A 261396-nucleotide genomic window follows, 5' to 3' on the forward strand; every position below is an offset into this window, starting at 1 on the left:
ATGTTTATCTACTCTGAGATATAAGCTTTTTTTATTATTCTAGAATTATGGTATAAATTTCATAAAAATCGGACAACTATATCATATAGCTGCCATAGAAGCGATCGGTAGATGTAGAGAAAATGTAAAGCTGGGAATGTAAAACTGTAACCGTCAAACTGTAAACATAATAAGTCTAGGTAAAATGTAATGAAACTCTGTTTTGTGTGTGTTTTTAGCATTTAAATTTATAATATAAATATCAAAACCAATCTGCAAGGGTATACAAACTTCGGTGTGCCGAAGTTAGCTTCCTTTCTTGTTTTTTTTCAATTCACTTTTTCCACAAATTACATATCGATAAATATCGATTTAGAGATCCTCAAAAGCGTTTATTTGAGATTGTTTTGAAGGCAGAACATATATATATATATATATATATATATATATATATAAACAAACAAATAATTCCCATAAAATACACATATTTCGATTTGCTTGTAAAATTTTATTAAATACTTTTTCATATCGAAATAAAACCAGCTTTTTGTAAATTTATAAACATATTAATTTCTAAATAAAACCTAATTTTTGGTAAGCCATGGTGTGGTTGCTTGGATCCTGGAAGGACTCTGGTGTTGTGCCTCGCTAGAACAAAAGTTGACAAAAGTTGCATAAATTAACGTTAAAAGCAAACGTTGTTGAAGTTCCTGCCTCTTTTACTTTGTTAGCAGCGAGTTACCGCCTACCGTCCAGGACAGGACACCGGACAGGGACCGGACAGGAGCGGACAGGACATGCAATAAAGTCATCAAGTGATGCCACTGATGTCCGCGATTCCCTTCGTTTCTGTCCTGTCAATAGCCTTTGGCAGCTTGCGCCTCATTGCGTTTTGCATACAACATTTTTTTTCGAGCGAAATGACAAGGGAACAGGAGCTGGAGCCATTGCCACGATAATTTGATTTCGAGTGGACATATGCAGCATTAAAGTTGCCATTTTATATATGATATGAGATGTATGTATATAAACTAGAATTGAATAAATTAGGATAAGCCTTTAAAACGTTGCCCAAGAATTGCTGCTCATGTCCTTTCCCTAAGCCAAAGGGTTGGCTTGGGTTGAACTACTCCTGCTCCTGCTTGTGATTGTGCTTTACCCATTCCTGCTTGTGCTTTACCCATTCCTGCTTTTGCTTTTCCTCCTGCTGCAAAAAACGTGGTGGCGCTCAAAATCTAAATACAGAAATTAATGAATTATGAGTAAAGGGATTTGTTTCGCTCTTGTGAATCTCAGGAGGCGACGACACCTTTGGACAGCAACAGAACCCATCGCTTGACAAAAGCATGACAAAAGCATGGCAAAAGCAAAAGCAAGAATGCTTTCCTGCTGTTTGTAACCGTGTTCGTGTCCGTATCCGTGTCCGTGTCCGTGCTTACTTGAGTGGAACACACAGGACATAAATAGTAGCCCTCTCGTCTGAGTGTGTGTATGTGTATGTTGGGTTTTAATCGCTTTGATCTTTATATTCCCATTTAGTAATTAATTAACCGAAAGGTTCCCCGTGCATTCAGGCACTAATATGCATTCCAAAATCTCTGGCACATGCCAAAAAGGCTCAAACGCTGCTCGCTTATTTTCCGTTTAATTAGTTTTGTTGTCCTTGCCACCCTTAAAGTGGTTTATCCTTAAAAAAAAAGGGGACTGAGAACGGGTTTTACTAGGGCTGCAGATCGCTGGGGAATTTCCATATGAATTTCCGCCTAATGAGGACCCCTGGCTAGATCGAAAGGATATTGGTCAGGACCTTTCATTCCCTACTAGTTTATTATTGGCACTATTTAGGTCCTGTGATTGTGTCCTGCTGCCGCAACTCCTGGATGCCTCATCATCAATGCCCAGCCAACACAACAGGACGCCACTGGACAAAGGACTATGGACAACGACACGTATGCTATCATCGCCATCGCTCGTGTTGTTTAATTAAATTTCTGAAATTAAAATGTTTTGTTTATATAAATTGAAAAATACAGACACTGCCCGAACACCAAACGGAACTGCACAATGCAGGCTTCAAGAAGGAACAAAAAAAAGAAAACCAGGAAGTGTAACTTTAGACCAAGTCGAAGTCTGCACACTCTTCACTGCTGAAATATATACTTTCCCCCAGGTAAGGACAGTACCAGTCGTTGCTCTGAAAACAGGACACAGGAAAGCCTCTATTGTCCCCACCAAGAACTGGATTTCTTTTTTTTTTTCACCCACAAGTCGCAGGTCCATTCACAGGACTCCAGGACCCCGCAGGTGTCCGCCTACGATTGCCCATATCTGTGCCTCTGCCACCAGTCAGTCAGTCAGTCAGTGCTGCTGCTACCTGTGTGCCACCTGTGCCACCTGTGCCGCCATGTGTGTGGCATGGAGTGGTTGTGTGTGTTTATACAACAACTGTCGCTGTCGCTGGCTTTTCAATTTGATTCATTTCATTTCAATTCTGTTTTCTTTGCATTGTTCAAAAATGCGCCGGGAGCGATCAAAACTGAACTCTCTGGGTGTCCTCTCGTCCTGCAGCATTTAGTGGGAGAGGGGGGGGGGGGGGGGGGGGGGGGGGGGTGAAAGAGTGAGAAAGGGAGAGTGGAGAATCAGGAATGCAGAGCCAGGACTAAGAAGTGCGTGCCAGTAAGCACATGAATAATAAATATATAAAGCTACTTTGGGTTTATGACAAAAAATGTAGTTTATATATAATATATAATTTCATAAAATATATAAAAATAATCTATAATAGTAATAATATATCCTCCCCCTTGTAAAAATCTCCAATTCGGACTTGCAATCATTTAAAACCCAATAAAAATTCCCATAAAACCCACCATTTTGAAGCCCTTTCAACACTCGCCCAACTAGTCCGATGTCCATTCATTCTTTTACAATTTCGCTTAGTCTAGCTTAGATTGGGAGTACCTAGCCTGGCATTGTTAACAAAAAAAAAACATAAGACCAGAGCTGTACAAGCCCTGAGCTAGGACTTGGTCCTGGCAGCAGCTCCTGCTCTCTGCCGGCGGCGGCTTGCCCAATGAAATGTGAGCGAAAGCGAAGGAGCCAATTTATGGCATCATAAATCAAGAGCAATATTGTCATATTCTAGCATTTCCCGTTAACCTTTGGCCGCTCCAGCTGCAACTCTCTCGCTTTTGTGGCAACCGAGCAGCGAGACCGAAGGAAAAGTTAAAGCCAGAGGTCATCATCTTGGGCTTAAGTGCATGTAACAATTTGCTTACGGCTTCGGATGCTGAAAATTGACATTTCAAGAGAAGATTCCCAGGTATTTGGTTGCACATTTCCCTGGCCCACCTGGTGAGTTGCCTAGCAGACGCGATCCATCAATCCCTGGACCCAGGTTCGGGCTTGGACCAAGTCGCCATGTGAGGCTGTGGCCATCTCTGGTTACCATTTCCTCTTTTCGCATTGGAAACTAGGAAAAGGGTAAGAGAATATCACATCGAAAACATAGGAAACATTTATATATCGAATTTTAAAATCATTTTAAATGTATCGATTATTTAAAAAAAAAATGTTCTAGATTTGTAATTTAATTTATTTCATTTTTTTGCTTATATTGTTTCGATATATATTTTAATAAAGTATACATCAACGTTAAAATATCGATTTATATATTCATAGAATTGTTAAATATTAAAAAAAAGTATATTTAATGCTATCGATTTTATCGTTGTTATCGATTTTTATCGAAAAATGCTAACTAAATGCACCTAACATTAAAATTTATATTTTATTTGCTTATATATTATATTTTAATGCTTATTTCAAATATTGTTTTAAATATCGATAAGATATTAATAAATCGATATCTTCTGTTATCCATAACAACTTTGTGACAACTCAAAGAATGTTTATTTGTTTTATAATTGACACAAAAAAGGTGAATTTCAAAGTGCTCCCAAGAGAGGACAGAGCAGGCGAGGGCTTTGGAGGGCCTCCTGTGAGGCTCATTTGACGCCTGAATGCCTCAATATGTGGCCTAACAAGTGGCCACCGAATGGCTGAGCAAGGACTTCATGCATAAAACGGGGTGACAACAACACAGGCCCCCCGGACAACATCACAACAAATGAATTTTCGATACCTGACTAAGCACAACTCATTTGTTCGTTTCGATCGGCGCACAGTAGCCCCCATTTCTAATTTTGCGTTGCAAAAATCATAACTCTTTTCATAAACAAAATAAGATAATCGAATAATTTAAATGGTAACTGGTGAACAAAGAGCAGGAGAGCGAGAAAAAATCTTTAATTTAGTTTGTTTACAGATTCGGAATCCTTGGAAAATACTCTGAAGGATTTGATTTTTCGATTTTTGCAACGCTAATTGTTCGAGAGGCGCTACTGTGCGGCGGCATTGGTGGTTAGATCCTGGCCGCAGGATGCTACCAAACCGATTACTGGCTTAGCTTCAGGATATAGTGTGTTGAACCCTTGAAGGGGAAATGAAACGAAAATGAAATGAAAATGAAATAAGAGTTAAAGGAAACGATTTATTAGCAAAACTAAGCCAAAAACCCTACAAAACGTTTGATGACAGGACGAAGGACTGCCAAACATGCTCCAGAAAAAACTAAACAAATAACATAGAAGTAACCCAAGACTTGGACTCAAACTTGGCTACTAATCAACCCTTGTCAGTCAATCATGAAGCCGGTCGGTCGTCTCAGCTATTTGTTTGCTTTGTGCGGCGCTTTCAATGAACTGCAAAATATCTAATTCGCTTCGATTTATCCAATTTCGACCCCCCCAACTGCTAGAGCCATGCAAAGCATAAAGTATTTAATACCGTTGATCGCTGTCAATACGATGACTCCCATCTCCTCACCTCGACTATGTAGAGATGTGATGAGGATGGAAAACCGTGTTCAATTGCCGGGAAACTCTTCGGTTTCCGACTCACTGCTGTCCAAACACACAAGGAGGAGGCCAGGAGGCAAAGGAGTAGCCATGCCACACATCAACCTTGATTGGATGTAACCAGAGAGTGATGGTAGACAAACTTGTAGACGTCACTGAAATCGCATTTGAATTGGGATAAAGAGGCCGCAAATACAATACCGATAGAGACCGAGAGAGAGAGACCTATCCCATATACACTTCCTGTTCCTGGGAGGACAAGCCAGCAGCGTTTTGGAAGGATGAAGGTCCAGCGCCCTAAATTTCCGCTCTTTTAAATCCATTCCCCACATCCACTGCCAATCCAGCTTCCAGCATGCAGATAAGCTGTCCGCATACACGCGTTAATTCCGTTATACAAATGTCACTCGCCAAACAAGTTGTCCACATCGCAAATCTCGGACTCAGACTCGGACTCCGACTGGGACTGGGACTCGTCCGGTGGCCATCAAATGCCTGTCAATCAGCGGGACAGACAATGCAATCACGTTGAAGTAACTGCCACTGAACGAAGCCTCCTTAAATTCAATTATCAAGCTAAAAAAAAAAAAAGAAAGAAAGAAGGAACAACCAGAGTCCTCCTAACGAGACCATCACAGAGCCTGTAAATGCCAGGAGCAAGGTTTTTTCTGCCTTAATATTTAATATTTTGTTGATAATATTTAAGTTAAAGGGGTTCCTATAATTTTATTTATTTAATTTAAATTTATAATTTTTTAAATTTTAAATTTTGCTTATTTTTTACAATTTTAACGAGGTAATATAAAATATTGAAAAAAAAAGATCAATCAAATTTAAAAATTTCTATAACTTGGCGAAAAATTCATCAAATTTAATTTGGAAAACAGTTTTTTTGTTAGTTTTTAATAGGTTAATAAATCAGCATCTGAATGTAATATTTAAAAAAAAATTAAAAATTTTTACCAATTTTTACAAATTTTAATGATGTAACCCCTTATCAAATTAAAAAAAAAAAATGGCTCAAAGATTGTTTTCCTCCAGACATGGCTAAATCGATTCGGCTGTTGATGCTGATCAAGAATATATATGATTTATAGGGTCGGAAATTACTCGTTCACTGGGCTTCCAGCTTTTGACTGAAATAAGAATACCCTGGAAGGGTATAAATTGTATAATTAAGTTAATTCTGCTTCTAATCTTAATTTATAAATGTTTATTAATATGTAATAGTTATGTTAAATATAAAACCCAATGTTGGTCTACGTTATAAATGACTGAAATAAAATATCAAAAGGAGCAGAGTCCCACAATATTGCGTATACGCACTGGTGAAATAAATATATGAAAATAAAGAAATAAATAAGAAATAAATAATAATCTACTAAAAACCAATTCAAAATTACTATTGCCAAGGCATTCCTATAATATTCTAGCATAGAGACGAAAATGCTCTGATCTGTGCTTCATTAAGAGTCTCAATTATCCTTATTTTACAATTTATTAACTTTTTGCAAAGGTTTAAAGATTGGAAATAATATAAATACTATATATTTTATGCTTTTAACTAAAACTTTTAGCCAGGACATGTATCCTTTTGCTAAAGCTCGGCTGCTATGCTTGATTTGCGCATGTCCTTTGAGTTTGTAAGTCGCAAAAAAGTTACTGAAGCTCAGGGAAGCTTATATACTTGGTTGGGGAACTTGATTGTTCAGAGAGCTCCTGCTTTTCCAGGATTAATACAGAAAATACAGAAGTTCAGAGTTCGAGATATAATACATCTACCTTTTGGGAGCTTAGAGAGTACAAGTCTTAAAATGTTTTATTTTAAGTTTTCGGATTTTACAACTTTTTGAGCTTGATTTCAAGTAAAAGTTAAACAAGTTGCTGAATCTTTTAAAGAAATGCTTTTTTAATTTATAGAAGAAACCCCAACTCTAAAATACTTAAATTTTAAAATATTTAAGTTCTTAAAAAAAAGAGCTTTTATACTATAAGCTAAATTGACTCGGTTGTTGATTTTAATGCAGTTAGTGATATTACAGGGTATATATTATATGTGAAACCCCATTTCCTTGGTAGTTAGCAGTGCTATTTTTACGATAAAACAAAGGTCACTTTAATAATTAAATAAAATGTTAATTTTTATTAATTTTATAAACCCAATTCCTTGGTTGTTTGCTGTGTTATTTTAACGATAAAAAACAAGATTACGTTAACAAAAATAAATAAAAAATTTGTATAAATTCTACCATTTATATTTGTTATAAAAATGATTTTTCAAACCAAGACTAACCCCTTAAGGACACCTAAATAAATATTATTATACAAATACCTTTGTCGCCGCACCACTCAGTAAACAATATATACATTATATATTCAATATATCAATGCACTATTCCCCTTGTCTTCTTTGGCCCAGGAAAATGTACAAATTCCGAATGCAAACCAAATCAAAGAAGCAACTCCTGCCCCGCCAGGACACTGCAAGGACTGTGATGCTTGTGGCTGCCGGAGTGTGTCACATTTGTGGCAAAGTGTGGATTCGGGCTAGGGCAAAGCAAACACAAGCCACAACAACGACGAGGAGGCTGTCGATTGAATAACAACAATAAAGGGGGAATACTCGTCACTCCAGGACTTCCAGGACGACAACGACGACACTTGGCGTTGTGAAAACAAAGTAGTGCTTCCCCTTTGGTGATCGAATCGAATCTTCGCATCGATTCCAGGCAATAAAACTATTCGCAAATCAGCTACCAACTTAAGCATTAGCATAGTCCTCTTCTCCTTCCCATTCCCATTCTCATTTCCTTCCCCACAGTGTCCTTGCAGCCTCTTAAGAATTCGATAAGTTTGCAAGTAAAGGTAAAAAGGTATAAAGGCAGGGCGAAGGCAACTTTGCAAAAATTGTGCGCATATTAAAATTCTTGGTAAAAGCTTTTGACATAAATTAAAACTTTTATCAAGAGCCAGGGTATGCCTGTGTTTTCTCAGCTCCTTAAATATATATATATTTTTTTTGCTGCAAGTCTGAGCATGTGTGTGCTTGCCTATTGTCGCTTTGATTCTGTAAGGAGCTAATTGATTGGAGCTCCCCGGTTCTCTTGGCTCCTCCTTCTCGCGAGACTGACACATCGAAGGCTGATTTTTCCAACTTTTTTAATTAATTTCGTAGCCGAATTTCCAAGGAAAACTTTACGCATAGGGTAGCGCATAGCATTAAAAATGAATTTCACTTCATTGCTGCTGCTGCTGCTTGGCTCAAAGACAACATTTTTGGGCGTTAAAATTATTTATGGGCTTACTGTGCGTAACGTGTCGATGTCGCTGTCGCTGGTGTCGTATCCTGGATCCTAAAAGGAGGTGGCGGTGTCACTGTCCTACGTGATTGTCGGTACGACTGATTTTTGTGCCAGTGACAAAACTTTTTCAATAATGTATAAATCAAACTGTCATAAAGTCGCAGGATCGCAGCATAGCAGCTTAGCAGATTGCGAAATCGCCAGGACTTGCACACTTTTTGTTTTCCTTTCCTCACGCTCGCTATCTCTCTCTCTCTGTTAAACGTCAAAAATGCCTTTTTCCGGTGACATTTTCTTAGACAATTTAAGTTGCCATTGTGTCGTCCTTTGCCCTGATGTGCATTTAATATGTGTCCTCCCTGTGTGTGTGTGTGTGTGTGTGTGTGTGTGGGAGACAGACAACGTTTGGACCTCTGTAACCACCCCCGCAGATGTTACCTGTCGTCTATGCCCACCCAAGGTAAGCGTAAGCGTTTTTCACATTCAGGCAAATATGTCACAAAATTTATTGCAAAATAATTTCGCCCGGTTTGTGCCTTTTGTGTGTCGTCGTTATTCTTGGGTTTCGCCATTCGCTGGTGGCCCACTCGCTGCTAGCCACTCGCCACTTAGCGTTTAAGATGTTTAAGTATGTGTGTGTGTGCTGGGCTCTCCTAGAGCTTTCTTCCTTTGCTCTTCCTGCATATTAAAATATTAAAAATTCCTTTTATATCCTTCGAAAAAAAATTTGTCTCATCGCTTTTTTAATTCCAGCCCTCCCCCCCTTCCTTTTGAAACTTTTTTGCTTGTTTCTTGAAAGTACAAAAATCGTTTCACTTTACTTTGATGCGAAAATAATCATTTAGCTAAGAATTTTTCATTACTGCAGTTTTTGCCGCTTTTATAAATAAATCAGTTTTTTAAAAGCCAAAAACTATCTTACGGAATGTTAGTTAATAGAGGTTCAAGGTGTTCAATCGCTATTACAGTTGAAATCTTTGAAGTTAAAGGATTTCCTTTACTTTGATGTGGAAACAAATCAATTCAGCCAACAATTTTTTCTTAATATTCCAAATTTTGCCGATTTTATAAAAGAAAACAATTTTTAAAAGCTAAAATCGATTTTAGTTGGGTGTATTTCAGACTCTGTTAAGGTTTAAATGGACCAAAAGCCAAAAACGATCTTCCAGCATTTTAGTTAACAGAGTTTCGTTGTTTTAGTTTACAGCGGTTCGTTTAGTTCGGTTCGTTAAAATCCCTTCTTCCAGCTATTGGAATGGTTGTGTGTGTGTGTGGGAAGGGGCGAAAAACAGGGCTGTTATGCGCAGTGGAAACCAATGAAGTTGCGGTGCAATTAAATATCGGCAAAAGGAAAGTAAGCAAATGTTTGTGTTTGTGCGTGTTTTCGCTCCGTTTGAATGCGGAATATTTTTTACAACTACAAACAGTCCGTTACGTGTGTGAGTGTGTATATACGGAAAAATGCAAATACAATAAAAAAACAGCAAGAAAAATGCAGTCAAAAGCGTGCCAATACATATAAATATACATATGTATGTGCATACGAGCAAGTGTTTGTGTGTGTGTGTCGGTGTCAGCAATGTTGTGGGTGAAAGCAGAAGCAGCGGAGGAGGCAGCAGAAAAGCGAAAAGTGCGAAACGGAAAACAGCGGGAAGCGGGAGAAAAAGAGGATAAAAGGGAGCTGGAGGAAAGGGAGAATGCGTTTGGCAAAGACTGGACTTTGGTCCCCCGGTTCTGATTGATCCTGCGTGTGCGTGTTTAAACAAAAATTTCGCTATGTAAATCGGCAAATAACCCCGGCCGGGGTCTCATTTACAAAGTGTTTTTCGCAGCAGTTTTCCAATGTGTCCATTCCTTGTTTGCAAATGTTTTAATTGAATTCGAGTGGAGGCCGCCGCCGCCGCCGCCGCTGCACTAAATGTTTAATCGAGCTGATAATTACCCGACCTTGTGCCAGGACTGGGGTACAGTGAAGCCTTCGGACATGGTGAGTATCGATGAACGGAAGCTTCCTGCTTCCCGGTTGAAGTCAACGCCTTGGAAAGCGTTTTTTCCCCAATGATTTATGAACTAATTTAGCGGCAATATTATTTATGCCAGGCCAGACTGAAAGAGAAGCAACGGAAGCCAGCCTGTCCGGCCAGGATAATGCTCGAAAATGCTGCCACAATGTTAAACGCCAACAACCAAAACATCGAAGGCGGCGGCAGAGGCATCGACTGCAGCAGACATAACAAAGTGGAGCAAGAGGAGGTGGAGGAGTAACACCACCAAGAGGAGCAGCAACAATGGGTAAGTCGAGAACTTTAAGAAATTTACACCATCAGCAAGATAAGAGTCATGCCCAGTAGGCGCCGCCGCCAGATCACGAAGCCAGGCAGGCAGGCAGGATGCACCACCGGAAGGGGGTTTGGGTTGGGCTGGGTTGCTCCTCCTTCGCTGGCAAAGAAGTTCAAACTAAGCTAAGGAAATTTCTGCTGCGCGGGCACTTTTTCATGCGCCTGTGTTTGCAGCAAACAATCTGTTTCCCGGGCATCAACTTTGCTAGAAAAATTGAAACAAGCTGAGCGAACAGCACAGGCCAGGGAAAGGCCAGGCCAGGGCCAGGGCCAGGCTAGAACAGACGAATATCTGGATGCAGGGTGCAGTGGCAGCAACTACCAACTTGTGGCTGGGGCATGTATCATATTTAGACACGGGAAAGACAGAAATATAAACTTATAAAGACCAGGAACAGGATCCCCCTTTCCAAAAAAATATTTGGTATATATATAGTTGCGGAGGCAAGCACAAAAACCATATTTGGCAACTGCCAGTCGAGGAGGAGTAGCAGCAGTTGAAAGGACTTTACAGCGCGCCCGACTGATGAATTATGGCCAAAGTTATCGGCTGAGGTCGGAGGAGGAGGCTTTTTGCAATGTTTTGCTACACTGCGTGGCAACTACTGATAATAAGATATACTTGCCATTCGGACAGGCCCAGCCGGAAGTCTACTAAATAACAAGTTGTAGGGCCAGCAGCAGCAGCATGTGCTGGCAGCAGGCAAAAAAAAAATAAAAGAAAAAAGTACAGTAAAGGGAAATAAAAGAGCAACTTAAATAAGTTTAATTGTACGAGACGGAAGTCGAAACTTTGCCATTTGGCTTGGTTGACTTCAGTTCAGTGGGCCGCGTTTCTCTTTCGTCTTTCTGCTTGCATCTTCCTGTTCCTCTCCAGCTTTGACCTCCGGCTCCTCACTCTTCAAGTGCAGTATGATAATGGGCCAGCAGCTTGTTTTTTATTTCTCTGGAAGACTTTTCACCAATTATAAACCATTTCCGGGTTCGGAAATGCTTTTTAAAGCAGTGTTTTGATATCTTTTATGGCTTTGTCTGCCATGTACAAGCCTGCCATGTACAAGCATTTAGGGAATGTGAGCGGAAAGCTGCGAGATTTTAGAATTTGTTTCTTTTTCTTTTAGAATACCTTCACCAAATATAAATTTATAACTTCCTTCGGAGTCTGAAGTGCTTTCTTAAGCAATCTTTTGATATCTTTCTAGCTTTCTCTCCTCCGCTTTGTCTGCCATGTACAAGCATGTAGGGGAAAGCTGACAGCTTTATAATCCTCTTCAGTAGAATTCATCACCTTTCTAAGCATTCTTTTAAACATTTATATATATAAAAAAATATAAGAATCAGCATACCCAAGAGTTTTAAGTCAGTCTACACCTTGACTGACAGCAGGGACATATCAGAAAAACTGAACCCATATATTCTGAGCGAGACATTCCCTTATGATGAGCAGCCTCATTAACTTTCTGAACTCCAAGTTCAAGCCCACCGTGGTGAGTAAAGACGCCTGCGAGGATGGCTTTACGGCAGGCAATCTTGTCGCCGAAGATGCAAGGCAGCTAGAGCGGGGTTTTAAGGGCTCCACCATCTGCAAACTGCCCGTTGAGATCGTCTTCGACTTTCCCAAGGCCGTCGACATGAAGATCATCAAGCTTTGGCCCTCCATCGGGGCCATGCGCTGCACGGCTTTCGAGCTCTATGGTCGCCACAATGGCAACTGGGAGCGTATAGCCTTCGTAAAGGATCTGCGCCATAACGTGGACTCGGTCATTTTCTGCTACCGAAACGACTACAGCTCCTCCATCACGGAGCAACCTCACAGCGAGAAGTTGTTCTTCTTGAAGTCAGCTCGCAAGATTCTGGCCAGCACCAACAGCATCAAGGTGGTCATCCTGGCCACCGAAGGCTGTCCGCCGGTGCTGCGTAAGGTGGAGATGTGGGGTCTGCCCGCCCGCTCACTGGACAAGGCCGACAGAGAGCAGGTGAAAACCATTTGGAGCGATATCCGCGGTTTCTACGGCCAGGACGATGTCCCACCGAGAAATTTTGATCCAACAACCATTCCCCAGCTAAAGGAGCAGTCCTCATTAACCATTCCAGATAAATTCCTGGACTCCATCACCTTGGAGCTAATGATGCACCCCACTGTTTTGCCCTCCGGCAAAGTGGTAGACCGGTCCACCAACGACAGGTTTGCCGCGGAGGAGGCCAAGTGGGGCCGCCAGGCATCGGATCCTTTCACTGGCCTCGTGTTCAATGCCGAGCGTAAGGCCAAAAATAACTTGGACCTAAAGACGCGCATCGAAGAGTTCCTCATTAAGCATTCGGAGCACTTTAAGATGGTGCCACGTTACCTGGAAGCTTCCTGGATACGTCGCCACTTCAGGAAGGCAGCTGACAGTCTGAACAAGCAGCAGCAGGCTAAGAAAAGGTCCAACTCCTCATTGGCTTCTGGATCACCATCCTCATCGCCGGCGGCCAAGAAAGCAAAGCTCAGCCACCAAGGCGATACCTTGACATTCAGCAGCGCATTTACTTCGGCCTCCTCATCATCATGCTCCTCCATCGACCTGGCCAACCAGCAGGCCACCTCTAGCACCAAATTGGGTTTACCGGCCAAGTGCATTAACTGTCGTAGCGCCCAGTTTCACTACGAGATTCGCACCTGTCGCCACGTGGTTTGCAGGGATTGTCTGGCTGCACTTTTCCGTTGCCAGGTGTGCGCCTGCAAGTTCTCCTTTCTTGCTGCCGACGTGAAGCGTTACCAAAATGTTGGATCCTTAACCATCTAGTGCACAATTAATTAAAAATTATTTTTGGATTCAGTATGTGAATGTTTGTTTTAGAAAAAATTTTACTTTTGCTCGGATCGAGTTTTATATGACTATAACCTTGGACTGCATGAAGGCGGTTTTGGGAAGATAGGCCAACAAAAAATTAGGTAAAAATTTTTTTTTTGTTAAAATGTTTATTATAAATGTCCTTGAGACTATCAGCAACACAGTACAATTTTTTTTCCATTTTTTTTTATATATATATTTATACCAATCATTCAAAGGATCAAGAATTTCTACTTTGCCTGCAATGCACTAGCATTAGACATTGTTTCTTTTTTCAAAAAAATAAGCTTTTTATCTTTTTTTATCAATACCAATTATACTTTCAATATAGAACCTTTACTACTTTGCCTGCAATGTACAAGCATTCGAGGTTGTTTCTTTGAGTTTCTCTTTTCAAAAGGAGACTCATTTAAGGAGGTATTTCTCGGGTAGCCTGTTGCAAGTTAAAAACTGCTTATATTAAAGACACTTCTTAGATTATTTTCTTACAATATATCTTCTTTTTTTCAAGTGTATTTAAATCTCATTCACAAGCTTATTTCCCACTATTAACCCAATCATATATTTGACCATGTAAATTGAATTCAATTTCAAGCCTTTAAAAAATTGCACTCACCGGTGGTGCGGTCTGCCCTTTGCCAAAACCGAGGTTGGGCCAACGATTAGCCAAAAAGGAGAAACAAAAAAGGAGAAGAGGACCAAAAAGCGAGTCCCCTAATAGGATTTTATTTCGCTGATCCCCTGCTGTCCTGCCCTGCCCACCATCGAGTGGAAATCACGGCCGCCTGCCGATGATTGCCGTCAATTGAATGCCAATTGTTTTTCTTGCCCGGCGCTTTTTCTTTTGATACATTTTTGGGCAACGTTTAGTTTAGCATTGCAGCAATCGTTGGGTTCGTTTTTGGTACGAAATCAAACGGTTCTCGGCCAGGGCAGAGAGATCAAGTTGCCAGCATTGGCATTTTCATTTCAACGGGAGTCCTGTCCAGGGACAAAAAGTCTGCAGCTAGAAACCGCCGAGGTGGTGTGGAGGTGGTGTAGAGGTGGTGTGTAGATAGTGTGGAGTGGTAGTGGTTCAATAAAACCGGTTACAGAAAGTAGAAAGTCGTGTTCTGGCCAGAAATGCGCGATTGGAAAATTGGAAGGAAAAATCGTACGTCTATGATGGGGCACTCCTTCTGGTCAGGACTCCATCAATTATGACAGTATGTTCTGAATAGTGTCAAAAAAGATGGAATAATTGAATTGAATGATGGCTTAACAGGGTTTATAACTTATTTTTCAGTGGCAGATATTTTCTTGGCTTGCCGACTATAAAATTTAAAAAAAAATTCTTTTGATCATTTTTAGGAAAAAACCAAATTTGTAAAATTCTTAACTAAGCTAAAAATGCATTAATTTTAATTCGGAAAGCTGTTCTGAGTTAGTTCTTAGAAGGTCTATAAAACTGCATACTAAATTTAATTTTAATATTTACCTATAATTTTATGAAATTTTTTATATTATTTTTGTAAAAAACCAAACATAAAAAATCCATAAGGCAATTCTCTTATAACCTTTTGGCAGGTGTGGTGTACAGGTGCACTTAGCTCTTGGACATCAGTTACTGTTTTTGGCAAGGCTTGAATTTGGCAGGAAGCTTGTCTTCTTTGGCACTCGCGTTCCCTTCGATTTGGGTTTGGCAGTAGAAGTGTGGCAAAACGAATTGAGTTTGTCTCTAATTTACATAAAATGGCAATGCACAAATGCTGGAAATGCACAATATATATGAGTACTTTGACCTGAAGTGCCACGCATACAACCCCACTCCTCCTCCCACTGGTATATCTCTTCCACACCCACCCACAAATAGAACCATCTTAGGGTAATTTATACAAGGACCTAGTGTGGGGTTGGGACAACGTAGCAAAGTTTGCTGGCAAAAAGCGCAATGGCAGCTCTGAGAAGGGAAATTGTACTAGGAAATTTGCCGGAAATTAAAACTTGTGCAAAATAAATCGCCAAACCTCGAAATACGGACACACACACACAGGCGGGGGCAATATTTACACCCAGGAAAGGGAGCTCAGAGAGAGAGACTGGGACACAGACACCGGCTGGGCGGAAGATCGATGTACTTGCTGGCAAAACTTATGTAGCCTTTAAAAGCCAATTGGCGCAACCCGGCTTCCCCGGATTCCTGGCTTACACATAATGGTCCCGAAAATCTGAAAATCTGACCGTTTTTCAAGGAAGTTGTAGGCCAAAAGCAGAGCAGCACATTTTGCGCTGGATTTGCCGCTAATGGAGTGACAGTTGGCCAAGAATTATTAGATTTGCACATGCATACACAGCAGGAGAAAAGGAATGAATCGAAAACGTGATTGCCTGCCCAGAACCTAGAAATAAAAAAAAAATATAGAAAAAGCAAACACCATGAGCGTAAAACCTAATTTCCTTAATATTCTCCAACAATTACATGATAGCTGGCACAACCCAAACCCATATGGAATGTTGTTTTAAAATCATGAAGTTTAATTTCCTTAATTTGGTGGAACCAGAGACAGTGATTGAGTGACGGACTGGACTATCTATCTATCACCTGGCCTCGCAAGCAGCCAGGTAACCAACCAGTTTTCCTGGGTGTCTGATTTCGTTTGGTTTTTTCCTGACAGCAGGTCATAATGCATGTAAACTCTGCCATCAACTCTCTCTCTCTCTCTCTGTTTTAATCAACTTTAATTAAAATTGCACACAAAAACCCCCGAAAACGACTTGATAAAACGCCATTAACTGGGGAGAGGGATGGCGGTTTTATCGGTTCGGTTTGGTGTGGCTTCTGTGCAAAGCTTTTAATTGATAAGTGTGTGTGTGTGTGTGTGTGAGTGTGTATGACTCACCCAGTGACTGGCCTGCGCTTGAATTACATTCAAAGCCCACTTTCCACGGCCAACTGTCCAGGGTCTAGAAGAGAGATCCCCTTTTTACGCTTTATGCCACATTATTTCAGGGCTTATGCTCTGGCAAGGAGAGGGGACTCTAGGACAGCTCTACGAAATTACGCTCATTTCAAAATTGTTATTGAATCTTTTGGGCAAAGTAAATAATCCTTGTTGAAATGAAGGAGAAATCCCGTTGCGGCCGCAAGTGGCTTGCCAGGAGCCAAGGCATTGACTAAACGCTCTGGCACAAGGACTTAACCTCTACCCCACACACACCCACACTCCGGCCTTTGTTGGTGTCTCAAGAAGGTAACCCAACAGACAAAAAGTTCGCTTAGGATATTGAAAACGATAGTTTTGCGGATGTCAGGCGAACCAAATATCCGATTCAGACTCATGAGCGATAATAAACTTATTCAGACTCAAGAATTCAGACTCATGAACGATTATAAAATACCCTGTCATGGTTTTATATTTTTAATATTTTTCATATGTAATATTTTTATATATTTTCATTTATTTTTTTTTTATTTTTTATATATTTTTTTATTTGTTATATTTTTTATAGTTTTTATATCTTTTAAATTTTATATTTTATTTGAACCGTCCTTTCTTTCTTTTTTTCTTGGAATCGCTATTCATCCGCTATTCGTTCATTTTTGCGAATGCGGAGAGTCAGATTCTTTGTCCGATTTTTTTTGTTAGCTTACACTTATATTTGTAGCACCAGTCGCATTGTACTTATTATCTCTAGTCCGCTTTTTTGTCTGCTGGGTAGCTGGAGGATGGCCCTGGGTGGCAGTGACGCCCAACTAAATGCTGCCAAATTATACGCAATCATTTTGAGCTTAACTAAAGTGCGGCAAGTCTGCGGCCAAGCAAGGAACTGGCTGAGATGGAGCCGGAAGGCTGAAGCTAAAACTGAACGCTGAGACCGAGGCTAAGACTGCCGGCTGAGGGGTTCGGGGTTGCGGTTCAGACAACAGCGAATTGGTTAGTAGGAATGCCTCAGCTCTCTCTACGAAAAATACGATGACAATGTGTCATCGTAAATTGTTCGTCTTGCAAATGGTCAGGGGAGAAAGGAGGCGTCCTTTCAAATTTATACCTTCATATTAAACTGGGCAAAAAATACAAGCATTAATGGTCGCTCTTCTTGGGTACTTATTTTTTCCCTCCCAAAAAAAAAATCCAAGTTTTCTTTTAAACATTAAAAGAACGAAGAGAGCTTTTTGGTGGTAAATCAACATTTGCTTTGCTTAGAAGCTGCTTAAGTGACCTCGTCTAAACAATTTAGCCACGGAAAAGAGATCTTAGAGAAAATTCATAAGGGACCTCATGAATAACACAGAAATAAAATTGGTTTAATAACAAAAGGAAATTCAAGATACATTTTAAAGAAATGCAAAAGAAATTCACTAGAAATTCATGAAAAATTCACTAAAAAATCAACAGATATTCAAAAGAAATTCACTAGACATTCACTAGAAATTCATCGGAAATTCACTAGAAATTCACTAGAAATTCACTAGAAATTCACTAGAAATTCACTAGAAATTCACTAGAAATTCACTAGAAATTCACTGAAAATTCAAAAGAAATTCACTAGAAATTCAACAGAAATTCACTAAAAATTGAACAGAAATTCACTAGAAATTCAACAGAAATTCACTAGAAATGCACTAGAAATTCACTAGAAATTCACTAGAAATTCACTAGAAATTCTCTAGAAATTCATGAGAAATTTCATGGTTTCTGCCTGGCTATGGTGTGTGTGTGTGTAAAAGTGTGTGTATGGTGTATTTGTGGGCATAAAATGTCAGGATTAAATGAGACACTTTGCGTGGAGTCGTGGCAAAACGTAAAAGCGTAAAAAAGCAAATGCCGCTCAATTTGCAGCACAAACAGAAACGCAAATCAAATAAGAACGCGACAAAAACTGGAGTAGATCTCAAAATGGGGGGAAAGCGGAAAAGCGGAAATAGCGCCTCACTGAGACATTGGGAAATGGGGTGGTGTCGCCGCCATCGTCGTCGTCTGCAGTGGTACAATTTATGACAACTTAATTGATTTACTTTACGTACGTGACCAGAAAAATGAATATTGCATTACGTTGGGGATTTTCGTTAGAGTTGATTTTTTTTTCCCACCCTCCCTCCGCCTCCCCCGCCGGAAGTTCTTCTATTTCCATGCTCTCTCCTCCGCCTCCGCTGTTGGGCAACACAAACACAAACACTGCTTTAGGAGGAGCATCAGAGCATCGGAGCATCGCCATTTCCATCAGCTACAGCAGCCAGGACTCTTCCAGGACTCGGAGGAGTCTCGTTCTGTGTAGTCTTCGCTTAATGCGCTCAATTAGCAATCTCGCAGGAGGCGGCTTTCGGGGCAAGGACGAGGCGAGGCGGGGGAGGAGAGGAAATGGGTGTGTGCTTGGGGATGTGGTGGCACCTAATTTAATTTGTATATTTTCGCAGATTTTACTGTTTATTTCCGCTCTTGGGGGGTGAACTTATTTAATTTTAATCTGAATATATATAATTTTTTGCGGAGAAAATATTAAGGCGAATAGTTTTAAGTATTTTTCATTACTTAAATTAAATTTATTTCGTAGCCACTTTAAGTTTTTAATTAAAACAGTTAACATTCAGTTCATTTCAGTGGTTGCTGATTTTTAAATATTTAAATTTGAGGATATAATTTCAGTCAAAACCGGCACTAAAACTAAACCCCATGAGAATACTCCATCCTGTGGTTGTATTTATATTTATCTGGCAGAATTTCTTCAAATAAAAAAGTTGTGATTTTTTCTACAAGTAAAAGAAAAACAAAACCAAAAACACACTGCAATTGCCTTAAAATAAATCTCTCGCCCACATTGCGGATGAGTAATTTTATTGCAATTAGTTTCTTTAGTTTCTTAAAGCGTGTGAGAGTTAAAGCCCCATCTAAAATAATTCTCTAATTTATGAAACCCTTGCAGGGTATTCTAATTTCAGTCAGAAGCTTGTAAGGTAGTGAAGGAGTCATTTTCAAACCTATAAACCATATATATTCGTGATCAGCATCATCAGGCGAATCGTTTTAGCCATGTTGGGAGAAATATTTTTTTTAAGACATTTTTTCGAAATTTTGATGAGTTACATCCTTAAAATTATACAAAATTCGTAGAAAATTTAAAATTTTTAAAAATTAAATTCAGTATGCAGATCTATTAAAATATTAAAAACTAGCACGGAATTGTTTTCCAAATTGAATTTGATGCTGTTTTGGCCGAGTTATAGATTTTAAAAATTTTGATATTTGCCCTAAAATGATAAAAAAAAAAAAAATGTCAACATTTTTTCAACATTTTAAAATTTGCAAAAATGTTGCAAAAAAATTCATTTTTAATAAGTTTAAATTAAGTATGCAGATTTTTTAGCTATATTAAATTTAACACAGATCAGTTCTCCGAATTGAAATGAATTACTTTGTGGGCGAGTTATGGGTTTTTAGGTTTTACTTTTCTCAAAAAATATTTTATAAAAATTTGAATTAATATTATAGCTAAATAAAGTATGCAGATTTATTAACCTTTAAACAATTAAATAAAAACAGTTTTCCAAATTAAAATTAAAGCATTTTTGACAGAGTTTTGATATTTTTCAATAAGCTTTCCTTATCAAAAAAAAAACGATGATAATTATATAAAGTTTCCTCATGGCAAACTAGAAGAGTACCCAAATTTCGGTTAGCCTCCTCTCTTGTTTTAATTTTTTTCTGTTAATGCTTTACTGGCGCTTGGCCCTGGTGTCACGCTCCTGCGAATGCAAGTAGCTCGAGCAACTTCATCCTCGCCGTCATCCTCTTAGAGGGCAAAACTTTGGCCGCATGCTATTTGGAGCAAGTTAAGCAGACCAGAGACCGGCCAGCGGTTTATCCCGTCTTAGTTGCTTTGACCTTTTCACCGATTTCTTTTCTTTTACCGAGGTCTTGGCCGGCCCTTCGTGCGGCAACTTTGCATGAAAATGCGTAACGATTGGCCCTGAGTAAAGGCTACCCTTTGAACTGGTCTTACAGCCAGTGTACGTTTTTAACGAAGTACCACTGTGCTGGGGAAAAGTTTGCCATGGAGCTTCATCAATTCACTTTGACTTTGACTGCCTTTGTGAACTGCGAAACTTGCTTTTGGCCTAGACACACACACACACACATCTCCATCTCCGTCTCCATCTCCATACGAGTTCAAGTTGCTTCTACTTTGGCTTAATCGCACATAAGCGGTGAGTTTTTTGTGTACTTACGAGAAACCACTTAAGAAGTCGTTAAATAATCAATGAATAAAGATTCTAGCCGCCTTTCTTCTTGTCTTTTCGCGATGTTTTTGCTCTTCTGGCGGCCGCATAAATTGTCATAAATAAATGAGGGAGCAAAGGCTTGCAAGGATGTGCAGGGCCATTTGTGATTTCCGATTTCCGGTAGCTGTCTCAGGATGGCTTTAAGGTTTTTTAAGTTTCTATATGATTTATCTTCTTTTTTTTTTTTTTGAACAATACATCAATTGTAAAAAACTTTCACTGTGCCGAGTCTTAGGCGGGCATAGGAGGAAATGTTCTACCGTCTGGTTGATGCTGTGACGCGTAACTTTTGCATTTCCAGTGACAGTGACAGGTAATTGAGCGGAAACGTGGGCTGAATTAACGGTTTATAGGACTGCACTGGGGAGGAGAAAGGGAAAAATACCAGGGAGGCATACAACCCATTGGAAATTGATGCGCTCAATGAGAGTTCATTGCTAAAGGATATCAGGGAAGACTGGTTGTGAGACTGTGATAAGCTGGTTTTTTGTATTTTTAAATATTATAGTATTTTAAACTAAGCAAATGGAAAAGAAAAACCTAAGAAAGAGGTATATTTATCCTAATTTTTGGTAGTAACCTTTAGGGTTAAGAGCAAGTGGACAGCTTGGCTGTCGAGCTTACAGGCGATCGGAACAAGTGGGCAGTCCAGCTGTCAGTTGGTTGCCGCTTCCTGTGCTTCTAAGCTCTTTCGCTTTCATTCTTTTCATATTTATTATTTAATATTTTTAATTTTGCCACTGGTTTTTTCTTTTATCCTCTTTTATCCCAGTTTTCAAAGGCGATCGAAACAAGTGTGCAGTCCAGTTGGCTCTCTCTTTTTCTAGCAAAGCTGTACTTTTGATCTCTCTCTTCTGTCTCTCTTTGTTATTTATCCTTTCCCATTTGTTCTCTCTCATCCCCCCTTTTCCCAACCTCGAAGAGCTAATAAAGCAAACGATTCTTTACGAAAAATTTGCTTTAGCGGTCCCTGTCCGGCCATGCCTCTATTTCCACTGACTTTTATTGCATTTGATTGCTGTTCTCTTTTTGCTTTCTTTTATTCTTCTGTTCTGTTTCGTTCCACCACCCACCCACCCACTCGATTTTCATCATTTCTTTGGCTCTGCTTTCTACGTTATTGACTTTGATTTTACTTTCGGCGTTGGCTTTGTGGCTCCTGCACCGCGATTTAACGGCTTTTAGCTAACAGTCGGATGTTGGATAGACGACCAGCGAAGCACAAAGGCGGTGGCAGTGGCAGTGGCACTGGTGAAGGTGTCTCCCCAGTCTCGACATTCGACAGCTGTCAGAACACTCTGCTGCTGCCTGCCTGCCACCCCAAAAAGGACTCGCCAGCAAGTGCCTTAATTTGTGGATTTCGTACAAATGGTTCGGAAGAATTGCTTTAAGTAATTGTTTTCGCCTTCTGTCTGTTTCTGTTGCTGTTGTGCCATTTTTCCCCATAGCTCTTTTCACGTTTCGTCCTTGTGCTTGCGCTCCTGTTACTACTCCCACTCCCACACTCACTCGTGAGTGCTTTGCCTGTTTATGGCATCATTGCGTGCTTTACACATATCCCCTTATTTCAACCTGTTTTAATAATGCCGAGTTTTAGCTTAATGCTCCTTGATGTCTTGATTTAAGGTGGGCTTTCACTTGAAGTGTCAACCAAAAGCGTTATAGTCAATGGTTCTAACAGTTAACAGGTCTTTAATGAGTCCTGGCTGGGCCGGAAAAGCAGAGTCCATGGCTTTGCAATTTTCATTTTACATATTGCCCTCGGAGTTGCATTTTATTTTCATTTTTTCCTATTTTTTTATTTCTGTTTTTCTGTTGCTTTTGTGTGTGTGTGTTTGCCTAACTACCTGGTCCTGGGCCTAGTCCTCGTCCTGAATGTGGCTCTTAGACTCATCTGGCTGTGCGAATTCCCGGCCATCATATCGGCGGGTGAGTGTCTGCCTGTTGGACTGTGTCTATTCTCGGTGTGCCATTTCGCCCTCTGTTTGCGCACACGGGGGGAGCCCTCCTCCTCGGCTTTTTGCACCTTTTGTACGTTTTTAATTTTCCTGTTTTATTTCCGGTTTTACGATTCCTATCTCGAATCTAGATTGCAATGGCATCGTCGTCAGTCAGTGACTCCTACCGGCAGGCGTTTGTCCGAGTCGTTGCATCAAGGCAGTTTCGCGTAATTATGCCAGGAATCTCTGGTTTTTTTAACCCAAGGTGCGGTCAATATATCGTTTAATATAGATATTAATTAAGTGAATCAACTTACTTATTATAGCTATGACTTTAACATTGCTTTAACCTAAATCCTTGCCATGATTTGGCAGAAATTCTCATTCTCCATTGACGCCCAGAGAGATAGAGATTGGGTTACCGGATAAGACCTGAAGGTGGGGAGGACAGGTGAGTCAACGCTTATGTGCTGGCTCACCACCATCACTCCCTCTACTCCCCCTCCGTGTCCTGTGTTGCCTTTTGCCTTTGGTTAATATTTGCATAAAAAGGTCACTGGCATCCCATTGAGGAAGCACACGATGCTATCTTTCTGCAAAGCCAGGAAGCCAGGCTCCCAGCCACAGATTTGGTCAGCCGTCACTTGGGGATTGCTGCAAAAAAGCAAAGAGGAAAAAAAGCAAAAAGCTAAAAGCGTGCTTTAAGGCGGAACTTGTCAAATCGAACTGCGATTGTCTAGTCACTTGAATGGCGGCCAGGACTCTCTCTTGGCTATAAACAACAAAAGGCAATTTGCAAAACAGAAAAGCTGCTGACGTGCTGATGGACAAGCAGAAGAGTAACTAGGATACGGAGCGTTAGAGAAGGCATTGTTTCTCGCCCAGCCTGGCCAAAAACAAATAAGATGCAGCGCGCAGAAAATTCCGAAACTCTCGAGGAGCAAGTGGGTGGTGGGTGATAACTTTCCTAGTCCCAGACTGGCTGCTCCTCTTGGCTGTCTGGCAGATTTCTTGATAAAAAGATTGACAGCGTTGATAGTTGAAATAATTAATTGAATGAAACGGCTACAACAAATGGCTTTAATTAGCGTCGGGTTTCGCTTTTCGGGTTCTCGATTAATGGACACCCCTGCCAGGATACCAGGATGTCCGCAGACAATTGAAGTGGAGTCCTTGAAAATAATACTGCCATGATCCTGTTTTGAAGAGAAGCTTCTCCGGTTTTAGCGGAAATCTGAAAATACCAGAGTAGGCTTGGTGTTATGTTCCTCAACTCCACCTCGCTTTCGTTCTCGTCCTTTGACTCTGTCTTGCGCGCATTTCCATGAAAATTATTCAAGCAGAAGGATATATGATAATTTCCGACGGAAGTGTAATCAAAAATCGCTTAGACAAGTGCTTGCTCAGGCACTCCCATGGGGTGGCACACACAAGTGGTGGAGGGGGATAAATGGAAACAATGATACATAAACCCACCAGGGGATATGCATCTGGTTAGGCCGGATTTAAACCTCAGGCTTAGCACCTACTAGAAGATGCAGCCTTGTATTGGTTTACATTTCATATTTTTATTTATTAGTAATAATTAAAATAATTATAGGTAAATAATATTTAATAATAATATTTTATTTTCAATTATTATTTATATCTATAATCATTATAAATAATATAATTATCATTTAAATAATTATTAATAATTAAAATAATTATAAATAGTATTTTATTAATATAAGTTACTATTTATATTTATAATAATTAAAAATAATATTATACATAATATAATAATTTAAATTATTTTTAATATTTCTAATAATTATTAATAATTATAATTTAAATTATTATTAATAATTTGAATTATTTAAAAAAATATTATAATAATTAAAATTATTATGAGACAAGATCAGGGTCTTTACAGTATTCTCATGTGCAGAGACCTTAGTTTGTTTTATTCTTTTTATTTATTTATTATGTTTTCTATTTTTATTATTTTATGAGTTTTATTTAACGAAAAGGCTCTTATTTCGGATTTGTAGAATAAACTTACTTTGATAAACCTTTCAAGTTAGTAATTTATATTTTATTTGTAACCAATACTTCCGGATAAAGATCCTGAATTTCTGAATATTTTCCAAGCCCTAAGTCCACTCCCTAAGCCGGAGCCAGGCACTCTGCTCGTTACGCACTCATGACGAGCCACCGGCAGTTGACTGCTGACACAATGTGGCTAATGCTGTCGGCTCACTTCACCTTTTCGCCAGCTTCGTTGCCGCCCCCGCCTCCTCACATCCTGTGGCATTGGCAATCGGCTGGGTTTTCAGTTGACTTGAATGCGACAATAATGCCATTTGGCCAGGCCATATCGCTGGCTATTTGCAGTGTGTTTTGTAGTCATTTCCGTCTGATTTTTTGTTGTTATTTTTTTTTTTTTTTTGTATTCTTTGTTTTGTTTTTACAAATAATCCGCTTTTGCCGAGCCTGAACCTAGTCAGCTTTTGTCCGCTTTCACACCAACCAACACACAGATGTGGGGAATGGGAGAGAACGCTCTTTGTTTTCCGGTTTTGCGCCTTTTCGTTCCATTTTCCCTTTCATTTTGGTGCAAACGGCCGAAAAACCAAAAGATTTTAATGCCATAAATTCATATATTCCCCATCATTCAATTGACAAATGGCCATATGTGGCCAGTGACATGGTTTCCTCCTCCTCCTCGCTCTCTCTCTCTTTATTTTTTGTGCCCAGGCTGTAGCAGGAGATTTTTAACAGGATTTGCAGTGCATTTTAACTGAATAATTGATAAAATTTTGACACAAAAGTTTATTTAAGTGCAGAGCGATGGCATAAACGAACCACAACACAGGGCACACACACTCTCTCTCTCACTCTCACTCACTCCTATCTAGTCCTGGACGAAGGGCTTTGCTGTCAAGCCCGGCAAATGGGTGTGGCCTATGAATTGTTATTAATTAATAAGAGGATAAAGCAAGCTGGAAAATGTTTTGTACGAATCTCGGACCCAGAGCCAAGCCCTATCAAAGCCAATTGCCCAGGTTGTCCACCGTCCTCCTGTCTGTCGCTGATGCACACTGCCTGCAAAAATGAAATGTACAAAGTGGAATTGAAGTGGAATTATTCATGGGCTCTCTCTCGCTTCAACAGAAGCTGCTGTTGCTGCTGCAGGGGTAAAAAAATTGGGTGAAAAATTCCTACTTCGCGATGGTTAGCTGTGGGGGGAGGGGTTGGGGGTTTATTTTTGGCAGGAAGAGCAACTGCTGGCGCAGGAGCTGGCACAGGAAGCAGGCACACCCAGCATTCCAGCCATGTCAAAGCCAGGCGACAACAATAACTTTGCCTTGGAAACAACTGATGGACGGATGGAGGAAGGGCTACCTGTCCTCGAAACCCCTCAACTCAAAAAATCGAATTAAGAGAGATAGACTCGAAATCGGAGTCCTTCTCCGACTCCTGCCTACTCACCACCTTCGTGTCCCGGGGCCATGATAATAAAACTGCAAACATGGCCCCATCAATTTCGAGTTTTAATCTGCGATGACACTCGCACGACACTTGGTAAGGGAAAGGGTGTATCCCTAGCCCACCTCCTGGGAGTCCTGCCGGAATATGCCGTATTTAGTGGCTGTTAAAGCCAAAATAGTTTGGCCAATTAGCTTTGCCTCGAAACCCACAATGAAATGAAACCATTCAATGAATTCAACTTGTCATATTTATGGCCATGTTTTTAGGGGGGCGGGGTGGGTGGCAGCCAGTGAAGCATTTTTATCGCCAGGACACCATGCATCCTGCCTGTGTGTGTGCGTGCTTTGTGTGCCCACTTATGTCATATGCATGTTTGACTACTTAAAATTCAATTGGCTCTAAAATAAATGATTGCCAAATATGTGCTGTGCCTGCTGATGTGGCTAGTCTGCCTCCTGCCGGCCGCCCCGCCCATTGTAACCAAGTGTCAATTGTCATGTGTCAAATTGTGGCATACAAATTAGGGTAATCAGTGTACAACAGTATGTTTGATTGCTTGCTTTATTTATGATTGTTTGCACAGCTCTGCGAGCCACACACAGAGAGAGGCGCCCCATAGTGTCCAGGTAAACACACGCACACACACACACTAGCCAGGAGGAGGAGCAGTCGCTGTCCCAGGGTGTGTGTGTGTTTTTGTGTCTGTGGACTGACGCACGACTGTTTGCTTGGCATTTGTATAAATTGTCATTGGCATTACCAGGGCAGAGGAGCAGGGGAGGGAGGAGGTCTGAGTGCGGGTCAGGTGTCCCAACCAAAGATAATATAAGCTTCGAGATGCATAAAGCCAAGGCACGACAATTTTCTAATTGAAAAGAAACTATTTCCCCTTTCAAAGGCTGAAATTTTGAGAGCAAAAATCTTAAAATAGAAAGAAAATATCGAAATATCGATAATAAGACGATATTTTGTGGAAAAATTAATAGGGAGTTACTTTAACGTGGCAAATCACTGTAAAAAAGTTGTTATAGATTCTAATAAATTTAGTTAAAATATGTCAAAAATATTATTTACCAATTAATTTAAAACAAAAAATAATTACTCTAACGTGGCGATAAGTGGGTATTCTGTTTGATATATCGAAGAATTGTAATCGAAAAAGAGAAAATAATAAGTAAAAATTTTTGGGATATCAATAATTCCGAAAAATATCCTTAAAATGTTTATTAAATGTTGGTTTCTTTTTAACGATAAATATTTTATATTTTGAATATTGAAAAATTAAGTTAAAATACTTTAAAAATCAATTATTTAATATAAAAAATGTATTATTTTATATAATAAATATATTTTAAATATCTTAATATAATATTTTAAAATTAAAATAAATTTTCTACTATATTGAAATATTTAATACATATTTAACTAATTTTTTTTATATATTAAATATTTAAAAATTGACGCTATTTTCAATATTTTCTCTTGTTTTACGTACATTCCCATAAACATCTTGAGGTTCATATTATTCCTGCAGCAAACCCTGGCCAGCTCCCTCTTAAGATCATCCAAGGACCCCTCACTAATTACTTTTAGTGGGCTAAGCCTGAACACCACTTGCTCATAGAGAGCCAGGGCCTCATTATTTTCTACAAACTACCCAAAATCCAAGAGGCAAATCCAAATGAAAACAAGTTAAAATATTATGAATGCATAAAGGGATAGAGGACAGGGACAAGGAGAGGATGGGAACCGGGGGGACTGGGGACAGGCAATCCTAGGACCGGATCCGGATACGGAGCACAATTAACATGTGCGGCAAGCGGAGAAACAGCCCGAAGGGTGGGCTGTGGGCCCGAGTGGGCGTTGTCTCAACTTAAATTTTAACCCGGTCCGGGCTACAAAGGTCTTTTTGAGACACACACACACACACGTAGAGCAGCTGCAAAAAGTGGCCGCAGCTTTTAACAATACACACAAGTGTGTATGGGGCGTGGCGTGGCGCCTTTTTGTTCACATTTACTTCCTAATGTTTTTCCTGGGCCTTTGTGCAAGAATCGTCCATAGTCCATAGTCCGTGCTGCCATGCTACCTCCTCCCGGGAACAATTGGAGGCCAACAACAGCTGCTCCTGCTGGCAAGGACAATTACGAGGACCCAAACCTCCTCCATGTGTGTGTGCCTGGCAGCTGGCTGGGTCTCCTAAGGAAGGCGCAAAAATTATGAACTTTGGCCAAAGATGAACACGCTTTTAATTTATAAATACGCTGGGACAAGGCCTGGCCAGAAGAGACCAAGGATAAAGGGGGTCCTGGAGCACTCTGAATAATTTACAAATATTCTGGCGAAACTTTAATCAGGTTTTTTTGTTTTGTTTCACCAAATCAACACCTGAGCCAGATCACACCTGGAACTCCCCAAGTAGCAGGAGAGCAACACGTGGTTCCCACAACCACGTGTTGCTCCTTTCCTTTAGAAAAAAAAGAAATCAAAACGTAAACAAACCGCCCACTTGGAGCCTGCCGGGCCGCCACTCGTCGAGGTCGAGTGCTGCCCGAAGCCACAACGAACGGCGACGAGCCAACAGCCAACCGATTTTTGAGTGAAACTCGCTCGGCTCCTGCCTTTGACGTTCGGGCGAAAAGCTTTTTGCGAATCGCAACGAATCGTATGAATTTCGGGCTGACTTTGGGCCATGGCCAGCAAAATCCGGCAAGAAGTAACTCTGCCGCCGTCAGTTGCTGTGCCAGCGTGTACGAGTGCGGTTCGGCAGCCGCTTTTGCTCTCTCCGGTTTTTTCCCCAGATTCCCGATATTGCCATTTCCATTTCGATTTACGTTTCGAAAACAATTGTTTTCCAGTGGTATTTGTTTTTACAAGTGTGTGTGAAGTATTATTGTTATTATTATTACTATTGCTCGGTGAAGACTATAAAGTCTTGGTAAAAAAAACTTGCGAAGGTCAGCGCCGCGATCGCCTCTTGTCTCTGCGAGTGTTCGTCTTGTGTGTGTGTTTCGAGTGTGTGTGTCGTAATCGCCGTGGGAGGTCTTGTTTAGGGGCCTCTGATCTGGCGGTGATCGTGTAAAAGGGAATTTCCATACGTCGGCTGCTGGTTTCTAGGGCAACAGTACGTATACGTGATGTTGATCAGCGGGGTTTTGGGTGGCAAATTAAAGGGAATTTATGAAAAACACTATATGGAGAAGATATTTCTGGTTAATTGGATTTAATTCTTAATTTTTTCAAGGCTAAAATAAGCTTCTAGGGGAAGGGTAACAGTGCGTATGCGTAGTGTTGATCATCCTGAAATTTACGAAAAAATATATATAAATTAGATTGTTTATTAATAGAGTTAGTAGAGTGTGCTTATGGATTTATTTCTTAATTTTTGCAAGAATAGAAAAGTACGTGTACGTGATGTTGATCATCGGGGTTTTGGTGGCAAATTAAAGGGATATTTCTGTTTAATTTAAATATTAGGGTGTGTTTTTGGATTTAATTCGTAATTTTTTCAAGGCTAAAATAAGCCTCTAGGGGAAGGGTAACAGTGCGTATGCGTAATTTTGATCGTCCTGAAATTTATGAAAAAAAATATATAAATTATATTGTTTATTAAAAGGGTTAGTAGAGTGTGCTTATGGATTTTTTTCTTAATTTTTGCAAGGCTTAAAAAGGTTTCTAGCTGAAGGGTAACAGTGCGTATGCGTAATATTGATCTTTCTGAAAGGCTATTTAAAAACATTTATTAATATTTTAAATAGAGTGTTGTTTAGGTTTTTTTTTTATTAATTATTATATTTTTAAAATGTATATATATTTTTTTATTATTTATTTTATTTGAATATTTTTTATGATTTAGTTTTTTACCAAAAAATTCAAGTTGTGAGGTAAACCGTACGTATACGTAATCATGATCCTTAATACCAGTTTGAAGGCATACAAAAAGTATATAAAATATATAGATTTATCTCAATTTATTTAATTTATAATTTGTATTGTTAATAACAATTTTAATTTAAAGGAAAACAATAAGTATACGCAGTGTAAATCCTCCTGAAGGCAGCTAAAACATGCTGTAAGGAAATTGTGTTTCATAGTTTATTTATTTATTTATAAATTGAATGGCAAACCGTACCTATATTGGATCACTGTAGAAATATCAGTTTAAAAGCCCTTAAAATACATATAAAATTTCTGGTTTATTAAGAATATAAGTCCATTTCTAATTAATTGTGCTTTCTGAATTTATTTTATTTTTTAATGGCTTATAAACGTGTTTAGTAGAAGGGCAACAGTACGTATACGTGATGTAGATATAGGTAAAGGCACTTAAAAGTTGTTTTAAAGAGCTTGTTTTTTTTTAAGTGTTTTTCATTATTTTTATTTATTTTTTTTAATTAAAGAGAGTGTTTTTTTATGTTTATCTTTATTTTATTCGTAAAATAATACTAATATAAATACTATTCTTAATTTTTATTATTTGTTATTATTCTTTCTTATATTTTATTTTATTTATTTATTTATTTGTTTATATTTTGTTGTATTTTTATTTTTTTGCCATTGTATGTTTATATTTTTGTGTTTAGGTTTTAGTTTACTTTTCTTCTGGTTTTTTGCTCATTATTTTTTGTTGTACTTTTTCTCTTTTTATTATTATTTACTTTTAAAATTTTTTTTGTTATTAACTTTCCTAATTTCTCAGCTATTTCTTTATTTTTCTAAAATTTATATTTAGTCTCTGTGATAATTCCTGCTTACCTCATTGCGGCGTCCAGCCAATCTGGAGCCTTGCCAAACTTTTTTATGTATTTTTTCTTAGACACACAAGTGTGTCAATTGATTGGTTTATTTTTATTTATTTTTTTTTTTTGTAAAATTTTGTTTACTGAAAAGGGGTTCAAGGGAAATTATCTTCAAGGTCTCGCCTGCTTTAGCTTTCGTCCTTAATTTCCTGCTCATCTGTTCAGGCACATCTGGAGACCCCGGCAAAGGTTCGTTTGCATTAGTTTATTTCGCAGAGGCAAAGTTTGGGGGCTTTACAGTCACCGACTGCGTCCTCACTTACGCATGATTGGAATAAAAATGTCCTGCAGGCGGCAGCAAGGACATAACAATATATACACAAGCGAGTACAACAATGACAACAAGTGTTGTCTCTACTACGAGCGCCATTAAGTGTGGCAACTACAACGACTGCCGACTGCCGGCACCTTCCTCTACATGAAATTGTTGCAAAATATGAAACTGCTGTGTGTGTGTGTGTGCTGGAGTTGAAGTTGGAGTATTATCCTCGAAACCACGACCTAGGCTGGGACCCAAACCAAACCCGAACCCGAACCCGTCTGGAACGTGCCCCCGTTACGCTGCCTGGCGGTAACCCTTTGAGCCCCCAACCACACATATGCATATGGGGTCTCGGGCCATGTCTGCCTCCGTGTTGTGTCTCTCCTTGTTGATAACTTAATAGCAGGACAATGCAATACTTTCCATTTACGAGTTCATTTCTATAAACCAGGGAGGGGAGGAACTTGAAGTGGAGTGGGTAACTGGGCCTGGTCCTGGTCCTAGACTTTAAATTAGAAGCCTTTCCCCAGCTCTCAGAGAGAGAGAGAGAGTGGAACCTCTGCCATGATCTGCGACTTTGGCGCCACTTGAAGCCACTTACTTTTGAGCACTTCCTGCCAGTAATTTCCTACGAATATCACAATGTAAACGGAAAGCCAGCAGCAGGCAGGCAGGCAGTCAGGCAACGTGTGTTGCTGCTCCCTGGGTCGTGACCAGGCCAGGGAAAAATCATAAAAACGTGTGCCAGTGGCAGCAACAAAATTAAGCAAGCGGTGGCGGCAACTTTGCTGTAACGTCCCGTACGTGATGCTCCTCCAAGTCCTACTCCAAGCCCTACTCCTACTCCAACTCTAACTCCTCCTCCAACTCCTATCCTGATCCCACTGCCACCGGACTGTCTGCAGCTACTAAATCAACTTCAACTCTCGGTGTAACCATTCCTGGTTAGCACGATCCCTGGTCCCGGACGTCTGTGACTCTGGTTACAGCTGCTGTTCCTGGTTCTGTTACTGTCCGGAACAAAAATATATATGTATATTCCAAAGTAAATAATACAATTTAAGTGTGTGCAGAAAATGGGAAATTTTGCCTGCTAATTTGGGGGGACACTTGAACAAAGTGGAACTGAATTTTTCTCAGTAAAACTTCAAGGTTTTCGATTTAAATTAATTCATTTTTCTCTCTGGCATAGCTTTCTACCAGGATTTTAATACAGATTACATATATTTAACTCATATATATATTTCAAAATTAATTATAAAATTTAGGGGAAGGTTTAGCCTGCTAATTGAAGGGACCAGTGTAGTGGTTTTACTCCAAATTAAATACATTTTTCCCTTAAAAACCCTTAAAAACCCCCTAAAATTCCATTTAAAATTATTTACTTTGCTCTCTTTCTTAGTATCTCCCCTGATTTCAGTCCAAATCACAAATCTTTAGCCCTGTTCTGTGCTCTTCGCCACTTAGAATGCACTAAACTCAACCATAAACAGTTCAAGTAATTGCCAAAGCTGCGCACACTTAATAAACATTCTCATTAAAAAAAAAGAAGAAAACAAAACCAGAAGAGAAATAAAGAATATAAACAAAAGCTGAAGAACAGAGAATATGGAGATCGTAAAATATATACATATTTACGGGCCATTAGTCAGTGTACACATGTGGTGGCTATTCGAACAGTCTCGGGCTCTGGCTTCCCTGCGATCATCATTCATACATTCATACAAACGGAACGAAATGTATAATAAAAATAAGTTTGCCGCCGCAAGAACTGTATTATCTATACAGTTATTTATATATTTTTATTGAGAGCAAGCTGAAATCTATATTTTTTTAGCTTAAGGGGGTCTTCTCATTGGGCAACTTTTTTTTTTCGATTTTTTTTTTTTTTGCATTTATTTTTAGCTTGGGATGGTGTGTATATGTCCCCAAAAGGATTTTTAGAAATTCGAAATACTTTAGAAGATACAGCCTTTTTTGTGAAGCAAGTTCTTCGCAAAATGAGCTTTTTTCAAACTTCAAACGCGTTTATCTCGAAACCACGTTTTTCGAACTGGCGGCCATGATATCTCCAGTTCAACTGAACCGATTTTCATGAAAGTGAAATCGACGCAGAATTGTCACCATTTTCGGCTGACGGAACAGATTTTTTTTTTAATTTTTTTTTCTATTTTTTTTTTACACTAAACTACAAAAAAAAAGCCCGAAATCGAAATTTTTTTTTGAATGGCCGCCATTTTGTTTTAAAAATTTAAAAAAAAAATCTGTTCCGTCAGCCGAAAATGACATCTATTCTGATTATAACCCCGTTTTTATTTTTCATTTCGGACGCTCTGGAGACCCTGAATCGTGGCCGCCAGGACGACACCTTTTTTTTCGACCACCAAGTTTGAAGTCTCATTACTCTTTGAACAACCCTCGTATCGAGGCAAGAACAACTTTTTTAGTTACTTTGAACATTTTTGAATACAATAAATAAAAAAAGTTTTCAATTATTCTTTGCGTTTTCAAATACGAATTTTTTTAAAAAGGGTCCAAAAAACGGCTTTTGAATGAGAAGACCCCCTTAAAGCTCAAGAAAGTGTCGAGAGATTGATGGAGTCTCTAATTTTAGATATTTTTTTAGAGACTTTTTGGGGAGTTTAGTTTTTTTATTTATATTTTTTAATTTAGATTTTGTTATTTTTTATATTATTATTTATATTTATTTATTTATAATTTTTTTATTTATATTTTTTTATTTATGGTATATTTTTTTAATTATATTTATTTAAATATATTTTATTATTTATATTTTTTATTTATTAAATATATTTATTTTTCCTAACAAAAAGCCAAATTGTGAGGTTGACAGTGCGTATACGTAATCACAATCCCTAATACCAGCTTAAAGGCATTCAAAAACTATATAAAATATAAAGATTTATCTCAATTTATTTACATTATAATTTGTATTGCTAATTATAAAGGGAAACAATACGTTTTTAGAGATTTTTTGAGCTATCATCCAAGGTTTTTGTTAGCCTCTTTAGCTGGTAGTGTCACCTTGCTGCTTTTACACCTTTAATCCATGTTTCAGTGATTACCTTTGACATATCAAAAATATAATTTACTTGCTCTCTCTCCCTCTCTCTCTCTCTCCTACGCTAGAATTACTTATTTATTTATTTATTTCATGAGCCTCATGAGCAAAAAGTCTATAATTTATTCATTTATGACTTTTTATTTTATTTATTATGATTTCTTTTGACAGAATGGTTTAATAACACACACACACACTCACTCTCTGGCTGGGTTCATGCATGTAAATGCATCGTGTGTGCAAGTGGGTGGTTCACCGCCCACCTGCATGCACATAAATGTACGTAGCTGCAGGCATGCATAATTGAAGAGCTGCACGTGTGAAGTCGCCAACAGCTGACGCCACTAAAGTCATCAACTGACGCAGTTGCAGTTGCAATTGGACCAGGACCAGCACCAGGACCAGGTCCTGTAGCAACTTTGTTGAATGCTGGGTGCTTCCAGTGAAGACTAACCTGCAACAGCCTGGTGCATATTTTATAGTGGCAGTCCACACAGTCCACATCCAGACTACGTCGAGTGTGTGGCGACACATTACCATTACCCTTTTTGGCAGGGCAGATTTATGGTTATCCAAATACAAAGACATCCGAAAGTCCAGACAGGCGGGGGGACATCTGCCCGTTATGGCAGGGCCCCCAGCTAGCGTCTCAATTTGAGGAAATACTATTTGGAGTTACTTCTGTCTGGGGTTACTTAAAGATTTATATAGTTTTCAAACAAGAAAGGAGCTTCGAAAGGATATGCATCCTAGCAGTTTGCAATTGGTTCAAGGAACTCGATCGTAACTAAGGTCAAAATGGATTAGTTTTCATTTGGAATGCTTTTCTGTGCTGCTTTTTATAAGGTTTTAAAATCTGCATACTAAATTTAATTTTAATATTTAACTAAAATTTTATAAAGAAATGTTATTAAATTTTTATAAAAAACACCAAACTTAAAAAATCCATAACTAAGCGAAAAATGCATTAAATTTAAATCGGAAAGCGGTTTTGTTTTAGTTTTTAGAAGGTTAATAAAGCTGCATACTAATTTTAAGGTTCTTTTCAGTTTCATTTTTTGATCATTCTAAACAATTTTAATGATGGTTACAACCCCTTATGTTTTTTTGGAAAAATAGACAAAAATTTGCTTTCCCTCCGACTTGGCTAGAAAGATTCGCCTGTTAAAGCTGATCATGAATATATATAATTTATGGGGTCGGAAATGACTCTTTCACTGCGTTTCAAGCTTCTGACTGAAATTATAATACCCTGCAAGGTGGTAATTTTTTAAAGAATTCTTCTAAATTATTTGTATTTTATTTTATATTTTTAAAATCTTGCTGCTTATTAGCAAAACTATAAAACATATTCCAAAGTAAGTAAAACTCCGCACGGAACTCCATTTTGACAGAAAGTCATTTTCTTTTTGACATTTGGGCTGCCCACTTGTTTTGATCGCTTGACAGGCTGACATTTGGGCTGCCCACTTGCTTCGATCTCTCCTCGAAATAAGCTTATTGAAATGAAAGCCCTTTTAACGTTCCTTAGAATTTTCTGCTGACCTCTCATTAAAACTCATTAAACACATTTTATGCCCATTAAAATGTCAACATTTTTTGGGGGCTTTAAATTCAGAGCCATGACGTCGAAAGGGGGTTGCTGGGATTGAAAGTAACCGCAGTTGGCAGCCGCATTCAAAGAACATCACAATAGGCACCGAAAAATCGTTTTATTTTAAATGCTCGCTTTCATTTTCGTTTTCCGTTTTAACGTTTTTCTGCACCGATTTTCCCGTTTTCCCCCATTTTTGCTTGCATTTTTCAGCGCTCCATGCGGTAGCCAGGGCTTTTATTTTCCACGAATTTATATATATATTAACTTATGAATATACATAGTTTATATAGTATAAACCCTTTGCCAAAGTCCCAAGTGAACCCCGTTTGACATTAATGTTTCCCTTTTTCTTTAGGGATATTCAACAGAGATCTGGATTTGGTTAAGGCTTAAGATCTTGAGAGCTTTTTGGGCTAGAGATCCACTTTCCCCACCAACTATGACCTGCTCCTGGAGGACGACGGTGTCGGCGGTGCAATAGCTCCAAGCAGCAATGTTGGCCGGCGGCAGTAGTGGTGACAGCACTGAATACGGACCCACCTTGCGGCGTCTGCCAGCAACCAGCGAGGAGACAGCAGGCAGGCAGCAGCACCGTCTCTCGGTTGGCACAACGCCCAAGCGGCCCCAATCCCACCACCAGCGTCCTGGTCCGATGACAGCTAGCACCAGTAGCGGAGCCAGCGGAAACGGTCACCAGAGCAGTGCCTCGGGAGTTGCCTCAACAAAGGGGGGGAACAACGGGGAAAGGGGAGCCATGACAACGGTAACAGCAGGAGCCTCCTCCACAGGTAAGGCTACGGTCAGTCAGGGTCATGGCCATGTCCGTGGAGGTGGAGCTGCAGCAGCACGCAGCACTGCTGTTGGAGCCGGTAACCGTTCCCATGTGGACGTGGGCTTTGTGGGCGGCATTGAAACCTATTTGGGCCTCATCGGTTGGCGAAAGAAGTGCCTCTACACGCTGCTCCTGCTCCTGATGCTGCTGATTATCACCAACCTGGTGCTCACCCTCTGGATACTCAAAGTGATGGAGTTCTCCACGGTAATTGATAGGGGGTTTCCCGGTCTCTAATCAACTATCTAACCCCCCCGATTTATGCCCGATTCATTTCAGGAGGGCATGGGACAGCTGAAAATCGTACCTGGCGGCATACAAGTGTCGGGCCAGGCCATAATTATGGACATGCTGCGTGCCTCTACCATACGTTCGCGGCATGGTCATCCCATATCCATAGGTGAGTGGAGGAGGGGATGTACAACGCCTAAGGGGGGAGTCTCGATTAGGGGTGCCTCGATTAGGGGACAAACATCTGCGGTCAAACCCCGCCTCGCCTATTAATATTCATTTCATAAATTTCTACTTTTCACGCTACTGATGATTGGCAGGGGGTTAAGGGTTCAGGGTTGGGTGCGGATGTGGTTGTGGTTCTCCTTTCCTCTGGCCTGGTTCCTCCTTTGAATGTCAAAGTCATGGACGGTGACTGGCCTGAATGGCTGGACCCGGCGCATGTTTAATGAACTGCACTCGCGCGGCTATTATGCAGCCTCCAAAGGAGAAAACCGAGCCATTTGTTCACCTGCCTGAGGTGGTGAACCATTCATGGCGGAGGCGGAGTAGGAGTTGGCGGAGACCTGGTGGGCGACAAATGTGTGCCGTTGCCCGTCAAGACATAAATCAAGAGATACAGGGCTGTGAGGCAGGAAATCAGAGATGCTAAGCGTCGGCAAATGAGATCGCTGATGGGTGGTCTAAGGTCCTCGAATCAACTCCTTGTCGTGGGTATGCTTCTGCTCCTGCTTCTCCTCCTGCTTATCCTACTGTTCCTGCTTGTAGCTCCTGGCTCCTGCGTTTGCTCCTTTTCCAGCTCCTCCTCGTCCTCTTCCTTCTCCTTCACCTATCTTCCCACATCCAAGATGTACAATTACAGATAAACCATATGAAAGCAGGGCCAAAGAAGACGGATGCGATTGCCCAGGGACCTTCGTCCTGTGCATGTGTTGACAGGAAAATGCTATCAAGGAGCAGGGTGGCAGGGTAGCAAGGAGCCTCAGCGATAAGCAGCAGCAGCAGCAGCCGCAGACACGCACGCGGAAGTGGGTACAACGTGTGTGGGTGTGTGTGCGATGTGTGTGAGGTGTGTGTGTGGCCGCGGACACTGACGACTCGTTGGCCCAGCAGGTACGCGCAATGCCGCGATAGCTGATAGCTGCCAACTGATAGCACCGAGAGCGATGGCTTTGGCGGCCAAGGGATTTGATTTCCGTTTCCGCTACAGTCTCTGGCAAACTAACCCCAACCAAGCAGAGACATGTCCTTACATGTTTTGTTTTGTGTTTATTTATTTACATATATAGCAATTACTGCTGAAATTAAACGCATTTGTCATACAAACTCCAAGATTAAACCTCAATAAAACAAAAAAAAAAACCCTCAAGAACTTCTCCTAAATCCATCTCTCTCTCTTTTCTTGTCTTTTCCCCTTTTTTCGCTTAGAATCATCACGTAATTTTTCAATCAATACACGTGACCCGAATGGTTTGATAGAGAATCATTTATTTCTGGGACACGACAAGTTCGAGTGCCTCTCCGCGGGATTTCGCATCAACGACACCAATGGCCGTAGCCTGTTCTCGGTGAACCGGAATGAGGTAACCATTGGTGCCCATGCCTTGAGGATCGACGGCGAGGGTGGTGCAGTCTTTCGGGAGTCGGTCCAAACGCCGCATGTCCGCGCAGAGCCAGGACGAGAGCTCAGGTGAGTGTTGCCCAATTAAAGTAAATGAAATCGAAAGCCAATCTGCTGGGGGTACAGACTATCCTCCACCGTCGCGGTGTTGAAATTCAATGAGTGTAATAAATTTTTCACGGGGGGGGAACTGGGAAATAAAAAAAAAAGAAAAGCAAACACACTCGGTAACAAAACAAAAATAACAACCCAGCCACAACAACACGGGGTCCCTGCAACAAACTGCAACGGGTCTGAGGACCGCCTCTTTACGAGGTGTCGCTATTCAGCTCAGTGGATACGGAGTCCTGGCCTGTCCTGGCCTGTCCTGGCCCGGCCTGTCCTGTCCTGGGGAGTGAAAATATTTATACACATTTGTCTGAATGTACACAAACGGCGGCAGTGAATTAAAAAGCGCTAAAGGGGCCAGACCTTTTTTCCTGTTTGACTAAAGCCGAAAGGGGAGACGGGGACCAGGACTGCCACTGCATTATCCTACCTGCAAACTGCCACCGAAGCCACCCAGCCATCCTAGCATCCTTCTGTGCCTCCTCTCTCTCACATCCTCTCCCTCTGTGTGTGCGAGTCCTGTTTGTCCATATGAACCATTAACAGGATCGGCGGCTTGTAATAACATTTTCATTGACAAATTTGGTGATAGCTCTCTCTCTGGCTGACAAATTGTGTGTGGGCACAGGATGTCCACCATTTCCAAATTGAAATTGCAATGTTTTTAAATCAGCCAGAGCGACTTTCCGTTTCATTAGGCAGACAGGGTTACTAACCGAGTCGGTGTGCCTCTCTCCTGTCTACTGATTTAATTACAGACTCGAATCGCCCACCCGGCAATTGGAGATGACGGCGGCCAAGGACATTAATTTGCAGTCGCGGGCTGGTGGCATTGAAGTGGTAGCCCTCGAGGATGTCAAATTCCGAGCTCTAGATGGAAGCGTAAGTATGATTTTCAAGGATCAGAGAGAGAGAGAGGAGAGAGAACAAGTGGAGCTTACTTTTCGAGCTGAGAGCTATTTAGTTTTGTTCTATTTTGTGTTTCCCTTAGCTCCGCTTGGAGTCCTCCAAGATCCTAATGCCCAACCTGCGTACAGCCCAGCCACCCATTTTGGGCACTGCCCAGAGCCGGGATCATATGCATCGGGTCTTCCAGCTGTGCGCCTGCTCGAATGGCAAGCTCTTCCTGGCGGCTCCCCACTCGATTTGTGCCGGCGATGACTCTACGGTTTGCAGATGATTCCAGGACCAAGGCTTCGGGCAAGGAAGGAGGTTCTAAGGAGTACATGTTGAATTATTTATACGCTAAATGTAACATAGGGAATATAACTAACTAACTTAGAGGCACACACACATATGTATGGATAACCCAGAGAATTCGAAGAACAAAATCAAGAGCTTCTTAGACACTTGGATGTTGTGTACTAGTAAATATAAATACTAAATCCACACAGAGACATAGGCATTAACCTCATAGAAGAATAAACTAAATGCAGATCAGATACCCCATAAACCTATACAGAACCAGTAACAGTAACATAATGTATATAAAACCATATAGGCTCTCGTGTAGATAATATCGCAAGGATCATTATGTAATGGCATATCTATGTTAGTCCATAAACCCATTAAATATACCACAAAAAACACCTAAACGAAGACAATGAAATATCATCAAATGAATCGCAAGAGCTATAACACTCACACGAATGCAATATGAATATCAGAATGAATATTGAGAAATAAAATATGAATAAATGATAAAGGAAACTATGGATATGAATATGCAAAACTAAATAGAGTTGAGCCTAAAAGTTGCCGTTGAATTTGTCAAGTGGGAAAAACACTGAGTATAGATATATATATGAAATATATATAAAAAAATATGAAATAAATATAAAAAAAATAAAATAAAAAATATATATATATAATATATAATATTACAATATAATAATAACAAACAAAATACCTAAACAAAACCTAGATAAATGTATATGTATGTAAACATCATAACGAAACGCCTTTCAGTTGTTGATTCTTGTTTTGTTTTTCTATATATATTTTTTTTTTTTAGCACGATTAGAAACCTAATGTTTATACTGAAAGTGGGATATACGAACAACAAAAAAACAAAACCTTTATATATAAACAAACACATATATTGTAATACAGCAAATGATAATGATACAAATAAAACAAAACCAATAAAAAAACTGAAATCCAACTACAAGGAACCCTGCAATTGGTTGGACCCTTGCGGATTTTTTATTCGACAGCCGGGATTGTGCGCACTTTTTACGGCCAGAAAAGCTCAAAACGAGCAGCTCAAGTCGAGTGCCTGCCGTTGGTTAACGCCTTCTTCTAGTCTGGGAACCCACTTCAATCTCGAAACCAGGACAAAGAGTGTGTGTGTGCCGCCTTGTGGGTGCGCGTCTAACCGCGACGAGACGCTGATGAACCAAGTCGTCGTTGTGGGACGACGACAACACACGAACAACTCCTCGGCACAAAATTGAGTTATTCTCGGTGCCCACAACTTACCCAGGACTCCTCCAACCCCCAGCCCTTTGCTTTGAGCCAAAAACTGAGCATAAAGCTTTGAAAGCTTCTCCGCGTAGAGAGAGAGTGGATGGATGCATCCTGCAGCTGGACTGTCCCTTGTCCTGGCTTCACTTGAGGCAAAGATTGTATTGAAAGGGTTCAAGTTTAGTCACCGCAGATCCCCAGATTCATTCTGCGAGTTGGAGTTGGAGTTGAGGAGGGGGAGGACACCTCAAACACACACACTCCTCTCACGTTATATTTAGTATTCCATTAATATTCTAATAGCCGCTTTTGTACTTTTCCGAGGGGAGTGTGTGTGTGTGTAGCTCTTTTTGTCATCCTTGCTCCCGTGTGTATGTGCCAGTAATCACATAAAATTTTCTAATTACCACACTAACAACGACCCTGGAAACTGTCAGGCTAGAAAGTAACTTTTCGCGAGTCGCGTGGCCTGAAGAGCCTTCTAGTTGGAGCCTTTCACCTGCCAGGATAGGCTGCTTCTCCTTCTCCTCTTCCTCCTCCTCCTTCTACTCCTCCTTTTACCCCTGAGCCCATGCATAGTTTAAATTTCAATGCATAACTCAAGGACTCCTGCCTTCGACCTGTCTTAAGCCGTACCTAAAATTTAAATGAAAACACCTTGCGGCGCCATATGTGAGCGGCCATAAATTCAGCCTAGGACACACAGGCACTTGACTATGGGTAACCAGGAGCCAGGAGTCCGCCCCTCCTAGCTGGCGTTAATGGCAGGACCCAGGGAGAGCGGGTTGGACGCAACAGTTAGTTAGTTAACGGTATCTAAAATGGGTGTAAACCTGGGCCAAAGCTGACAAATTAAGTATGCATGAAAGTGGCAGGGAAACACACACACACCCAGGATACCCCCCACACCCCACAACCACTCATGTTAGAAAGCATTTCTTTAACATTGCAGTTAATAGGATTTGGCTGGAGAGCGGAATCAAATTAATTGTTTCATTTGTTTACAAAACGCTTCAGCTAGAAGTCATTTGTTGTTGCAACACTGTTGACAGTGTGTGTGTGGGTGTATTTGGGGTGTTAAGTGTGCGTGTGTGCACGTACTGGTTACAGGTGTACGGGAATCTTTAGTTGCATGCCTTAACTGACGTTTAAGTGGGCAATTAGGCAAAACTGTGTAATGTTTTCATCGTTAAGGACGTACGTGGGGGCTGTGCCTAAGAGTTCCAGGACTTGCAACCCACTCAAGGCCCAGTCCCAGTTAGAAACTCAAAGGTAACATGGCATCGCCATTGCATTGTCATCGGAGTATTTATTAACTTATTAAATTACCACACAGAAGCCAGAGAAGCTGCCTTGGCATACCGATAGCCAGACACCTGGTCACTGCCAGGTCCTGCCTGGTCCTTCCTAGTCCTCTGCCTCATTTAGTCCACATGCAAAGCACGTACTTTACGGCTATAGAGCACAGAGAGCTTCGATATTTCCCGTCTTATCTAAGGGTCCAAGCAACTAAACGAATTTATGTCGTAATGAATGTCAGTTGCCACACATATCTCCCTGTCTATCTGCGCTTTATGCACAGTTCAGCACTTCTTGGTGTGTGCCTGCCTGCCTGCAGGACGCCTCCCCATGTGAGCTGGCCAGGATCTTGATGGTAAATTTAATAGTTATTCAAAGGCAAAAAAATGAAAATGTTTGTGCATTTTCGCGGGGAGCTCAGCTTATCAGCGAAAAGTTGGGAAAAGTTGATTAGTTGCAGCTACGCCTCAGGGAGCTGGGATGGAGGAAAGCTTGGCCCAGGAGGAGGAGTCACAATTGCCGCTTGAATTACGAGCTGTTCACTTCTTGCTTAACATGGTCACCCCTCACACTCCCCACTCTACCTTTCCCCACCAAAAACCAGGCGTATCTGGGTCTCGTCCGTATATCCTTTAGCCTTTTTTTTACGAGCTGTTACCGGTTGTGTGCCCGCTATGCGCGAGTGCGTGTTAACAGGCAATTAAATCCGAATTACACTTTGCTCCTTTTTTTTTTGCAGGCATAGCCAGGTGTGTGTGTATGTGTGTGTGCCTTAAACTGCAGGTGTGCCGAGAGCCACGCTCCCCAGGGCGATAAGACTGCCGCCTGCAAAGTTCAAGAAGTCAGCGTGTGGCCCCGCCAACCAATTAAAGATAAATTTTAATTGCCGCCAACTGAATGGAGATTTATGCTGCCAGCCGAATCGGTTCTATCGGTTCTCTCGGCTTTAATTGAATGGAACAACGCGTCACCTTCGTCGGCCTTCGCCCGCCGATAATCGAATTGCCAAAAAGGTCGAGAGTCAGCACTTGCTGTGGGGTATGATGTCAAAGGGCGCTAAGCCGCAAAAAGTTAGACCAATTGAATTTTTGGTAACCGCTGGAACGGTGCTCGCAGGGAAAAACAAACACAGAACCCATAAAGTGCTCATACTTGGGTCCGAAAGTCAGTCTGGCAAATACATTTTATGTCTGCACTGCCAGAAATCCTTTTTGAAAAACTAAGTCTATTATTTGTTGGTCATTTAAAGAGCCGAAATGAGTGCAAGCCATTATTTTCAATGACAACATTTTGTTGTTCTTTAATGGATATTGTTGTAAAAGTATTGTTTTTATTGTTGTTGCAAAAACAAGGCTTAAATGTAGACATTTTCAGTATAAATCGAGCAATTCCTGGATTTCATGTATCAGGCGAACAGAATCAGCAGAATGTGGATTTCATTTCGTGAAATTATTATTTTCACTCAAGGGTCAGAATCGGGCATACATTTTGAAACTGCATACTCAGTTTTTACTAAAATACTTACCAATAATTTATAAAAAAATTTAATCAAAATTTGGCGGAAAACCTAAAATTTAATTCGAAAAGTTTTTCTGAGTTGCCTTTCCTAAGCTTAACAAAACTGCATACTCAGTTTTGCTAAAATACTTACCTATAATTACAAAAAAAAAGTTAAATAGCTTAATTTAATTTTACATATCTTTATTTATTATGCTTACAGAACTGGAAGAGCGAAAACGAGAGCGTGCGCAGCGATCCGCGAATCACAATTTCATCCTAGTCCTCATTGTAATTGTTGATTGATGATCATCGGATCGGCAGAGGTGAAACTGGAGGAGCAAGAAGATGGGATGGCGGAGCTCAAGCGGATGGCAGTGATCGAATCTTGGCTCCGGGCTAGTTGAAGCCCAGCAGGCGTAAGGTATTGGAATATTTATAAATATATTTAAATGTGTAAATGTAATTGATGGAACATACAAATTTGAATCAATAAAAAAGGGAAATCAATGTGGAATTGTGTGGTTTAAGCGGCATTTATTTGGGATTGTTTGGGGAAAAATCTGTTGAAAGCCAAATATATTTTTTTCTGATTTTTTAAAAGAATTTTTTGAATTTTTAAAATTTTTTTCTAAACTTTTAAAATGTTTTTCTGAATTTTTGTATATTTTTTTCTGAATTTTTAACATTTTTATCAGATTTTTTACATTTTTTAGAATTTTTTACATTTTTTGAAATATTTAAACTGCCAAATTTGAATTTGAATTTAACGACGATCAGTTTCAGTGTGCCCAAGTGATGTTGTAAAGCAACACCTAAATTTGGATTCAAAAGGTTTGAGTCTCCGCTTACTTGCACCGACTCCTAAATGATTCGAAACTTGGACTTTTTATAACAGTTTATACCAGTTTTCAGTTGCTTGCTGCTGGTTTCTGTTCGCCCGTTACCCCAATTTGGGAAGCGGCCAAGTTGAATGAAAAATCTTGCTCATGTGCATCAGTGATGCTCATCTGCATCAGTGATGCTCATCTAGTTTTTTTTTGTTGCATTATTGGTAGTAAATGGCATCTCACTAGCTGCCAGTGATGCTCATTTAGCTATTTTGCATTATTGGGACAAAATGGCATCTCATTAACTGGCAGTGATGCTCATCTAGCTATTTTGCATTATTGGGACAAAATGGCATCTCATTAACTGCCAGTGATAATAATACAAAATAGCTATGAGCATCATTGGCAGCTAGTGAGATGTCATTTTCTAGCAATAATGCAAAAAAAGATAGATGAGCATCACTGCTATTAAGCCCGATTTAATTGCCTCCCAATATTGAAATATAGCCAGATGAGCATCACTGATGCAGATGAGCATCACTGATGCAGATGAGCATCACTGATGTACATTACATGAGCAAGATTTTTCATTCAATTTGGCCGCTTCCAAAATTGGGGTAACAGGTGAACAGAAACCAGCAGCAAGCAACTGAAAACTGGTATAAACTGTTATAAAAACTTTTGGCAAAAATAATAATTGGTATAAACTGTTATATATTATTTTATGCATTTATACCCATTTGTTGCCGACAACAACAGCTTGATGGCAACAACAACCTTTCTACAACAACATCCCTACAGTAGCCCATCCAAATTTTCAAACATTTCCATGCAAATTGCTCGTTTCCCAAATCGGGGTAACAGGCGAACAGAAACCAGCAGCAAGCAACTGAAAACTGGTATAAACTGTTATATAAAGTCCAAGTTTCGAACCATTTAGGAGCCGGTGCAAGTAAGCGGAGACTCAAACCTTTTGAATCCAAATTTAGGTGTTGTTTTACAACTTCACTTGGGCACACTGAAACTGATCGTCGTTAAATTCAAATTCAAATTTGGCAGTTAAATTCAAATTCAAATTTGGCAGTTTAAATATTTCAAAAAATGTAAAAAATTTAAAAAAATGTAAAAAATCTGATAAAAATGTTAAAAATTCAGAAAAACATTTTAAAAATTTAGAAAAAAATTTAAAAAATTCAAAAAATTCTTTTAAAAAATCAGAAAAAAATATATTTGGCTTTCAACAGATTTTTCCCCAAACAATCCCAAATAAATGCCGCTTAAACCACACAATTCCACATTGATTTCCCTTTTTTATACCCTTGCAGGGTATTATAATTTCAGTCAGAAGTTTGCAACGCAGTGAAGGAGACCTTTCCGACCCTATAAAGTATATATATTCTTGATCAGCATCAACAGCCGAGTTGATCTAGCCATGTCCGTCTGTCCGTCTGTCTGTCTGTCTGTCTGTCTGTCCGTCTGTCCTTCTGTCTGTTTCTACGCAAACTAGTCCCTCAGTTTTAAAGCTATCTGAATGAAACTTTGCATATAGTCTTCTATATGCTCTCTTTGCTATATATGTCGGAAAGGGCCGGATCGGACGACTATATCATATAGCTGCCATACAAATGTTCGATAAATTTTTAAAAAACAAATTATAACTTTGCTGTTTTCCAACATTTTTGCACCATTTTTTAGATATTTCAGAATTTTGGTAAAAATTTTATGAAAATCGGACGACTATATAATATAGCTGCCATTGGAACGATCGGGAAATTATTAGGGAAAAAATTATTGCTTCGTTGTTTTTCAACGTATTTATATCTACTTTGAGATATAAGTTTTTTTTATTATTCTAGAATTTTGGTATAAATTTTATAAAAATCGGACAACTATATCATATAGCTGCCATAGAAGCGATCGGTAAATGTATAAAATATGTAAAGCTGGGAATGTAAAACTGTAACTGTCAAACTGTAAACATAATAAGTATAGGTAAAATTAAATGAAACTCTGTTTTGTGAGTGTTGTCAGTATTATAATCTATAATATAAACATCAAAACCAATCTGCAACGGCATGCCGAAGTTAGCTTCCTTTCTTGTTAATTTTAAAATAATGAAGAAGGAATCATTTTCGACCCCATAAACCATATATATTCTTGATCAGCATCAACAGGGGAATCTTTCTAGATATGTCAGGAAGAAATCGATTTTTTTGCCATTTTTGCAAAATTTTATAAGGAGTTACATCATTAAAATTTTTGATTTTGATAAAAAATTGAACTTTTAAAATTTTTAAATGAAGTATGCAGATTTATTAACTGTAGAAAATCTTGCACAGAACAGTTTTCCGATTTAAAATTAATGCTCTTTTGGCCGAGCTATGATATTTTTAATTTAAAAAAATCAAGAAGCTTTTTAATATAAAAAATCCGATTTTATAATACAAAATAATATTTTTCTAAGTCAGGGAATCATTTCCGACCCCATAAACCATATATATTCTTGATCAGCATTAACATGCGAATCTTTCTAGACATGTCCGGAAGAAATCGATTTTGTGGCCATTTTCGCGAAGTTTGGTAAGGGGTAACATCGTTAAAATTATCAAAAATGGCCAAAAATTTTGATTTCTTAAAATTTTAAATTTGGTATGCAGTTTTTTTTAATTAATAAAAACTAACACAAAACTGCTTTCCGAATCGAAATTAATGCAATTTTGGCTTAGTTATGATATATTTTAATTGTTATATAGGGTATACAAACTTTGACTGGCCAAAGTTAGCTTTATTTCTTGTTTATTGATTGAAATTTGTATGTTCCATCAATTACATTTACACATTTAAATGTATTTATAAATATTCCAATACTTTACGCCTGCTGGGCTTCAACTAGCCCGGAGCCAAGATCCGATCACTGCAATCCGCTTGAGCTCCGCCATCCCATCTGCTTGCTCCTCCAGCTTCACCTCTGCCGATCCGATGATCATCAATCAACAATTACAATGATGACTAGGATGAACGTGTGCTTCGCGGATCGCTGCGCACGCTCTCGTTTTCGCTCTTCCAGTTCTGTAAGCATAATAAATAAAGCTATGTAAAATTAAATTAAACTATTTATTTATTTTTTGTAATTATAGGTAAGAATTTTAGCAAAAGTATGCAGTTTTGTTAAGCTTAGAAAAGGCAACTCAGAACAGCTTTCCGAATTGAAATTCATGCATTTTTGGCCGATGATGGCCCGTGATGCTCATCTAGCCTTTTTTTTTTTTGCTATTTTGTTAGAAAATGGCATCTCACTATCTGCCAGTGATGCTCATCTAGCTATTTTGCATTACTGGTATTACTGGCATTACTGGTGATGCTCATTTGGATAGGATGCTCCCACCTAAAATAAAAACCCCCATCCTCCTGATAACTCAAAAATAACTAATTTTTTAAGGTTCTTTATTTAATTCCGGTTTAATAAATAAAAGAAAAATGGTGATGCGTGTGCCACAGGCGGAGGTCGTCTTCAATGGTTCCAGCTCGGTCTTGGTGGCACCCTCGTTTTGCTGCCCCGACTCCTAGTCCTGCTCCTCCTCGTCCTGAGCTTCCTCGCCAACGCTCTGTGTATCGCCATCAGAATCCGCTTTCAGTTCCTGGCTGTTTCTCTCAATGTGGAAGAACTAACATAACTAAATGCATGAAATTCAATTCGGAAAGCTGCTCTGAGTTCGTTTTTCTAAGCTAAACAAAACTGCTTACTCAGTTTTACTGAAATACTTACCTTTAAATTTTTAATAATTTTTTTAACAAAAATGAGCATGAAACTAAATTTTCGCTTACCCTCTTCATATATTATCCAACTGGGCCAGTGTCTTCCAACTCGTTTCCGATAGTTGCCAGTGCTGCCATCTCGATCTCGATAAGTAGTAATAGATGCTGAAACAGAAACTTATTGGTAACGGAATTTGAAATAACATACTAGGAATTTGACATCTTCAACAACCCGAAAAAATGCACTCCATGAATAGTTTGTCAATTTTCGTCGCATTTCTAATAAATATCAAACCCGACCCATATATATTTTCTAAAGCGGTGAACGGATTAACTTACTTAAAAAGTTCCCTAAAAATTCCTTGAAGAAATATAGACTTTTGGAGCAGCATGACGTCCAGGCGCACCTTATTCACTGCCAAACTTAGGGAGAAGCAGTTGAAGCGGCAGGGCGATCGCCTCTTCAAGGCTCACAAGTTTGAAGACGCCCTAAAGAGCTACTCTGCGGCCGTGGTAAGCCCTTGGTATACTTTTCACTAGATTATTTGTAGGATTTAAGTAGTACTCGGGTAGTACAAATACGGGAGCAGAATTTGATAATATTTCGGCATTTATTAATATTTTGTATTTTATTTTATATTTAATTACAGAATATGAACCCGACCAACTATAAACACCTTATGGATCGAGCCAAGTGCTACAAAAACCTTAATCAGTGGGAGCTATTCGTTCAGGACTGGCGTCGCGCCCTGAACTTTAAGGGAAATATGCTATATGTGGCCGGAATATTAATGGGCGCCGAACTCGTGCAAGCCAACAATAGCATCGAAGAAGTTGCCACTTACTTGAAGGCCGGTTAGTTAATATAAAATACAAGACTTTTATACTATTATTTATATATTTCATATTTTAGCACGTATCGTGACCAAGCGAGAGGTCCAAAGGAACTCAAATGGATTATTCCTAAAGTTGGAACGAGCTCGCAAGAATCGTTGGCTCGACTTGGAGTCAAGGGAGATTAATCAGGAAAAGGAGCTGGTTGACTATATGAACAAGTAATAATTAAAAGAAGAAACTTAATTAATTAATATTGCAAAAATGTACTTTATGTTTACAGATTAATCAAATTCGACAAGAAGATTCGTTTGGGGCTGTTGAAAAAAATTAAAAACAACTTGCCCGAAGATGAGGTTAAGGCTAAACGGCGGGAAATTCAAAAAACAAGCGTAAGTTTTACTGTATAGATAAATAATAATATTTATATATATTCTTAAAACATGAATATATAATTATATATATAATATTCTTATTTATCTTTTTGCAGACAGAGAAAAGCAAGCAGCTAAGCAAAATATTTGAGAAACTTAAGGAGCGTCGTAAGGTAGGTAGCGAGTAAGCTAACAGTAACAGTAACAGTAGCGAGTAACGAGTATGGAGTAACCACATCCATGAGTAAAGAGCAACTTACAATTAATTCTAATAAGTTACTAGAATTTTTGAACATTTTAATAAACCCTTGAAACTTTCAGAAACGCGAAATTCCCGACTACCTGCTATGCCCGATAAGCTTTGGTATATTCAAGAATCCAGTAATCACTCCTTGCGGCATCACCTACGAGCGCAAGTCCATTGTTAAGCATTTGAAGCAAGGTGGCCCCTTTGATCCTGTCACACGCACCGAACTCACTGAGGAACAGTTGATACCAAATCGCGCCATAATGAATGCCGTTGACTCGTTTCTGGCCGAGAACGAATGGGCTAGACACGAGTAAGAGACGAGTGAGAAAAGCGGCAAATGCTTGGTTTAAACGTAAACTTGCGTTACAAGAACTAAAAAAAATTGTTATGTTATAAGTTATACTTAATTTTATTTTTGAACTTGAACTTGTATATTAAATTATCAATTTAAATTAGCTTTTAAATTGTTTCCAGTGTAGAAAAAAGCGAGAAAAGCAATCGCCACAATTGTTTTAACTTTAAACTTGCTATATAAAATCTACAGAAATTATTAATACTTGTACTTAATATTTTTTAATAATAAAAACAAGCCAACTTGAATTTGTATATTATATTTTGAATTTAATTAAGCTCTCAAATAGTTTCCAGTGTAAAAGACACTCATAAATGAATCGAGTGAGAAAAACACTCGCTGGAATTGACTTAACCTGAACTTTATAGTATATAAAAAATCTAATAAAATATTTTTAATAATAAAACAATTTAATTTAGTTCCGAAATTGTTTGCAGTGCATTAAAATCAGCATAAATATGTGTTTAAAGCTCTGGGTTTCTCTGGGTTCACCATATCGGGCACCATATCATTACTGGAGGATGCAAATGAAGCCATTTTCCAGCCCGAAAACTACTGCCTAGAAAAGGGCGGAGACCTGGAGGCTAGACCCCAAAGCTTAATCCTTTTGTGAGCAAACATACGCTGACCCGGCCAGGAGCTCTCCTGCTGCTGCTTCCAGTTCCGCTTCTGTTTGTGACGCTGGCGGAGGAGTTAAGGGAGGTCACAAAAAGTGTGGCAAGCGGAAATCAAATGAAAAACTCGTGCGGAGAAAATAGTACACAAAACAAAAATGGGAATGAAATAAAATAAAATGAAATAAAATAAAAGTCAACTTTTGCCGAACGCATTTCTATTGTCAGCAGCACACACAGTCTTGGTCGTGGTGGCTTTCGGTGGGTGCAAAACTTTCCACTGCGGGTTCCACTGGGTCTGCCCTTTGTTTGTTGTTCCTCCAGCGTTTGTTTTCCTTGGCCCTTGGCCCTCCCCCCTGCCTTTATTACGTATTTCATTTTTTAGCTGTGGCAGCAGAACGCCGAGCCGTTCACTTCATTTGCCTACACGGCCGAAAGGAGAGTCAAGGAGCACTTTTGCCAGGCGTTGTCCTTACTGCGGCTGACAGGAGGCACCAGAGAGTAGGGGAGTGGCTCTGCTGCCACTGGCAAAAGGACAAACTTTTGTCGCTTGGTAATGATGGCATTTTGGCATTGCTGCCTGCCACTGCTGCTGCTGCTGCTGCTGCTGCTGCTGCTTGTTGTTATTGTTGTTAAAGTTTTGTGCACAAACACACACACACACGCACGCAAGTTTAAACAAAAGCAGCCGCCAGTCCCATAAACAGTCGACAGGCGTTACACTTCTCTCTTTGCTGCGGGTCAAAACAACAACATCTGCAGTTCGCATCTGCATTTGCTTGCATTTGCCGCTGCGTATACTTAATGCCATATCAAGTATACGCCCCGAGGAGCGCTTTCGTTTGCTTGTTTCTTCCAATAATAATGCTTTTTTTTGCGGTTGACTTGCCACGAATTGTCTTTATCATTTAATTGAAAAGCATAAAACAACGTCTCATTAGCAGTAAACGCATGATCTAGTTGCCTTTTGGTTGGTTAATTGTGTTACTTTTCTGCTAATCAGCTTATGCAATGCACTATAATTTTTGTTACCATTTAGCGTGGCAAATTATTTGCCAGGCGAGAACTCCTCCCAGTATCCAGAAGTTTCTTATCAGAGGACGCAGTAGCTCCTGCACGCTCCACTGAGCAGCACTGGGACTTTGCTGGTCAGCAGCAGTGCTGCCAGTTTGGCAATTTAGTTGCTAGATCTGGGAACTTTTAGAGCCACAAATCTAAAAATTTTTATTTTTGATAATTTAAATTTATAAAAATTTATATTTGTATTAAGAAATTTATTTAAAATTTATTAAAATGATAAAAGGAAATTTAAAAAAATTAACATTCTTTAAATAAGTGAAAAAAATAACTTTTTATGATTTATATTCTAAAATAAATGAATACCTAAATTAAAATTAAATATAAGAATTACGAATTAAGGTTTATTTTCTAATATATGTTTGTACTTAATTAAAAATTAAAATTTTACGGACATGGCATTTTTTTAAACATTTTTTTTAATAATATTTAGCAATTTCTAACAATTTTTCTTATTACTTCAAATTTTAAATAAATGAATACACAAAGAAAATATACTTTTTGTTAAAATAAAAACTAAGAATAAATGTTTATTTCCTTAATTATATTTGTAACTTGTTAAACATTCAAATTTTATGGACTTGGCATTTTTAAGGAATTTATATATAATATTTAACAATTTCTGAAAATTTTTTTCTTCAAATTTACCAACTTTTGCTTCAGAAATCCTGGCAGCGCTGGACAGCAGCTCGCGGGGGAGGTGATAAGCGCAGCTCCGGTGGGAGGGGAGCCTAGATAACACATAATTGTGTCCAATGTTAGGGAAAATTTAGCTGGAAGACCAGAGGGACACCGAGTCCGAACTGTGAACTACAACTAGGAAACTGCAGCAGCAGCTGCTGGAACTCTTTCGTCATGGGTTCTGGAGCAGCAGGAGCAGCAGGAGCACCAGGACTTGACTCATTTATGAGAGGGAAAAGCGGCAGAGCTGGGTATCTTAATGACGTGAATGTCGGAGGAGTAGACAACGTCAAACGTCTTGAAACCCGTTTAATTTGTTTCTCAAGAATTCGCACAAAAGCGTGCCAGGCTCGTCCCTCGTCCTTCGGTGCGTTTGCCTGTCTTTTTTTTTATGAACTCCTTTCGGCGTTATCTCCGATTTCTCGAGTCAAGTTCGCTGGCACGCTTAATTACCGTCTACCCGCCTCTAACCCCCTATGCTGTGACGTCATTTGGCTTCAATTAAAATAGCTAAAAGAGTGGAGGATTGCATGAGGATTTTTAATTAAAATTTACTTTGTAAATTATACGTTCAGGGATTTTGGCCAGTGCGTGCTCTCAGCCCACAACCGTTCCAGCTTCCATTCACACTTTACGGCCAACTGTTAATCGTTAAGGCTGTCTCCTTTGGAATTTGCACCCATTCACCTTATTATCTGTGCATTTTGCCTTGTTATGCTTGTTATACCCTTGTCGAAGGGTATTTGGCACTGTCTATATGTTGAGTTTAGTCTCAGTTGAAAAGGATAGGTTAGGATTTTGAAGGATTTTTCTCTAGAAGATAAAAGGATTTCTTTTGAAATTTCCCTTTCTATGGGAGTTTTAACAAGGTGGCAGTCTTATGGCAAAGTTAGAGGTGGACAGTCCCAGCTATCAAGTGGCAAGTGGACAGGCTTTTCTCTCTCTTTCTATGAAAGCTTACTTTTACGCTGTCTTTTAGCTTTCTTTCTAGGCTTTATTTTTTGTTTAGCGAAGAATATGTCCTAGAAATGACAGAATATCGATATATCGATACTGTATCGGTAATTGTAAATTGCAATAAATTGATGTTCTGATATATCGGATTCAATATAATCAGAAAACGAAAACAAATTAAATAACAATTGTTGAACATATTTAAACTTTATTCAACCTTTAAAAAAAATCGATTAGTTTACGATATTTTCAATATGAAAAAGAACTAGATATTATTATTAATAGAACCTTTCCAGTCGATATAATCGATATGCATTGCCTTGAAAGGGTGTCCTCTGTAGACTCTACCGAAAAAACTAAAACTCCTTCTCACATTCTAAAGATATAAGCAGACTTAAGTGAATGTCCTTGCCAAATTAGGAGTCAAAGGGAGCTACGATTTAGATACAAAACTTTTGTACGGTCGTAACAATTAATAGACTCTTAGGAACAAACAAGCTCAAAGTTGTTTTATGTGGAAAATAAATTGCTTTTGCCATGCCATATGGCCATTGTCCGGTCTCTGGGTTTTGTGTTGTTTTTGCTGCTGTCGTTGGGTCCTGTCAACGCTTATTTGCCAAACGAATTTACAGGCGAAAATGTGTGTTTATTTGCATATGTTGAATATAAATAAATAATTGCCGCTGCAGCAGCGTCGAGCAACAATTTATGCATATTTCGAAATAATAATTTTATTGGAAATTAAATCGTCCTTCGTCGGAGGCAATTAATGGGAGACCCAGGACCTCCAGCCTGAATCCTTGACTTGACAAAAACCAAAAAGCCAACAAACCTATACCGAAACCGAACACACACAGCTTGTTGTATCAATTGACAGCGAATAAAAATGACAGTTGGGGCTGTTGGAGGAGTAAACAAGGGTCCAGGCAAGAGTCAGGCATTTAAGTGTCCAATTTTTAGGAACCACAAACACAAAACACACACGAGGAAGACAAACAGGACACACACACACACTGGAGCAGCGGAAGCCAAGCTGCCAATCCAATCCAGAAACACGCAAAGACCCCGCCTTTCCCAGCGCCTTGACAGCATGCCGAAGGAGGAAGGACGAGACTGGGTCACACTCCCCAATCGAAGCCACTTACTTGGGTCGTGGGTCGTGGGTTGTGTCTTGGTTAGGCATCCATCCTCCTCTACCGCGACTTGCGTGCGTATATTGAAACGTATGAGCACATTATCTACGTGTTTACATCCCAATTTGATTCCCCGATGATTGCCTGCGTCCTGCTGACTTCGTCCTTGGTCCTTGCTTGTTGTTTTTGTCTCGGCAAGATTTGTTGGCAATATTCTTGAGAACGTCCGCCTCTGTCTCTCTCTCCGGCTGCTTTTCGATTTCCGTTCAACATCCTCGTATATCCTGCGAGCTTAGTCACTAACAGTCATGTCTCGGGAACAGGCAACCACCAAAAGGAGCAGCATATCCGGTTAGCTGTTCCCCTTTCCCCCTTTAACCACCCCCTCAAAAGGTTACATTGCGTTTCCCCCCTTTTCTCGCTTGCCCTTTTTTTTATTTATTTTTTTTGTTTCCTTGTGTTATATAGCCTTCTGTCTCGTGACTTCCGAGGTAGCCCTAATAACTGCTGATTGTGTGATTTCCCCGAGCCACCACCTCCGCCTCCGCCTCCACCTCCTCCTCTGCCTCTGACTCTGGACATCCCAGCAGACAAAGCAACGGAAATAAGCGAAAAAATGTCCACTAAAGATATTAAATGCGGACTTGCCGCTTTAGTTTCGCTAAAGGCTCGAAACGAAAGCGTAAACGGAAAAACAGCGGATGAGTACAATGAATTCTCAGGATTATACCCTCTAAAAATGTTGAAAAATATTATTTGGTTTCCAAAAATAATAGAATTTTGTGCCACAAAACTAACTAAATGAAGATTTTATTATTATTCATGAATCTGATAAACTTAATTATCCTTCATGAGTCTGATTCAGACATCCGCAAAACTATCGTTTTTATAACCATCATATCATAAACGAAAGTTTTTGTTTGCTGGGTCATTGCTTGTGGGGTCAGACCCTTCCCCTGCCCTACCCCCTGACTCCCCTTGGCTGGGCTGTCAGCGTTTCTGTTGGCATTGACCCTCCGGAGACCTTTTCGTACACTCATAAATGTCTTTCAATCATAATGTTTCAATAAGTCAAAATCGATTACGAACTTCATATGAAATTTATTGCACTTTCGCAAATATGACATTGACTGGTTGTAAGGGTGTGCGTATGTGTGTGTATAGGGGTGTGTACATGTTTACGACTTGGTAAAGAGGAAGAGGCGGAGGAGGTGGCTGGGCAGCCGGACTCCAATCTGACGCGCGTGTGTACCGCATTTGCGGTTTGTTTATCGCAATGACAGGGGGCTAAAGCAGGGCATAGAAGGGGGGTAGGGAAAGGTAAAAGGGGTGGGAGGTAGTGCCGGGTAATGCTAGGTTATACAGGTGAGAGAAGCCAGCTAGCGTAGGCGTAGGTGACCGCCTGCACACAAAATTGAATTTGCCAAAGGGGCAAATGTGCTTAAATATTTAGTTAAATGATTGACAGGGATTGCGGGTTTGGGGGTGTCAACCACCCCCTCCCCCTCTCCTCCTCTCCCTGGTATATTGACGAAATTATTGACTGCTGAGCGACAGGATTACCCACAAAAGTCGCCAGATTATCGCCTTGCATCTCATTTGACGCCCAGATAATATCTTTTATGAGCCATGTAGGTTCGCTGGAGCGGAAGGTCATTGGTTGGGCCACTGACCCGGGGGCAGTTAGGGTTGGTAACTAGGGGGAGGGGTGCTTTCTTTCTTCAGAGAACATATATGAGAGCACAGGAAGTCGCTTTGCCGCTTTGTGTGCTTTTTAATTTTGCATTTGCTGGGGAGAAAGCTAAAAGGAAGCAAGGAGGGAGAAGCAGGAGAGCAAGGAGCAGGTGCTAGAAGCAGGTGCTAGTAGCAGGTGCTAAAAGCAGGTGCTAGTAGCAGGTTCTGGGAAGCCAGAACCAAAACTAGAGAGAGCTAGAGCGGCGCTTAATCAAAATCATACGCCACGCTGCCTTGCATGGCGCAACAACAGCAACAAAAGGACAAGGCACAAGGACAATAAGTTTGCCTACCTCCTCCCACCTCCTCCCTCCACCCAACTCGAGGATCGGCAACGTCGCATTCATTATTTTGAAATTTTTTAGCTCGCATTTTCACAGCGCCTTCCTTCCTTCCGCAGGATGCCCTAAGAGAATTAAAGGAAAGCGCAAAGGATAGGGCTAGGATACAGCAGGGGGAAAAGCCCTCAAGCTAGCTGCTTTAAATAACAATTTCGCTATGGAGCTGGGCAAACTGGAACTGGCAGCCAGCCCCAGGTTTGCATCACCTGCTGTGTCTCTGTGTGTGTTTGCCTTAATGAATGCGACATTATGCCGCTGCTCCAAAGTCCTTGGCGCGGATTAGTGGGGGGACTCCTAACCACCTTGATTAGTATAATGCGCAATAATCGCTGAGGCAGCTCCTGCGCCTGGCCTGGGCTCTCCTCTGGTGAAAGTAAAAGTGAAAGGATTTTATTATTATTATTGCCCCCTGTTGCTTGGCCAAGGATAACTGCGGGTGGTCGCTAGTTGCGAGCAACTAGAGCTGCATAATTACATCCGGCGACCAGGCACTGTCAGCAACTCATCAAAGCAGGCCACATCGTTTTTATTACCAAAAGCCTCGACTTTAAGGTTTAGTTTTAATTAATGCCTGGACTTAGGGGGGAAAGGGGGTTGGTAAAACATTTTCCCATCTGTTTAATTAAGAATGTTATGGTATTTACATATTTTCATAATATTTTTTTTTAATTTTTTATAACATAGATTCTTTAACTAATTTAACAGGTACTCAAGTCAGGTTTCTTTTTAATTTTATTATATTTTTTATTTTATTTTTTTTATTTTATTTTTTTTTTATTTTACTTTATTTTATTTTATTTTTTATATTATTTATTTTTTAGACTACATCTTAAATTTGTTTAATTTTTAATTTTATTACATGTTTTAGTCAAAAATCGAGATTTTTACTTTTAATTTTGATATAAAAAAAAATTGGAAAACAAATTAAAAAGAAAATAAAAACGCCACTATGGTACGTATGCAATATATATATTTTTTTGTTATCGGATGATTCTGTGTTTAGTCAAGATGTTCATCCCACTCTCGGGATATACCCTACAAATTACTACATATTTTTCAATACTTTATTCAACACAAATTTTTTTAAAAGTTGAGGTATTTTATGGTATTTAATTGGCACAACTTACTTTAGCCGTTTCGCCACACAACATTTTTGAAAATTAACCATAACCCTCCCCCCTTTAAAGCACCGAAAACCGCATCAACTGAATCGGGTTTCAACAAGCTAAAAACCCTAAAACGCTAAATATAGGGAGCCGGTCAGCTAGGCCCCGGCTATTAACTACATTTGGAAATAAAGACACCCGTGTGCTGCACAGCGTCAACTGGCCACCGCTGAGGGGTAGATGGGTGGGTTGTATCCTTGATCCGACAGGTTGGGAATATAATCAAATGTGGCGCTGGTGAAATGAGCAGGGGGTCCTGGGAAAGGGTAGCAGGAAGGAGAGTAGGAGCAGGAGGAGGACCAGAAGGAGGAGCAGGAGGAGGAGCAGGAGGAAGAGCAGGAGCAGGAGCAGAAGTGCAAGCGGAAGCTGGAGTGGGAGTGGGTGGAAGTGGGTGTGGGTGTGGGTATCCCCTGTACGTTGCCAGGGTCATGACGCTCTGGCTGGTTGGCAAACAATGCTCCTGCTTAGCCTCAACAAACAAATGCAAACACCCTGCTATGGCAATGGGTGTGCGAGTGTGCGAGTGCATGGCGACTGGCTTCCGTTTCCTGTTTCGTTGTGCTGCCAACTCAACTCGAATCCTGTTTGCCGTTTAATTAGAGACACACATACATAGTACACACACAGAGACACTGGCACATCCTCCTTGCGTTACGTCATACCGCAGAGAGTGCGGGGGCGTGACCATGTGTCTGTCCATCTATGTGTGTGGCTTGTGAGCGTATAACGATGTGGTAGGTAATCAGAAACTGCTTTTAATTATTCAAGGTTCCATTCTGATGAATGAAGACAACAACGATAACAGCGGCGGCGACCAGCGCCAAACTGCGCAATAAAGGCAACAGTGAGAGGCGGCAACAGCAGCAGCAGCAACAAAAACAGTAAGAACAACAACAACAAAAACAAGGGCCAAAGAAACGGCCCACAGTCCACGGTTTGTGCTTGGCATTAAGGCAACAAAGACAAACTTGGAGTGGCTACCGTGAGATACCCTGCCTACAATGGCAAAATTAATGCAGTGAATAAACTAAAAAAGAGTAGTTAAAATCCCTACCTTAAAGCGGGGCTAACCATATAATTTTATGAATAATTATTATAAATAAATAATAATTCATAAAGTTAATTTACTAAAGAAGTGCAGCTAGAATAAAAAATATAAATAAATAATTAATAATAATAATAAATACTTAAAAATAAAATACACAAATCGGAGAAGCTACTCATACCTGTATTATCCATATCTGACAAACTAGGTGGCATCCTTAAACGATCGCAGCAAGTGGACAGTCCAGCTGTCAAATAGATATCTCGCTCCTTTCCGCTCTCTCACTCTCTTGTTATTTTGACATTCCGCCTGTTAAGCTTGCTTGTCACTGTTAAGAATCTGTTAAGGAATCTACAAAAATAGTAAATAATTAAATCAATAAATATATAAAAGAAAAATATATTTTAAAAATATAAGCTAGCCCTCAATGCATGAAATAAAAAAAAATAATAAAAAAATAAAACTCGCAATAAATAATAAATTAGTAATAAATAAATAATTAAATCAATAAATAAATAATAGAAATATATATCAATAAAAAATAAATCAATAAATAAATAAAAATAATAAAAAAAAATAACACGCTAGCCCTCAATAAATAATTAAATCAATAAATACAAATAAATATACCCACCACTGCCTCTGACATAGCCACCCTTCCACCGCGGGTTAATCTCATTACACTCCATAAATAAGATCAAATGGAAAGACAATATACCCTAGTACTCCGCCGAGTACCAGGTATAAACACTGACTGACATCCAACGAAAGGGGATTAAAATTCACAGCAACAACAAAGCGCTCTCTGTGTGTGTGTGTGTGTGTGTGTGTGTGTGGATAGGTTCTCCGCTTTTTGATGTTGCCGCTGTCCAGCGTGGTTGCACTTGCTCCAGCTTTTGCTCCAGCTCCTGCTCCTGCTCCTACTCCTGCTCCAGCTCCTGGCCCACGCCATTTAAATGTGCGCATAAAAAAGTCAAGCACTGATGGCAGCTGCAACAACACAGCAGCAACAAGAGCATCCACGGCGAGGAAAGGACGACGATATGACGACGGGAGCACTGACCACAACAAACGCAAATAAGTCACATGAAAAATGCCCATCGACGGCAATGACGGGACTGCTCTGGAATGGAGGGGGTCTCCGGGTGTTGACTGACGGGTGTCCAGTGGCGGTTGGCCAACAATAAGACGCAACACAAATAATTTTAATGCACTTCGGGCAAAGGACCTGCCTGGATCGTAGGTGAAAGAAGCACTCAATAAAGTCCCTGCTAGTAAAAGAGGAATTTTCATTAAAGAATACGATCTGAAAAACAGAGAGTTTCGCTTGTTCAAGAAAGAAAGAAAGCCATTTGAAAGCCGGTCTGTCCACTTGCCACGATCATCGTTTGTTTAACGTTGCCTGGACCGCCTTATATCAGTTCTTTTTTTTTACAATATATAAATATATATATTATATATACAATTTATTTTAAACATTTCGTACAAAAGAAACAATTTTTTAAAATATAAATAATAATGTAATCTGTTTTTTAATGTTTATAAAATTCTAAAAGAGGTAACATCATTTCATTTGTTTAAATAAATATTTTTAATATGAATACCAAAACAAGTTACTTAAATTTGCATATTTTTTTTTTAATATTTCCTATTATAAAATAAAATAAAAATTAATTAAAGATATATAAACATAGAGCTTCCTGCCGCTACAGCAACAAGTCTCATTGACAGCAGTCAGAATCCAGAAAAAATCCAGCGGCAGGCAATTAACAAGCACTAAACTGGCTGACAGACAGACTGACAGACTGACTGACGGAGCTCAACCTCCCCCATTCTCCTGGAGGGTCAAAAAGTGTTTTGTCACGCTCGTTAAAGCGGCAAAAGTTACGGCTCAGCCAGAGCCGCGGGAGCTGGAGTTGGACCAGGACCAGGACCAGGACCAGGACCAGGACCAGGACCGGGAGCTGCTGTAGCACTTGGCGGGTCACTTAAAGACCCGGCTGGGTTCAGGTTGGGTTCGCCCTTTTTTTAATGGGTGGGCACATTGTGATCGTGATTGCGATTGCGGCCTGTCGGAGGTGTAAATGCGAATGTGAATAGGATGTGGTGGTGGTGTTGGCCTGTGGTTGGGGTCCTGATTATGTGCGTGTCGTGGAACCGCGGCCTTGCCGGCTTTTGTTGTTAATTCTGTTTGCTTTAAAACGGTAAAGGGGGGCGGGTGGGTGAGAAAAGGGGTTGGACGTCTGGTCTGGCAAATATTTGTCGTATTAATGAATGCACGGGTTAATGTGTTTACCTGCGGCTGCTAACGAGGAAGGCATGTATCCTGGCCAGGACAGCCATCAATTTGAAAGACGACAACGACGACGACGACGCTCGATTGACCATCTCTCCCATTGTCCTTGTGTCGTGTCTGCGGCTAGAAAATCAATGAAACGGACGATTTCCCGGCATTGCTCATTTGCTGGAGGAAATGTCTGAGGGTCGGACACCTCGGACCCCCAAAGGGAAAGTGGTAGCCAGAGCTCATTGACCGTATTCGGTTTACTTTTACTTCGGCGGCTGCCGCAAAAACAATTTATTGTACACATGAATTTCCACTTAAGGCCAATGAAAATGTTTCAACAGTGGCCTCCGCCCGGGAAACTGTTTTAAAATGTAAATTTTTTTGTGAATTTTTTTCTCTTTCTCTTTTGGCTAGCAAGCCGGCATTAAGGCCAATAAACAGAGTAAATGTGCCATTTAATAAATGCGAAAATGCGGGGAAAGTACAAAAATACAGAAAAATACAACAAAAAAATGGAATATATATATATATATACGGCTAAAGAAATACGTAATACGTAATGCAAAATGCAAAATACGAAAATACGTAAAGCACACACAGAGAAAGGCAGAGGAAAGGCAATAAGTTAAATTGAATTAAAAACAAATTAATTAAATCCCTCATGAAGATCTGCAGGGAGGAGGAGCCAGGAGGCAGGAGCAGGCAGAAGGAGCCAGGAGAAGGCAGTAGAAAGCAGGATGAACCAGGATGAGCCAGTAAAAGCCAGTAAAAGCCAGGAGTAACCAGAAAGAGCCAGGAGAACTCTAAAGCCTAATGGCAGAGTCTGGTTTAAGGAAAAAGAAAGTAGTACTCAAGGACCTCCTCAAGCTTATTCATTTTTACATAATTAGAGGCCCGCGCGCACACCTGATGCATCACCAAAAGGAAAGGCATCCATCATGGCTGGATAATTACCAGAAACACACACACACACACACCACAATGGGCCGCTGATCAGAAGAGACTCACAACAAAATCTAATTCCACTAATAGGAATCATAAAAAGGCTAACACGCAATAAATAATGACACAGCCATGGGGCCAGGGATTATTGGAAATGCGCGGCACGTATGTATTCAATTACTAGGTGGGGGACGAGGACCTGTGGGGATCAGGAGGATGCCAGGAGTGGAGAGAATCATATTTTCTGTTATTGTGGCAGAAATGAGATTATTAAATGGGTTTTCGTATAAAACCCAATAAGGCGCCGGGCTCGGAATCAAAACAGCAGACGGCGGGAAAGTAAACATCAGAAGAAGGAAGTCCTGGTCCTGGCCAAAAGGACAACTGTCTGCTTGTGAAAGTGTAATGGTCTGTGTGGTGTAGTGTGGTGTGAGCCCCGCGTACGTGACATGTATACAGTGTTTGCTGGCCGAAAAATGTAAACGGGGAGACTCTTTTTCAGACAACGTCTTTGGTTTTTGACTTTTCAAGGTTCATTTTTGCGGACACAACACAATGGCAACAGTTGTCGGTCTAAGCCTTGGCTGTCTGGCAGCAATTTGTAACCATTTACTGATGGCCCCAGGCCGAGAGATCTGTTGCTTCTGCTAGCACGTCTTATTTGTCCACTTCATGATTATCCCGAACTCTCTATCTCTCTGGTATTCCAGTAAATATTTCAGCTTACTCAAATTAGCCTTCAGGGCGTGGCCTAGACCTGTTCTCCAAGCCTTAATTGTGGCCAGGAAATTGGCTTTAAGAGGGAGAGGATACAGTTGGGGGGGGGGGGGGAGGTGGATTCCCCTCTTAAGGTTGAACACAAATATAAAATCTCACAAAGGCTTGGCTTCAAGCTTATGCAAATTATTCAGCGGAAATGCGGAAAGCGAAATGCGAAATGGATGTCATCCTTTCACACAGGATGCTCTCACTCTCTGTCTCTCTCTCTCTCCTCTCCTCTCCTCTCCTTGCAAATCCTTCTTGCAATGTTGCAGCGTAACTTGGTGTTCGTTTGCAAATTAAAATTCAAGCAATGCCGCGGCGTATGGAAACATTTGCATTTGCAGGCGGCTCCTCCTTCTCCTCCTCCATCCTGGGCACCTCTTCACCTTTGAGTTGACTTTTGCCACACCTGCGGTGTGTTCTGGGTGTGTGTGTGTGTGTACAACAAATACCAACTGCTGATTACGAAACGAAAATTGAAAATCTTAAGACCGGAATGAAGGCATATTGAAAACGGCAATCCGGGTCACGAGGAGGCGTTGCCTTGGCCAGGAGCAAGAGGTGGAGAGGGTGCAGGGTGGAGGGTCTAGAGTCTGCCTCCAAAACTCAATCGGCATCGGCAGAAGGCCAACTTTATTTCCCCAGCAGCAGCTGTTTAGACTATGAGCCACGTGTGCCTTTATTTAAGTCAACTGTCAAATGTTTCGTTTTTGTTTTTCCAACTCCCCACCAGGCTCGTCCTTGGTCCTGCGCCTCAGATAAAGCCAGAAATTGTGTCGAAAGTCGAAACTGATTCTGGTGTCTTGCATATTAATGAGCGCGGGGGAGGTCGCCTCGGAGTGAGAAAGAGATCAAACAGCTTAGGCTGCACCAGCCAGGACTCGCAGCCAGGACTTGCTCTGCCTTCAAGACAAAAGTAATAAAGTTGCGGTTAAATTAAATTGTGCAGATGTATCGATAAAGCTTTACGAGGACAAGGCTGTCTGCCTGTGTGTCTGGGGGGGGGGGGGGGGGGGGAGGAGGTAGACTCCAGTGCAATTGGAAGAGTCAAAACCCGCCCCTTAGCATGGCTTTACCTTCTCTCCTTCACCTGGAGGAGCAGGATTGGCCACCAACAACTGATTAAAATGTTAGCCACAAAACGTATTAACATGTCGGCGCCAGAAGAACAATTTGACAGCCACAACCAGGGACAAGGGAAAGAGGAGCCAGAGCCTAGACCACGAAGCGGCGACTGGGGATACGTTGACAAAGTCAAGGGAAAAGAAAACACAGAGAGGCACAAGGACAACGAAAAACATCAGGGAAACGCAGGAGAGCAAACAGACAAAACAAATAAGCCAAGCATAAAAGTTTATATTGCGGTCTCTGATTCAACACTGCCTCCTAACCACCCCCCCCACCCCAAAAAAAAAAAACACGGAAAACCCAAGCCCGGTATAGTGATGTTCCGGCCGAGGCACAGCTGCAACGCAGGGCCATTCAAAAATTTTGACATTTTGCGTTGGATGCGTCTTGGTCTTCGCCGGCTGCTGTTTACACGCAGTAGCCAGGACAGAACCCCAGTACAGGACACACCAGGACCTAGCAAATGAGTCATAGGTTGGCATCTTGGGGCCAGGCCAGGCTGCAGACAGCAGCCCTGGTTCGAAACCCATTTACTTAATGGATATAATAAATTTTTCTACAAATTGAAACTCGTAATTTCCATTGTTCTCGCGCTGCTGCGACTCCTTGGCATGGCCTGGTCCATGCTGTGGTTCTCTGCCGAATTTCCCCAGCCCCCCCAGGACCTACTTCTGGCGTTGGCTCCCAGCTCAACCGTAAAACTACTTGTAATTACGTTAAGCATTGTGGCTACACAGTGGCCATGGGGAGTTCCTTGTGCCTTGAGTGGGAGTGGATGTGGTGTGTGGGCCTCCTCCTCCTGGTGTCGAACCCGTTGACACCAACACCAAGAGAGAGAGAGAGTGAGAGAAGAGACAAAAGTCTCGAGGATCCCAAAGAGAGGATCACAAAGACCCAGACCAAAACCTGGTTCTAATTTGTAACTGGGATAAGCATCAGTTATGTAGGAATTAGTGCCGGTAAAAATGTTGTGTCCTTAATTCGCTTTAAAGCACACAGTACATACACAGAAAAGGACCCATGCAGCAGGACCCCGCAGAACCGTAGGAAATATGTTTTCAGCTCCTTTGCCGACTTAATGTCTGGCTTCATAAATTTTATGTTGGTGATGTTTAATTTGGCAACGGTAACTCATGTCTACTTGGACTTGGGGCCCAGGCTCTCAGGGCTCTCAGCCTCGTGTCCTGCCTGGCACCGACTGCTTCATTTGGATATATAAATAAATTTGCCTCATCCTTTGCTAGGATAACACCCCACGAAGCACGGCAAGGACACGTAGCCCCCATGCTAGACAAAAGATGGATTGTTATCGCTCAAGATAAGAGCCCACACACACACACACAAACACAGAAAGTATCCCAAAATCCCCAAGCTGGCCCCCCACCCCACACCCCAACAGCGATTACCTTTTCTGGGCGCCCGACAACCGTTATTTCATTAGTGTCTGAGCTGAGCTGAGCTGCGCCAACAACACCTTGCCATTTTGCCCTAAGTACGTGAAAATTTTTCATCAGCAAATTAAGAATAGACGCTTTTCCGCCAGGATTCCCTGCTGGATAAACCAAAGTGGAAGATAATTTCCATGTTTCAAGGCATCCAAGAGGTTTTTAGATGGAAGGTGGAAATGTAAGGATATAGGATAAAGTGTTTTTCTAAAGCAGCAAAAAAAAGATCGCAGCAAGTGTTAGACCTGTCATGGTCTAACTATACAAGGTGGTCTCTTGGCAAGGGCTTACATTCTCTTTAACTGAAGCACCTTGTTTAGCTGCAACATGACCTGGGTTCTCTTGCTCTCTTCCTTTCTTTTTGCAAGAACTGCTCTCTTGTAAGGACTGCCATTCACTTGTTATCTCTGTCCAGCTGGAAATGGAAGCTTTGACTGTTTAGCTGCAACATGACCCAGGCTCTCTTTCTCTCTCTCCTCTCTTAAGCTTAGCTTCGATCAAACCAATAAGCCGCCTCTATCCCTCTCTCTTAAGCTTAGCTTAGATCTAACCGATAAACCGTCAGATTGACAGTCCTGCCACTGGCGAAATGCCAAAATCGAAATCGGAATGGCTTTGGGTAAACAAATATTTCCTGCATATCGATATTAACATTTATGGGCTCTTTAATAAGTAATTATCCGCCGACGCTGCCGTTGCGCCCAGGCTCTAGGCATTTCTACATACTAAAAAATTCAATTAGTGCTGCAAAGCCAGATAGTGAAAGTTTAATACGGAGCCTGCTACATAATAAGCATGGTGTGTGTGTGTGTGTGGGGGGGGGGGGGGGGGGGGGGGTGGGAGTGTGTGATGTGTGTGATGTGTGTGTGCGACACACAAATGTTAAATCCAAACAATGAAATCAAATGATTTAATTATAACAGACAATAAAGCAACAGAATAATTGCGGCCGGTAACTGTAGTGGCAAAGGCTGCATGTCATTGAAGTAGCCACGACCACGCCCTCTGCCGCTAGCCAGGACTGGGCAGCTGCTCCTCTTTAGGGCGTTGTAATAACCACAAAATACACAAGAGCAAGGGAGAGAGAGAGGTAAAACGAGACGAGACAGCTGGAAAGAAGAGACATTCAGAGAGAGGTAGAGAGAGAGGCGTCCGCAAACACACTGGCGAAGCAGCAACAATGAATAGCAGTAATAAAACAAACAGAAACAAAAACAAAAAACACAATTACAATCACAATCACAAATACAAATGCATCGCAAACTGCAACTGCAATAACAATTGCAATTAAAATGCATACAAAAACAAACGCAACAAACAGTAACAATAAAAAATAACGCAAATAATTCACATTGGCAGGCAGGGGTAGGCAACAACCACATGTTGTAAACTGTTAAACAATTGATTAACAACAATTAGCCGCTTATTAAATTACAATAACAACGCCTCAACAACATCGCGCCACAAAAATAACTTTTGCAATAAAGCCAATTCGGATGCAGAGCTCGTCCCGTCCGGGTCACTCCCCTCCGTCTTCTTCCAGCCCACACAGAAAACAAAAACTAGGCCTAAACCAATCAAATTAAATGTAATTAGATTAAAAAATAATAATAGAGTATGCATTAGCATAATGCAAAGGAACAAAAATTTCGGCATTCAGAAGTTATCTTCCTTTTTTTTATATAATGTATTTTGTATTTTATTTTACCATTTATTCGAAATTTTCCCGCAGTGCAGTCACAAACACGGCCACATGGTCGTGGCCTCCACCACTGGATGCGGCCAACAGCTGCCCATGGACAAGTCAATCGGTTAGAATTTAACGCGCATAAATTATAGCCACCCCTCCCCACCCACCGTTGTCTACCGTTGTGTGTGTGCGAGTGTGATTTAACGAGGTGAACCGGGTGGATGCCGGGGCAGAGCTGCCAATTATCCACGCACTGCCATCCATTCTGGCTCTGGTCCGGGTCCTGTCTCTGGCTGTTGAAGGACCACCAAAACGCCACTTGACTGGCATTAGCAGGACGAACTTCAAAAAGTGTAGCATACTTAGGGGCTTACCTGGGGCCCTGGGCGCAACGCATGCAAATTCCTAAACAACACATGCTGACAGGACAGGCGGCAGCAAAAAAAACACAAAAACAAAAAAAGAAAAAGCACAAGCCAGAGTTGAGAGAGAGTGTTGTTGATGGACTGTGAAGATATCCAGTAGGTAAAAAATAAAGTAAAGATGCCTGGAAACTGGAACGAACAACAGCCCCATGGGAAGAATGTAGCATGTCCAGAGGGAGCGGGAAAGAGCTCAAGTTAAGCTCTCTCGAGAGCAGCCGGGCTACCCTTTTGCTACGATCTTCCATCTTGTTATACCCTAAACACCCTATGGCTAAAAGGTATTAAGGAAACAAAAATAAAAACACCAAACGAAAACAACAAAAGGCCGGGGCCAAAGGGCACAAAAGTTGCAAATGTCCTAACCGCAAAATGGGCGACAAATGTGAAAAGTTTTTTGCCTTAATTTCCGACACATTTGTAGTGCCAGCCAGCCAGCCGATCAATATGCCACTCAGCGGAGAGAGAGTAATGGAAAGGGAGTTGAAATCAGAGAGAGAGAGAGAGAGAGGCGCCCATTGACACTCATTAATGTTGACCTTCTTGAAAGTAATTAAAAGTGACCCTCAAGTATAATGCTTAGTAATTTTTCAATACGCAAAACCCAGCCAGGAGCCAGGACACTGCAGTCCTTGGCCTAGCCCGAGGGCTAAAACCATTTCCATAAGCAATTTATGCATGGCGATAGTTTTCGCACACGATGACCCATACAAACAGTAGCCACAAACACAAACATACACACACATACAGCGAGAGAGAGAGAGAGAGAGGCTGGCTGGCTGGAAGGCAGGCAGAGCCTGCACACATTTCGGTTAACGAGACTTTTAATCTGTCCAAAGGTATTTAAAGTTGGCTAAGCCCCAACACTGACTGACTTTTATGGTTACGGAGCAAGTGTCAAAATGTTTGTTGACGACAATGACCCTCCTCCAGGGCTCCTGGCTGCTATGCCGCAACCACGCCAAGGAGCACAACATGAGTGGTAATTTATTTTGCCTTTGCTTTTTCCCCCCCTCAGCCACACCCCCATAAACACCAGGAGGATCCACGCCCCAGCACAAAGGATAAACCATCTAGCTAGCTAGCTCACACTCCCCTAGTTCCTTTAGGTCCTGCGACATTAGGCGCTAATCTGGCTGCAGGGCAGGGCCAGGACCCAGTCACTCATCTGGCGCTGACAAGGAGCGGCAGCCAAGGTTAAGGTATTAAAGGGGAAAAAGCATTGCACCACCAAGAGCAGGCACCACGCCCCTTTAGGGATGACAGGATGACATGACCAGCTAGGCTGGGGGGCGTTGGAGATTTAATTGAGCAGCGGCGATCATGGACCTAAAACCAAGCCTGAGGAACTCTGCTCCTTTCTAGGACCTGTTCTAGCTAAAACCTCCACCTCGACTCTGTCCACTTTGCTGTGCGGTTTATAATCCCATCTCCTCTTGAACTTCTCTCTGCAGCTCGAAGTGGATTCAAAACTGTTGGTTAAGTAACTGCCTGGGATTAATTCAAAACGTGTAAAGACGAATCGCTCAGGGACGTGTGTGTGTGTGTGTGTGTATGTCCTTGATGTATCACTTCCGCTGTCTGTTAACTTACGAGTGCGCCATAAATACGCTTGGCGGGCAAGAGCACACGCGCGGCAAGCGTACCATTTGATAGCAACACGTCTTTCTGGTATTTTCACACGCTTGAGCATCGCATTGGATTCAACGTCACGTTTTAGTGTCACACACCCACAGCTACAGGAGCAGGAGCAGGACGGGACCAGGACGAGGACGAGGACCTGGACGTGGACCTGAACCCGGACCCAACGCGCTGTCGAATGGCAACGCCTAATATGCTTATGCTGAATGCCCGGCCAGCTGTCTGGCAGCCAAAAGAGAGAGAGACAGGCACGATATCCAAACAGACGTGGCTGATGGTGTGGGTGGGGGGTCTGGATGGGTGTGTGAGGACGTGCAATCGAACCCTTTTTCGGGTGGAGCAGGCGAAAGGCCACCACCAGCCACAGAAACGAGACATAGACTGGCAGACACACACGCACACAGCACAGGGGCCCACGGGCGCAGCACGTCAATGTTGATATTTCAACTACAATATTATTTTCACTTTTAGACAGACAAGCGGGCAACCCAAAGCATACAGTTAGTTTATTTTGCAAATTATAATAAGCCACTTTGTGGCGGAGGCCTGTCGAGGCAGGACCATCAGGAGGATCTGTTTGCCCGAAACTTATTCCAGCTTGAAGCACAGATTATGTTACAGCAGGGGGGGCTTCGTTGTTGTTGTTATTATTGTTGTGAATGGAAATCAAAATCAAAACTGATACAAATCTCTAGGGATAATTAAGCTTGAAATCTGGTAGTCTACATATTTATTTGTGTGATATAATTTGGGCATATGGGAAATTTTATTGAAATTTATTAAAGTTTTTATTTTTAATATAATTTGGGAATATATTTGGGATTTTATTTTTGAAAATATAGGCTATCCTTCTTGTAGTTAAAATTTTTTTAAATCTAAATTATATTTAATCCAAATTATATTAAATCCAAATTACAATAAATCTTAAAATTCGAAAGTTAGCTTTCTTTTGTCCTCTTTCTTTTTATGTTGTTTCTTTTATGACCCTAATCTAAGGATATCATAACAAGGACCCCCTAAGAGTTCACCATCCTTACTTTTGGTATATCAGATGTGAAGCTGATGGACTGAAAGCCGGCTATCTATGACTGCTCTTAATAAGATAAGTCGCGGCCGCAAGTGCAACTAATGTAATTTCAAGGAAAAGGATGGAGACGGAGACGGAAACCCAGCCGGAGGACACAGGACATGGCCAGCCCAGAGCTGGAACGCAGCCGACAGCCAGCAGCATTTCCAAATTCAATCATCCGTGGAAAAAATTGCAGCGCCAGGAGGCAGGGAGAAAAAATGTAATTAAGCTGGGGAGTTCCTGCCTGCTGGCTGCCTTCAAAGGAGCACAAGGAGCTCCAGTCCACTCTTTCATAGAGAAAGCGAGACAAATGACAGAGATAATTAGGATTATGTCCATTATGACAGAGCTCTCTCTCTCTCTCTCTCTCTCTGGTGGAGCGGAAAAGTAATTTGCAGAAAAGGAGGACTGAGCTGGGGCAAGGTAGGTATGCGATGATGATCGTCCTTCGTCCTGACGGTGATCCCATTCCAGGCAGGACTACCCGGTGACCTACACTCCCCGTTTGCCGACCTTCGCGCGAAATGAGAAATATTGAGGCTGCGCGGCACAACTTTTATCATAAATTTCGAGGCAGTTCAGGGAGAGTTCGTTTCTGGTTAATGTAAATAAATGGCGCCCAGCCCGCGCCTCCTCTTTCAACTTTGGTTTGCCTCTTTAAGCTGCCTAGCAATCACAATCGCTGCTCCGCTCTCTGCTACTGTGTGTGTGTGTGTGTGTGTGTGTGTCCCAGTTCGAGGACTCCATCCCGGCGGTGGGATAATTTCAATTTTCCAGGCCTTCGGAAAGCTTAAACAGTGTTTATGCCTGTTAAATGCGGATCAGATAAAGGTCAACCAGACCGGTTTTGAGCTCTCTCTGGCAGCATATCCTTGCAGAGTCTGGTCTGGAGTCTGGAGTCTGGAGTGCTGACAATTCCCAGGACCTCGGGGCGACGACAGGCGGAATCAAATGTGTCATCAAGTGCCTGCACTCTCTGCCGGTTTGCTATGGTTTGCCATATGAATAGTTAATGACTCGCAGGACACTCTCACACGCACACACACACACAGAGAGACTGGTCCTGGTACTGGCCTTGTCCTTGCAGGACGAGAGGGATGCCGTGCGGTTAAATCTTACAGTGCAGTTTATGCAAAATTGCCGATAGCAATTTGCAAATTTAATGGCGTGAACAAATTCAATCAATGTATGCAAACAAATATCCTGGCAGGCAGGCAAGCAGGTCCTCTGTCCTGCTGCTCCTGTCCGTGTCTGTTGTCTGCTTTAGCTAAAACTGTAAAAGGCAACAATAATCACAGCTCACACACACACTGGTCTCCGTGCGGAGGAGTTCGTTCTATCTGCTATCTGAGGGCAGTCAGGTGCCATAATTGTTTTGGCTGCCGTCCAGGGGAACGGCTGCAGCTGCTCCTGGCCAGCGATTTCGATTCAGATTCGTTCGTCTTGTTGCTTTCCGTACGCTGATAAAAAAATTGAGAATTTTTCTCATTAAATCAGGGACCGCAAATAATAATTATCAATATTTTCTTTTAATAAGAAAATTATTCACTAAGAAAAAAACACGAATTATAAAAATCTGGATATTTAAATATTAAATACATTTTAATTGTTAATTTTTGAGTATTATTTAATTGTTCAAAGAATATTTAGCATTATTTTGAGCGAAAAAATATCACAAAATAAATAATGAATATTTTTAAATGTTAATTTTTATTTTAATTTTTAATATATCTTTAATTTAATTGAATTTACACATTTTTTTGTTATTTTATTGCTCAAAAAATAATTATTGTTATTTACAGCGAAAAAAATAACATCATCAAATAATCACTATTTTTTAGTGTTATTTTTTCGCACTACAAAAATATTAATATTTTTTTGAGCGATTAAGTAAAAAAAAAATTTAAATATAAATTAAATAAAAAAATGTTTAATTTAAAAATTTTGGGAAAAATTTTAAATCTAGTTTATTTTTTTTTTATATTAAGATTTTATTCTTCTGGAATTTTAAGTATAACAAAAATTCTAATTTAAGATTTTCATTTCTTGAAATTAAACGTTTTTTTGCGTATTGGTTTATTATTATTTCGTATTATTTTTAGAATATTTGATATTAATTAAAGATTTTTTTAAGAATGTGGAAAATCTTAAATCGAAATCTAAAATAAAATTTTTATAGTTTTTGATCTTATATTAATATAATTTTTTTTCAAAATTCAAAAAATCTTGAGAGAAGATTTTTTTATCAGTGTAGATAGTCCTAGATTCCTGCTAATTGCTGGGCTTTAACTGTGGCTAGGCACCTCCTCCCCCCATTATCAGGCTTGGTGATGGACGGTAAAGAGTTGCTTTCTTCAGCCTGAAATATATGGCCAACATTTCCTTTTTCTTTCGATTTTTTCTTTAATTTTTTTTTTACTCTTATTTTTTTTCCTTACAATTTTGTCTCTAGTAAGCGGGGCAAAATGACAACTCAACTTAAAAAGCAGGCTAAAGGCAGGCAAGACCACGAGCTCCTTTTGCTTCTTGCTCCTTCCTTCAGGGACTTTGCTGGCAAAAAGAAAATATCTTGTAAATTATTGCAAAAAGCAGGCTGCAAATTAATGATAACGACCCCGGCCAACACCTTCTTCACTTCACCCCCATTCCTCCTCCACCCCACAGGCTTCCAGGACGTCGTCGAGTGCCTGGCATGCCGGGAATCCAGGGCAGGCCAAAGGCAGCGCCGCCTTAAGTGACATGAAACAACCAACTACTTACGAGGGTGTAGGAGGAGGTGAGTGTGTATGTGGGCTAGCTGCAGTGGGTATAAATAAATGCTTCCTGTTGCTTTACACCCGCACTCACCACGCACACCCCGCACACACACACCCCGCACACTCCCCCATTCGACCCTTCACGCATGCAAGTTATTTATGAAGACGAGTTTTTCATTAGCTTATCGGATCGCTGTAATAGCTATCAGCCTTGGCCACTGCCAGTGTCCTTTGACCGGACGTTTTTTTGTTGGCCTCACAAAAATGTATATGTATATAGGTTTATATTACAGCTCACCAAAATATATGTATATGTATATGTTTATATCCCTTCTAAACTACTGTCAAAGGTTCTTCTTTTCGAAAAAATTGGTATTTAAATTAGATATAGGTACTTTCTATATATTTTATCATTCATTTATACTTTTTTATCACATTTAAATCAGTTATCAAATAGAATAGAAATAAGGAAAACTAAATAAAAATTTTATTATTATTTTTTTTTTAATTTCTAAAACTCCAATTTTGTGTCATAACTCCACAACACAACCCTTATTTATTTATATAATATATATATTTTTCTGTAATGACATTTAAAATTCGAAAAATGAGATTCTCAAAATTCATTGCATGCTTTTTGCTATTTTTTCACCGCATTGCGCCATACCTGGTCCAAGGCACCAACTTCTTCTTCGCCCAGCTAAGCCATCGCCGAAAGTTCGAGGATGACAACGGTACCAGTGCCTCCGATTTCCACTATCTGGTGACGGGCGGCTATAGGCCGGCAACCAACGAACTGGTCAAGTACGCGGTATCGGTGCGCGTGGGCGCTGCTAAGGAGTACTTTGGGACAAACCACATTTGCGGGGGCACCATCATCAGCACTCGGGCCATCCTGACGGCAGCACACTGCATGTACAGCAGGTAAGACATATGGGAAATCTGGAAATCCACCGCCAGTGTCTCACCTTTCCGCTCGCAGTAGGGGCAGCCTTTACCAGGCCCGAAAGCTTATGGTTTATGCCGGCACTCCCAAGAGGCTCGAGCAGGCACCCTCCACTCAGGAATTGCGGGTCAGACAGATTTTACCTCATCCAAAGTACAGAAGCGGCCGCTTGCGGCATGACATTGGCCTGATCCTGCTCAAGGAGGAGATCACCACCAACGAACATGCCGCCATTATGTCCCTGAACGACAAGTCACCCAGCGCAGGTCTAGCCTGCACCGTTGTGGGCTGGGGCACGGTTATACAGGTGAGAGATCGCGACTTGCTTGTCCTTTGCTTATCATTTGTTTATCCTTTTTTTATCCTTGCTCCATCCAGTTCGGTCCCAGTGCCGATGAGGCCATCAATGGCGATGTCCAAATCCTGCCCAACTCCATATGTGAGAACCTATGGAACTTCAATTCCAATGGCATGATCTGTGCCAAAAATAGCGACGACAGCGAGGTGGATAGCTGTCAGGGTGACTCCGGTGGGCCGCTCTTCTGCAACAACATGGTAGTCGGCGTGGTGTCCTACGGCGAGGGCTGCGGGGAGAAGACCTCGGCTGGGGTATACACCGATGTCTATCATTATCGGGATTGGATCAAAGCTAACTCAGCCGTGGGGCTGAAAGTGTCCCTCATGGGTCTGGTGATGGTGCTTCTCCTGGCCGCCTGATGATGATGATGATGAGGAGGCGAATTCAACAGGTCAAAGCGGTCAAGCAGCGTATGTAACCTCCAACTCGGCGTCCTCTCACCTGCAGCCTGCAGACGACAAACCCAAAATTGAGTGAAAAATAGCGGACAGGACATGAGCAGGGACATGGGTACGTGGATAGCTGCGGTGCACACATGCAGGCGCCAGCCAACGGTTTATGGTTGGTTCGTGGATCCCCCTGTTTGTGACAGCAATTATCGCGGGGCTCCTACACACCTGCCTGCATCAGCCTCCTCCTCCACCTCCTTCTGCACCTGCACAACAGGACATTATGCCACAATTCGTCCTGGTTAATTTGGTGGACTCGCCAAACTGTTGATTGTACCAATTAGGGTAAAGTTTATGGGCCGAGAAGGCAGGACTAAGCCGGGATGGATACTAAAAAGAAATCAAAGCGGAAACACTGTTGATTTTGATGCCAGGAAACGCAATTAGTAAAGGCAAAGTGTCCTTAGGAAAAGGCAGAAGGAGTATCCTTTGCAGATGGCAGAAGGAAACAGCAAACATTAGACTGGCACAAGAGGAGCTCCTAGCCAGACTCCTCCCTTGCTCCCTGTCCTGACCAGAAAACAATGTGGAATTGATGTATGAAGCTCCTCAACCACTGGCAAGGACTCCCAGGACATACAACGCAATCAGGATTGTCATTTCGCATTCGTATTGTGTGCCATTCAAGTGCTCATAATGAATTTAATCGCGTATGTTTATTGCTCACTTTGCCATTGGGTCTCTGCTTGCTTCAGACTCCTGCCCTGCCTGCCAGGACCTCTGCCAGCTCAGGACCTGCCTGCCTTTGGGGCCCACCCAACAAGTTGTTGCTGTTGTTTTCTTAGCCACTGCCAGTCGACACTTTATCATTTTGTCACGCTTCTTGTTTACGAAGTTTACCCAGGCTCTGGGCTCTCGGCTTTCGTCCTTCTGCCAGGACATGCTCCTGCGCTCAGCTGGCTAAATTGTTTGCATATATTAGACACATGCCCGGAATTGCTTTTCAAGTGAAGTTCATTTGAAAATAATTGCAGTTTAACTTGGCATGTGAGCTGTCTGATTGCGGCCACCATTTCTCTTGCTGCCTGATCCTCAACCAAGAGGAATCTCTACCAGAAACTAGACTTTATTCCAGTGGAAACTAAAGCTAAGTAGAGGGGTTTAGAGGGAGGGCTAATCTTCTCCTGCCTGGTCGTTCAACTCCGGAAACCCCCCCTGACTAGGTGCACTCTGGAAGTCATCCTCGGTTAGTCGCGGTTAGTTGCGGAGAGGACAGGACACACGCAGGCCGGGCAAAATCCTCCTGGCGTGGCTAAGCTCCAACGTCAACGCGTTGACCACCAGGTCCTGGCCAAAGGGGGAACCTGAAACCCACCAAAACCGAAAATCAGTATCAATTTGCGTTTGTAAATACATTTTAATGGCATTTCAAAGTGAGGCTGAGCTGACCCCGGGAAAGGGGTCAACTATCCAGGCGCACTATACACTGCCCACCACCACCCAACACCACCCACCGTAATCAATTTGAACATTTAGGGGTTGGCTACCACCTACCTTCTCTCCTTCCCTGGTATGACACCGGAAATCCAAACTACTTCCTGTTTGGCGGCGGTGTTAGCCGTGTGTTTCATTTTCGCTCTCGGATTTGCTTTTGGTCTGACGAATGATGATGATGGCCTGGCCAGCGATTTGATTTGTTTTCATTGTAACGAGCCTTTTATTAGCTCCAGTGGCAGACCGACCCGACCAACCGACCCCTCCCAGTCCAGGCCATTCATTCCCAACCCCTGCCATTGCATACCATCCAAGTCCAGGATCTATCGTCCTCACAACTGTTATATTGGCTCTATTGTTGTTTTTGTTGCCGCTGTCGTTGTGGCCCTGTTCGTTAAATGCAAACACCAAAAGGGTTTTCAAAAACAACAATCAACGCCAGCAGCAACCGACCCTTTTGCCAATCCCCCTGCCAGTTCCCAGACTCCCAGGATCCCAGACTCCCCCACCAGCTTCTAGAGCCACGGCCAAAGCCCTGGTCCAATCGCCCAGCCACGGCGGAGGGGTTGAGTTGAGTGGGTGCCTTTGGGAGCCGACAGGAACGCCAGCGGCAGGCAACCCGTTTTCGATTCTGTTTACCCAAAACTGGACGGGCTTACAGGCAGGGTCATTAAGCTAGGAACATATAGGATATAAACAATATTGATGAATAATAATATATAAATAATATTAAATAATGATAAACATTAATAATTTATAATATATAATAATTATATAATATAAATATATAAAATAATAATATAATATTATTATTAATTATATTATTATATATATTAATATTATTAATATATATTAAAAAATAATAATAAATAATAAAATATAAATGAATGCCCTGTGCTGTATGCTTTTTTAATTGTCTGACATTTCGCGTGTGCCTGTGTGTCTGTGTGGGTGTGAATGGGTGCTGTAAGGGCGTGTGGCTGTGCGTATGTATACTCACACACACACTCGTTATTGTCAGTCTGTAGCAAAGCGATTTGCATACAAATTTGGCACGAAGTGTAAATATTTAAGCAGATACAAAGTGTGAGTATTAAATTTTTGATACTAATTAATTATGCATGTGTAAATTTCGCAATGAAAATTATTATAACGCCATATTTCGGGGGTTCGCCCCTCTTTCCGTTCGCGCAGATTGTGCGCCAGATTTTTGGGCAATCAAATCAAATGTTTGACAAACAAAGAATCGGAATCGGTAGTACTTAGTCCAGAGTCAACACACGCACACCCACTATCTGGGCTTTAGTTGAACTAATTATGTAATTGGATTGGGCACAGTTACCCTGTGTTTAGTACTAGAGACTGTACAAGTAACAAGATGCGTAACGCGGGCTCCAGGCTCTCTTTAAATTTTGTTGTCACGACAATGTTTAAATCGATATTATGTTTGATATATCGGATCAACGATTAACAATTGCTTTCTTTACGCATCTTATAAGGTCTGCCCAGACCTAGGGTATCCTGGCCACCTCTGCTCTCCACCATCTACCCAAGAACTCGGGACAGCACTTCGAAGGCAATAATAACAAAACATTAAGTGCGAACAAAACGACCTTACAAATAGACAAACAAACATGCCAGAGGAACCGAACAAAGCCGGTGGATGTGGATACAATGTAACTAACGCCTCGGAATGGCGGCTGGATTCAAGTTGATTGGGATCCGGGATTGGTATAGGGATTGCGATTGGGATTGGAATGGGATGGGGTTGAGTTGAGTGGGGATGATGGCACAACACAAAGCAATGGGATATCAAACAAGAAATTCTATTAAAACTTTTTCACTTTCCGGCGCCTCGTAAGTGTTTCGGATTCAACAGCCAAATATCCCAATAAATAATTTACTGTGCCGTGAGCCGCAGTGGAAGCTTCTTAAAGCGCATTAGCCAGTTCCCGCCGCAGAGGGTCCACGGTCTATGGTCGTCTTAATCGACTAAAGAATACCCAGTAATCCTGAATCCCTTTGCTAGATGCTCCCCTAAGCTTCGACCTCAAGTCTGGTCTACCCTCTCAGAGAAAACTTCGTATCCTGTTGTAGAAACTTACCAAGCTGATAACTGCGGCTGACAGGGGAGTCAGGGAGTCACCGTATCCGACGGCTACGTACCAATTACTCTCTCAATGGACTCTCCAGGCTCTCCAGGCTGTCCTCCAAGTGGACAAACAGAGTCTGTCCAGCCAAAGTCCCCTCCGTCTAGTGCGAATCTGTCTGCGAAAGTGTAATCTACGGCCAAGACCACTGCAGACTATTTGTATTAATTTCTTGTCGGCGACTTGGAGGAGGAATCTTCTAGTCTCCCCCACACCCAAGGGTCATCCTGCTTCCCAGGCATGTGCCAAGGCCAGCGCAGGCCGTGTCAGACACTTGAAAAAGTTCCGAAAATAAGGGATCGTCCACCTAAAGTTCCTGTTGGCTTGTTTTAGTAATTGTTTTCAGTTAGCAAGCTAATTGCTGGTTTTTGGCTACCTCAAAGACTGGTGATTAAATTTAAATGGTTATTTTAGCAAAAAATAAATATAATAAGGAACATTTTAGTATCAAAATAAAGGAATTAATTAATAAATATTAATAAAAATATTTAATTTGTTGTTTTCGGTTATACTTTAAACCATAAGGAAAATTACTTTTTTTACCCAAAACTATTTATTGATTAATTCTTATATTTTGACACTTAAGTTTTAAAGTTTTTATCTCAAAGAAAAATATTTTGAAAAATATTAAATAACAAAGAAAATTAAATAATACAAACTAAATATAAAAAATGCAACCTGTTTCCGCCCGGGATCGAACCGGGGGCCTTCTGCGTGTTAGGCAGATGTGATAACCGCTACACCACGGAAACCAGATGATCGTCCAAGGCTGTATGACAGAGAGCTCTCTCTCTCACACTCATGCTGTCCCTCTCTCTCACTTTCTTTTTGGCTTTTTTGCTCTCGCATTTTCTTTTTCTAGCTTGCTTTCTTGCTCTCTCAGTAGCTAAGCTCCCATACTAGTGACGTCATGTAGCTCTACAAGCCTGTTGGGCAAGAGGAAGACAAGAGCATCGGTGGTTCAGTGGTAGAATGCTCGCCTGCCACGCGGGCGGCCCGGGTTCGATTCCCGGCCGATGCAAACAATTTTTTTTTTATTATTACATTATTTTTTTCTTGTTTTTATTTATATATTTTTTTTTTTTCATCTTATACAACACTTTGTCCATCTCTTCTATGTTTATTTTTAATTATTCATATTCCCTTTCAACGCAAATACACGACTCCTGGTGAAGGAACTCTCTCCGCCTGGCGGAGCTATTAAGCCAAGCATAACGAATAAGGCAGAACGGAGAACTTGCAAAGCGTTTCATCCAATTAGAAAGTGTAGTTCCATTGTTAATTGCTCCATCAGAGATATGGCCAGAGTCGGAGAAAACTTTTCGGCGCATACCCAATGAGTCGTAATTAACTTTGGCCGAAAATCTTTGCCGCTGTCCAGCAGCTGATGGGTCGTTAGGCTGGAACTGAGGAAGAATTGAGGCTACTGGAAGTGTTGGCGCTTTTATTGAGTTAAGCAAAATAGGCAAAAGTTATGCAAAGAACCAGTAGTCAGTCAGGCCTGGCCACACACATCCCTTCTAGCTTGTTTTAGTGCCCCCCGACATTTCCTCTTGTTCGTCTTGGCCCATTGTTGCCTCTACTGTTTCCTGATTATTTTTGTAATTGCTGTTTAAGTTGTTGTGGCAACATCAGCCGCACTTCCTTCCGCCTTCTTGGCGGTTGCCGTTTGGGGCGTGATTTAATTGAAATCAATTAGCGGTAATGAGTGGTCATTAAGTTGGCTTACTGCTTAGGGGGTGCTGAGAGCTCAGAGTTAGCTCTGTCAGTTCATTTCTGGGCCAATGTTGAGAGTCCACTTTAGCCGGGGATAAAATGGGTTCATCGCCACAAGCTGGCAGGGAGGTGGACACATGAGTTTCCCCTCCCCCGGAGTTACGAGTTTCGAGTTCCATTTCGAGTTACATTTAAATGGAATTTAATGCAAATTGAACGCAAACTTTTGCAAATATATTTCAATTAGGAGGAGGCCGGAGGAGCAATCGCTAACAATAACAAATTAACTGTAGGAGCTCGGTCCAGTTCACATATTAAATGAAGGCCAAAAGTATGGCCCCCCCAGCCCAAGCCTACATCCTGGCAAATGGTAAATGAACACACTTAAGAGTGCAGCACTGGAAGGAAGAAAGGGTCGCAGCAGGCTAGTAAAGGAAACTGCCACTGGGAAAATGGTAACATGAAAAGGCGGTTCAGGCGCAACTTTTCAACTAGGTTTTTAGCGTTGCTCCTTCGGAGGGGGCTGTGGTTAGCTTTCAGTGTCGTCGCTCCACTTGGCAAAACGTTACATCCTTTGCTTTGTCGTTGTTCCTGCCAGCTCTTGCTTTCCTTCTTTCCCTCTATCTCTGTTCTTTTTTATAATTGTTTTGCTGTTTATTGCAAAATTACACAAAAACAATGCACGTTGATGAAGACGACAGTTGAAGCAGGATACTAAATGGGAGAATATAAGGCAAAGGAATACCCTGGATTATATTAAATTTTGGTTTGACAATGATTTAAATATGGGTACAAAAATAAATTTTCTTCAAATGATAAAGATTAAAAAATAAATAAAAATATTAAATTGAGATTTTTTACCTTTTTACCAATGTTCAAGCAGGTGGGCAGCTCGGCTGTCAAAAGATCGTATCGAGTAGGCACTCCGTCAAAGTATGCATGTTGAAGAAGACGACTGTTGAAGCAGGAATGGTTACTAAATAAGAGAAAGATCATATCGAATGGGCAGTTCGGCTGTCAAAGGATCATATTGAGTGGGCACTCCAGCTGTCAGATAGCTATTTCTCTCTCTCTCTCTCTCTCTCTCTCTCTCTCTCTCTCCCTCTCTCTCTCTCTCTCTCTCTCTCTCTCTCTCTCTCTCTCTCTCTCTCTCTCTCTCTCTCTCTCTCTCTCTTTTACTCTTTCTTGGCTTATACGCTTTTTAACATCATCTCTCACCTTTTAAAGTTAAAAAAAAAAGAGACAGATATAAAAAGTCGGATACATTTGTAATGGTACAGTGGGTCAAGATTGCTTCTAGTACCCTCTGGAAGGATGCACAAAACAAAAGCCAAGCAGGAGACGGCCAAATGATGATGATGATGATGATGGTGAGCAGGACCAAAGCAAAAGCCCAAAAAACAAAAGAGATAAAAGACAAGAGAGGGAGTGTGTGTGGCTAGTGCAACTGCAGGCCAGCAAAAGCAGAAAGCAGAAGCAGCTAGCACAAGCAGAAGTAGCAGCCAGCAGAAAATAAAAACTTTCCGAAATGGGAAAACTTTTTTCCTCAACGAGCGAGGACAACCAGGACACCAAGTTGGAGTTGGGGGAGAGGTGGCCAGTAACGAGCCAAGTTGAAAAATCTTTATTGTGTATCAAACCATTTGTATTAATTAGAAGCGGTAGCGGCAGCAAAATAATTACAAACAAAGCAAAAACAAGAAAAGGGAAAAGGGAAACGGGAAACCCAACTCCGCAGTCCAACTGTAGAGCATATTTCCCTCGCATGTAAATACTTTCCCCCCTGAAAAAAGAAAGGAACTGGCTGGACCAATATTTAAACCTAAAGCATTTGCCGGAAAAGCGGAAATTCGAAGGAAGATAATAAACTTATTTACAGCATAGTTTATGAGTTTATGTACTGCAGATATCACTCATACGACATGGTGTCGCACATTTAACATGCACCCTGCTGTAAAATGCGATACGGCCGCACAAGTTGCGATGGCAGCAAAGACCTCACACCCCTCCCCCAGCAAGGACCTCCCCTGATATAACTACAGAAATATAAGTACGTACAAGCATAATGCGATCGTAAAAAGGCTTTTCATTGCGAGCATAAAGTATTAAGCTACTTTGCAGCATCTTTGCATGCATTACCAAGGATAATACACAGACAAGTGCCTCTCACTCTCACTCTTACCCTCTTCTGTCTGTGTCTCTGTCTTCACACACGCAGAACGGAATCACGTATCCTGCCAGAGATTAGCCAAAGGGGAACTACAGTTATGAGAGAAAGATCCTTGGGTGGGAGGAAGCTTCAGTCTCCAGTCTCGCAGGGAAGACCGCTCTAGGTCCTCGAATTCCTCGCGAAATTGAATCTGCTGATAAGTTGCCGGGGCGAAAATAAAATTGCCATTAACTGGGATTCGTATATACGAGAGGGGTTACTCCTCGTCCTTGCCTGCAGCCAGGACAAGGACGAAGGCTAAGCCTCGCCTCGAAACAACAAACCGAATTTATGAAATACTTACTCCATTCCATTCACCCTTCCATCCATCCATCCATCCATTCAGCCATATATTTCTCCATCTCCTGGCTCTCCCAAGACTCGATGCACGCAAGGATGAATTTACAAGCGCTGGCAAGTGGCCGAAGGATACTTTATATTGCACTGCCTTCACGTCCTCTGTGGTCAAAAGGAGAGGAGGACACTCTAAGTCTCGCATATGCCAGAGGATCTGTATAAATACATTTTTGCGTCGCGACTTCAATACGTTTTCAGTTAACTCGAGTTGGAGTCCGAGTACATACATACCACCCACCCATGCAGGCAGGCAGGACACACACACACACACCACACACACTCGCTGGTCAGGCCGGCGACATTTTCGTTTTGGCATTTCGCATGCAATTTGCGGTTCATTGATTCGGAAGTTTTCCCATTTAACTTAAGCCTCTTTAACAATCCTATTGACGCAAATTTCTACTTACCGTTTCCCGTTGCCGCCGCAGGAGTCGCAGGAGGCTGCCGAAAGCGATACAGGGTCGACCTCCCCACCACCTGCTCAGGTGTGTGCGTGTGCCTTGCCCAGTCGTCGTCTACTTAGGCAGAGCAGATGTCCTCCAGCAGTAGTTGCCATATGTCCAGCATGGGGCAGTGCTCGATAATTATACATAATAATGCTGATGGGTCGCTAGTCTGACCTCGGGGGGGAAGGGGTCTTAACTGTGAAGAGGAGCTATCGCTAGAGAGTGTGGACAGGAAAAGCCGCTAGATCTGAATGTTTTCTTCCGCCTGCTCAATAATTATACATATATGTATTGTTATAACAATGCCCATAGATCTGTGTTCTGTTATTGCTGCTACTTCAAGAAGGCTTAGAACCTGGTAAGAAGTGTTCTTACCCCCTTGATCTGGTTAACAAAAGCCTTTGCCAAGTTAATAAGTTAATGAATTTCGTTAGGGAAAACGTATATCTATCGGAGACGGAGTATCCCCCGAAAAACATCATCAAAGTAACCGCTGCAGCATCATCATCATCATCGATGAGCTGGCCATCAGGGAGCACAACAGCGAGGTACAGGATGCTCCAAAGAAGCAACGAGCAGTAAACCAAAGCGCCAGCCGCCGCTCCAAGGACAGGTGCAATGTGCAATCTTTTGGTATTTTGTTGGCTTTACACATTTGGCGTAATGCCAAAACACAATAAAAAAAAAGGGAACAAAAAAGAAAAAGAACAGGGTATGAGGTAGGAAAGAAGAAGTAAGAGTTGAGAGGCAAGAGGAAAAAGGGACCAGAACAAGGGAAGGATGTCTTCTACGAAAGCAAAACAACTGCGGCAGGACGAAGACAATGCCAACTCTCGACTCCACTCAACACCTGAGCTGAGCTGTGCTGGAGTCCCGGAGAAGGGCAAACACTTGAAGGCGCGCGGCATGGCACCCACACGAACCGGGAACCGGGATGAGCACCAAGGACGTGCATTCATTCAAATCGACTTCGGCGCCCGACCTGGGAAAAGGAATTCATTTTAATGCACAGGCAAAGGATGAAAGAAGTTTGAGGGTAAAGGGAGTTAGTGGGAGGTATTGGGAGGTACTGGGAGAAACTAGGAGGTACTGAGGGTTACTGGGAGGTAATGGGAGTTCCTGGTCGTCGTTGTCTGAGCCAGGAAACGCTTGCCGGCAGACAGAGGCAGTGCAGGAAAAAGATGAGGGAGGGGTGAAGAAGTAGGACCAGAAGCAAGAGCAGGAGTGAGTCGATTACGGCTGCGTGTGGTGCGCCAAGATGCGCCTGCCTGCCTTCTGAATGCTCCTCCATAGTCGCTGCGTCCCCGCACCCTTTGTCGGTGGATTTAAACGGCCAAAGTGCAATCCAGAAACACAACACACGAGTACAAACACAAACACAAACATGGCCACAGCCAGAGTCAGAGTCAGAGTCAAAGGAGCTGCTCCAAGTGCAGGTGCAGCTCCAACTTGAGCTGAGGTAGGAAAAGGACATGGCAAGGACAAGGAGACACACTGGCTGGCAAAAGCAAAGCGCCAGCTACAGTCGAGCCAAGTCTATGAGAGCGAGTCTATAATTTTTGTTGTGGTTCCTGTCTATTGTCTTACCAGAGCCCATCCTATCTCTAAGCGGTCTCCTTCGACAAGGGCAACAGCTCCTCCACTGGTTCCACCAGCTCCTTCTCCTGCTCCTGCTGCTCCTCCTCCTCCGTTAGCTAGGGAAATGAGCCATTCGCGTGAATTACTGAAATCGGATCTGCCCCGTTTGGCCCGCATTTCCCCGCAAGGAGTTTACTTTGGACTGACTCCTGGGGGTCTGCTTCTTTGGGTTTTAAAGCTACCTAAGAGATTATGGTATAGGGATCCTCCAGGAACTCTTAAAGCATTAGAAACTAGTTGTTTTCCAAACAATTGGTTAATTAATTATTTGTGATATTTATAAGCAATTAAGCTTGAATAAACTAAAAGAGGGGAAAAATAGTTCAGGGTAAATATTTAAAATAATATAAAAATTATCTAAATATTAAATATAATATAGAAATTATCTATATATTTAATATAATATAAAAATTATCCTAATAATAATTATACTAAAAGTAATTTTATATTATTATTAATAATATATTCTTAAAATATTCTAGCTAAGTTTTGCTTTTAATTACATTTTCATTAATTTATATAAAGCATTTCCCTGTTTTTGAGATTATAATAGATAAATTAGTAAATATTATATATTAAAAAATTTATTCTAGCCTAAATTTGCTTTTAATTAATTTTTACTATTTTTGTAAAGCATTTCCCTGTTTGTTGAGTATATAAAAGAGGCGCATTAACATTTAAAGTTAACGATCTACTGGAATTATGAATTAAGCGGCTTGTTCGACTATGCTGCCTAATCGGTTGCCAGTGCATTTAGCGTATATTCCCGCTACGAAGTCTGTTCAAAATCATTTTTTTAACTAAATAACTTCCGCGGCCAACCGCCTGCATTCGAAGCCGATGACTTTCTAGTCCTTGCCGCCGGATGCGGGGTAATCAAAGCTGCGGCCTAATGAGTGAAAGCTCCTGGAAACCAACTTCTGGCAGAGCGCCTGCGCCAATTGAGTGCATCTCAAAATTGTGGGTGGCGCCAAAAGTGAGCTTGAGTGTTTTTTTATTTTATTTATTTATTTTATGTTATTTATTTGTTTTTATATATTTATTTATATTTATTTATATGTTTTTATATGTTTATTTTATTTTATTTTGGTTAAAATTAATGGAAAGGAATTAAAATATTGCAAATGCATTTACATATAAATTTATTATTTGTTTGGAATTAAATTCTGGTTTAAACTGCGCGCCAAGGCTAGAGCTAAGGCCGATATTCGAGGCAAAAGTGTTATCGATGTGTGGAAATAAATTTAAAAAAAATAAATAAAATTAACCTCCCACCTTGCAGAGAGAACTAAATAAATATCACAGCCAATAAATACCCTTACAAAATAATTAAATATAATCAATTCAGATACAGTAATTAAATTAAATATAAATATAAACATTCATAATATCGAGAGGTATCCGTTTCTGCATGTTTTTTACCACCGTTCCCTTCACTAATAATCGACTATCGCTATCGCACTATCGATGTGTCCTGTCTATCGATGCACTTCTGACATCGCTACCAAAAAAATAAACAGAATCGGTTGGGAAAAAAAAAAAGAAAAACAAGAACGAGAAATACAACAAAAGCGCACCTACAGCAGCTGGTCGCGCATCAAAGAACCTAACAACCAGGCCACCGCTCGCATCCTGGACATGTCCTGCGGCGGGAAACGCAGCGCCTAGACCAGCGCCGCCGCCGCCGCCCCCTGCTTGCCACGCAATTATGCAAGTTGCAGCCGCGGGAACTAACTGTACTCGCCTCGCTGCCACTGGAAGTGGAAGGGGAGGGCTGGAAGAGCAGGAGCAGCAGCAGCACCCACAATCGGTAAGCAGGCAGGCAGCCCCATCCTAAACACCATCTGACCCCCGCCTGCCTTCCTGCCTTCGCAGACATGAGCCAGAGACATTCCGAGCCATTCTACATATCGCCCCGGCTGTTCGACAACCGGCGGCTTAAGCGGCGCCGCTGCCGCTGGATGGAACGCCTGCGCGAACGCCAGCGTGTCTGCATGGCCCAGATGCGTGTCCAGGCGATTGCCACCAAGACTGATGGCCGGCGGCAACGTCGCGGAGCCGCTGCCCTGCCAGCGGAAGTGACCATTGACCTGCTGTCGGACGACGACAACAACGAGCAGATGGCGGCTGGCCCGTCCGCCGGCCACAGCCGCCTGCTGTTGATTCCTGCCCCCGCCCTGACCACGCGACGTCCACCGAGACTGGGAAGGCGTCAGGCCCAAACATCGTTCCCAAACCCGACCGAGAGCATCCTGATAACCAGCGATGATGAGAACAATGACCACCAGTTGCCGCCGGGCCGTCTGCTCTCGATGCGATCGCGCTCACCCCCGCCACTGGCGCCGCTAACGCTCTCGGATACCGTGGAGGAGGTCACCGTATCGCTGGTGCCGCGCAGCTCCACCACGGCCAACTGCCAGGCCCGGCAGATGCGGCACTCGTATCACTACAAGCCGCCCGCTAACGGAGAAGGAGGCAGCAGCCACTCGGCGGGCGATACGAGCGGTTATCTGGAAGTGGATGTCGGCGGTGGCATAACAGCCACCCTGCCGGACGAAACCACCGTCCACACGGTCATTGCCAATCGCATCTACGAGCTGTCGCTGAGCAAGCTGCGAGAGGGTCTGGCCTCCAGCGGTGTGCCGGAGTACTCGCATGATCTGCTGCCGGAGCAACTGCAGAAGCTATCGCCGGCTTTGCGGGCCAAGGTGGCTCCACTGGTGGCCCCATCGCCGCCCACGCCCATCTCGCTGAAGCTGTCCAGCGACCTCAGCATATCACTGATCTCAGACGACGATGACTGCGAGAGCAGCAGCGGTCCGCAGGCCAACAGCAGCAGTGGTTCCAGCGGCAACGGAGGAGGAGGAGGATTCAAGTCCGAGCTGGTTCACCCGGTCAAGGTGGCCGCGGCGGAGGCCCATGCGGCCGCCAAGCTGCTCAAGCAGCAGCAGCCGCAATTGTCGGTGGTCCAGCATCTGCAATATGGCGGCGGTGGTCGGACGGTGCCTGTGGCTTTGGCTTTGCCGGTGATGGCGGCACAGGCAACATCGTCATCCGTAGCAGCGGTGCCTCTACCTGTCCTGCAATTGCCGCGACGCCGAAAGCTTGGCTGAGACCTTGGTGGACTGGTGGCCATAATGTAAACATTCCCCCAAGTAGACTTTACCTAGTGCAAATATGGAAGTAAGCTTAGTCACTCCCACTGTTTCCCAGTTATGCTTATACTTTTCTCCCTCCCTCTCTCTCTCGCTCTCTCTGTCTTTCTCTCTCTCTCTTACGCACTCTTCTTTTTTCTTTACCTATCATCCCACCTCTTCCTGTCTCTGTCTTTCTCATATTTTAAGCTTTAAAAAGGAACGAGACGCAACGTACAAAAAGAAAGTAGAAAGAAAGAAAGAAAGGCTTCACCTTTGCAAAAACAAAACAAAAATTTGTAAAATTTATATAGGAGAGAGCATTTGGAGAATAGGAGCAAAAATAATGTGGAGAGTTATGGAAATTTCGAAATGAAATTCCAGAAAGACCCCAATATTTATAACGAGTACAAGTAGGTTAGTTTAAGTCTTGTATTAAGAGTGATTAAGCAAGGATGCAGACCCTCCTCTGTATAACATTTATATAACAAAACTGATCACCAATATTGGAATAAACTTGCTCTTGTATATATAAATATGTATATTTGTACAGGCCTTGGGTTTCGAATGAATATTTTGAATAACTTTTTTACCAGGGATCCCAAATAAGAGTTTAAAAATGAAAGTTATTTATCAATTCTTACTTTTTCATAACTCTTATTCGCAATCCCAGCGTTTTTCCACAGCCGCTTTAAATCGAATTTTCCTCATTTTCCCTGGCTCAGAACCCAAGAGCTTGCAACAACAAATCATGTGTGTTACAGTATTATTTGCTGTATAACATCCTTCTTAGGATCCCTCCTCAGGGCTCATTGCGACAAATGACTGAGAGGCGTCGCCTTTTTACCACTCGATCATTTTCAAACCACGATTCATCTCCGGCCAGAACCTCATGCGTGAACTGGTAACGTGCCACCTGGCTCATTACATACAGCGAGCGACGTGGCAGGAGCAGATCCGCTACCCTGCGCTCAGACTCCTTAGCGGAAACCTTAACCAACCTCATGACACAGTCGCTGAGCAGGCTAAGACCCGCAATGGTATCACCACAGAACTGCAAGAAAATGGAAATTCTGAGAGATTATATAGCCAATCCAACCTAGAGCCTTACCCTAACACTGTCCACATGCGGCTTTATGACGCCCTCCTCAGCCAAGTCCAAAATGTGAACATGGGGCATTACCTTCCCCTTGAAGGCGCTACCAGAGATCCTAGCCAAAACACTGCGGTTGGCCAAGGACCAGTCTCTCCGCTCCGACTCCCGATAACCATGGATGGCCTGCAAAGGTAAAGGATACTATTCTACTTTATATTATTAAGGAGTGGACACACACATCATCCCAATGGCTGGACTCGTAGGGCAAACGTTTGAGATGTGGCTCTATTTCCTGGATCAGGCCCAGCTCCTCATGCTCGCTGACAAAGTCCTTGATGATCCGCATATCCGCCTCAAACTCCTGCTTCTCCAACAAGGTCCACTGGCCGGAAAAGTGCATCAAGCTGAGGCGACGCAGTCCTCGTCCTTTGCCCAGGAACAGCATGTTTATGCTTTGCATCAGAGGAGCAGGTTAACCCTCTATCGATTGTCACCATTCGATAGGCACTGCTAGAGGCAGGGGAATCCCCATCAGGAGTTGCCACTAAACCACTTTTGCTGGTCTGGGAGCACACTCGATTGATGGCCCTCAAGCGCCTGCGCCAGAGCCAGGCTTCGCCTTCGAGTTAGGGCGGAAACGCTTTCCGGTGTAGATATTCCAGAAATATTTCTGCTCTCCAGCCGTACTGCTGCGACGACGACGACGACCTGGCCGGAGCTGCTGCAGGGACGACTGAAGCTGGAGAAGCTGGAGCTGAGTGCAGATTGTGGTCGCGAGTGGTGTCCAAAGTTTCCAAATCCAAAGCCAATTGAACGGTCTTTTTTTATTATTATTAAAAGCCCACGGCTGCTGACGGTGAGAGCTTCTCGAGAGCTATGAGCCATGGTGGTGTCCCGTTAATTGTGGAACCTTCTTAAATCGGCAAGTGCGTAGAGCAGAGAGTGTGCGGTGTCCAGAATTACCAGAGTCCCAGCCGGCGGTGGGTGTTCCAGTGGCCACATTCGCATACACATTCACATTCACATCCACGCCCACGTTCCGCGTTCCCTTACCGGAAAGTCCCGCTTAGTTTTCTGTCTGTGTATGTGTATGTGTGTGTGTGTGTGTCGGGATAACGGTAAAACGGGGACACCGCACCTACAAAATCTAATCTAAAATTCCTTTAGAGACCCGCAATTATGGCATTGCAAGCCGTTTAGAGTGTGTGTATACACAACACACACGCACACACACTCACACTCACACACACCCCGCACCCTGAAAAGTATACCATATATAAACGGCCCCCTTCTCCACGTCTCTGTTTTGAGTACAACAGGCCAAAAAGCGTGAGTGTACATGCAAGGATCACCCTGTGTAGCTGCCTCTCCCTCACTTTCTACTCTCTTTTCTCCTTTCCATTGGAAAGCGCAATTTGTTTGTTTTTTAAGAGTTTCCTTTGGCAAAAATGATCCCTGGGCTTAATACCAATGCAGCTCTTTCCAAGCTACCAGTCACGCCTCTAACTCGGTCCGGCGCCTCCTCTCTCCCTGCCGCCGCCGCATACAGGAGTTTGCGCACTCCCTTCACCTGGCTTCGTTGTCATTCGTTCCGTTGCATGCTTCTGCATCGGGCAGGACACTGAGAGAAATTCCACCACACCCAAAATGTGGAAAATGTAGTCAATGCTCGCAGGTTTATCTACACCAGAATCCGAAACACACTGAAGGTTGTGTGTGTGTGTGTGTGTTTGTGTTGTTGCCGGTGCCAAATGTAAACAAATCCTTTGACAAAAAATTAATATACAAATATTCTTCTTATTCCTGGTGACACAGACCGAAAAGCAAGCGGCAGGATGTTAATACGCTGGAAGAGCAAAGACAAGAGCGCCTCCTCCAACCAGGGCGCCTGTAGCAGCAGCTCCTCTTCAAAGAAAAAGCGGAAGGGACGCGATGGCGGTAAGTACTAAGGAGAGAGAGGGAGAAAGAAAGGGAGAGCAAGAGTTAAAGAACCGTTACTTAGCGGGAAGTTGGAAGTCACTGGCCAGGGTTTTAAAAGGTATCCTTTTTTTTCAGAAGAAGATTGGCAAAATGAAAACAAATCGGGAAGAATGCCGGCAAATGAGCAGGGTAAGTGCCATGCAGTGCCTTAAGATCTCTAACCAGATGGAATTCCTACCTCTCGGCAGGTGGTGGTGGTGGCGGTGGAGGCGGTGATGAACGACGCCGGGCCATGCGACGCGACGATCCGCGAAGGCACACGCTTGGCGGCGACATGTTGGTCTACGGCGGTGGCTCCCAGCACCAGCATCCGCATGCCCACCAAATGGCGCCCCAGCAACAGCGGGCCATGGACCTGGAGGTGAGCTTTATCTAGCTTCCACTGCTAATCCTAAACTGAAATCAAATCCTTGCCCCCCAGATGAGCACGCGGGCGCAGAGGAACAAGAAAAACCAACCCATGCGCGGTTATGCACCCGTCAATCAGGGACCCCTGTTCGATGACGATCCCGGGATCATGTCCGAGGTGGAAACGGCCAGCACTGGTTTCCGTAGGGGCGGCAAGCAGCGCTCCTCGCTCCCCGTGGTCCGTACACCCTCCAAGACGCTGGAGCGTCCGCTGGGTCTGGTTTTCCTCCAGTACCGCTCGGAGACGAAGCGCGCTTTGCTGCCCAACGAGATCACCTCGATTGATACGGTGCGCGCCCTATTTGTGCGCTCATTTCCACGCCAGCTGACCATGTCCTATCTGGAGGGGCCGAATGTAAAGATCTACATACACGATGCCAGCAAGGATATGTTCTATGAGCTGGAGGATGTGCGTTCGCATTTACGCGAAATACGCGATCGATCGGTGCTGCGTTTGTTTGAATCCACAGAGGTGGCGGCTCCACCGCAGATTTTGCCAGGTGGACCGGGCATACCGCAGCCCTTGCCGCAGGCCCAGGCGCCGGCAGCCAACTGGGATCAGGATCAGAGCTATTTTAGTGAGCCGGAGTTTGATTCGGATTACAAGCACCAGCACATACACAAGTCCAAGGTGAGTTTTCACTTTCTTTTTCGTTTTTTTTTTTTTTTTTTGGTTTAAATTAATCCTTTATTCAATATCACCGCGTTGGGGGTTAAGGATAATTGTGTCCATGGGCGAGTCAAGGATTAAAAGCATTGACTCCCACATGGACAGGCAGAGAGAGAGAGAGGGAGACGAGGAGGACTTAAAGCGGGTTAAAAAAAAAAATAAGGATTAGGATTAGGAGAAGGAAAACCTAAACTGGAGTACATCTAGAAGTTACCACAGGGACCCACTGTCAGCCCCTTGAGCGCATTATTCATATGCTCCTGGACATCCTTCCAGGCAAACACAATGGCTCCCTGGAAGGGCTCTGGGTGACAGCTACCACAAATGCCCATCACCGCTTTGACCTCCTCCTCGGCGGGCTCCCGATCATGCGTACTGATCTCCTCCTCCAGGCTCATCTTGAGCGTCAGATCCTGCTTGAACTGCTGTCCACCAAAGTCCGCCAGGCCATTGTATATTTCACTGGCGGTTCCTGTTGTTCCAGTTCCGGAGCCATCGTCCACCACGGAGCCATCCTCCAGCAGGACTAAGCCGCGCTTCTTTAGTTTCTTGTGGTCTGCCTCCCTTTTGAACTGTATGTGAGTCTCGGTTTCATCGATGAACTGCACATTGGCCGAGTTGCTCAGCATTTGGAAGCGATTCCGTCCAGGGTTAGCATTAGCCTGAGATGGGGCCAGGCCTAGAAGCTGCTGGGCTACCAGGCGAGAGCCGGCATTGATTTGGCCATTGACAAAGTTGGTGTTGATGGTGATGGCATCGCCTGGTGAAGCAGGAGCACCACCAGCAGGGGCTCCACTTGGTGGGGCTCCACTTGGTGGCGGATTTGCCAGGTTGATGCGCACTCGGGTGGGTATCTGACCACTGGCTAGTAGAGTGTGCATGGGCTGGGGTCGATTGATCTAAGGAAGATTAGGTTAAAGTAAGAGGCTTTGTTAGGAGTTTCTAGCTATTCCCTACCGTTGGCGGCGCTCTGGTGGTGCTGGAAACCTCCAGTCCCTCGTGATCAAAGTGATGGACATGATGATGCTTATGATCGCGATGCGCCTTGCCCGCACTGAGAGCCACCCTATAGACCTGGACCAGAGTCATCTCAAAGTGCAGGCCATGGCTGACCTCTCCGGTGACAGAATTACCGCCAGAGCGAAGCTTGCCATTAGCGGGTATCTTGTGACCCACGAGCTGTGTTGGGGTGAAAAAAGAAATTAATTAAAATTTTGGAAAAGAGTGGGAGGAGCTCCTTTTTGTTCCTCTTCCTCCTCCTGCTCCTCCTTCTTTTCCTCCTACTCCTCCTACTTCTCCTCCTCCTTCTCCACCTTCTCCTCCTCCTTGTACTCACCGAATTGTGAAATCCACGCCCTATGCGCTCCGCCTTTAGCCAGGCCTGCCACTCGCCCGTCTTGCCATTCCAAGAGCTGCACATATGATGCCACTGTCGCATTTTCAGCGGATAGTTCAATCTTCACCAGAGCGAAGCCGAATAAAAGACACTAATTAGCTGTGGTTGGACGCCAATAAAGTCACCCAAACACTGAAATCTCACCTGAACATTTGCTGCCCCTTTATGGCCATCGAAAGGAAACTGGAATTCTGCGCATTGGCGACCCAGATTTGTATTTCGCGGGGTTCCTTGCCAGCTGTGGATGTGAAAAGATGGATAGATGGTTCAGACTCGCTTTCAGTCTAAACATGGTATTGATTATGATGAAATCCCAGCGTAATCCCGAAGAAACTAGCTCAGTGACAGAACCTAAAACTGGGAATTCCTAAGGCAAAAGACTCCAACCCATTCAGGAAGCTGGGTTATACAAGAGAGAGCTGTAGCTGTAGCTGTAGCTGGTAGTGCTTTCAAATCCTGTTAGGCTGTTTAGCTTGGAAGCACTGCATACGATTTAAATATGAATCACCTGACTGATCAGCGCCTGGCCTGGCTCGGAAAATCATTTCCTAGGCAGGCGGAAGCCAGACTATAGCCGCTATTTGAATTGAGGCTCAAACTGAGGCTGAGGCTGAGGCTGAGGCTAAGTCTTTGGCTTTGGAATTATGTCAAATGCTAAAGCCGCCGCCTTGGCTTCCCAGCTCTCCAGCTTCAGCTTTAGCTTTAGCTGCTCACCCGAGACACCAGCAACAATGCCGACGACGACGGCTACGACGACATCCAACTGGAAACAGGTAAATTATCGCTTATGTAATGCGACCGCAGCGACACAACAACAACTTGAACAACAACCAACAAGTGGCTGCGTCATGGGGCACATAAAAAAAAATTGTTTAGAAAATGAAAACAAGAAGCTAAACAAAGTAAAAGCTTTCAAATGGCAGCAGAAGACTCTGCCAAGATGATACTCTGGAATTCAAAAGATTTTTAAGCCCAGCAGACAAAAACGATAGTTTTGCGGATGTCCGATATAGACTCATGAATTATAATAAAGTTAATCAGCGGATATAATCCTGAGAATTCGCTTTAGTCGTCCGCTATTCGCCCGTTTAAGCATCTGTTTTTGAGCATTTAGCGAAACTAAAGCGGAAAGTTAAATTCTTTGTCAGTTTTTAATATCTTTAGGGGATATTTTTTGAATTCACTCGCTTATGTCAGGAGCTATAGCAACCCTTTCATCATTGACCATCAAACTCAGTAGCTGCCTTTCGTCTTAGAGCTTGTGCTTAGAGCTTGCATCAGGAAGTGCGGGGCTTCCTTTCACTTTCCCAGTCACAGACAGGTGCGAGCGCCAGAGCGTGGCCCACAAATTTCATTGCCCGCCGAGCGAAGGTCTCGCGTTAACAGCAGCCAAGCTGGGCTAGAGGCCCATCAAAAGAGATCGACGCCCGTCGCTGGCCAAATTATGCAACAGCCTAAGCTTAGGTCTCCCCCCTCCAGGTAAGTCTTCATCTAGAGCCCATTGTCAAGCCGCTAAAGCAAGTCACGGTGAGAGGCAAACAACACCTTCCCCCAAGTCAACTGGTGACCCCCTACTTACCCTCGTAGGTCAGGAGGACATGGTCGCCGCTGTGATTGGTAAAACGCATCCAGAAGCAGAGTGTAAACTGCTCCAACTCCGGCAATGGATTGTTGTACTCCACCTCGCCATCTTGGTTAAAGGCAAACTTCTTGACACTGCATCGATTGGAGCCATAAAGCGGTGTTCGCGTGAAGGTCAGCGGCTCCTTTGGAGTAGCCTCAATATCCTCTAAGCTATAGGATTCGTACTGATCGTCCACATGATCACTGAATGTGATGGGTTGGGCTGCCGCTGCTGTGCCGCCGGCACGGGCCAGCAGGAGCTCATCCTCAACCTCGGAGGTGGCCTCTTTGTCACCGCTAAACTGAGAAAAACTGGTGGAGATCTCGTGACTGCTGCTGGCTTCCCCCGGATGGGATTGCTTCAAGCTGTAGGCGGCAGTGCTGCCGCTGCTGGAACTAACAGCAATGGGCTTCCAGGCCAGGACTGAGAGGAAGCCATTCAACAGTATAAGGCTGACCAAGGCCAGAGTGCGTGTCATTGCGTAGGATGTCTCGCGATCTGAGATGCCTGAAGATCGGTATTGGGATTGGGATCTCTCTTGCACGTCCGATTGGCGCGATGTCTCGGACTTCACTAATCATCCACGCATGCGGCGCGGCCAGGTTGAGTTGCGCCGCCGAAAATAACAACAGCAGCAGCAGTAACAGCAGCGATTGGAGCTGGAGCTTGGAGGCAGCAGCTCTGCCCAACTGGTCCCACGTCGCGCTCGGTTGTAACGAATTACGAATTGTAACTGCTATATTGAAATTGAAACTGGTTGAGGTCTGCTTGGTCTGTCGGCGGCGCAGTGAGCCAACCACTTGCACTTGTTGCACTCTCCGCTTCGGGCCAGGTAATGCCTGCACTTGATGTGTAATCGCTGCCGGCGGATGAGTCCATCTAGAGCAGAGCACGTGCCATCTAAGCCCGAAAGGGAAAGGGTATGGGAAAGGGAAAGGGCTTTCGTTGGCATCGCAATTGCTTTGGGGTTTTGTTTTTATTTTTTGGCCAATTTTGGCAAGTGATTGGATCGCTTTGATCGATCGCATTGGGTGGGTCAAATGGCAATTAACGGGTATTCATCTGAAGCAACGATGTGTCGACGGCCCTGGCACTCAACTCGGACTTCCACGAGTCGGAGCTCGAGTTATTACACGGAAAGAAAGGAAGCTAAAGAAGATGAATATAAATATATATTTACAGTTATTTCAATTTTCGATTTTAGTCGATTTATCTCTCGATTTTTTTTTAGAAAAAATCGATTCATTGCAAAACGATTTATTTCCAGCTTTAATATGTTAAATTCCAGCTTTAATATATTAAAAAAAAATTCATTTCCAGCTTTTATATATTTAAGATATAGCTGTAAATAAATCGATTTGTAGTAAATCAATTTTTTTTTAAATTAAAAATTTAAAAAAAAAATCGATTAAAATCGAACATGGAAATAACTGAAAATATATATTTCTGTTGATCATAGATTTGTAATTTTTATCTATCGATATTTTTATATAAATAATTAACTAACAAACATTTGTTCATCGTAAAAATTATAAAATATAATTATATTGATTATTTTTCTATTAAATCGATTCTAAAAATTTTAATTTATTGCATTATTGAAAAAAAATCGATTAATCGATTATTGAATCGATTTTATTTTCAGCTCTAGTATCTATATTTATATTTTAAAAGTATCATTAATATTCTATTCACAATATTACTTTATAAAATCTTCTTATTTGATCTCCTTTTTATTAATTTTATTTTTAGTTAATTAGTCATATAATTTGTAATTATTTTTCTCCGTGTACACTCAAGTGCCGTACGTGTTTCGGTGCGCAATCTTTTTGGGATAGGCCACAAAACCATCGGACATTAAAGAGAGGCGAAACCATAGCTAACATTTCGCTACTTGAACGAAGGCCAATTGGCAAAGTTAAGCAAAAAATAAATAAAAAAAATAATAATAAGCAGTACATAGCCGTGCCCTTGCCCCTTGTGTTTGTACCTGACTCTTCCATCTGCCTGTACCTCACAAAAATAAAAACCCCCAACTAACCCTCCGTTATACCATCTTTGTATCTTTCAGATTGGCAAGCAGCCGGCGCCCTACTACGTGGGCTCATCGCAGACCCTGCCCCGCGGCATGTACTCCTCGGAACGCAACAAGGTGTCGATGGGTGCGTAACGTAGTCCAAGATCCCTGCAACCTTATCTTTGGTATACATTTTCCACCTCCTTTTTGAGTTGACCCCATGACCCCAGCTGATCCTTGCTCCCCACCCACCCACTCTCTCTCTCTCTATATATCTATCTATCTCTCTTTCAAATTTAGTTCTTTGTCTAAATATGATTCATGTCCATATTCATTAACCCCAAAATAAAAAAAAAAATAAAATAAAATAATTAACACTCACAACAACAACAAAGGAGCGCCTGTGAAACCACTCAGATCACTCAATCCAAGGGGGGGTAGCATGGAACCCCTGTTCCCCTACACCCCGGATCAATTATACAGCATTCCAGGTACCCAAGAATCTATGTGTTTATGCCTTTCTATATCCAATTGTAGCTGAGAGATTGTGTACGACACGAGGGAAAACAGAGTCGCCCACATTCTCCACAAAACAAACACTAACAATTCTACATTCCATAATCATTCCATTGGCTTGTCTTGCTTCTTGCTGGAAATTATACTATATATATATAGCAAAATATGTATATATATATATATATATATGCATGTATATGTCGGAGACATTTGCTAGAATAAGAGAGTCAGGTTTATGAACTCAACTTGACTTAATATGGTCTTAGTTAGGCTTGGCAGAAAGTATATTTATATCGGACACTGTATATAAATTGTATATTATTATGAATATATGTATATATAAATCAATTCAAATTAATGTTACGTTATATGTGGCATTAAAAAATAAAAAAAATATAAAGTAAGGAAAATTTATTGGTTTTTAAACCCTTTTAGGGCATTCTAATTTCACTCAGCAGCTTGAAATAAAGTGAATAACTCATTTCCGACCCCATAAATCATATATATTCTTGATCAGCATCAACAGGCGAGGTTTTCTAGCCATGTATTCATTTTCAGAATTAAATTTAATGCATTTTTGGCTAAGTTATAGATTTTTTAAAATTTAATGTTTCCCAAAAATGATAAAAAAAAAATATTGCAAAATTTTTTCAACATTTTATAAGGAATTAAATTATAAAATATAAAAAAAATATATATATATAGAGTTCGTTTTACTTTAAAGATTTAAAGTTAAGATTCTTAGGATTAGTTCAGAAAAATAGATTCATTATTTGACATATATCGTATATATATTTATATCTACATATATCTACTTATCTATATCTGTATCTCTAACTATATCTCAATGCGTTTCAATCATATGCATCCCCCATACCGAATCGATATCGAATCTTGTTCTTTTGCTTTTCCTTTTATTACCTCAATTAAATTCCAAATTAAAAACTCCAAGCTGCGTTTTTAAGGAAAGACCCAAGGTCAAAGTGCTTACTAACCCAGAATGTGGCTACCTTTGCAGACGGCTACACCAGTTCCCCAGAGCGCAGCAGCCGCGGCAACTACGAGGAGCCCTACTATAGTCAGTATGGAACAAGGGGCCCAGTGGTGGCGCCCATTATTGACGAAGAGCAGAGGTGAGGATAGAATATAAAGAAAATATTTTTTTTAAATATTTTAAAAAATAATTTAAAAATATAAAAAAATATATATATATGTATATATAAATTTCTTAGCGATGGAACCCTGACGGAGGATCAGTACGCCCTGTACGGCATCAAGGTGGGCGGCGGTCCCAATCGTCTAGCGCATCGCGGCAACCAGATCTACGATCCCACTAGGTGAGCATTCTCCCCCGCATGGCCCTCATGTAGGTGGCATAGTCCTGCTGCAGCAGGACTAGATGGTTTCCTTCAACCCTGGAACTTCGCTTGCTGCGTCTATAGATCTTAATGCGCTTCACATTGCCATTTGTGGAGGAAGTGGAGGCCGTTGCCACAGGATGAAAGTAGGTGGTGCCCTTGCTCTTGATAGCCTGCACAATGAGGCACAACAGGTAGCCGCCGAAGGAGAGAAAGGCCAGGGCGGTGATGCTTATCTGGAAGAGGGTCTGTAGCTTAGTGGGCTTCTGCTCGGTCCAGGAGGGAGCCGGTGCAGGAGCATGGGAATGATGCGAATGCCAGGGACCAGGGCCAGTTCCGCTGTCATGATCACCACCGCTGGCAGGGATTAGTAAGGATCAGTAACTAAAGATTGGAACTGGTTATAAGAACCAAAATTTTACCGATCAGCCATCAAGGCCATACGCTCTGGCAGTTCCGAAACCGATCCCGATCGGGATTCTGCTTCTGGACACTTCTTGGTGGCTTCTTCTGGTTCTTCTTCCTCCTGGTAAAAGTCCTCTTCATCCTCCTCCACCATTCGCTGCACCGACCTCTTGAGCAGCAACAGCTCATCCACCTGAAAGTTGGCCAGACATCGGGCAAAGCGTGCCGGCGTGCCAATCACTGTTTGGAGGTTTTTTTTTATTTTTTATAGATTCGTCATGAGTTTACCACTTGGATTTTGGATTGCCCAATCCATCGATCGATTTGGAATGCTACATACCACTACAAGTAGTCATGGCTTGCTCTCAGTGCTCAGTGGTTCTTGCTTCGATCCAACTTGACGACTGGGGGGCCATTGCGTGCTCGCCAAGACTGCTCTAGCTTTGTGCAGCTCCAAGCGTAGGAAAAGGTGGATGAGGAGGAGGAGGAGGTGGTGGTGCTAGCCAACCGCATTCTTGCCAGTTTCCGTTATGGTTTACGCTCCAAGAGCTGCTGCAGCAATTCCGGTGTCTTAGCTGTAAGCCCAGGCTTGACTGGGCAATTGGAGCACCTAAAGCCGACGGATGTGTGGCCCAGTAAACACGGTGGTGACAAACCAAGCTTCCTCAGCAGGTTATATTTTTAACCCTCTAGTGCCACATTTATTATTTTTGAAATTGTGAATAATGTAATAAGTGCCTCAACTCACTTTTGGGTTAATATTTATTTATATATATATTTTTTATATTTTACTTTTAGGCCCGAAGACTTGCATCGCATACGCGTGGAGCACATGGAACGACAGTTGGCCAATTTGACGGGATTGGTGCAAAAGGCTTTGGTAAATCAGAATCCACAGATTGGGCCACTGGCAGTGCCCACCTTGGATTCCAACTATCTCGTTGTGCCAACCCAGATGCAAGGTAAGGGGAAAACTATGGATAGATTCATGTGATGTCCATGTGATGTCCAATGTGTAAATGTTGTAAACCGGCACCCACATCATGCTTAGCTTTTGGAACAAAATAAAAAGCAACGCCAAGCACTGCTTTCACGTGAAATCCTAGCCCATCTTTGCTACAATGTCTTGTCTTTGCTCTGTTCTTTTTTTCCTCTCTCTTCTCCAGCCAACGGCTCGGGAGACGAGCTGTACATAAGGGAGAAAGCTCCCAAGTTGGGCAAGAACTCGTGCCGTAAGTGTGACCCCTTAGAAGAGACTTAGAAATCAATAAAGACATTGTTCGCATACCTTGAACCCTTGATCTTGCAGAAAAATCCGTGTCCTTTGAGAAGTCTGTATCGTTTAGCGATGACATACAGGGAATACCCAAGTCGCATAGCCCTCTACATGCCGGTAATTTCTATTATTCACTAACTAGCTTTGGGTGTTTACTAGCTGTGAGGTCTTTAAAATTATTTTAAAAAATTATATACAAATAATAGAACGGAATTTTATAGCTATCATTTAATACTATTTAAAAACAAGAAAGGAAGCTAACTTCGGCACGCCGAAGTTTGTATACCCTTGCAGATTGGTTTTCATATTTATATTATAAATTATAATGCCGAAAACAGACACTTAACAGAGTTTCATAACATTTTACCTATACTTATTATGTTTACAGTTTGACAGTTACAGTTATACATTCCCAGCTTTACATTTTCTCTACATCTACGGATCGCTTCTATGGCAGCTATAAGATATAGTCGTCCGATTTTCATAAAATTTATACCAAAATTTTGAAATAATACTTAAAGCTCATGTCTCAAAGTAGATGAAAATACGTTGAAAAACAACGAAGTTATAATTTTTTCTATTACTTTCCCTATCGTTCCTATGACAGCTATAAGATATAGTCGTCCGATTTTCATAAAATTTATACCAAAATTCTGAAATAATACCAGAAGCTTATATCTCAAATTAGATTCAAATACGATGAAAAACAACGAAGTTATATTTTTTTTCGATTAATTTCCCGATCGATCCTATGGCAGCTATAAGATATAGTAGTCCGATTTTCATAAAATTTTTACCAAAATTCTGGAATAATATAAAATGACCATATCTTAAAAATGATGGAATAATTTTGAAAAACAGCCAAGTTATAATTTTTTTTCTAAAAATTTATCGAACATTTGTATGGCAGCTATATGATATAGTCGTCCGATCCGGCCCGTTCCGACATATATAGCAGTGAGAGTATATAGAAGACTATATACAAAGTTTCATTCAGATAGCTTTAAAACTGAGGGACTAGTTTGCGTAGAAACGGACAGACGGACAGACGGACGGACACACGGACATGGCTAGATCGACTCGGCTGTTGATGCTGATCAAGAATATATATACTTTATAGGGTCGGAAACGTCTCCTTCACTGCGTTGCAAACTTCTGACTGAAATTATAATACCCTGCAAGGGTATAAATATATAAATAATATAGGGGAAATTTCATATCTAAGATTAGCACTTTAGGGCTCTCTTTCACAGCACATCTTTCTTGCTTTGCCTGCAAAGTACAAACTTTGAAGAACGAAAGAAAGACTTACTTTTTAGCTACTCTTTAAGAGCTTTGTTAGCTCTTAATTTCGAAAGTAACGAGAAAGAGTTTTCTAAGTGATATTTAAACCCAAGACCAAAGCTGGTGAATACTCAAAGCCCTTAATAGAAATAGATTGGGTTTGAAAAACTTACAAATCAAACCGAATACCCTTTTATGCCGATCTTCTTACCTAAATTGTAATGGACTCTGCTCCGACAGCTGACACGAAGCCTACCAAGCCGGCAATCAAGTCGTCTACCCTGCCACGCACCTCGTCCCAAGGTAAGAATGGCCTAACCACGACTCACCAGGCATGCCTCCAGTCAAGCACAAGGTCACATACTCATTCACCAATCACTCATTACTCACTCTTTACTTACTCATCATTCACTCACCACTTAATCACCACTCATTCACCACTTACTCATCACTTCCTCATGAACCTGCTCCCACCGCTACTTGGTTTCTCTTCCTCCTTCCGAAGAGCGCGACCGCCTCAAGCCCCCACCACCCCCGAAACCGATCGTGCTGGCCCAGACCGCTCATCCCAATTATCGGGCTGACATAGCGCTAGCCCCCGAAGTCTACAATCATCTGCGTGGTCTGCAAAAAAAAGCCAAGGATTTGCGTATGGAAGTGCGAACTCTGCGACGCCTCTCCCAGGCCCAGGCCGTTGCCGTGCGAGAGGATATCAAGGGCACATTTATGCGTATCCGGGCCACGCTCTTGGCCAGCAGTGGCAGCTTTTGGAGTCATCAGAGCGATCAGGACACCACAAGGATATCGCGAGAAGAGGAGCTGTACAAACAGGAAGTCATACGGCTGGAAAAGGATCTCAGTGATCTCGAGGCATCGGTAGAAAATCTGCGCGGTGAAGTGATCAATCGTCGCACACGGGTCAACATGACGGCCGTGGAGGATATGGCTTTGGTGCTGAGTAGGGCCAGGTAAGAGAAAAAGAAGGCATATCACTTAACCAAGGACTAACTGGTAACCTTTTTGGCTTGTTAGCAAAACCGTTGCCGAGTTAAAGCTCAAGTTCCCAGCCTTGTCGAACGGTCTGAGGTGTATACTCTCCGACGAGATGGAGAAGGTGGTGCGTGAAGAAAAGTTCCTCAAAGAAGAGCCCGATCGCTTGGAATCGGCGCTGCGACGTTGCAAGAAGCTGACTGGGACCCTGGTCACGCTAAAACGGTGGGTTTTCTGTGGCTAGACCTAAGCGTGTCCTTATTTCCTCCTTATCCTCTCTCTCTCACAGACTGGCCAGCGTCCAGGAGCAAAGGCTACCGCCCAATGAGCCAACCATTAGCGAGGAGCCGCCACGTTCTGCGGACATCTCGGCGCAAGACAAGGTAAGTGCCAAGCCAATTGCATGCCGTCTTTGGAGGTACAAATGAAGAAGAACATGTGATCCGTGCTGCGTACAGTTTACACTAAAAGCTAGTTCAAATTCAAAATCCTAAACCAAGTCATAGAGAGAAAGAGAGAGAGAGCGCTCCAGCTTCAGCTCCATCTCAACCTCCATATTTCCATATCCATTTCCATATATACTTGTATACATATATATAATACAGCTACAGAACGTACGTGTCATGTCTATAAATGCATATGTATAAAAGTATGGCTCCCATTTCTATAACTATCGCAGAGACTTTAGATGCTTTGCTTGTCTTTTCAAGAGGAAATAATATATACGGCAAGCCTTTCTCTGATCTCTGGACAGAGTCCTTTGGCTTATAGCTAGTCCTGTGGCGCTTATGCGTCTGTCAGTTAGTCTTAGTCCCTGCTTTTAGTCCGTCCGAGAGCGATGATGTGTATGTACATATGTTAAAAGAAAGAGTCTTAACCTAAACCCACACCCACACCCCACTTAGTTGAATCAACTGGAAATATGACCTTGATTTACCTTAAAACATTTATACGTTTGTAGCCTTTGAGTTGTATATTTTGTGCGTTTATCTTATGAATAAGTTGCAAATTGGCTGTTGTTACATAAATAGTGTTTTAGTTCATCGTTCATTTCACCACCAAAAAAAAAAAAGAAAACAAAAAGAAAAACCCAGCGAGTAACGAGTAGCAAATAGCGAGAAGCGAGTCGATAAGTCGGCACAAGTTGAGGTAGCGCCCCTCCCTGCATAGCACCGCTAAGCACCGCGAAGCTTTAACAATCCAACCAACCCCCCCCCCCCCCCTAGCTACCTCAAGAACCTCTAGACCCCCCCCCCCCCAAGCCCATGCCCCTTCAAGCCAAACTGTTTGAGCTTCTGCCTTGTTGGGTCCTAATTACTAGATATTTCAACTCTGTTACAATTACACATAAATAAAACATAATAATGCTTAATCATTTACATGCTGAATACCCCCTAAAATCCCCTCACCCCTTAAAGAATACAAAAGATAAAAAAAAAGAATTCAAAAAACACTACAACAACAAAAAAAAGTTAATTTAATATCAGCTTGAACGTCTTTTAAAATGAGGTTTACCTTCGTTTTCTCTTCTTGCCTTTTCTCAAACATTTTTGAATATCGTTTACCGTTTAACCGTTTTAACCGTTTACCACAACAACTACAACAACTACAACCCACATAGTTTAACTGGCGATGGAGTTCAAACTTCAAAGAGGCAATTACTGAGTAATGACTGAAAATCCAAATATAACAAAAAATACAACAAAAAAAAAAACTAAACCAAAAAGCAAAAAAAAAAAAAAAGAAAGAAAAAAATTATAAACCAAAAACGTTTTTGAAAAATGAAGATGCAAAATCATTAAAAAAAAACCAAGTTGATTTTCCTTTTGCTAAAACATAATTTGCTCTGCATTAAACATACTAGTTTATATTTTTGTATACTATTTACTACTGCTATCAACTTCTAACTAAACTAATACTCGTACTAAACTCAAAAACCCATATCGAATTTCATCAAAAGCCACCAGAAGAGTACTCCCAAAAATAGCCAAAAAAAAAAAAAAAAAGAAACCTCAAAAAACCCCCACCAATAACCTACAAGCTACATATCCATGTTCTCGTATGTACATATATGTATCAATAAAGTCCCCCCATCCCCCCCAAAAGTTGAATGACTGTGTGTGTGTGCCTACCACTCAAGCAAATTTCCCCCCTAGAACCATCCAACAAAAAAAACTTCCAAAATATCCCTATTCCCTGTCCAGTTCCAGTTCCTCTACCACTCGTTAGCATCAGTTTGCCAGTGATCACCCGTCCGCGTCAAATGGATCCTACTTCTTTCCTGTGTGTGCCCGAGTATCTCTTTTCCAGAGTTTGGTCGTGTCAAAAAAACCAGGTAGGAATCGATGGACAACACAAAATATTTGCTTTATGAGGCCAACTTTTTATACATTTCATCATTTTCCCCCCACCCACAAAACAAACCAAAATGTTAACTCTAATACTAAAATCTAAATTCTAATTCTAAATTTAAAAAAAAAAACTGAGTATGACAAATGTACAAATTTTGTAAAGACCATAAATATTCTTTCCATTTATTTTCGTGGCCCAAAAAAACCACCTATGATCTCTCACTCAACTCACACGCAAAAAAAAAAAACTCCCAACCTCATCTTGGTGTTATACCACATTTTCTCTGTGTGTTTTTCTTGACATAATCATAAAACCAGAACCTAAGATTTAAGATTTATATGTGCCAAGTAAGCTCGATTTTGAGATATGTATGTGTGTGTGTGTGTGTGTGTGTGTGTATTACATACATTCCCAATATACCCGATGAGCATAATACTCATCAGAACCTGGTTAGCATCTCTTCAAGTCCATAAATTATCTCTCAACCATTGGAATCAAGAATCTAACTGAAAATATCGAGTGAATGTTTAGGGGGAACATCCACAAGTCCAAGTCCGATTCCCTGTCTTTTTTTTTTATTTCATTCCCAACTTTGGATCGTAGTAGTATTACCCTCACCCTAGGAGCTAGGAAAAAATCGATTTTTTTCGATCTTTTAGAAAATAACATCGATTAAATCGACAAAAATCCATTAATCGAGCCTATTTATTTTTTTTGTACATCGATTGTTTTAAACGCGAATCGATCAAAATTGAAAAAATCGATTTAATCGATGTTGACATCGATTTTATCCCAGTTTTACCTCACCTTTATCCCATAAACCCCCCAATACGTACTCTGAATTTTTGTTTTCGGTGTGTTCGCTTCTGCTTTGCAAGTCTTCTTCTGTTGGTGTTCGTACCTTGTTCTACATGTTGTCGCCTCCTCCTAATCCCTGCCTGCCTCTTGATTGTCGGGGGGTTGGGGGTCCTTAACCCCGTTAAAACTGGGACTTTTAGGCTTCAAGCAATTACCACGAGTGGAAGCGAGTTCTTGGTCTGCACACAGTTTTGTTAAAAACAATTAAAAACGGGAACAGGAAGATTCAGATAAAGATCTTGATATAAAGATACAAATACAAATACATATACAGATACGGATACAGATAAAGATACAAAGGCACAGATACATTTAATTAATTTACAGATTTTACTACCACGGTGCAGATCAAAGACACAACTCTCCAGTCTCTCTTAATTAAGTTTTTCTTTCTCAGAGCAGAAGAATCGGTTTAACATTTAATTGAACTCTTTTTTTTCGTTTTTTTTTTTTTTTGTCTTTTAATTATTTATATATATGTATATATACATATATATTTTTTTTGCTTTGTAGTGCGTGTGTGTGTGCGTGTTTATACAAAATATACCTTAAATTAGATACATATTTTATGTATATGTACCCCTTTGTGCCCTGTTTATGTACGTACACACCATCAGCCTTCAGCCTTAAGCCTTCCAAGCCCCTCATCCAAACATCCAAAAACCATAACCATAAACCACTCTTAGTGCCTTACAATTAATCTTAATCAGACAAAGTCGAATGGCCAATTGTATTGCCAAAAAAAAAAAAAAAACAGTCATCACTGTTCAGTCACTGTTCTCACTCATCGTTTGTTGTCTTTGAAGTTTCAACAATCTATCAGCATCATCAATCACATTGCCTTTAAACCCCCCAAGTCCATCAAAAGCATCATAATATAATCATACTCATCATCATAATCATAAAAATCTGAATGAGAATCAGAGAGAACTCAGTACCCATCTAGCCTATATATAGAAGCGGAAGCTTAGAACTAAGAGAGGCAGTAAGAGCTTAAGGAATACCTGTAAACACAAGACATTCTCCCCAGACCTACGATACTTTATGATCGGTTAAGACTAGCTTGTAGGCTAGCTTAGTGAGCGAGACATGTACAAGACAAATTGGAATCGTCATCATTATTCTCAAAGTGCACACTCACATAACCGTTCTAAGCAAGGAAAATAGTAGAAATAAGATGCGTAACGAGCAGGTATTTAAATGATTAGAATTAAGCAATGTTTATGATTTTAAGAGCATAACAATTTCAAGTAAAATAAAAGAGAGCTCTTCTCATTCTCTCAATTAAATTTTAAGAGAGCGTTCTCTCACTCTCTCAACAAAATTTCAACAGAGCCGTTACGCATCTTATTATTATATGGTCTTTTATTTTTAACCCAAAACGCTGTTTTAAACGCTGCTGCATTCGTTCAAAGCTCTTCGTTCTTAGACTTACATACTCGTTCGTTTCATATTACATGCTTGCCTATGCTTACCTATATATCTGTAATATATATATATCTCGCTTTTCAACCAGCCTAATCCAGCTTTATGTAGAATCTGCCGGAATTTAGGGCTTTTTATGTGTTTGCTAAATCCCTCACTTGCATGATCTTCTATGATTCCTAGTACACCATGGTGATGCATTTAATTTGTTTGCTTTTAGCTATGTATTATCTGATATATATTTGTATATGTTAATGGTTTACTACCTCTGTAGTACCACCAAACTCTGTGTTGTGTCCCATTATAAATTAATTAAACTAATATATATATTACTTATCTTGTAAGAATCATTACCTTAATCCTTTTGTTCTACCTTTTGCCGCCTTATGTGTTCTTGTAGCCAATCCCAACACCCAGGATGGGGTCGTTCACTCTCAGCGGGGGACTCGCACCCGAAAACGCACTCGATGCTCTGCTAGATGAGCTCAAGACATTCTCCAAGCCCATTGCCCAGCAGCAACAGCAGCAACAGCAGCAGCAGCAACAACAACAATACGAGGTGAGTGAGTGAGGGAGTCGTTGGGCCTCCCCCAAACCAAACTAGAATGGAACCAAGTCTTCGCCCACAGATACGACCCGATGCAGCCGATTCGGCATCTGATGAGAGCGCCCAGGCAGCAGTACAAAGCACCGTCACCACGCAAATATCACAGGCCCGTCTCTACACAGAGGCGAGCGTTAACATGCAGCAGGCTAGCGTTAGCACCAGCACTAGTGGCAGCAGCAACATGGTCATCAGTAGCAGCAGCAGCAGCAACATGCCATCGCAGGCGCAGTTAATGGTTCACACCAATATGGGCAGCCTGCGTCGCCTGCACTCTTATCCCAGCGAATCGGATGGCGAGCTGTCCCAGGTCACCAATGTAATCACCAATGGTGGTGGTGGTGGTACCGGCAACAGCAGCAGCAGCAGCACCAACAAACCACCCGTGCCCGAGCGAAACGCTGAATTGATCACCAAAGTGGGACACAAGCGCATACCGCCACCTCCGCCGCCACGCACCAGCTCACGCAGTCCACTGGCCAGTCCAACCAGCCCCAATCAGAATCAGAATCCAAGCCAGAATCCAACACAAAATCAGAACCAAAACCCCAATCCGAATCCAAATAATAACAGCGGTGACTCTTTTCTGGCCAGCCTGGCCAGCGATACCTCTAGTGGTGACAACTCCAGCGGCAATGAGTCCGGCAACGATCATGTCCAGCGTCAGGTGGCCCTCGAGATGCGTCACCAGGAGCTGCTCAAAAAGCAAAAGCTGCTCCAAGAACAATACCAAAGACTGCAGCAGATGAGCAAATTGCCCTCTGTGGATTTGGCCTGTCCATCGCAGGGACAGGGACAGGATATGGGTGGAAGTAATACCCTTAGGAAGCTGGGCAGCGAGACGAATATCCAACAGAAGATAGCCGCTTTGAGTTTAGCCTGCGAGGCTAGTGGAGCCGCAGCCGCGGCTGCTGCGGCGGCGGCTGCTGCGGCTGCTGCAGCTACCAATGGTGGTAGCGGTGTGTTGGCCAGTGATGCTACGAGCAGTGCGTTAGGTGGCGCCGGTGGTGGTGGTGGTGGTGCTGCAGGGGCGGCTGGTGCGGGGGCTGCTGCTGCGAATCAGACAACAACAACGACCACCAAGCAAGTGTACGAGACGGAGATACTTTAACACAACTGGAAATTGGCGTGGAACGAGGCAAAAATTGACATTTAAGCTAAAACTAAAAGCTTAAAAAAAAACGAATTCACAAAAAAAACACCCCCTTAACATCCACTGTATCTGTAGATACTAATGAATCTTTAAACTAAACACAAGGTCCGTTTGCTAGTAAATCCAAACAAAAACAGCAGAAGCAGAAATGAGGGAAGAAAAAGCAGGAATGAAGGAAGAAAAAGCAGGAATGGAAGAAGAAAAAGCAGAAATGGAAAAAGGAAATCAGAAATAATACAAGAAAAAGCTGAAATGATGGAAGAAAAAGCAAAAATGAAGGAAGAAGTAAAAACAGAAATGATAGAAGAAAAAGCATAAATGAGCAAGAAAAAGCATCGAGAAATCGACTATGACTTTACACACAATCGAAATCGAGAATCAAAAAACAGAAAAGAAAAAAAAACCAAAACCCAGTATTTGTAATTCATAATCACCCTCTGGGCAAGGTCATAAGTAGGACATACAAGCACCTCTCAATGATCACTCCCGATGGTTCCCAAAAAATCCCAGATTAATGTATTTATATATATGTATGTATTCGCTTACATTGATGTACTCTTGTTGCATGTTGTGTTTTTTGTTGTTGTTTCAATGAACATTGCACAGAGACAAAGCGAGAGAAAAAGAAAAAAGATATAAAGAGAGTTGAAGAATCGGCTCTCTCAGTTAGAGATAGAGCTGAAGACAAGACAAGAAGCTTTGAAGAAGAAAAGAAAAAGAAATACCCCGCACTAAACCCTAATATATACATATGTATATCGTTCTGTGTATGTATGTATGTGTCAATGCCAAAGCGCACCCCTACACACACACACACTTTAAGACAGAAGAAAACCAAAGAATTGCAAAGAAACCCCAGAAGTAACGTAAGAAAAACCAAAAGGAAACGAGAAGAAACGAGAAGAATCGAGTAGAATTACGAAGAATAGCTAAGCACAACACAACACAACACAGACAGCCAGTCGTACCAAAGGCCATAAGTTAAATAAGATGCATAGCGCCAGACGATTAAAATCCAACTGAAATCTCTTGAAAATTTTCTAAAAATTCAAAGAAAGAGCAAAAAATTCTATAAAACTTGAATATTTTCTTAAAATTCAAAGAAAGAGCAAAAAATTCTATAAAACTTGCTTTCGAAAAGGTAAAAATTTCATTTCTAGCTAGAAAATATCCTTTGAGTGTTACGCATCTTATACAGTTTATTGGCCTTGATCTCACGTACTGTTATGTACAGATCTCTTGCGTATGAACTTAAAGATATGTCATAGGTTTTCAAGTTTTTTAAATTAGCCTTGGTTATCCCCAATACATATATATATTCCCATATAATACCCATATATACCCCATATACGTGAGACTGATAGTTCTATATATATACACACACACACACACATGCATATACATATATGTGTAGCTCATCAAGGATACAGGAAGGCAGGCAGCACCAGCATTATGATTGGAGGTATGAAAGCGATAAGATATTGTTGTACTCTTTAAACATTATTTTTGTTAACTAAAGTGAAAAAAAAGAAAGAAAAAAAAAACAACAAATGTGACTAGCTAATTTTTAAATCCCACTTAAAAAAAAAAGCCAGCCATAGACACTCACTCACGCTCCTCCTCCTTCCCTAGAGCTCCTTTCGGAGAGTGTTTGAAAGATCTGCTTCGGACTACCGTTGGACTACTAACTATTATTGTTTATATAGATGCTGCCTATATAATGGGTGGTTTTCGCTCTCTTTTAGCCAAATGCATTTAAAACTAGAACAAGTCAACATCGAAGGCGAAGGCTCAGGCTCAGGCCCTCTGATGTCCTTCTCCTCTAAATACATATATTGTTTTTATCCCGAAATGTTTTTCCTAGTTAATTGAAATTCATGCAGCCATCAAGCGCCATCCCTCTAGCCTATAAGTATTTATATATACGGACATATATATACGGTATATGCAGCACACACTCATGCACAGGATACACAGATAGATTTATTCATTTCACAGCTTGGCCAGGCAGTATTACATTTCAGTATTATATAGGCTTATTTGACTTTCGCCACACATAATCACACCAATTTGTTGCACCTTTGTCCGATTTAAAAGTATAATTGTTAACTTTTTTGAGAGACCTACGAGGTAGAGCTGGTAAAAATTTATTTCTTTTAGTATTTTAGAACCGAAATCGATTCGAACGAAGTAAACTTGTATTATTTAACTTCTAAAACAAATTCAAATTTTTCAAAAATTTTGAAAATTATAAATCTTTTTCTAAAACGATTCGGCTATTATGTTGATATAAAATATATATTATTTATAAGGTCAAAAATGACTTTTTGACTTCCCTAATTTTCTAACTATAATACCCTACAAGGTTATAAAACAAAAAAAAAGTAACCCAATTTACCTAAAGAATGCTTCACGATATATCGATAGTATCGAAGCTAAAGTCGATTTTATTCCAGCTCTACTAAATGGGTTTTAGCTTAAGGAAAATAAAGGCAAATGGAATACTTTTTGAGTATTTATATCTGCTACTCATCATTTTATAGCTCAAATACACCCACAGTCCCGCATTATGCTGATTATACGAAGTGGAGTACGGATGGCCAAAAATATTCATATATCGATACAGAATCGATACAGAATCGATATATGAACCCATGTTTTAACGATGCGATATGTCGATATTTTGATTGGATATATCGGACCAAAGCGATCGAAAAACAAGAAAATAGAAAAATGCAAATGTTCGTTAATTTTTGGATAAAATCGACATTTCTTGATATATAAAAACTTCGATAAATATATCAAAATTTACCATATTCTCGATTTGATATTGAGCGCGATATTTATATCGAGATCATATCATATTGGACTTTTCCTCTCGATATATGTACATCGCTAGATCAGAGAGTATACAGAACACTTGAACCGCTCAAGACATAAAGACAAGTTATTTACTAAGTTAGGGCATTGTTTTTTTTTTAAATATTATTTATTATGTATAACATATATATATATATATTTAGATGCAAACAAAAATCACGCAACGAATACACAGAGTTAAAGAGAACATATATACCATGCATACGATGATATGATATGATTACGAAGATAATAAATACCGAGAGAACGAAACGAATGAACGCAGAGAGATATTTAAGTATAAAAACAAGTGACAAAAAGTGGCAAAGTCAATGGCATTGAATGTACATCGTACACCTAATTATATTCCTTATAAGGCACACTCACACACCACGAGACACACACACACCCCCCACTTAAAAAAAAACGGAAAAACGGTATTTGCGGATGCGGGAACGATCAGAAAGCGTTACAAGTGCGTATTTTTTTCTTAATAAGTAATAATTATTCTATTTAAATCACAACAAAAACCACAACAATAAATATCATTCGTAAAATGGACTCTAAACATGGCTTTTCTCTCCAAGGGGTATATCTGATCTACGTAAAATTAGTCAGTTTATATTTCCAGCAACGAATATTCTGTGCGCAGACAGTCCTTAAGACTATTACTATAAGATTATAAACAACAAAATCGTTTTTTACGAGTACGTATATAAAAAGGCACATGTGTATCTAGAGGGGTAGAGCGACATAAGTTCGCCGACATAAACTCGCCGAAAACACAGTTTAAACGAGATTTTCTTTTTTTCTTTTAGTTACTTTTAGTCCTTTTAAAACTTTATAAACTCCATCGAGATTATTTCGTTTTTTTAGACTCCTTTTAATCCTTAAAAAACATTATAAACTAAAGCGAAATAATGTCGTTTTACGCGTTTATGTTAGCGAACTTAAGTCCACACCCCTCTTGGATATATAATATATAGATTCACGTATGTAAATACGTCCTGTGTCATGTGATTGTGTCACGGTCGTCTCTTCTCCTTTTATCCTTATCCCCTCATCCAGCATTACGATTCGCACAGCCAATCACATGGCAACTTGGGCATTTTGCTGGCCGGCCAGGGCAGATATCCGGCCGTCTTAAAGACCCAATAGTCATACGAGACCTTGGCGATCAGGGCCAGCAAGAGGAAGACTTCGGCGGCTATCAAATAGTATATATAATCGGTCCAGTCCGGCGGCGATTGGCACAGCTTGGCCTCCTGCAGCTCGATGACACTTTGGGGTATATTCCGGCACCGTATGTCCATGTAGTCGGGTATATCGGAGCTGCGCTCCTTGAGCCAGTTTAGTAGCTTTTTGGCCGAGTTGCAGTCGCACTGCAACTTGTTGCCGGCGAGGTAAATGCGTCTACCCAGGCCGGAATCCATAAGGGCGTTGTTCAGGAAATATTCGGGTATCTTTGGGGGAATAAGGAAGTTGAGATTGGGAATCAGGGATTAGGGATTGCAATAAATATCTATTATCTCGATAATAAATCAATATTTAAAGCAAAGGGCGTCGATAAATCGATTTTATACATATAAGTATAATTGGAAATTAGCCAAATTATTTAATTTAATTTTTAAATTAATTTAAATACAAAATACAATTATTGTTTGATATTTTTTGATTATATCGATATATCATAACGCACTTTTGCTCTTAATATACAATCCTAACTAGAGTTGGAAATAAAATCGATTCTATAATCGATTTATCGATTTTTTAAATTTTGTTATCAATTAAAATTTTTCGAATCGATTTACTCGAAAATTCAACATTTTTAATGCATTATATTTAATTATAATTTGTATTTTTTTAAGAATTTGAAATTTTTGGAATTTGGCCTTATTTTTTAAAGAAAAAATCTATTCACAATAAATCGATTTATTTATTATTACAAAAAATTTATTAATTTGTTTTATTATTACAAATCTCAAATAAATATAAATATATAATTTTAATAATATCGATTTTCGATTTTAATCGATTTGTTTTTTCTTTAATTTATAAAAAAACTCTAACCCCAACTGATAATATCGATACCTGAACGTCAAATCTAAAATTTCAATATTTTTTCTATACTTTCGATATACTATATGAGCGCTATATATTTTTTTCTATTTAAAAAATATAAAAATAATTCCCTCTTACCTTGTTTAGCGAATTGTTTCGCATGTAGATTCGCTGGAAGCTTTCAATAAACTTGGTGCCTTCGAACTCGTTCATGGATACTATCTGGTTGTTGTCGGCCACCAGCCGGTTGATGTTATGATACGTAGGATTCGTGTGAAAGTAATCCCCCAAACTGGTTATCCTGTTGTTGGTGATGTTCAGGACAAAGGTGTTGTCCGGCAGTCGCTGTGGTAGCTCCACCAGGCCAAGATTAGAGCAATCAACATGACACTGGGGTTTCGATTGATTATCCTGTATGATCATGATGTTCTCCAAGGTGCACTTGCAGTTCCCATGACTGGGTATCACTGGGCAATTGGTCACGCAGCGCTTACGGTTCTCCAGCTGCTCCACAGATACCTTGTCCGTGGACTGGAACCAAGTTCGGGTGGCATTATACTGGCAGTACGAGTGTCCGGGATTCAGAAAATTAATCGATTCAGTGTGTATGATATCGTTCAGAGGGTTGCACAGCATCCGTCTGTTGCCGCTGTAAAGAAATTAGAGGTTTTCTATTACAGATTTTCTATCAGTCTTCGTTTCTCCTTACCTTATATCCAAAGTTATGTTTTTGTTCTGATTCCTATGCGGCACCAGCGACAAGTTATTGTTCGACATGCCAAAGAACTCTAGATGGGGCACATCCTTGACCGCCCGCGAGTGGATCTCCGAGATGTTGTTGTTCGATATATTCAAGCACTTCAAAGCAGAGAGACGCGGAAAGGCGTTCACCAGTCGCGTTATATTGCCATCCGTCACGGCCAGCGACTGCAGCGAACGGAAGATGGGATTGGATAGATCGACATCCTTCACGGTCATGTTGCGTACATGCAGATTGGTCCACTTGGAGATGTTGCTGCAGCTGGAGATCATCGACACCTGCGAGATGTTGCAGCAATACCAGGAGTTGGGTTTGCTTGGATGCTCCTTGCACTGACAGCTATTGGCATTAGGTTCTGCCTCCGAGGTGAGTGTCTGGGCAGCATCGGATGCTTCATCCTTGCCAGGAGCTGGTGCTTCACATAGCTGCTCTTCGGCATAAAAGCAATGCCTCAGGTAATCGGGCAGCTCGGAAGTGGGTTCTGCCAAAGAAGCTGTTGTTGTTTTTGTTGTCGTTGTGGTTGTGGTTGTGGTGGATGTGGAGGTGGACGTGGATGTGGTAGTGCCAGTTGTGGCTATGACTTCTGGGCTGGCTTCTGTAACCACTTCTGACTGAGGTGTGCTGTAGGCCGAGACGGAACTTGACGAGGTCGTGGTGGTGTCAGTGGCTTGGCTTGACACCTCCCCGGTGGGCAAGCCCTGCAAGAGCTCCTCATTGGAGGTGGAGGAAATGTTTCTTGACCTTTCTGGCTGCGCGTCTGCGCGGGCCACGACCAGCAACAGAAGCAGGGATAGCCAGGATGCCAACTGCAAGAAGAGGGAAAAGGAGGTTATTAGTAAATGGCAGGGGAAAAGTACCCGGTTAAACCGAGAAGCCCCCTGCCATACATCCATATATTGGACGTATGCAAATATTTGCCCTTCTGTTGACAAAGCGAATTAGCCGCCGCCTTCGCCACAGGCAGCCAACAACACGGCGAGGGCTTGGCCCGGACCCGGCAATTAAGGTAAGTAAGCAAGCAAACCCTTCATGACAGCCACCCTCCTCCTGCAGCCCACATTTTAGCGCCGCTACGCTAATTCGGCAATTAATTAACAATTTCGATTCGAATGTGATAAAAGGCCAATAAAAAGATTAATTGTTAGGAGCAACCATACACACAGTTGGTGGTAAATTGGGCAACTTAACGGGGTAACTGTAAATGCGAGCAACGGGATGGGTTTCATTGCGTTATTTCCAATTATTTACCAGGGAAATCAATAGCTATTTATTGAAACACAAAATATACTATATAGATTCACCGAGATATCCACAAAACATAAGTTATTTACAATCTTTTTCGCGATTAAAAGCACCGATAACAGTGCCTGTGCATCGGAGGTGGGGGCGACGCATAGAGCTCTGCCACTGCACTGCGCACTCGACTTACGTGTTTCCAAGGGAAAAACATAACGCTGAGATATCTTCCAAATATCTGCAGTCAGCAGGTAAGCGTAGCTAGACTCCTTGGCAACAAAACCCAAAAGAGGCGGCTGCTGAGGAATTCCTGTCCCTAGGAATCACACGTCCATTGCCAGGAGCGCTGCCAGTTAAGAGATGTGCGCACATGTATGTTTATAGTATTTGTCTGCCATAAATAATATGCTGCGCGGGGGAAGGGGGAGATCGTGGCTGATGAAAACCGTACACAAACAAAAGGCCAAAGTTTATGCTGAATAAGTTAAAAATGAAATTAAACAAAAGAGAGCTGTAACGCGTAGCAGAGAACTGTTAAAATGAGTGCAATGTTCAACTCGGAAGCTATCGATATATCGATATACAAGGCGGCAGTCGCAGTCATGATACAATAACACAAGGTAGTCCGTTGGGTCCGCATATTTTGACAAGTTCATGCTTGCTTATTAAGACAAATGTCTTTTGACTCACACTTATAGGCTATACCTTTCTCACTTACTCTTTGATAAGCCGAGCTGGGACTTGTTTTTCCAATGGGAACATTTTTTTATAAACAAATATTTGTGCAGTATAAATCTGTAATTGAAGTATATAAGCGAAGCAGGCACTTGCAATTTAATTTTGTTTTTATTTATATAATTCCTCACTTCAGATTATTTATTTTTTAAAAATGCGTTGAACTCTACCGATAGTCCTATCGAACTTGGCGCATCTCTAGTCTGGCGCGTTCGAGAACAGTCCGCTGTTTTTCAACTCAATCGTATGTTTTCGGTCCGCTCTCTGCTCCAAAATCGCTATTGTTTACGTTGTTGTGCTCTCAACATTCAACATTTCGCACAAAAACCAGAAACGCTGCTCAAGCAGACATCGTCACATCGTGGTGACACATTTCGCTCAAAGTCTAACCCAGGCAAAGGCGCACATTACGAAATTAAACACCACGTAGCCCGAGAGAGATATAGAATGCCCATCGATACGCGGGAGCTGATGGAGGCGATAGCCATTGTCGCCGACGAGCGCAATGTCCGCGTCGCCGTTAAGCAATCCGGCAAGGGGGCGGCCATCTGTGCCGCCTGCTCCTTTGCGGGTGGCATGCTCCTCGGTCCCGTTGGCCTGGCCGTGGGCGGTGCAGCTGGTGGTATAGCCGCCTACAAGATGACCAGTGGTAAGCTACACACAGGAATCACCAGATTTCACCAATCTTATCATTATTCCGTCTTTCAGGCACTTTTAGACCCCTGGGAGAGGTTATACTAAACGATTTGACGGACAGGCAGCGGGAGCAACTGGTGGAGCATGTGTCCAAGGCCGTGGCTGAGATTCATCCCACCGATATAGTGATGCTGCTGCCCCTGATTGTCCAGAATGCCTCCATTCAGCAGGCGGTGCTCAATACGGTGGTGTCTTTTGTGAGCAATGAGTTGCGCATGCAGATTGTTGATTGACCTGGTGGAGAAGCTGGAGGAGCCGGAGGAGGAGCAGCAAACTGTGAAATTAGTGCCGTTGTGATCAGTGTAGTTTTATTAATAAATACTCTATATGTACACAAGTGTCGCCGCTGTGTCTGGCATGTAGCTACTCCCACTCGACGTTCACCTGCTCCCAGTCATCCACAAAGGGCTGATCGATAGTATCAATCAACAGGCCACAAAACAAACAATCCGATGCCAAAATATCCTCGATTTCCGTCTTCAAAGCCGTTCGCTTTTGCTGCAGCTCCATGGCCTGCTGCTTGGTCAGGCTGCTGCTACTGCTGTTCGTCTTGGTCTGCTGCACCTCCGCTTCCAGCTGCTGCTTCAGAGTGCTCAGCCGGCGACTGCGCTCTTTGGTGAGCATGGGCAAGACCTGCTTTTCCAGGCAATCACTATGGAACTTGTGGCCGCACATAAAGGCAAAGAAGGGTTTCACCAGAAGCATCATTTCGCAGATAGAGCACGTGTCCTGCGGGGTCATTTTGATGCTGTAATTGCGCACCTGCTGGAGTTCGGAGGAGACACGGTCCGACTGCTCCTGGGTCTCGGCCATTTCACGCTGAATTTCTTGGATGCGGTGATTGTAGTCCTGGAGTTAAAAGTTAAAAGGTTTAAGAAGGAGCAGGAGCAGGGCAAGAGCCAATGCTGCTTACCCTTAGAGCATCGCATATGGCCTCCTTGAAGTTGTCAATCTTCTCAAAGTCGGAGAAGAAGGGCAGCAGATCCTCAATGCGCAGAAGATCGCACTCCTTGAGCAGATTCAAAGCCTTCTTCACATCGTTGGTGTCCTTGATGTCGTGGTAGGCTAAAGATTTGTCAAAGATTTGGTTTAAGAGAAGGATTGTTCCAAACATCAAATATAAATTTACCTATTCTCAGCCAAAGCTGCCGCCGCATAGCACTATCCGTGGGCCTGGAGGCCGTCTCCTTGGCCAGCTTCATGTCAAACTTGAGGGCCAGCTCCACCGCCATTATCCACATCTCCAGCAGACATTGCAAAAACACACAGGCCTCCTTGCGATCCAAATCGGTGCACACCTTCAGGGCATAGTGTATATCATAATGAACCAGCGTCTCATCCCTGCCCTGAATCTCCAGGTACTTCATCAGGGATTTGGGATCATGCTGGGCATACAAATGCAGTAGAAAGTTATGAATGGCATCGTTGGTGGTATTTAGTTTGTAGACAGCAAACTCCAGATAGCGAGTGGTCTGCTCCCGCTGCTCGCGTGTCTCCAGCACAATCAAAGTGGGCACTAGCTTCTCCACTTCCAGACGCGAACCCTGGGCCATCAAAGCCTCCACGGTGGCCTTGGGCAGCTTGGCCATCAGCTCGGGAGCATATTTGTAAAACAATTCCGGCTCTCGTTGCTTGCACAGAGTCTGCAAGGCTTCGGTGTAGCGTTCGGCTTTTAGTTGCTGTCCCACCACCTCGTCATAGTCACCGATGGCAATGGCAAACTGGGCCAGATTGTGGGGATCAGCATGCTCGGCAATCAATTGCTGGACATGCGTGCGATTGGCACGCGTGCAGGCAAGAACCTGGGGCTGGCGCATCAGTTCGTCGTACTCCGACTGCCACGCCCTCCGCCATTCCTCATTCTGGTCGGGCATGTTGATCTGGATGAGATACAGATCGATTAGCCAGATCACCAAGGCCTTGATGGCATTGCTAAGGTCCTCGGCGGACTCCCCTTCATCCGTTTCCTCTGCCTCCAGGCGGGTTGCCTTGGTGGTCAGCCGACTCAGTCGTTTCTTTACATAGTCGATGATGGGTCTTTTATCTGGTAGAACCATAAACTTGAGGCACACCTCCTCAAAGGACTTGGTTGTCTCTGCGTAATAATCCGCTGCCACCTGGTAGGAACCCTCGGCAAAGGCGGCATCTGCACGCTGGGCCAACACCAGCTGTAAATTCTCCGGATTCTCGGCTGCATGGGCAGTGGCCAGTTCGTACTGACCCTTGTCCAGGTAAATCTTCCACACATCTCGCTCCTCGCGAGTCACTCTCAGATTAAAGACCGTCCTCACAGTGTACACATATATGGAACCCGTAAGCTCATCCCTTTCGATGCTCAAAGGACGACCTACGCGGGCCTCATCGAAGGATTCCTGATACACCTGCTCCTGGTTGAGCAGGCAGATGGCTCTTATATGATCCGCATAGAGGAGCACGGCATGGTACTCCGTCAGCACAAAGGCCTTGGGTATGCTCAGTCTACGCTCCTCGTAGGAGAGATGCTTGGCCTTCTCAAAGTCCAATGGGATGAGGGTGCTGCCCAGCAAAGTAGAGGCGCTATTGGCCTCGATGGAGAGCTGGAATCAAAAGACTATATAGACCACGGGATAACACAAAGATTACCTAAGACTCACCTCTCCCACGCGTATTCCCTCGCCGCACAGCCACGCCCACTGCTTAGGGTACTTGCTATTCGGCGGGGCAAAGAATCGGAGCTGCGAGTAGGTCAGGTCGGTCTTTCGCTCCTCGCAATGCGGCTCCTGCACTCCACTCACATAGCCCGCAAATATCGGCTGCAGTGAGCGCTCCTCCGGCTTCAGTGTCTCCTGGAATGTGTAAATGCACTCGGGACTGGTCACCACCACTATGTACCGGCTGCTGTTGGGTATCCGGAGCAGCTTCAAGCCAGTTATGGGATACTTGGGCCTGCCCAGACCCAAGTCGTACAGTTGCTTACGCTGGACATGACCCTCGGCGGCGGGACTCAGCTCGGTCTCAAAAACCAAGCCACGACTGGTGCCCAGCAATATGGAGCCGGTGGTCGAATCGCTGCCATGGTAAGGATTAAAGGCGACGGCTGTGATCTCGTGATCCTTGAACTTTTCAATGCGGCGCACCTTGAGCTGCTGGGCCTGCGGTGACTCGGTGCAGTGGATGTACAGGAAGTCGGGTGAGACGCCAGCGGAGGCGGATCTCGGCACCAGAGCCACAATGAGATGGTGCCCAGTGGGATCCAGGAATATCTTGGTTATCTTGTAACCCGATCCAGACAAGTACTTCTCCAGAGCCAGCTCTGCGGCAAGAAAAACCCACTGTTACTGGGCAAACATTACCCGGGAGCCGTACTTACCTCCCGGCGGTATTGCACGGGGCAGGAAGAAGCGCAGCAGCGTTGTCCGCTCTCCGGTGCCCAGGATGCATACCAGCCAGTTCCGCGACACCGTCAAATGCTGCAAATCGCCGGTGCAGTCGCTGGGCACGCGTAAAACCATCTTGTGCCTGCTGAAGATCTCCTCATCTTCGTCCGTCTCGAAGGGATTGCCGGAGGCGGTGGCCACATACGAGTTGCCGGCACTCCGCTCGATGCGGGGCAGGAACTTGGGCTGATTGGGCATACCCTGGGCCATGGCTCTCGCGCTCTGTCGCACTCCACTTGTCTTTATTTACAATGATTTTTGTAATCCAAAATATACGCCCACAGCTAAAAAAAAAAAATAATGATTCCACCCCAGACTATCGGTAATTGATGGGCCCTGAGCCGCGATAGTCGACTATCGATAGTTTTGGGCTGCCATAATAGAGCTGCCAGACTGACTGGAAAGTGGAAATTCATATGAAAGCAGGAGAAATCTACGCCCGGAGTGCGTAGCGTTCGGTTTTATTTCATTTTTAATTTAGTCCAATTGACTTGGATGGACTTTTCTCTCTATCCGTTTTTGTTCTCTTCTGCATATTTTCTTTTTCTCTTCTTTCATCTCATTCTCCATTTTTTCTTGTTATGTTTCTGATACTTGCCTTGCCCTTGAAGTTTAAATGTAAGCACCCGTGCCGAGGACTGCTCGCATATGATCCACATATGTATGTGGATTGCAAATTTCAAGCGCTGTTTGTTTCACTGTTTCTGGCATTCAGGCCACCCTGTATTATTGCCATGGTACAATAATACAAGGTGGCAATACAATCGTTAGAAGTAATCGACTTTTGAATTTTTTAAAGCGGCCGCGGAGTATTTTAAGCTCCCCTCACCCAGAAAAATAAAGTAAAAACACTAGAGCCTTTTTTTTTTTTTTTTGTATTTTTATTAATAATTAGTGTTCTCTTTGTATACATGTAATTATATTATTTATATATATATTTTTGTTTGATGCTTGTTCTTGCTGCTGGCCGTGCGCTCACAGTACGGCACGGTTGAGCCTGCAAATTTATTCCTTTATGCTGTTATACATACTCTCTTCCACCTGACTCTCGGGTTTGCTTTGCTTTGTTTACAGCTTGTTTTTTCTTTTGTTTTCTTTTCTTTTTTGTGTTTTTCTGCGTTGCAAATAAATGTTGTGGGACGATGACGCCTGCGTGTGTGTGTGTGTGTCTATCGACATTGACTATCGACTAAGTTGCAACTGTTACTTCCGAGTTGGCGGTTGTGTTTGATTTTCAATAGTTTTTGTTTTTGTTTAGTAATAAAAAAAAATGTACAATTAGTTTGTATACATTGTATGCTTCGTATGCATGAAATGGTTTTTCTTCTTGTTTCTTACTTGTGCAATTTATTTACTAACGTGTAATTTGCATGACTTTACGAGATACATAATTATTCGTACGCCTTCACTTCTCTTTCGTTAGCTTTTTTTTTGTTAATAAATTCGGACTTTAAAAGTGTTCGAAATTACAGATATACATATACATAATGTTTGTATATATATATATTTATATATATATATATATATATTATGTCTAGTAAATCCTACAAAAAAAATAGTAATATTATTTTAAATGTTCATTCAGGTGTCCTTTTCAAGTATAACTAATATACAGATGTATATACTGCATGAGTTGTGCTTTCTTTTTGGCGAAGGATGTGTGTGTATCTGTGTGTGTCTGCCTCCTGAGTGAAAAGTATCTGAGAAATGCCATCGCATATACATTGTATTGTTTTCTTTTTTTTTTTTTTTTAGATTTTTCACTGGTGTGCATGTTTTGTTTTTTGTTTGTAATTAAATATAAATATACAATTAATTTTAAAAATTTAAATTTTGTAGTTAATCACAGATTTTCTTTTGTTTTAAATACCGAAAAGTTCAATTAATAAACAGCATAGTTCCGAAATGTATTTGTTTTTGGTTTAGTTTTTTTTCTTCGTTTATATATATTCACATATACAATATATATGTATGTATTTGCATCGTATGTGTATATATATAATATAATAAATAATTTTGACTAATAATTTTCAATTATCTAAAGATTCGTGATTTTTTTTTTTCGAATTTTGTAATTTAATTTAATTTTCCTTTTTGCTTTTAACCCTTTTCTTCATTTTGTGATATGCGTTGCATTTTGTCCATCATTAATTTCTTAGCTTTATTCCGATACTGATCTGACCTTTTCACTGATCTCCCCCTGGCTTGCTTGAGAGCGAGTGTAAGATACAGACTCTGGGTAACTGATAAAAGATATATTTTTTGGGTAGGAGGCTTCACTTCCTTTACTTAATTTCCTTTTTTGTACGCAGAGCTCGAAAATACCGATCTTTCATGCTTTGCCTGCAATGTACAAGCCATAGCAAACGAGAGAGCGACTCTCTTAAGATTCCTTGGAAGCAGACCCGACTTATTATACGAGCTCTGGTTGTGTGTGTGGGGCTGGGGTTGTGGCTTGGGCTTGGTGTTTGGTGTTTGGTGAGGAAAAGTGCGTCATACATATACGTTTTCTATGTCTAAGAATATCTCTTTAAATGAACTTTAGAGCTATCAACTACATTAATATGATTAAAAACTCTCTCTTTTCTGATTATTGGCTTGAAATATATATCTGCTTCGGGTTATTCTGGCCATGTAGGAGTGGTTCGGTTCTCCATCTTCGGGGAATGGGCATCGGCATCTCGGCATCGACTTTGGCATCTTACAAGTACTATATATATATATATACATATATAGATATAAAGGTAGTTTCCTGAGCAATCGTTTCGGCTTTCCTGAGTTCTTTCCCCGACAAACACAAAGGGTTTTAAAAAACTTAAAAACTAAATAATTTAAGTATATTATGTATCAAACTCCCAAAATGTATCGTGTTTTCTTTTCGGTTTTTGCTTTAAAAGATGGTAGTTTTTTATTGGCCAAAACAATATAATTTTGAATAAAGGTGTGTTTTTTAGGTTTAATTGGATACATAAACAATACGTATACGTCGTGTGTATAAAGAAAAGTGCACAAAAAATAATACAAAGGTTTCGCATTCACAGTTTCGTCGTCGTCGAGTATCTAAACATAAATTTTGTATGGTTTAACATAATATATAAAAAGTATATATAGTTTATATATATAAAAAAACAGCCAAAAGGGAATTTCGCACAATGAAAATGCAATTTGTTTTCACTTTGTCAAAGATTTGTAAGATCACAGATTTGTTGTTGTTTGCAGTTAGCATTTGCATTATTTTTCGTTTTCTCGTATTCGTTCATTCAAATTCTCAAAATAATAATTATAATATTAATATTAATAATAGGATTAATAATTATAATAATAATAATAATTGTATAATTCTTTTCTTTTAGTAAAAATTAAACACTAAAATGTTAAACTTAATTTCATGTCCGAGTAAAATATTAAAAAATATTTTTAAATTAAAATTCTTACATTAGATTAAAAAAAAATTTGAATATGTGTGTAAGTGGAAGAAGAAAAAATCAGATGCCATGAAAATCCCTGCGATTCGCTACTCGCCACTCGGTTTTCGCTTCTTGCTACTCGCCACTCGCTTCACGCCATAAAAATTCCCATTTTATAATGGATACCTGCCGACTTCTAATCCCTTTCAGTATCTGTGTATCTGTAAGGTTCTGAATAAATTAATTAAGACTACGAAAACGCTTAAATCCGGAGAACCTGATAGCCATATACAATATTTAACCTGGATGGAACTTCGCCTGAACGCTGACGCATGACGCTGATAAGGTAGGTTAGGGAGGACCTCGTGAAACCTGACTACTATATCATCTGATTCCCATTCCCTATACCATTACCATTCCATTTCCCATTTCCATGCGTGCCAGCGAGTGGGTTCCATGGCACAAAGAATACTAATTACTCGCCTACGACTGTTGCTATTCTAAATATCTAGGTTTTTTTTTAGTTTTTTTTTCCGGAAAACTTTCGCACTGCTGTTGTTTATGATGATGATGAAGATGATGATATGCCCCATTGCAAGTGTATATATTATATATAGATATATGTATTGTATTGTATGTAAGTATGTGTGCTATATTATAAGGTTTAAATTGGTTTAATTTTTGTAAGAAATTCCTGAGACATTGAATTGATACACATTCTCCTCTCTCCTTCCTCCGCACACTACTAACTGTTTTTATTCATTAACTTCTTTGGCGACTTATCGGCTTGAAATTCTCTATTTTGTTTTGCACTGGCAGCATCACATTCCCGATGGGACCCAGACTGTGGCAGTTCTACGTCTAGTTCTAGCTCCTGAGTGTGTGTTGAGGCAGTGCAACTGTTTACTGTTTGCTGATTCTCGCTGGTTATTGTCAACACGCTACTCGCTGGTTACTGAACGTTCTAAAGCGTGTTGTCTCTGCTCTACTCGCTGATATTTGATTTGCTTTGCTTACGATATTTTTCTCACGATTCGTTTTTTCTTTTCATTTTTTGTCATTAAATTTAATTTCAGAACATTTGTACTTCGCTGGTGAAAAATCACTGAGTTACTTTACGGTTTTGTTTTGTTTTTTGTGTTTTTGCAAAAAATTGTTTGTTGCTACAGCTCTTCTTGTTCTTTCTCTTCTGTGTGTGCCTGTGTGTGTCTGCATATATATATATATATATATATATATATAGTGGTACATATAAAGGTAAATGGTGTAAAGTATATACATGTATACATAGACTTTAGTATAATTGTTTCTCTTTGTGTACACATACATATATATGCATTTATATACAGATATATGCATGTGCATCTGTATAAAAAATTTGTTTTTAATTTCTGTTACTTTATTCGTCGTATATGTGTGAGTGTATAAGTAGAAAAAGAGGAGACTTTGCTACTACATACTTGATATTTAATCCCTGATAACGTTTTACTTTTGTTTGTTTGTTGCTTGTTTGCTTTTGTTACTCGTTATTTGTTACTCGTCGTCTTGCAACGAATTCCTTTATGTTTAACATTAGATTTGCTTTAACCTTAACTCTAGTCTTATATAAAGTCCTACATTTACAATTTATGTTATTTTGACATGCATAAAAAAAAAAAAAAAATACACACATCTCGCTCTTTCTCTCTCTGTCTTACTCTAGGTCTCGCTGCTGTCGGGCAACGGTTGGCAGATAACATAAGTTTAAGTTAAGTAAAACTAGAAAATAATATAAGGAGGTCTGCTTTTTTATGAGACTTGTTGTGTTTGTGTGTGTGTGTGTGTTTGTTTTGAGCGAGTAGAACCAACGAGTTGGGAATCGTAGAGCGTAGGAGCGGGCGCTGACCGGACTGAAGGTTCAGATTCGAATTTTTTGGAGGGGTATACCTTTCAGATTCAGATTCAGATGATATGTACTGGGGGGCTTCGTATTACTGCTCCATCCGCTCGGCTCTCGCTCCTGTTTGCAAGTGTGCGTGTGTAGTCCTTCGTTCTCTTCCCATTTTGTTGTTGTTGTTGTTGTGTTTTTTGCTTGTTTTTTTTTTTTGATTAAACATAACTTTAAATCTAATAAGTATATACCTTAAACGCAACTTCACGCTGTTTGTGTGTATTTTGTTTTATATGTTTTAGTGGCCTGCTTTCTCTCTCGTGCAGCTCCAGAGGTATTTTATGATTTATCGAAAGTATTTACACGATCCTTGAGGTATTGCACATGAAGCAGCGAAGGGCGCTTCCAACTACTAAGTAGAGGGGGAGCGGCACGAATAAACTAATGGATTACAAGATACAAATTACCACATAAAAGATACAAGATATATAAAAAAAAAAAAAAAACATATATATCTATACGATTACGTAAGATAAAGAATAAGAATAATAAAACAGTTGACGCCAAAGTATGCCTAAGCTTAATTAAGGATATTTCTGGGTCAGCAGGACCTGCTGGATTTGGACTCCAGCGAGAGGGTCTCTGCTGCCGCTCCTGCTGCTGCTGCGGCTGCTGCTGCGGCTGCTTGGGGCAAAGTGTGTGTAGCTGGTCTTAGCCTGATCACCTGATCTTCTGATCCTCTCCAGGCGGGCTCTCTCTCTATCTCTCTCTCTTTCTATTCTCCATTAAAAGATGGCATTCCAACTTAGCTCCTATTGGATGCCCGGCGGCGGCTGTCCCAGCTCGCTGGTGAAGTCAAACAGGCTGGTCCTTTGATGCGCCAGCGCATGATGATGATGCGCATGCGCATGCGGATGCGGATGATGTGCACCGCCGCCATGACCACCATGACCGCCGCCATGTCCCACCAGACCATGCTTAATGGCCGATGTCTTGAGCAACCGCTTCAGCATGCCGCTGGAGCCGCGATGCTGCAGGCTCTTGTGCGTCGTCAGCGAGTTCTTGGTGCGATACCGCCGGTGACAGAACTCGCACACATACAGCGTGTCCGACTGCTCGTGCTTGTCCTGGAAGTGCCGCTTTAGCGAGTAGTAGCAGGAGAAGGTACGCCGGCAGTAGGGACATTCCTGTGGCTCGTTGATACCGCCGCTGGTGGGCGGTGGCATGCGCAGCGGCAGTTGTGGTGTCCCCGATTGCGTCGCCGTTGCCGCCTGGCTGCCTGGACTACTACCATTATTGTTATTATTATTATTACTGTTATTATTATTATTATTATTGTTGTTGATGCTGTTGCCATTGGAGGTGGGATTGGAGGAGCCATTGCTGTTGTTGCTCCCACTATTGCTGAGGTTGCTACTGCTGTTGTTGTTGGAGGTGGAGGAGGAGCACAGGTTGCTGCCCACACTGCTGCCCACACTGCCAGGACGCGGCGGTGAGCCCAGAACATGTCCATGTCCCCCATGTAGATGCCCGGCATGACTGTGCAGGCTGTAGACGGCGGCGGCCAGGCTGCCATTCAGCGAACTGGTGGGCGAGGTTAGGGCCACCGTCGTGGGCGAGGGCGATGGTGGTGACGAGGTGGAGCTGGTGGGCGAGGTGGCTGCCGAGCGGCTGATGCTGTGAGGTCCTGCGCCGAGGAAAGAAAAAACAGGTGTTAGTAAGGGAGATCTAAAGGAAGCTGGTTTATCAGGGGTAACTCTTTAGTGGTATATATTTTTATATATATATATAAGTATTTATATTTATATTGCTGCCGTTGTTGTTGTTGTGGTGTTTGGGTGGGTGATGTTTTTCAGAAAGTATGGAAAATAAAAGTGCAAGTTTTTAGGCTGAAGATACTAGGCTAGGCTAAGGAGGGTCTAACCCATCCAGGCGACCAGGATAGGAATACGGGGTTGGGACAGAGGATAGATAGGAAGATGTTTAAAATAAAATAGGATATAATAGATAATGCTGAATGCTCTATATATATATATTAAAAAGGACTAGAAACTGCCTAAGTTGTAAGTTGAGTTCAAGTTTAAGTTTGAGTTTAAGTTCAAGTTAAAATTTATATTTAAGTTTAAGTTTAAGTTTGAATTTGAGTTTAAGTTTGGTTGCTAGCAAATAGTAGAGATAAAGCGTTATATAGTTGGAATACTCGAGTATATAAGTTTTTATATATGTATTTTGTATAAAAGCTAAGAATAAATATATGCAAAATTCAGTTTTCAACTTGTGCCGCCCTGTTTCCAGCTTCTTTACTTGATAAATGTACAGTACGCGCGCTAAGCGGAAACAGCTCGGAACGAAAACGGAAACTTCTTCTTTATTGTATATTATTATTAATATAGATATATGTTTTTATATGCATATTATGTATGGAGTAATGACGGAGAAGGATCGCTACTATTAAAGCTACTAACTGCTGTGTCCTACTAAAGAGAGAGAGGCTGCTGAGCTCCTGGTTCATGCATGCCTGTGCTTGTACCGTCTCGGCGACGTCGGAACTGTACTTTTTGTACACTGGTGACTACTCCGTAGACTTGTGTTTTTTTAAGGGAAATTTCGGGCTAGTCAACAACCGATTTGTACATATATACAGGTACGAGATACAGGTACGAAAGAGTTACACTACAAAACCAAACAAAAGTACACATGCAAATCACAACACGTACGTATGTCAATGAGTGTGTGGAGTGCGGTGTGAGTGATAATGTGGATGTAAAGGATATGGTTGTGGGGTAACAAGCAAATGTACACACATGCAAGCAAGCAAGCAGCGAGTAGCGAGTGGCGAGTGGCATAGAGTGTGGCAAGCGTGTGTGTGGCGTAGTGACATGCAGAGAGCCAAGCGAGAGAGAGAGCAAAGAATCAAAAGTAAAGCAATGAACATTAGGCTAAATTAGAAGCTAATCGCATTTCGAATATGGATTTCAGATGTGTCGTAGCGAGCGAGCAAGGTCGTCGCTTTAATTTTAATTTTTTTGCTTTTCTTTTTTTTTTTCTAGTAAATTTTGGATTATTTCGAACGAAAGCGTTAAGTAAATGATTGATTAACTATGGATTGCAGTTAGTTTAGTAGTTTTGGGGACCCCCGACTCGATCGAGCGTGAAGGAGGAAGCGTGGCGAGTCTGAATTCAATTTATATTCCCGACGACGACGCAAAACTTACCAAAAACGAAAATTTTGTGATATATATATTTGAGATTTCTATGATTTCTATATTATGTATAGATCTATTGTAGGAGTTGCAGCGTTCGTTATCCATTATTATTTATATATTCATATTATATAGTATTTATATAGATATAAGTATCTTTGTACATATGTGGGTAGTACTCTTGCTTATTTGTACAGTTGCATCAGAGCGGGAACAGTAGGTAATGGGGACAGAGAGTAAGAGAGACAGAGAGGAACAGGATCAGAAAGAGACAACAATACGAGAGTACTGGAAACGCAGAGAGCGAGAAGAGAGATGCCAAATCAACGTAGAAGGTCGCAGGAGGTCGAAGAAGATCAGATGAACAGAGGAGCTAAGAAGGGTATTGGGTGTTAGTGGTGGGACCTCCGCATCTGATCGTTAGTTCTACAGGTGGTTCGATCTTCTCGTGAGTGAATGGCTGAAAGTTAACCAAGTCAATCAAGAAGAAGAAGGAGCGAGGTCACTACGGTTAATTCGGGAGAAGAAAAAGGAAAGATAGAGAGAAGAAGCGAGAGGGAGGAAGATCTTCCCTCTACGCTCTTCTAGTGTTAAATGGCTAAGAGTTGAATTGCAGTTGGGTTATATTTGTTGTTGTTGTTAGGCGTTTGTGACAGAGAGCGAGTAGGAAACAGAGAAAGAGCGAGTTCAACTACTGTAGCAAGTGGTGTGCGGGTCGTACTTACAGGTCTCAGATGGTCTTTGTACATGAGTTAGTTTAGGCTATAGCTACGGCGAGTCTAGTGGAAAATGAGAGCGAGAACGAGAGCGAGAGCAAGAGCAAGAGCGGGTAGAGACGAGTTCGGAGTTCGCGTGAGCAGGCAAGAGATATGGTTACAATATACATACGAGTACCGGCAGGGAAATACGAGTAGAGTGCTGGTAGTAGGTTCTATTAGCCAAGGACCAAGGCTGCTATACCCACTTCCTGCTAACACAACTGTTTAGCAGATGAAACAATTTTTACAGAAGATATCGATAGCGCTGAGGTGGTGACGGTCGAGCGAGTACGCCCAATGTATCGTTAGTGTAGTGTATGGCAAGTAGCAGAGAGATAGAAAGATAGAAGGAGAGCCGAGTTCAGGACACTTTGCTCAATTGGAGAGATAGTGATAGCGGGAGAGCGAGTAGAGAGACAGAGAGAGAGAGAGGGGAGGATAGAGCGATTAGCGAGTAGAGAGTGGGAGGATAGCATGTAATGTACTAACTACGTATCTGCGCATGGTCGGATACTTGGCTACCAATGTAGTTGTAAGATGTTTGGGGCTAACCTTTAGCAAGCGCGCGATCTTCTATATTGGACTGACTAACGAGTAGCGGGTGCGGGTAGCGGGTAGCGGGTGGTGGCTTCTAGCGAATTAAGGTCGATGTTGCAGCGACGTTGAGGGCAAGTGGAACCAGGCTCCGAGTCGCGAGCGAGAGTTTGTGGCAACTGTACTGTGGGGTACTGTGGATGTGTGTGGCGCCAGCATTTGTTCTCGTTATTCTTCGATACTTTTTGGATTCCTCTTGCCTCATTATCTCTTGCTCTATGCGTATCCTTGTTTATCTTCTTGTTGATGGTAAGCCGAGCCGCACGCCGTGTTCATAAACACAATCTGAATTCGTTCTTTTTCTATCTCATCCATTTTATCAACTACTATTTTAAATATATATATATATCTTTATATATTGTAAGCACACTCCTGTGTGTGTAACGTTAAGGAAGAAAGCACTTTATGATCTGTTCAAGCTTTGTCCAGAGTGTCTAGTGTGAAAATGTTATGTAGGTATTTATTTTTTTTAGAGAAGGCAACTTGTGTGCGAGGTCCGTCGTCCCGTCCACGAAAAAAGAGAGCTCTATATAAATATTGTAAAATTGACTACCGAGTACGTTGTATGAGGTATAAGGTAAAAGAAGGCCACAGAGTGTAAACAGTTGTATATATACTGGTCCATAGGCATGTAAGTTGTGAAAAAGTCAGCAAGTCTACTACTACTACGTGTTAGGTCAAGATATCGATGTACAGTTGTGTGTGTGATCTGGATAATCTAAAAGGAGGAGCTTTACCTCCTAGGCTTAGGTCTATCTTAAGGTCTAGTGTCTTTTTTCTTTTAGTATCTCTTAATAATTGTTCGTATTTTGTATTCGTATTCTTCGTATTCCCTCTCTCTTTGATCGTCTTGTATAATAGAATTGGTAGGTAGATGTGTATATATATCACTACATAATGGCATTGCTTTAAGTTTGAGCTGAGTGCTAGGTCTAGTCGCGTTCTAGTCTATCCTAGTTGCTCGTGGTGGCAATCGAAGAGGCACCGCCATGACTGTGACTGTGACTGTGACCCAGATAGTAGTCGTATAGTGTCATTATCTGTCGCTGCTGGATGAGCAGCTGGTACTGATCGGTACTGGTCTGGTTCTGGGTCTGGGTCTGGGTCTGGGTCTGGCTGTGGTAGCTAGTGCTTGTCATGGTCGTGTTGGTATTGGCTTTCTTCGCTAGTGGCTGTGGTTGCATTTGATTTTGTGGCTGAGTTTGAGGCTGAGTTTGAGACTGAGACTGTTGCTGCTGACCCGGCAAGGGTGTCATGTCTCAGATCGACGAGTTGAACTGATTGTAGAGCTTGATGTCCTTCATTTCCATTTCACCGGGCCGGGACTTGTGGTAGGTATAAATGTGCGTCATTAGGGAGTTCCGAGAACAGTAGACCCGCTCACAGATGGCGCAGCGATACTCCTCCTGGCGCACGGCATGCTTGTCGGCAATGTGACGCTTTAACGAGGCTTTCGAGCAGAGGAGCTTACCGCAGAGTTGGCATGAGAAGAGTTTCTTGGGCGAGTTTCCTGTAAATTGTTGGATTGGTGGATTGGATTTTTTTGTTTGGTATGCTCAAATAGATTTGTATATATATTTTTTTTTTTGGAAATTTGTTTTTTTTTTTTTTTACCAATTCTAAGAGAACCGGTTTCTTGGAGATTTATGTACTTTTCCTTAAGAGGAGCACACTCTTTGTGGGGGTGTAGGGTTAAGGGAACTGAAATGTGTGATTTGTACACACATGAACACGTCCTGGAGCTCAAGTCAGGACATGATCATGCGCGTTCGCTAGTGATGGCAAAAGGACATTAATAAATAACAATACATATACAGATACGTAACAAAAATAAGTTTGAAGATTTGAATCTGGGTGGGGGTGGGGGGTTTTGTGCACCACCAACACCTCTGGCGGGGGCAATGGACGATGGGCCGTGTTATCGACTAAGAGTTAACAGTTACAGGTTACGACTAGAGCGTTATCGATTGTGTATGGGCGGTAGTGTGTATAGATGCGTGACTTGAGGTGGTTTCTTTTTTTGTTTAAAATAGATGTTAGGTCCGATGATCAACAGGGGGGGGGGGGTCAACACTGAGAGCAACACAGGGACACCTGGCACAATGAGAGAAATGATGTAAAACCGGGCAAGGTGAATGGGTTAAGGCACTCCACACAGATGACCAAAACTGAGACGGAGACGGGGAGCAGGGTTAGTAGCGGATCAGCCCCATTTTTCCCCCAGACCCCTTCTCACACGCAAGTGGCGCAACAAGTAAGAAAGAAAGCCTCGGCACATACAATTGGTTCACTTATATACATTCTATTTATTTAAATAATAACACGATATCAGTTTGTTTTTTATTTTTATGAAAATACTTTCGTGTCCTCAATGTGTCTTCTGTCTGTCTTGTGAGTGTGAGTGCTTTTTTTTTTTTTTTAATGTCTTTCCTTGGAAATAAATGTTGTTATTTTTTTGTTACACAAATTCGTAAAATTAGTAATTATTGAAAACTTTTATTTTGTTTTTGTTTTTTCCTTTGCTTTGCATATACATATACTCGTATGTAATATATGTAAAATGTATGTATGTATGTGTGTGGAAAGTTTTTTTTATCGGCTTCTTAAGTGCTGGCACCTTGCTTTTATACACGGGAGACAAAAATGTACACTTCTCTTACTAGGCTAGAGTGGAAAACTTAATAGTTTGTTATTTCTTAAAGTTTGTGTTTGTTGTAAGTATTGTTTTGTTGAGTGAGGGATCACGGTCGCCAAAATGAAAATTGTATCTTCTTTATCTATTGGTATTCTGGCTAGGCTATTGGTTGCTATTGTTTCTTTCTCACTGGGGCTAGATCTACGATCATTTGCCTGGCTTAAGATGGATTCAGGGGGTATCATCACGGTCGCCAAATAAAAATTGTATCTGGTTGCTGTTTTGCTATTGTGGCTATTGTTTATTTTTTTTTCTCGATCTTCGATCTGGAGTGGGTCTTGGCTATGGATTCGGATTCGGTTTCGGTTTTGGTTTCTTGGTTATGGGTAAGTTATTATTTCTAACGCTACAAGTATTTAAGCGTCTGTACTATATGAGATATTGGTATTGAATTGGCTCCTGTTGTCTTTGATTCCTGTCTGCCGTCTTGGATTGGTGTCCAAGACCGGTGTCTGTGTTTTTCTATTTCCATGCATTATATTCGATTGAATGCTGCTTCTTGGATTCCTTTGCTATTTTAAATATGTATTTTGTATATTTAAGTAGTTACAGCACTGTTACTGTGACTGTTACAGTTACTGTACCGTTCCTGTTACAGTTACTGAACTTTTGCTGTTACTGTTACTTTTACTGTTACCGTTACTGTTATTGTAGTTAGTTTATTTCTTATATCGCGTATTGTAATTGTTATGGTAATTGTAAGCTTTCTGTGGCTTGGAGCTAATGGTTCATTGGATAATACGGAGTTCGGAGTATGCATACATTGACTTAACTGGCAAAAGGTATGTCTTGGGGCGAGGGGTTCAACTACACGAATAGGAATATTTAAAAAAAAAAACCAACCATAGTATCGTTAAGCAGGCCTTCTATGGGTAGGTATTCTTGCTTTTTTGGTTTCTGCTTTCGGTATATGCTTTCTGTGTATGCTTTCTGGGTTCTTACTGCTGCTATTTCGAGTATCAATATGCTATTTAGTTAGTTTAGTTTAGTTAGTGGTTAGCTCCTCCTCTCTCCCTCTCGGCGTAGAGTTGGAGTTCTGCTTTCTGTACTCACATGTGAACTGAGTGTTTGTGAATATTTCTGGTTTCTGCTTTAGTAAGTGGTACAAGTTGATATTGTAAACAACATTTAGTTGTAGTTGGGTTTTACATTTACATTTACATTTCCACATTTATTGAGCATAATAATAATAATAATAATAATAATAATAATAATAATATTAATAATAATAATAATTAAATAAAAACGAGGTGACATTTGTGAATATGAGGTTCGGTTCTCTCTTCTTTGATCTGTGATCTCTGATCTCTCGCGTGGGCATAACAAACACGGAGGGTTCTCCCTTATATGTAAGTAAAATACACAGTATACACAGTATTTTCGGTACGTTAAACTTATTATAGTCGTGTGTATATATAGTATGTCGCGTAGGCTAAGTAAATCGAAAATTTGGTATCAAAACGTGGATGATTAATATCAAACTTAATCAACTTTTCAGACTTTTCGGTTTGCCAAAAGAAGCAAGAACAAAAAAAAAAATACAATGGGGAATTAGGCTTTTTGTGAGTCGGTCGGTATGTGTACGTGTTTGTGTGTGTGTGTTACACTAAGTGCTAATTATAATAGGTTTTCTTTTTTCGTTTTTTTTTTTTGTTTTTGTATAAAAAATAAAATTCGACTATACTCGCACACAGCGTTTCAGCTCCTGCTTCTGCTCCTCCTCTAGCTCCTGTTCGTGCTTCTGCGTTTGCATTATTTTCCCGCTCGAGCTCCCGTTTTCGGTATGTAAAGATACCCTGCTAGGCCCGTTTTCCCCCACTTTTAACTAAGGCTACTACTGATCATCTCTTCCGTATTCAGTCCCCGTCCGATCTCCTCTTCCAAGATGAAATTGCACGAAGTTCCACTTCGAATGATCGTTCAATCTTCAGTCTTCAAATTAATGTAAGGTGCGAAGCAACGTAATACCTCTTCAATTTTGATTATGCGTTCAGTATAGTGTGTTGTGTGTGTCTCTGCCAATGGGAAAGCATATATATTAGTCGTCGTCGTTTTGGTCAACCGACAATTTCATTGTTCGCGCGTTGAGTTGTTGAGTTTAAAGCTAGTCAGTCCTTGTCCTAGTCCTTTTCCTCTCTGTGTCTGCCACCTCAGCTTCAGTTTAACTTTCAGTTCTATGTACAATCCCTTCAGATCATCCCCAAGATTTTTATATGGCCTTGCTGTGTGTGTGAGTCCATAGTCTTAGTTGTATTCATATATTATATTCGTATAGTTATAGTTATTATGTTGGTAATATCATAAGTAAAAAAAAAAAAATGGTATTACACACACAGTTCTTAATTTCAGTTTTTTTCTGTGACTTACTTGGTAGGTCTAAGTTTACATGGGGTTTTTACATAGACCTTGGCTCTACTACTCATTTCATGAATATTTTTAGTGTACACAAATTTTTTGTTTATATATATATATCTTCTTTGATATCTGATATCTTACTATGATACACATAAAAAAAATACAAAAAAAAAATGCATTAGTATGTACTCTTTGTTTGGATGAAGAAATAGAATTAGAAAATGCTGTACAAAGACCGGAAAGTGTAAGGGTTTTTGGGATTGGGTCTCGAGGGGGGGGGGGGGGGTTATGGATGCAACCTCAATGTTCGGGTATTCGGTTCTTTCGGTTCCCTTGGCTAATACTCGGGTTGTGCTTATGGGATGGGTTTTGAATGTATGAGTGGTTAACAGTCTTCTCTCCCGGCTGCTGCTTTCTTCTATCCTAAATCTCTAGGTCTTCTCGCTGATCTAAAACTCTTGCCTCCCAATTTGGGAGACTACAAAAAAAAAATATATATATATATAAATCCTTATATGTACGTGTGTGTGAGAGTGTGTGTGCTTGTGTCCTTGCAAGTCCTTTATTCCAGTGTTTTGTATCGTAAAAGACTTTTGTTTCTGCGCTTGCTTTATAATCAAGTCGTAAATATAATCACAGTTTTTCCATTTGCCTAAAAATTGTTTTTTTTCTCTCTCTCCCTCTTTGTCTTCTTTCGTCTCTTCTCTCCTAGGTTCGTTCGTTCGGTTCCTTGGTATCCTTGTTGGCTTGCATCATCATCTTCCCGTCGCTGTCCTGGCCGAAAAGTCTTTGAATTTTCCGCTTTCTGTGAGATCCGAAATATACATTGTGTATGTGGTGTGTGTGTGTGTGTGTGTGTGTGTATGGGTGTGTCCTCCTGCTAGATGCTATGCTTCCTCCTGTACCACTCTTCCTTCTCCTCCTCCTCCTCCTGATGCTCCTGCTTCTTCTGTTCCCTCCTTGATCCTTGCTCTCCGTAGCATACTTTCCCGCGCTTATTGGTCTAGTAAATTCATGCGTTCGTAAGGATGCGGATGCGGCAGCTGGTGGGGATGCTGATGCGACAACGGATGCTGATGATGGCCCAGATGATGCGGCAAATGATGAAACCCACCGCCACCACCACCCTCCAGCTGTGTGAGATCCACGGTGGGCGTTGTGCCACTCGAGCCCGGTCCGTACTCACCACCGCCGCCTACACCTTCCACTCCCGTTCCTCCTCCTCCTGGGCCCGCTGCAGCTGCTGCCGCTGCTGCTGCCGCCGCTGCTGCCGCGGAGTTATTGAGCGCCACGTGGAACAGCTGCTGCAAGAGTTGCTGCTGATCTTATAAGAAATCCATGCACGGCTTGACAATGCCCGGCGACTGCTGTTGCTGTTGCTGATGTTGTTGCTGCTGCTGCTGTTGTTGCTGTTGCTGCTGCTGATGGGCTGCTGCCAGTTGAAGCGTGGAGCTTGCCGTTCCACCGGCCACCGCTGCAGCTCCCACTATTGGCGACAGCAGCAATTCGGCAGCTGCAGCTGCTGCTGCTGCGGCAGCGGCCACAGCATTGCCACCAGCTCCGCCAGCTCCACCTGCCCCACCGCCACTTGCAGCGGCGGCGGCACTAAGCGAACTCAAAGACTGATGCAGACGGCTACCAGGACTGCCCACCGCTTGACCAACTCCACCGCCATGATGGAAATACGAATGATGATTCTTCTGGCGACGATGATAGATACTCTTGTGGTTATTCAGCGAGTTCAAAGTGCGAAAGACCTTGTGGCACAGATTGCAGACAGCGTTGTTCAGCGGCTGCAGATGCTGCTGCTCCTTGTGCCGCTTCAGGGTGAGCTTGGTGCTCAGAAGCTTGCCGCAGACATCGCACCGATGGCAGGCATTCAGGGGTAGGGGTAATAGCAATCGATTGGCCTGGGCCACATCCTGCGCCCGGACTGAGGAGAGTAGACTGCCAGCCGGACTGGCGCCGCTATTGCTGCTGCCTCTTTGTGAGGCGGCAGCGGCATTGCCAGCAGCTACAGCGGCCGCCGAGGGCGATAGGGATGCCCGGCGATGATGCATGAGGGCATGATGATGCTCCAGCGGAGATCCCGCCCTGGCCAGGGCATGAGCATGAGCGGCATGCGCGGCATGGGCATGGGCATGATGGGCAGCAGCCGCAGCAGCAGCGGCGGCGCTCAACTCGTGGTGGGTGGCATGCAGCTGATGGTGGCTGGGCAGCAGGGACAGCGGATGTTGCCCAAAGTGCGGATGATGCGAGGAGGGCGGCGGCGGTGGCGGCTGTAGTGGCGACGAGGAAGGTGATCCTCCTGTGCCGCCTCCTGTTCCCACTCCTCCCTCCAGCTCTCGATCATGGGATAATGAACGCTCGCGCTCTCGTTCCCGCTCCCTCTCCCGTTCCCTTTCGCGCTCTCGTTCACGCTCTCTGTCCCGCTCTCGCTCTCGCTTCAGATAGGCGCTGGGCGAGGGCGTGGCACTATGGCCCGTTTCCGTGGCACCGCCCAGTGAGGAGCGGGAGAGGCTACGTTCGCTGCCGGCGGCAATGTGCAGGTCGCTGCCGCTTGTCTTGCCGCTGCCGCTTTGCTTCAGCTGTTGTTGTTGTTGTGGACTGTTGGTGAGTGTTGTGGAATGATGTTGTTGTTGGAGGAGGTGGTGGTGGTGTTGTTGTTGTTGTTGATGGTGTTGTGGTGATGATTCTGGGTCTACTTGTTGTTGATTGTTGCTGTTGCTGTTGTTGTTGTTGCTACTACTATTACTAGGGTTGCCACTACCGCCGGGCACTATGACGCCGCCGAGTAGGCTGCCGGTGTTGCCACCTAAACGGTCATAAAAAATAGGAAGAGAAGAAAAAAAGAGACAATAGTGACTTTTCTGTATATTTGACTTTGTTGTTATTATTATTTTTTCTGTTTTTTTCTGTTTCTTGTTTGTAATTGTAGTAATTGTTGTTTAGTAAGTGTATGTCTGTCTGTTGGTATGTGATTTGTGGTGTTTTCGTGTCGTGTGGTGTTTTTGTTTGTTGTTAGTGTGTCTTGTGGGCGTGTCTGTTCTTGTTTCTGTTTGTTTTTGTTTGTTTGTTCTTGTTGTTTTGGTTTACTTTTATATAACACTAACAAATCCAGGCTCAAAACAATGTAAATTTGCTAAGTTTGCAAGTTTGTTGCTTTTTCATTCAATTTTTTGCTTTTATTTTGCTTTTGTTTCTATGTATTTTGCTTAAAAGAACGCTGCTGCTGTTCTCTCGATTTAAAATCTGATTCAGATTCGGAGTGCAATTCGCATTTCGGTTTATGGTTTTCTCATTCCCTTGTTTTTTTTTTTTTTTTTTTTTTTTGGTTTGGGGAAAACGCATGGAAATAAAATGGTAATAAAACGGTTTGTTGACTGTTTTTGTTGTTGTAGCTGTGGCTGTTGTTGTTGTTGTTATAATTGTTGTTGTTCTTGAATTCGAATTTTGAAGAGTTCTCGTGCCGCAGGTTAGGTGGTTGTGGTTTGAAACACGACTCAAACTCAAACTCAAAACGAACTCACGCTCGAAATCGAGTTCTAAAGCCAGTCCCGTCCCCCCGAACACCAAACGGGGTTTCGGGGGAGAGAATAATTTGGTAAATAATTTTTTGGTGTCTTGCCAATTTCTTTTTTGAGTGTGACTCGAGTTTCGTGGATACTTTTTTTTAAACCAATTTGATTGTATTCGATTTCATTATCGATTTGGAGATCTCGATCTATCGATTGCTCGATTGTTCGAATTTCGATTCAATTTCGATATCAATTTTAATTCCAATTTTGTTTGCGTTCTCGTTTGTCGTTGGTCGTTTTCGATTTCGATTTTGTAAAGTTTTTTTTTTTTTTTTTTTTAGCAAAATTTTGAAACATTTGTTTTTGGCCTGATTGATTTGTTTTTGTATATATATAAAATATGTTTTTAGTATTATTTTGATTTCTCTTTTTTCGGTTATTTATTTTTTTTTTTAGTTTAGTCGCAAGTTGTCAATAATTTTTGCTCTTGCGGTTGTCACTAGTGTCTCTTTTTTTCAAACTCAATCGCAGCACCGTTGCCTGTGTTGGGTTCTGGATAGGGGTAGGGATAGGGAGCCAAATGTGCGGTAGATTAACGTGCTTGGGTTGGTTTCTGGGGGGAGGGACACACACACACACCCAGATTAACGACTTTCTCCAATGGTCGGTGGTGTGTGAGTGGATCGGGGTCACCTAGGGACATTGGTGATGTGGATGTGGGTTGAGTATTAGTAGTGTTTTTGCTCATCATGGGGCTTAAAATAGTGATCCTGCAGCTGAGAGAGAAAGTGTCGGTTCGATTCAGTTCGGTTCTGGGTTCGGGCACACGTGACTATGAAACACTGAGGAGCTTTGGGGGGGTGGTCAGGACTGCGCAGGTTGGAGTGGTGAGTTAGGGAAAGTAAGGTAAAAGTAGTGGTGAGTTGTGCCCTAGCTGGGGTTAGTTCCCACGGGATGAGCCTGACGCTTCGAGTGACATGCATACAACATTGAGACCAGGGGGGGGTTTTATTTATTTTCTTTTTTTTTTTTTTTTTTTTTGATTTTGGGATATCTGGGGGAACGGGATAAATGAAATATTCGCTTTGATGTGTAGACGTTTATTGTAATTATCATTAATCGAATATAGAGCGCAAGTGCAATCGCTCGTATATTGTACATCGTACATGGATCTCAACTGCTTGGCTTGTGTGTGTGGTTGTGGTTGTGATTGTGGTGTGGTTGTGTGTGGTGTATATATGGATATATATTTGCTTGTATCATAGGTATTATCTTATTTGTATCATTACTTAGCAGCACTAAACATTAACGAACACAGGTGTACTCAATATATCAAAGTATCCGGGTCAAAACATTTCTTAACCTTCTATATATATTTATAATAATCGCATAACTAGGTTAACATTAAATACAATACAAAAAAATGCAAAAGAAAAAAAAAATTGACTTATAAACTATGGGTTAAACATTTCTCTTAGCCTAGGGTGTGTGTACGGTGTGTGTGTGTGTGTGGCCTAAACCTAACTATTCAGAATCGTTACCTAGGTTCGAGTTTTTCAAGAAAAGATCTTTTGCAATTGGTCGGTCGTTCGGTCGGTCGGTCGCTCGCTCCCTTTCGCTCTTCTCCTATACTCTTAAACCTGGTCAAATAGTAACGCTTTTTTCAATCAACATTATATATACTTTATATATATGCTTTTGTGTGTGTTTAGGTAAAAACTGTAAAACTGTAGCTTGGTCTTTCTTTATTTCAGTGCAGTAAAGAGAAAGAGAGAGATAAATCGTACGTCTAACGTGATCGATAATCGATAATATATATAATTTAGAACAACGCCACGCTGCTCTCTGCTCTGCAAATCTGATAAATTGTATTTAGTTAAAGCCATTTCGAAGAATTCACTACGGGCACCTCTGCTCTGCTTTGCTGTTGCTGCTATTCTAGCTCCTACTTAACTTTATTAAGACTTGTATAGCTGACGACAATAATGGTAAAAGGATGGGGTATGGTTGGGAATGGGGCAAGGATTGTGAAAGGATTGGGAATGGGTTAGGGGTTTTGGCATGACTTTTTAATGGGTTTGTCACGCATTCCGGTTAATAGAATGATTGAAGATGACTTTCTCAGAGCTGCGGAAGTTGGGACTGGTTATCTCGACTATCGATTACTCTTGTATAAACTGTGTATCCTGTGCTTAGCAACTACCAAAGGCAACTAATTGTAACTAGCCTAGATTGTATTGTGTCTCTCTGTGTGTATGTCTCTTCGACAATCATCCCTAAAGTTAAATATGTGTACAAAAGCACCGTTCTGCATTTCTGTGAGTGTGTTTGTTGTCTGTTTCCCTATGCCTTACAAGAACTGACTAAGGCAAGCCCTCCCCTTCCCTCAACTGGAAAACCCTCCGTCGATGCCGCTGTGGGTCACATGGTGCTGCTGGTGCTGATGGTGGTGCTGATGTGGCTGCTGTGGGTGATGGCGACGCGGCTGCTGATAGTCAAAGTACACGAAGCCCTAGGAGGAGGACGAGTGATGATTAAGCTGTTGCTGCTGATGTTGCTGATGGTAGAAGCTATTGGCCGTTGGCGCTTGGGCGGCCACCGCGCTACCCGGCTCCTGTTTGGGCTGCTTTAGGTTGCGATGGTAGATGCTCTTGTGGTTGCGCAAACTATTCAGGGAACTGTAGACGCGCTTGCAAATGTTGCACACGGGCTCCTTGGTGGGTCGCATGTGCACGTTCTGGATATGACGCTTGAGGCGTGTTAGGGAGCTCAGGTTCTTGTTGCATGGATTGCAACGGAAATCATCGCCGCCGCTGGTTGCACTGCTCAGTCCACCGTTGCCACCGCTGCTGCCACCACCGCCTCCCGAGGTATTAAGACCCGCATTGGAGTTGTTCAGCGAACTGTTGGCACTGCCGCTAGTCGAGGCCGAAGCGGCTGAGGCCGCCATGTTGGCCATTACCGCTGCTAGCATTTGCTGTTGGGCCGTGGTGGCCGCCGTGTTGGGCGTTGGTGTACTGCAGGATCCCAGGATACCATTGGGCGTTTGGCTGCCGGAGCTGCTGCCTCCCTGTTGCTGCTGTTGCTGCTGCTGCGAGGTCTGGTGTTGCGACTGCTGGTGCTGGTGCGGATGTGGATGCTGCTGCAGAGCGGTCACCGAGAGGCCGCCGTTGCTGCTTCCGTTGGCTGCGAATGTGGAGAGGTTAAGGCCACAGATGCCGGAGGCACTTGTGATGGCTGTAAGTCGAGTTGGAGTTCGGGTTATTGTTGTTGTTGGTGATGGAGTTGTTGGAGTTTTGGTTGTTGTTGTTGAGTTGGAGTTGTGGTTGTAGTAGTTGGTTGTTGTTGAGTTGTTGTAGTTTGTTGGTAGAGAGTAAACGTTGTTGTTGTTGGTAATCAAGTTGTTGTTGTTTATTGTAGTAGTTGTAGAATTTGTCGTCAGTTTACCTGACGACAAAGTGGGGAAGAAAGTCAGAAAACGTCGCATTAGCCCAAGGACAACGAGTTTATTTTTTGGTTTTTGGAATTTTGGTATTTTTTTTTATAATATCTTTTCGGTTTTGTTTTTTTTTTTTTTTTTGCTGCCTCAATTTCTCTTTGGCTTCGAATTTTGTCTTCGGATTTTGTAATTTTGAAATTTCGAAATTTTGACTGGATTCTTTATTATTATTTTTTTTTTCTGTATTTTCATTTCTTCTGTTTTGCCGGATTTTTGGTCGAAACAAATTAATTTCTTTAGCATTTTTTGCATCAAATATAAGTATGTTGCTTTATTTTTTATGCTTTAGCTTCTGCTTCAACTTCGACTTCAACGTCAGCTTCAGCTAATTGGCTAAATTTAACTTTGGATTTATTTTTCGATTGTTCAATCTGTAATCTTATTTTTTTCTTGTCTTTTTCTTGTGCGTGACATTAGAGAGAGACAGAGACAGAGAGAGAGAGAGAGAGAGAGAGATAGATAAATAGATATATAGGAAGAAAGAGGTAGATAGGGAGAAAGGGCGAAGGCGAAGAGAGAGATAGATTGGATCGAGGATCAGGATCATTATCGAGATCGGAAGAAGGGCAGATGTGGAAAAGAAAACGTTGGTTCTTCTGGGGGAATTCTTCTGTGCGGGGCTAGGGGGGAGGGTGGGGGGAATTGTATGAGAAATTTACTTTCTTTTTTGATTGTTCGTCGACGTTGAGAATTGTTCATGGTTTCTTTCGTTTCATTCGTTCTTTGTTTCTTCTCGATCTGATCGACTGATGGAAAGATGCTAAATTCTTTGGGGTTTCATTCTTCTCTTGTTTTCTTTCTTTTCATTTTTTTTTTCATTGTGTATTTTTTTTGTATTTAGGTTTAAAGGTTGTTTGTTGGCTGGTGTTTTGGGTTGTTTGTTGGTTTGTTGTTTTTGTAGGTTGTAGTTGTTGTTTAACTCATTACCAAGTGTGAAGTGTGGTAATTTACAAAGGGATTTTAGAATAGGAGAAAGGAGGAAGTTTTTTTTTTTTTTTTTTTTTTTTAATACAAACGTGAGAGAAGGAGGAGCTATAGAGGAGTGTGTGTGTGTGTTGTTCGGATTCCCCTGTATCTGTGTGTGTGTGTGTGTGTCAAACACCATCACCGTTAAGTTCTAGTAGTAGTGGTAAAAGTAGTTGTGTTCTTCCTGTGTTCGTGTTTTCTGTGTTCTCTCTGGCTTTCCTCGGTGTCTCTGTGTGTGTGAGTGTGTTGCGTGTGTTTGTGTGTGGACTGAGAGGGTGGGGGAACTGTGTGTTCAGGGTGTGTCACTTAATAAGCACTAAAATTAAACCCTCGCCAAATTCTTCTTTATCTTCTTTCTTCGCTTATATATTCATAATCATCATCATCATCATCATCACCCTCTCTTCTCTCTGGGCTCTTAACTATCGATTTCGATTTCAATTTTTCGAATTTCAGTTTCAATTTCAATTTGATTGTAAAATTTTGTAAAATGTACATTGTGCTTAGATTACATGGCTCTTTTTTTCTACTTTTAGTTTTTTCTTTGGGAAGCTTCGGAAGGGTTGGAATGGTTCTGCACGATTTTCCAAATCTCAGTGTGCCGATAGATAACGATATACCTTTTCCATCTCTTCGGCCGCCTGCCAATTGATCAATCGGTTTTCATCAATTTTGTGTGTGCTTAGTTGGTAACTTAAATAGATCGGTAGTCGATAATTGGTGATCAGTAATCGGTGGTTACATTTTCATAGATTTTTTTTTCGATTCTAGTTTCAGATCGGAACTTAAAATTAGTGAATTTTGAATGCCTTCGCATGGGAATTAAAGTTAAATTAGGGATTTAATTCTACGTAAAGCTAAGTAACTGATTCTTTCTGCCTTTTTGTGTTGTTGTTGTTGTTGTGTTCTTGTGTGTGTGTATGTATGTTTTTTTTTTTTTAATAGGAATAGCAACAAATATATATGTATATATATATATATATATATATATAGCGTAATTTAAAGCGGTTTGTCAATCAATCAATTTTATATACTTGAAGCCTTGAGTTGTTTTCTTGATCAGTTTTTGTGTTCTTTTAGTTTTAGTGCTGGTGGAGGGTTTGGGGGTGTGGGGTCTTAAGGATAAAGGATAAGGTGTGAGATTGTATCATGTATCGAGTTGTCTGCTTGGGTCGCCTGTGGCTGTATCTTTTGGGGGAATTTTGGGTTTTGTTTTTAGTAAAGCGGATTTATAATACGTATACAGGGGAAGGGGGTTAGATCAATCAATTCTTAACAATATCACACCAGTTTGTGTGTGTATGTTTGTTTTGTTTATGTGTTTGGGTAGGTAGTATATATATAAATATATATATATATATATATATATATGGTTTTATCTTGGGGGGGTTGACCTTTTTGGTCGCTGGTTAGTACAATTGGAAAGTAAAGTAGAGGTTAGCTCTAGGTTAGATCTTTTAATTTTTGTTAGCTGTTGGAGCGCTTAATAGAGTTCATGTATGTGTGTGTGGGTGTGCGAGTGTGTGCGGGGAGTGGGTGTGTGTGTGAGGTGTAGGGTGGGTCCTTAGACGACTCCTCCTTCAAACGGCAAAGGAGTCGGGGGTTCGCTCTCAGTGATTTTTGGCTTTATTTCAGGGGGTGAGGTGTAGTGCGTGTGTGTGCGTGTGCGTCCTGTGGTGAGTCTATGCCTGTGTGTGTTTGATATGAGCTGCAGTGTGACCTTGTTTGCTGTTTATTTACCGTTTCTATTTCAGGCTGAAACCGAACAGAATGGAACGGAACGGAGCGAAACGAGCCCTGTGTGTACTGTACTTTGGTGTGAGGGTTTTCGTGATCAAATGCCAATAGGTGAGAGGACCCTGAACGCGGAAAGTACCTATTTGAGAGCCTAAGAGTCTGAGGTTGGGTGAAAGGGTAGACTCTGTACTCTATAATCTAGTTTGTAGACTGCGGGGTGTGGTGTATTTGTTTGTGTGGATTTGTGAGTGTATGGCCGAATTCAAGGGACAAGGGACAACTCTGAAAAAGGGGTCTGGGACAAAACCGAAAAGCGGAACAGTGAAATAAGGAGCAAAAAAGTGCTCCTATCTCATCGTCACAGAGATAAGGGGCTAAGGGGCTTCGACAGCTAATTAAAAAAAAATTTGTTCTTTCGACAAAAGACACATTGAAAATGTATGTGGAAATTCGTTCGAATGCAATTTGTTGTTGTTGGTTGTTGTAAATAAAGCTTTTCTTTTGACTTTGCTGTTGATTGGGTTGGGGGGTGGAGCGGGTCAATGGATGGTTAATTTGTTAAATTTTTTTTTTTTTTTTTTTTTTTTTTTGGGTGGGTTTACATAGTTTTAGACACAAGCACGACGACGTACAAATAAAGGAAAGAGTTTCAATATTCAATATATATATATATTATGTAAGGGTATTATGTATATATTCGATCTTCAAATGCGTTGCGTTTTACATGTAAACTAAAAGTTGACACCAATAAAATTTCGATTGCAAAATGTACTCGGTGTTTTTTTTTTATTTAGAGAGAGGAGCTCTCTTCCGATTCATGTCTAGTGTTTTCTTTTTTTTTTCCTTTCTTCTGGAACTTTGGAATGAAATAAAACGAAAAAGGGGAAACAACGCAACGAAAATCGCAAATCGGCTTTCTACTTTAAAAGGGAAATAATAGGCTTGAAATCCAAACTAAAAATTATTAAACTTTCCTTTTCGAAAAAAAAGGGGAACTAAATAAAAATTCCCACTTTTAGGGGACATTTTATTCTCTATGCATGTCTGGGTGTGTGTTTCGTGTGTGTGCGTGTGTGTGTGTGTGTGAGTGCGTGTTGCGTTTTTTTTTTTTTTGTTGTTCTTGTTGGTTGTAAGTAAAGTAACATTTAGCTGAGAGTTTTTAAGTAGTACTTTAGCACACAAAAATGAAACGGAACGAAACGAAAAAAAAAAAAACAAGAAACAACGAAACTGAAATGGAAATGGCAACTAAAAAACGAAATTACAACAATTTTAGAAACATAATAAACACGAAAACATGTAATCTCTTGAGTCACGGTTTAGTATTATTGTAGCATTCGGTACTATTTTGTGTAATCTGTTTTTGGTTCAGGATTAGGACAAGGTGCGTGTGTGATGGCTGATCGAATGGAGCAAAATTAGCTGCCAAAATACAAGTAGCAAAACACACACCGAACAGGAGGCGTCTCTCACAGAGCACCGAGGAGATAATGAGAACTGAGAGCTGGGGGCTGGAAGTCTGGGAGCAAAGAGTTGAGAGATTGGAAGCTGGGGAGCCGGATTTTTGCGGCCTAACCGCAGGCACACATACGGCCATAAAAGGGGGGAGGGAATTTGTGATAGAATTTTGCTAAACACTCTGCGGCTTTGGCGGTAGTTGAAAGTTAATTAATTTTTAAAGCAAGTTCATTAACAACAGAATGGAAAGGACGTGAATGAATGCGTGCTCCTGGTTCTGATTTTGATTTTAACCGCCGCCACAATACTCTCTACCAAAAACCTTATAGTAATAAGATGCATAACGGCAGCAAGTTCTCTATCTCTCTGAATTTAAAAGAGAAGTCACAGAGAGTCGATACACATCTTATAGTGTCTTTGACTTCCCGAAAGGTAACTCTGTTCTCTCTGTTCTCCTGGCATGTGGTGCATGTGTCATGGTCATGGGTATGATCGTGGTGGGTGGGTGGTTGGTTGTGTGTGTGTTTGTGACCGAAACAAATGAAAACATTTACCATCGAAACAATCAAACAAGAAAAGAAATTTTTATATGTACGTTTCATACGGCAACGACTTAAAGGTAACTCGACTTGGAATCGCAAGGAGCAGTTGGTCAGGTTTCTGTTCGGTTCGTTCGGTTCGTTTCGCTTCCAAGGATCAAGTTCGAATTCGTACTGAAGGGGGTGGGGTGTTGGGTTGGGTTGCCGGGTTCTTTTGGGTGGGGTGGTGGTTTTGCGGATTTCAAGAGTTGAGTCAAACGGGAAATAAATCGAAAGTTAAATCAAATGTCCTGCTCCTGAGCGACACCTGTGCGATATGGTGTGTGTCCTCCGACAGTCAGGGGCAAACGCAAAAATCGAAAGAAACAAAAGGACAACGAAAGCGATAAGTAACAATAAGGCAAAACGATAACGATTAAAATCAAACGTAACAAGATTAAACAAGATTGCAAAATAAAGAAATATCAATAAGGGATCTGTCAGAGCAGTTTTCAAGCAATTTTTTAACTTGCAACCTGATCTTTGGTCTGGGAATTAACGTTTTTTTGTTTGTTGTAGGACTTTTGTGTGTGTTTTTTTTTTTTCTTTACTTTAGACTTATAACTCTTTTTTTTCGTTTACTTTTGGCTTTGGTTGCTTTTGCCTTTTATTTCTTTGAGTATTCTGGGTTATTCTGACTTTGGATATATCTTTTTTTGACTCTTGGTAAAAAAAAGGTTTCTTTTTTTTCTTTTCTTTTTTTTCTTGGCATTTGCATTTGATGTAAAAAATGTAATAATGAGCTTTTTTTTTGTATATATTTTTTTTGAGCGCAAATATAGAGCGGAACAATAGAGAATACGGATAGTGAAAGGCTTGGACTCACCTTGGGGGGAAACGGCGAGGTCACCGGACTGCTGCAACTGGGTGTTGAGACCTGAGGAAGTTATAGGTTCCATTGATCCATTAAGAGATAGGGAGATATAGAGATAGAGAGGGGAGCAAAGAAGAGTAGAGAAAGCAGAAAAGCCTTAGTTAGTACTTAGTTAGTTAGTTAGTTTTGTGGGAATATTTACCAAGCAACGCTGAGTGATCGAGATTGCTCATGGGAAAGTTAAAGGCGGCAGCCTGGAACATCTTGTTCTCCGCCGGCGACATGATGAACTGCGGGGCGGCATGGTGCGTGGCCAGACCATCGCCAATCTCCTCATCATTGCCGGAACTATAAATATAAAAAAAAAAATAATGATTTAAGAAACGGAAGCCTACGAAATATTCCCGGTTAACCCACCTCAAAGAGCCCTTTCCACCATCACCGCTGCTGGAACGATTGGCATCATGCTCGCCGGTGGAGTCATTGCTGTGCTCATCATTGGCATTGGCATTGTTGTTCGTCGAACAGACCAGCTCCATGGGCTCCGATTTAACATCATCGGCGCCGGCAGAGGCCCGGGCCAGAGGCGAGGGTGTCAAGCTTCCCAGTTTATCGCTAATGGAGATTCCGTTGCCATTGCTAGCGCCATTGCCAGTGGGTCCGTTGCCTGTTTAGAAAAAAGGATTGAAGATCGACTTAAGGTTACCTTAAAAACAAAGATAACTTACGCTTTCCTTCCTCCTTGAGCGGCGGTGTATTATTGTTGTTGTGGTGCTTAATCGTGCTAAAGTCGGCCGGTGTCTGTTGGGGCGAAGTGCTGCGGGCATGATGGAGCGATGGCAAGTCCGGGCTGCTGTTATTATTACTGCCGGAGCCTCCACCGCCGCCACCGGAGAGCGGCAAGCCACCATTATTGTTATCAGAGCCGCGTGGCCGCTTGAGAGCATGCGATGTCTCCTCGGCGGCAACACTGCTGCGATGCATCATGGCCATGCGCTTCAGCAGCTGATTATTGATGTGCGTGGGCAGCGATGGCACTGCGGGTGGTGGCGGTGAGCCCGCTCCTTGGCGGCTAAACAGTGTGGAGGCGCCGCCATCGTCGTGTATCGAGGAGCCATGGTGCGGATGTGGATGCGAGTGGGCGTGAGAGTGAGAGTGTGAATTGAAGGGTGTGCGTCCGGCGCCGGCATTGGCCAGGTTCTGGATTTGGGCCAAATGCTGCAAAGAGAGGAGAATAGAAATATAGTTATATATTATATCAATTTATATAAAAAGGTTGATTTTAATAGGGCCTATACTCACGCTGTGTGTGTCCTCTGCCTGCTGCTGTGTCAGACCCGAGACGCGCAGCACCTCGGCGGTCTTAAGGAACGACTGCAGCGACTTTTGATGAACATTGACCTCGCCATGGTAGATGAACTCCACCAGCGAGTGCAAGTCCATGAAGTTTACATCCTGCAGCAGTATGACCGGGTGTTTGCAGGGTGTGCTCTGTAAGAAAGGCAAAAGGGAATTAGTCATGAGAATGAAAGTGCTACTTCTGCAGTGTTTGCTTTGACAATTATTATTGGTATTTTGCAGACAACCTTTAATTGACGCTAAAAATTATAATAATAAAAAGAAGTGTTAAAAAAAAAAATTACAACAAAATTCAACAATGTTAAAAAAAAAATTACAACAAATAACAAGGCAAATATCAACAGCAGCCAACGATTTGAACGTTTCGCTTTATGAGTTTCGGTTTTCCCTTTTTTTTTCTCTCTTTTTTTCGATTCCCGAGAGCTGCATTGCCTCTGCCATGTGTGGTGCCCCTGTCCCCGTCCCTATCCCTGTTCAGGGCCAGTGCATTCCAGTTTGTGCTGCTTTGCTGTGTGAGTTTCACTTATCAAGTGGAACTCCAACAAAGGGAGCTGCCTTGGCTGTTGCTTTTGCTGTTTTCTGCCTTGCTAGAAATTGGGTCAAGTCTTGCCGCTTCCCTCCTCGGAGATCGCATCCCGTCGCCGCCATCATCATCATCATCGTTGCCGTTGTCGTTTTCGTTGTCTTATTTACTTGCACACACGCAACTTGGATACCAAGTATTTGCGATTGAGTTTAAGAGGTAGAGATTGCAAAATCGAGGTCAGCTTTGTTGGGAGGAGGTATAGGGTGCCAGAGCTTTGCCTGGTGAAGATCTCGATCTCTGCAGCTGGCACAATCAACATCATGCAAATGCCTTGCACTGAGGGCGTGGTCGCTACACAAAAGCCAGAATGCTTTTAGCAAACAGCTATTAAGCCACCTCTGACCCGGACCCCCCTTAGGATTCAACCATTTTGTCGCTATCTTTTGTTGTTTTGGCAGTTTTTACACCTAATTAAAATAATGCGCTGCAGTTAATTAAATATTTATGCATAGGCGCAAAGTCGCGCACAATTGCGACGCCAAGTACTCTGGGGCGGGGTCTCTGTCTCTGTCTCTGACTTTGCCCCTCCCTACAGTTGGGCTAGCGCCAAATGTCTCCCATTTTGCGAGTCCAGTTTTCCTGTCCACTCTGTCTCTTGGTCCTTTTGTACAGCTCTTCCTTCTCATCCTTCGGCTCGTCCAGCTCCTCCTGCCTGTATTAACATTTTTTGGCGCCCAACTTGGGGCTGACAGTGCCCACTTGTATGTATTTCAAATTGAATTTACAAAGTTTTGTGCCGCTTTTTTGTTGTTGCAAGCCCAGGCCAAGCCAACAAAGTTTTGTATACTAATTTCTTGGGTACATAATAATTCCCCCCCCACCCCAGCACACACACAACAAAAAATTCGTTGCCTTTGTTGTCGTTGCTGTTTTTCCTGTTTTTCTTTTATTCCCGCTGCATTTAGTTGGCCTTTTTAACAAATTAAATGCCGACTTTTGCAGGTTTTTTTTTTTATTATTTTGAAAAGAATAAGTAGGAGGTAGATGGTGGAGGTGCAGGAGGATCACAGAAACTTTGCCAGCGACTTGACATGTTCTTGTTTCGGGTTCCCAGCCCCCCCCAAAGTCTGTCCTGCCATAGCCAATTGCGTAATCATCTGGATGGGAGCTTCTCCTAATTGCAGTTCCTACAAAAGCCAGGATCCCAAAAACCAAACAACTTCCCTTTACGCTTCCTTCGTCTCTCTCTCTCTCTCTCTCTCTCTTTTTGTTTGTAATAACGAAAAGCGCAGCAAGTTTTCTATCATGTTAACAAATCATCGTCGAAAGAGACAGAGTAACAACGGAGCAACGGAGGGCGGGCACTTTGTAATTTATATAATTTCTGCTGCAGTCCCAACAAATCCCCGCTCGGTTGTCCCCTGCTGACAGCTCCAACAATGCAAATGGCAAAAATGGCAAAACTCTAACTGGCTCAAAAACCGCAATTGCGTGCAAATATTTTCAATGCAGAGGCAGAGCCACAGCGCGCAAAGTTTTTGGCGGGCAAACGTCGTCGCCATCGTCGTCGTCGTTGTCGTTGTCGGCAACAACAGCGATTCACATAATTTTAATGTCATAATAAAAATAATGAAGCAAGGGGGGGGGGGGGCTGCATTAGTTGCAAGAAGTTTACTTTTGCCTCAAGGATTAGCCTCTCTCTTCCCCTTTGACCTGCTCTAGTTTGTGGAGAGAGAAGGGGAAGACCTTATGCGTTGCATGATCGCAGCACACAAATCAATCATACGCCGCGTTGTCCCGCAAAAAAAAAAGAGAAGTAAAAAAAATAAAACAGAGTCCTTGCCAAGTCCAACTCATTTGCACCGCAAATAAAATAAACAAAACCTAAATAAGAGGCGGGTAAGTTAATGCCGTGTTGCGACTTCCACTTGCAGCTCCCTTCTCCTTCCTTTCGTGGCGTGTCTATCGTGGCTGTCCCAACCACAAAAACCCCAACTCCAACTTCCATTTGCAACTAAATAAATTAAAATTCAAGCTAAATGCCATACTTTTTTATTAAGCTAAAAATTCGAGCACAGCTGCGACGGCTTTCAGTTCCTTCTGATTTCAAATTTTTTTGTCGATCTTTTTTTTTTTTGCATTTTATTGCCAAGTATATACAGTAATATGCACCCCCAGGAAGCAGGAAGCTGAGTCTGTAGCACACATGTGTTGCAACTTGGCAATGGAGGGAGATAAGGAGGAGAGAGTGGGCCCTAAGTGGGTCACACACGCATGCAGATCGCTGTAATGACGCTACACGCAAAAAAAAAACTCTATAAACCATATCAGTTTGTTTTGTTAGCCCTTTTTAGTTTCTTAAAGCTACTTTTATTATTAGACCAAGTTTTAACTGTTAAACTACGTAAAAACACGTTTTAAGTCTCCAAAGAACCCAAAACAACCCCATTACATGATATCTATTAATCTAAACTCACCTTGAGCAGCTCGCGGAAGTAGGGACTGCAGGCGGAGAGGACGACTCGATGAGCCTTGATGCTCCGGCCCTCGCAGGCTAGCGTCACATCGACAAAGGCCTCATCATCACGCAAATTCTCGAACGCCGAGGTGATGCTGCTCTGGTAGTTATTCCAACGCAGGCAAAAGTGCTGTGTATCGTCCATGATATCGCTTGTTTGGAGGTCCTGCTGATGCTGATGCTGTTGCTGCTGTTCCTGATCCTGATAATCAGCGGGTGTGGGTGTACGAGTTGGAGTGATTGGTGTTGGTGTTGATGTTGGTGTATTGTTGGTTGCCTGCCGAGCGTTGTGGTCGTTGTTATGGTTGCTGTTGTTATTGTTGTTGTGATCGTCGTCAACCGTCACAACGCTGGCCTTCTTCGAGGTCACCTTCTTGCGTATGTTGGCGGCTTGTTTGTGCCTGTGTGCCAGGTTCCTGTCCTTGGAAAGGACAGAAAGCTCAGTGGCAGCTACTGGCTTCTGGCTTGTGCTCTTTGGTTGTAAGTTGTTGTTGTTGTTGATAGTTGTTGAATAGTTGTTGTACTACTACTTTCCTGGGCTGCTTTACTTGTTCACTTAGTGATTACTTAACTGCAAGCATAAATAAGAGAGGGAAAATATCCAAGAGAAAACAATTAGAATTCGAGTCGCAATCGGATTACAAAATGGATCAAAAAAAGAAAAAAAAATGTCTGAGAGACGACAGCTCCCGGATTCGTGCTGTGCCCGCGGAAAAGTTGAAGCATTTGTTTCTGCTTTGCCATGGCTTTTTTTCAGCTCTGTTTTATTCTGTATTTATTTTATTTTCACTGTTTCTTTTCGCTTGCAACTATGCGAAATGTTCGAAAATTGTTAACAAATGCAGTTTAAAATGTCAACCACGGCGGCGACGAATGCAGGCAGCAAAAACCCATTTCTATGTCACTCGGCGAATCAGAATCAGAATTAAATAAAACTATCAAGACGACAATTAGCACTCGCGAAATGCTTTAGGAAGAAGCAGACGGCTCGAGCAGACGGCGCAAAAAATTTATAACGAGTGCAAAAAACCATACAAAAAATTATACATATATAAAAAAAAGAACAACAACAAAGCTGAGGAAGAAGCAAAAGAAAACAGCAAACGCATCGCAATGTGGGGAAAAAACGAAATTATAACAAATGCGAGTATAACAAGAACACACTTGTGTTGGGGAACAAAAAAAAATATAATGAAATGGTGAATTTATTTTTATTATTTAGATTTTGGTTTTTTTTTTTCTTAATCTTTATTTGTTAAATTAAGCTGATTACGGGCTCCATGCATTATTGGAGAGTGGAAAGAAGCTAATGGAGAGTGGAAACGCATCTGGACATCTTGCAATAACACACAGGAACCCAAATCGAAATCGAAACCGAAACACAGAATTCGAATTTGCACATCGACAGAGAAGAGGGAGAAAGAGAGAGCGCGCGTCAAGCAGTGCTCTCCCCCGCTCGCACAGATAAGCGCTGAGAGAGAGCTTTCGCTCGACATTGAAAGTGAAAACTATTAGATAAGTCCGGCAGGCGTGCGCCCCTTCGCTGCACTTTTTTATTTTATTTTTTTTTTTTTTCATTTATTATTTTTTGCTATATATTGGGATTGTGTGTGAGTGTGTCAATGTATAAATAGCAACCCACACACACAGAGCCTCGAGCTCTCATTGCCTTTGTCTATGGGAATTACGGGAATGCACGTCATCCCATTACCATTGCCATTCCCACTGCGCTTTCCAGTGAGTGAGCGTATCGCGAATCCCGTTCCCACCGTTTCTCCGGTTGCCTGCTCACCTTTCCTGCCGCCGGCGCTCGCTCTGATTGGAACCCGACTCCTGCTACGGCTGAAGCTCGAACTTGAGCTGGAGCTGCTTCCAGCTGTGGGCTGTGTTGTTCTGATTGGATTGGGATTGGATTGTGTAAAAACAGACGGCTGTTTGGAGCATTTCTTCTCCTTTTCTCTTATTTACTTTCCAATAACTAATTAATTATGACTGTGTCACAGAGTTAACAATGTTTTGTGTAGGTTTTAATTTCGTACAATTTCGACACACGAAAAACAAAAAAGAAAATAGAACACAAAAAAATGACGGCACGCACACACACACACATACATATACACACTAGATGGACCGTTAGTTAGAAGCAGGGAAGCGAACCGAAACTAAACGAAGCGAGGGAGCGACCGACCGACCGACCGAACGAACGACTCTCGAAACTAAACTAAACTATTTGCGATCCCATCGCGATGCTCCTCGGGATGCCAGGGAGCTCAGGATGAGGTTCATCTGCGAACGCGAACACTTGCGGGGGGGAACGGAGTGGGAGTGGGAACTCGGATTCTCGGATCTCAGCGACTAGTCCGATTTGCGTGTGTTTTGTGTTTGTTGCGTTTGATGATTGCAAGCGTAGAAACTCAACTGAATTCTCGCTAAAGAAGAAGAGAGTGCCGTGCCAGTTGCTGCCGAAGCCGCTGCTTCTGATTCTGCCGCAGTCGCAGTCAGCGTCGACGTCCAGCACTCACAAAAAGCGCATTAGGCAGCCGAAACAAAAAATAATAAAAAATAAACAAAATAAAAAAAAAATCGCTCACACACTGGTGAAACTATTCCCCGAAATTTCGGCAAGCAGCACTGCGTCTGTGTGCGTCCGTCTGGATGCGGGATCGAGCGACCGAACCAGCGAGAGAGGGAACGAGAACAGAAGTGAAGTGGGAGAGTGCAGAGTGGAGAGCAAGAGCGCGCTTAAGCTCGAAGGATTGGTTGCGAGCAGAGCTGCACGACGGCGGGGGCCACTGGAAGAACCGAACCCCTTGTATTAGAATGTAGAATTCCCAGACGCAGCACACATGCAAACACACAGAGAGGCATGCAGAAAGGCCAGCATTTTTTGCACACCAAAAAATCCAGTGTCGATCTCGCTCGCTCTCTCTCTCTGTCTCCCTTTTCTTTATACTAGAGTTGGATTTTTGTGCATAGAACAAACCAAACACGTCGTCGGCGTCGTCGTTGCCGCCGTCGCAGTCACAATCGCTGCTACCGGCTGACTAATAACTAATAAAGTCTGGCCAGGGAGAGGGAGCCGTTGGGGGAGTGATTTCCCCAGGCGGGAAAGTGGAAGAAGTGTGACGAGGGAGCTGATGGCCAATAGATCATTCCACCCGAAAATCGCCAAGTTCGCCCTCTCACTCTCTCTCGCTCTATTCTATATTCCATATTCTACATTCTATATTCCACATTCTCTATGTTTTTATTTGGCGCTGCATATAACAGATCTCAAGTACGTGTGCACGCTGCCCGTGTGTGCTAGTGTGCGTGCGGTCGTAGTGTTTACGAACTTTCAAGGCTAAATACTAAATTGTTGTTGCTGTGGTGGCTGTATTATTATTAAATTTTGTGTTTGGCGCATTTCGCCAGGCAGCCAGCCAGCCAGCTAGCGCTCTCACTCTCGCCACCGGCAACAGCCTTGGGAATAGTTCTAGAAAAAAATGATTTCGCTGCAGGCGCGTATGTGTGTGAGTTTGAATAAAAGCAATTATTTGGCTGACTGCGCTGTTAAAAAAAAAAAATAAGAAGAAAAAAAGCTGCAAAAGCCAAAAAGCTAAAAGAGCAAAGCGGCAAGAGATTAGATAGAGGCGACGGTAGTTTGTTCAGTTGGAAACTAAATGCTAAGCACACACACAGACATACACTACTGTATATTATGTGTGTGTGTGCCACCCCCGCGAGTTCTAGACTCTCTAATCATTCTTTTTTTCGGCAAACTTGTTTGTGCTTTTCTTAATTTCTCTATCTGTATGTTTGCTTCTTATTTCTCTTCATTTTTTTCTTTTTTTTGTTTGTCCGAAACTTTTGCGGATTTCTTTGTGACTTGGTTTTGGCTTTTTCCTTTCTTGTTGCTGTGTGCGGTTCCTATTTTCAAGGTTAAGCGATTTAGTTATGCACACACACACACTCATACGCACGCTCTTAGCCTATCAGCAGTTTGTTCCTATTCTCATTTCGCTATTCCCATTCCAGCGTTCCCCTCGTGTGAGCGAGATGGCTAGGGGGACGGGGACTACTAACTGTGGTGACAAGTCTACGACAGTTTACAAAACATTAAACAAGGTCAGTCCACATCCACTTTTCACTCTCCGCTTTCCACTTGTTGCCGGCTAGACGCTGTGGCGCCCACATCGCATCGCATTTCCACACACAAACACACACAGCCCCCTGGCTCCCACCGAATGCCGGCCAAATGTAAAATCTAACGTCCAATGCAAACCAACACACACACACACGCGTGGGAATGGGGAGAGCAGAGAGCAGCAGCAGCCACAATAGTGAAAGCGAAAGTTGTGTAAAAACTAGCGGAGAGCGAGATAGAGAGGAGGAAGAAGACGCCGCAAGGAGGGCATTACAACGAGTGCAGAATGCAGCCACCGAGTGTGTGTGTGAGTGAGTGAGTGCCGACTGCGTCTGTGTGTGTCTAGACAAGTGCTAGACGCAAAAGGCACCCACCCCCTGGGGCCCCTCTAACTGCAGAATTCAGAGTGACGCCAAGTGCATTGTGTGTGCGTCCGGCATATCGGGGCTTGGCATTTGCATTTGCATAAAAGGGAGGTAGGTGGCGGCAGACAGAGGGCGTTAGAGGGAGACGGACCTCTAGGGCACCTGATTAATGCGTGTTAATTGGCCCATTAGGCTAATTGCTTCCAATTAGGGTGGAGGGTAGGGAGCGAGAGCACAAATAGAACTGGAATAGTCAGGGGGAGAGGTGCGACACGAGATAGCACACTCGCACACACAGAGGCAGACAGGGAGAGAGCATTCAAAACAAAACCCAATTCTTCAACTCGTAAACTGAGTCCAAGTTCAAGGTCTCGCGTTCATCGCGTCTGCTCTGCCGCTGTCGCAGCTCGCGTCGCTGTCGCTGCCTAGCTAGTTGCGCATAATAGAGAGCCAGCCGAGTGAGCGAGCGAGCGAGAAAGAGAAAGCCTGCGTTAGAAAGCTTGCTTGTCTGCTTGCAAGCAAGAGAGGCGGCGAACTGTGCTGGTGTTGAGACAAACACTCTCAAACAGCAATCAGCAGGCTCTCTCTTCCTCTGCCTATCTAAGGCGATCGCCGCCATAGGTGCGACAAGAAGGAGCGTGGAAGGAAGAGGACCAGACCCAGACCCAGATCCGACCAGACAGAAAAAGAATGCACGACTGTCTGCGAAATACCCCCCCCCCTTCCGCCGCCCGCTTCCTGATGTCTGTCTTCTATGCCTACGATTCTCTTCCTCTCTGACTAAACGCTTTTGTGTACGCTTTGGGTTTTCGCTTTAGCTGCCTTTTCTTTTGTTTTGGTTTTCCGCTCCCCTCGGTCGTCATTCTCGCTGACAAAGTTGATTTCTATTGTTAGTGCGCTGCGACTGCGCTGTCAGCAGCGCCTTTTGCGCTTTGGTTGTTTTGCATTTTCGCTAATTTGACCTTCACCTTAACCTAGTCATCGTGTGTCGGACATTCGGTCGTTTACCCCGCACAAAATTTCGCAAATTCGCGAGCCAAAGTCGAAAAGCTCACGAGAGAGAGATGGAGAGAGACAAAGAGTGGGAGAACGCGCGAGCAGTAGTGTGTGCTTATGTGTGGGATGAGAGCAAGCGAGCGAGCGAGAGCAGCAGCACTGCTTAGAAACCAATAGTGTTAGACAGGGACCACCTTCCTGCTCCTCTCTTCCCCTGCTCCACACTCCATTTGGAGTTGCAACTGTACTGAAAGTGAGTGCAAAAGTGCAGGAGTGCAGCAGCAGCATCCGTTAGCAGAGGGAGTGGGAGTGAGACGACCGGCACTATTTCGCTCAACTATCTATCTCTTTGCCTCTAGTTTCTAGCCGAGCGCTTTCGGTGCTCTCCGCTCGCTTGGAAAACTAGCCATGTAAGTTCGACTTCGCCTGGCTCTGCTGCTGCCTGTCTCTTGAGTGCAAATAGTTTTCGCGCTAGATCGGCGCGTACATTTTCCAGCGTTGGTTAGTTTCGTTTCCAACGCAGAGAGAGGTGCGCACCACTTGTGGATTAAATGGAGCTAACGGAGTTGTGTTTATTTTTCACTTGTGCTTTTACAAAAGTGTGTTTGCCCAATGGGAAGAGGAGGAGGAAGAGGAAGTGATTCTGATTCGGTGTTTTTTTTGTGTGTTCGGTTTCGTATTCTCTGGATTTTTTCGCCACTGCTGTCGTCATCCGCCTCTGCCGAAGGGGCTTTGAACTGCGCCGAGCGTTCAACGGCTTCGCCCCCGCGTCCCGCCACCGTGCCCCTCTCTCTGGCTTTGCGTGCGTTCCCTGTGCAACTCCAAAAAGTGTGACGACGCCGTCGCCGCCGAATGTCGTTTGGCGTTTCGAATTATCGCCGCGTTTTTGCCCGATAAGTGCCCGTCCGCTGCAGTGACCCCCCCCGCGCACTTGCAATCACAATCAGTTGTTGGCCCGCCGCCGCTCTAATGAACGTTGAACTGTAAAAAATTGCAAAACCGTACGAAAATAACAAACAAACGGTCGAGTAATAATGCTGTCGTCGCACTCGCACTCTTTTCTATCGGGGACATCCGCGTCGCTCCCTCTCGCTCACGCATGGGAGCTTCCAGTGCATTCACCTCTAGTGCTCGCCCGTTCGCACACCCTGCATCTCTATCTGGGATGATCGCCGTAAGTAGGGTACGAAAACATGTTCGTGGGGGCAGGGGGGAGAGAGTGTGGCCGAGGGAGAGCACCACAACTGCGCCATTTCTGCTGCGTTTCGGATTCAGTTCCGAAATTGGCCATTTGCATTTCCCCCTCCCCATCTAGCAGTTGGTGCTCTCACTCTTGGAAACACAACGTGTGGGAACATGGGGACGAGAATCGGAGTTGACGTTGGCAGAATTAGCAATACGTAACTGCTTTGATATTTTTGTACATATCGCGTTTTTAATGGAATAGGAATAGGCTGACCACTGGACAGGAGGAGTAGGGCTTGGTGTTCGGGTTGGGGCTGAGGTTTCTAAGTTGCAAGCGCAGCAAATTAATTCGCGAAAATTGAAATGTGAATTGCTTGCTTTTGCAAAAGGAAACGGTCGATCGGTAGAGTGGGAAAGGCGAATAAAAGCCTATGCAAAGGGGAACGGGACGAAGACGAGGCACCGAAAGCGAAATGGAAATGGAAATCAAAAATCTAAATGCCTGGAGGGGGGAGGAGCAAGTATTGGGAGCGATGGCCAGGCGAAAGTCAGCTGCGCAGTGCAGGGCTCTCATTATTTCTCTCTTCTCGTCGCAATTTAATTCGCATTACATGGAACTTAGCTTGTTTGCTTTTCGCTCGCATTCTCGCAGCCATTTCCAATTCCAATTCCTCCATCGCGCACACTAAGAATATGCATTTACATATATACAAACACATGCACAGGCCTACGCGTGTGTGCGTGGCCAGCTCATTAATTTTATAGACAATTTTGCGCAATGTGGCACATTCACACACAGACGCCCGATCAATTGGCACGCATACACACGCACACGAGTGCAGCAGCGACAATGTATTAGCATTTCTCATCAAAAAGCTGCTCGCTTCTCTGCCAACGACGCGCAGTCGCTGCGCCCGGCGAGGTTAAGAAACTTTTTGGGTTTAATAACATTGCACAAGGTTATTAGATAAAAAAATGTGCGAGCGAGCTAGGGCTCCGCTCCTGCTCTCCCATCGTTCCCGCCGCCCCATCTCTTTGCTGCTCCTCCGAACGAGTCTGTGTGTGTGTGTGCAATTCCCGATTCGCTCGATTTCGGTTCGGCTTTGGTTGCGACGATCGTTCGGCTCGCCTCGTGTGTGAGCTTCCACCTAGAGCGGAGCCGCTGCTACAGGCTGGAAGCAGCAGCAACTGCTGCCATGGCATGGTTGCGACTTATTTTTAGGCCCTGCACACACAACACACACACACATATTTGGGATGCATGCATGCATGTGTGCCCGAGTTTTGTGTATTTTTTCGGGACTGGCAAATTTTTTGGCCGTTGATCTTTGGTGTGTTCTTTCTCTCTGCTGTGGCATTTGCTTTTTTGTAGCTCTGCCTCTGCCTCTGCTTCTTCTGCTGCTGCTGCTGTTGACTGGATACTGAATGTCATTGCATTGTTGAGCGGCGACGACGGGAAGGGATTGGAATGGGCGGCTGGTAGTGGGAGAGGGAGTGGAGGTGCGCATCTGGCTCACTGAGGGTACACGTTTTACTTTTTCCCTTTATTATTATTTTATTTTTGCGCACTCTTCTACTCATTAATTTGTTTTTTTTTTCACTATGCGGGTGAGCGATTAGGGTAGAAGGGAGAGAGTTATTGGAAGAGTGTGAGAGTTTGTTATTGCTTGCCACATTTACCGTTAACCATCCATCGTCTCAAATTACCCGTTATTCTTTCAAGAATGAGAGCCAAAGCCAAGCCAAGTCTACAACTATTTTTTTTTGTCGTTTTTAAAACGACCCTCGCTGTCTCGTCTGAGTTTTTTCGCCCCCCCTTGCCTGGCCGCCTTGGTAAGCTGAGACCATCGCCAATTGAAAAAAAGCAAAAAAAAAAAAAGAAGAAAGAAAATAATGAAAAAGAACCGAGTGTGTAACATGCAAGTAAAAAAATGTCAACGAAAGTGCAGGAACGGCGATCGTATGGCAGTGCAGCGAAAAGCGAAAGAAATCCCCCCCCTTCTACATCTCCTTCCCTTTTGGCTGTCCTAGTCCCCCACAAGCACACATACATACATACACACATACATACCCTGCAACTCTATGCACATGACACTCATGACCAACTGACTGACTGAACTGGCAAAGAAGGAAGAAGAAGAAGAACGTGGAGAAGAGGCAGAAGAGTAGTGCCTGGGAATAGAAATGGAAACATCGCGAATCATGGATGGGGCATGGAATGGAGTCAGGAGCAAGAGAGAGAGAAAGAGAGAGGAAAAAAAAAGAAGAGTTATCTCTTCTAGTCTTTGTGCCTCATTTGTTTGTCTATCCGGCTCTTGGCCTTGGAGTAACCGTTTCCAAGAACTTGGGAGAGACCCCCCTCTCCCATATCCCCTTGTCTATAGCGATAACTATGCACTCTGTCTGTCTTTGTCTGTGTCTCCGTTTCGCTTTCGCTTTCTTTGTATGTGTTGTGTTTTCTGTGTTTGTTTTGCAACTCCTCCTCCTACTCGCAAGACTTGCGGCGGCGGCCTTGGATGGCATCATTATTACGATGATCATGTTCATGATCGTGATCGTGATCCCCATTTGCTATTGCATCTGCCTCTGTATCTGTCTCTGGCTCTGTGCAGCCAAACAAGTGCGTTGTGCTAGAACTGCACTGGAAGTGAGTCACACAGGGGGCTCTTTGTGTGTGTGTGTGTTTTGTCCACTTGTGCGAACGAACTACTCTCAATTGACCGCTGTTGTTGTTCATTCCCCTTGATTGGTGTGCAAGGCTAACGGAAGTACTGTTGGTCCGCTTCGTTCGCTTCTAATTGCCAACGATAACTCCGCGGCTACTCTCCTTTTCTTTCCCCTTTGATTGACTTTTGTATAACTGTAAATGGCACAAGATCCTCTCTCTGTATACTCCTGTCAGCACTTTTTTTTAAAACTCCTTTTACTAATCTCTCTGCTCTCATTACTGTCTTGGGAGAGTACTACTCTTTTTCCTTACCCTTGATCCCGTTACCCCGTTTCGGGAAGCCCTGGCGATTCCAGCTTTACTGTTACTGTTACTCACAAAGTTCCTGGAATGTACACACTGTGTAGGGTGTATGCTTCTCGCACTTTCCTGTGCTGCATTTGCAGCAGCTATACAGCAACAACAACAAGTTATTTTTCCGTCAACCTTGAATGTCGGCCAGTCGCACACACACACACAGAGACACGCAGACAGCGTCTAGTCTCAGGCCACCACACTATGGTCCAGTCGACCACTTTATTTGGCCAAAACCCATTTTTTGAAAGTTTACCAAATAAAGTTATTTTGGTCTCTATTAATTAGAAATAGAGTGACCATCAGCGTGCCATTCTCGAAATCTTCCCAGGTGGCGCCACTCTCGCACAAGAGTCTTCCAAAGTCAGCTGATTGCACACGAGCGAACGGCAAGACTATAAGTGCGAAAATTAATACAATTCTTAAATTAAAAAAAGTCATGGAAAAAACAATAATTGTTAAATTTTTTAACTTGAATTTGAATCAGTGGGATTTGTACTACATGTTTTATATAGTCAAATGTTTTAAGTCGTTGTGATGTCTTTTTAATTTGGTGTTAAAGTCTATCATCTAAAATATTAAAATTTTATTTTAAATGTAATTTTCAAAAAGGTTTTTTAAAGTGAGTCCAGCCTAGTCCAACCTTGAAACCTATTATGTGTTGTAGAGTAATTAATTCTTGTTTATTTGCATATAGTGAGTAATGCCACATTTGACCACATTTCTTTAAATTTGCAATAAAAGATGCCTATATTTTGTATGAAAATGTCAATTAAAACGCTGAAGTAACGTCTTTATACTCATGCAAACTAATAAATATCCAACAAAATGTATCAAATATAGTTATTCTAATAAAATACAATGTAAAAAAAAAATATAGAATCGTAGAAAGATTTTATAACCCACTTTTCATGCAATTATAAGGAAAAAGAGGACAATTTTCCGATTCTTTCTATGTAAAATATAGGAATTCGTCATCCGATTCCTATAAAATTTTTAAAATGTAGTTAAAATGACTTAATCTTGAAGTAACCGAAGTTTTGTGAATTTATCTTAAAAATTTCTAAGTCGTTCCTATGAAAGCTATAGGATATAGTTTCCTGATCCGGATAATTTTGATCCAGTATCATCCTATAAGTATAATTTTACGATTGGTAAAGTTTCAAGTTGATATCTCTTAAATTGACGAAGTTATTAATTTTGGCCAAAAAAAGTGGTCGGCTGGACCATAGTGCACCAGTTTGGCGAGTCTCCTCTGCTTGCGATTCTGCTGTTTTCCTAGCATTCAACCACATCTCTACTCTACACACTCGCACTCTCCGGCACATCCCGAGCTCCATAGCACGTCCCACGTGTGTGAGCACGACCCCCCCCTAGCCTGCTGCTGTTGTTGTCGTCGTCTGGCTGCGTCTCTAGTTTCTGCCGTTTTATGCTTTTTTCCACGCTCTTTCTTTTTTTTTTCGCTTTTTTTTCTGTTTTGCGCTAGGCACACGCTTCGCTGCCTGCAATTTTCATTCAGTTTTTCTCCTCGTCGTCGCGCGACTTTCCTGCCAGCTCCATCTCCTCCTCCCAGCACCGAACTCCTGGCTGCCTGGGCTGCCTCTGCTATGCTCCCTCGCGTTGCAGGAATGCAGAAAAATGTGTTAGTGGAGTAGTTGCCATTACGTCACCTTGCTGTGTCTGTGTGCACGTGTCCATGTGCGTGTCCGTGTCCGTGTTGAGGTGGAGTGAACTCTTTGTGGCCTCTGCAGATGGGAACCGCGATGGGTTAGGGGGGGGATATTGGGGGTGCTGCTGGAGTGGAATGGAGTGGGTTGTTGTTGTCGTCGTCGTCGCTTGGCTGAGTCGTCTGGCTCTCGGTCTCGGTCTCGGTCGCCCTAACAACTAACCAGAGGAGAAGCAGGAGGATGAGGGGGAGCAGGAATAACAGGAGGAGAGGCAGGATGATGAGGAGCAAGAGGAGGCGTAGACAGAGAGCTTTCTATTCAGCAGACAGAGGAGACCCGACAAGTGACCCGACTCACCCTGAGTGCGTGTCTGGCCATTTCTGTCCCATTTTTGTGTGAAAGCGAAAGTGGGTCCCGTGACTTACCTTCTTCTCCTTGTCAGAGAGAATGAGACAGAGAGAGAGCTAATCCTGAGAGAGTGTTGCGGTTGTGATTGTGTGTGTTCCTGATCGGTGACTGACTCAGCCTGAGAGGGATTGCAAGGATAACGAACGGAGGAGTAACAAACAAACAAAATAAACAAAAAAACAAACGAAAACAAAATGCGTGCAAGTTGGAAGCCAATAAGGATGTGGTTAGAGAGGATGTCTTGCACTTGGCGCGAGCGTCTTTGCGCTTTACGATATATTCTCAATTAGCAACAACGACGACGACGACGACGACAAGCACTGCCACACAACGTTTGCTCGGTGCGACGCTGAACAGCAAACTGCAGTTTCTTCCGAGGCAAAAGCGAAGCGTTGTTCTGCTGGCCTTCGTGTGTGCGATCCTCCTCAGCTGCCTGGTTGAGCTTCGCGAAGCGTCCGAAGTGCAGCCGAAGAAGCCGCGTGGAATGACAGAGGAGCCGAGGAGCGAATGCAGGCGCAGCAACTCCCTTGTCCGCCACTTCCTGCAATATGTGTGTGTGTCTTTGTATTTGTGTGTGTCCCTATCCCCCGTTCGCTATGTATCTTTGTATGCAGATGCACCGAAAATTTTTAGCGAACCTTGGAATGGTCAGGAGAGGGAGCAGCAAGGGCAAGGAAAGTGCTAATGAGAGCAAGGAGGAGGAGAGGAAGACAAAGGAGGAGGAGGAGGAGGAGAAGGAGGGCAAGGGCACTAAAGGCAGAGAAGCTGGGCAGCTGGCAAATGTCCTTAAAAATCGAATCAAATTTCAGTGTGTATCTGCATTAGTATCTGTAGCTGCATTTGTATCTGTATCTTTACCTGCTAGAAGCTCAAATAACTAGAAGACAAGGATACACCCAGTCAGTTTTTAGCCAAGGACCTTAAGGATAATATGTATCTGTACCGTCTAGAAGCTCAAACAAAACACATTCAGCTGTAAGCCTAAGGATATATATCTATGTATCTACACCTGCTAGAAGCCCAAACAAAAACTGCTGACCTTACCTGTCTAGAACTGGGCTTCTCTGGCCTTCCTTGGTGGCTGGCTCTTTAGCAGCAGGCGCATCCTGGCGCATTGCGGCGCTGCATTTGCTTGCACTTTTTTGTTCACTTTTGTAACTGCGGCTTTCTACCGCTTTCTCTCCGGCTTTCTCCGGGATCTTTGATTGTTTGTTGTTGTTGTTGTTGTTTAGGGACAAGGATATATAGATGTATGAGGGAGGTGTAAGTTGAAAGGGACGCGTGTACGCGCACTGGCTCTTCAGCTCTTGGCTGGATGGCTGATGACTTTCTTCTTACTTTCTTACACTTGACAAATATAAAAAAAAATTGACAAAAAAACGTGGTAGTGTGTGTCTAATCCTTGTGTGTGGGTGTGTGTGTGCGTGGATTTGGATTTGGTTTAGGTTTTGAAAATTGAAAATTGAAACTGCAATTGTGCGTTTGGGCTGAACTAACTTTAGTAACTGAACCGATCGAATTAAAAAGCTCAACTGAGTTCCGAAAAAATGCAGTTAAGTGTGTTGTGTGTGTGTGTGTGTGTGTGTGCCGCTGCTGCCCTCCGTCTGACTGTGCGAATGTGTGTGTGTGCGCCGCCTGCCCAATTGAATCAGAGAACCCGCTGGCGTGTGTGTGCTGGTGTGCGTGTGTATACTTATGCCGCCGCCTGTATGTTTCGCTCGCTTTTTTGCCTTTTGCTCTTCGCTCTTTCACTTTTTTTTTTACTTATTTTTTTATTTTTTTTTTTTTTGTATTTTTCTGCCCTGTTTTTTACTTGCTTTTGTTATATACTTCTCGACTGCGACGCTGCGTTGGCGACGACTGCGACAGCGAGTGTATTATTTCCTTGGCTTTTTTTTGAGTGCAGCGACGTCGGCAGCGGCAGCACCAGCGACGATCGCTGCATTTTACAGGCAGAAGCAGCAAACAAAAAAAAAAAAAAACCCCCGAATGAGCGAATAAGCAAACGAGCGGCTCATTCGGTTCTTTATTGTTTGTTTTTTTGTTGTATGTATTTTTTGTGAATTTTTTTTTTGGGTTCTTTTGGACAGTAGAAGAATTTTTTGTTTACCAGAATTTGGGGGAAATGTAAGACACAGCCACAGCACGGGGGCGAATCAGCGATCAGCGATCGCCTCCCACGCACACACTCACACTCGCACACTCATTCGGAAAGCAAATCGCAAATAGAGGCTTACAAGCAACTTTCGCTGCTGCCGAGCATATAAATGTACATATATATATATATATATATATAGATATACATATATCCGCGCCCCATATGCAACAACTGTAACTGAAAGATATAGAGCCCGAGAGCAGAGCGTTTATCAGCTAAAATGTGTGTGTGTATAGCCCACAAACCCAAACCCAAATCCCAGCAAGAAACAACACTCTTTTGGAGTTTGTTTTCCAGGCAGAGGCATATTTTTGTGCTGATGCAAAAAGACTTGCTTAATATTTGGGCTCTGGCATTACCATTACCATTACCGCATTTTCGCATTTTATTACATGGCCTGTGTGGCTCCCCTGTTTGCCATAACCCAGATTCCCGAAGCTTCCTCTTACCCCTCCCTTGGCACGCACAGAAGACTCGAGAGGAGAGGAGGAGGCTGAAGACTAAAGACTAAGAAAGACTGGCCCTGGGACTGAAGACTGGGGACTGGGGACTGGCAGACTGCGGAACTGAGAGCCCGAGAAACCGAGAGTCTGAGAAACTTGTTGCCACTTGCATCTTGTTTGCCAGTATTTTTTTGCTGCGCTTTTTATTTTTTTACTGCTTGTTTAAAATTTTTTTTTGTAAAAAAAAAAGTATTTTTTTTTTACTAGATTCATGCGTGGCGATTTTTGGTTTTATAATATTTTTAATTCTGCTTGTCTCGCACTTGCGCTGGCTAGCACTTTTTCCAGAATTGTTTTTAATGTTGTTTTGTTAAGGTTTTTGCTTGCCAGCTCCCCGCCACCAGACCTGTGCAGACCTGCAGTGAGTGTGACCTCTTGGCGATCCGCCGATTCATAAACCGATTCCCTCGTGAATGTATCTACACGTACATATATATACGTATTTATAATGTCTTTATTGCCGCGTCTCTCGTTCAGTTAATGGTTGTTTCAAGATCACCGCGAAATGTCACCGAGAGACTCTCGGGCAGATTAGCCGGAAAAAAGGAGAGCCCAGAGGCAGAGCCAAAAGCAGTCTGAGCCTCTGAGTCAGTCTCCTCAGTCAGAGTTTATTACAAAACGATAATATGTATGGCTATGAATGCATTTAATGGTGTTAAATTTATTGAAAACCAAATAAGAAAAGCATAATAATGGGGAAAAATTATTTAAATTAAATAATAAATAAATATTAAAGGCTAAAATGCACTAGATAGGTATTTATTTGGTTTAACTCAAGTGTCCCTTCTATGCTAGCTTTATAAGTGTTTTATTAATAAAATTTTAAATAATAACAATTTTTTCAATATAATATAATAACAACAATAATAGATTTCAACAGGAGTCAGAAAACTAAATGATATATATTTTTAAAAAGGATCTTAATTAATAATTTTAAAAATAAATATTCCAATAACATGAAACGATGATTTAATTATCAACTAATGAAAATATTTTAATTCAAAGGATGCAATTTTATTTTATGAAAAAATAATCTTTGAGAAAGAAAATACAAATGAATAAAATACATAAAGACTGGAATCTCTGGTAAAGAAAATAGATTTAAAAGTAAATCGCTAAATATATATTACTGACTAGTTTCTGAATATAATGAGAACCCTAACTAATCGCTTTCATGTGAGTTTTTTTTTACTTTGATATTTATATTTTAACTATATTTATATTTCATGTATATATTTCTTATTTATATTAAAATTTTATTAATAGTAATTTTTTATAATATTTATATTTATATTTAAATTTTATTAATAGTNATTTTTTATAATATTTATATTTATATTTAAATATTATTAATATTAATTTTTTATAATATTTATATTGATATTTGATTTTTATATATTTTTTATATATATACATTTTTTTTATGTCTTGCAGCATTACTGTTAAATAATAAACTCTCTAAAAGTATCTGAATCTCTGTGAGGCTGTCAGTCAGCGTTCTAAGCTGCTCCTTTGTTGGCTGTGTTTTGCAATTACAACTGGCATTAACCCCTAGGTGGCCGGGGACCTCGACAACAACCTCTCGGCGTCGCTGTCGACGTCGAAGGCGAAACGATCGCATTGAACTTGTCGTCGTTGCTGTTGCTGTTTGTTCTAATTGGCGGCGCTTCACCGAGTTAGTCCCGCGTATAATATACATAAATACATACGTATGTATATATAAAAAAAGGGAAATAAAAAACAAAAGGCTCAACCGCTCACGCACTCGTTATCGCACTCTCTCACTCTCCGTTTTGCTGACGGCGAAGGCCTAATATCGGATGCGTGCATTGCCCGCTGCTCAAGGCAACAAAAAAAAAAAAAAAAAAGAAAAGGAAAGAAGGAACAGCAGCAGCACGAGCATACGATCAGGCGGCGTATACGTAATATGCGAGGAGGTCAACGACGGGAACCATTAGAGAGCAATGGGATCGCCCCCGCTCTGCTGAGTCCGAGACCCAGACCGAGACGGAGACCGCTCCCGAGACCTGTGTGTTTACATGAAGAAAGCTCTCCGAGCAGGTTCAACGCCCGCCAGCTTGCCATTTGGGAACGCGGGAATGTATATATATTTATATATATACAATATGGAATACGGAATGTGAATCGGGGGAAATCGGGGGAGACTATTATAACGAATAATCGAAACAAGAAATGCATAGGGAAAGAAAAAGTACTACCCTACACACATTCTTTCTTTTGAGAACTCAAAAGCTAAGATAAAAAATAATCATAAATAATGCAAAATATATATATATAATAATAAATAATACCAGAAATAATATATATCACGGATTTACCATTTTCTAATCTCTAATTTGAAATTATTATTAGCTAAAAATATATTTGTTGCTTAAGAAAAAAAAAAAAACAAAACAAAATCGAATAAGAAGAAGAAAAAAAAAAAACAAAATAAATCAATCTCTATCAAACTTCCAAGTAAAAATAAAAACAAAATATTCACTTAAAAAATACTTGAAAATTTCTTAGAAAATCTCTATCAATCCTCCGAGTAAACTAAAACCAAAAATAAACACAAAAACAATGTGTCAAGAACTAAATTCTTATCAATTCCTGGAAAATTATATATATATCAATTCAAAATACTGAAGGTCAACTAAAACATTACTAAGCTTGAGAATACAAGATTTGGATGGTAATATTTCAAAACAAGTAAGAAAGAAATCGAAGCTCACCAAAGATTAAAATGGAACTGAAAATCCAGGGAAAAAACTGGAATTACTAATAGCTTAGTAGAGAGGAATTTGTTGGTAGTATTTGATACTAGGATTTCTTAGTAGAACCTGACGGTACAATTTTATGAAATTGTATTTATAATTTTAATCAGAAAGTAAGAAAGAAATCAAAGCTTCTTAAAGATTAAAAGGGAACTGTTGAACTGCAGAAAGTTCCAAGAACTATAAAAGATTTTAATAGAGAAGTAGAGATGATGGAACATTTTCTTATACAGCAAATAAGAAGGCATCTAAATTTCAGGGACGAACTGAAGGACTGGGAAGAACCTCGGGAATCCTTGAACTTCAAAAAGTACTATCTGAAGAAGCCCCAATAAACCTCTCAATAGCAAGACATATCTCAAGAACTTACATGTGGAGTGAGCTCCTTTGGGGATGATCCTTTTCCACGTGCATTGCCTGCAACTTGGTCCGGTTTCAAGCCGGCTACCGTTTATAGGGGGGGTTTCCGTTTCCAACTTAATGCTCCTCTGTCTGATGTCCTGCTGCTGCTTCACTCACACTTTCACTTTAGAGTTTCTGTTGCGGTTGCTCGCTTTTCGATCTGTTCGGGGCACGGTTACGGTTACGGTTAAGGTTAACGGTTAAGGATGCGAATTTTGATGCTGCTGCTGCTACGATATTCCGGATGTGTGTATGTGTGGGGGTGTGTGTGTTGCGGTGTCTTCCTAACTGCACTTTATGATACGATTTCGATACGATTTGATTTCGATATTGCACAACTTGTCATCGTCATCGGCATCGGCTGCTGCTGCTGCGTCTGTTTATTCACCAAACAAAAATGAAAACAATCAACAATCGGCAACAAATCGGCGCTAGTTCTCGCAGGATGCTGTCCTTTACACTTGCAAAAAAAATATGAAGGCTAAGAAAGAGAACAGAGTTCGTCGTTCTGAGTTCGAATTGGAATCAGTTTTGTTTTCCGTTTCAGAGCTACTACAACTTCTATTTCCGTTTCCGCTGTAATGTAATGTCTCTCTTTAGAAATTTTGTATATTTTTCGGTTGTTCGTTTATTTATTTTTATTTTTTTGTTATTTGTTTGTCGGGGTTTTTATTTTTTGTTTGTAATATTTTTTGGTCCGCGTCGCAGCACGCGCACGTAACGAGCAACAAACAGCAACTAACGTTATTTTTAAAACCCAACTCGATTGAAGTCCAAGTCGCAATCGCCGCTCTGCCGCTCTGCAGGCGCCGGCAGCGGCAGCGGCATCAGCGACGGCGGCGGCACAAGGCGGCACAACAGCCGAAGCCGCCCGAAGGTGGCCCGAAGTCGCCGCCTGCCCGCAGGACGAAGGCAGCAGTAGCAGGAGCAGCAGCGCAACACTGAACGATGCGATGAGCTTTGTTTTGGTAAAGCATTCAAACTTGGGTTTGAGGATGCTGCGAGGGGGGGACTAGGACCTATAACTATCACTTAGACTGGGAAATTGTCCTGGCACCCGCACACTTTGGAGACACTCCGATTAGGGCTTAGTGAGCGCCCAAAGCTAGGCTATACCGTCGCCTGACCATGCACTTCTGCATCCTGCGGATTGTGCGGATCCTGCTGCGGGAGTCCTGCTGCCGCTGCTGCGCTGCCATAAAAATCAGCCGCCAAACAACGTACTAAACACTCATTACTCATTTCGCAGGACACCCCACGCAGCAGCAGCACAAACACACGCACACTTTGCTCTTTTTTTCTGCGTGCGGCGGCCTCTAAAAAAAAGGATGCGACTGCGACGGCGACGGTGACGGTGACGGCGACTGCGATGCTGGCGTAAAGGAAAAAGGAAAATCAGAAACAAAACAAAAATGCGAAAAACGAACGAAAAATGCTAAAACCAAAAGCGGCGGCAGAGCAGCGGCAGAAAAAAAATAATAAAGCGGCAGCAGGAGGAAAATGTGGAAAAAGGGAAAAGCAGGAGGATAAGAAGCAGCAGCAGCAACACAAACACACGCACACACACAGATATACACAGCGTGTGAGAGAAAAAATCGCGTTGCTCAACCCCACTGCAGGCGGCGCCCACAAACAACCCCCGTGCCGGCAGGCAGCAGTTGGAAAAAATTAAAAAAAAAAAAGAAAAACTGAAAAAACGCGTTTACACGACGACACACACCGGAGAGAGAGAGAGCGGAGCGAGCGCAAAAATGAAAAATACAAAAATTTGTAAAGCACGAAAATAAAAAGGACTCTCGCACACACACACACATACGCGAGGCGAACTACGAGCATACGAAAGGGGAAATCGACGCACGAAAAATAACCAAGCGAATAAAAAGGATGGCCTGTGCGCGTGTGGGAGTGTGCGTGTGTGTGTGCGAGGAGGAGAGCAGTTTTTTAAATTTTAATTTCTGGTCTCTTCTCGCTTGCTCTAACGCGTGTAAATCGCGCCGATAAGTAGGCAATGCTAGCCAAGAGAGGGAGAAGAACCAACTCCCAGAGGGCAAGAGAGAGAGAGAGAGAGCGTATGGAGAGAAGGAATGTGGTTACGGAGAGATCCTAACCGATCCTCACCTTAACTAAAGCAGCTTAAGCTTAACTAACTAAAGCGGAAACGGAAGCAGCTAGGAAGCTGGGAAGCAGACAGCAGGCAGGCAGCACGCAGTTCCTGCAACGACGAGGCAGCCACGACGTCTTAACGGTTACTAAAACTGCCCAAGACACTGCCCCCAGAGAGTGGTCCTGAGTAGAACGAAACCAAAACGAACGAACGAGCATCTTTGGAGGAGGCTGGCGGGATTGAGGGGGGGCGGTGTCGGTGTGTTTCTTAAAGAAGGTAAAGTCAGCCGGCAAAAGTCTCGGCGTGGCCTTCATTGTCACGACAGGACCAACAACAAAAACAATAATAACAAGAGTGGCTGAAACTGTAACAGGAGCCAGCAGGGGCAGCAGCGGCAGCGACCGAGGCAGCGCTGCCGCAGGAGGTCAAAGCTGGGGCCAGCACTTGAAGACGTCACCCTGTTGCTCTCTAGGAGAGTCCTGTCCGAAAATCTACTACAACCCCACCGCCCCAATAAACACGCACACACACACAGCCTCTAAGAACTACGCGCATACAAATGAGCGTAATAAAATCAAATGCTGATAGTGTGTAGTTGGACGGATATTACCCAGAAATCAGCAGAGGCAGCCCCCTCAATACACACACACACTCACACAAAAGCAGCGGGCAGTCGGGGCCACAAGGAGCCAAAGCTCAAGCAAAAGCAGAAGCAACAGCAGAACGCAGGACATACACAGTCGGAGCAAATCTACTACACGCAATCTTCATTTTCAACGCCATCAAAGCCATTCCAATCATCATTATCGTCGCCATAATCATCAAGTAAAGTACCCACCAGTAGCGCCTCGACGCAGGCTACCCCCTCCCTCATCTTGCCGAGTCCTCGTCCTTCCGCCCTCCATCTCGGCCCGAAAAAGTATGCTATGCCGCTCTCTTAGACGAAAAACGACAAGGACAACGACGACGAGGACGAGAACGAGGACGAGGACGAGGAGATGCCAACAAGTGCGCCCGAAGTATTCGCCTTTCTTTTTTATTATTTTTCTTTTTTTTAGTATTCTTTATTTTTTTTTTTTTGTTTCGTCTTCGTCTTCTTCGATGGCTCCTGCCGCCGCCAGGACTCTCTGGCGAGAGAGTACCAGCCACTGTGTGTATTTGTCTGTGTTGGTGAGTTGGCGCGCGCGAAGCTGGATAAGGATGTGAATGTTGACGTCTTCGTTGTAGTTTCGCGCTGAGTGAGAGGATGGGGAAAGGGAATCCAAGCAGCCGGCAAATGCGACAAATTATTTAAGCTGCATGTGGTGAAGCGCACCAAGAAAGGGGGGGGGGGGCTGCATTAAAATCTTAGAAGAGGGATGCGCACACACACACACACACACACATACATCCTCTTTTGGTGAATGCTGGTAGGATGCCTAGGATTTTGGGCCTGTCTTGTCCCAAAAGTTTCTTGCATATTTCACTAGACTTACCGCACTCACACACACTCATATCCTTGTATGCAAATTATTATACTTCGGGATAGGTGGGGGAAGGTTGCTGCCAGTAATTAGCCAATAGGAATAGCTCTCAAGCTTGTGTCCCACCCGGGGTTGCGTATGAGTGAGCGAGCGTGTGTGTGTGGGCCATCCATCCCTCTGTGCTTTTTTTTTTATTTTATTTGTTGTTGTTTTTGTTGCCTATCGTATTTGAGCTTAAGACAATGTCCACCGTTGGGGGGAAGCCTTTGAAGAGGAGTCACCCACTCACCTGCGATCGTTGATCAGCAATAAGCAGAACGAGCTGGAAAGACAAGAGAAACGGAAGTTGGGGTTAGTTTGGTTTTAAATAAATAAATAAAATTATAAAAACTTTAACGTTTAGGGTAATCAACAGGCTAGTTAAAGTCTAACTTTTGTTCTTTTACGAAATTAAACGTGTCTCTGCATGAAAATAAACTATTTTAAAGCTTTTTTTGCGTGATAAAACTTGAAAAAATCCTATTAAAAACCCTGCCTGATTTTCTTTTCAGAAATATATATATTTATGAATAGGTTTACGAAGATAGATAGATAGGTTTTCTACTCCTATGTTTTCTGTTCCAATTAAGTTTAAGATCAGGGCTAAAATACAACTTAAGGGTTGGGTTAAAGTTAAGGTTAAACTACAGGTTAAAATGAAGTCTAAAATTTTATTATGGAGATCAAATTTGAGATCAAGATTGACAATTAATTTAAATTAAAAGTTTTTGTTTATGTCCAACGAAAGGCTATTCTTACAAGGTTAAGATAAGCGTTAAACCAACCAACTAACCCTATATCCTTGCTCTATTTCAGAATGTTCCCGACTGAAACTAAAACAATTCACATGTGTATATAATATTGGTAAGTCCCCGTCGTTATTAATTATGTACCGTCGCACACAAAAAAAAAAAAACCCAAAAAAAAAGAGAAGAAGGATGCCACATCCCGGCCGGAATGTGTGCGTATGTGTGTTTGCATTTATATAACCGTTTTTGGGTGCATATTGGCCATGTTAGTGTGTGTGTGTGTGTGTGTGTGCGTGTGTGTGTGTGTGTGTTATGTATAATTGCCAAAGAGTAAGCTTCAAGTGTCAGAGGCGAGCTCGAAATTTGTTGCTCCACCTACTTTTTGGTGCGGTGCGCCTTTGTTTTTTACGCTTATTCTCTCTCCTCTCTTGTTGTTGTTTTTTGGTTAATATATTACGCATATATGCGGGGGGTGGGGTTGGTGGCACACACTAGACACAAACACACACACACACGCATATAGAGGGGGAAAATATTAACCAAACACGACGAGTGTGGAGCTCTCGCAGCAGTTAAAAATATTTAAAAAATTTTCAAGTGGGCGCAAAAAAAAAAAAAAAAACGGCGACGACGACGAGGGCATGCGTGTGACAGGCCGTGGGGGAGGTGAGTGGGTAGGGGGAGGGGCCACCATCGCCACCACCACCACCCTTGGTTAATTGCCAAAAACAACTACAAAACGAAAGAGGGAAATGTATGGTAAAAGTTTGGGGTAGAGCGTGGAAAGCCGAATTGGGAAATACCCTCGAAGGGATCAGATCGGAACGTAGGATCGGGGGCTTGGAGGGGTCCTGCTTGGATGTATGTATGTACATTCATACTAATATATAAATATATGTATTTATTATATCGTATTTCGGAAGAGTATGCAAAGAAAGTTGAGCTAACGAAACCGTCGCCGCCGCCCCATCCTTTTGCTGTGAGCTTATGTAAACTCGCTTCCTGTCTCCCTCGTTCGCATATGAATATGTAAGCATATAGAACACTGTCGAACACTGCCTACGCCATCATCATGTGTGTGTGTGTGTGCGGTGCTCCCTTTTTATTATTTCGCGCCAGCAACAACAGAAAAAAAAGAAAGTCAAAGGTACATAAATTGCAAATGTATTTGTATGGGAAAAGTGCGTTGTGGTGCGTACTCCCCGCTCCTCACTTCTCCAGTCCTCTCTGTTACCCTACACTACCACCTCTGCTTGGAAGCTTATTTTTTAATTTGTGCGTTGAACCCCCTCCACTCCACCCCCCCATTCTTGTGCTTCCACCTCATGCTCCCCCCTATAAGGTTTGCCAAATAATTTAACATTTTGAACGCTCTGTTCTACGCAGCGAATATTTGGGGTGTTCTCTAGTGAGCAGAAGCAGGAAGAGGGGTTTTAGGAGAAGTAGTAGAAGGAGGAGTATTAGTAGGAGGAGGAGTGGAGTAGATGGAGTAGTAAGAGGAGGAGTAGTAGTATTAATAGTATTAATATTAGTATTAGTAGTTGTAATAGTAGAAGCAGTAGAATCTCCTAAACTTTCCTTGAACCATTTGCTTAAAAACCAGAGCTCGAACTTTCGGCTCCACCCATTTATTCTTTCTGTTCCCCTTGGAAACCCCATGAAAAAATTCTTTGAATTAGAAACTCAACAGGTTAACTTAAAATTCAAGATGATCTTTATTTTCTTAATGTCTTAATTTGCATATTAATATTATCTAATATCAGGTAAAGTCATAGAAACCTCAAAGGGTACAAGGGTATAACGACCAAACAGGCAAAAGGAGCCCGCTAAATAAATATATTTTTATGATAAGCATTATCAGACGAGTCGATTTAGTCTTGTTCGTCTGTCCGTTCATTTATAGAAACCTCTACATTTTTAAGAGCTAGAGTTGCCGTATTTTCAAATAACATTTTAATGCCAGCTTGAAGGGCTTTTTATATTTGTCCGTTTGTCCGTCTGTCCGCCTGTCCTTTAGTATAGTTTGTATTTAATAAGTTCCCATACTCACTGTGTTAAATTTTATGAAACATTCTTAGCTTTAGTTGAATCTCGAGTGTGTTTAGCCTTGAATGTTTTGTCCGTCTGTCTGTTTTGTCCATTAGATTATCCCAATCTATCTCACAGATTATAAAAAGTACAGCTACCAAGATTAAGCATTCGTTTACGTTAAATACAGATAATTTTGGTGTTGAGAAATATTCTTAGTATTTTTCTATTATTTTTCAGCATTTTTATTCACTCTATAAAGGGGAGATATTTCTTCGGTTGTGGAAAAAGTGCATTCATCATCCCATCCACATCATCATCGTCATCATTTCTTCGACTGCGACTTCGACAGGACCTTCTGTTGCTGGTTCCAAGGCTTCTCTTGCTTCCTTTGACTCGGCTTGTGTTTGTTTTAACTTGTGCCCCCCTTCTCCTCTCCTCCCCCCCCCCCCCCCTGTTCCTCGCTACCCCTATCTCCTACCTACCTTTGCTACCAGCTTTCCAATCCCTTTTACTTTTCTCCACATCCTGGCGGCGGCCTCCCGCTCCGCGAGCACACTTTCTTTTTCGGAAAAAGTTTTTTGCTTTTCTGCTGGCATGTGCGTATGCCCCCCTACAACCCAGCGGTACCTTCACCCCCCCCCCCCCCCCCCCCCTAGTCTTTGCCCTGGGCTTGCCTCTTTAGCATTCGCGCTAGTCTGTTAGTGACAGACGACGGCGACGCCGGCAGCAGCCAATTTAATTTTTCATATGTACACAAAGCTGTGTGGGGCCAAAAACAAAAACAACACACACACACAAAAAACCAAAACCAAAAAAAAAAAAAAAAAGAAAAACGGGGAAAAAGTTTTTCTAATTCGCATTTGTATTTAATTTGATGGAGCTCTCTTTCTGGCTCTTGGCTTTCGTCCTTTCCCAGTGAAGAACCCCCCCCTTTGTACCCCCTTGTTGAGTGTAACCCCCCTTTAGCTTCTTCTACCCCCTCTTTAGCTTCTTGTACCCCCACTCCCCCCTCCATTAGGTTCGCTGTTCGCCCTTTTTTTAATGGGGTGCTTTATGACAAACTTTAAGCGCGCGCGACTCTAAACATTAAAATTGTACATGGCCCATGCGAGTGTGTGTGTGTGTGTAGCTGCGGGGGGGGTGTATCTGTAGGTGTAGGTAGAAAGTACGAGTGTGTGGGGGGAGGTAGGCTAAGCGGGGGATGCGCGCACTTCTAACACCGCCCACTAATGCCAACAGTGTCTAACTCGTGCAGTGACTGCCTCTTGTTGTCTCTGTCTCACGAGTGTGTGTGCGTGCGTGGGTGTGTGCGCATATGTAAAGTAAGGCCCCCCCCCCCGAAAAAACCCTCCTCCTCCCCCCCTCAGCATGCGTGCGCGTGTCTGCGGAGTAATTTTTTAACTAATTTTCTATACAAATTTTTAGCATGTCGTTCGGGGCTTGCGAGCACACACACTTTTTTACTTTTTACTTTTTTTTTTTTTTTTTTTGGCATACATGAATATGTATATGTATTCAAAGTGGTGTGTGTGTGTGTCGCCTGCTCATTCGCTCATTTGTGGCACAGTGTGTGTGAGCCTATTCCCCGCCAGCGAACGGAACGGAACGAAGCGAGTTTATAAAATTTACAAAGTCCTTCGAAAGATTTTTTTTTTTTTTTTTTTTTTGGAACTACATAGAAGGGGGTATTCTACGGATCTCTGCCATATCCCTGATTTGCTGGAATCCTGTAAGGGCCAGGATCAGTATGTCAGTAAATACATTGAATACTCTAGGATAGGCCACAAGATCGCCTCGATCAAGGATACTTTTCATTGTTCAGACATAACATAAAGGTATAACCGAACATGTTGTGGTTGATTTTATCCAGATTGTTCCTTTATCAGATTAATCCTTTATATATAAAATATACAAGCTGGGAAAATAAGAGGATTCACATGAAATGTAATATATATTAATAGCTAAATCAGTCAACCTAATAAAAACTAAAACCAACGAGCTTATCTATTTAAAATTAATGCCTTTTTTGGTATAGTTACAATCGATTTAAAATTCCAAAATTGCAAGGTTTATACCAATATACCCTAACCTATTTTCCCTCTCTAAAAATAATAGTTTTTAACAAAATGCTAGAAATGAACTATAAAATCATGTTCAATAGTCATTCAATTCCCAATTTAAACACTTGAGGTTTGGTGAAACCTTTTTGGGATCTGATGAGGTCACAAAATGAGCTATAAAATCTATATATATATAATATATGAATTCAACTTTTGGCCAGTGCAAGTCACTCCACTCCATTCTGGGCTATATTTCTTTTTCGGGCTACCAGTGATGGTCCTGCTTGTGCTCCTGCCGTTGTTATGATGATTTGACAGGATGGCAAAAGCGAAAAGGGAAAAGGTCCTGGCAGCTGGGAATTGGAAACAGGGGTACTGGGTAGCTGTAGTAGTTGGGGAGCCTTCCTCCTGGCAGTGATTTGCATTGTTTGTTAGCAATGTCAGCTGCCAGCAGATAGACCATACAGGCCGTGGCCATATGTATGTGCCTGTGTCCGTATGTGGACGACGCGTCGCTGTTAAATATTACATCAAAATAAAATTAACATTTCATTTGGTGGCATCCTTTTTTTATATATATATTTTTTTTTTCTTTTTTTGTGCCAATGAGAACGCTTCATCGATAAATTTCGCAGCCGGCCTAAGAGAGGGGGCTCCATGGGGTCTCTGATGCGATTTTCGCCATTCATTTTTATTTGCGACTCGACGACTCTCTTCTATTTTTAATAAAAAATCATTACATAGGCAAATATAAATATGGCTGGACTGGACCACACCCCCCCTTATTGCACGTGTGTGTACGCGTGTGTGTGTGTTAGTGTGCAAAAATGTTGCGGTAAAAAAAGTCGGGCATTATGTAGAAAAAGCCAGTGACGCCAAATATTTTCTGCCATTATTCATGGGGCTTTCATTTTTGCACAAAAATGCATTTTAATTGTCACATAAAATCATTTTCAGGTGGTGTGGGCTCAAAAGGGGGGTTAAAAAAAAAAGGAGGGAGGGGGGGGGTATAAGGAGTAGCTATGGAAAACAGGCGATTTAACCATATATATATATGTATATTATATATATCCATACTGATTTCATAGCTTTCATATTAGTTATCTCTTTAATCTGATTTAGGGTTAACTTTTAACCCCCCTTTTAAACTAACATTAATGAACTTTGCTTCTGCCTCTGATAATCAAATTGAAAAAAAAACAAAGAAAATAGGCAAAATTTTTAAAAATATTGTTATTGCTATTATCTTTTTCTTTTGCCAAAATGTTTATTATTATAATTTTCTTTTTAGTACAATTTTGTTTATTGCAATTTGTTTATTAAAATTTTCCTTATATATATATTTTTTTTGTATACAACTTCTTTTAAATCTAGTTTTTTAATATATATTTTTTATATAAATAAAATAAATAAATAATAATAAACTTTATACAAATACACATGTGTAGACAAAAGAGTTTTGTAAATTCATTTTATTTAGTGCCACAACAGAAACACTTTTTGGGAGGAGGGTGGAGGCCCAGGTCCCTGTCCCTGCCCCTCTTCTTTCTTTTTTTTTTATGTGGAGAAAGGCATTATAATATATTTTAACTGTTGTATGCAGTAAAGAGTAGCAGGAGATGGAGATGGAGAGTAGAGAGAATAAAAAAAAGTGTATAAAAAGCAAACACACGGAAATTCAAGGTGATGCGGCGGGGGAGTCCCTTGCTTGCTCGCTATTTTGCACAACATATCGCGCTCGTAAAAAATAATACAACTACATTCACGCAGACACGCGCGTTTACTACCCATTACCCGAGCCCAGTTCCACATCCACATCCCCCCTCTAAACTGGAGAGAACTTTGCCAGGGAAGCTGAATGTGTGTGTGTTTGTGAATCCTTGAACACATATACGCGCGATTCTAAAAAATTAATGTCGCTTTCAGTAATTTGAACAGCAGCAGAGGCAGCGCGACTGAGAGAAGAGTCAGAAGTGTCGCCACGAATCGCGACAGTTTCAAGCGGAAACAAAGGGTTGCAACGCCTTGAATACCCTGGAATTTTAAAAATTAAAAAATAGAGAATGCAAGAGGTCGTATCAATTATCGTGAGATTTTATTACCAAATAATATAAAAATAAAACAAGATTTCTACGAACTTTAAGTTCCCTGAAAAGAAATATAAACTAATTTGAACCTAGTCGTCTCTCAGTGATAACATTATTATGCTTTTATTTTCAAGAACCTATATTTTAAATACTATTTATTAGGTTTAAAAGTGAATTCTAGGAATTGCTTCTCACTATAAAAATTTACCTATGTATACTTGTACTGCCTTTAGTACTCCCCAATTCAGTCCATTAAAAAGCAAGATTATTATTGCTATAAGCTAATAATGCTGATAAGAAACTGTTTGCTTTTGAATTCTTTGCATTATAATTATTATTTGTTTACTTGCAAACCAAATTAATTGACTTGGACTCTCAGCTTAGCTTATTTGAAATCTTTTTAAGGCTTTATATCGGGATTAGAGAGTTTTAGAGAGTTTAGAATTTTTTGGAATTATATTTCCGATAATATAACTATGTATAATAATCATAGAAACTGAACAAGCTGATATATTAACGGTTAAACGATATTTAGAATGATGAATATATATTTAAAAAATATTTAACAAAGATAAGATAATTCTTAATTTAAAAAATTATATATCTGAAAGTTTGAGCAATTTTTCGATAAAATCGAAATCGATTTTTATCGTTATCGTTTTATCTGTATTTATAATTTGGATATATCAAAGTTTCCATTATACTTTTCGATAAATATGATATTTTTACTTTATATATTTTGCTATTTTTGAATAATTAAAAATAGTTTGTATCAAAGTTTACAATATTTTTAATATTAATCTCGATATTTGTCGATAAACGAACTCTTCCTCTCGATATATGTACATATCCCCGAAGAACAGTAACTGTAACAGTACCAGTAGGGCAGGGGGCAGCAGCAGACTCACTTAAAAATTCGAATGTTATAGAAAAGTGAGCAAAGGCACGAGACGATGGCGAAAAAGAAAACGATGTGGGGGGAGCAGAAGGGGGCGAGGCACACACAAAGCAGAGCCGGAAAAAAACGAACTCAAATTACATAAAATGAAAAGTTCTCGTTACGCGGCGCATTTATTGTGAACCCCCCTCGCTTTCCTTTCCTTTTTTGATTCCACCGTTCCTGGCTGCTCTTCGCGGCAGCTGCTGCTCCTGCTTCTAATCATCTCATCTCTTTCTAACTCGGCAGAGCCGCGTCCGACGTCGCCGCCTCGGTGCTCTTCGGGGGCACCCCTACCTGCTCTTGCATGCTCCTGCCTGCTCCTCTGCCAGCTGATTACTACTTTTATTGCTAGCAAATATCTGAACTTCTTCGTACAGCTCCAAGGCGAAGGTGAGTCGGTGTGTATGTGTGTGTGTCTCTCTCGCTGAGCTTAGCTTTTTAGGCGAACATAAAGGGGGAAATCCAAGGGGGGGAAGAGAGTGGGGGGGAGTACTCTTGTAACTTGCGCGGAAACAAGGTTTTTATTTCACCATTTCTTTCTTTACTTTTCACTTCGTTTTTTTTTTTTGCCCCCTTTCCTTGTCGCGGCAATTTCGCTTTAGATTTTACTGCGCGAAATTCTTTATTTTTTATTTTTCAAGGCAAAACCACCCCCACTGCATGTGTGCGTGTGTGTTGGTGTGTGCTTAAGGACTCTGAGATGGAGAATGGAGTCTCCTGTCGCTGTAGTTGTATATATTTTTTCAATTTTTGACGTCGACGCTGCCGTTGCAGTCGCTAGTTAGCAGCGCGCTCTCATTTCTCCACACGCTGGTCTCAATTTTTCGTTTTTTAACTACGTGTTCGTAGTTAAACAATCTCGTCTTGTGTTCTCCCTGAGTGTGTGTGTGTGTGTGTGAGTGCGGGCAGAGACGCTGGCAGAGTTACAAGGGGGAGGGGGACAGGGTCTGAGTCTGGGTCTGGAGTTTACAAGTGCACGGCGGGATAAGCGGAATTAGTAGTGGAGAAAAGGTGATTTTTTAGACGCGTTCCCATGCACTGAACGAATATTTTAAACGTTTTTTTAGAGGCTTTTTTTTTAAAATAACTTTACCATATTTCAAATAATGTAAAATATTTAGTTATATATTCATTTACTTAGAGTTAGATTAAATTATGTATTTTGGAAAATTTTTGTGTAGCAACAAGGGAAAAACCCAATTGATGCCTTTAGAATTCCTAACTGGTTTGGGGTTTTACTTAAAAAAAAAACAAATAATCAAAAAATCTCAGCTAAAATTTTTTTGTTTAATACAAAATTTTAGTAACATTTTTAACAAATTTTGAAAAGTATGAAAAAAATTCTTTAATTAACATAATAAAAAACGGAGCCTCAACAAATTAATATATTTATAAATATGTTCTTTATAATCAATACTATATGTTCTTCAATTTGTTTTTTATTATTAAACTAATAAAAATTCCCTAATTATATAGCATTATTTATATAAAAATTAATTAATGGTCTTGACACACAGCAAACTTTAGATATTTAGAATCTATATATCTATATACATATTCCACTAAATAGGATAATGCTATTTACTACTCCTCTATTCTCTAAAAAATTTCTTTTAGTGCATTTGCCATATGATAAGTGGCGGGGTCGCATATATGCCTCCCCCGCATCCTATGTGCTGCCCCCTTTTGTCATGTGCTGCCGGTGCTGCTGCTGCTGCCGGTGCTCCTGCTGTTGCTGCTGCTGCGGTGTTTAGAGAGTTTTTTCGCCCGAGAGCTGAATAGATGAGACACTCTTCGCCGCATCTCCTGGCATCTATGGAGTCTGCAGACCAACAACTAAGTACCGGAGCAGCCTAAAAAAAAAGCACACGCGGTGAAATGAAAACGAAAGGAGCGCGGCTACAGGGACGGAGAGACGTTGCGACGCGGGGCGAGGGAGAATTTCCAGTAACTTTGAAAATAAAAAGCACACGAGGGTTGCTTGATATATTTCTTTTCGCTGGTATTAGTTGCTGTTGTTGTAAGTGGATATTAGGGGGATATGCTGCTGCTGCTGTGTGTGTGTGTGTGTGGGGGGAGAGTGCGAGTGTAAGGCAGGCATCCTTTTATATTTAAAAACATACTCATTTCAATATCTAAGTGCGGGTGGTCGTCCCCGCCCTTTCCCGCATAAGGCACTTATTATTACTTTTAATATCGTATTTTTTGCAGCTCTTTTATGTGTGTGTGTGTGTGTGTGTGGGTATATGGCGAGTGCGTGTGTGCGTGCTTTTTTCATGCTTTTGCCGTCTGCTCCTTTTTAGTGGTCGCATTTAAGTTGAGTTTTGTGTGGGAAGAGCATCCCCATACCCTAAAACCCGAATACCCTGTACCCTATACGCCCACACGCCTAAGCATCCTCCTACCACCCCCGCCCAGGCAAAGAGAGGGTATAATTATTTGAGTTAAAAATTTTTTAAGGTAGAAAAGATTTTTTTAATCAACAGACGAGTAGATTTAGACATGTATTAGTCCCTTAATTTTAAATCTAATATAAATTAAAATATAATTAATATTAAATACCAATAGTTTGCTTTATAATAAATATCGACAAAAACACCGATATTATCGATAAATCAAAAATATGGTTTCGATTAATTAAAGATAATATTATTTTTTTGCATATATCTTGCAAAAATCGATTTCTATATCAAGTTTAACATAAAATACCGTTGCATTATCGATATATCAATGCATTTTGCTATCTCTAGGGTATACAGACTTCGTCTACCCAAAGTTCTTTTCCTTTCCCGTTCTGTATTTTGGTGGAATGAATAAGCATACGCAGACTAAAAACGAAAGTAAACTTGACAGTGAGCAGAGGCAAAGCGGAAAGCGAAGACCTGGCGGACAAGGGGAGGGAGGAGGCTGTAGCTGGAAGCTGGGTAGAAAAAGTTGAAAAAAATCTGCGGGCTCAGACGACAACGATGGTTGGTGTGGTGGTCGGGGAACCCCCTGATTTGAAGTCCTTGCTACCTACCGTCCCTTGCACTTTGTTTAGTTTTTGCTGATAAGCAGAGCATGAATGTATATATATGTATAAGTATGTATATATGTGTACATATATATAACAGCATAGGAAAAATAGAAGGAAAAATTGGTAAGGGGAATTATCAACTACTGGCGACTGTTTTAGATTTATAAAGCTTCAATTATTTATTTATGTCACTGCCTGCTCCGTGTGCGGGCCATAAATTAAATAAAGTAAAACGCAACAAAAGAAGGCGCTCCGGGAAATCAGTCTGAAAGTCAACGAACTCTAAATACCCTATAGATTATTTTTAAAAACTTATAAAATGAAGAGACACTATACCTGTGGCAGGGAGAAGTCTTTGGTTCAATTAAAATATCTTCAAATCGTTAATATCTTAAAAGGAAAATGTACCTTGACTTTAGATTACAGGTGTTATTACCTGTCGCAGCTAATGTAGCCTGTGCTAAGGGCATCAAACTGGGGGAGCTCGCTCGTTGGTAACAAGGAATGCCATAAAACATACAAATGGCCAAATAAAACATTTTAAATGTAGCAACAACAACGAAGCGAAAGAGAAAAAAATAAGAAAATAGTATTGTGCTTAGAAAACACACACAAAAAAAAAAAAAAAAAAAAAAACAGAGCGGAAACAACGGGAGTGCATGGAAGGAGGCACATTAGATAGATTAGATTAGATTTTTTATGCTGCCTCTGGACTCGGAAAACCTTTCGCGAGAACAGAGCGAAAAACAAGAAGAAATGCCAAGAGAGTGTAGTAGCTCAGGAAAGCTAACTATCAATCGCAGGGAGGCACCTACCTACACTACACCTACTACAACCCACCTGAACTTGGTCTGATCCGAGATGAATCGACTTGCCGCTGTAAGTAGCTCCCACTGGGGGCTACTGGGCTCCACTTGATCCCATACTTATTCAGCGAAAAGCTGCCAACTTTCCGCTCACGCAAAAACTAACATTTTCTAAAAGTTGTGTTTCGTCTCTCTCTTTTTCTCTCGTTTCTCTTGGCCATTCCCGGGAATTATCTCTGGTCCTGACCTCCCCCCAGGAACCTCATCTAGCAGCATTAAGGCTCCGTTACCTGCTGCTGTTGCCTCCGTTTCCTTTTCAAAGCTTTCCTTCTTTTTACCAGGGAATAGAGGATACCGGAATAGCGGATAGCGGATAAAGGCGGCGGCGGAGGGACGACGACGACGGCGATGGCCATCGTTGAGCGCACAAAAACTTAGAAATAATCACCGACATAAATCTTAAAATGGGGCTGCCCTTCGCCTTTGCCTTGTGCCTAACTACTCTCTTAGGTGGGGATGAACGGTGGGGTAAGGATTGGGAGAAGGGGGAGGGTCATCTGGCGCTGAGCGTGGCAAATGAAAAATAACTTAGAAGCACGTTTTGTGGCATTTTTCCTTTCGCCTGCCCTCGTCCTTTTCTATGCGTCGTCTTCTATGCCACTCCTGCCTCCACTGATTGCTGTTCCTTTTGTTGCCTTCTCTACTTTAGTTCTCCTCCAGCTTGGGGCTACTAAGAAGCAGAAGCACCAGCAGAAGCACAAGCAAGAGCAGGAGCAAGGAGCAGGACCAAGAGCTAGGGCAGAAGCTGGATCTGGGGGCTGGGGGCAGCTGGATTGCTTTATATTATTGCACATAGTTGAGAGACAAAATGCGGCAAATTCTAAAATTCATTCGAGCAGAAAAGCACCAACAAAAGTGCGTGGGGTAACGAAAACTTTGGTTTCCTTTCGCTTCGATTTCGCTAGATTTTCCCGTCGAAATCGTTGAACCTCCACCAGCACCCCCAAAATATCCCACAGTTCCAAATCCCCCCCTTTCAGTTTACTCCCCTCCCTTTGCTCAACAAACTGGCACGTGGCCTTCGACCAATGGCAAGGCACAGTGGTACAAGATAACAGGATAATGCTCATATAATGTTTAGATTTAACGACTGTTTTTTAACTTTTAATTGAAGGAGTGTTAACTATATTTAACATATTAATAATATATATTTTTTATTGTTAATCAAATTTGTTATCAATTTCGTATTCCTTTGATATTTTTTTTTATTATTTTCTTTTATCTATTATATTTTTTTATTTTTATTTTTTTTCCTTTTATACGTATATTTTTTATTATTTTTTTTTATTCTTTTTTATTATTTTATTTTGTATTATTTTTTCCCCTTTAATTTTAATATTTTTAAGATTTTTACCAGTTTCTAACTTTTAAAAACAAATACATTCCTAGAAGCCTTCTCTAAGCTTTTGTTTATGAATTTAATCTGATTGATTTTGTTTTTATTAAGCTTTTACAATAAGAATATTTTTACCAGTGTAGCGGCAACAACTGGCACACACACACTGTTTGAACAGCTTTCTTTGGGCATCCCCTAAGTCAATTGCCGTTGGAGCTGCTCTCCATCTTGGCTAATTCGCGGATCATTAACATTGGAGTTGCGCTTGCAAAACACCAAGCCAGCTGCTCCAACAATCCACGATTGTGCGGAGTTGCGTTCTATTTGCCAAAGTTTCCCTAAGAACCACAAATATTGGGTATTTGTACAGAATATATATTTTTTTAAGCGATGAACTTGAAAACGAACCCGCAGCCTTGGAGTTTTTTTTTATTATTATTTTATTTTTATTTTTTAATAACTTTTACGCTGCTCTGAGACCACTGTGCCAAGGCCCAAAGAACTAGCAACTAACAACTAAGCACCGCAACAAGCAGCCAAAGCCAGAGTCAAAACCCCCTGCCTCCCCCTGAAAAGTGGAAACCCTCTCCCAAGGATTTTCCTTAGCTATGTGTATGTATTTAGGGAGTACTATAATTCAGCGTTTGCTTTTAATGGCTTTCAGGGGGGAGGGAATTGGGCGGGAGGTGGTTGGTGGGTGGGTGGGTTTTGGTCTGTAAAAAATGAAAAGAATATTTTATAGTTGAAAATCCGATGGCGTCTTAGAAATCTAAACATTAAACTTGCCTGAAAACTTTTGCGCCAACCACCGACTGTGCCAACCCTCAAACCCCGGCAAGACCCCAATCGCGACCAAAGCCGCGTCAAAGGAAGAAGAAGCCCCGGGAAGAAATGGGTAGGAGAAGGGGGTGGTGGGAGGGTAAGGGTCTACAAAAGAGAGAGCCACAAGTTGAGGTAGGCGGCAGGGCAAAGGGGGTGGCTGCTGTTGCCTGTCAGCCTTCGGTGGATGGGTTTTTCGGCAGTTTGCTTTTTTAGCTGCGTGAAACTTACAGCAACAGCATCTGCGACTATTTCTCCTTCCACCACCCTTCTTCTCCTTTACCGCTGCTGCCGCCGCCGCCGCCGCCGCCGCCGCATTTTACATAAATCTTCTTTTCAAAAAAAAAGGAACGTAAGAAAGCGAAGCAGGGAGAGAACAGAAAAAATAAATAAACACTAATGCCGAGGAGGCAAAAAAGGAAATAAAACGAACTAGAAAATTTAGTATCTACACACACACACACACACACACACACACAAACACACACACACAAACACACACACCGAAGCAAACAAACACAAAAGTACGCACACACCGATGAGCGGCGAAAAAGAGAAAAATTTTTTATTACAGCGAGAAAACTTAATGGCTGCTGTTGCTGGGAGGTAGAAGGAGGTAGAAGGAGCTAGGGGGGGTGCTGCTAAGGGATAAGGGGTAAGGTGTAGAAGAGGGGAGCCACCAGCTGAAGACGCTCACGAACAAGGACGAGCCTGCAGAACGAAGCTGACAAGGATGCGGACGAGCTGCCTGGGTGACTCCTCCTGATTTCGGCAGCAATCCCCCTCAATCCACACAACATCCCTACCCCATATTCAAATGAAATGGAACATATTTCTTTTAATTTCCAAAAGGGGGTGTTGTGCGGGGCTGCAGGTCGTTCCTGGGTGATAGGGTTCTTGTTGTCTCCTGACCCAGATATATCCATGGAAACGTAGCGCTAAAGTTTCATTGTATGCCAGGGGGGAAAGGAATGAGAAGAATGGGGGGGGGGGATACTCGAAAATTAAAAGTACCCCAGCTACTATGACACAACCTTCTCCGTCATTTAGGGAAGACAACCTCTAACCCGTCCTCTTAGAAAGACTTGTCTAGGTAAGACCCTACCCCCCTAAAAAGACCTTACCCCCCTTTGAATAAGACCCTTTGCCCCTTGGCTAGACCCCAAACCCCCCCAGAGATCCTGGGAACTCCTACAATACCCTAAAATCTCTACAAACACCCTGGACCCCAACCCCCCCTGCTTACACTTACAACCTCTTTATGCCACTGTCTTGGAATGCCGCTCATTGATTTTGGTGAGAGACATCGTCTTTTTTTTTGGGGGGGGGGGGGGGGAGATCGAGAATTCTCTAAAATTGTAGTTAACCCCCCCCCATCCCCTCCCCAATGGAATAACCCCCACTCACAAACCCTATTCGCGAACTCATTCAAGGATAGCAGCTGCGCCGCAGCGCAGTTTTCTTCAAAAATTTTCTATATCGATACTTTTTATTTATTTCGCTTTTTGTTTCTCCGCTCTTTTACCCAACACCCCACCCCCCGGCCCCTCTCCCCTTCCTCCATAGACCTCCGTTCTTAAGCTTTGTGCTTGTAGTTGTGCGTCGTCGTCGACGTCGACGTTAACTGAGGCAGAGGCAGACTGCTGACTTCGACTTCGACTTCGTCTTGCTCCGACCTTGTTATTGCTGCTGCTGTTGTTGTTGTTGGTGCTTTTGCTTTTTTCAATTTTATTTCTCTATATTTTTTACGATGCTGGAAACTACCCTTAATGATGCTGACTGGTGGATGCTGCTGCTGCCGCCGCTGCTCACCTTTGCAGCCTCCCTGCTTTTTTTTGGTGTAAGTGTAAGTTTGGGTTTCGGTGACTTTGCCTGCGGAAATTGGGCAAAGGCGGAAAGTAAAGCATAGATACTCCTCTAATCGATCAGCGCCGATATCTTTGATAGAACTATCAAGGATTCGGAAATAGTGCCAAAACAATTTCAAATTAAATCTAAAAATCTAAATAAGAAGCTGGAGGCACACTCTCTGACGGATTGTCGATGATAATGAAAAACTGGCTGGACGATTCTAATTTTACATTTTATTGTTTTGCTTCTTCACTTTTTTTTTACTTGCTTTTTTCCCCCTTTTTTTTAGGGGTTCATAAAGGGTTGATTAGGAAGAAGTAGTAGTACATACACAAAGCAGAGCGATAAGGGGACTGGGAACGGACTCGGGATTCAATTGTATTGGCAGCAGGACCACGACGACGACGACTACTATCCAACCCTGCCTGGTCCAGCGTTAACTTTAATGACCTGAGCATGCTTTGATTTTTGTTATTCCGCTTTGTGGTCCCCGCACACAATCCATCCGTACAATCCAAGGGGGGAGCAAGTCCTCCTTCTGCCCCTTCTTATTCTTCTTGGTCCTCGTGAAAACCCAGAATCAGTTACTTCCGCTCCTGCCTTTTTATTGCGGCCAATACGAAATTATTAATGCGCGCATAAAGTATGAGAATGGGAATGATAGTAAAGATTCGGGCAGTTCTATTCGGAGTTTATGGCCCTCGGGATCATCTCTCGTGTTATAACTCTCTCTCCAGGCACCACGCATCGCTGCAACTAGCCCAACTCCCCCCTCGGAATCCAATTTGGGCCTTTTTGCTTTATGCTTTATGCTTTATGCGCGCGTAAATGTTGATGGCCCATCGTGAGTGACCTTCTCCCTCTCCTTATCAGACATGCCTGAACAGTGTGGCTGCACTTGATAATCCTTTGATGTTTTAGATGTGATCAACTATTCCCTGTTTGAATTGACTCAGATTGGACTTGGAGTCTCATTATCATATTTGTTTAAATCAAAACTTAAGTCTATGCTTGCTTCGGCTCTTAATTGAGCATGGTCACACTGCTTAGTGTTAGTGCATTTAATATTTTGTTGGTTAGAAATGTTTGTTAATCTTTTTGAGGTTTTCAATTGTTGAAATTGTGTTTTGTTTTTTCCTTATTGAAAAATCATTATGATTTTTAGAGATTATCTTTCTCTTCTCTCTTTCTTTTGAGAATAAATCTCTCTTTCACTCTTCATTCTGGAGAATATCTTACATTGTTTTACTGTCATATATATCTCTCTTTCTCTATAAATATCTCTGTCTTTCTCTCGTTTTTTTTCTATATATTTCTCTCTCTCCTTCTCTTTGTATCTCTGTTTCTGTATACCTGTCTTGCTCTATATCTCTCGGTCTCTCCAATTGTCTCTAAAATGTACATTTTTTATTGGCACAAGATCTGTGGCATGGTCACACTTAACAGTGTGGCTTCTGTTACAAACTTGTCTCTGGTGAAGCCTAAATACGATCGATGATCCCAGACTGTGTGTATGTTGGGCCCCAAATCCTCAACAACACTCACACTCACAGGGACTGCCATTTAATTTATTTCGCTTTTTCCTAACCATCACAACCCCCTGCCTCCCCCACCCACTGGCACATCCTTGAGCCCTTCAGTGCCCGCGTCTAACTTACACAAAAATCCTTTTACCTTTGTCGCGGCATTTCGGAGCTGTCGCAATCCGCGACTTGTCTCGTTCTTCTCGCTCTTTCTTTCGTCCTTTCTCTCTTACTCTTTATAGTCTCTTGCTCCCTCTATCTCTCTTTCTCTGTCCCTCTTTGTACTAACTAAGTTAACGTGGCCCACGCAAAATGCGTTAAAAAATTAACAAAAAACAAAAAAAAAACTTAAAAAAAAAACGAAAGAGAAAATAAGGAAAAACAAAATAGAAACCCGAAAAAAAACACGAATAAGCGACGGCGGCGAAATAAGAGAAGCTCAATGAGTAAAAAACAGAAAAAATTGAAAAAATGTGGCTGGGAAATAGTAAAAAAGAGAGGAAAAGCAACAAAATGGCAGAAAAAGTTTTTTTCGGCTTAGTTGAGCAGGGTCGTCGCTGGAAGGGGGGCCTAAGGGGGGGTACCAACTGGGACTGCTGCCTCTAAAGTTGGTGGCAAAGTTAAAATAAACGGCAACTTGGCATTAGAGACACACAAACACACACACACCAGCACACAGATGGATGTTAGGCAGCCGCCATATTAATGGCAATTGGGTGGCAAGCGTTGTTCTCTCTCTGTATGGGTGTGTGTGTGTGTGTGTGCGGTACATGAATATAAAACTTTATTTTTATTTATTCGCTTTACCTCCCCCTCGAAGGCCCCCCCTCCCCATGTGCCGCGCCGCGCACATAAAGCAAAATTTATTAGAAAACATTTCATTCTCATTCGGTTTCTCGCTCTGGCTCTCGCCAAAAGGACCTTCTTCTTCTGCGTCCTTTTTGGCTGCTCCCGCTGCTCCCGCTGCTCCTGCTGCCACTGCTGCTGCTGCTACTTCATCTTCTACTTTGCTTTTTGCATGTTTATTCGCAATTGTTGTTGTAATTGTTTTCATTGTTACAAAGCCCGCTCCTTGCTCCTTTGCTCCTCCAGGGCTAGCAGTTTGGGAAAGGAGTCTGTTGGGGAAAGGCCAAAACAAAACAGAGAAACCGGAGAGCGAAAGAGAGAGAGAGAGAGAGCGAGTGAGGCAGAGAGAGAAAGAGAGACAGAGAGAGCGCGGAAAACGCTACACAGAAATGTGTGGCAACATCTTTAACGTGGCTACAATGGCGGCGTCGGCATAGAATTATTGCTCTGGCTAAGGCTCCAGTTCCTCCCAAGGACCCTCCCCCTCCAACCAAGTCTCCCTTCCAGCTTCCCAGCTTCTGGTGTCTATGCCCAGGACTCGGATTCAGTATCAGATTCAGCTGCTGCCTCCCCTGGCATTGTTGTAGGCGTAGGCAGAGCAGGAGCAGGAGGAGGAGCAGCAGGAGGTGCAGGGAGAAGGAACAGGGAGCAAGGCAACTAAACCCCAGATGGCGCACTACACAAAGTTATGATATAATTTGGATTTCTTTTCGCTAAATTGCTTGTACCAACAATAAATATGTATTTATGTTTGCTTGTGTCCTACCCAAGCACACCCACTCCCATTCCCACTCCCACTGCCTATCCTGGCTGCGACCAGGACCACGGCCAGGACCAGGCTCTGCTCGCTCTATATTTATACGAGGCATGCTTTCAGTTAACATTTTTAATAATAGATTAGGAGGAGAGCAGAGGCAAGTAGAACCCAGACCAGGACGAGTCATTCCTAGCCTGGCTTGCGACTTGTGGTGTGTGTGTGTGTGTGTCGTTGTCATCCGCGAAATAAATAAATATAATATTTACATACACGCCAAGGACGACGAGAGGGAGGGGGGCAGAGCCACCCAACTAACCACCACCCACCAGGCCGCCGCCGCATCAGCAGCCATCAAAGCAGTTGCCGAAAAATTTCTCCAGTGAAAGAGGAGAGAAAGAGAGAGAAGGAGGAAAAAAAAAACAAAACAGAACACGAAAGAATTAAAAAAAAGGGCGACGGCAGCGGCGACGTTGACGTCGAGGCAGCAACGTCGTTGGCTGATTTACATTTTTAATTGTACCTCCAAAGGGATAAAAATTGTTATATATAAATATATATATTTATATACATATATATTTATATGTATTTGTACTTAAAACTAGCTTAGATGATAAAAATTGCTTCCCTAAGCCACAGCTCCTCTTTCTTGGTTACTTTTTTAAAGCATTTTCTTTTTTTAGGTTCTTAGAAGTGACTAATATGACTAATAGCTAATTGAAATTCCCTAATTGATATGTTTATAAGCGTGACCAGGCGAATCAATTTAGCCTGAATAAACCAATTTAATTTTGAGATTATAAGAGTTATTAAATGTGTTTAATAATTTCTTATTATAAGTTATAGTTTAAGTTGGAGGGGATTAAGTCTTGGCCGTTTGTTCAGTTTGTCCGTTGTGTCCGTTAGTATAAAAAACTCGATTTCACAGATTATAAGGGGTAGAACTATGCAATTCTCTTAACATTTACTTCTTCTAAAATCTGGTTAAAGTTCTAGGAATTTAAGCCTTGTCCAATTTGTCCTTTGTGTCTATTTGTTCGTTGTGTCCATTAGTAAAAACACCTAAATGTCTGGAACTATCAAAGCTAGAGCTACCAACATTTGGTAAGCAGTTTTTAAAATTGTAGATGCTGCTAAAAAATACCTGAATAAATTTAAGTTAGAGGTTCCATCAAAATTTTTTTTAACGTATTTTTTTCTTCCTTTATTTACAACTCACGGTGGGGGGGGGGGGGACATTAGTCGCTTAGCCGCTGTTGCTGTTGCTTCGCAACGCGCGAGATTAAAAATTAGGCAAAAGGGTAGTTTTAGTCCCTGCACACACACACAGGCACACACATCCATTATGTACTGTGTAATGAAATGAACACACAGCACTCACTCACTCACACACACACTGAGAAGGAGAAATGTATTATAAAATGTGAGTAGTGTATGCTAATGGCAAACGCTCGCGCTTGGCGCTGCTGCCACCACCACCACCATCACCACCACCACCAGCAGCCGGAGCAGCAGCACCACCCCCAATCCTTACCTTCCTCCTCCTCTGCCTTTTCCTCTAAGTACAACTTTCCAGGGGGTGTCAGGGGGTGTGCCAAGTAAAAATGGAAAATTTGTTTCTACTTTTTCTGTTTTCCGCAGTCAGCGAGGCGAGGCGAAGGCGGAGGAGCAGCACAGAAATGCGTGAGGAAAGTACACACACACACACACAGAGCGATGATTGTGTCTAATGTATGCAAGTGTAAGTGTGTGGGGGGGGGGTGCTGCCCCCCTTTGCCGCTGCCACTTGCCTTCTTATGCCACACGTCGTTTGCAATTTTTCATTTTAATTTTCATTAGCGTTTTTCTCGTTTTTCCTGCGTGCGCGATGTCTCAGTGTGTGTGTGTGTGTGTTCGATAGCTGTCTTTTCTCTTTTTTTCTTTTCTCTCCATGGCAAAAAAGGGAAAGGACAAGGGAAAGGGATCCAGAACCTCCCCCTCCCCCAGCAGCTCCAAACTCAAAGCTCTCAAGGCCCCAAAAAAAAAACAGCGCAAAAAAGTAAGAGGAAAGCCGCCTGCCCGAGTTTGGTTTTCATCTTGCTTTAGAGCTTCACCCCTACCCCCACCCTTGACACACACATACACCCCTACACACGCACACCCCCTTCGGGCGCTTCTCCTTTCGGCTTTCTAAAATTCCGCACATGTACTTTGAAATTATGTAATGAGCGTATAAAATGTAAAAATGTTTCGCTGCGCCGCTTAAGTAGTGAGTGGAGACTCCTGCTCCAGAGGGGAGAGAGGGGGGAGCTGCTGGCCCTGACAGCCCTTAGGGGGGCTGGGGGGGGGGGGGGGAGGGTTAAGCGGTAGGAGAGCGGTAGAGCAAATCAAAGCAGCGACAGCGACGACGACGCCAGCGAAACTTTGCGCTCGCGTAATTTTTCAATTTGGCAGCGGAAATTGCCTAGGGAGGTGACGCACACACACGCACACCCATGGGTGTATGTTAATGGAGTGAGTGTGTGTGTGTGTGTGTCTTAACCCTCGTGCTGCCAAAAGCTCATGTGGCAGGCTCCACCGCATCCGTGCTGCCAACCCTCCTCTCCGCCTTCGTCACCGCAGCTGATGCTTTTTCTAATAATTAATTTAAAACTTTTTCTTTTTAACTGAGCGGCAGAGAAACCCCACCCCCTTACCCTTACCCTACCCCTTCCATCTCCCTCTTCTCCGGGGAAAAATATTTGGCGCTACTAATTAACATGAGAGCGAAAGCAAAGAGGGGGTTGGCACCTCTTCAAAGAAAAGGAAAAACTCTGTAGAAGAAAGTGGAAAGTAGTATAAAAACGCCATTTTAAGGGGTACACTCTAAAAATACACACCCACACCCTTACACTCACACTCACATATGAGCTAGTCACTAATTGGCCTAAGCGGCCCCCACCCCCCTGACCATTTTCCAACCCTCCTAACATGCTTTCACCACTAATCAAGAGCTCATTGTGTCCGAAAAGGGATTCGTAAAGGGGGGCGGGCGACCCTTGAACCCTGACTTGTCATAGGCCAGGAGTCAACACTTAACCCCGTCGAGAACCGCTTAACCTCAACCGCCCCTCCCACCCCTTCACCCCCCACAGGATAGCGGTCGGCTGTTGTTTTTCCTACGAAAAGTGAGCGATTCGAAAGCGAGGAAAAATAATCGTCATTTTATAACCCATTATCCAGGCTAGGAGAAAGGGATGTATGTGTGACCTCATAACATATCCCAAATGCAAATCAAGTCCCCGAATGGGCCTAACCCCTGACCTAACCTGACCTTGCAACCCCAGAGAACCAGATTTCCTACTCCAACCCCTTCTCAAAAATCCCAAAAACCCGTTGCTCATGTGGAAATGTGGAAATCTTTTGCCTAAAACACTTAGCGAGAGAGAGACACGGCCCAGACAGGAACAGGCAGGGACACGCAGGGAACCCGTCTGACTTGACGTCCCAGTAAGTGATAGCGCTCATGACTGCTCGACTGGTTAACTGGTTGTCGTCCTATGATGTCCTGTCCCGGAGTTGGAGGAGGGGAAGGAGGAGTGATGGCAGGGGTCAAGGGTGACACGACACACACACGATGCGGGTTAGATTCAAATCCTGATTTCGATTCCGATTCGGTTTTGGTTTCAGTTTTGCTTTGCTTTTCCCCCCATTCATTTATCTCTATTTCCATTTATTTTCACTACTACTTTTGTCCTTTTCCCCCGCTGTTTTTTCTGTTGTTTGCTTGTCAACAATGTCTGCCAGCTTGTCCTTTGGTCGGTCTGTGTCCCTCTCCCCAGGACCTTCACATGTGCTTAGTGCGACAACTTGTCTGCTTTCTCCGCTCGTTCGCTTTTCATTCGGGGTAGAAAATGATGAAAATTTCCATATTATCGAAGTTCAACGGGCACTCAAAAAGGAGGAGGAGGAGGAGGTGGCCAGGAAACGGGACGGGACGGGGCAGACAGGAGCTGGGGGGCGGGCAGCAATGTGTGATAATTTGTTGATTTGGGCTTGGGACTTGTTGCATGCCGCCCTTGAGGCGGCGCAACACAATGCCAAAGAGGACGAAGGCGTGACCCAGGATCGAGTGGGTGTTTCTCAGAGAAAGTGAGAGAGAGAGAGAGAGGGAAGGGGCAGAGGAGAAGAGGACGGAAGGAAGGAAGGAAGGCAGGGCCAAGTGGGGAGACGGTCGTCGTCGTCTGCATGTGTATTTCGATGCCGGACGTCAAGGACACACGGCACAAGACGGTCGAAAAATACTCGGAATGTTGAGAATACTCCTTGCTCTTGCTTTTGCTCTTGCTTTTGCTCTTGCTCCTTCTCTATGTTATTTCACCCCCCCTGAAGTTCTTCGCCCTTCGGTCTGTCTGTCGGGCCTTCTGGCTGGCCGTGTCTGGGTGAGTGTGTTAATGTATTCATTGCCTGGCCGCACGCCGGATGCCGGTTGCCGGTTGCCGGATGCCGGAAGTAGTAGTCAGCAAGCCATAAAAACTTAAGGAGGACACCCCCTTACCCTCCCCTCCCACACACACAGACACACACGCATATGGTGAATCCAAAGCCAAGATGGTAAGTGTGAGTGTGTGCTTGGGGTTTGCTTCTCTTCTTCTTTTTTGGCATCACATATGCTCCTGGCTGGGTGACAAACACACGGAGAGACAGAGGCAGGACTCGGCTAGCTAGCTAACAGGAGCGGGGGGGTTCCACTGGCTCGCCGCCGTTTTCTTTTTCTTTTTCTGCTTTTATTTTCATTCTTTTTTTTTCTTGTATTTTTTCTTTTTTTTTTTTTTTTGGCAGGACCAAGTAAAAGTGAGTCACATGCCAGGACAACAACAACAGAAAGGAGGACGTCGACGACTCACTCACTTGCCTGGTCAATTGCCATGTGTGTGTGTAGGAGAGGGTGTGTGTTTGTGTGTAGATGGGTGGTGTGAAACGACCTTGGCCTTACTTTCTGCCTTTGTCGTTGTCGTCGTCGTCGTCGTCGCCGTTGTCGTGGTGCGTGTGTTGGGTCTCTGCGTCCTTGGCTCTCCTGCTCCTTGCTCCTTGCTCTGGTAATTTTATGCGGATTATCACTGGCACACACACACAACGGCAGGTGAGAGGCGTGCGTGTGCTTGTCAGACAGGTAGACAGACGGTGGGCGGCAGGTCTGGCTCCCAAGATGGCAGCCGCTGCAAGGTCAAGTCGAATTGAGTCGAGTCTCGGCTCGGTTGCCAGGCAAAGCGAGCGGCGTTTGGAGAGGAAGCAGTAGCAGTAGCAGTAGCAGTAGCAGTAGCAGTAGCAAGAGCAGGAGATGGAGAGAAAGCAGGAGCTGGAGAAGCCGGAAGTTAAAAGTCCACAAAGTGGGACAACAACCAGCACTCGGGGGGTTATGGGTGGGGGGCTGAACATCGACAAACACTTGAGAGCCCAGAGCACGGACAGTCTGGATTTTAATTTCCAGAGACGCCACCGCCGACTCCCTTCCTGCCCGATTCATCCGCTTTTTCCTTCAGCCCGAGCCCTGTCCTGTCCGCATTTGTGTTGGCATTGTCTGTCGACTATGGTGTGTGTGTGTGTGTCTCCAGCTAAGAGCTAACAGCTACCAGTTACTCCAGCTTCAAGCTCTTCAGCTTCCCAGTTCTCCAACTCCCAGCTCTTTGCCTCTCCAAGCTCTCCCTTTCCCATCTCTCCCTCTCCGCAACTGTGTTTGTCGACCAAACTCCTTCGCGGTGGCCACGCAACGTCCTTGAGGCTGCCAAGCCACCACTCAAAGGAGGCCACAGAGGCTGAGGTCCGAGGTGGTTGGGTGATGTTTGCTTCTTGGGCTTCGTCTCTAGGTCAGGGCATTGCCACCTGTTGCAAGACTGTTTCGAGAGACTAAAAAGCACCTAAGGAGAGAAAGGAGGAGACGGAAGGAAGGAGCCTCAAAAATAGGCCCAAGAAGAGGCACAGGAACAGCCACAGGAAGAGACAAGACACCAGGCAGGCACAAAAGTCACCACACCTGGCAGGCGCTAATTAATGGCCTCGGTTTCGGCCTCGTTCAATACCATTGTCAATAACAATTATGCGGATATTTTGAACAGTCATGAGTGTGTGTGGAGTGTTATTGTGTGTTTGATATTTTATTGAAAAACTTTGCTGAACCGAAAAGCGAGAACCGTAAAACATGGAAATGCAATAAAGCTGCTTGGGTGGTGAAGTGGGGTGGGGTAAGGTGAGGTAACTCCTGTCCTGTCCTCCTCTCTGGCTAAACTTTGCTCGAAATTACAAGCTCAAATGCGCCGCAAGAGGAAGATGCATGCAGCAGGAGTAGCAAAAAAAAAAAAAATAATAATAATAAAAAATTTGGCTTAAAAAATGCAAAATGAGAAATGGCAGCAGAGGCAGGGCAGAGCAATGAGAGGCTTTCAAACAATAGCAAAAAACTATCAAAACTGACTTTCTACAATTTACACACATGTCCACACATACACACACTAACAAATACAAGGCAAATACAAAGATACAGATATAAAACGAAATGAGTGGAAAAAAAAATTTATAATTATTTTAATACAAAAGCGCAAAAACAAAAAGCGACAACAAAAGCGAAATTGCATTAACAATGCAGCGAGCAAGCCCCCACTTGCCACCCTTTCCCTACCCCCCATAACCACACTATACAACATGTATGTAAGCCACATAGCCCAGCGAATAAGGAGAAAAAAATATTTTAAACAAGAAAGGAAGCTAACTTCGGCACGCCGAAGTTTGTATACCCTTGCAGATATTATTTCATTGCATTTTACCTATACTTATTATGTTGAGAGTTTGACAGTTACAGTTTTACATTCCCAGTTTTACATTTTCCCTACACCTACCGATCGGTTTATATGGCAGCTATATGATATAGTTGTCCGATTTTCATAAAATTTATACCAAAATTCTGAACTAATAAAATAAGCTTATATCCCAGAGTAGAAAAAAATAGTTTGAAAAACAACGAAGTTATAATTTTTTTTCTATTAATTTCCTGATCGTTCCTATGGCAGCTATATGATATAGTCGTCCGATTTTCATAAAATTTTTACCAAAATTCAGAAATAATATAAAATGGTCATATGTCAAAAATAGTGCACATATGTTGAAAAACAGCCAAGTTATAATTTTTTTTCTAAAAATTTATCGAACATTTGTATGGCAGCTATATGATATAGTCGTCCGATCCGGCCCGTTCCGACATATATAGCAGTGAGAGCATATAGAAGACTATATGCAAAGTTTCATTCAGATAGCTTTAAAACTGAGGGACTAGTTTGCGTAGAAACAGACAGACGGACAGACAGACAGACAGACAGACAGACAGACGGACAGACGGACAGACGGACAGACGGACAGACGGACAGACGGACATGGCTAAATCGACTCGGCTGTTGATGCTGATCAAGAATATATATACTTTATAGGGTCGGAAACGTCTCCTTCACTGCGTTGCAAACTTCTGACTGAAATTATAATACCCTGCAAGGGTATAAAAATAGACAGGAGGAGGAGGAGCAGGAAACAAGGAGCGAAAAAAAAGGAAAAAATAAATACCGCGCCAAATTATATTATAATTATATTTAAAATGCTGCCGACGGAGACGCGCCTTGCCACGCCCCCTTCCTGGCTCTGTCCAGAAAAAAAAAATTACTAATAATTTGGTTTGCGAAAAAGGAAAAATATGCACACACAACACACACTTTGGATTTTAGCTATACATATATGTACATATATATATATAAATATATGGCAGAGGAATATACTATATAAAATATAGAACAATATACAGAAATACCCTTCTTAATGATATACGGTTTTTTGTTTTGTGTTATATTATCAGGAATATGTTTCAAGGAACATGTAAAAAAGCAACTTTCTTGCTAAATAGTTTTACTTAATTTGTTAGCTCTAGTTTCCAAATCAAAAATCCGATCAAATATTATATAATAATATTTATCGATATTTTAGATATTGGAAAATTATACAATCAATGTAAAAATATCGATATTATCGACAAATATCCAAAACAAATTTTATCAAATTTATTTTTAACTTTTTTGTAATAATATTGTTTTGATATATAAAATAGAATATCGATATTTGGCTCATAAACATATTGCCCTACGTTAAAAGATTTATTTATATATCGATTTTCGCATGAAATGTCGATACTTTATCGATATATTAATATTAATCAGCCTTATACGAAGAATTGCAGGGCAAAAAAAAAGTGTATTTAATAATAAATATTTTTAAAATAAGCCAAAGCTGAGACACAAGAAAATAAAAACTAAATGAGATTTCCCGCTGGGCCTTCGGGGAGTCTTCTAACTTTGTGGTGTGTGCTATGGTGTGGCCAGAACAACAAAAAAAATGCATAATATCCTGCCGCCGGCACAACAACAATGACACACACACACGCAGACAGCACAGGAGCTAGGAGCAAAAAAAAAAAAAAAAACCTGGAAAAGGAGGAATGTGAGCCAGTATGTGGACGAGGTCAGGCGAATAAATTTCTGGCGCTTCGGGAACTCATATCACGTATACGCGATGTGTAACACGGATGCCGCAGTGCAGCCAAACAAACGTTTAGACGAGAGAGAACCTGTTTGAGCAAGCAGGAACGGAAGGGGACAGGGAATTTATATATATATATATATATATATTTATATGTTATAGTCCTGGCCATCAGCCAAAACTCTGATGCTAACTATAATTTGCACTCCTTCTCCAGCCGCGGCTGTTTTAATTTCATTTACATACCCTACAATCGCCATGACGGTGAATTACGACCATTTTCCGGGCTTTCCCGGGGCTTTCTCCGGGCTTTTTCAACCAGCTAACGAGAGAGGGTATCGGTGGATCGAACCCTCCGCCGTCACCGTCGCCACTCAATTCGTGCCGCTTTGTCGGCTTAATTTCGTGCATTTTTCTCGCTTTTTGCTAAAGTAATTTATGTATTTATTATTTTTTACAAGTTCCTCTACCTCTACCTCCATTTCTATGCAATTCATTTTCGCTCCATTTGTTTTGGTTGCCTTATAGCCCTCTATTTTGGGGTTTTTGTGTTTGGTATTTAGACAAAAACCCAATTGCTGCGGCCCTAACTGGCTTTGGCATAGACAATATGGATATATATATACGGATATATATTGTATATTCCCTCTATCTGTGTAAATTTGTGCCTGAATTTATTACAAATGCAATTTGTTTACGTTTTCTCTTTACAGGTAGCAGCCAAATTTTAGAGCCTCGGGAGGAAGTGTGATCCAAGATGTGGTAAGTTTTATTGAATTGTTTTTCTCAATGTTTAATACAATGAGAAAGGTTTGTAAAGAGCGGAATTATATTCTATTAGAATAGATATAGCCGTAATTTGAAATCAAAACTCCATAGGTAGAATTACGCTCTTCAATAAATGCTTACAAAATAACGATTGCCTTTGAAACCAATTGAAGAGAAATAAAAACAACCGTTTAGATTAGCTTCTTGTCTATTTCGCTCTCTTGATGAGGCCTTTTTAATAACCCAACCTCTGAGATTCTAAGCCAACTACCAAGCAAGGGAGATACTTCTATATACTCCTATATATATATATATATATACTCCTATATATATATATATATACTCCTATATATCATCAAAATCCCTGCTCCAAAACTTCCGCATTCGCAACTCCAAAAACGCAAAAGCGCAAAACGCAAATCGCAATTTCCATCTTCGGTCTCAGGCGTGACATTCCATGCGAATACATCATTTTCATTTAGCGGAAATCTCAACTACAATGTGCTCAATGCCAAAGACACTGGAAGTGACAGGAGCAGTGGAGTTGGAGATGGAGTAGAAGTAGGATGTGGGGCCCCCCAAGGAACCACGTTGGGTATATAGTCTGTGCCTGCCTCCCCGTCTGGCAGTTACCGCACATTGCCAATATTTTTTATATATGCTCGAGTAATACTTTTGCAAACTTGGCTCCTTCGCGCTTTCCTGGTTGCTCTGCTCCGCGTGGGCGGGCTGTAAAATTTGTGTCTAAACGCAAAACAAGACGAAAAAAGAAGAATAAAATAAATATAACGGCAACTCAGGGATGGGATTCTCGGCTGCTGCTGGCTTGGTACATTGAAAAAAAATATTTGACTTTTATTTTACATATAAATTTAAGATTTATAAATTGAAGGTTGTATACCCTTGCGGTTAGCAATTGGTTTAAGGTACGCCATTTTTTACTTGAAACTTTTCGCCTTGTCTTACGATTAACCAGATATATATATTTTGTGTGCTCACATTTGTCTAGGTCCCTCCTCTGATTGATCAGTCCCCCTTGATTTTTCTCTGATCTCCAACTGTCTCCTGTGATAATCTGCTCGTTTCTCTATCTCTCTCTCAAATAGTAAATAAACCCGTAGTACTTTACTATAAAACAGAGAAATGGGAATTATAGTGTCATGGGGGAGGGGGACGTTTTTTTTTAATTTTCTTTTTTTTTTCATATAAAAATTTACAAATTTATTTATTTATTTATGCAATTATAACTCTTTTTTTCTTGCACTATTTAAAGGATAATTAAATTGTATTTTTATAATATTTAAAACCCTGCCCACCTATTTAAACTCACTTATCCTGTGTTTTTCTTGTAAAACCGTGTGAAAAGTATGCTAATTGTAGTGAAACTTCTTATTTACCTCAATTTCTTTGTGTGTACGTAGTAAGCAGCTTGTAGCTCGTAGCTCGTAGCTCGTAGGTTGTTGCAGGGCTCTGGGACAGCCGCACAACCGTTCAATCAACACCCCATTTGACTAACAACAACAACAAGTTGGCTATGAAGAAGAAGGCCAAGGCAAGGACGAGGTCTGAGACGCTGAGGGGTGGCGGCACGCGCACACACAGCCAAAAAAAGAGAGATATATATAGAGAAGAAGACGGCAGCCCCGCACAAACACTATTCTAACGTTCGCGGCGCTATAAAAATATTTTTTAACATTTCTCGCGCGCGAGTTTTTGGCTCTCTCTGTATCGCTTTCTCTCTCCTTCTCATTGACTCTGTACTCTATCCTTGTCCTTGCCCTTGCATCCCTTTTAGCTAACCGAAAAAAATCCCCCAAGACCCCCCAAGATACCAATTTTGTTTTTTGTAGGAAAAACTGTTAGAGCTGCGAAAGTTTGCGTCTGTTTGTCTTCGGGAGCGCGGAGACTTGGCTGGGGTTTTTGGGTTCTGGCAGCATAATGAGAGGCACCCGTCGTAGGCAACAACAACAACAACAACAACAAAATAATAATAATAATAATAATAATAATAATAATGAAAAGTTTTATGTTTCTGCATAGAAAGATTGCCGAAAAAAGGCAGGGCAGGGCAGAGCAGGGTAGCCCCATGTATTTGAAACTAAACTGCAAAATAGAAGAAGCTCCGCGGGTTGCTGAATTGCGGGCTGCGGGCTTAGGTTTTGGGCTTCACTGCACATTAACCTCGTTCTGCCGCTGCCTGCCCACTCTTTTCCATTTCCTTCCCTCGAAAGAAAGTTGTAACTATGAAAATTTTATAAATTCCGCAGATTTTCTGGCGCTAAGAAAACCGAGCATAGCTAGGAATGGTAAGGGTGAGAGGGGTAAGGGTGGCACTAAGACTAAGGGCCCTGCACAGAGATAAAAACTTTAGGGAAATTTTAAGTTTTGGAATTTTTTTTTATTATTTATTATTATTATAAAAGTACTTTTCTCGTATATATATATACGTTTACATATAGTTACGAGAATGTGATATATTATTATAATATTTTTAATATAAAATTATGTACATTTTCTCTGTGTGAAATATAGGGTCTGTTCCCTGGTTGTTTGGGGCAACCCTGGGAGGTTGTAGGTAGTAGATTCTAGAAGATGGAACAACGATGGTAGGTAGGGGATCCCTCCCTGGGCCCTGTGCCTTTGATAATGCGAGCTCTGGCATTTCCAGTTGGGGCAGGAGCTAACCTCCAGCTTCCTTGCTCTCCGGCTTCCCCTCATAGTTGGCAAACTTTTGCAGCATGATGATGATGATGCAGTGGTGGTGGTGGTGCTGGTGGTGCTGGTGGAGATGGGCCACTCGAGAGGCGTTGCTTTGATGGGAAGCGAAGGAGTCGTAATACTTAGCAACAGGAATAAGTGGCCAATGCTCTAAACAGTTTTCAACCGGGATGAAATATGACTAGTTGGGAGAGGGCGGGGGGTTAATGGGAATGGGGAGCCTCTCGATTAAATCATTCAAAATTTTACGCACAAATATTGAACGGCAACGAGGCGGCCAAAGGCTGTGTATTGCTGCGGTCTCAGGCGGTAAACAAGTAAATTCAAATTTAAATTCAATGAAAGTTAATAAGGATGTCTGCTTCTGTCTGGCCAAGGAGTCGATTGAATTATTTAATAAATTAATAAAGCAAATGAAGTTGGAGACCGGTGGCACGCCCACATCCTGATGAAGCAATTAAGTGTATTGGGAAAAGGTAGGAGAAGGAGCCAAGAACAGGTTGAACAAGAATCCCTGCTGCATTTTCTTCTAATCCCCTTGAAAAAAACAATGCCCTAAGTCAGGACCTTCTGTCCTGTTCCAGTACCTATTTAGCAATAAAAAAAAGGAATAAAAAGAAAAGAAAATCGATCGATAATTTTTAATGTAGTCGTATTTCTTTTTAAGCACTCCCATCGTCATCGTACCTTTTTGGCTGTCGCTTCTTTTCCCTCTCTCTTTCGCTCTCTCTCTCTGTCTTTCTCAACCCCAAAGAACCCTCCCACTCCCTGTGCTCCCTTTTTAATATTTACCCAATTCATCAAAAAATAAGTAATTATAAACTTTTCAGTTTTTCTTCTGCCGTCTTGCTTGCTTGCTGCTGGGTCTATGTGTGCGTTGCGGAGCGCGTTTCCCTTTTGCCAAAGCGCTTTTCCTTGCCTTTCCCTTTTCCTCCTTCTGTGCACACACAGCTTTCGATGCTTCGATGTCGATGTCGTCCTCCTGCTCTTGCTCCTGCCCCAATCCCAGCTCCTTCTCCTGCTCCTGCCTCCTGCCCCCGCTGAAGCGCAAAGTAGAAAAAAATTGGAAACAACCCCGAAAAAAGAAAGTTTTTGTTGTATAAGCGAAAAACTAAGCTTCTATTCAAATTCTACGCCATCGAGTGCTTCGTTTTTATTATTCATTCATTCCCGTTCTCTCTACCACCTCCCACACCCCCCTTTCCCTGCTTGTATTTTTGGCACAAGCAAAAAGAAAGCACAAGGAAGAAAAAAAAAAATGAAAAAAATATATACAACGAAAAAAAAAAAGAATGGAAAAAAGTAAAAAGATGAAAAATGTAAAGAAAGAGGAAAGTTTCCGATTACAGTGGTGGTTCTCTGAAGATGATGGCAGGGGGAAGGGGGGTCAGGCAGAGGGCTGCCTGTATTGTAGGCCCGGCACAAAAGCCAAGCACTAGTCGTGCCCCCTCCCACGCCCACGCCCCCGCCACTGGCACTGCTCTCTTGCTCGCACCACCGTCTCCTAGCGAAGGCAGAGTCAGAGTCAGGAGGCGGCGATACACGCGCGTCTTTTGAGCATAAGTAGAATATAAAAATTTTGCGATTATGAATTTGAATAAAAACGATACGAAGCCAACAGCAGCAGCAGCAGCAGCAGCAGCAGCAGCAGCAGTGGCGTCGAGACTCTGCCCGCGTCGCTGTTGGCGCCGCTTGACAATGTAGTTGCTGCTCCCACTCCGCTTAGTTTCTGCTTCACCCTCAGCCTTAGCCTCAACGTGCAGCCTTAGCTCCTTGGGTGGATTAGAAGCCGCCATGGTTGTGGCCAGGAAAAGGGGCATCAGGTGTAAGCAGGTTTACTCCCACTCCTCTAATTTTTCAAGATCTTTTTAAGTTGTATTACTTTTTTCTTATCATCATAAATATAAATGTATATATATTTATTTACCTAGTTAAAGATAAATTATATTGCCTAATTTAAATAATTAAATATTATTTTATATAAAAAATTAATAAATTAATTAACTAATAATTTATCCTTGAATTTCTTTCATATTACTAAGGGAATAATTTAATTTAAGATTAACATTTAACAAAATAAAAATCAATAAAAATGAAACAAGTAAGAAATCAATTAAATTTTTTTTTTTATTTAGTGTTATACGTTTTTCTTCAAAATAAGTATTATTATAATTTCTTAACTTTTAAATATTAAAACAAACTTAATAGGCAATTTTGTTTTAGCTTCCATCCCTTTATTATTTTTCATCACTTTCTTTTAATATTTATTGAAATAGTAGTTTTTGTAAAGCTTAAGCTTAAAAGTAACATGAAAATTATGCAAAATTTTGGTAATTAAGCAAGGCACCCCCTCTATAGCTTGTGCTGCCTACGCCCTTGGAACCTGGGAAGCTGCTGCCTTGGGTGGGTGTTTCGCGGGTTTTTTTTCGGCAAAATAGTCGCTGCTGTAGTTGTTGGCGCTATTTTCCCTGATTTCTATTTTTTTTTTTTTTTTTGTGTTAGGAACATTACATTTTTCATTTGCCCCTCTGTACCCTCCCCCCACTCCCCTCACCCCACCGTTAAATCACAAAAGCAGCATTGACGATCGCAGGCGGCAACGACGTTGCTTCTCTGCCGGCGTCACTGCCTCGGCATAATAATAACACAATCAATAATAAGAGCAAGGGCGTCACAGGGAGGGGGTTGTGGGGGGGTTGGAGAAAAATGTGAAATAGTAGTAAATAGAGGATTGCTGTATTAGAGGCTGGTGCCGCGATGTGTGCGCCACAAAGGGAAAGAAAGGCCGAGAAGGAGGTGGAGCAGGAGCAGGAGAGTATCTCCAGGAGGAAAACGAAAACGAAGGACGCGGACGAGGACGAGGACGAAGACAGCGACAAGCGACACGAAGATGGCGGAGTCGTCGACGTTGGCAAATGTTTAAGCTAAGGATTAATATTTTTATTTCTTTTCTTGTCTGTTTTTTTTTTTTTTTCTCGTTCTTGTTCGCTTTTTAGAATTTTGTACTTACATGCGAGTCCTGCCTGCTCCTCCTTTCCGCCTTTCCCTTTCTATTAAAATAAGGACAAGGCAGGCGGAGACACACGACACACACAGTGTGCAGATGTAGCAAAAATCTTTGTAAGCAGTTTTCACTTGAGGAAAATGTTTGGATTTTTTTTATATATATATATATCCTTTTTTTTTTTTTGTGGCTCGAAGGAAATGATGAATAGAGTTACTCAAATACGAGAAGAAGGATGTCTGCTGCTGTTGCTGCTCCTGGTTGGGCCGGGTTTGGGCTGGTTGTGCGTGTGTGTAGTTCAAACATGTTTAAAAATTTCTATAACGCCGCTTTCTCGCTGGCTTTGATAAGTGATGGAAAATGTGGAAATGGGGGGGGGGGGGGGGGGGATGAATGGAAATTGTTGAAGAAGGAGCCAGAGGAGTGGGTCCTCCTCCCCCTTTGCCCAGCAATAACTTCTAGTTCCCTTTTCTTTTTTTTTAATATTGTTTGGATTTGACGTCGTCGTTCGGTACGTCGAAGGATAAGCAGGAGCTAAGGCTAAAGCGGGGTTGGGGCTCGTAGCTTTTCATTAAAATTTTCCCCTAGTCATTTGACAGTATGAAGGAAAAGCGGGTGAGCGGGGGACAATGATTGATAGCTCCTGGTGGCTCCTCCGGTTTTGTCATTCAGGGATAACTGAGATGGAGGAGAGGGATAAGGAGTAGGGGCAGCAAGGATACTAACTGTAGTATATAGTAGTACCAAATCCAGGCTATAGCCCGGTCTCTTCATCTCTTTCTCTCTTGCTGACGATAAGGCCAACTGTGTGCACGAGATACTAAATTTAGCTTTCGGTTTTTGTTTTTTGCCTCGTGCAGCGATCACTGAACCGCTGAGAGACCTTATCGGGCCAGCCAAAGCTTAAGGGGGACGGTCGGGGGAGGTCCACTGTGTGTGTGTGTGAGACTTCCAGGGAGTATGGGGAGTATGTGTGTAAATTTCTAACACCTCCAGCGGGTCGGCGACTCATAGGTGGGGGAGTCATCGCCCTCGCTGATCATCATCATTATGATCATCATCGGTTCGCTTCGATTGGATTTAAGGTGTGAATCATTGCCTTTTGGGCCAAGTCAAAGCTCTGTGGCCGAGTGCCTAAGCGCCGGTGGAGAGGAGTTTACAGGAGAAAGAAGGGAGAAAGAAGAAAGAAGAGGGGGGGGGGGGGGGGGGGAGAATGTAGAAAGTAAAGAGAAGAGAGAAGAAAGTTGAACAAAAAATGTAGAACGTAAAGGGATAGGAGAACATATAGGGAGAATACAAAAGATAAAAGTTAGATAAAAGGAATAGGGAGAATGTAGAAAGTAAGATGTAGAAAAAATAAGAGCAAATTTAAAGGTATAACGTAGAAGAAGAATGTAGAAAAGAAAAGAAAGAAGGAAGAATATATAAGTCTGAATGAAAAAGGGAGCGTTTAGAACGTAGAACGTAGTAAGTAGAAATAAAAAGGTAGGACAGAGTACGAAAGGGTGTAGGTAGGGTGTAACGAGAAGGGATAAATACGATTGGGGATTAAAGAAAGGTGAAAGGAATAAGGGAGTATAAAAAAGAAAGGGTTAGTATGGAGAAAGAGGGAGTATGGAGTAAGATGGGGGATGTAAAAGGGGAGAACGTAGAACGTACAATTCAGATGGGTAATGAAAGAGGGGTAAACGTAGAAAGGAGATGTGTGTGAAGGGAGCTCGGAGAAGAACGCAGAAAGCACACTTCCAGTGAGAACGCAGCTGAAGCGAGAGCAATAAAGAGAAAGAGCGCAAGCAGAGCTGCTCGGTGAGATCACCATGAGTCCCCCCCCCCATATGTGCATGTGCATACACACACACACACACGCACACTATCGCTCTCTGTTTAACTTGTTTGCTATCTTTCTACATCGCCACTCTGTAGCCGTCGCCGTTGCTCCTCCACCGCCTTGGCCCTGATCGTTCGCCTCGAGTCGTTGGTCGGGGGTCAATGACTGCCAAAAAAAATAATAAAAGCCACAAAAAACACACACAGAATGCGCTGTGTGTTTTTAAAATTTTTGCACAAACTGAATAGTCGCACACACACACACACACACATACACTCCTGAAGGCATACAAGTGTCGTTCTGGTTCCGAGAGAACCGAACCGAACCGCACCGAACTGAACTGAACTGAACCCTCTCCCCTGCCCTAACCCATACCGATCAGGCCTATGCAGTTGCTTATTTTTTCGTAGGCGTCGCTGTCGCATATATCGTATTATTATATATATATATATGTATAAACACACGTAACGATATATACATACATATATATATATATTAAAACAAAAAAAAAAACTGCGCATGAAAAAGTTTAGTTTTTGGCCTGCTTCCCTCTTGTCATTTAATACCCGAAATTCTAGTCTAACCGGATACAAGGTTGGCTGCATTATTTTGCATTTGCATTATAGCCTCTTTCTTTTTTTTATTCTCTTTTTTTTTAGGGGTTTCCAAGATCTCAGAGAGGCTATAGGTATACTAGGGTTTATAGTTTATACTAAATAAAATTTATAATTATATTTAACTTTTCATGGCGTCCCTGTGGCGTATACTTGATAATTGAGGTAGCCAAGGGGGCAATGCTCTTTTCTTTTCAAACAAATCCTTTTGGGGTTGCATCCACCGATCTGTGGCTTCGCTTCACTTCATGTTCCCTCTACCCCTCCTCCTGCTTGCTGCTCCTCTTCCTCGCATGAGTAATTTGCTATTTGATATTTTTCGCACAAATTTCAGGTTTCAGAGAAGAAAACATCGTCATCTCTGCGCGAATTTCGGCAACTGCAACTGGTCTCTTTCTTCTCGTTCTACAAAGAATCTGACTAAGGGGAAGAGCGAGAAGAGACCTTTAGTGCAGCTTTTTGTTGTTGTTGTTTTGTTTTGGTTTCGATTTTGGTTTTTTTTTTTTGGGTTTTTTGGTCGTTTTTATTTATTTTTATTTTTTTTTTTGCCTTTTGTTTGGAATCATCGCGAGGAGAACGCCGCCTGTTTTGGGTCATTGAACCTGTCGTTGTGTGTGCTCTTTTGCCTAAAAACAAAAAATTGCAGTCTCAATTTGAGGGACTGCGTGAAATTTTCTCTGGAATTTGAACTGAACCCTTCCTCCCTCCTCCCTTCCAGCTGTGTAGCGATCGCGGAGAAAGAGAGAGAAAGACAGAGATTGCGAGTGAAAAAAATACACACAAAAGTCCAAGTAGGAAGTGAAATTTCACACAAAATAAGAGAACATATATAAAGCAGGGAAGATGCAAGTTATCTTCAAAGGAAGTCAAAGTGACTAAACTTTGTCATTTTTTATTTCGCTTTTTTTTTTTTATTTTGTAAAAATATAAGAAATATATTTTTTAAATGCTTTAAATTTGATTTTATAAAATTAAACAAATATATATATATATAAATATATATAATATACATTTTTGAAATTTTAAAAACTAAAAAAAAATTTAAAAAACATTACAAAAAGTAATAAAAAAGTAAAAGAAACCTAATAAAAATAGAAAAATTATAAAATGATTAATTATTATAATTTTTAAAACTTTTTATTATTATTATAAAATTATCAATGTATAAATAAATAACAAATAAAAAAAAACCATGAAGAATATATTCAATACTAATTTTTGTTCGCCCAAAATTGTGGGTTCCCTAGATTTCTAATTAATTAGGAGATCCATAAAACTTTGTCTCGCAAATAATAAATTTTAAAATATTATAATATAAATATTAAACAGAATTAAAACAGAAAATTAATTATGAACACAAATAATAATGCTTGAAATAATATTAATAATACAAATTTAATTGCGACATATAATAAACAAATAATAATAAAATAAAACGTAATAATTCAAATAAAAATAGAATTAACAATACTAGAAATAAAATAATGCGTTTATTAAAAACATAAATAGATGGAGTGCTTTGACTGGTTAAAATTGTGGCTTTCAAAAAATATATAACTCTACGTCTTGTTTTATTTTAAAAATTAAATTAAATTGTCACGAAATAAAATTATAAAATAAAAAAAATATATTAATAATAAAAACTAAAAATGTAAAATAAAATGTATTTACATAAATAATAAAAAGCTAAATTTAGTATTTTAACCAGTCAAAATTAAAGATTTCTGATACTTATTCTTAGCTAGAAAATATATATAAAACCTATAATCATATTCAAATCAATTAAGGATTTAAGATTCCTTTCATTTGATATTTGCAGCTTAATACCAATCCCTTACAGTCTCCCTCCAACCCCCCTTGCTTGTATTTCATTAACTTTTAGCGCCTAATTAATATAATAAGCAGCGATTTAGAGCGCGCACCGCACAAAATTGAAATTAAATGGCGGACATTAGTGGTTGCGGCCCCTGATCTCTCTATCCCCTATACATCTCTCGCTCCCTATGAAAGCCAGGAGGGAGCTGTACATAGTAGGTGTTGTTGGGCAATTGACTCTTGGACACTTGGGCCTCGAGGGGCCACACACTCCTCTTGCTAGTCCTGATGCAACACACCTCTTTTATCCTCACAGTTTTTTTTGTTTTTCTTTTTTTTTTTTGCCTGTGTCGCGGTCGCACTTTTGTTGACTTTGTCTGTGTTTGCATTTTTTGTTGCATTTTTTATTGCAACCTGTTCTAAGAGGGGTGTGTATAGGGGGTGTATGTGTGAGGAGTCCTTGTGTGTGGCGTATCCTATCCCTTGTCTATGGCTGTGTGCCCTTCTATGTTTTAGAGTTGGGGTCCTTAGGGGGATGCTGGGCGTGAGTGTTAAGCGGCGTTTTAGTTGGTGCCGGGTTTTTTTCCTTCGGTAAGAGGAGGAGAAGAAAGAGAAGGATGAGGAGTAATAGGAGTAGGAGGAGCTGCAGCAGGAATAAGAGGAGCAGGAGCAGAAATAGGAGCAGGATCAGGACTAGGAGCAATAGCAGGAAGTAGGTGTAGGAACCGTAGCAGTAGCAGGAACAAGACTAGACAGGGGTAACGGGTGTAGTACTACGGCCAGGAGTAGGAAGGAGAAGCCCAAGCAGGACTAGAAGCGCGACCAGAAACAGGAGCCTGGTTCTATTACCCTTTTTTTGTTTTTCTCCCTTTCCCCCCCTAACCAAAGTGTTGAAAAATGCTAAAGTAAATGTTTTGCTTCCTCTGGGTTATTGTTGTTATAACTTTGTAATTTCTGACGCCAAACTCTGGCTCTATGGGGAATGTGTGTTTTATGTGCATGGGAAAGAATCACCTACCTTGTGCTGGCTATAGGATGTCCTTGTCCTTGTCCTTGTCCTTGTCCTTGTCCTTGTCCTTGTCCTTGTCCTTGTAAACTGGTTGATATTGTGGGTATGTGAAAACTGAGCACTTGGCACGTACTTTGAGATCTTTTGAGATGATCTTGGGTTCCTTTTGGGAGTGTTATTAATGAGGGTTTGTCATTGGGGTTTTCCTGGGTTTTTTCATAGGGTTTTCATCGGATTTTTCCTGGGACTTTAACTTGGTTTACTGGGATCTTATCTGGGGTTTTCCTTGATTTTTTTTTTTCTTGATTATTTTTCTTGGTTTCTCTTTCTTACTTGGTTCTGTTTTTTCCTCACTTTTGCAAAAAAACAAATAAAAAAAATAAACTGTTTTTTAGGCAGCGCACTTGAACAAAATAATTATTTGAGAGATTTTCAAAAGGATTCACGTGGATCCTGGCTCCTCCATAACGTTTAGCGGCGGATTGTCTTTGTTTTTAAGCATTATTATTATTGCACAAGAGTGTTCTGTTTATGTTTTTTTTTAGATAAGTTCTTAATTTTTGTTGTCTGAACTGAATGGAGAACTGAGTAGAACTGTGTGGTAACTTCACTGGTTTGCTGGTCACTGAGTGTTGGTTGGCTCCTGCTGCTGCGGGTGCTGCTGCTGCTGCTGTCCTAGTTGGTCGAACGACGCACACGTCCAATCCGATAGCTAACTGATGTTCATCTAAATGGATCCCAACTATACGGAAAATAATGTTGCCCAGAAAATGTGTTTTTTGAGATCAGGCTGGCGTCGCTGCCACTGTTGGCAGAGGCCAACCTACCTACCCTACCTAACCCCCCGGCCTCCCTATTACTCCCCTTTCAGATTCCGACTCGGATTCTCTGATTCGGATTCGGTTTCGCGGGGGGAGAGGGAGCAACAAATTTTTGGAGTCCGTCCTCTCTATGTGTAGTAGTTAGCACATAAACACACTCATCCCTCTGCCACATGCGTGTGTTACTCTCTCTCAATAAGTGTGTGTGTGTTGTGTGTGTGCGTGCGGGGCAACGGCAAAGGCGCTTCTGAGCCGCTGCACCGCTTGGCCAGCACATAATATGCAGCAACTGGCAGCAGGCGCACTCGTAATGAGCCAACATCATCATCGTCATCAGTGGAGAAACTCACACATACACACCACACAAAGCTACCCCTACTTCTGGACTTGGTCAAGCTCCCGCATCCTGCTCCTGCTCCTTGGCCCGATGCAACTCTCGTTCGCATTCTGTCTCTGTCGGACGAGCCGGGACTGGTCGCCGAAAAATAAAAATCTGCCCAAAAAACAAAACTGCAAAAATGCACAAAAATCGCTCACAAAAAACACACACACGCAGCATGAAATAAAAAAAAAAAAACAAAAAACAAAATGCACAGAGCAGAGGAATCACACACGCACACACTCTTCAAATTGGTTGAAAAAGAAGTTAAAAAAAAAGGCAAAAAATGCAATCGAAACCCTATAAAAATATGTGTGCAGCACCCCCCGGCACCCCCTGCACACACACACATACACTCGCACACGCACACACAGATGCGTGGCAAATGAGCGACGCTTTTCGTCCTTTTTCGGCCTATGCTGCGCCGTCAACAACAACGTCAACGTCGACAGAGCCAGCGCGTTGTGCGTCGCGAAAAAAAAAATCATTTAAAATAAAACCCAAAATAAAAACAAAACAAAAATAAAAAACACACACAAAAAAAGGGAAACAATATAAAGAGAAAAAAAAAAAAGAAAAAGAAATCGGCGCGCAAGCCTTTTTATATTATATTCCGCTTATATAGAAATAATGCACAAACACCAGTTGCAGTGGCAGCAGAGTTGCAGTTGCAGTTGCACTCCATATACACCCATACACATATGACCACATACATATCTATATATATATATATATATATGTTTATATAAAATATATTTAATCGCTGCTAAAGACAAAAACAAAAAAGGAAAAAACTAACTGAAATGCAATTTCAAATGGGGAGAAAAAAGTTCAATGCATATTTATTGTGTGTGTGTGTGGAGTACTGTGCTGTGCTCTCTTTTTTTTTTATTTTTTATTATTCCTTTTTGGCTAAAAATCGAACCAACCCCAAGCCCTTTTTTCTCCACCTCCCCTTAGGGGCCGTGGCAGTGAGGCAATTGTAGCGATTAAGCCAAGAAGTAAAGAATAACCAGCAGAAGGCTCAGGATTAGGGCCAGAGCACCTGAGAACATCTTAAATAATTTGACAGAATATAGGTTCACCTATTGGGCTAAAGTAAATATAGTATATTTAATATACTAGATAAAGTTAAAAAGTCCCAGTTAACTTTGTTCCAATTTCGAATAAAAATCCTGTAAATGATATATTTTCAAATTTAATGGTTGTATCATTATATTTATGTAGATTTTTTAAGTTAAAGCGTAGTTTACAATGTTAACATTAAAAGTACTATCAATGTTCTATTTTTTAAATTTGTGAATTGTTCTCTTTTAATTTATTTATTATTATTAAAAAAATTTTTTTTTTTCTTTATTAATTATTTATTTTTTATTTTTTAATTATTTATTATTTTGTTTTTTTTTTTAATTATTATTATTTTCTAATTATTTATTTTTTTTATAGTATATTTTTTTTATTTTATTTATTTTTTTAATTAGATATATATTTTTTTATTATATTTTTTTGTTATATTTTTTATTGTATTATTTTTTTTTAATTTTTTGGTTTTATTTTTTTTTTTTTTGTTTTTTTTTGTATATTTTTTATTGTATTTTTTTTTTTTAATTTTTTTTTATTTTATTTTTATTTTTTAATTTTATTTATTTTTTTTAGTTAATTTTTTTTTCTTTTATTAAATTGTTTGCTATTTGTATTATTATTTGTCTTGTATTTTAATTAATTTAAAACATTTTTTTTTAATTTCGAAATTAATAAGGCTGCTGATATATTTATGTTCGATTATTTTAGATTCTTTATTAAGTATTTAGCAGCTTTTTACAATAGATATATTAAAGGATCGAAAAATATAAAATAAAAAATAGTCCCCATTTAAACAGTCTGCGCGTCAGTGTCCAACTCATTATATTTATTTAGTTAAGGACACACACTCTCTCACACACACACGAGTGGCGCTATGCCTATGACTCACAAAAAAAAAAAAAAAAAAAACACGAAAAAAGGAAGCCCAGAGGAGGAGAAAAATGAACACAGCATTACGTATACGCATCGTCAGCCCTCGGACAATCGGCAATAGCTATAGCCTCTGCATGTATCATCCTGCCCAGCTGGCAGATCCCGGATCCCAGCTACGAGCTCCCACCTTCCCGTACATAGGCAAAACCTTTCAAATCCCCCCAAAATAAAGCGAGGCGCAGCCTGTGTGTAGGCCTATCAAAAAGTTGCAGGCAGTCACGCAAAACGAAGCACATAATGGGAGAGTGCCAAAAAAGGCAACAAAAAACCGGTAGGCAGGAGCAGCAGCAGGAGCAGGATGTGAAAATGTGAAAAAAAAACAACACAAAAAAACAAAACTGCAACGAAATAAGAGCCCACCTTCCCAGCGAGGCACTGCAGCCGCCTCGCTCTATCACACGCACTTTTCACGCACAAAAAAATACAAAAAAAGAAAAAAGAAAAAACACAAAAGGACACACAAAACAAAACAAAACGTAAAAAAAGGACTAGGAGCAACGAAAAATATAAATGCAACGCGCACAAAAAGTAGGCAACACAAAACAAAAACCCAAAGTCCATCCTGGCCGGGCCGATGCACTGACATTGAATGCAGGCGGCAAAAGGATGTGCACCACGCCCACCCCACCCACAGTCGGAGCCCTCTGCCCCCCAACTGTGACGTCGACGTCGATGTCGATGTCGGCAATAAAATTAAAAAATAAGTCAACGCAAAAATCGAACGAACGAGACGCATACGAACGCCACGGCGCGATGCATTCCCCTATTTATTTATTTTTTTTTTTTTTGTATTTTACTTTTTTTTATTTTATAAAATACATGTCCTGCTGCATCCTGCGAGCTGCATGCGTGTGAGCAAAACAACCCCCGAAAAAAGGACATGCCGCTGCGTGCGTGTGCGTGTCCTGGCCAGTCCTGGACCAGTTATGGGCGTTTTTTCGTGCGCCAAAAAAAAGAAACCAGGATAAATTCAAATAAAAGTACAAAAAAAGCTAAAAATTATAAAAATGCAACGCTGCTGCTGCTGCCGCCGCTGCTGCTGCATCCGAATGCAGTTGCAACAGTGCAGCAGCAGCAGCCAGAATGCAGCGCAGTTAATGGCAGTAGGCGGGTGTGGTGCGGCAAGGTCGCGGCGCGTGTGGCAGCGGGCTTAAAAAAAATCACAAAAAAAAAACACAGAGCAAAAAAAAGGGGACAAAACAACCAAAATAAATAAATGCGAGCGCGAGGCAACAAAGTGGAAATTATATAAAAATGCGCTAAAATCCCCACGCACACACACAGCTGCAGTTAGGCGTTTGCTATATATATACACACACACACTCGCACATATAGGTTGTGCAATTTTTTTGCTGCCTGCTTTCGGGCGCCCTGAGTAGTTTGTGTGTGTGTGTTTGTGTTTGTGTGTGCAATGCATCAATGCATCCACAGCTCCATAAACTTGAGCTTTGATTGAAAATTTCTAGGAAATTTTGTAGGGAAAATCTAGTTTTTAGCCACTAGAGTGTTAGTGGGTTATTTTGTAAGCACCTGTTGAGCCCAGATTGAAGAGCCGTTCTTGGCTTAGAATTTATTATATAGATTACTTGTTTAATTTATAATTATTTTCAAATTTTGTTTATTAAGCTTAGATAAATCTATATAAATAGAAAATTTAAATAGAAAAGATTTATATATGAATAAATGTGTAAATAAATAAATGTCTCAACTGTTTTTAACATTACAAATAAATGTTAATTATTAAATTTACTTTAAATTTCATTTTTCAATCTGTTTTTAAATTTATTTAAAAGCTTTTAAGTTATATTTTTGCTTAAGGGAATTTAATAATAAAACAATAATTATAATTATTAAATTAAATGATAAATAATAAAATAAAATAAAATAAAATTATAAATTAAATTTACTTCTCTACATCGATATATATCTATATACATACATATATATTTTTTTAAAGTAATCAAAGCTTTAAAAACACTATAACTAAGCCAAAAAGCATTCAATTCAATTTGGAAAGCTATTCTGTGTTAGTTTTAAATAGGTGAATAAATCTCTATACTAAATTTAAAATCTTAAAAATTAAATCATTTTTTTTTTAATTTTTGGTCATTTTAACGATATAACCCCCTGTGAAATTTTGAAAAAAATGCTGACCATGAATTTATATACTGCATATTTACTGCATTGTAATTTTCTAAAAACCTGAAATATATAGAAAATATATAGAATCTAAATTATATATAAAAATATATAGTAAACTTTGATTATCGATTATTTTTTAAATTGTTAAACATCTCATCTCATCTCATAAAATAAATATATCGATCGTGAAACTGTGGAAAAAATCATGTTTAATTTATTTTTCTCATTTTTATAACGGTAATACGGGATCAAAAATAATATCGAAAACTAAACTTTTTCATTAATAATCGAATCTTAATCGAAACAAAATCGTTTAACTAACTTGTTTTATATCCATAATTCCTTTACTTTATTGACAGGACAATCAAAGGAACCTTCTTTTTTAAGCTTATTTCTGGGTTTTGTTTGTCATTCAATTGTCCCTCCCAAAATTTCCCTCCTGCAGAGCTGGCCATTGTGCGCTCGGACATATTGGCTGGCCCTCCTGCGGAGGAAGGCCTCCAAGGGATCGAGATCGAGAGATGCATTGTGTGGGCTCCGGCTCTTGCCTTATTCTTTGTTGTTGGCAACCAATTTCGCGCCTATTCTGGAAGAGTTGAGAAACTGCAGCAGAGGCAGGCAGGCAGGCAGGCAGAGCCTACTCCTCCTCACAGTCCTGCCAGGACCCTTACCAGGACTGTCCAAATTGCCGTTAGCGGCAGGAAAATTGCGTGAAAAATATTTTTTTGTATCCACCAAAAAATACAAAATATATATTTGTATATATATACGTATATATATATATCGGTTAGGGGAAGGAGAAAGGGTTGTGTGTGAGTGGGTATGTCTATGTTATGTACGTGAACCGTTGGGCTCCCCAAAAAATATCACATTAACATCAACGACATGCTCTGCTCGCACTCTGTACACCTTCCTCTCCTCCCACCCTCTCTCACTGAGTAATACATAATGTACAAAAAAAAAAGGACAACAAAATTGACAAAAGTTTAATAATAATGATACAAAAAAAAAAGAAAAGTATGAAACAAAAAAACAGAAAAATCACCAAAACTCTCCTCGCAGGACACACACGCATGAAAATAAAATGCAGCAGGGGCTGGCCCAGGATATGCCGGATACAGTGTCCGCCATAAGGCCAATGCATTTTTGTTAATCACACACACAAGCACACCCTCACACACACACACGTGTCATTTATTTGGTTCATTTTTCCTCTTTTTTTTGCGTTTCGCATTCTCGCCTTCGTTTGTTTTGCTCGTTTTCTCCACTGACATCGTTTCTTTTTTCTTTTTGTTGTTTTTTGCGTGCCTTGTTTTGTGTTGTTTTCACTTTTTTTTTTTCGTTTTGTTTTGTTTTGTTTTCTGTGCGCGCTGCACTGGGCGTCAGGCGTTGGGCGGTGGGTGGGTGGGTGGCTTTTCTGTACAAATTACACATACGCCGCGTGGTACATGATGCATCAATACATGGCAGGCCGTGCGTATTATGAAAATGACATACGATGGGTGGCAGAAAGAGAGAGAAGGAGTGGAAGTGGGAGAAAAAGCGAGCAAGAAAGAGAAAGAGGTAGTAAGAGAGAGAGAGAGAGAGAGAGAAAAGCAGGGGGCAGTGCGTAAGTTGGCTAGCTGGAGCCTGGCTCCACCCCCACACCCAGTCCTAGAATTTCGATCAGGATGCGGCGTGTGTGCGCATTTGATTTTGGGAATTAGCAGGAGAAAGAGAGAGAGGTAGGAGAAGGAGGGGGTAAGCCAGGAGCAGAAACAGGACCAGAACCGGCCTCGAAAGGATTTCCCAATACCAATACCAAAAATTCCGCTTCGAATTCGTTTCGTTTTTCTGGTTTGGGTATTTATCTATACTTTTGGATTATATTAACGTTGACAGGCGCCGCGGCAATTTGCCTAACCATTCGGGCCTTATTTTCATTTATTTTTTCAACCACTTTGGGGTTTCGTTTTTTTTTTTTTTTCATTTTTATTATTATTTTTTTTTTTTAACAATAAATTGTTATGCCTACCGAGAGAGCGCGCGCGGTTATTTATTTTGATTTTTGTGCAACTTTTTGTGCAATTTCCAAACCAATATATATACATATATATATTTATAAGCTTATATTGTCTGAATGCACACACACACATACACACGCAAGCAAGTTGTATGTGTGAGTGTTGCAAAAAGGCAGCCATTTTTAAAATGTTAAAAATATAATGTAGCGCCGCTGCGTGTCGTCCTTTTTTCGGTAGAATCAGGATCATTGGAGAGGGGAGGTGTAGGAGTAGGGGGGAGGGCCGGGGTTTGGGCCACGCCCCATGCTCTCTGCTACCGCCTTTTTTGTGGTTGCATGCGTTTTTCTTTTTTCTTTGCATCCTTTTTTGTGTATCTTGTTGTTGTTGTTGTTGTTGTTGGTTTTTTTTAATGATTTTTCTTTTTTGTTTAATGTTTACCCGGGCTCTTAATGAAAAATGCTATACAGAAGAGGAGTGGAAAAAAATTAGCATAAACGATTTTAATTGATTCCGTTAGAGGCAGGTGAAATGCAATTGCCACTGGACGTGGATGTGTGAACGTCTGCATGGACATGGACATATCTGGGATACTTAATGCCGCACCCCATCCTCTGAACTCAATTCCCGCGATCCTCTTGACTGGGCAAAAAAAAAAAAAAAAAAATTCAAAAGAGAAATCGTCTCACAAAGTCAAAGCCTAAAATCCGCAAAGAAACTTGCACAAAAACTTTCTACTGGGGAGAAGTTACCTTTTCTTTCCTGCCCTTGTTACTTCTCTACCTTTCTACCTTCCTTTCTACCTCCTTAACTCCGCTTCTACCTTCCCTTCTACCTTCTTTCCCTGCTTTCCCCTCCAGGAGAGGAATGCTGCTACCCATCGATCTTACATGATTTAAGGGCCCCCAAAGCCTTGCCTTCCAAGGCTTTTAGCCATAGAAAGCTGTGCGCAAATTGGCCAAACAAGAGACAAGAGCCAAGATCCAACCCAAAAAACCAACAACTAAGAGCTGCAATGCCCGAAAAAAAACGAAGCCAAAGAAAGGAATATATGTATATATATACAATATATCTGAAGGGAAAACCAGTTTGTGTGTGTGCCAAAAAATTGCAAACTCACAAATCTTCTTTACCGAACGAACGAGTTTGTGTCTTCTGTGTTTTTCACAGTCTCGTGTTTTTATTTTGCGTAATTTTTGTGTAATTTTTAGTGCCACACTCAAGAGTACAAATACAACAACAACAACAACAACAACAACAACAACAACAACAACAACAAACAAAAGCAAAAGCACCAAGCACAAAGCACAAGCGCAAAGGCGCTCGCTGCTGCTGCTGCACACACATGTGTTTGTAGTTTGTCTGTCTGTCCCCGTCCTGCGGATATTTCGGCAAATGACTTCACTTTAATCTCTCTGTCTCGTTCTATCTATCTATCTCTTTCTCTCTATATTCCTCTGAAGGAACACTTATAATTTAAAAAAAAAAGCACTAAAAAAAAGCACAAACTCGGCCGACGAACGCCTTGCGCTTGGCCGAGGTTAACGGCTTCAATGCAACTTTTTTGAGGTTTCTCAACGCATATAGCATATATATATAGATATATATCTATATACTATACTGCATACATACATCTATGTATAAGTGTGTATATATATTACGTTCACTGAACGATCAGCGACCTAGCGAGGGCAGCACACAAAATTTAGGAAGTAGCCCCCGAAATATAAACTCAGAGAGGGAGAGCGGCCAAAATGCGGATTTTTGATGTGTGTGTGTGTGTGTGTGGGAACATGCACATTTCAAACTATAAGCAAAAAGAGAGAGAGAGCGAGCTAGCTAGTGAGAAAGAGACAAGGACAGGCTCTACCGAATGATCGCCGTCAAGCTCCGCTCGTTCTCTGTTTCGCCCTTCGTCACTCTTCGGCTGAGTAAATTTGCCAAAAAAAAAAAAAAAAAAAAAAAAAATTAATGATTCAAAAAAAAAAAAAAAACGTTTGCCAAAAAATGTGCTGCTCTCTTGCTCTGACTCACTGAGTCGTCACTCGGCATTGGAATCGCCTTTAGCCCCTCTTTCTTCTTCCCGGGAAGTCGTCTTTGTCGTTTGCATTACATAGATCGCTCTGCCTCTGGCTCGTCTTCCCTGCTTCTTTTTCCTGACTCTTTCACTGATTCTTCCCCTGATTCTTCACCCGTTTGCTTCTCCAGCCTCATCACCCCCTTTGACCAGATCGCGCTACTTGGAGCTGCTTTGAAGTTTGAAGGCCCTAGCTGGGACTGTACAAATGCAGAGAAGAAGCCTCTGCTACTCGGAAGACTCTCTGATTCACACAGACACACACACACTCTCTAATTTTTGGGGGCTGTGATCTGGGCAAGCTTTCCAAGCTAAATTATGGCCTCTCCAAAGAAAGGGATCAACGCACTCGGTCTCGGGCTCATCCTCCTAACGCACAGAACAAGGCATCATCATCAGATGAGCTGCTCCAAGTTGGTATTTCTCTGGGAAAACAACTTGTTTCCATATTCATTATCAATCACGCTTCTGGTTAACCGCCAATTTAGAAAGCACTTCAGGCAGTAAAAGCCTCACTAAAAACCCCCTAGCTCTAGGGAGAGGATTATGGGTATTAAATGATTCGTCACACTTACAGGGACCCCCAGTTTGGAGGTGGAGAAACCGTAAAATAAACAAGCAACAAATGGTGGCAAAAACTACCAGCAAACGATGAGGAGGAGGAGTCCACCAATTCCTGCTATCCCGCAGCTATTTTCTACACCCCCTCCAAAAACCATTACGAACAAGTTCAAAGTTCAAAAAGGCTTAAATGCCACAAAATCAACACCATTTCAACATATACTCAGACACACGCACACACACACACATGTGAGTGTGCCTAATAGAGCAGGAAGGGATTGGATGGGATTGGGCTGGGGTTGGGCTTAGAAGTGCCGCCGAGAGGCAAAACCACTTGAGTACGCCTATAAAATGGCTGTGAAATTTTCACACTAAAAACTTTTGCCGCACATGGAAACCAAACCTAAAACCCAAACCCAAACCCAAACCCAAACTCGGAACCCAAAAAACCCCTCACCACATAACCAGGACAAGTTTAAGTCAAGTTAATGATGATGAAGTTGTTGATATGTTGTGCGTGTCCCGGAGTGTGTCCTATGTCCTTTGTGTGCGTGTGCGTGTGTGTGCAAATGAGCTAGAATTTTAGGGCAGAAAATTCATCATAAAATCACTTAAAATGGTATTAACAACCAACCCCTCCTTAAATGGGACGGGGAACTAAGGATAACCCACACACATGAGCTCGGATCCCCGGTAATTGCGTGTCAAAACTTGTGTAACCTCTGACCCCCCCGGTTAAGGCAAGCAACCCTTCCTTCCTACTCCTCCCTCTCGACCTTCCGTTGGTGTCCTGTCCCATTTGCCATCTAATCCTTTGATGGGCCTAATCGCTGCCTGCCTGTCCGTCCTCCTGCTGTCCAACCTCCTGCCCTTCCTGCTCACACATAGACACGCATATCATGCTAATTTGCGGACAGCCGCCTTCGTTTGACTTGGCTTCCGGTTCTTGTTGGGATAACGGCAACCGGACACCCCATAAAACTTGGCCCGAGCCCAGGGTCTGACCTTATGCTTATGCTCACTCATGTGGCTGAGGCAAACGGAGGATATAAAAGGATGGAAGGCGGCGCTAAAGTGGCATAAAAGTGTTGAAATCATTTTAGGGTTAATTTCCGCCTCCTTGTGGGACACTAGATAGAGGCAGAGAGAGAGAGAGAGGGAGAGAGTGAGAGAAACGAAGCTATTGCTAATTAATTCACACGATACCTGGGAGACCTTGTAGGGGGAGTGGGAGTAAGGAGTGGGAAGAGAAGCAGGAGTAGGAGTAGGAGTGGGAAAAGGAGTAGAAGTAGGAGCAGGTGTAGGAGTAGGAGTAGAAAAAGGAGGAGAGCTAGGAGTAGGATAAGGAGTTGGAGTTAGAGTAGAATGATTAGAAGGAGTAGAAAGAGTAGAAGGAGTAAAGGGAATAAAAGGAGTAAAGAGAGTACAATGAGCACAAGGAGTACAAAGAGTAGAAGGAGTATTAGTTGTAAAAGGAGGAGAAAAGTAGGAGAGTAGTAGGAATTAAAGTACAAAACACGCTGTTTAGCCTTGAAAAAGTTGCCCGCAGCACGCACCAACGTCCTTGGGAGATGCCAGGACTCCCCCGCCCATGCCATTAAGGAAGTCCCATTTCCCCCTGGAAGTCCCTTTCCCACCTGGCACCACCACCACCACCACAAGCTAAACACATTTGAGGGTCAGTCAATCGAGGACGTGCTGCTGTGTGCCGAGAAATCCGAGAGTCTCACTCTTGAATTTCTAATAAATTCATAGGCCTGTCTTCTGGGGAAAGCCCTTTTGCTGCCCCTTTTTTTCCTGGGGAGTGTGTGATGTGTGTGTGTGTGTGATGTGGATGGTTGTGAGGTTTGGCTCCTCCCCGCTGATGTGTGTAATTTCCAATTATGACTTCCTTTGACGTGGTCTCTCCTCCTTGGCTTAGACTTATTTAATAAACTCGTAGCTGGTTTCTGGTCTGTGTTATTGCTTAATTTGAATCCCCGCCGGGTCAAGTTGCTTGGCTTGCTCAGAGACGGAAGTGGCGGACATCTTGCCAAGGACCCAAGACCAAGGGTTGTCTCTCTTTCTTTCTCTCTCTGCGTGTGTGTGTGTGTGTCCCGGTTAATCCCCAGATTTCTGGGCCTGTGCCCTGACCTGCCGTGGAGTGTGTGTGGAGCGTGTGCGTGAGGGTGTCGCCTTCGCATAATTTGTAGGTCATGCATATTTGGCATGTTTGACATGTTTTCTTGGTGTTTTACATGATAAACACTTGAGGGTCCTTTGGACCAAGCATGCTTCTCCATGTGTGTGTGTGCTTTGGGAGCTATTTTCCCAGTCAATTGTCCGGGGAAGAACTTAATTTCATTTTCAAGTGGGAAAGCGGAAAACGAAAAACTTTTTCTGAGAGGGGATTCTATCTTTCTCTAACCAAGAGATTCTTTTTGGGGAAACTGACCAACTTGGGGGGACTTTAATCAAATGCTAGCCAGAAGAAACCGGTTTCTTTTTTTTGGCTGAAATCACACACAAGGAAAGCGAATGAATGCCTTGGCGAAACTTCGAACTTAACTCAACTCGAAACGAGTTTTGTTAGTTCCGCGTCGAACCTGGAGCCCTGGCCACGTTGCAGGCTTCGGTGAAGAAGAGGACTCGCCATCGTCATCGTCATCTCCACTCGCAGCTCTCTTTCTATGTAGGTCGCTGCAACACAATCGTGGCTCCTTGGAGTTGGACTGGTTTTCTTTTTGCTGGCTAATGCATTGCCTTTTCAAATTCAACCCCCGACTCTTTGCCACTCGATGCAGTTGCCGGGCAAACAGGTTTTTCGATGGGGAAGAGGAGTCAAGGGGACAACAGGCACAGGGATTTTATTTATTTTTTTTCGTGGCGATTAACTCATCAGATGCGCAGGCTCTGCTGACCCGGGCCTGACCTGACCGATAGCAGCGACAATAAATCAGTGAGGCGGCGGCGGCGCTTAATCGCCGGGCTTGACGAGACGGGACAGGACACTATCCGGGCATGGCAAGCCAAAACCTAGCCAAGAGGACATCTTGAGGCTGTCGCCTGACACACGCACACACGCTCCACACACTCGATTGCCCAGCCAGGACACGCGCCCACACACAGCCAAACACACACATGTCTGGTTGCCAGGATTACGGCCCAGACAGGAGCTGGGAGCAGGAGTAGGGGGTGACGCCTCGACTGCTGTCATGACAGCGCTTAGCCTTAGCCCAGCACTCAAGGTCACTGGGTATGGTCCCGGCAAAAGGACACCCCCGCCAACACACACACACACACGCAGGCAGTTGCAACCTGTTGAGAGCCAAGAAAGCAGAGAAAGCCAAGTGCGAGAAAATCCTTCTGGCAGAGACACAGCAGCAGCAGCAGGAGGGGCAGAGGCAGGGAAAAAGAATAGAAGGAAAAAGAAAAGCCGCACAGCCCTGGGGGGTGTGGAGTGCTAGCTCCTCACCCTAATCTCCGGTCAGCAGCAGGACAGGACTCTAGGCAGGACTACAGGTGGTTATCCGCCAGTGTGTGTGTGTCTGTGTCTGTGTGTGAGTGTCAGCTGTTGGTGTAATTAGAACTGCAGAGGAAATAAAAAAACCAGGCCAAGATATTATGGTTACTATATAGATTTTATATCTTGCTTAGGTTTAATATTATTTATATTATAATGTCTGATTGACATATCTTTCAAATACCTTAACATCTAGTGACTTTCTAATTAGAGAATTTCTTTCCGTGTGTTTCTCTCTAGTTGCCGGGCCTAGTCTTGGTCTTAAGGGGGTTTCCTGAATTAGGAGGCAAAAAAAATCGATTTTTTTTTATTGCTTAAATCGATAGATAAACTATCTAAGAATATACCACAAAAATTTCAGAAGCCAATTCGAAGTATTTTCGAAGATACAGAGATGAAAGCAAAGGAGCGCCGGGTAGGTTTGCAGGCGCTTGTCGAACTTTGAGGCCCGTTTTCTCACTTTTAATTTTTACGATTCTTTCGAATTGGCGGGAAAGATAACAAAAAAACTTGTTGACCGATTGAAACGAATAAATAAAACCGCTTTTTATATTTTTTACAGCATGTTAAAGTCAATATTTTATCCCGAAAAATGAAATATTGACTTTAACATGCTGTAAAAAATATAAAAAGCGGTTTTCAACAACCGTTTTAGTTCAAATAGAAGAGAATTTAATTCTGAAGAGAATAAGCCTTTACTCGTTTCAATCGGTCAACAAGTTTTTTTGTTATCTTTCCCGCCAATTCGAAAGAATCGTAAAAATTAAAAGTGAGAAAACGGGCCTCAAAGTTCAACAAGCGCCTGCAAACCTACCCGGCGTTCCTTTGCTTTCATCTCTGTATCTTCGAAAATACTTCGAATTGGCTTCTGAAATTTTTGTGGTATATTCTTAGATAGTTTATCTATCGATTTAAGCAATAAAAAAAAAATCGATTTTTTTTGCCTCCTAATTCAGGAAACCCCCTTAACTTTGGGTCTTGGGTTACCTGGGTTCCTGGAACGATGTCTGCCGTCTGTCCGTCACTCTGAGAGCCGGGGTCCAGCTCAAGGTCGCCACCCATATCCCAATTCCTGGCCTGTTTGTGTGTTACCTTGAAACCGAAACGCTGCCTTGATGCTTTTCTTTTCTTGATTTTTGTGTTCATTTTCTTTTTCTTTTTCTTGTTCCCTTCTTTTATTTTATTTTCCCTTTATTTTTTGGCAAAGAAAGAAATGTATCAGTTGCCGCCGCACTTTGGCATGCTTTTTTCTAGCGTCGCACTCCTTGATGAGTACCGAATTTCCACCCGTTTTAACCCCCCACAGAAAAAGGAAAAGCTGAAAAAAAAAAAAAAAACAAAAAAAATAAGAAGAAATGAAAGAAAAACCTGAAAAACCTGACGGTGCTGTCGGCGTCGTTGTTGAGTTAAAGGAAAAACGACGGAACGGCGGAACGAGAGTGAAAGTCGTCCTGGCCACATGGGGAAATGGGCGAGGGGGCGAAACCTTACGCACTAACCAGTACACCCACACACACACAGCGCCTACGCTGACTGCGACGCAGCGCCGATATACCAATACCAATACAGGACGAGGATGCAGGATGAGAGGTTGCTGCCTTCGCCTTTGCCTTTTTATATTCACTTTTCCTCTGCTTGGTTTTTTTTCGTCGCTCTGCCACTGCTCTGCCACTGTTTATTTTGGTCGTAGGTCCTGCTCCTCCTCCTGCTGGGAGTAATTTTTCTTATTTTCGTGCGCTCCTTCGACTTCGGCAGGCACAAAAGCAAACTTTTTCTTTTCTCAACTTTATCTCTCTATTTTTTTTTTTCTGTATCCACTTTACCCTCCTTACCGGTCCTCCTGCGCTTGAGGAATAGTTGGGGCCAGGATCGTGGGAGGAGAAGCAGTAGGAGGTACATTTTTTTTCCTTTAGGTTTTTCTTGATTTTCTTTGATATTTGTTGTTGTTTTTTTTTCTGTCTTTATTTGCTTACAAAGCTTCCAGCCAAGAGCTTTTCCTGCTTCGTGGTAGGCGTCTTGGCTGAGCTTTCACGATCAGTAGTGAAGCTGCAAACCATAGACTGGAGACTTGTTCTCTACGCTGAATATCAGTTTGAAATGCTTTGTAAAATTTAGAAATGTCTTGTAAAATTTCTCTTTTTAAAATTATAATGTTTTTGCTTTGATCACTATACTATATACATATTTAAATAATATATATTACTTTTATTGCCAGCGAAAGATGAAAACTATGTAGAGACTAAAACGATGAATTACAGTCTAAAAAGCATTGGTTGCAAGACTTGGCTTGGCTTTCAAGATCAAAAGCTTAGACTTTATTTACATGAAGTAAAACTTTGACAGCCACTGTTCTATTCTAGACAACGTAAACTTGTTCCCAAAACTTAATAACAGTCTTAAACTCACTGACTTCATGATTTGGCTTTAAAGTGGATCTCTGACCAGCTATCTCCACTGAGAGATCCATTAAAATCCACTGATAGCGAATCTCCACGATCGCAAATAGAGTTTCGAACCCCTTAGTAACCCCTTAATTCAAAATTCTTAGCTTTTAAGCATTAAACTAAAGAAAAGTATTTCTGTTTCAAGACTCTTTGAGCTGGAATGTAGTTGTAAACCTCTTATATCCAACAATTGTAAAAACTTTCAGCCTTGATGAAATAACAGTCTTGAAAGCATTGGTTGTAAGTCTTGACTAAATTCCCACGATCGCTAGTGAAGCCTCAAACCCCCCAAAAAAACAAAAAATGAAAACTACGAAAATTTGAATGAAAGTGTGGCTTCTCCCCCTCTTTCTCTCACTGTCTGCGTCACGAAATGAATGAGCATTCCCCCACCTAGAATCTATCGCACGTGCCATGGCGCATATTTCAGAAAATTTCAAAACTCCGCCAGACTTAGATGCACATCTCTGCTTCTCTTTCTATATCTAGTTCCATCTCTCTTTCTCTATGCTTCTTTCATGCTTATCTTTAAGCTTAAAGAAGACGTGTTCGAATCCCAAGAATTCTGAGCAGACACAAACGGCGACGGTTGCTTGCTCGAGAGCTTGTCCGACATGGATGACATGGCGATAGCTAAGCTTGGTGGCTCCAGCTTTTTCCATTGCAAAATCATATTCCCTGATTGATTTATCACGTAGAGAACTGTCCGGTCCGGTGCGGATCCAGTCCGGTTGATAGGAAGCTCTCTGGAAGCCATTGCCCAGGTGATTGGAGGCAGATATCAGTGGCTTACGGATGGTGAGGCCATATCAGTTATAAAAACATAACCGGAAGTAGGGAAAAGAATCGAGTAAAAATCATGTCTGAACTACAGAGAAATATCTTTTGCCAGTTCTTAATCAATATTTTAAAATTAATATAGCTTCTCAGCGATTTTCGGTGGTGTTTAACATCTCGAAAACATGATGGTGATTACTTATTACTGATTTGGAGGTTTTTTCCTGAATTACCTTAATAACCTTAGTTTAAGAACCTAAACTACATTCCTTGTGGGTTTACCAACGTGCCCCCAATACACAGACATATCTTAGGTTAATTACGTATAGGCCTCCGGTCTCCAATTCGTGCCGAAAAAAGCAACATGAACGAACGTGTTATATGGGGCTTCTCCAAAATTTCAGATATTCGGAATTTCGCATTTTTTTCGGATGCGTAACACCCTCACAGCGAGAGTCGTACGTGTAAGAATCGGAAGTACAAGAGAGAGGGGCGTGTTTTTAATTTAAAACTTTTGGTAATTACATGACCTTACAATGCGTTTTTCACCTTAATCGTTGCAGGTATCGGTTCCGTAATCAAAACAACCCTCTAACCACCGATCACGTCGGATGTTTTGGATGAACCAAGCGGGAGATTACTCATGCCCAAGAAGAGAAGTCAGCCAGTGCATCTGCGTTGCGGAAGTACAACACGTCGATGCTGCTCTCTGGCGTTGCAAAAAGCGATTTAGTCATGTGGTAGTCACTATCTTCCGGTCTCTGCTTGGGAGAACCATGGAGCTCCAGAAAGAAAGAGCGAGAGCTACGGCTAAGGGAGCTCCAAGATCGCCGTACTTAAGCGACGAGCAACGGTCAATCGGCTTTAGAGTTATGCAACATTCTCGGCGGCAGCGCTAGCAGCGACCTATTAAAGACGCGCTGACCCGCTCCAAGTCACCACTGCCTCCAGAGAGCTCCAACGCAGTTGCAGGCAAGGTTTCCCCGTTAAGAAAAGCTCAAGGATCTGCCACAAATGTGCCCAGGATACGCTGCCTAAACAAGTGAAAAAGAAAAACCAAAGGGAATACCTAAGCTCAAAGTAAAGTGAAACGACCATGATGCACTGCCTCTGGTCGCAACTGCTGCTGGGCATTATGATGGCCCTGGTCGCCCTGGCTGCCAGTCGTTCGGTGCGCCAAGTCGGCGGTGGCTATCCGCCGGTACTCCCAGGTGGCTACTACGCTCAGCCGCCGCCGCCGCCGCCCCACTATCCGGTCTATCCGCCGCACTCATATGGCTATGGCGGCTATCAAGCTCATGGCTTTGCTCCGGCTGGAAACTACTATGGAGTGTATCAGAGCTTTCCAGGAGGCGGTGATCCAGTTCAGTTCGATTATGTAAGTTATTATTGTTTTTATTATTTTTATTTGATTTTCTGGCGTTGCTATTGTTTTTATTTTTTATTAATATTTTTATTTGATTTTCTGGAGGAAAAATATTTGATTTAATTCCTAATCCCTTAATTAAAATATTATAATTATTTTTATTTATTTATTTTTTTTTTTTTAGAAATATTTATAATTACAATATTGTTTTGATTTTTTGGCAGTTACTTACTTAACTAAATATTTTATAAATTTAAAAAGCCTTGAAAAAGGCTTACCTTTTTAATTTTCTTGAGAATAAATATTTATTTCTATTACTTTCTAATGTTTTAAATACTTAAGTTTTACTCTTATAACTTTGTCTTTAAAAAAAAGTTTATCTTGTGAAAAAGTTGTCTTTACTTGGTGATATATTTCTTTATTTTTTTTATTTATACAATTTTCTGGAAGGGAAATACTTACATTTATAAGGAAGGAAGAAGATTTTCCTTGCTTAAAAATTATCTTTGTTAAGTGGTCTAATTATTTGTATAGTTTTTATTCAATATTGTGCTGCGGAAATTGTTTTATTAGATTTTATAGAGCAAACCTTTTAAACTTAGTAGGATAAATAGAATTCAATTAAACACTTTTAAACGGTTAAAAAAGTTTTCTTTATTTTGTTGCATTATTATTATTTATTATATTTTTATTAGATTTTAAATATTTTAAACACTTGAAAAGGCTATTTAAAATTGTTCTAAATTATATAAAAACTCGACTAAAATGTCTCATAAAACCCCCTCCTTACCCTTATCTGTTATTTTTACTTACTGTGACTCAGAATAATCGTTGTTCGCGAAACTACATTGGCATCAAGCCACATCCCGACCAGAATCAGTACTATTATGTGTGCCAGTCCAACTGTGTGATCTTTAGCAAGTGCCGCAACCACCAGGTGAGTGCCCGAGTGTTCAAGTTCAAGAAATAGAATAAGAAGTCATCTAACCGCATCCCTGCTCTTTTCAGAGCTTCGACCCAAACAGCAGACGCTGCGTGCCGCAGCAGCAGCATCAGATTCCCCAGACCTCGCATCATCCCCGTCCCAAGCAATGCCAAAAAGAGGGTCGCTTCCCACATAAGGATGACTGTAAGGTCTACTATCGCTGCGACAAGAACCAGACACAGCCCTGGCTATTTGCCTGCCCTGTAGGAACCATCTTCTCGCCGCTGGTACGCAAGTGCGTGCCCGGCGACCAGTGCCCCTCCACGGAGATATCGCCCAGCGGCAGCTACATTCCACAAAACTGTGAGCTCAAGTTTCCCGTGTGCACTGAGGAGGGCACCTTCCGCTCGCCGACGGACTGCGCCCTGTACTATACGTGCCGCCAGCAGGAGAACGGCAACTATCTGCAGACGCGCTTTAAGTGCCCCGGCAGTAATAGCTTTGATACGGAACGTAAGCTCTGCCGGCCACGCAGCGAAGTAGATTGCTACGACTACCCGCCGGCACTGCCGTATTATCCGTACTACCCGCCCTATCCGGCTGCTCCGCTTTACGAGGAGGATGACTACGATACGGGAGCGGGAGCTGGAGTGGCGAATAAGGAGCAGCCAGCCCTAAAGTCAGGAAGGTTCCAAGAGGACATTGTCATACTGCCCACGACGACGACCACAGAAAAGTCTCACTATGGCTATCCTTCGTATTCCTATGACCATTCGTCCTATTATCGAAGTAAGGAGCCAGCCGCAGAGAGCTTACACGTCGAGGATGAGAAAATTGTCAAGCCATCGGTGAATGTTGTCATCTTGCCTAGCTCCACACCGGCTACGACCAGCACCCAGTATCAGTCTACGAAGTACCAATACAAGCGGTTCACAGACACCCCCCAGCCAAAAGGTGCCGGACAGGGGCTGCATCTATCAAATAATATTGTTATTTTGCCAACTACTGAGATCACGACCACGACGACGACAGCCAAGACTCCGGCACACACATGCCCCACTTTGCCGACAACAACTTCAACTCAGAAACCGACGACCACTCCGAATACCAGCACGGAACCGACAAGCACTCCGAAACCCACAACGACGACTCCCAAAACATCTACAGTGACAACAACTACTACAAAGCCCACAACGACGACTCAAAAAATATCTACAGTCACTACAACTAGCCCAAAACCAACAACGACGACTCCTAAAACATCTACAGTGACCACAACTACTCGTAAACCAACAACGACAACTCCTAATCCAACAACAACGACTCGTAAAACCTCTACTGTCACTACAACTACCGCAAAATCAACAACGACGACTGCTATACCATCAACGACTTCTAGAACATCTACAGTGACCACAACTACTCCTCAATCAACAACAACGACTGCTAAAACGTCTACAGTGACCACAACTACTGCAAAGCCCACAACGACGACTTCTAAGCCATCAACAACGACTCCTAAAACTTCTACAGTGACCACAACTATTCCTCAGTCAACAACAACGACTCCTAAAACATCTACAGTGACCACAACTACTGCAAAGCCCACAACGACGACTGCTAAACCATCGACAACGACTCCTAAAACTTCTACAGTGACCACAACTACTCCTCAACCAACAACAACGACTCCTAAAACATCTACAGTGACCACAACTACTGCAAAGCCCACAACGACGACTTCTAAGCCATCAACAACGACTCCTAAAACTTCTACAGTGACCACAACTACTTCTCAACCAACAACAACGACTCCTAAAACATCTACAGTGACCACAACTACTGCAAAGCCCACAACGACGACTTCTAAGCCACCAACAACGACTCCTAAAACTTCTACAGTGACCACAACTACTCCTCAACCAACAACAACGACTCCTAAAACATCTACAGTGACCACAACTACTGCAAAGCCCACAACGACGACTTCTAAGCCACCAACAACGACTCCTAAAACTTCTACAGTGACCACAACTACTCCTCAACCAACAACAACGACTCCTAAAACATCTACAGTGACCACAACTACTGCAAAGCCCACAACGACGACTTCTAAGCCATCAACAACGACTCCTAAAACTTCTACAGTGACCACAACTACTCCTCAACCAACAACAACGACTCCTAAAACATCTACAGTGACCACAACTACTGCAAAGCCCACAACGACGACTTCTAAGCCATCAACAACGACTCCTAAAACTTCTACAGTGACCACAACTACTTCTCAACCAACAACAACGACTCCTAAAACATCTACAGTGACCACAACTACTGCAAAGCCCACAACGACGACTTCTAAGCCACCAACAACGACTCCTAAAACTTCTACAGTGACCACAACTACTCCTCAACCAACAACAACGACTCCTAAAACATCTACAGTGACCACAACTACTGCAAAGTCCACAACGACGACTTCTAAGCCACCAACAACGACTGCTAAAACATCTACAGTGACCACAACTACTGCAAAGCCGACAACGACGACTCCTAAGCCATCAACAACGACTCCTAAAACATCTACAATAACAACAACCACTCCAAAACAAACAACGACAACTCCACCACCAACTACAACTACCAAAAATCCGACCACAGTTACTACCTCGACCCAAAAACCAACAAGCACGACTCCTTGGTTAACAACGGAAATCACGAGAACAACGGAAACGACTACAGTACTAATTACCACTGAAAGGCCAACGACGACAACTCCAAAGACATCGACTGTGACCATAAGTACCCAGGGACCCACCACAACTGAGAAATTGACATCCGTGACGGCGACGAGCACTGTGACAACCTCACCGTCCCCCGACCACAATAGCACAGCCACAACGGACTTGACGACGCGGCCCCACTGTCCCGACCCGGACTCCACCTCAGGTAAGCCACAGCCCTAAGCACATCGCCTCTCGACACTAGCAGCAGCCGCAGCAGGGAACACCTAATCCACACACACACTCCCCTTGCAGATACAAGCACACACCCAGCATGCACACCGACACAACACCTGCAGCCACTCCAGACCCAAGGACAACAGTCCAGCGTACAGTCACCCAACAACACACACACTGACACAGCGAAAACTGGGAACGGGAATCCACTGGGGCAGCGGGAGGAGCTGCATCAGCCTCTGCGGGCCAACAGTCTTCACTCCACAGTAGAGGCCTTGGACTACATGGACGACGGGCCATCGTTTTCCGCCGAGTCCGAGGCGGAAGCGGAAGCGGGACGGGCGACAACGGCCAAGGTACCGACCATGTCCACACTGGCAGCTGCTCAAATCCTACGGAAACTGTTCCACGTGATCTCTACCACTACTCCAGCCAGCCGAGAGCGCGCTCTCACCCAGCGTCCGCCCGGTGTGACCATTGCCCAGATGGCCAGGCACAATTTGGCCACTTCCAAGCCTTTTATTGCCCACTCGCTGCGACTTTCCATCCAGCAGTTGGCCTCTACACAGAAGCGTTCCGTCCAATCAAAGGTCCTGCCGTTGGCAGCCAAAAAGGAGCCAGAAGATTCGGAATACTATGACAGCGACACCTCAGATCACCAGTATGCCGATGACGAGGACAACCAAGTGGTGGAGAGGCGGAGGGACACACCCAAGGCCATGGCCAGTAGCACAACGATGGCCGCTGTCATACCAGCAGTCCAGGACTCCACCACGACCACGGAGCAGCAAGAAACTAGTTCCAGGCCGAGTTCTACAGCAAAGCCACTGGAGACGACGACAATGATGAATGATTCGGAATATTCCGACTCTGACTATGCCAATGATGAGGCCGAGAACGAGATTCCCGACGGAGTCAAGAGCCTGGAGGCACGAAAGAGTCTGTTGCTTAGTCTGCTGAAGGAGAGGCTGCAGCCACTGCCCGTGGCTCTGCCGGCAATGAAGGCTGGTAGGAGTAGAAGTACAAAGACTAGTACTCGTACAAGTACAAGTTCTAGTACTAGCACAAGTTCTAGTACAAGTACAAGTTCTAGCACTAGCACTAGCACTAGCACAAGTACTAGGTCCCCCCTGACTTCGACTACGCCGCGCTCTAACCCAGAGGCAACACTTCAAGCTACAAATAAAGGTCAACGAAGCTCGGAATACTACGATGATGACGATGATTATTTGGAGGATGAGCCTGCCAGCCATTTGGCGAACCAAAACACAACTGAATTGGCCAAGAAGCCACCGACAGTGACTGCCAAGCGACATGTAGTTGTTCTTCCACAGTCACAGTTACAGCCACAGCCACAAACACAGAAGGCTGTTCAAGTAGTAGCTTCTAGTGAACAGCCACTAGGATTGAGAGAGAGTTCACAGCTACCCACTGCCAGCTTCCTGAGGCAGTCCTCCTCCGAAGCGGATGATGGAGCGAAGAGTAACAGCAATTCCCTGGCAGATGAAGCAAGCCGAAGACGTAGTTTCCTTGGCCGCATCCTAGGACTCACTAGCAGAACCACCACAGTCAGTCCCAAGACGACGACGCACAACACACAGTCAACCAGAACACATAGGACATTATCCACTGCATCATTTACAGCATCATCCACAGAATCATTCACAACAACAGCCACAGAATCATCACCAGTATCAGCGATACAGGGAGATCCAACAAGAGTTCCACGAAGTTTTACGACAAACCTGCTGGAAAAAGCAGAAAAAGCTTATGCTTTGAAGGCAGCCACAGAAACCAAGCCAAGAAAGGCAACATCTACAGTCACACCGAGAACAGAAACACCAACCACGCCGCCGCCGCCGGCAGTTCACCAGGAAGTGTTGTCCGTGAACAGAAGGCCGTGGCTGCTGTCGGCGCGGAATCAAACCGTTCATCTAACACCCATCGCCATCACTTCTACCTTAAACCCAGTGAGCCAAGTTAATAGTTCGAAAATCCTCCGCCCGCTAGTGTCCATACCCGAGGACTACTCCACCGAAAAGGTACCGCAGCTCATCGTCAAGGTGTACGAGCCCATCGACCTGAAGATTGTCTTCTGTCCCAAGTCCTGTGACCAGGAACATGACCACAAATATGGTGAGTCCACCTCGCTGACTCCCCTAAACCCTGATTCCAATTGCAAATGTTACTCCACAGACCCAGCTGATAATCATAAGAATATAACCAGCTGTACTGGCGGTAACTGCGAGGAAGAGGAGATCCGCAAGCATGTGGATATCCAATGGAAGCCACTGGAACTCAGCGACATTGCCAGCTTTCGGAATGCAGTCTAAAGGAGCCTTTAGTTTCCATTAACTTTTAACCTAGAGCCTAGACATTCACCACGAATTATGTTTAAATAAATCAAAAATACTTTAAATCAACATTTTTTGGTCATTTTATTGGGACTGGGGGACCCGCACACAGGACCTGCTGCTGTGCTGTGCTGTTGCCTTGTCAAAAGGAAAAGAAAAAGGAAAGGAAAAAGGAGCAGTCAGGCACATGCACAAAAAACGTATGCCTGCCTGCATGCCAAAAGGAAGGAAAAACGTCCTTCAGTGGGCAGTGGGTCGTGTCGCGGTCGTGGTCGTGGTCGTGGTTGTGTCCTGTGGCCTGCTGCCGCCTGCTGTTGCCTGCATGAGGTGTCCAGGAACTTCAGTTCCAGGTGCCACCTGTTGCTGACAAACAAAAGAAAGAAGTCCCTAACACAACAGGACCAAGCCAAAGTCGGCAATGCATGATGCATCATGCACACACAAACACACACGTACAGGGACCCTCTCCTCCTGTGTGTGTGTTCGCTTTGAGTGTGTTTTTTGTGAGCCAGCAAAAGAAAATGCACGAAATGAAGCAAGTGCAGCGTGGGTTTTGGTTTTGATTTCGTTTCATTTTTTTGGGTTTTGGTTTGCTTTTGTTGTGTGGCACAGTTTGCAGACAGAGTTTGTGGCAAATAGAGCAGAAACTCTGGCTCATGGCTTCACTTCCTGCTACTGTTACTGCTCCTGTTTGTACTCCCACTCCTGCCCCATCTACTAAAGCCTTCACATCCTCTACTGGCTCAGCATTTCTGTGGCTGGCTTTCGGGCGATTTACAGTTATGCGTGCCACAAATCGGCATCAGGCACGCTTAGGCAGACATCATCATCATCCTGGCAGACATACTGAAGCCACTGAGGCCACTGATGCCCCACTGATGCCCCACTGATGCCACTCTGATGCCCTGCACAAATCTCCAGTTGGCCATGAATTATTCAGCAGTTCAACAGTTGGGCCCTTCCAGCCCCCCGAACTATGTACAATTTGCAATTTTCATGTGCGAGTCTGTAGTCTTGGAAATTGACTTCACACACACACACACATGCTCTCTTGCTCCTTGTGCAAATCCTTTTTATGCCCGCATTATATAGTTCGCACCAAGACTGGGGCGGAGACGTCACATTTGGCACACGATACGCGCGCGTCATTCAATTCCATTTCCATTTCCATTGCCATTGCCATTGGTATTTCCCTTTTGCACCCTTACGACCTCTCCACAACCCTACCCCCCCTCTAGCCCTAGGCGACGCTCCGGCATTTCCACATTTCCATTTGCAAGAAAAGCGCGCGAGAGCTCCGCGATGCCATTCCGAGGGCCATATAACCAAGTTCAATTACCTGTTACAGCCGTTAGATGAATTTCTATGGCCAGTACATGTCCCGACTAGTTGAGTACAGTTGGCAGTTTCCAAGGACGGGGAGGAGGATGTGCGTGTGCTTGGGCGTGTGCGTGTGTGTGGCTTTTTTGAATATTTGAAATGTTTTTGTTCGCGCCAAGCCAACAGCTTCGACAACACGAAGCTTCTTCTGAGACGGGGGAAGGCAGGCTGGCAAGGATGTAGTATATGTAGTATGTAGTATGGGGGAAATGGACAGGGACAGAGACTGGATGGTCTGGGCTGGGGGCTGTGAAAGAATAACGACACACTTTGGCACGCATTTGTGATAAACATAAATGAGCTTAGAAATGAACCCCGCAGGATAAGGCGCGCACAGCACACACACACACGCCCACGCCCACACACTCTCCGGCATAGTGCAAGGAGGAAGGCGTAGAGCCATTGGTTTGGAGCAGGAGAAGATGGAGCCTGTATTGACTGCTCGTACAGTAGACATCAAGTATCGCACACACACACAGAGAGAGCATTATACAAATGATACGACATTAGATAAGCCTAAGTGCAAATTGGCTTACAAACCGGGATTTGTGTTCTCACTCCGACTTTTGACGCCTTTTGTGTTACTGTTTGGTTGGGCTTAGTCGCGGGATTCGCAGCCGCAGCCACATCCGTATCCGTATCCGCATCCGCATCCTTGGCTCTTTTGCATGCCGCAGCTGGTGTTTTGGTAGCCTCATAACATCACATATGCATGAGCAGGAACGGGAGCTAAAGCAAAAGCAGGAACGGGAGCCAAAGCATGAGCAGGAATAGCAGGAGCAAAATCAAAACCAATAGCAGTAACTGTAACAGAAACAAGTGCAGGAGTAGGAGAAGTATGGATAGTGCTTTGTTCCATTGACCAGATGGCATCTTTCTTTCAGGTTTTGACTTTGGTTTCGGTTTGTGTTTATGCCTTCCATTGCTTTTTAGCACCGCTTAAACAGGAGCAGGAGAAGCAGCATCAGTGGTAACCCTAATGAGCATTCAATGGACATCACTTCAATCCACTCGATCCACTCAATTCTCCAATCTCCATCCTCGACAGCCTCGATAACTGGGTCGCCTTGCGTCTGGTGTTTCCTTTTTCGTCCCAGAGTCCCTGGAAAAAAGCGCCAAAGAATCGCCACGTGTATATGCATCCTGTGTGTGTGTGTTCGGCGCCAGCAAAAAGGAAAAGCAACAGTCGAGAAAACAAAGCCAAACCGACTGCTGCTGCTGCCACTCTGGCAAAAGAGATTGCAGGAGGAGAATAACGGGATGGATGAGTGTGGGTGGAGGTGAATGTGTGAACCTGGATGTGAAGCTAAAAAAATTGCCAAAAAATTCGTCCTTGATTCGTTGCAGTTTCTTTTTGACGACCGGCGTTGGTTCGAGTGTCGTGAGTTTTCTAAAACGAAAGCAAAAAGATGCACACACACACACAGGGGTGGCAAGGACATGGGGCTTTTGAGCTCATCGTCATGAATGAAAACTGGGGGGGAAAGCCCAGGACCCAGATCGCAGGACCTCCATTTAAAGCTCGTCTTTTGCCATCTCCGTTGCATTCTTTTTGGGCAACTGCCGACGCATTCTGGCACTCTGCTTTTGGCTTTTCGCCAGCGACCCAAGGACAACCCTGACACCCTGTTACCCATTCCCTGCTTCAGGACCTCTTTTTGTGTGTGTGTGTGTGTGCCATATTCCCGCATGCTGCTCCTTTTTGGTGCTTGCAGTCGCAGTCGGAGTCGCTTGTGGCTTGTGTTTTTTAAGGCAAAAAGTAGGTAGGAGGCTGCTCGTTTTAGCCAATTGTTTCGTTTGATTTTCGCTCCGATAGCTCCCACTAGCCGCGCCAGTTACCTGGGTGGAGGGTCACTTTGTGCCCGGATTTCGTGGCCCAGTGCATCTTGGCTGGCTTGCTCCGGCGAGTTTACATAAAAAAAAATGGCAACAACTCAGCCGTGGAGGGTCCTTGAAGCGTGTCCAAGCTTCCAAATCGTTCGTATCTTGACCTCTCGGAGCACCCTCCCTTTTTTTTACACTGCACTTCCCTCAAATATATATATATATATGTATATATATGCAATCGCATTAAGGTTGTCCTTATTATTTATTGACTTAATTGATTTTAAATATGCATAAAGCTGCGGTCCATCCAATATTTGTCTTTGGCTGCAAAGCGCAAAGGCGGCAGTGGCTTTCAATTAGCGTTACCAAACACACACCGGGGCCTCATCGGGCATCATCAGCATTACCAGGACGAGAATGGGAACAGACAGCAGGGGCTGAGGCGGAGGTGGAGGCGAAGGCACAGGGACATGTACGAGGCTCTCCTCTCTCTCGTTTTTAATTTAATGTTTGCATTATACGATTTTCATTTTTATTTCAACGTTTTTTCTTTTTTTTTTTTTGCCGCAGAGGCAAAAGCTCCCACGCACTGCAAATATTTTCGTTTCTTTGATGCAATTTCGCTAGTTTGATCATCAGGCCTGCGCCTGTGCCTTGGACCCAGGCACTTTGTTGATTAAACATTAATTGTGTGCCTGCCTCGAAAATGCACAATGCAAAATGTAAATCAATGGGGGCGGGAAGTCAGAGGAGTTAAGGGGTTAAGGAAGGTAGGAGAAGACCTCCCCCCAAGGTAAAGTTTCTTCAACTAGCCAGCATAGAAAGTTGCCAGCTTTTCCTGGCTAGTTGTAAGTCTCTTTTTCGCTTATTTTTTATGCTAATTGCTTTGTCCGGATGACAATCCCTCCCCCCTTAGAGGCTAAAGGAGTCTTCTCTTTCGCTTTTTAATGCAAACTTTTTGTATTTTATTGAAGCATTAAAACGCATTTTTAACAACCGTATAGCAATATTGACGACACAGAGGGAGAGAGAGAGAGTGTGTGGGGTAAGGCCTTGTCTAGCCAAGAGCCCAGGACAGTGGCGAAGAGAACGCCTGATGATGGTCCATTAAAGACAAAGATTTTTGTGAAAAATTACTACATTCACTTTACGGGCCAAGTCAGAAAGGAGAAGGAGGAGGAGGAGGAGCTGGAGCTACTAGAAATGCTCTGCCGCCTGCCGCTGGCAAACAACAAAGTTGTAAAAATTGTTTCGTTTTTAAGTCAGAGGAGGGAATGCGCTTCTGGGAGGGAGTTTGGGTTAAGTAAAGGAACTAAGAAGGTTTTGGGGTAAAGGTCTTGGGGGGGGAAGGGTGAGTTTGGACCGCGGTAAACTACCGTAAGTTTAACAGCGGCGCATAAACTGCAGCAGCAGCCGAAGCCTCCAGTTGCTCTCCGCCTTTGCCATTAGCAATAAAAAGGGGGAACGGGCAGGGCTGGGAAGGAGGCTAAAGTGGAGGCTGAGACGGAGGCTGAGGCTTCCAAAGTACTATATACCCTTCGAAGATTGAGTTATGTGCGTTTCGACTTTGTTTCTGCGGGGAGATGGAGTTGGAGACGCAGAGCTACGCGCGCGCTGTTTCGGCAATATAATGGTAATAACCCAATCGTTACAATCGGGCTCCCACTCCCCCACCCTCACCCTTACCCACTTCCGCTTTCGCTTCCTTTCATTTTTAGTTGCCGTTAGAATGCACACTCGAGGGGCTCAGAAAGGGAGGGAGGGGGTGCGGCGGCAGTTGCAGGTCATGAATTTGCCATTTTACAGCCGTCGTATTTTTTCCATCCTCCCATCCATTCATCCATTCCATCCATCTTCATCTTCCCCTCATCTTACTCCCGCTCCTAAGCTCTTATCCGGGTGAGCTGATTTTTCGGAAGCGGTAGATGGAAGGGGGTGGGGAGGGGGGCAGCTGGGGGTGGCTACCCTAGAAATAATAACGCTTAAACTTTTTAGTGTTGTCATTAAATTCCTCGTGTAAGTTGCCAAAGGGGGTTGAATGGGCCAAAGGACTCTTCCTCTCCACTCCCCGCTCTCTGCCGCTGTCCTTGGCCGCGTGTTTGGTTTGTTTTTGTGTGTATTTTGTTACTGTTTTTATTTAACATTTTAATGTCGCCTCAGCCTCAGCCTCAGCCTCTGTCTTGGAACACACTAACGCCCCCGCAAGGCAGCCCAAGGCAGCACAGCAGCACATCTGCAGGTCTATAAATTTCGATATTTACTTTTTATATTGCAAAAATTTTTCTGCTGACGGAATTACGGAAATTAAAAACGAAATGAGCCTTGAACCAGGAAGGAACCAGGGAACGGGGAAAAACAGGGATGAGATGAGATGTCAGCGCTCATGCGCGCCCGTCTCTACTCTGGAGGTTAAGAGGTTCAGGGTTCAGTTTGAGGTTCCGCCTCCACACTCCAGTTTCACGTTCACGTTCATGGTTCAGCTTCACCCCCTTGGTCCGAGATGCCACTTTAGTCATAAAAGAAACATTATTCCGTGCACTTTTTAATATCCCGCACGGTTTTAACTTTCCTCCTGCTGGCTGCTGTTTCCTTCTTTATATTTAATCGTAAAGTTTAGAAACTTTGTAATGGCAGAAGAAGGCTTTCTTTCGGATACCAGATAGCAGACACCAGACTCCAAGGCAATGCCTGTAAAGTGTACTATTTCAATAGAAGCAAAGCTTGTACATTTTTATCAATCTGAAGGTTCCACCCTCACTAAAAAAGACACTTAAGAAAACGTTTCTCAAGTAGTTTTTAATTGTAGTCGGAGAGCAAAGAGAACGAAGCTACCTCAGAATGCAGACCTCTTACTACTGTTCACTATTGCCTGTACATTGGAGGCAAAGCCTGAAGAAGAGATAGATCGTCAACAGAGCAAAAAAAAAAAAAAAAAAAAAAAAACAGAGCAAGCTGAGCTTTCTCTCAGAGAGAGAGAGAGAGAGAGAGAAAGAGATTTCTTAGAAAGAGCAAGAAAAAGAGAGAAAAAAGAGGATAAGAGAGAGAGATTTCTTAGAAAGAGGAAGAGAAAGAGGGAGAAAAAAATAAGTATAAATAGGGAGATAGAGAGAGAAAAGAGGAAGAGACAGAGGATAAATACAGATAGAAAGATAAAAAATGATAAACAATGATTTTCGGCCCTCCTATTTAAAGAAAAATAAATAGTTATAGGAAAATGCTAAAGTCTCTGTGACATAGCCCATACTGGAAACAGTCTCTCGTTTTCTTTAGCTGGTACATTGCAAGCAAATCAAGAATATGTCTTTTCGAAAAGACAAGCGATTTCAAGAAAGCAAAAGAAAAGAGAGAACAATCCAAGCTAATCGATTCCTTCAATACCTAATTTAATACTTAACGCTTTCAATACTTTAGCTGGTACATTGCAGGAAAAGCAAGAAGATTGCTTTCCGAACAGATCTTTCTCAAGTAAGCAAAGAAGCAAAAGAGATAAAACTAAACAAAGAGGTTCCTTCCCTTCCGCTTTCAAATCATTAAGGAAAACGAAACCCTCTATTGCCCGCTCTAGGTCCTATTGATCTCCTGACCATCCCCATCTCTCCACTGCCATTCCCAAATCCCATTCGCAGACCCCCTGATTAGAGGGCTTTCCACACAAAACGTTTAATAGCTAATCAACAGGCAGTGGAGAGAGTCATCTAATTTTCGAAATTTATGCTTTTTCCCGCATAGTTGTAAACTGGGAAATGTGAATAACGATGGGCGAGAGTGAAGGAGGGTTGGCTGAGAACGCTGAATGCTGCACTTTTTCCCAACTGCCGCCGCCGACTGGGCTTTGATTTGATTTTTACGCCGCGCCCATAAATTGTTTAGATGAGTTTTTTAATCGAAATTGTTCGAAATGACTTAGGTGCGCATAAAATGTCTCTGTCTCCAGAGAGAGATGGATGGATGGTTTGGGTTTGGTTTGGTTTTGTGAATGGAAAGCGCTTTGCAAATAAATTGCCGGCCGATTTCGTTGGGCCTTTCTCGCGCAGTTGCTCTTTTTTATAGGGCTTATAAAAAGAATATTTTTAATAGCGCATAAAAACTGTTTGTTAGTTGCAGGAGGAGGACGCGAATGCACAAGGGTGGGTCCTGTTTTAGGCCTTAGCCTAGTAACCTCGGCTCTCTCGGTCCCTGTTACTCGTCAGGTGGAGCTATAATATAATATATCCTTGGTCCTTGCTATTGGCCGGATCGCTGGCTGGCCGGGATCGTGATGCCCTTCACTTTTTACTGGCCAGCCAGAGAGGAGGACTCTGCAAAGCTCGTGACTCGTAAATGTTTTGCCGAAAAACTTTGAACTTGATGGCCTTTCCTTCCTTCGCCTTTTTACGGCAATGCCGTGTGCTGCTGGCAGCCAGCATCTCCTCTCATGTGGTCATGAGGAGCAGCAACCACCACCACCAGAGCCCAACATAAAAAGATACATTTGGCAGGCACCCAAACGACGCATAAAACGCGTTACTTTCATCCATGAGCGACGTTGATGGGCTCATAAATGCCGCGAATGTGCATGAAACGCGTATTTTTCTACTTTTTGATGATTTTGAAATTTTGTATGCGTTGAGTGCCGTTAACAGAGGTAGAGGGAGTGTGTGTGTCCTGCCTACCTCCCCCCCCCCCCCAAAAAAAAAAAAAAATGGAAACCCAAACTTGAGCCGGAATTGTTTTTAACCCACTAAAGGCAGCCTCCGTAGCAGTTGCTGCTGCCGTAAAAGTAATATGAAATGTCTCATTTTTAGAGCTTCGAAAATAAAAAAAAGTTATCGGCCCGCAATTTCGTCAGCCTCTCTCTCACCCTCTGGGCAGCCATAAAAAGGGCTGCGGTTTAGTTTCCTTCAGGATCCTTTAGCATCTTTAGCTCCCTTTCCTGGTTCTCTTGCAGGAGGGATGCTCAAACTAATTCTGGCCGCAGGCTGAAAACTTTCTAGCCAGAGCTATATGGTTATACATAGGTATATCTATATATAGCTAGCTATCCTGTAGGTCCTGTTTTTTGGTAATTAAACCCTTTGATTCCAGGTCCTGAAACTCATTGAACACTTTTTTGTGTTGCTGTTGCCCATAAATGGCAATGGAGGAGATACAGACCAGGAGCAGGAATGGGAGTGGGAGTGGGAGGCAGCGTCCAGGAGGATTCGTCTGAGTGGGAGGAGCTGTCATAGTTGCGCATTTTAAATTAGCGTATCCTTGCACACACACACACACACACCGAGAGCCTCCTCATCTATCGCCATCTTTGTTCGTTTTCGGCGGTTCGCTGGCATTCATTAGATTGATTTTTATTTTATTGCCTCGCATTTTAGGGCGGAGTTTTTACATATTTTTTTTGCATGCGTCCGAGCGAGCGAGAGCCTGTCCCTGTCCCTGTCCAGCTTGAACGCCCATTTGGCATTTTAAATATATTTTTTTTTGTATTTTTTTTATGATTTTTTACACTTTTGTGATGTTTTTTTTTTAGGCTTTTTACGCTTTTTCCCCATCTTTTTCGCCTTTATTTTTTGTGTCATTTTTGTCACTGTTTTTTAATAATTTTTTTTCTTTTTTTTTTCCCACTAAATTGCCAAACTGCACTGACCGCCCCCTGCTCCTATGTAAAATGCAGTTGCAGTTGCAACAGCATCCTACATCCTGCATCCCGAACCCTGCATCCTTTTTTTTCGCTGTCATCGTTTCGGTTTTCAGGTTTTTTTTCCCCCTCTCTCTTTTTCTTCTCTCTCTCCCTCACAGTCCTCTGCTTAATTTTATTTATTTATGGTTTTTATATATTTTTTATATATTTTTTTTTTATTTCAATTTTGCGCTAGCCAGCCGCCCCCTCTGGGTGCCACACACGCACACACACTGCTCCTCCCACCTTTCTACGGCTGCAGCAGCGAGCGGCATTCGGCATCTTCCGTCTCATACCACAGCGGCCGCCTCTCGCTCGCACCTCGTGCTGCTGCTGCTGCAGTGCATCCGTTAAGAGGAGCAGGCCCAGCTGGGCGGGAGAGAGGATGGGGCTGCAATAAACTGCATTGCCGGCACAGGAGCGGATCTGGGAAAAACTAAAGGATAACTGCAGGACCTACGTATAGCTTTCTGTGAGTAAAGAAAATTTAATTAACATAAAAAATATAATATAGGGATAAATGCCTTGCAATATACATTTTTTTAATTCTAAAATTTTCATTTTTACTAAAAAAATCTCTAGGAATTTGAACTTTTTTAAAAATAGTATCAAAAAACTAAGCAAAATAATTTTTCAAGGAACGAATTCCTTGTAAATTGGATTTATATGTGAAATTTTGTCAAAAAGGATTTTAAAAACTAAAGCTTAGCTTTTTTTATTTAAAATATATAAATTATAAATTAGGAAAAATTTATTCATATAAATATTAATTGAATTTTAACGATTTCTTCTATTTGTTATAAACTGAAATCGATATTTTACGCCACAGTTGATACGATAACGTTGCAATGTATGAGAAATTAATCGATATTCGATAAAATCAAATCAAATCGAATCAAGATTTGTAACATTATCGAAGAAATAGATATTTTTAGGATTAATGAAATATTTTTTGATATTTAAAAATACGATTTATCACCGTTTACGATACTTTCGATATGATATTTAGCGCGATATTTTAATCGATTTATCATTAAGGACTTTTTCCCTCGAAATAATATCAAATATCCCAAATTTAAATGCAAATTTTTGGGGGAAATAGGTAGCTGCGCTCCTGGGAAATGCATTTGCTGGCAAAATAACTAAAACAACGGCCTCTGCTGCGCTGCAGCAGCCGCAGCAACAACTGCAACTGCTGCTGCAACGGCAAACTGCAACTGCAACAAGCGCTCCCTCTCGGTTGCACGGCCATCGTCCGGCCTGCTCTCGCCCAGGGCTTAGGATATGTGCGTTTTGAGCCTATGCTTTCTTTTTTTTTTTTGCCTTCCTGCTTTTTTTTTCTCCTTTTTTTCACTTTTTCGGACAATTTTATATATTTCTAGGATCTCCCTCTGCCTTTTTTTGTTGTTGTTTTTTGGTTTTTTATTTTTATTTCAGGGCCAAACTCGGAGGTCCGAGTGCCGACACAGCCGGCCGAGTGTGGCCGAGAGCCGCCGAGTGCATCGGCGTGCGAGCCCCTCCCACTCGGAAATCGGGGGTGGCGAGGCGGTGGCATGTGGTAGGGGGGTGGCATGTGGGCAGGGGGGCAACGCTGCAGTGGCCAGTGCAGCAGAGCCTGCTGTCATTTCACTCGCACCCAGGCCGCACGCGATTGGGAATATGTTGTTTGATTTTTTCCACCTCCCACTTGCATTCCACCTTCTCCACCTCCTATTTTTTTCTCGGTTTTTTGTGTTCTTTTTTTTCTTCTTTTTTCTTGTGCGTTGGTTTTTTGTGTGTGTGTGATTTTTTTTTTTAGTCTTTTGTGCTTTTTGGGCGGCTTTTTATGCCTTCCTGTTGCACGCAACTTGCAGCGCTGCATTTTTATTGGCTGGCTGTCGTATGTGTGTGTGTGTGTGTGTGTAAGCCATAAGTAGGTGCTATGCATGTACACTTTTTTAATGATTTTTTGTACTCTTTTTTTTTTGGATTTTTTATATTTTTTGTACTTTTTATTTTTGGTTTTTTGTCTGCGTATGTATTTTAGCTATCGACATGGGCTTTTCTTTTTTTTTTTTTTTTTGGTTGATTTTTCACATTTCTCTCGCTGCTGCTGCGGCGCTTAATGCAAATAAAATGTTTGCATTGACTTGCATTATTCTGAAGCCTCCCCCTGATGCCTCCTCCCTGGCACAGTGATAACGCATCCTGCAAAGCCGTTTTTTATTTTTCAGTCATTAAAAACTGCCCATGCTCCAGGCTGCCCAGGCTGCCCAGGCTGCCAGGGTCCAGGTCCTGGCTTCAAGTATAGGTAGAGGTAGAGGGTCCTGGTTCTGGTTCTGGTTCTGCTCCTGGTCCTGGTCCTGGTCCTGTTCCTCTTTTTCCTGATGGGGCGCCTGTTTGTTGTGGGTCGAATGTGGGTCGCCGCCTTTTTTGTTGCCTGTTCTTTTTGTTGGCCAGCTTTTGCGTCGCATAATCGCCGGCTTCACACGCAGTGGAGAGACTACGTTACGACCCCCCATCCCCTCCTCCAGAATCGACGTTTTTTCGGCATTTTGCATGCAGCAGCAAGGGGGAAGGCTTCTTTCCACTTTTCCACATTTACGTTGTTATGGTTGGATTTTTTTGCTGGCATTTTTTGTTTTGGGGATGCAGCAGGACCTCTGTCCTGTCTGTCTGACTCTTTCCAGTACTCCCTGGGCTGCATTTTTCACATAAATTTCGCTTCTTTACAAAATTACCGATATTTTGATAGCCAGAGACCCCGGGCTTAAGCTGTCGATTAACATTTGTAGAGGCCTGTCTGTCTTTTCTAGCTACTGTCCCTATTTATTTTCCATGCTTAAACTGTCCCTACATACTCTCCATACCTGACTGGGTCCTGTTTTTATTTATTTTCTACATATTTTTATTTTTTATTTTTTTGTGTGTGTGTGTTTATGTTTTTTTTCGTTTTTGTGCTTTGCTTTTCAAACATTTGCATTTTGCCACTTGACGCTTTTGTGTGTAATTGATTTCCAACGCTTTGATTGTCAAGTGGCAGCTTCTCCTCCACAGAGTAGAGCAAAGCGTTCCTGCAACAAGGACAACAAAAGCGGGCCTACCCCTCCAGGTGCTTTGCCAACTATTGTTGTTTTGTTCCTACTGTTCCTTTGTTTTGCATCCTAACAGCAAGAGCAGTAGCAGTAGGAGCAACAGCAATGCCCTCCTGGGCTCCCAGCCAAAAGTCCCATCTATTGCGCCCCCTTTGGCAAAGTGCAAAATGCAAACACAAATTAATTTCCACCATTTAGTTGCACTGCCGTTCAAGTGGCAACAAAGGGCGCGGGTGTCCTTGACCAGGGAGGGGGCCAGCAGCAAGGCAGCAAAGGGAGCAACCTCTGACCTTAGCTGCCGGCACTCGAGAGCCTCGGAGTCCTGGGCCTGAGCCATCGATTGCGGCAATGGATCGATCGAGGAGGAAGGGGGAAGGCAGCAGGCCAATTGAGGCTTTATTTTCGAGCTGAAATTATTTATTTGATTTATTTTGAGACAGCAGAAATTGAGGGGGAAAGACGGAAATGTATAGAAAATATAGAGGGAGTAAATAAATAGTAATAATAATAAAAATAATAATAATATAGTAATGTGATAATATATTTTAATAATATTTATAATATATAACTAAATAATATTTATATTAGCATACAGAACATATTATTATTATTATTATTATTAGTATTATGCTAAACTCGAATGCTCAGAAAATTTCCTATACGTCTGGGTTTTTTGAGATATTCAAACTTTAAAATTCCAAGAAATACATTTTCTTTTGGCTACTTTTGAGATGCTGTAAATAAGCTTAATTTTCGGATTAATCCATCGATCGTTTCTTTATTATAAAGTATTGTTCTTGCCCCTTCAAAATTAGTTTTTAAAATTTGAAAAAACTTTATGGGTCTTCCAAGATATCTTCGTTTGAATTTTTGAATTCCAGCCACAAAGAAATATATGTATAAGGAAAATGTCGATATAAATTCAAATAAAAACAGAAGGCCTTATAAAAAGGCAAATACAAATATATTAAGATATGTGATATGATATGCTTATGATTCTGTTTATTTTATTATTTATATATATTTTTTTTATTTTTAAAGAGTTTGGAGTTTGAACTACTCGAATCCTTTTTGTAATTCTAACAAAATGAAAATCGAATAGAAAGAAGCTTCTCCTGAACTGGACATTGATTGCTCTGAGTTCTCCCAGGCTTTTTGAGAGTTCTAAAGCATGTGGAGCACATATACATGCATACATTCCCTGAGCCTTGGCATAAAATAAATAAATATTTCTTCGTCCTTTGTGTGTGTGTGGGGGGGGGGGGGGGGGGGGGGCGACAAGGAAAAGCATGCAAAAAAATATTAAAAATCTTCGCACGCATTTTGGTCGCGCATTAAAATCAAAGTAAAATGGCATCAATATAAATACTCGTAAATTTGCAATTTCGAGGCAAGTCCCCAGTCCTGCCGCGTTCCTCCTCCTCCTTCAGCCTGCGTCTGCCTGGTCCATCTCCACCTCCTGGCTATATGCGCCTCTGTCAACATACGCGACGCATGAACGGGATGTGGAGGGTGGAAGGAAGAGCAGGAGCAGGAGCTGGGTCTGCGTCGCATCGCATCGTAAAAAGCCTGTCCCTGTCCCTCGCTACGTCCTCGTGGTTCCCGGCTCATTCGCGTGTTTAGCGTGCGAAGCGCATATGTTTAGAGAAATTAGTTTTTCATAACGCACAAGTTGTTATTGCCACCCACGCACACACACACTGCCTTTTAACGGGATTTTTTTATTGCAAATTCTATTCAAATATCCATTCAGTTTTATGGGCCTACCCTGCCAGAGAGCTTCCTTTGAAGCCCTCACCCCACCCCCCCCCACCCCAAAAAAAAAAAAAAAGAAAAAAAAAAATTCGCATATGAGCAAAGACCCAAGGGGCTGCTACTTGCTACCTTGTTGTTACCGTTTTTATTTTTATTTCATTCTTCTCTCTCACTCTCTTCCTATATCTCTTTCTCTCTCTTATGCTTTTTTTTAAACAAACACAATTTTTAATATGCCTGCAATTTTTATGAGTGTTTAGAGGAATTTTATTGCACAAGATTTCCCTGGCCAAGGCCTAGGCGCCAGAGGTACAGGGGGGAAGGACGACGGGAATGTGGTCCCACGTCGCGTATGCGCGATAAGCGCCCACACTGCCTACGCCTTCGTCCTTGGCGAATCGCATTTGTGTGTGTGTTTGTGGCCCAAAATGTCCTCGAGTATCATAAAAATAAAGAATGAAAATAATATTAAATATTATAATGTTAGAGAGAGAGAGAGAGAGAGAAAGCGTAGTAGGTGAAGTCTGAAGGAGAGGGTGTTATGGTGCCACCTTGGACTCGCAGCTGGCAACTAGTCTTGGCTTAGCCCTCAGATAAATGATTCCTATTCCTTTGACATTCATCCTGAGAAGAGAGGCACGTGGAAAATGCTTAATTCACAGGATGTCCTTGCTGCAGATTCAGTTTGTGGCAAGGCTCCTGTTCCTGCTCCTCCTCTAGCTTATGCTCCTGCTCCTGCTCCTGCTCCAGTTTCTGCTCCTTCTTTCTTGAATCCTTGGATTCCGCTTTTCGTGAAGTTCAAAGCCAACTTTCCTGCACATGTGTCCCCCTGGCTAAGGACTCCTCCTAAGCCAGCTTCTCATTTAGATGCCTAAGTGGGTCTTCTAGCCAAGTAAAAAGATCGAATCTTATCTCTTTAGGTTGCTTCCATTTACTCTTTAAAAATCTCCTAAAAATCTGAACTTTCCTATTGAAAAATTAGGTAAATTAGCCTAAAAGCAAGGTTTTTCTTTTATTAAAAATAATCAAAGGTAAAGATTAAAGTTCAGGTGAGAGTAGTGCTCTGCTCTTAGTTCTCCCAGAACTGTTTTTAGTAAGCTTATCCCAGAGCTATGTCCTTGTAGTTTTCCCACTTTCTTTGAAGGAGAACATCTACTTTTCCTTAGTTTTTTGGACAGCTCAAGCAGCAGCCAAAGCCTGTACTTTCTTTACGAACTTGGATTACATATTTGGCTCCATCTGTTGTATAATTATTACTTTAAGTTTAAGGTACACTTATCTCTGGACATTAAACAGAGAAATGGTGCAATTTCTTTGGAGAATTCTTTGAAAAAAAAATAAAAAACAAAAAAAAGTTATAAATCTGCATACTTTATTTAATTTAAATATTTATCCATTATTTTATATGAAATTTGTAGAAAAGTAAATATTAAAATATTATAGCGCACCGCCAAAAGGCATTAAATTCAATTTGGAAAACGTTTTTGTATTAGTTTGTATTAATTTAAAAAATTTGCAGACTTAATTTTAAATTTATAAGAATAACCCCTACTTAAATTTTGAAAAACGAAAATTTTTTGGACAAATTAAAGTCTAAAAAAAGCATAACTCTATCAAAAAATCATTAATTTGAATGCCGAAAGCGGTTTTATGTTAGTTTTTTTTTAAGTTAACAAATCTGCATACTTAATTTAACGTCTTAAGCCAATTCAAATTTTGGTCTAATTTTGATCATTTTAACGATGTAACCCCTTATCAAATTATCAAAAAAATGACTAAAATATTGTTTTCTTTCAAACATGGCTAGAAAGATTCGCCTGTTGAGGCTGATCGAAAATACACCTGGCCCTCGCTTAACACGGGGGTTACGTTCTGAGAAAACCTCGTGTTAAGCGAAATCGTGTTAAGCGAAACATGGATTCAGTATAAAATAAGGGGTTATGTTCTAAAAATTCAAAATTGGCAGCAAAAAAAATTTTTTATTATTCAAATTTGGTATGTTTTTATTAAAGTTTCATACATTTGTTCAAAATTAACCAAAAGTTTTTATGTATATGCCTTTAATAAAAGCATACTATTCATATTTTCAAACTTACAAGTTGGTATTTTATTAAAAAAGTAGCTTCTTATAATTAATTAATAGGTTAAATTTTATAGAAACTAAAAAATGTTAAAAAGTAAGGAGATCATTTGTTTTATTCATATCATAATTCATAAATTGAATTCATAGTTCATAATTTTAATTCATAATTCATAATTTTAATTCATAATTCATAATTTTAATTCATAATTTAGAATTTTAATTCATAATTCATAAATTTAATTCATAATTTCAATTCATAATATAAATTCATAATTCATAATATGAAATGCATTTGGTGGCATTTATAGTTAAAGCCAGTTTGTTTTAACATAGTTTCTTTTTTGGTGGCTCCTTGTAAAAATCAGTACTTTTTGATTGTTTCGATATTTTGAAATCGTTTAAGAACGAGGTTTTTAGCGTGTTAAAAGGGGGATGGGAGCAAATTTGAAACCGTGTAAGACCGAGTTCGTGCTAAAAGAGTTCGTGTTAAGCGAGGGCCAAGTGTATATATGGTTTATAGGGTTGGAAACGGCTCCTAACTAAAATTATAATAGTATAATATTATAAATTAATATAAATCCAACAATAAAAATGATAGTTAACAAAGTATAGTAGCGAAAAAAAATTAATAAATAATTAAAACAACAAAAAAAAGGAAATAATAAAGTTAAAATAAAACCCAGCCAGCTTTATCAATGTGCTAGATCCTTTCAAACCAGATGATAACAATGATCCTGAGGATGATGAGGAGTAGCCAATTCCAATTCCAGGCTCACAAAGAACCAGGACCTGGCGCCTGCCTCCATCCCCTTGGGGTCCAAACTCTCATTTCCCCTTATCGCCAGACACAAATCTTGGCACAAAGAGAGAGAGCTTTCGGAACTGGTCTAAAGCATGGCTCCCAGTTGGCTGACCCCTGACCCCTGGCCCCTGGCCCTCGTCCAGTGTCCAGATCCGAGCTGCAGTTTCGTAGCCCGTTTATGGGTCATCATAAAAGGCTAGGGCCTTATGGAAAATAGGCAACAAATATATTTATTATTTTCGTGCAATTTCATCTATATATTTTTTCGGAGCAAAAATATTATTACCAGAAGTCGCCACATATATGTACATATATATTGTGGAGATGAGGAAAACGGATCCATGGTTCTCAACGTATGGATGGGTAATGACTTTTTTATGACCATGTTGGAACAAGAGCCGAGCGCGAGTTGAGGCAAATATTTTTATGACATGTTATTAAAATTTTTGGCATCGACGGGAGGTCGCCGTCAGGTATGACGATGCGAGCGCTGGGCTTATTAGAAAAAAATTACTTGTCCTTCCAGTAACTCGGTATCTGTAACTCTGTATCTGTATCTGTATCTGTATCTCTGCATCTGTATCTTTTTGTATCCTATGCCCTGGCCTGCATTTTTATGTATTGCCAAAAATGATGTTCTATAACATTTTTATTATGAATAACGGTTGTAAAATTGCGCGAGGAAACAAAGGAGCAGGCAACAGCAACAATCGCAAGTCAAGGCTGAGGGTGGGCTTAGGGTGTGGGGTAGCAGGAGGAGCAGGAGCAGGAGCAGGAGCAGGAGCAGGAGCAGGAGCAGGACCACACAACACATAAAAACACACGAAATGCAAATTGTAAATTACAAATTTGCAATAAAAATTTTTAATAGAATGAAACATTTTGCCTTTATGAGTTTGTCTTTTCTGAAGAGCCTGGGAATTTATCTGCTTTTATGATAACGTTATGTGTGCTGGAGGTCCTCCTGCTACTGCTTCTCCTGTTTTGTTCCTCCTCTTGGCATCATCATTTTCTCGTATTGTTCTTGTTTGTCGTAACAGTTTTGCATTAACATTAACGTAATTCTCTCTGGCATTATCATAAATACATTTTACGCATATTGCCAGGGAGCCAGGGAGTCACAAGGAGCCAAGCAACCATGAAGCCAGGACCTTTCAGGACTATCTGCAGCATCTGCTTTCCGTTTAGTGCTAATTTCGTGGTCTTTATCGATGGGCATGCATGGCATACTCATGAATTTAGGCTCCAAGGACACACACACACAACAGCATAGGGGGTGTCCTGGCAATGCATTAGTTGGATGGGTCCTGCCACACTCGTTGGCCAATCATAGCTGGCAGCGAGGCTTAGAAGCCTTTCAAATCGTTGCATCCACACACACACACACACACACACACTCGTCCTGGTCCTCGTTGGCACTCGGGATTTGTTCGGGACACATTCGGAGTTCGCTTTGCTTTTTAGCCTCTCTAATCAGCAAGAGGGGGCGGGGTGACGGAGGGGTCCTTCGGTTAGCAAATCGTCCTTGCTGTCGTTGCTCGCTCTCGCTCTATTCCGCCTGGCATAGTTGTGCCCGTTAGCCATGCGTGTGTGTGTGTGTGTTTTGGTCGTGCTCTTCCATCAGAGGCATATCCTGACAGAGGGGGCAGGGCACCCTCCTCAGCCCCCGCCCCACCTCTCTAAAAGCTCGCCTCTCGTGCTTTCGGCTCCGCACTCGTCGTCGTCCTCGTCCTCGTCGTCCTCGTCGTCCTCGTCGTGTGCGTCGGCTCCAACCGCAGGCAGAGCAGGCTGAAGGGACGGCGGGCGAGTCCTGTCCTAGATTTGTTTAAATTATTTTGCGATAGTGTGATTGGCCTGTGCGCCCAGGCCAATGGGAGCCTTGCACATGCTTAGAGCTCTCGCTGTCTGCTAGGTGGAGGTGCTCGCTCCTAGCTCTGACCTAAATGCGTATCGTCCTCGTCGTTGTCGTCGTTGTTGTACTCGTTGCCGAATAGTGCAGGACCCCCTCTAGGACTAGTGTGTGTGTATGCTCGTGGTTGGTCCGACAGCCACGAGTGTGTTTAGTTTGCGTGATAGGCCGAGGACGAGGATTTGCATATGTGTTTGTTGGTTTTTTTTTTTTGGAGGGGGGGTTAGTTTAGAAGCCGAGCTGTGGACGAAGAGCCGTGCAACCAATGGTTGCTCGATGTCCTCAAAAAGGGTTGGGGTTGCTTGCGATCTATGTTGGTTTTTTAGGGTATACGTATACCCCAAGATGGATCCTGTGAACTCTCATCAAGGAATGTCAGGCATTTAAATTAATTTCAAAATAATCATGAGCAGGAAACAAGGCAGTCGAGAGGAGCTTAATTCCCTCTTGCGTCAGGACCAAGACAAAGGCGAAGGCAAAGGCATTGGTGGAATGCCGGAAAAGGAGACCCCCCGCCCCGCTGAGCCTGTGTGTCAAGGATTTTCAGGGTTAAATTAGCTGACTGCGAGCGTGCGGTTAATTTTTTTACAGAGCCAAGCCGGGTTTAAGAAGGAGGTGGAGAAGAGACGAATATGGGGGTGAAGAGTTGTAGCTGGGGGTGAAGAGTTCTTTCTGGATGTGGAAAGATGGAGCTGAAGCTGAAGCTGTTGAGGGAGAGTTAAAGCGGGGGGCATGTAGCTGTTGCTGGAGGATGAAGCCGCCTTGATGGGGGCCTCCTTTTTGTCAGGGAGAGAGTAAAGCTGGCTGACTGGCTGATGATGGGCACGAACGATCTTGCCTGACATCTGAGACGGCGACGGAGACGTACGTTGCTGGGGGAAGCCCCGGCAAGTGGCACATGTAATGAAATATGCTTAAGAAGTGCGGCCTCTTCCAGCTTCACCTCCTGCTCCTGCTCCTGCTCCTGCTCCTGCTCCTGCTCCATTCGCTGCTTAACTTTTTTGGAGCTCCAGCACATGGAGGAGGAGAAGGAGGAGTGGATTGTTGCCTACGCAGCGCCTGGAGTTGCAAGGGATCAAGGAGAAGGATGGGGCATGGGCACAACAAGCATATGAAAAGTTTGTTAAGAATTCTTTTTGTGTGTGCGGCGCACGCTAACCCCACACGCAAACGACACACCAACCGCACACCCGCACTCCCAAACGCACACGCATTTCTACTAATGTCGCAGCAACATTTGCGGTTTTAATTCCTTCCAAAACTCACATCTGCCTACAGAAAACCCCCTTTACATAGAAAGAAATACGTATGTTTCTGTATGTAATTAATATAATGACTTTAAAGTCTTTATTCTGGATTTTATGGATTAGAAAAGCTATGGCTAATTAATTTAAATGCAATATATTTTTAGGTGAAATGTAAAATAAATTTTGTTTTTAGAAATTTTTTTATGAAATCATAAATATGCAATTTTTAATGAAATCAAAAAAAAAAAATTATTTTTTAAAGCATTTTTATTGATTCTTTATCGATTATTACATTATTTTCTCTTTTGTATATCGAATTATTATAGTAAATAAAGTAAATAAAATAAAAAAAATGTATAAGAATGTTTGCGATGTTTTTGATGAAATCTTGTTACTATTATCTATATATCATATCATAATTTTTCTCTCAATGTATATTCATTCTCACTTAAATCCCTGTGGTACTAAGAAATAAAACCCCAACTTTATTTATATATATTTATAAATATATAAATAAATAAATAAATATTATTATTTATAATTAAATAAATAAATTTAAAAAAAATATCCCTTTATGAATATTAATAAAATTAATAATGAATTGAGATTTTTCGAAATTTATATATATATATTGTATATATAAATCGAAATTATATAACCTTAAATATAAATCAAAAGACGCACAAGTAGCTGCTTCCTTTCCTTCTGTGTACTTTGGATATACTGAAAGAAAAAGCAAGAAAAATCGAAAGAATTGTAAGAAAGTTTGGCTCATTAAAGTCAAAGCCCGGGAATCGCCTGAGACGAGTCCTGATGACTGATGGATGTTGTCCTGATGGCTGAAGCTGCTCATCTTGGCAGTAGATCTGAGAAGTAGGATCCCAAAGCTAGAGTCCTGCGCTCTCTACGTCTTTGAGAAGTGAATAAAAATTGCTTAAAAAATATATATAAAAATAAGAAAAACAATTGCGCGGTTTCGCTCCGTTGGACTAAGCCTGGGCAGGGGGGGCTGAAGGGGCTGAAGTGGGCTTCGAGGACGTTGTCAGGACACTGGGTTTGGTGTGGTGTGGTATGCTGTGTGTGTGGTTACTCGTGTGCTTCTTCGCCTGCCGCGAGGCAAATTAAAAATTTCGTTTCTCGACTTTTTCTCTCTATGCTCACTTTTTTTTCACCATCGCCCCGCCGCGTTCTTTTGCAACTTTCCAAGGCAGCACCGGATCCCGAGCTCCCAGCTCCAGAAAACTTTCTAATAATGTTGTACACAATTTAAATAGAATTTGCTGTGTGTTCCGGCGGAGGAGTAGCGGGAGGAGCGGGTGGAGCACCAAGCTGCGAAATACTGAGGCATGTGAGGATGGCGCACAATCAACTTGGCCAAGAATATGGCTGCTCGCGTGGGAACAGAACGCTCCAGAAGGATGGTGTGTCGTTGGGGTGAATGCTGGGTTTGGGGATATGAACACGCGGTTTCTCATTATGCTAACGAAGTAAAAACTTTACAAGCACATATGAGAGTGCGAGGAAAACTCGGGGAAAAGCAGCGGCGGGAGGAGGAGCACATGGGGGGGGGGGGGGGTTAAGGCGAAACAAGTGTGCGGGAAATTGAAAGAAGACGCAGCAGCCCGAAAGCACAACAATAGCAGCAACAACTATTTCAGCGGCAGCGCGGCAAGTGCAAGAAAATAAGAAACTGAACAGAAAACTGCAAGAGAACCAAAAGAAAACTGCAAGGAAATCAAGAAAACTAAGAAAATATCATAATGAAAGCAAGAAAAAGTAAGAAAAAGTCTGAAGAACTCGAGAAAAATACTAGGAAAAAAGATGGAAAAAATAAAAAAACAAAATCAAGAAAAAAAGGAAGAAAAAAGCTATAACAAAGCAGGAATAAAACAAGAAAAACCCGAAATTATTAGAAAAAAGCATGAAGAAAGCAGGAAAAGAGCAATAAAAAACCAAGAAGAAAGCCGGTATAAAGCCAGAAGAAAGCAAGAAGAAAGCATGAAGAAAGCAATAAAAAACATGAAGAAAGCCGGAATAAAGCAAGAAAAAAGCAAGAAAAAATATGAAGCAACAAAAAAAAAGCGCCCAAAAAAGCAAGAACAAGCCAAAAAAACAAAACGTGCAAGAAAAGCCAAGAAAACCCGAAATAAAATATGCATAATAATATTCACAATAAAACATGCATATGTGCCGCCACTCTCTAGGGGATCGGGTGACGGGTGACGGGTGACGGGTTGCGGCAGTGCGGCAGTGCGTGTGGCTGACTCTGCCAAGTTGCTAACAAGCTTAGTTCCTCCTTCCCCGTGACTCCTCTCCCTCCCTGGAGGGAGCTAGAGCAGCAGCTACTCAGCCAGGAGATGGGAGGAGCCTGTAACCAGGCACTAGGGTGCAGGGCCTGGTAAGAGGTCCTTTTTTTTTTGTGCAATTTTTAATTAATTTAATAGTCGAAATCCTGGGCAGGTCAGGAGTCTCTCTAATAAGCGTTTTAATTAATATTAATATATATTATTTATAGATATTATTTATATATAATATTTTATATATACATTGTCTGAGTTTCCTATTAAAACTGGATAATGCATGTAAATATTGTTATAATATAGATAATAATATTATTAGTAATACAATTATTATTAGCGGCTTAACAATCCTTTTTATATAACGATCAAGTCTCGATTTACGTATATATTACGTATTTTATATTTTTTTCTTATATGAAATTAAGCCGATTCACATTAATAATACAAATATACAGATTATTTATCCAGGATCTATAGATATATGAAGGTGATCCCATCCGATTTTTGTTTCTTATTCAAAAATTCAAGGAAAGTTGTAAGAAATAAGCTCTAGTTTGTTTAGATAATGAAAGATTCTCAAAATATTATAAATAACAAATAATATTAAATACCATTTCTATGAACACTTTTCACAGAAAATTGATCATTTAGAACATTTTAAAATTTGAAAATATCTAATTTTATATAATTTAACACCAAAAGCAAGCTTTGTTGGTAGTTTCTATATTTTTTGTGACATATAAATGTCCTAGAAATTCTAGAAAAATCCAGAAGATCTGTTCTATTCTCCACAAATTCTATTTCACAACCATAAATGTACTGAAATTTGCCTCTAAATATGGCAAACCCTAGAACCGATGGTTTATATTTATATTTATACCAAAAGCGAGCCCAGATAGCAGCTAGCAGCAGTTAGGTTCTAGGGTACAGTTGTGTTCCTCGTTCCACATTTTCGGCTCCTTCCGGCACTATGGACTCTACTCGGGGCTTTGTAATTCCCCAGGAACTGTCGCAGAAGTGTGTAATTACTCATAATGCCAAACACCCGGTTCGGGCTAACAAAGGACTTTAATTTAATTGCGAGCGAACAAAGGGGCCTCGCCTCACACCACCCAACCACCCACCACCACCACCCCACTAACCGGCAATTGCAGGACGCCAGGACAAGGCGAAGACCCAATTCAGGTGGCTCAGCAGGGGGAAAACAAAGAGGGAGCTAGCTATGCTGTGCAGGTGTGGCGAGCGGAAGGATAACGGCCTGATGACAGGATACATTACGACGATTCCAAGACAAAGCAGCAACAGCTAGCAGAGGTGGGAGCAGGAGCTGGAATATCGTCCCGAAATAACTGAAATAAGTTGAAACCATAAGCCATAAAGGGTCTCCGAGGGTCAAGGCCGAACCTGAGACACCTTCTCCTGCTCCTGCTCCAGCTCCTCCTTCTCCTTCATATCGATTGACCCAAAATGTGTCGCTCTCTCCAGGAGGAGGAGTAGACACAGGCGGGAGGCTGCTGCTGCTGTTGGCCCAGTCTGGCGAGGTGTGTTCCCTGTGTTCCTTGGCACAAAAAACCGAACTCAACACCCCAGAAGTTGGCCAACTTCGCCTGTCCGTTTGGCCTTGAAGTGTCGAAAGGCAACAGAAACAACAAAAAAAAAAAAAAGTGCACAGATG

The 261396-nt window shown here is 42.1% G+C and overlaps 17 protein-coding genes and 2 non-coding genes across 27 annotated transcripts; 10 read left to right on the forward strand and 9 right to left on the reverse strand.

Annotated features, from left to right (window-relative positions):
• Positions 1-11911: 11911 nt before the first annotated feature.
• LOC108079320 (RING finger protein 37-like) lies at positions 11912-13355 on the forward strand. The gene has a single exon (XM_017173613.3). It carries the CDS (start codon positions 11976-11978, stop codon positions 13323-13325), a length of 1350 nt encoding a protein of 449 aa, XP_017029102.1. The 5' UTR covers positions 11912-11975; the 3' UTR covers positions 13326-13355.
• Positions 13356-28801: 15446 nt separating this feature from the next.
• On the forward strand, positions 28802-40428 carry Scgdelta (sarcoglycan delta). Its single transcript, XM_017173661.3, has 6 exons — positions 28802-29169; positions 36141-36824; positions 36897-37017; positions 38277-38538; positions 39336-39459; positions 39569-40428. Exons 2-6 carry the CDS (start codon positions 36279-36281, stop codon positions 39755-39757), a joined length of 1242 nt encoding a protein of 413 aa, XP_017029150.1. The 5' UTR covers positions 28802-29169; positions 36141-36278; the 3' UTR covers positions 39758-40428.
• Positions 40429-48686: 8258 nt separating this feature from the next.
• LOC108079364 (E3 ubiquitin-protein ligase CHIP-like) lies at positions 48687-50339 on the forward strand. The gene is made up of 6 exons (XM_017173672.3): positions 48687-48938; positions 49076-49280; positions 49339-49480; positions 49543-49651; positions 49750-49806; positions 49955-50339. The coding sequence occupies exons 1-6, from the start codon at positions 48816-48818 to the stop codon at positions 50195-50197; spliced, it is 879 nt and encodes a 292-aa protein (XP_017029161.1). The 5' UTR covers positions 48687-48815; the 3' UTR covers positions 50198-50339.
• Positions 50340-73665: 23326 nt separating this feature from the next.
• On the forward strand, positions 73666-75534 carry LOC108079356 (trypsin). The gene is made up of 3 exons (XM_017173664.3): positions 73666-74046; positions 74105-74375; positions 74447-75534. Exons 1-3 carry the CDS (start codon positions 73709-73711, stop codon positions 74783-74785), a joined length of 948 nt encoding a protein of 315 aa, XP_017029153.2. The 5' UTR covers positions 73666-73708; the 3' UTR covers positions 74786-75534.
• A 3604-nt stretch (positions 75535-79138) lies between these two features.
• TRNAV-AAC (transfer RNA valine (anticodon AAC)) lies at positions 79139-79211 on the reverse strand. The gene has a single exon. It is a non-coding gene; the product is annotated as a tRNA-Val (tRNA).
• A 198-nt stretch (positions 79212-79409) lies between these two features.
• TRNAG-GCC (transfer RNA glycine (anticodon GCC)) lies at positions 79410-79480 on the forward strand. Its single transcript has one exon. It is a non-coding gene; the product is annotated as a tRNA-Gly (tRNA).
• A 6823-nt stretch (positions 79481-86303) lies between these two features.
• On the forward strand, positions 86304-88495 carry a6. The gene is made up of 2 exons (XM_017173781.3): positions 86304-86635; positions 86701-88495. Exon 2 carries the CDS (start codon positions 86703-86705, stop codon positions 87936-87938), a length of 1236 nt encoding a protein of 411 aa, XP_017029270.1. The 5' UTR covers positions 86304-86635; positions 86701-86702; the 3' UTR covers positions 87939-88495.
• Positions 88483-89520, reverse strand: LOC108079448 (alpha-ketoglutarate-dependent dioxygenase alkB homolog 7, mitochondrial). Its single transcript, XM_017173782.3, has 3 exons — positions 89294-89520; positions 89071-89238; positions 88483-89013 (listed from the first exon to the last, which is right to left on the reverse strand). The coding sequence occupies exons 1-3, from the start codon at positions 89513-89515 to the stop codon at positions 88762-88764; spliced, it is 642 nt and encodes a 213-aa protein (XP_017029271.1). The 5' UTR covers positions 89516-89520; the 3' UTR covers positions 88483-88761.
• A 219-nt stretch (positions 89521-89739) lies between these two features.
• Positions 89740-112791, forward strand: LOC108079438 (coiled-coil domain-containing protein CG32809). 8 transcript variants are annotated; one of them, XM_070287915.1, is made up of 17 exons: positions 89740-89911; positions 90871-90993; positions 91111-91164; positions 91224-91396; positions 91457-92074; positions 97205-97295; positions 98685-98799; positions 98899-99003; positions 100228-100391; positions 100596-100661; positions 100739-100822; positions 102230-102292; positions 102495-102957; positions 103022-103204; positions 103269-103362; positions 108015-108173; positions 108244-112791. In XM_070287915.1, the coding sequence occupies exons 2-17, from the start codon at positions 90891-90893 to the stop codon at positions 109327-109329; spliced, it is 3621 nt and encodes a 1206-aa protein (XP_070144016.1). In that variant the 5' UTR covers positions 89740-89911; positions 90871-90890; the 3' UTR covers positions 109330-112791. The 8 variants fall into 8 exon arrangements, 6 of the variants coding, with proteins under 6 accessions (XP_070144016.1, XP_041631115.1, XP_070144017.1 ...); XM_041775181.2 differs by lacking the exon at positions 89740-89911 and adding an exon at positions 90024-90035; XM_070287916.1 differs by lacking the exon at positions 89740-89911 and adding an exon at positions 90363-90384.
• On the reverse strand, positions 92159-95827 carry b6 (pentraxin-related protein b6). The gene is made up of 5 exons (XM_017173773.3): positions 95089-95827; positions 93654-93747; positions 93450-93570; positions 93071-93292; positions 92159-93012 (listed from the first exon to the last, which is right to left on the reverse strand). Exons 1-5 carry the CDS (start codon positions 95609-95611, stop codon positions 92317-92319), a joined length of 1656 nt encoding a protein of 551 aa, XP_017029262.1. The 5' UTR covers positions 95612-95827; the 3' UTR covers positions 92159-92316.
• On the reverse strand, positions 98998-100066 carry LOC108079310 (uncharacterized). Its single transcript, XM_017173604.3, has 3 exons — positions 99770-100066; positions 99447-99669; positions 98998-99381 (listed from the first exon to the last, which is right to left on the reverse strand). Exons 1-3 carry the CDS (start codon positions 99783-99785, stop codon positions 99000-99002), a joined length of 621 nt encoding a protein of 206 aa, XP_017029093.2. The 5' UTR covers positions 99786-100066; the 3' UTR covers positions 98998-98999.
• Positions 112792-112828: 37 nt separating the features above from the next.
• Positions 112829-116828, reverse strand: hfw (leucine-rich repeat domain-containing protein hfw). Its single transcript, XM_017173753.3, has 4 exons — positions 116481-116828; positions 115001-115857; positions 114430-114940; positions 112829-113693 (listed from the first exon to the last, which is right to left on the reverse strand). Exons 1-4 carry the CDS (start codon positions 116499-116501, stop codon positions 113301-113303), a joined length of 1782 nt encoding a protein of 593 aa, XP_017029242.1. The 5' UTR covers positions 116502-116828; the 3' UTR covers positions 112829-113300.
• A 299-nt stretch (positions 116829-117127) lies between these two features.
• On the forward strand, positions 117128-118055 carry LOC108079425 (protein Nazo). The gene is made up of 2 exons (XM_017173756.3): positions 117128-117671; positions 117731-118055. The coding sequence occupies exons 1-2, from the start codon at positions 117269-117271 to the stop codon at positions 117949-117951; spliced, it is 624 nt and encodes a 207-aa protein (XP_017029245.1). The 5' UTR covers positions 117128-117268; the 3' UTR covers positions 117952-118055.
• Positions 118001-121443, reverse strand: dor (vacuolar protein sorting-associated protein 18 dor). Its single transcript, XM_017173755.3, has 5 exons — positions 121068-121443; positions 120352-121010; positions 118848-120294; positions 118632-118783; positions 118001-118567 (listed from the first exon to the last, which is right to left on the reverse strand). Exons 1-5 carry the CDS (start codon positions 121342-121344, stop codon positions 118082-118084), a joined length of 3021 nt encoding a protein of 1006 aa, XP_017029244.1. The 5' UTR covers positions 121345-121443; the 3' UTR covers positions 118001-118081.
• A 3064-nt stretch (positions 121444-124507) lies between these two features.
• Positions 124508-170758, reverse strand: LOC108079402 (broad-complex core protein). Its single transcript, XM_070288555.1, has 12 exons — positions 170567-170758; positions 152949-153560; positions 149889-150077; positions 149315-149804; positions 149004-149253; positions 148789-148934; positions 148599-148649; positions 142050-142771; positions 137351-138937; positions 137131-137320; positions 132282-132476; positions 124508-128098 (listed from the first exon to the last, which is right to left on the reverse strand). Exons 2-12 carry the CDS (start codon positions 153132-153134, stop codon positions 127224-127226), a joined length of 4881 nt encoding a protein of 1626 aa, XP_070144656.1. The 5' UTR covers positions 153135-153560; positions 170567-170758; the 3' UTR covers positions 124508-127223.
• On the reverse strand, positions 128023-132306 carry LOC138929261 (cyclin-dependent kinase 8-like). The gene is made up of 2 exons (XM_070288623.1): positions 130925-132306; positions 128023-128098 (listed from the first exon to the last, which is right to left on the reverse strand). Exon 1 carries the CDS (start codon positions 132220-132222, stop codon positions 131920-131922), a length of 303 nt encoding a protein of 100 aa, XP_070144724.1. The 5' UTR covers positions 132223-132306; the 3' UTR covers positions 128023-128098; positions 130925-131919.
• Mur2B (Mucin related 2B) lies at positions 158980-237760 on the forward strand. Of its 2 annotated transcripts, none has more exons than XM_017173612.3 (8): positions 158980-159650; positions 175021-175068; positions 202325-202373; positions 230650-231464; positions 232276-232389; positions 232461-235326; positions 235416-237473; positions 237534-237760. In XM_017173612.3, the coding sequence occupies exons 4-8, from the start codon at positions 231183-231185 to the stop codon at positions 237668-237670; spliced, it is 5457 nt and encodes a 1818-aa protein (XP_017029101.2). In that variant the 5' UTR covers positions 158980-159650; positions 175021-175068; positions 202325-202373; positions 230650-231182; the 3' UTR covers positions 237671-237760. The 2 variants fall into 2 exon arrangements, with proteins under 2 accessions (XP_017029101.2, XP_070144723.1); XM_070288622.1 differs by having other exon boundaries at positions 158984-159650; positions 237348-237473.
• LOC138929232 (myb-like protein AA) lies at positions 165403-206866 on the forward strand. The gene is made up of 4 exons (XM_070288557.1): positions 165403-165566; positions 171371-171566; positions 173644-173710; positions 206712-206866. The coding sequence occupies exons 1-4, from the start codon at positions 165403-165405 to the stop codon at positions 206864-206866; spliced, it is 582 nt and encodes a 193-aa protein (XP_070144658.1).
• A 14271-nt stretch (positions 237761-252031) lies between the features above and the next one.
• Positions 252032-257192, reverse strand: LOC138929233 (putative uncharacterized protein DDB_G0294196). The gene is made up of 3 exons (XM_070288558.1): positions 257043-257192; positions 255941-256080; positions 252032-252146 (listed from the first exon to the last, which is right to left on the reverse strand). Exons 1-3 carry the CDS (start codon positions 257190-257192, stop codon positions 252032-252034), a joined length of 405 nt encoding a protein of 134 aa, XP_070144659.1.
• Positions 257193-261396: the final 4204 nt, after the last annotated feature.

The sequence above is a fragment of the Drosophila kikkawai genome, chromosome X (genome assembly GCF_030179895.1).
Source record: "Drosophila kikkawai strain 14028-0561.14 chromosome X, DkikHiC1v2, whole genome shotgun sequence".
Classification (NCBI taxonomy): Eukaryota; Metazoa; Arthropoda; class Insecta; order Diptera; family Drosophilidae; genus Drosophila; species Drosophila kikkawai.

Excerpts from the sequence above, each read along its gene's own strand:
- LOC108079320 (XM_017173613.3), top strand. The coding sequence starts at position 11,976 with ATGATGAGCAGCCTCATTAACTTTCTGAACTCCAAGTTCAAGCCCACC.
- Scgdelta (XM_017173661.3), top strand. The coding sequence starts at position 36,279 with ATGTTGGCCGGCGGCAGTAGTGGTGACAGCACTGAATACGGACCCACC. Across the intron at positions 36,825-36,896 it reads AAGTGATGGAGTTCTCCACG|GAGGGCATGGGACAGCTGAA; the intron begins GTAATTGATAGG and ends GATTCATTTCAG. Across the intron at positions 37,018-38,276 it reads TGGTCATCCCATATCCATAG|AATCATCACGTAATTTTTCA; the intron begins GTGAGTGGAGGA and ends TTTTTCGCTTAG.
- LOC108079364 (XM_017173672.3), top strand. The coding sequence starts at position 48,816 with ATGACGTCCAGGCGCACCTTATTCACTGCCAAACTTAGGGAGAAGCAG. Across the intron at positions 48,939-49,075 it reads AGAGCTACTCTGCGGCCGTG|AATATGAACCCGACCAACTA; the intron begins GTAAGCCCTTGG and ends ATTTAATTACAG. Across the intron at positions 49,652-49,749 it reads GGGAAATTCAAAAAACAAGC|ACAGAGAAAAGCAAGCAGCT; the intron begins GTAAGTTTTACT and ends ATCTTTTTGCAG.
- LOC108079356 (XM_017173664.3), top strand. The coding sequence starts at position 73,709 with ATGACATTTAAAATTCGAAAAATGAGATTCTCAAAATTCATTGCATGC. Across the intron at positions 74,047-74,104 it reads GCACACTGCATGTACAGCAG|TAGGGGCAGCCTTTACCAGG; the intron begins GTAAGACATATG and ends TTCCGCTCGCAG. Across the intron at positions 74,376-74,446 it reads GCTGGGGCACGGTTATACAG|TTCGGTCCCAGTGCCGATGA; the intron begins GTGAGAGATCGC and ends TGCTCCATCCAG.
- a6 (XM_017173781.3), top strand. The coding sequence starts at position 86,703 with ATGAGCCAGAGACATTCCGAGCCATTCTACATATCGCCCCGGCTGTTC.
- LOC108079448 (XM_017173782.3), bottom strand. The coding sequence starts at position 89,515 with ATGCAAAGCATAAACATGCTGTTCCTGGGCAAAGGACGAGGACTGCGT. Across the intron at positions 89,239-89,293 it reads AGTCCAGCCATTGGGATGAT|GCCATCCATGGTTATCGGGA; the intron begins GTGTGTGTCCAC and ends TTACCTTTGCAG. Across the intron at positions 89,014-89,070 it reads CGCATGTGGACAGTGTTAGG|TTCTGTGGTGATACCATTGC; the intron begins GTAAGGCTCTAG and ends ATTTTCTTGCAG.
- LOC108079438 (XM_070287915.1), top strand. The coding sequence starts at position 90,891 with ATGTTAATACGCTGGAAGAGCAAAGACAAGAGCGCCTCCTCCAACCAG. Across the intron at positions 90,994-91,110 it reads GCGGAAGGGACGCGATGGCG|AAGAAGATTGGCAAAATGAA; the intron begins GTAAGTACTAAG and ends CTTTTTTTTCAG. Across the intron at positions 99,004-100,227 it reads CAGATCTACGATCCCACTAG|GCCCGAAGACTTGCATCGCA; the intron begins GTGAGCATTCTC and ends TTTTACTTTTAG.
- b6 (XM_017173773.3), bottom strand. The coding sequence starts at position 95,611 with ATGACACGCACTCTGGCCTTGGTCAGCCTTATACTGTTGAATGGCTTC. Across the intron at positions 93,571-93,653 it reads AAGGGGCAGCAAATGTTCAG|ATTGAACTATCCGCTGAAAA; the intron begins GTGAGATTTCAG and ends GCTCTGGTGAAG. Across the intron at positions 93,293-93,449 it reads GGCGTGGATTTCACAATTCG|CTCGTGGGTCACAAGATACC; the intron begins GTGAGTACAAGG and ends ACCCCAACACAG.
- LOC108079310 (XM_017173604.3), bottom strand. Across the intron at positions 99,382-99,446 it reads ATGGCCTTGATGGCTGATCG|CGGTGGTGATCATGACAGCG; the intron begins GTAAAATTTTGG and ends AATCCCTGCCAG.
- hfw (XM_017173753.3), bottom strand. The coding sequence starts at position 116,501 with ATGTTTTTCCCTTGGAAACAC. Across the intron at positions 115,858-116,480 it reads TGTTTTTCCCTTGGAAACAC|TTGGCATCCTGGCTATCCCT; the intron begins GTAAGTCGAGTG and ends CTCTTCTTGCAG. Across the intron at positions 113,694-114,429 it reads GAAACAATTCGCTAAACAAG|ATACCCGAATATTTCCTGAA; the intron begins GTAAGAGGGAAT and ends ATTCCCCCAAAG.
- LOC108079425 (XM_017173756.3), top strand. The coding sequence starts at position 117,269 with ATGTTTTCGGTCCGCTCTCTGCTCCAAAATCGCTATTGTTTACGTTGT. Across the intron at positions 117,672-117,730 it reads CGCCTACAAGATGACCAGTG|GCACTTTTAGACCCCTGGGA; the intron begins GTAAGCTACACA and ends TCCGTCTTTCAG.
- dor (XM_017173755.3), bottom strand. The coding sequence starts at position 121,344 with ATGGCCCAGGGTATGCCCAATCAGCCCAAGTTCCTGCCCCGCATCGAG. Across the intron at positions 120,295-120,351 it reads AGGGAATACGCGTGGGAGAG|CTCTCCATCGAGGCCAATAG; the intron begins GTGAGTCTTAGG and ends TTTTGATTCCAG. Across the intron at positions 118,568-118,631 it reads CCATATGCGATGCTCTAAGG|GACTACAATCACCGCATCCA; the intron begins GTAAGCAGCATT and ends TTTTAACTCCAG.
- LOC138929261 (XM_070288623.1), bottom strand. The coding sequence starts at position 132,222 with ATGACACCCTTGCCGGGTCAGCAGCAACAGTCTCAGTCTCAAACTCAG.
- LOC108079402 (XM_070288555.1), bottom strand. The coding sequence starts at position 153,134 with ATGGACGATACACAGCACTTTTGCCTGCGTTGGAATAACTACCAGAGC. Across the intron at positions 148,650-148,788 it reads CGATCACTCAGCGTTGCTTG|GTCTCAACACCCAGTTGCAG; the intron begins GTAAATATTCCC and ends TAACTTCCTCAG. Across the intron at positions 132,477-137,130 it reads GCTGGAGGGTGGTGGTGGCG|GAAACTCGCCCAAGAAACTC; the intron begins GTGGGTTTCATC and ends AACAATTTACAG.
- LOC138929232 (XM_070288557.1), top strand. The coding sequence starts at position 165,403 with ATGGTCAGGAGAGGGAGCAGCAAGGGCAAGGAAAGTGCTAATGAGAGC. Across the intron at positions 171,567-173,643 it reads ATGCGATGAGCTTTGTTTTG|ACGAAAAACGACAAGGACAA; the intron begins GTAAAGCATTCA and ends CCGCTCTCTTAG. Across the intron at positions 173,711-206,711 it reads GGACGAGGAGATGCCAACAA|CCAACAGCAGCAGCAGCAGC; the intron begins GTGCGCCCGAAG and ends AACGATACGAAG.
- Mur2B (XM_017173612.3), top strand. The coding sequence starts at position 231,183 with ATGATGCACTGCCTCTGGTCGCAACTGCTGCTGGGCATTATGATGGCC. Across the intron at positions 231,465-232,275 it reads ATCCAGTTCAGTTCGATTAT|AATAATCGTTGTTCGCGAAA; the intron begins GTAAGTTATTAT and ends ACTGTGACTCAG. Across the intron at positions 232,390-232,460 it reads GCAAGTGCCGCAACCACCAG|AGCTTCGACCCAAACAGCAG; the intron begins GTGAGTGCCCGA and ends TGCTCTTTTCAG.
- LOC138929233 (XM_070288558.1), bottom strand. The coding sequence starts at position 257,192 with ATGTGCTGGAGCTCCAAAAAAGTTAAGCAGCGAATGGAGCAGGAGCAG. Across the intron at positions 256,081-257,042 it reads CCGGGGCTTCCCCCAGCAAC|GACAGGACTCGCCCGCCGTC; the intron begins GTACGTCTCCGT and ends AAACAAATCTAG. Across the intron at positions 252,147-255,940 it reads AGAGGCGAGCTTTTAGAGAG|AAAGAAGGAGCAGAAACTGG; the intron begins GTGGGGCGGGGG and ends CAAGGATTCAAG.